A 239,124-nucleotide genomic window follows, 5' to 3' on the forward strand; every position below is an offset into this window, starting at 1 on the left:
TTAGAGAGAAAACCGTGGAGTACAAGGTCGGGGTTTCTGTCGATGGCCGGTGTGTGACACACACACACGACAAGAGTATAAGGTCACTCTAGTTCATTCATAATTTCATATCAACCTTCAAAAAACAAACACGCAGTGTGAGTGCGGACAGAACTGCCCCAGTATTTACAGAAGTAACCTTCTCACGATCATCATTCACAGTGCCTTCCACAGCAGATCATTAACACCGTATCAACAGTGACTGCTACTGTTCCATACATTTGAATTACTTCACACCAAGTACTTTCTGTGGCTTCCTGTTAAAACAACACCACTGAAGGTCTTGTTCAACCCAAAGTTGTGTCCTTGCATAAGTCTGTGATGAAGTGTGTGTGGAGGAGGGTTGCTGTGTTAAGCAGATTTAAGCCTGAGGAAGCGCTGTAATCCGTAGGACGCCACTCACCAGCCCACTGTCCTGAATGTGCTGTGTCCAGGTGAGCCGGGGACAGGTCCACATCCACAGGAGTGAAGCAGAGCTGAAGTTTGAAGGATATCTTCTCTTATTTGTCCATAATTTACATTTTGGGAGGTGGATGCTGGCTGTGGCACCGGCTGCTCTCCCTCTGTGGAGGAATTAAAGACGACTCCACATTCAGTCTCACATACACACACTCATTCACTGCCTGATCCCTCTCAGAGGAGGGAGGGGGGGGGGCTCACCAGGGGGGGGAGCAACACCCCACCCCCTACAGTCCACTGCTGACAGATACACACACACACACACACACACACACACAGAGAGAGAGAGAGTAGGTGTATATATATAATTTTTTTTTACATAGAATTTGTTGGTATTTTGTGGCTTGACCTTTTAACCTCTACATAATTGTACTAGATGTTTGCAGTAGCCCTGCAGAAGCTTCTCACAATAATCTTCAGCAATTGTAGCCTATTGCTCCTGACAGAGCTGCTGTAATTCAGTCACAATGTTTCAACTTTCTGCCTTTCTGCCAACTTTCATGGTGATCATCTGCATCCTTCAGTTTGGTGTTCTCATGCATGTCTTGGAGGAGGGGCTTCTTTTATGTGCCGCAGCCTTTCAGGTGATGGTGTTGCAGTAATCCCTTAGTAGTGGATGTAGACAATTTGGTACCTGATGCTTCCAGATCCTTCACCAGTCTCTTTGTTGTTGTCGTCTCTGGTTTAATTCGATCCTTTCCGAACAGCATTCATTCAGCCCTGGGACTTCATTTGTGCCTCTTTCCTGAATAATTGTATACAGCCAAACAAGTGTGTAATCTTTGGAGGAGAGAACAAAATCGAGCTCCACTCTTATATTAGCTCTGAATGAATCCACAGATGAACAAAGAAGCTGCAGGTGTTTTCAGAATAAAGGACTAGCCGCCCCAGAGCCCAGACCTCAACATCACTGAATGTACTTGGGGTTAATTATAATCATGAGAAGCAGAAAGGCTCCCAGGTGTTAAGACTGATCTTTGGAAGGGAGAAACGAATGCAAGCTAATATAAAACGTATAAACATTCGTACAATATACACAGAAAAGCTTGTGCTACATTCAGACTTTCCTTTAGTGGTGTGACTGTGCAGCTGCTGAAAAGGTCTTGTCTTCCATTCTGTGAGAAGCAACATTCAATTGGCTCACTAACTCACACACCACTGACTTTTACAGCAGTGTTAAGCCTGATTGAAAGAACACACACACACACACACCTTGCAGTACATTCCAACGATGTGATTAATATTCAGGTAGGCGATTTAAGAGTTGGTTTTAAGCCTTATGTTTGTGATTAAATCAGTGTTATATAAAAGACTACGGACATATTAGTAAAATAATTTCTACAGACCACTCAAGCAGCTTAAAGTTATTTTTAATTTCATTTTGCGGATGCATCGCACTGAGAAAGTGATTTAATATGCTTTTCATGTTTTCTTAAATCCATTTTCTCAGCATGCGATCCCCAGCATCCACTGGGAATTCCTGTGGTGTCAGTAATACTGCCGGGTTAGCATTAGCGTAACTCCTGCTTTGGTGATTACACATTCACAAACTAATCAGCGCTTCTATATTTTAAAAAGTATCTGTAGATCGATAGCATCATAGCTACCGTACTTCAGAGTTTAGCTTTGTGTCCTCGTTTCAATCATTTACTGTAATTAGTAAGTTTTCTATTCATTCATTATCTGTAACCCTTATCCAGTTCAGGGTCGCGGTGGGTCCAGAGCCTACCTGGAATCATTGGGCACAAGGCGGGAATACACCCTGGAGGGGGCGCCAGTCCTTCACAGGGCAACACATACTCGCACGGACACTTTTGAGTCGCCAATCCACCTGTGACTGTGGGAGGAAACCCACACGGATACGGGGAGAACACACCACACTCTTCACAGACAGTCACCCGGAGGAAACCCACGCAGACACAGGGAGAACACACCACACTCCTCACAGACAGTCACCCGGAGCGAGAATCAAACCCACAACCTCCAGGCCCCTGGAGCTGTGACTGCGACACTACCTGCTGCGCCACCGTGTCGCCCAGTATGTTTTCTAGTTAAGGAAAATGATCAGAAGCAAAAAAAAAAAAATCACTCAAAGCACATCCTCAAATTTCACACACAACCAGTTGCATTTTCATCTCAGCTTCAAGATACAGCATTAGAAGTGTGTTTTCCTTGTCTTCACACCAGAAAACTTTGAAAACAGCGCTACTGTTGGAGGTGAGTAAACAGATACACTACAGATGCAGCCAAGGATAATCTTTTGTGTTTTGTATTTTATTCTTTAATGCGGGCCAAGACCAACGAATCCTGGATATAGAGTGGAATGGATGAAAATAATGATTAAACAATCCTCAGTCCAGGTGGATGTGTCTGATACAAAAAAAAAAAAAAAAAAAGGGCCAAAATGACACTTGGAAAAACTCCAGAATCAGCAAAAGTATATATATATTTTTTTACATATCATAAAATGTCAGATATTTTAATGCAATGTAAACATATTTCCAGTTCACTTTAGATCAGATTTCACTCCCGTAGCCTGAACCTGAAACTGCTGATGCATGTATTAAACAAATTTAGCGTCCTGAAAATAAAAGTAAATAAAAATAAGCATTCATAGTTTCAAACTGGGGTAAAAAGTGTATGAATGTAAACAAAAACACGAGAATAACCAAGAAAGGGTCAATTTAAGAGAGAAAAACATGAAAGTGCGAGTAAATGAGAGGAAACGAGAGCGTACCCAAGATACAGTGTAAACAAGATAAACAAACAAAATAGAAAATAAATAAGGCAATGGTATACACTTCAAAAATGTGGATTTGGACAATTACAATAAAATACAATTAACACAGGTAAAGTAATCATTTCAAATATAAATTTAAAAGTTCTATAAATGCTTGGTTATTTATTTACTACAGAACTGTAAACAGATTACCTCATGTCACTAATGAAATGTGTGTCATTTATAAGATTGCAGAAGTTTACAGAAAAAACAGGTGCATAAAAATATAATTAAAAACTTATTTTTAACGTAAGAAAACATACGTAACGCTGAGAGAGAAAACTCTAGATCTAAAAGATATTTCACTTTAAGGCAAAAGAGTAAACACTAAACTTCATTAGAGTAAAACCTCCCCCAACAGTTCTTATGATTAAACACCACCACCAAGTGGTCATCCTTGGTCATTGCATTATATCAGTACCTCCTTGTACATTGGCACATTATATTCCATGTAAACAATAATTATATTTATTTTTAACCTGGACACTTCTCTAATTCCTATATTTTTTCGTATAACTAAGTGGAAAAGTCGTAAACAAAGTCACTGAAAAAGGTTTGGTGCGATTACATTTTTCATTCTAGAAAATAACAAGCCTCTAAAAAGATGACATTAATGATTATGAACTCCAACAAAAGCAGGAGACACTGCTTTAGCAATGTATTAAGAGTCATTCAGGGCCGTGTGCTACATTCAGGGCAGTAGGGAGATAAGAAAACTTAATTTTACCATCGTTAAGACTACAGCTGAACACACAGAAAACGTGAAGGCAGCCCGGTGGTTTCAGATGGGATTTCAATCATCCCCTGTATACAGAAACTGACACTGATGTGTCTCAACAACCAACCATTTCCACACCAACACACTTCAACTATAAAACAAATTCTGAAAAATGTGTGGACTTAAAACAGGCACTTCTGAATTAGTCGGTTTATACCAACAGGTCTCATATGCAACAGAATGTAGCACTGGAGGCCACTGCACAGGAACATGCCCTGAAATACTGAGGGTTTCAGTAGGCCTACCTTTACTTCCTGAGTACTAATCATATTGTGTAAACAAGCTTAAACACCGTACAGCTCTTAATGGCTGTCTTAGACCATGGCTTTGGAAAGGTTCATGGCTCATTGGTTGATGAAAGACTATGGCAATTGCAATTAGAGAGGAACTCCTCTTGTGTGAAAGAGCAACACTTTAAATCAAGTGAAATCGCAAAAAAAATAAACATAGCAACGAAGTCTGAAAGAAAGAGCTAAAATGGCAACATCATAACACACATTTATGGGCAAGTAAAACTGGCTCACGTCACCAGTATCTATGAATATCCTATAAGATATGAATCAGAAACTCTCACTGCATGAAAGGGAGTTGTTGACGATTATCTTTCATTTGTTATTGGGAACATGTTTTGAGTGATAAACTCTGTTAAGGTCTTTCTTCTTCTAGAGCTTCCAGAAAACGTTCATGTTGGAAAAAAAGCGAATGCTCCACCTTATCACAGATACAAGGTGTTCTCAGATGCCGGTGAGGACGTTTCTGGTGATGATGATCACACTGATCATGCCTGGGAGATCGTTGCTCTGCTGGCTGCCTTTGCCCCGTAAGTGGACGGTGTGCTGCTGCGGCTGGTCAGTCACCTCCCCACTTAGAGTGACCTGCCCCATGAATGAGTCGTTCAGTACATTCTTATTATAGATCTGTCCAGAGAAAAGGGCAATAAGGGAAAGAGATATATGAGAAAACAAATAAGGGGGTGGGGCAATAAGATAAAAACAGAAGCAGAAGCTTTTATCCAAAGCGACTTACAAAAGAGGATCTAACATTGAAACTACAGCACAATTTATACAAATTACTTTACATTGAGTGCAATATGCAGGAAGTAATAAGTGCATTAAAGAAAGACTTTCAATGCAAGATATACTCTCAGAAGAGCTGGGTTTTCAATGATTTCTTGTATGAGGAGAGGGTTCCTGTTGCTCTGATGGTGCTGGGAAGCTCGTTCCACCAGCGTGGTACCAGACATGAGAATAGCTTTGACTGACCTGTACGGGGGGTTGGCCGTGTTCGTTGGCGCTCCTTTGAGGAACGGAGAGTGCGGGCGCTAACGTATGGTTTTAAGAGTCTATTGAGGGAGATGGGAGCAGAGCCAGTGAATACTCTGAAGGCCATCATTAGTGATTTAAATTTGATGCGAGCAGCTAAGGGTAGCCAATGTAGCTCAACTAATAGGGGCGTGACATGTGCTCTTTTTGGTTGGTTGAAGACCAGGCGTGCTGCCACATTCTGGATCATCTGTAGCGGTCTCACAGCACAGGCAGGAAGACCTGTCAGGAGGGCGTTGCAATGGTCAAGACGGGAGATTACTAATGTCTGAACAAGGAGCTGTGTTCCATGTTGAGTTAGGTATGGCCTAATCTTCCTTATGTTGAATAGGGAGAAGCGGCACGATCGAGCTACAGCGGTAACGTGATCTGCGAAGGTCAGCTGGTCATCAACCATGACAACTAGGTTTCTTACAGCCTTGGTGGGAGCCACTGATAGGGACTCTAGCTTGATGCTGATGTTGTGGAGAATAGCTTGCTTGGCTGGGAGGACCAGCAGTATCTATCTATCTAGCAGGAAATCTATCACCGGCAGCCACCATATCCTTGAAGCAGCAGGCACAGAGGTTTCAGTTTGCACAGAGTGGTGCACACTAAATGTTTGAATTTTCCTTGCAAAAAAAAAAACAAACCCAACTATAACATGCTTAAAACTATTCAAATACGCCACAGATATTAAGTGGTTCTGTTCTCTCAGCTCTTCGGATGAGTGGTATGTCTGGAGAAAAGAACACCCTGTCTACAGTGAAGCACTGTGGAGGCTGTGGGGATGCTTTGCTTCCTCTGGCATTGAGCAAAATAGATTCCATCAAGTATCAAAAAAAAAAAAAAAAAAAAAAAAAAAAATCTTCATACCCTCTGTGCGGAAGACGCATTCCAACAGAACAATGATCCCAAACATATGTCAAAATACACAGAAGCTTGGTTTCAAAAAAAGTTAGTTGCCTGACTTAAATAACATGGAAATGAATGAACTGCAGACAATCACTGTCTGAGGAGTGTGGTGTGTTCTCCCTGTGTCTGCGTGGGATTCCTCCGGGTGACTGTCTGTGAGGAGTGTGGTGTGTTCTCCCTGTGTCTGCGTGGGATTCCTCCGGGTGACTGTCTGTGAGGAGTGTGGTGTGTTCTCCCTGTGTCTGAGTGGGTTTCCTCCAGGTGACTGTCTGAGGAGTGTGGTGTGTTCTCCCTGTGTCTGCGTGGGTTTCCTCCGGGTGACTGTCTGTGAAGAGTGTGGTGTGTTCTCCCTCTGTCTGTGTGGGTTTCCTCCGGGTGACTGTCTGAGGAGTGTGGTGTGTTCTCCCTGTGTCTGCGTGGGTTTCCTCCGGGTGACTGTCTGAGGAGTGTGGTGTGTTCTCCCTGTGTCTGCGTGGGTTTCCTCCGGGTGCTCCGGTTTCCTTCAACAGTCCAAAAACACATGTTGGTAGGTGGATTGGCGACTCAAGTGTCCGTAGGTGTGAGTGTGAATGTATGTGTGTGTGGCCTTGTGAAGGACTGGCGCCCCCTCCAGGGTGTATTCCTGCCTTGCGCCCAATGATTCCAGGTAGGCTCTGGACCCACCGCGATCCTGAACTGGATAAGGGTTACAGATAATGAATGAATGAATGAATGTGCAGATGTTTCCCTGTACCTCAATAAGAATGTCCTTCTTTGGTTTCTTTCTGTAGAACAGTGCCTTCACATCGAAATCAGGACTCAGATTGTCTTTATGAGCTGGAGATTGAACCTTCTCTCCTTCACAACTGATGATAACGTATGGGTCAGAAGCTGTGGACAGAGAGATGGTCAATCACACATACTAGAATTTCTGGGGGAAAAAAAAAAAGGCGAGAGAGACATAGTAGAGCAGAGAAGAAAACACCTACATCCATTTGAGTCCTGCCCCTGCAGTCCCACTGCCTTCATCACATGAACCTGAGTGACCAGCTGAGGATAACCAAACAGCCCTGTCCAGCAGGTCTGTGGGGGCTCGTCCACAGTCAGCTCTCTTAAGCAGACACATGAAACCCACACGTTAGGACACCATTGGCCATACGTGCCAAGTCCATAGATAATGGTGCCAACTTGTATATGTATTTACTAAATTTCAGTGTGTGTATTAATTACTTGAAGTCAGAAGGCACGTCTGTGAAGATCCTTAGCAGGAACTCCCCCTCCAGACCAGGGCCGAAAGTGGTGGGGATGATGACATAGCGGCCTTCTTTCAGGTCCTTCCGCACAAACACACTGCGTGAATTAATGTAGACGGAGCTGCACACCTTCTCCTGACTCATGTGCATGCGATACAGCCTGTTCAGCTCCACCTAGTGGACAAGATACACAGATAAAATCTATCTCTAGCTAGCCATCCATTTATATTTAATCTCTGCAGAAAATACACAAATCCGTCTCATCGCTGTCGAATTAGATTTGTAGATTCTCTGCCTTTCTTCCCTGCGGATGCACTCAAGCTCTTTTTGTGGGGCAGCCAGTTCTAGAAAGAGTCCTGGTTGTTCCAAGCTTTTTCCATTTACAATTATGGAAGCTACGGTCCTCTTGGGAAATTTCAGTGCAGCTGAGACTCTTTTGTAGCCTGCTCCAGATCTATGCCTCATACAATCCGGTCTCTGAGCTCTACAGGCAGTTCTTTTCTCCTCCAGGCTTGGTTTTTACTCTGATACGCAATTTTAGCTGTGTGAGAACTTATATAGAAAGTGTGTCCTTTTAAATCATGCCCAATCATCTGATTTTACCACAGGTGGACTCCAGTCAAGGGGCAGAAACATCACATCACATTTTAAAGTGCCATAGCTAAGAGTCTGAATAACTGTCTATGCGAAATTCTTATAATTCTTTTGTAAAAATCGCTTCTCTTTTCACTCTACCATCAGCCATTGTGTGTCTGTATGTGTGCATCATTATGTGTTCATCCGTGAGTGTGTGGGTTCATCTGTCGGTGTCTGAGTGTGTGTGGACCAGTGTGTACCCTCTGGATGTCAAAGCCAATAGCCAGATTTTCTCCTTTTCCCTCTTTGGGCCGAGCTCTTCTGTCCTTCTGCTGCAGACAGATCAACACCTCATCCTCAGACTTTTTCACATCAAACATATACTGGAAAAAAAGCAGTAAGAAGCATATCAACACAAACATCCCAACAACACTCACTGTTACATAAACCATAGTGTTAATCATTATTTTAAGTAGATCAGTGCAAACTCTCAAATTTATACAAGAAGCCTTTATAATATTTACTATCCGTATGCTGCTGTTGCCGTATAACCATTCATTCATTGTCTGTAACCCTTATCCAGTTCAGGGTCGCGGTGGGTCCAGAGTCTACCTGGAATCATTGGGCGCAAGGCACGAACACACCCTGTATGGGGCGCCAGTCCTTCACAGGGCAACACACTTACACATTCACGCACTGCAGTAAATAATTAATCTGAAGTTTATATGGGGAAATCTCATAACTCTTAAAATAACATCTGTTCCCCAGAAAGGCCCTGCTCATAATTCTTTAAAAAATGAGCCAATCAGCTCGCTATTAAAGTGATTTTTTTGTGCTTTATCTGAACTTAATGATACTAATGACTGATGATTCATTTTCTGTGATTTCAAAATGTTAAATGTGCTTTATTTTCACAGTCCTCTTCCTTTGCAAACAAAGCAAAGAGCCTGAACATATGTGACTGGAAACAGGGACTCGGGGAGGTAGGCAAAATGGCCACAGAGTGGACATACATTTTGCATACAGACTCTAATAAACAATGGGTAGGCAGCTGTGTGCAAAGGTTTGGACACCCTTTGTCAAATTACAGGTTTTGTTTATTTGTCTAAATCAAACAAATTACTTGCAAAATTTGTGGCATAGTTTTCCCCTCAGCATTCAGCAACTAAACTGTAACATTCATTAAAAAAAAAAAAAAAGTAGTGTGTGTGCACAGATGACATGTTTTATTTTTGACATTTAAAAGTTAATAAAAAAAAAAATCAACAAAACATCAGTTGAAAATAGGTGTACCATATCAGCTGTGTGTTTATATGAATATCTACACAGATAGGGCTTCAAACCATATTACATTAATAAAACCTTAATTTAACAACAATTTAATTATTATATTGGCACAGCTCTACACCTCTCACTGACCTGTGGGTTCTGGACATACGTGGTTTTGTTGTTGCTGCAGCCTCCAGAGCGGTTCCTTAAAGGGTCATCATTGCGACTCCAGGAGCCAAATTTCACGGACTCCTCCCAGGTTTTATGGATGCTCAGGTGAGAGGTGTTAATGAGTCGACACAAAATCAGGTCAGTGAAGTTTTTAGTAAAGTCCTCAAAGTTCATCCTGGGAAAGAGAACAAGAGAGAGAATGAGAAGATAGAAGAGTAGGGGATACAGTTCTAAACTAAAGTTTAATCTAAACCTAAATCTAAACTTAACACACTCATAAATATTTAGAAAAATGGATACTATATAATTACTCTAAAATTAGCAAAAAGTACATAATTAATAACTTTGCTTAGATATTCAGGTGGTCTGAATAACTGTCTATGCGAAATTCTTATAATTGTTTTGTAAAATGGACTTTTACCAAAATTCTCCATCGTCTTCCACAGTGACACCCAGCTTCTCCCTCTCACTTTTACTGACCCTCTGCCACTCCTCAGAACTGGACATGAGGGAAAAAAAGAAGAGGCTTGTTTTTACTAAGAAACAGTGAGCAGATTCCAACCAGCAGGAGGCAGTGAACACAGGCTCTTGCCCCTCGCTGCCGTTGTATGTTTAGCTGAACCTGTGTGCGCTGTGTATCTTTATTTGCTGCACAAAACATGGGAATTTCTTTTTTAATTCATCCGAGAACTTACATTTCCGTTTCGGCATAGCTGCTCGAGGTGAGGGTGGGCACATCAGCTTTGCCTGAGGTAAACAAGGACTACTGACGTGCAGACTGACCAATTAAATGTTTACAGAGAAGGTTATCGACCAATAACGGTTGCGCTACAGTCAGACCGTCCAATCAGAAGATTTTAAGCTACTTCACCACGCCCCCTTCTCACTCAAGCGCACCAATCGGAGTAGAGGAGAGCGGGACTAGTTTGTGAATAAAACGCTACTCGAATTTCTATGTAAGCTCTAGAAAAACAAAATGCCGGACGTTTGTGAAATTCCGCCCGGACATTTTTTTAAGTCTAAAAAAAGATGACATGTCCGGGTAAAAGAGGACGTCTGGTCACCCTAGTGTCTGCTTCTTTTCGTAGGTGCTCATCTTTCTCTCGCAGCTCTCTCATAAAAACTCCGGAGCAAACCACAGACTTGCTCTATTTCTCCGGTAGAGCTACTTGACGCTTCTACCTCTGGCCGGCTCTGAGTGTTATGTTCTTCATCTTCCGAATCTCTCTGTTGTGCACTTGAGGTTGTGTGAGCTTTTTTGGGAGCCAGCCTTACTGTTGCTCAGTTTATCCTGCTTAATATTGGTAGACGCTAGTGTAGACGGCCTCCACTGTGGTCAAGGCCGCGTCCGCATGTATTTCTACCACTTGTGAATTTCGGCATTCCTAGACTCTGCTTCCACTGCCACCATTTTGTGGAAAGGATGTTTGAACTGAAATGTGGAGGGAACGGCTGAAGAAGTGAGGGTTCACTCAGCAAGGAGCAGGCAGGACTCAAAAATAACTCATTCCGTGATAATTTATTCAGAAATAGCACACGTGATGACGCCACGATGAGAGGTACCAAGAAAAAAACCCCAAAATAATTAAAAACAGCACGTTAAGACTAAACAGAACTAGTTTATCCGTATCGCAGTTTCATCTACATTCACCAGCTACCGCCAAATCCCCCTCTTTTTAGTAACTTAGCCCCGCCCCTCTCTTAATTGGACTAACCCAACTCTGGCAAAGGGGGTAACAAAGTTACTTACAAGAAGATATTTATACCCTACAATATAAACATTAACAGATATCCCCAACACATCTTATTCTGGCTTCACCAGTGAGTATTAACTATGTACATAGTTTTTTACTTTTTTGTTTTTTCCCTTTCACAGGTTCCCGGATCCAGCTCCCCCCGTCCTTATACTTCACCGTGGGCCCTTCGGCTAGCACAAAGAGAGACAGGAAATTCTCCGTCATTCCCCCAGGAACAGGACCAGACACACAAGGTAAGTAATAACACCAGCATACATTTCTTAATGTGTATTTCACAGTCTTGTTGATGGGGTTAATTCACTGACCTCATCACAAACTGTTAATATAGACCCCTGAAAAATTAGGAGAGTTTAAAAAAATATATAACTTTAAAAAAAAAGACATTTGTCATTGGCGTATGAGTTCTTTAGATGAATTGTAGATGATGAAAATCATTCACCCTTGTGGAATTTGCTTTTGCAGTTCTTAATAAAGTGGAGCATCACCTGTTACCTGTTCACTGGTTGAAAATTTAAAATCAGCTCAAATCATATTTCCACAAACGTCCAAGGTGTTATACTGTGGCATACCAATGTTTTGGATGGTGATGCAGGTATCAATTTAAATGAATTTCCATTAAAGAAATAAAGCATTAAACACACAAACATTAAACTCTTATTATTTTGATTGTTGTTTAAATAGCTTTAGTCAGAACAATGCTGTTTGGCCATATGTCATAGTACTTGTCAGCTACATTTACTTCATAGCTCCCATTTAAAACAAACAAAGCAAACTTAACTAATACATTATAATAAAAATAACTTGTGACTTATGGCTGAACAATGTGGAGGAGCAGGCCTTGTTTTGGGGGGAGAGTGTTTGGGTTGTGATGTTACAGCTCCTGTTACGTTGGGTGTAACTGGATTGCATTTTCAAACTTAAAACCTGTTTTCAGCCCTACTGTGGATGCTCAAAGCCAAAGGTGCGGTGTACTTACCTGTCGCTCCATGGTCCATTCCATTCTCTCTCACCCCATGGGTTCCTCATTCGGATCATGCTCAGTTTCTCAGACTTGAAGAAAGCCAAAAGGCCATGACCCAAACGGACCTTCTTCACATCCGTCACTGCATAGGCATGACCTTTGACCAGACCACAGTCCAGACGGGCTTCCATATCTGCCTGGGATGTTGCCTGGGAGACGGCACCGAAACAGCATAAAAATTACAAGCATGAATGTGAAAACACATTTTTAAGACATGAGCAAATCTCATTCATTCCAGTTGTTATTGGATTTGACAAAAGAAGCGTTGTTCACTTTCCACCAGTCTACAGAAGCACCACTGATATGTGAGTTTTCTTTAAAACTGGTGGCCTTGTTAGGATCCCTACATACACTCTATGCTCAAATATATATGGATTAACACTAGATGCTTCATTTCTGTAAGAATTTGATGGCATTCAGCCACTACACCATAAGTGAGGTCAGGTACTGATGGTGGATGATTAGTTTTAGATCGCAATCATCAGGTGTATCTGCTTTAATGTGTAAAGACCATCCTGTGAATTCCCTCATTTAAAAAGGTGCATCTACAAATACTACAATAACAAACTCATACGTAAATACTGAAACATATTTATTATAAATTCACAGCTTATACAAGTGTAATTGGCATCAAAAATACTCTTTGTCCTGGCTTACTCTAATGGAGCAGCTGATGAGGCCTCCTCTGTTGTGGACTTTGAGAACTCTGTCAAACAGCTGGTTTCTTGCGTTCTCCTCCTGACCATAACGTCCTTCCACCAGATCGACTGGTTCAGACACTCCTCCAGTAAAATCCACCAGAGCGTCCGCTGTGTTGCCACCATCCAGAGCTTCATAGCAGCCGTACATCCTGCCAAGGACAAGCACCTTTAAATCAAGGCTTTCAGCTGAGGTACTGACACACAAATGCCTTTTATGTAAAAAATTAACACTACTGTTCAAATGCCATCATTTTGACAGACTGCAATGCACATCAGAAAGACAAGGAGTGGTAGAGCCCTTGTAATATTTTGAGATGACTTTTGCCAAGGGGCGGCACGGTGGCGCAGCAGGTAGTGTCGCAGTCACACAGCTCCAGGGGCCTGTAGGTTGTGGGTTGGATTCCCGCTCCGGGTGACTGTCTGTGAGGAGTTGGTGTGTTCTCCCCGTGTCTGCGTGGGTTTCCTCCGGGTGACTGTCTGTGAGGAGTTGGTGTGTTCTCCCCGTGTCTCCGTGGGTTTCCTCCGGGTCCACCGGTTTCCTCCCACAGTCCAAAAACGCACGTTGCAGGTGGATTGGCGACTCGAAAGTGTCCGTAGGTGTGAGTGAATGTGTGTGTGTCTGTGTTGCCCTGTGAAGGACTGGCGCACCCTCCAGGGTGTATTCCCGCCTTGCGCCCAATGATTCCAGGTAGGCTCTGGACCCCCCGCGACCGTAAATTGGATAAGCGGTTACAGATGATGGATGGACTTTTGCCAACTGATCTTCTATTCACTATGTAGTGCACCATTTTGGGGTTCTGCCATTTTGAAGTAGTGTCTGACAATATAGTGGACTGTTTTCAGTGCACACAAACAATCCCACAATGCACTGCAACCTATGAACACTAGCAGATAGCAGATTACCCATAATCCACTGCTTTATTTGGTAAAAAACCTGCAAGAGTTGGTGTCCAAAATCATGCACTACCCTCTTGAATTCAGTTCCTTATAACGGTACACTGTGTAGTGAATAATATAGGGAGCCATTTTGTACACATGGTTAAACTGGTTCATTTGATCTACTTCCTCTCAAATATTGTTGATATTCTGGAGCTATGAAAATTGTAGTCTCTTTGAGCCACAGAAACGTGTGCGATTAACGATCATCAGAAAAGTAGATGCACTACAAGGACAAAATCAAGTACGCTAAACTCTCCTGACATATAACAAGCAAAACTGATGTAAAAAAATGCAAGTTAATTAGTTATTATTAACTGACTGCTGTAAATAAAGGGGTAATTCATTAATTTATCTCTAAGCATTTAATTATTCTGTGGTCTCTTAACTAACTTGGCATAGGCTTTTTCCACCAGCGCACTCCAGAACTCATTGCTGTCATTGGAATGGCAGTAGATCAATTTCCCATTGGCGGTTGGCAGTCGATCATCAATGACCACGTCCTCCCACTGTCCGAAACGCCAAAAACGGAAGTGAAAGATTCCTGCATACAAGTCAGGATGGTTTGGGTCCCACTCCTGGTCCTTCCAGTCAGGAATCACCTAAAAATTCAAACATACTGTTAAAATATGGGTTAATATTCACAATAATGCTCATTCCATAACAATCAAGTATTTTCACTGAATATCTTTTGTGTTTTGAACTCTACATTTGGAGTGACATTGATGTAGACACAGAACAGATTTGGGTATGAATGAATTTTCCTTCCTTGTAGCAGAGAACTCCTGTCTCTATCAGTTATTCTCACTGATGCAGAAACAACCACACCTCAGTAGGTCTAGAACTGTCTTGCAAGTAACTGAACTGTTGTAGTGATGCCTGTGATTGTGAAGATAAAATCCCAAAGGAAAATCGGTAAGTTGCATCTATGGACGTCATTAAGCTCCTGTTGCCTAGTGATGCAACACATCGCACACCAACCATGAACACCCTTCACAGATGCACACACTCCTTTACACTTGCTCTTGCTTGAATTTCAACCCCCCCCTCCATCCCACCAGCGCTGTTATGAAAAAGAATCAATAATGTCCTAAACAAAACGAGGCTTAGTGCCCTCTGGGAAACGACACGGATGGGCGGGAGTGAGAGAGTGGGATAGAGGGAGTACAGCGAAAGAGCGCACACAACAGAAAGTAAGAGAAAAGTAGTGTGTGCATGTGTTTGTGTGTTAGTGAAAAAGCAAGAAATCATTCATCTATTATTTTTTTATTTTTTTTTAAATTTCTAACTAAAACAACCTCAGGGAGGTCAAGGCATGGCTGAGGATATGGAGCTGGAGCTGGAGTTCACAGAGGACCTGCAGCTGACCGACGTCATGCGTCACCGGGCCCAATCCCTGCAGCAAAAAGGCCAGAAGCGACAGGATGGTGAGCGCCTCCTGTTGCCCTACGAGGCCGTGTACCGGCTAGACTTCAACGAGCAGGAGCTGTCTTTCTCCCACTGGAATGTCAGCATCAAGGTAGGGGCGATAAAAACACCACTAATGTCTCTATAACAAGAGGTACCACTAGTAGCCTATACCTCCAATCTATCGTCAAAATAACTCCAATTAATTTAGATTAATTAATTTTGCTCAAACAAGTGGAAAGTGGTTGGGAGTAAAGCATGTTATAGTCTGGAAATTCTTCACGGGATTATGGGAGATTGCACTTGAAGAAACAAGACGAGGAGATCCAAACCAAACGAGATTTCAGCTGAAGCCTTCTGCTGCTCAGATCTCCTGAGAAATTAACTCCTGTGTCTCCAAGTTTTAGTGGATATCTCAGTAACGTCTCACATTGGGCTCAAATCTGCGTTAAATAACTTGATGATTTATATATAGACAAGTGTCTTCTGTCTACTTTTGTCTGCCTAGTTTGAGTTTTAGGAGACACCAGCAACTAGCAAGATTTGAGCAATAAAAAATTTCAAATAGAAAGCTGAACCAACTAAAGATTAACATACGAGTTTTGGCAGATATCTATTCCAAGCTCAAATAGAACCTTCTTTCAATCATCTGACAATAGGGTAATAATTTTAGCCGTTATTCTACTTGTTAAACAGTACACAGTTGCAGTGACACCACTTCGGAGCCCTCTTTTTGTGCTCTGAATGTTCAATACCAGACTGTCATTCAGTTGTGGCTGTTATGTACTCGGCCTCTGATTGGTCTAACTCTGTTACAAAGTTAAATATCCTCACTGACCTCCATCTCTTGTGATTTGAAAAATTGCACTTTCATGTAGTTATTTTTATTTTAAAAAATCATATTTCGGTCCAAGTGATGCACCAAAATAAACTCTTGCCAAAACAAAACGAAAATTCAACACACAATTGAGCAAAATGGACTAAAGTTGAGAATAATAAACACTACAATACAACTCTGGCACCTAAGATTCCAAATGAAACTTTTCCACCTTAAAAGGCTGCAGCAGTTACACTAGCATCTAGACCACAACAATGCAGCTAGTGCACAGTTTAAATACAATAGGGGGATTTATTTGTTTTAGTTGCTGTACACCATGTCTGTGGGTTGACATTTTTAATTTTCATCAGTGTAAAGCATAGGCATGCTGTGTTTGGCGTATCTAGTGGGATGTGGTGGTATTAAGCAGGATGTGGTATGCTAAGATTGTCAAACCTAGTTATACTTTTGCATCAAACCATAAGACATTGAGTTTCCTGTTTGTTGTACTCCTTGATCCGCCACCAATGATTATAAAGAGGGGGTTATCACTATGCTGCTGAGTCTCATTGGTTCTGCCTTTGCCATCTACCTGAAAGAGCCATTTTTGTCTGTTTTCACCTAAAAATGTTCAGTTACTAAACTTTCAGGGCATCCCTGATTGTAATGTATTCTAATGCCCTCCTCCATCTTAAGGGTCCAGGCCGTTTGTCAGTGACTGGAATCTCTCAGCTGTGGACGCCTGATCTGACGAACCTGATGACCCGGCAGCTGCTGGAGCCCAGCGGTCAGTTCTGGAGGAGCGCGGGCGACCCGGAGGATGCGCCCATCAAGTGCCTGGAAGCCGACATCCAGGAGTTTGGAGAAAGAATAGCTGATCTTGCCAAGGTCAGGAAGGTCATGTACTTCCTCTTAGCCTTCAAGGATGGAGCCGAGAAGGACAGCATCAAGTGCTCCCTGGTGTTCAAGAAAGATGTTGAGGCTTGACCTCTAGCTCCAGAGAAGTTAGGGAACACCCTGATTAAAAAGGGTTTAGCCTGCTAGAATAAAGATTAGAGGCCAGCCTCAGACCTGCTAGACTAAAGCATTTAATGTAAAAGTTTATTCTGGGGCCAGCTTTTGTTCAAAATATTCATCCTAAGAAAAATGCTTTGCACTCAATTAGCAACAAGCTAACTTTAGAATTGAAGTCCTGCCATTCTGCAGTTACCATCAGGCACAACAAGTTACATCTGTGTCTTTCTGTCTCACCCATTCTTATAAAATTAACTCTTAAAACATCAAACCCCTCCCCAGAGAGACATCTTACTGCTCTATTAGTAGATTCAATTTAAAAGCATTTGTTCAAAAGCTCGCACCAAGTTCAAATCACAGATTTTAAATCTATAAGAATAAAGAATATATGTTTGATACAGAATATTATTTTGTTGTAAAACAAGTCTTTATGTGCGTAAATGTATTGCTTCAAATATAATGACAAGAAAAGCACTGAATATATAAATATTACCCTGGAATAACAGAGTTCTCAATTAAATTAGTTTTCTCTCGACTGCAAATCTGTTTTCTGCCTCTTTTCTGTGTGTGTGTATACACCAGTCAACCATTACATTACTCTTCGTCTCACTGTTCATTCTTTCAGCTCCACTGGCCACACACAAGCACTTTATAGAATGTAATGTAGATGTAAATTGCTGTGTCGGATCCACTCCTGCCGGCACAACACACACCACCACAACCAATCAGTGTCACGGCAGCTTTGAGAAGGATCCACCACCAAAATCACACCTGCTCTGTGGTGATACTGTGGGGGGTCCTGACCACTGAAAGAGCAGGGTGAAGTATGAAGTGCAACAGAATACAGTTTGTAAATGTAGAACTACAAAGTGCTCCTGTATGGTCAGTGGAGCTGAGAGAATGGTCGGTCAGTGAGGGTAGAAACGAGGTGGTGTTAATGTTATGGTAGATCAACGTGTGTGTGTGTCAGTTAAGTGCAGGCCTGGCTAGACTGTGTATTTGGATCAATGCTGCTCTGGCCAAGGCTAGAGAGTGCATTGACTAATCAAGCTCAGTCCTTTCTCTATTCACACACACAAGGACATTCAGTACCACACACAGAGGTCAAAGCCCTTCAATAACCAAACAACACTGCTGTTTAGATATTGCATTCCTTTTCTACTGTTATTTTAAGTCATAAATCCACACAGGAGCCATCATATCAATACACCTATGAACATATCATATTCAGTAGCTATTCTGAATTATTTAACCAACTATATATATATATTTTTTCAAGTATTCAGTAACTACTAGTAATTAAGAGTTTGGCTAATTCACCTCATATTACGCACTCAATAAAAAGCCCTCTTGTAGGAAGATACCTATAGAGTTCATGAAGGTATTTACATCTCAATAAGTGAGGCATTAAAACAGAGAAAGGTTTGTTCTCAAATCTGTCTGTGTGTGTGTGTGTGAGAGAATGCTAATGAGACCTCAAGAGAAAATAAGGTGTAGAAAGTGAGAGAGAAACAAATTAAAATGATTTCCAGGGGAAAATATAGAAAAAATAAAGTAGAGGATGAAGGTATTATGCAATAATAAATTATAATTGATTAATATTTCAAAACCAAAAAAGCTAAAAAAGGAAGACAGTTGTCAAAAAGAAAGAGTGAAATAAGTACCCAGTGACAGTGAAGAAGGAGTTTGGCAGAATAGAATGTTAAATGTTCAGTACAGAGAGAAAAGCAGCAAAAAGAAGAGAAAGAACCAGATTGATTGCCCTAAATCTCTCATTAACAATCTTCCTCCCTCCCCCGCTCTCTATTGATCTAAACTGTGACAAATCTATAAACAACATCTACATTTTCACCATTTTTTAAAGTCCAAACTAGACATAAATACAGTCTTTCTATGAAAAGAAAGAAAGGAAGAACACATGGATTTGGATGTCCCTGTTAAAGTCTAAAACTAATAGTTTACTGTGAGGAGATTTCACGTTTCAAAATCAAACATAAAGCAAAGTGGTGCTGGATCTCTGGGGCTGACCTGAGAGCAGACACAAGAGCATTAACCCCTGGAGGAGAGGGGCATGTAGAGGGGTGTATTTTCCAGAACACTTGCCTTCCCCATGAGGGCAATAACAGAGGCTGTTTAGTTCTTAGTAATGAAGCTGCATGTCTCTTACTCACACTGCAAAAACAAGTGAAATATAACAAGTTTTATTGATTTAAACTGGACCTTTAACTGGCTTTTTACTGTACAGGCCCTGGATGAAGATACCTCTGTCATCATCTTGTTCCTTCAATATATTTTGAATGGATGCATTATTTGTACATCCAAAATGATCTATATTTATAGTAAAGGACACCTCACCCTGAATAAATACTCCACTGACCTATTCATTACCTGCCTCCCACACCTGGGCACCACAATGTCTGAAGCAGCACCTGGTTCAGTAAGTACTCTGTATCTCGAGTTAATATTTACTCTGATTAGCGGACATACTTACACAGCACATGTAAAGCTTACAGTTTATTAATCATGGGTCACACCACCATATACAGAATACTGGCTTTCATAACGCACAAGAATATTTAAGGTTTAATTCATTCATTTATTCATTCATTGTCTGTAACCCTTATCCAGTTCAGGGTTGCGGTGGGTCCAGAGCCTACCTGGAATCATTGGGCGCAAGGCAGGAATACACCCTGGAGGGGGTGCCAGTCCTTCACAGGGCAACACACACATGCACATCTATGGACACTTTGGAGTCGCCAATCCACCTACCAACATGTGTTTTTTTTGGACTGTGGGAGGAAACTGGAGCACCCGGAGGAAACCCACACAGACACAGGGAGAACACACCACACTCCTCACAGACAGTCACCCGGAGGAAACCCACACAGACACAGGGAGAACACACCACACTCCTCACAGACAGTCACCCGGAGGAAACCCACACAGACACAGGGAGAACACACCACACTCCTCACAGACAGTCACCCAGAGGAAACCCACACAGACACAGGGAGAACACACCACACTCCTCACAGACAGTCACCCGGAGGAAACCCACGCAGACACAGAGAGAACACACCACACTCCTCACAGACAGTCTACACAGAAGTTGCCTATTAACCAGCCTTAAGACAGATATTCATTAAGGCCTTAATGTGAAATATAATTTGAAATGTAAAATTCACTGTCAAATTCTAAACAAAAAATGTCATCTGGTTCTAGCCAATCAGAGTAAAGTATATGAAAATGGGCTGGGCCTATGCTCTGGAAACACCCACACTCAAATATCTGGCCTTTCTTTCTTAATTCGCTAATAAATTCTAGATTTTGAGATTTAATGGTTTATTTATTTAAGCCAAAACAGCCTACACTGCATATAACTAAATTAAAAAGTGACTTCTGCATGCACTGAATCATTATCTGACTCACTTTCTGCCACAGAGCTTCTCTGGAGGCGAGACTGGAGCATGCAGCAACAAACCAGCAATTCCCCAGCTGCCCCTGGTGCAGGTCGTGAGCGCTGATCCCATGAACAAAGAGGTGAGGGTCATCACACAGCTCCTGGGAGAAAGAGAGAGAGAACACCTGTGTGACACTAATGTACAAAAACAAATCTCACAAGCAAAGCACATTACTATAGTCTCGGGTACTGTAAAACATACACAAACACACACACAGTGTCTAAGCTAGCAAGACTGACAGACACCTGGGGAGACAACGGTGCAGCAGAGCAGTTACAAAACAGAGCGTGGTGTTTCTCGGCAGGGTGAGCACAGAGTCAGGGGGCTGGAAATTTCCCATAGGGTTTAGCTGTAGCTCTTCTGCTGCAAAAACACCCTAAACTAACACTACACCTCTAACACTACACAGTACTCTCATTCTATTCAGCTGTGATTAATTATTAAACCACAGTGGCACACCATTAAACTACACAATCATCTTATATTCAATATTCTTTACTAACATAAATATACATAAAAACATATAAACTGTTGTGGAGTTTATAAAACCCCTGAAACATGAAACATATGAAACATGTGGAGACTGGAAACCTGCTCGTCATGTTCCTCCTGAAATTAATGGAATAATTTAGGAATTTGCTGGGGGACATTACACACCTGAAGCAAACACAGTGCTGAGATGATTATACAAACTGTGTTTACAGAACTGAATGTCTGTGTCTACCACGGTCACACAAAAGTAGCCAAACTCACTCACAACATATCCACAAACCTTTAGACACAGTGTGTATATAAACTCTGGTGGTCATGTGATAACTGATGGCTGTGGAGAGTAAATGAAACTGACACCCACCAACGAAATACGATTTCTATTTGTAGTAATCTCCAATAGACTTTGTCGTGTTATTTCTGATACCGTATGACATTATCTTCTGTCTGTGTGAGCACAAAACGTTACACAAACACCTCCAGTGTCCTCCTATTTTAACTCTGAACTTAACCAGCCCAGCCCTCTTATGCAAAGAAAACTAAACTGTTACCTCCTCACAGTTTCTGTGGGTGTGAATGTGAGAATGCTGTATCAGTACGTGACGGCTGGCAAACCACAGACTTTGGATGTTTCAGTGATGTCTATCCAGAAACACAGTTTTCTTATTTGAAATGTTAAAAACAAAAAAGAAATGGAGTGCTCAAGCGCACCTTATTCAACTCACAAGGCATTTTATCAGGGTCTTAAACCGTATCACAGTCAGGGCAAATGTCTTGTGCGAACCAGTGGTGTGTGGGTTGGAGTTTTAGTGCATATTAATGTTAATGGTTAGGGGTCATGACCCTAGTGAGAAAGTTCTGAGTTTTGTTGCCCACTCTGCAGCACATGGGAACTGTGTAGATGCTGTAACTACGTTTAAAAGTAATGCTAATAAAAACACCCTTTTTAATCAATATATGTCCTGATTTTTTTTCCCAAAATGGATTCTCTCTCCTGTTAATTATCATGTTACACTTGAAGTAGTCCATGTAATATTTTGCATTGTACATTATTAAAATGAGGCGGCACGGTGGCGCAGCAGGTAGTGTCGCAGTCACACAGCTCCAGGGACCTGGAGGTTGTGGGTTTGATTCCCGCTCTGGGTGACTGTCTGTGAGGAGTGTGGTGTGTTCTCTCTGTGTCTGCGTGGGTTTCCTCCGGGTGCTCCGGTTTCCTCCCACAGTCCAAAAACACACGTTGGTAGGTGGATTGGCGACTCAAAAGTGTCCGTAGGTGTGAGTGTGTGAATGAATGTGTGTGTGTGTGTGTATGTCTGTGTTGCCCTGTGAAGGACTGGCGCCCCCTCCAGGGTGTATCCCCCGCCTTGCGCCCAATGATTCCAGGTAGGCTCTGGACCCACGCAACCCTGAATTGGATAAGGGTTACAGATAATGAATGAATTAATGAATTATTTAATCCAATTTTTTGATATTTGAGTGGTCACCCAGGAACCCGCACATTGCCAGTCGAAGTGTGACAGCCCTGCTGGGCATTCCAATTTTTTCCTCTTTTATTGAAAACACATAGTATTTTTAATCTTGTGTGGTAAGCGAGAAAAAAAATCTGGCTCAAAATAAATGTGTTAATATATGTTTTAGGACGGCACGGTGGCGCAGCAGGTTAGCGTTGCAGTCACACAGCTCCAGGGTCCTGGAGGTTGTGGGTTCGATTCCCACTCCAGGTGACTGTCTGTGAGGAGTGTGGTGTGTTCTCCCTGTGTCTGCGTGGGTTTCCTCCGGGTGACTGTCTGTGAGGAGTGTGGTGTGTTCTCCCCGTGTCTGTGTGGGTTTCTCCCAGGTGACTGTCTGTGAGGAGTGTGGTGTGTTCTCCCTGTGTCTGCGTGGGTTTCCTCCGGGTGACTGTCTGTGAGGAGTGTGGTGTGTTCTCCCCGTGTCTGTGTGGGTTTCTCCCAGGTGACTGTCTGTGAGGAGTGTGGTGTGTTCTCCCTGTGTCTGTGTGGGTTTCCCCCAGGTGACTGTCTGTGAGGAGTGTGGTGTGTTCTCCCTGTGTCTGCGTGGATTTCCTCCGGGTGACTGTCTGTGAGTAGTGTGGTGTGTTCTCCCTGTGTCTGCGTGGGTTTCCTCCGGGTGACTGTCTGTGAGGAGTGTGGTGTGTTCTCCCTGTGTCTGCGTGGGTTTCCTCCGGGTGACTGTCTGTGAGGAGTGTGGTGTGTTCTCCCTGTGTCTGTGTGGGTTTCCCCCAGGTGACTGTCTGTGAGGAGTGTGGTGTGTTCTCCCTGTGTCTGTGTGGGTTTCCCCCAGGTGACTGTCTGTGAGGAGTGTGGTGTGTTATCCCTGTGTCTGCATGGGTTTCCTCCGGGTGACTGTCTGTGAGTAGTATGGTGTGTTCTCCCTGTGTCTACGTGGGTTTCCTCTGGGTGACTGTCTGTGAGGAGTTGGTGTGTTCTCCCCGTGTCGGTGTGGGTTTCCTCCGGGTGCTCTGGTTTCCTCCCAAAGTCCAAAAACACATGTTGGTTGGTGGATTGGCGACTCAAAAGTGCCCATAGGTGTGAGTGAATGTGTGTGTGTGTGTTGCCCTGTGAAGGACTGGCACCCCCTCCAGGGTGTATTACCACCTTGCACCCAATGATTCCAGGTACACTCTGGACCCACCGTGACCCTGAACTGGATAAGAGTTACAGATAATGAATGAATGAATGAATTAATGTATATATGTTTTACTTCTCCAGACATTGAAACACTGGGTTAATTCATCCATTTTCACTTTCATCAAAACCTTTTCCTCACAAGCAACAAAGAAATGTGATTTCACTCCAGTGTATGAAAGCTACAATCCACCGCCACTCCCTGTGTGTCCTGCTGGTAATATCTGCATTTATCCCAACAAAACCTCACCCACAAAGTAATCAATACACACCACATGACTCCACCACATTTCGAACTGTCTCCACCCAAATTATGATGAAATGAAATTAGCCTTATTCTAGTAGCTACCCTCCTCTACCTCCATCTTTTTCACACACATACACTTTCTGCAGCTTTTTCTCATGCACTAACACAACAACAAACATGTCACAATATAAAAACATACCAAAAATCCCTGTGGAAATTTTACAGTGCAGAGATCATGATCTGTTTTCCATATCGGCATGCTAATCTGTGTTCATTATAAATATTTAATGCTGGAATATAATTTAAAATGTCATACTGATTTAGCCGGGGTCCTAATGGCTTGGATCTGCTTTAAAAGTATTACTAACGCTTACTCTGAAGTGAAGAGCATCTTTAGGATGTTTGTTCCTTTCTTGGAGCTTCAACACAACTGGGAAACCTTTACATAAAACAGGCTGGAACATTTCTGACTTCAGTGCATTCGGCCTTAAGAGCATTAGTGAGCTCAGGTACTGCGTTACGTTCAGCACATCAATGAACACAGTTCCACAGACCAGCGCTGGTGGGCTTTATACCCCTCTACCCAACACTGTTCACTTCGTAAATCGAAAGTATATTGACAATTCCCCACTTGCTAAGTCATGTTCGTCAACAAGGGAGAGAGACAGATGACACTAGGACACAAGGAGTGATGGTATGGTGTTTATCTCTACAATCTGTTCCACATCTAGAAACTGCTTTAGATGTTTATTTTCCATGTGTTTGGACCGAAGACTCTGTCCTTAAATGGTAAAGCTAATCTGGTCAGATGTAAACAAAAACAACATCCACCTCTAGCCACTATCCAGTCGAGCTAAGTGGACCTGAGCATTTTACTGGTCAGCTCCCAGGACAGGAATTAGGGGTTATCTTAAACTAGGCAGCAGTCTGAATGGAGAATGCGACTTAGGACTAGACTTAAACATTGTCAAAGATGCTGGCTCATTAATACAGATCTCTTTCCAGTTTGTGAATTCCTTTTCTCCATGTGTCATCACAATGTACCATACATTCATTCATTATCTGTAACCACTTATCCAGTTCAGGGTCACGGTGGGTCCAGAGCCTACCTGGAATCATTGGGCCTTCACAGGGCAACACACACACACACACACACACATTCACACCTACGGGCACTTTTGAGTCGCCAATCCACCTACCAATGTGTGTTTTTGGACTGTGGGAGGAAACCGGAGCACCCGGAGGAAACCCATGCAGACACAGAGAGAACACACCACACTCCTCACAGACAGTCACCCGGAGGAAACCCACGCAGACACGGAGAACACACCACACTCCTCACAGACAGTCACCCGGAGGAAACCCACCCAGACACAGAGAGAACACACCACACTCCTCACAGACAGTCACCCGGAGGAAACCCACCCAGACACAGAGAGAACACACCACACTCCTCACAGACAGTCACCCGGAGGAAAACCACGGTGACACAGGGAGAACACACCACACTCCTCACAGACAACCAGAGCGGGAATCGAACCCACAACCTCCAGGTCCCTGGAGCTGTGTGACTGCGACACTACCTGCTGCGCCACCGTGCCGGTTCTGTTTTAAATGAATTTTTCAGAGCATGCACATTCTTAACGGTTGGAGTCACTGTGGATTTCCACATTACTTCACTAAATCTGCAATTTGGATAGGTACGTATGGATATGTTTTACCACAGACGTGATAAAGCTCGGCGCATATGTGTTTTCTTTTTATTATTCATGTTTTTACTAATAATAAAAAAATGTGGAAAGAATTTTAATTAACTCTGTACATATCAAATAAATGCCACACCAACATTCACAAAATGACACATTTTTCACTGGCTTTAAAGAGTTAACACTGTATGAGGTGTGTACATGAAAACTAAGCCTTGTACTTTGCACAGTGCTAATTGGTGTACATGAGCTGCATTAGCCTTGTAGACACCAATGACAGAGAAGACAAACAACTCTTGGCTAACATCCTAAAAGTGAGGTTTTTAGTAATTGCTTGTTGCTCGTTTGAGATTCTAGGCACTGCATGGCAGGTATGTTAGTATCTATATCTCATATCAGAGGAAGAATCTACCAATTCTGATATCTGATACCTATAGGTCAGTACAGATGTTAGCGTAATAGCTGTTTTACAGATTACAGGAAATAAAAAGTGACCGACGATGACTGATTGCACCTTTTAAATGGGTTTTACGGCCAAAACAGTTCCTCCCATAAGTCCTGCCTCACCTTTGGCCTCTTCCAGGTGACTTTTCCAACGCGGTTGACCTGGTAGAACAGGGACTGGTCCACGGGGGGGAAGAGAGGATCCTCAAACAGAGTCCTGCTATGCTGGCACTGTTTCCTCAGAGCTGTAAACTGCTGGCCTTCGTAGGGTTTGACCGAGGAGAACATTCTGCAACACACAGATATCAGGGACCAGACAGAGAAGGACAAGGAGAAAGAGATAAGAGAGAGAGAGAGAGACAGAGACAGAAAGAAAAACAAGAATGTAGTGGGGTTTTTTTAAGATTGCGGCTACTGCACGTTCTTGTTTCATTCTGTTGGTACGCTGAAAATTCCGTGCATTTTTGCTCCAGCAGGAACAGTTTAAACTCAGAACCAACTCTTTTCAGTTTTTAAAATATGGCTTTGAACATGGAGCTGTCAATCAATGTAATATACTCTATGTACAAATATAACCACACAAATAATCTGCATTCTTCAACACCAAGGCAACAAAATCAAACTGCTTCGAACACAACATTTTCAACTGGTATTTTTGTTCGATTTAAGCACATTTTCTTCATTGTACTACATTTTCAAGCAGACAGTAATTTTGTATTTCTCTCTATAGCTAAACCAGGTCGATATAAATATACCTCTTCATTTATCCCTCTTTGGGAAAAAGTTAAACTGTTGATTTTTAACAAAATGAGAAAAATAAAATTAGTGCGGATAATCACAGCGACAGACAATGATATAGAGTTCTTGAAAAGTAATAAGTGATTAAGATCCAGTGCTTTATCTGCAGATTTCTGTCAATTACACAAACAGAACGGCCTTGTGGATCATGAAGTAACGACAATGACTCACAGAAACACTTCCTCATACCGCTCTAAACCCACAACACATCCTGTCTCCTAGAGGTCTTTAAGCTGCACTGAAACACATTAGATCAACAACAACAGGGGAGTTTACACCACATCCCAGTCACACACACAGTCTCAGAAAACCTCCCAATGTCTAATAGCTCTGTCTTGACGGCGAGAGAATGCAAGAACCTGCGGAACCCGAATGGTAGCGAGATCAGCCCCTACACACAGCAGTGCTACAAACTAACTGTCAAAAATATCAATATAAAATCAGCAATAATTATTTATTGGTTTACATCATATATATAAATCTCTCCAGTTTCTAAGACCATTTTAAAAGGTCAATAAATCCCAAAATAACTTGATTTCTAAAGCAATCTCAAAACTCACAACTGTTATAAACCTACGCCTCAGGCTTCAGGGAGCACATTCATTTACATTTGATGTAATAATTTTCTGGGAGGTTTGTCAGATGTCTTTTTCCTTTAAACACCACTGTGAACAATTCACAAGACTCTAGAACAGGGCATGGCTTTCTTTACATTTTAATCATTTATTTATGCAGAAATTCAATGCAAGCCAAGACTCAGTTTCATAAAAGGCATGTTTTCAAGGGGTTTCTCTAAGCTGCCTGTGATCAGGTGACCACAGGATGCGACTAATTCATCCAGCAGTGCCTAGAGGGATAAAGAAATGTGGAATCCACTCTTGAAAACAAGGTTTTAAAAGGAGAAAGCCACCAATTATTTTTTATCTCAGTAAATGATTGAATTATTCATAAAGATTCAGTGTGGAATTGTTGATTGAAGGATGGCACAGTGGCGCAGCAGGTAGTGTGTCGCAGTCACACAGCTCCGAGGACCTGGAGGTTGTGGGCTCGAGTCCCGCTCCAGGTGACTGTCTGTGAGGAGTGTTGTGTGTTCTCCCTGTGTCCGCGTGGGGTTCCTCCGGTTGACTGTCTGTGTGGAGAGTGGTGTGTTCTCCCTGTGTCCACGTGGGTTTCCTCTGGGTGACTGTCTGTGAGGAGTGTGGTGTGTTCTCCCTCTGTCTGCGTGGGTTTCCTCCGGGTGACTGATAAGGAGTGTGGTGTGTTCTCCCTGTGTCTGCGTGGGTTACCTCCGGGTGACTGTCTGTGAGGAGTGTGGTGTGTTCTCCCTGTGTCTGCGTGGGTTACCTCCGGGTGACTGTCTGTGAGGAGTGTGGTGTGTTCTCCCTGTGTCTGCGTGGGTTTCCTCCAGGTGCTCCGGTTTCCTCCCACAGTCCAAAAACACACGTTGGTGGGTGGATTGGCGACTCAAAAGTGTCCGTAGGTGTGAGTGTGTGTCGGTGTATTCCTGCCTTGCGCCCAATGATTCCAGGTAGGCTCTGGACCCACCGTGACCCTGAACTGGATAAGTTCTTACAGATAATGAATGAATGAATGTGATGGTCCTGAGCATTGAAGAGTAGAGTGAGACAGGAATAAAAAAAAAACAAAAAAAAAAACAGAGAAACAGGGACACTTCAGCCCATAACTGTAGAACTACAAAGTGAACCTGTATGGTCAGCGGAGCGGATAAAATGGACAATGAGTGTAGACTCAAAAGTGTCCGTAGGTGTGAGTGAATGTGTGTGTGTGTGTGTGTGTGTGTGTGTGTGTATGTTGCCCTGTGAAGGACTGGCCCCCCCCCCAGGGTGTATTCCCTTGCACCCAGTGATTCCAGGTAGGCTCTGGACCCACCGCGACCCTGAACTGGATAAGGCTTACAGGTAATGAATGAATGAATTAATGTGGCTCCTGAAATATTTGAGAAAACCTCACTGAATGCAGCTTTGTGGTAATTTCTTTGACATGTTTAACAATAACTCCTGATCCTGATGTTCAGTACAAAGGAATACAGATAACTAGCACTGGACACACCTCAACCTGTTCTGTCACCTGTGCAGGTTTCTGTGGCGGAGTCCAACCTGTCAGGAGAATCCAACCCTCCCCTCTGCCTGCCTCAACCTTCATAACCCAGCTTCTACATTTGATATGTAGGAACTTGTTTATAAACCACTCAAAGGCAGATATTTGATCTGATGTGAAAATCTGGGAAAATGAAAATAGATTTTCCAAATTTCCCAATGTCTATGACTTTCAAGTCTTACAGCAGCAAAGGGGAAAAAACTCCTGATTAATGTCCACAAATCCCTGACCACAGAGTGTATGATAGTGACATTCATTCACTGTCTGTAAGCACTTATCCAGTTCAGGGCCGTGGTGGGTCCGAAGCCTACCCGGAATCACTGGGTGCAAGGAACACACCCTGGAGGGGGGGCGAGTCCTTCAGAGGGCGACACACTCTCACCCATGGACAAATGTGGGAGGAAACTGGAGCACATGGAAGAAACCCACGCAGACACAGAGAGAACACACCACACTCCTCACAGACAGTCACCCGGAGGAAACCCACACAGACACAGGGAGAACACACCACACTCCTCATAGACAGTCACCCGGAGGAAACCCACGCAGACACAGGGAGAACACACCACACTCCTCACAGACAGTCACCCGGAGGAAAACCCACACAGACACAGGGAGAACACACCACACTCCTCACAGACAGTCACCCAGAGGAAACCCATGCAGACACAGAGAGAACACACCACACTCCTCACAGACAGTCACCCGGAGGAAAACCCACACAGACACAGGGAGAACACACCACACTCCTCACAGACAGTCACCCAGAGGAAACCCATGCAGACACAGAGAGAACACACCACACTCCTCACAGACAGTCACCCGCAGGAAACCCATGCAGACACAGAGAGAACACACCACACTCCTCACAGACAGTCACCCGGAGGAAACCCACGCAGACACAGGGAGAACACACCACACTCCTCACAGACAGAAACCCAGAGCGGGACTTGAACCCCCAACCCAACAACACTACCTAGGGGGGTTTATGTAGGAATGTTCAATTTTACATGTAAATTTTGCAACTGTCAGAAACACATCTCCTGAAAACTATAAAAAAAATCTTTGTCAATTTCCACTTCAACATTTTCCTGATATTTTTCAAAGATCACTTCAGGTAAAGGGAAAAACCTGAGGCCAAAACTCTTTGCAAGTGCACTCTGGAACAGCAAATACAGGCTTCTAGAGTCTTTTGTTCAAAAACTCTGAACTGGGGTTGTTTACAAGTGTCATGATTCAAAAGAGAACTGTCTTCTACTCTGACATATGGGTGTGTTAGTATCTATACAAGCCCCACACAATAGTACTTTTTCCTCAGTGATAACAGCAGTAAAACCACACACACACAAATAAATAGATAAATAAAAAATAAATAGAAAATTCACAATTTTAAAAATCTTAAGTTAACATATGTTCACTTAGAAAATCAACTCAGGTCATTGGAGCAGAGACCCATCTGCACTGGAATGTTGTTACTACGATAGTTCACACTTTTGTGTATTTTAGAAGACATTTGGATATTTAAAAAAGCTGAAAGAGCAGCGGTGTTAACTTTGAAGTATATTAAAACATGAACACAGTGATAAACCATTTATTCAGGAAGAAGTTTCGTGTGGAAGAAGAAACGTTCACACTACTGACTTCGTGTTAATACACTGCTACTACCCTTTTACTGTTTTCCTCAGGGCTTTTAAATCATGAAGCGGTCATACACCCGGTGGTAAGTTACCTGTAGCGTGTCCTCCTTCTTCCCTCTGTTTTCCTCCTGGGACTCGATGGCGGAGTTTTTGCTCTGCTGGGGTTTACTTGGTTTACTTTTGGTTCCTTGCCATACGAGCCTCCTCCTACTTGGCATGGTTTTAAAAAAAATCCACCCGTTTTCCGACAAGACCTCGCTCCCTGCGCTGTGATTGGCTAGGGGTCCACACCCAAAGATTTACATAGACGGAAAGGTAACTCCGACTACAGCGGGTCCTCGACTTACGACGTTGAGCCGTTCCTACGTCGCGTCGTAAACCGATTTTCGGTGTAAGTCGGAACATACGTACATACTGTACATAGATAACATACTGTAAGCACTTATCCTATCCTAACACAGTAATTATAAAAAACACCTCGGTCCCGAGCCGCGTAACCGTGTATTATTCCGCCGCGCACACCACACACGAAGTTCGCGTTACTACGTTTACGACGCAAAACCACTTAAGTCGAAACAAGGCTTTATACAGTAAATGGGAGATGTGTGGTAACCAGGAAACATCGTAACTCGAGGACCTCCTGTATTTTCATATTATGAAATGAGTGTGCGAGATGTTTTCATATAAAAATACAACATGTTTATAGTGAAAAATTGCACTTTTCTTGATATTAGAATCACATTACAGCTCTAATAATGTGTCTTCTGACTTTTTATGGGATGCTGATAAAGAGTACAAAACTAGTAAAAAATATACAGTTCCTTTAATTCATTCATTCATTATCTGTAAGCCCTTATCCAGTTCAGGGTCGCGGTGGGTCCAGAGCCTACCTGGAATCATTGGGCACAAGGCGGGAATACACCCTGGAGGGGGCGCCAGTCCTTCACAGGGCAACACACACACTCACACCTACGGACACTTTTGAATCCACCAATCCACCTACCAACGTGTGTTTTTGGACTGTGGGAGGAAACCGGAGGAAACCCACGCGGACACGGGGAGAACACACCACACTCCTCACAGACAGTCACCCGGAGCGGGAATCGAACCCACAACCTCCAGGCCCCTGGAGCTGTGTGACTGCGACACTACCTGCTGCACCACCGTGCCGCCCAGTTCCTTTTAGTGGCTTAAAAAACACCCTGCCACCAAGATTTAATTATAATTCACTAGACTTCTCTCCATGCAGCCATAAAATAATATTTCACGAAGAATATTTATATTTTATATAATGTCTATTGTGATGTAGCTTGAGTGCTCATCTACTTCCTATCCACACCACTGAGAATGATCACTCAAGTTCTTCAAAAACAGAATATTTTACACGACTCTCAGTGACTATGTTTACAGCCAAACGCTTTAATGCAGGTTATTTAGTTGAGCAATAATGTAAAAACATACCTATACACTGACCAATCAGGATGCAGCTTTCTGAAATATTGGCCAATGAATACGTAGAGAAGGCGGGGATTATTGAAAACGGGTGCGATAAAAAAAAATAACGCGGGCAGCGGTTAACTGTGCTCTGTGCGCAGGCGCGAGTTTTATTGCCGCCAAAAAAAAAAATACCTGAGAGGAATTTAGAAGCTCTTTTCTGACATTATTAAACATTTACGGCGTGTGTGGCAAAATATAGGATGTTCATTTATCGGGGAAATACTGTTAAGATTATAATATGTTTATTAATATCAAACAACTCGTCTTTCATATTTATGGAAATGTAGTTTTATATCAGACGAAATGATCAGTTTCAGAAGTGTTGATCTGTACATTAAGTTCAGAGGGTAATTTAGGTAATATAACGTAATATAACGGTAATATTATTTGGCCTATTATTTTATGTTTGTGGATATAAATTGAATTGCATTTTTTAAGGTTTTTGTTGAAAGGATGAATCTTTGTAGTTTGAAAAAAAAATAATATTGCTGTATAATAAAAGATAGTTTCCCGCCATTATCACACTGTGTTATCACACTATGTTAAACAGAAAATGCGCTTCATTATTTACTTATTAGCAGCTTATGATATCGAGACAGGATCTCATAAATATATATATATAACTCTCATAAATAAATAATAATAAATAAATGTCTCGTGGAGCTCAGTGATGACATCTTGTGGCAGATGAGTCACAGCACCGTTCACACTTCAGAACAGTGCAGTGGGTGTTCAGTTGTGCCTTGTCTCTCAGCATCGGTTTAGTAGCTGATTTAAAGGATTAATCAGCCACTTGTATCAAATGTAGACGTATATGCAAATTATTTATTTTGAGTTAAATGATTTAAACCATATCTGTGAGAAGCCACAAGGCTACATTTTTGCCCTGTCTCAATACAGTACTTAATGATATTTGTGATGCTACTAGAAAACAGTAAATAAACCATACTAAATCAACCTACAGACTACTGATAAATATTAACATTTAAATTTAACTAAAAAATCAAATTTATTATTTTTATTATTAGTAGTAGTAGTAGTATTAGTATTATTATTATTATTAATAATACATTCATTCATTGTCTGTAACCCTTATCCAGTTCAGGGTCCAGAGCCTACCTAGAATCATTGGGCGCAAGGCAGGAATACACCCTGGAGGGGGCGCCAGTCCTTCACAGGGCAACGCAGACACACACACACATTCACTCACACACACACACCTACGGACAATTTTGAGTCGCCAATCCACCTACCAACATGTGTTTTTGGACTGTGGGAGGAAACCGGAGCACCCGGAGGAAACCCACGCGGACACAGAGAGAACACACCACACTCCTCACAGACAGTCACCCGGAGCGGGAATCGAACCCACAACCTCCAGGCCCCTGGAGCTGTGTGACTGTGACACTACCTGCTGTACTATAAAAATAATTATTAGTTCACATTTCCTCATTTCAATCCTGATATGTACCATAAGAGAAAATTAAATATAAATAAATAAATATAAAATTGCTAAAAATATAAACATAAATACACAAACACAAACGAATACACATTTAAGGGCTAATCAGGCTGAGATGAGACGGATCGGATGCTTTAGATTTTTGAGGAATCCTATTCTGTTTTGATGTTAATCTTTAAACGTGTGCCTTGAGGAAAGAGTGTGTGTATCATGTGAGAGCTGTACTTTAGTCTGTTTCTGCTTTTAAACACAGCTCTGAAACCTTCATTAGAATAAAGACTGCACTAAGGAAGTACTCTCTTCATCAGGAGCGCACAAACTTTCTGTCCTGGGGCTGATAACTGTGCTGAGCTGTGGGCCAAAAAGGACAAAATATTCAACAACTAAAGAAGGTAGGTAGCACCTGATCATTTCCTAAAAATGCATTAATAACCTTATAAAACACTATATTACGTTACTAAGCCATTTTAAAGACAGAGGGAAAAGTGGATGTGTATACTAATCCACTCAGAAAAACAAGTGCTCATATAAATAACTTGTAACCCTTCAAAAATAAGTCATTTGTATTTATAATTGTATTATAAATTAAATCTATTATTCATTCCTTTGTGCTTTTTGCTTGAATTATCATTGCCATTTTTCAGAGAGCATTTTAAACACATATTAAAGACAAATTATTAAATTATTAACTGGAATTCTTAATAATATTTTGGGCAGTTTTCTGATTGGCCGTTTGAGCTGATGTCTTCTGCTTAGTGTTTATTTACTGCTTCTAGTGCAGGGCAATTTTTAATAATAATAAAAAAGTAAGCTCACGTTAATCAAATGTATGACTGCATGGTTTCCACTGTGTCCAACTAGAAACAATGAAGTTGTGGATTGTGTCTACGTGGACTTTAATTTTGCTTTCGAGGGTAAAACACATTCTTATGTCTGATGGATCCGCTGGAGCAAAGTACAGTGATCCCAATGAAGGACACTCCAAAATGAGTCAGTCGAATAATACGGAAGAAAGAAGCCTGTTTGAATTCAGACCTGTGATCACTGTAGACGTTCTTGTGGGAAAAGCTGCAGATCTACAGTGCAGGAGTGAGACTGGTGAAGGTAATCATGCAAGAGCTGTTTCAAAAACTACAGCGATTACTTAAAGAGAGATTAAAGCAATTTATAAAAAGGAAATTTCTGATTTAATAATTAAGAGTCATGCAGTGATCTGATGTGCAATGCTTGTTTTTTCTAGAAAAACATCAGAATTGTTCACATTGTTGATGATCGTAAACAGACGCCTAACCTTCATACTTTTTAAAATATTGTATTTAGAAGATCGGCACAGACATTTATTACATGATATTTTATTATATGATGTTTTATAATAAATATAAATATTTAATTAATTTAATTTAAGACTGAAACTATTTTGAAATAGTGTCTCATTCACACAGCTCCAGGGACCTGGAGGTTGTGGGTTCGATTCCCGCTCCGAGTGACTGTCTGTGAGGAGTGTGGTGTGTTCTCTCTGTGTCTGCGTGGGTTTCCTCTGGGTGACTGTCTGTGAGGAGTGTGGTGTGTTCTCCCTGTGTCTGCATGGGTTTCCTCCGGGTGACTGTCTGTGAAGAGTGTGGTGTGTTCTCCCTGTGTCTGCGTGGGTTTCCTCCGGGTGACTGTCTGTGAGGAGTGTGGTGTGTTCTCCCTGTGTCTGCGTGGGTTTCCTCCGGGTGACTGTCTGTGAGGAGTGTGGTGTGTTCTCCCTGTGTCTGCGTGGGTTTTCTCCGGGTGCTCCGGTTTCCTCCCACAGTCCAAAAACACACGTTGGTAGGTGGATTGGCGACTCAAAAGTGTCCGTAGGTGAGTGAATGCGTGTGTCTGTGTTGCCCTGTGAAGGACTGGCGCCCCCTCCAGGGTGTATTCCCGCCTTGCACCCAATGAATGAATGAATGAATGAACAATTTTGAAATTAAATGCACGGTAGAGAAGTGTAATATGTCGCAAGGCAAAAATACTTTATTTCTGTTGTTATCACGTCATCATCATGCCATATAACTATTCAGAAGACGCACTTAGGTTCACTGTTTGCTGTGGATAGTGCAGTACGTAATAAAGTCAAATGTATTCCTACAGCACATTTAAAACAAGTGCTTTACATAAAAAACAGCTTTAAAATAAAAACCCATAAAATTCAGTTTTTAATTAAACTCCAGTAAGGAGGGAGCTGTCAAAACCCATTAAGGAGATGGTTCCAAAGCCATGGAGCCACTACGGGTAGATATCAGGACGCCTGGTACCCATCATCACCACTGTAAATAAATCTGAAATCATTTCACATTTAACCACTCGGACTTGACTCACAGCCATTAACTACTAAATTAGCTTTTTTTAAAAGACATGTATTGAATGTAAATTTAAAAAAAATCGCTCTGGATACAATTCCAGTGTTCCTCACTATGTTTTCCTCTTCAATATCTAGGGAAGTTGAAGTGGTGGCAGACTCCCTTTGGATCATTTGGAGGGGAAACGTTTAGCGATAAAGACCCAATTGACATAAATAATGGGACACTGAGGATCATAAGGGCCACGTCCAGTCACACTGGGCTTTACCTTTGCTACCTAGTGGACAGCAGGGGAACAAGACTTATTCAGTACAGTGTGCATGTAAAGGACAGAGAGGCCAGCTTGGCTGACGCCAGTGTGGAGTATGATTTGGCATTAGGTGTAGTTCCATCAGTGTTGGTCACCTTCGTGGTTGCATTTACACTTGGAGCACTCAGCAGATCCTACGTGATTACGTGTCTCCAAAAAACACAAACCAGGATGGGTCAGAAAAGAAGCAGCCAGAGAATACGTGACATAGGCTTGTTCAGAACGTCCACTCAAAAATCCTCACAAGGTTCAGGCACCCCCAAGTTATCCACTAAATGGTTCTGTTCAGATAAAACCATCCAACAAGATGAGAATGAAGATGAAACAAATGGAGCACAAAACAGACCAGAAGCAGAGGAACCTCAAATGCAACCCAAAAGAAGAAGCAGAGTCATTAAACTGTACAACTATGATGAAGAAGGGAAGATATACAGCAATGTTACAGAGCCAGAGGTGCTGGTGGAGGACGGAAAGGCTGAGCCCAGACACAGAGTCATGTCTCTGACTCGACTCAGTGCAATCATGAGTCAGGCAGATACACCAGATTTCTCTGCATCCAGAAAATCAGCAGACAACAGTTCTGTCAAAATAGACAATTCTCCCAAGACTGAGAGTTTAAACGAGTAGTTTGCAGAACTAATTCATACATGTCACTCCAGGAGTATTAAATCTACAGGGTGGGCCATTTATATGGATATACCTTAATAAAATGGGAATACTGGAAGCCTGTGCTGGCATTTCTCCTGCGGTGTTGCTATCAGTGTGTGAAGAGTGGGAGAAGAGGGTTGCATTGACAATCCAACACAATGGGCAGCACTTTGAACACATTTTATAAGTGGTCAGAAACTTGTAAATAACTCATGAAAGAATAAAGTTACGTTAAAACCACACCATTGTTTTTCTTGTGAAATTCCCAATAAGTTTGATGTGTCACATGACCCTCTTCCCATTGAAAAAACAAAAGTTGAATCCAAAATGGCCACCCTGGTCACCACCCATCTTAAAAAGATTTCCCCCCTCCCCTATACTAATGTGCCACAAACAGGAAGTTAATATCACCAACCATTCCCATTTTATTAAAGTGTATCCATATAAATGGCCGACCCTGTGTATCTATATATCGTCAAAGGTTAGTTTTGCGTTGGGGAGTCATTATAGCAAACAAGCAATTGAAGCTTATCTATACCTATTAGCATAATGCAAAATGCATCTGTAATTCATCAATTTCCTCATATCCTGTCTCGTTTCTAAGTAATCTTTAATAATCTGTTAAAATAGACAAACACTTTGAACGTAAAACAGACGTCCCTAAAAAAGTAATTTTCTTCCTTTTGGGGTGGAATGGATGGTCCTCACCAATCCCTTAGTAAAAAATACTGGTAATTACCAGACTACTCTTAAAGATGGCCCTGTCTAAGAAAGTCTTGAGCTAGCTTAGTAACACTTTACAATATATTAAATATAGTACTTTATATTTTTTACCACTTACGGTGGCATGTTACAGGGGTGAACAAGTTAGCTGGCGCACCTGACAATGACTAAACTGGGGAAGAGAAACTTATGATCACAATGGCATTACTTACTTACCTGCTAGTCTGAGTGTTTTAAAGTACAGTGCCAGTCAAACGTTTGGACACATCATCCCACATCAGTCACTGGTGGAATAGGCTGTTCACTCTAAAAACTGTGTACCAGCCCCTACCTCTGCAAAACCCAAGTTATGGTCTCGAACACATTACGGCGAGCAGTTCTACAAGTTAACTCTTGACGAGGCCACTTTCCAGGTGATGACCTCATGAAGCTGACTGAGACAACGCCAAGAGTGCGCAAACCCAATCTCCCTGAGTGGGTGTGTCCAAATATTTGCCTGGTACTATATATTGATATGTTGAGTGTTTTAACCTGTTACCCATCAGACATTAATCTGGGGAAATCAAATGTACATACAATTCCTTTATTTTATTTTCAAAACACTATAAACAAGTAAAACTCAAAAAATGAAAGGGAAAAAAAAAATACATAACAGATGACTTCCCTCCACCAGATCATACATCACTGGCAATGTAACCACTGCAACAGATGCAATACATACAAAATAAACAGTTCCCCTTTTTTCCAACTTTTTCCTTTTTATAGTTAAATTAACACTGAGAGTCTCTGTTTTGTGAGAGTCCACCAGCAGCTCGGGAAACATGGCGGAAGTCTTGGAACCCAAGGTTTTCTGGGTTTTCTAAGTGTGAAGGATGAGCTTCCACTGATGTGCTTTTGTTTTTCTTGTTCTTACATTTTTACATACTTCCCCAGCTTCTGCTATAAGGCCAGCCTTGCCTTCTGCCATTCCACAAATTCATCCAGCATCACTGGCCCTGAAGAGGAACAGAGGATATTGGGTTATAGGATTACAAAGGAAATGCAGTTCAGTAATGGATCCGACTCAAATTAATGATGACAAAAATTATTTACTGTCACTGAATGTCATGTAAAATAAGGGTAGATTGCGTGATGATTTTTAAAGTTCTCTTTTAGCTTTCTATTACAAACCCCACATCCAGACAAGTTGGGGAGTTTTTATAAAATGCCATTAAAACCTGATATTGTGATTTATTAATTGTCTTAGGCCTTTATTTATGCGACAAATGTAACTGTAAATTGAACTGACCGACATGACCCTATTTTATAAATCCACTAATTTACCATTTGATTCCTGCAACACACGAAGTTGTTGTGACGGGACACAATTTAAAAAAATATTTCACTTTGTGAGAGAACTTTTAAGTACATTCCTGAATTTAAAATGTAGGTCTTTCAGCATCTACTGTATATAATACTGTGAAAAAGATTCAGAGAAATCCCTGTGTAGGGCAAACCCAGACACCAAAGTTGACTGAGTGTGATTTTTAAGACTTCAGAGAGCATTTCATAAGAAATGGTGCGTTATCAGTGGAATGTCCAAAAGCATACATTCGTCATGACATAGTTGTGCCCAAGGCACGGGTGACTTGAAAATATGTGAAGATTCAATTGATACAGGGACATAAATAGGAATTTTAAATATAGATATATAGAACTGGACTACAGGCAGGCCAGTCAAGCGCACGCTGTTTCTTATGGTTCATAATGAAGAGAGGAATCAGAAAACGACAATGGCCTGCTGAGAGCAGATACTGAGTATCAGTTTCCAGACATTTAAAAATAAAAGATGATAAAACACAATGGTGAACATGCCACTGTCCTAAATGTGTTTTTCAGCCATCGAATCGTACATTTGTTTGTATTCTACAAAATACAGTCAATTTGGTCATCAATATCATCAGATATCTTTTCTTTGTTCATTTGTGAGGTAAATACATTTTTAAGAAAAATATGAAAATCACAGATTCTGGATTTTATTGCATTCTAGCTTTTCTGTAAGTGGTGTTTTTACAATAACAAACAGTAATCTGTGTATATTTTCCTAAAATGTTTACATGTTTGTCCTTTTTTTCCCCCCAATAAAGCATTTACAATCACTGAAAGGCTCTGCATGATCAGCTATATTTTTATTTAAATAATGTGAAGTGTACATCATAATCACTACAGAATCAACAGCACAAGCTATAGTTGAAAAGCTTCAGATTATTTGTCACAAAAGCATTTTTGACAAGAAGGTAAGACACACACACACACACACACACACACACACACACACACACACACACACACACACACACACACACACACACACACACACACACACACACACACACACACACACACACACACACACACACACACACACACACACACACACACACACACACACACACACACACACACACACACACACACACACACACACACACACACACACACACACACACACACACACACACACACACACACACACACACACACAGGTTGGACAATGAAAGTGTTTGAGGTTTCATGGCTAAATTGGAGCAGCCTGGTGGACAATCTTCATTAACTGCACATTGCACCAGTAAGACCATGTGCATCCAATGGTTCAAACATTGTGTCCTGAAGGCGGTGCCGTGTATCAGGACGACAATGCACCAATACACACAGCGAGACTGGTGAAAGACTGGTTTGATGAACATGAAAGTGAAGTTGAACATCTCCCATGGCCTGCACAGTCACCAGATCTAAATATTATTGAGCCACTTTGGGGTGTTTTGGAGGAGCGAGTCAGGAAACGTTTTCCTCCACCAGCATCACGTAGAGACCTGGCCACTATCCTGCAAGAAGAATGGCTTCAAATCCCTCTGACCACTGTGCAGGACTTGTGTATGTCATTCCCAAGACGAACTGACTCTGTATCGGCCGCAAAAGAAGGCCCTACACCATATTAATAAATTACTTTCATTGTCCAACCCCTGTATATTTGTGTGTGTGTGTGTGTATATATATATATATATATATCACTTCCTAATTTTAGTCTTAGGAACAGTACTAGGACTCAAGATTTGTGCTCTAATCCAATGGCTTGTAGTTGTTGCCCTGAAATTTTAAATATTTTAGCATTTTCTCTGCTCTCATGAACAAGGCTTGTTCATTGGCCAAGGAATTACACCAGTTCTGTTAGAGCAGGGACCAACATCAAATCATGCAAGTAAAAAGATACTCCAGGGCCTCTGGACTAATAGATAAAACAAATTAAATAAATAAACAAAAAAGTATGAGTTCATAAAGAGTAGTTAAAAAAAATAATTACACTTACAAGCTCCGTCCTCGTCGTAATTACTGAGGTCTGGATTTACAGTGCGACTAAATTCTAAGACGTTATACCACTGGTCCTTGTTCATGACTTTATACTTGGATTGCTAAAGGTACAATAAAATGAAACAATTAGACATTTCATTTCCAAAGAAATTGCTGGCAGCTATGAACACAATATTCATATTGTTATTTTTATATAATCTTAAAATAAAAAGACAGTTAACATGAAAAATGTGACCATACTCTGCAGAGTTCTTACTATTTTAGAAGAATGTCTTCAAACATTCCTTCGCCTGCTGTAGCTACACTTTATTCTCTTAATAAATAGCCAAATGGATCCTTCCAAAGTATTGTAATTAACAAGACAAAACATTAAACTATCTGTTTGGTTTATGTTTTTTGCACTTTACTTGCAGTTAATGTAGTTAACTAAAATTAGAAACAAATGAATGATACCGAGAAACAAAAAAAACATGAGTTATAGGCAAGGCAAGTTTATTTATAGAGCACCTTTAATACCGAAGCAATTTAAAGTGCTTAATATGTTGCTAATAACTAATATGCTCATTTGAATCTCATAAAAAATTGTAAAAAGACCAACCTCCAAAAACTGATGAAACACAGGAAACAAGGGCCATGTCCTTCCAAGAAGCAGTGCCAGCATGGACTTAGCTGTGTCCATGTCAAGACTACGCTGGTCTTTATCCTAGGTACAAATAATAAACAATGAGTATATGCTGCATAAAACGTTAACTTATTTAAACAGACACCAAATTGTAGACAATTCATATTTTATTGAAGCTATTTTACGAAATATACATTGTCGCCGTCCAAATCTAAACATTTCTCTCCAGTTTTGCTCATTTTTATATTACTACATAATGTCAACACAGCACCAATAATAATCCTCCAAAATGACTTAGAATACAATATTTTTTACATTCAGTTCATCGAAAGTTAAGAAGGCTTTTTCCTTCTCCTGTTAATTAACTATTTTAGGAGATTGATGTTTTTCATTGCACAGGATACACTAATTAAAACACAGGAAGTCTGTAGTATTTTCATTAGTAGTACACAAAATGGCTGCAATACAAACAATAATAAGTACAGAATAAAACTCACCCTGGCAAAGTCAAAGGCATATCTGTAAATGTTTTTGAAAATAGTTGGGTCGTTCAATTGTGAGCGCAGGTAGTCGAGCTTGCCTTGTAATCTCTCTGTGCAGTCACATCTGGTTCATAGTTCAGAAGGAAAAAAAATTTATTAATAGTAATGCCTTGTATGTATAGATTTATATAACTTGATTAGAATAAAATAACTTTTTATAGCACCTTTTTTTCATACTCATTCAGCTGACAACTGAATGAAAATTAAAATAAAAATTAGAAAGAAAAGTTTAAACATTAACAATACTCTCTTACTGCAGAACAGTCATTCCTTTGAGCCATTCTTCTTTTGTGAAAAATCCCATATTTGGTGCTTCTAATTTCCAGGCTAGGACTAGCATTATAATCTGCACAAGAGACACAAAAATAAACGTTAGTTCAAATTAAAGTCATCATAAAAAGAAATATCATTTTCAAATAAATATTACCAAGAAAATTGTACAAATAAAACTAACATTTTACATTAGATAATAAAAATGGAATAATAATAATAATAATAATAAAAAATGCATACACAAAATATTCACAGCCTTGTATGAGATCTAACTCAAACAACTTACATTTTCTGGTTCTACCCCAATATCCTCACAGAACTTTTCCATTCCTTCAGGTCCCACCACGTCATCAGTCCCTGAGGGGAATAGTGTCAATATACTTTCTTTTTAGAAAAATTTGCCTTGCTCATTTGCTTTATAGGAATTATGCTGTGTATTTTTTAAATTGTAAAATGGTTCTTCCTGACATGACTGGTGACACAGTATTAAAATTATTTAATTTGGGGGTTGTAGCCTGATCTTTTTTAATCAGCCATTTTTGCTTATAATAAAACAAACCTTTTAGAGTTATGTTCAAAGCATTCAAAAGATTAATTTACCTGCATACTCATAAAACCAGGCCAGGCACTTCTTGCTAGAGAACTGATCATCAGGATTTATCAACCTTCCAGGAGTTTGTGTTCTACAGTAACTAGAGGAAGATTAGAAAGGAGTGAGAGATAAAAATGAATTATTTATTTGCAATGCAAAAAAAAAAAAAAAAAAAAATAGAACATAAGACAAATGAAAAAAAAATCAACATAAAATCACACTTATTTGTTTCCACTCTCTTATGAATTAACGAACAGCAATCAAAAGTCAGTTAAAAATTCAGGCAAAGAACTGCTATACTAATATATTTGACCTTTTAATTTATTTTTTTCATTGTATGAAAAAATGTTTGGTCAAAATGCACATTTTACATTTATTCATTCATTCATTGTAAGCGCTTATCCAGTTCAGGGTCGCGGTGGGTCCTAGAATCATTGGGCGCAAGGGATTTTACGTTTATGACAAATGCAATCAAGACAATCTTTTTTTAAATAACGGTAATCATCAGCAGTTTCCACCAATCAGCGAAACAGCAGATACATGTCTAACATCTAGAGAGAAGAAAGCACTTACCTGGTAATTTTACACTTTCTGATGAGATCTTCTGAACCAGAGGACTTCCTTTTCTTTTTTACAGGCATAGCGTAGTTTCCAAAGTGTTGGTTTAACCTAACGTCTGGATAACCATAAAATTAGACAAATAAAATAAGAAAATAATCAAAGCAGAATATTCTTCACTACTCTTACTAAATCAAGATTTGAACATAACTATACCTGCGTACTTTTGGTCTCTTTGTCCATTCAAATCGACAAGATTCTTAAGAAATGAAAAACAACGTGTAATTAGAAATTACAACATCTATTAAACGAACATTTGCAGTGAATTTTAAACAGAGATGTGATTATACAGATAATATTTAGATTACTTGTGCTCTTAAATGCAAATGTTGTTTACTGTGGATCATCACAATCTGGAACAAAACCCCGGATCCATTTTTTGGACATTATTTATTATTTGTCAATATTTTATAAGATTCATTCATTCATTATCTGTAACCGCTTATTCGATTCAGGCAGTTGCAGTGGGTCCAGAGCCTACCTGGAATCATTGGGCGCAAGGCGGGAATACACCCTGGAGTTGCCAGTCCTTCACAGGGCAACACACACACACACACACACACACCTACGGACACTTTGGAGTCACCAATCCACCTACCAATGTGTGGTTTTGGATTGTGGGAGGAAACCGGAGCACCCGGAGGAAACCCACGCAGACACAGGGAGAACACCCCAACTCCTCACAGACAGTCACCCGGAGGAAACCCACGCAGACACAGGGAGAACACCCCAACTCCTCACAGACAGTCACCCGGAGGAAACCCACGCAGACACAGGGAGAACACCCCAACTCCTCACAGACAGTGACCCGGAGCGGGAATCGAACCCACAACCTCCAGGTCCCTGGAGCTGTGTGACTGCGACACTACCTGCTGCGCCACCGTGCCGCCCAACATTTTATAACAATTTAACCAAAAGAAATTGCACAAAAAGGTTTCAAATTACATTGTTTTTATTTCACTTTGCTACATAAACTTACAATGAAAGGTAAGTTTGTTTTCTCCTATTGCTTTTATGGAAATGAAGACAAAGCTGCTAATAGAACAATTAGAAAACAATTTATTCACATGAGCATCAAGCATTGTTCTACTGTGTGAAAGATAACCCTAAAAATGACTTACAAATCTGTCCAGGGTTTGAGAAACGTTCTTTATTTCTGCCGGTCGGTACCTCTGGAATAAGACGAGATGTTTCAGTTATTTTAAAAAAAAAATACTTCACAATCTGAAATATATCTCTCAAAATAACATCTTACAACAATGAAAAGGCCCTTTTTACAAGTCTAACCATTTTGAATGCTTGTTAAATTACACAAATCTATTTTTTAAAAAACCCCATTCACTCAACAGTCAACATTGTCAATTTACAGAAGCTAAGTACTACAATCTGAACTTAGTTTTTGTGATGTCATTAAAACTAACATATATTCAAGTATCTATTTAGCCTACAGCAGCTTAGCTCTACGTTATAAGGAGTGTTTCAGTATGAACAGCTTTCTGAATGATGTTACAACAAACGGCAGCCTATCAGAACGGAGCTTATTTGCATAGAGTCATGTCATCAGTCATAAAGGTAAAGCTTGTTTAAGTGTACGAATTAGGATTGTTCCTGTTACATGAAACCACACAGACATAATAAATTGTAATGGAGAGTTAATCAGATATGAAGGCTATGTGTTGTACACTTACTGACACAGCTCAGTTTTAGGTTCCTTAGGGCTACCATTAATCTTGTCGACCACTTACACGGCCTAAATCACTGCAGATCTGCGCTGAAATTACATTAAGTGTTTTAGTCTGCTTTAAGGGTCGGGTTACAATAGAGCGCAGGCAATCCGAACAGAGCTCACATAATAATTATTGCTTGTTAAAACATAAGGGATAAAGAAAATGTCATAAAATGAATTAAGACATGGCTGCATTAAACCACGCAGGGTTGATATAGCGAAGTCAAAATAAAACAAGAACAATTTAGAACGAAACGCGTTCCTGGGTGAGGTGAAGTCAACCGTTCTGCGACTAGGGCTGGAGACTCCTTTTTGAACAAAAACACATCTATTTCACAAACCTGTTAAGACACGCTAGCGCTAAAACACTGAAGCTGCTTTTCACTTAAATAATATAGACACACATCTCGGAATTAGGCTCAGAAGGCCTCCAGCTCTTATTACTCAACACGTAAACAACACTGTGGAGACATTACAGCCGCTGCGTTAGTTTGCCGGCTGCTCAATAGAAGCTAACGGCTAAATAACGACAACTAACACTAAAACACTGTTCAGAATATCTGAAACCACAAAAATCGTTTATCAGAGTCTGTCTTGGTTTTTGCAGTTAGGTTAAAAACGGTTATCTAACTGAATGTCTCACAAACTTCAGACACACCTTTTGACGTTAATCTTCGTGTTTTATAACCGAACAGAAACAGCGCAACGGTTCTTCTCTGAATTCACTCACCGATCGAGACTTTTATTGTTTAACAACCGGGACTCACGTCACATAATAAAAGTCACTCGATTCATGCAGGGAACCAGAGGTAACGCTGTTTTAGGACACATTCCAAACGCCTTGTGGTCCCTACGTAGTGCAAGACACACACTCGCTACGCAGGGAGAACGGCATTGTGAACATTTTATTTTTTATATAACGAAAATTGTATAAATGTAAATGCAGATCTAACCATTATAAAGTAAAGAGTGAGCCATGTAAAAATTAAAAAAATGCTGTGTATAAATTAATTTGTCTCAGATATAAATGTTTTTATTACACAAATGTCTCCAGTGAGTTTTTAATGCTATCATTCAAGCATTTCATTTTAAATGTACAATGAAATGTAGAAGCTTTACACATAAAAAGTGTGTGTGTGTGTGGAGAGGGGTATTTAGTGGGGGGTGCTGAGCTCTCGCCCCTCGCTGCCGTTGTATGCTTAGCTGAACCTATGTGTGCTTTTAGGTCCTTTTGGAGGTTGTGGGTTCGATTCCCGCTCCGGGTGACTGTCTGTGAGGAGTGTGGTGTGTTCTCCCTGTGTCTGCGTGGGTTTCCTCCGGGTGACTGTCTGTGAGGAGTTTGGTGTGTTCTCCCTGTATCTGCGTGGGTTTCCTCCGGGTGACTGTCTGTGAGGAGTTTGGTGTTTTCTCCCTGTGTCTGCGTGGGTTTCCTCCGGGTGCTCCGGTTTCCTCCCACAGTCCAAAAAACACACATTGGTAGGTTGATTGGCGACTCAAAAGTGTCCGTGTGTGGGTGGGTGTGTGTGTCTGTGTTGCCCTGTGAAGGACTGGCGCCCCCTCCAGGGTGTATTCCTGCCTTGCGCCCATTGATTCCAGGTAGGCTAGATAATGAACATGGTAATTTCTTTTTTAAGTAATCCAAGAACTTACATTTACGTTTCGGCATAGCTGCTCGAGATGAGCTTTGCCTGACGTAAACAATGACTACTGACGTGCAGACTGACCAATTAAATGTTTACAGAGAAGGTTATCGACCAATAACGGTAGCTCTACAGTCAGACCGTCCAATCAGAAGATTTTAGGCTACTTCACCACGCCCCCTTCTCACTCAAGCGAACCAATCGGAGTAGGGGAGGGCGGTACTAGTTTGTGAACGAAACTTCTAGAAGTTCTATGTAAGCTCTAGAAAAACAAAATCCCGGACGTTTGTGAAATTACGCTTAAGTCTAAAAAAGAGGACATGTCCGGGTAAAAGAAAACGTCTGGTCACCCTACTTAACCAGAGCAACATATAATTTGACCATTTTACAGTGATGTCATACATTTCCAAGAGTTTTAGACATTTCAGGAAATTAATTATTTTTTGTTGTTATTAGTTTGGCTCTTGTACCATGGTACCACCAGAGTCTGGTATGATTCATTTAGACTGAATAAATCAATATGGGCTCCAGTATCATTTCATTTGTGTTCTGGTGGCTGCGTCATGCTCAACTGCCATTGGCTTTATGTGGCTACAAGTAACCAAACATCTTAGAAATAAGCTCAATTGAGCTGCTATGAAGAAACATGATTGATGATGAAGTAAAACAACAAAAACATAAAGAAGCTTTTCTCTTGTCTGTTACCTATTCTTTATTATTCTTTTGATGAGGATCCCTAAGCAATTTGGCAGCATGGACAAACAAATAACCCAACACCAACAGGCTTTATCAACAGTTCGTTAAATCCAAATTCTATATACATTTTTTTCCATGGAAAATGGAACCAAACACATGGATCCAGAAGTTGACACATGGAATGCAGTGAAGTTCACCGTTCACTCCAGTTGTAGATCAGTATAACCTCTTTAAAAAACTTTACAGAGCATTGCATAGCAATAATGCCTTTAGAGGTTCTAGCCATGTTTTATGTATTAACTTTATGTTTAAAGAAACACAATGAACTGCAAGATATCTGATTTCTGATGTTTTCTTGTGTAGATCTGATGAATTTTAACGTCAGTTTGATTCTTTTGATCCATTTACACAAAGAGCTGTAGTGCTGTGATTGGGCTGTAAATTATAGGATGGAAAATGTCCAATTTATTGTCCTAACTCCAGCTCCTCAAGCTCCTTCAGCAGCTGTGCCTCCTTCTGCATCTTCTCCAGCTGTATGTTGAAGTTGAAAGAAAATAACATTACATTATTTCAAGGAATTATGTTATAGTAGTAATATAAAGACTCTTTGTATGACTCTGTTTGACAGAACATAAATACACGTTTAAACACCAGGAGAAAGACAGGTCATGCAAAGTCACAATTTGCTGTTTATCAAATAACAATAGAAAATATCATACTAGAGAATAAAAACATAGTAAAAGATTACAGATCTGAAGCACTGTACCTGATTTTTTTGCATTTGTTTGCCTGCTGCTTGCTGCTCCTTCAGCTCCTCAATCGCCTTAAGTTTCTGTACCAAATACATACAGCTGAGTTAGCCAACTACTCTAGCTTACTATGTGGTTCTACTGAAACAGAGAATAAGACTATTTCATATTACATATATTATATAATATTTTACATTAATACACACTGTAATCTGTGTCAAAGTCAATTTACTTAAAATATTCAACAACATTTCCACGATGCGGGGCGGCACGGTGGTGCAGCAGGTAGGTGTCGCAGTCACACAGCTCCAGGGACATGTAGGTTGTGGGTTCGATTCCCGCTCCGGGTGACTGTCTGTGAGGAGTGTGGTGTGTTCTTCCTGTGTCTGCGTGGGTTTCCTCCGGGTGACTGTCTGTGAGGAGTGTGATGTGTTCTCTCTGTGTCTGTGTGGGTTTCCTCTGGGTGCTCTGGTTTCCTCCCACAGTCCAAAAACACACGTTGGTAGGTGGATTGGTGACTCAAAAGTGTCCGTAGGTGTGTGTGTGTGTGTGTGAGTAAATGTATGAGTGTGTTTGTTTCCCTGTGAAGGACTGGCGCCCCCTCCAGGGTGTATTCCTGCCTTGTGCCCAATGATTCCAGGTAGGCTCTGGACCCACCGTGACCCTGAACTGGATGAGGGTTACAGATGAATGAATGAATGGATGGGCCTTTTTAGCTGTGACCAGTGTTATTAAGGGGCAAGAATGATATCATAAAAAGCACGTCTACAACTTTGTTAGTAAAACATGTGCACCAGATTACTCAGTTGTGGCTACATATTAGTATTTAATCCCGAAAATTTACTTGGATATGGAATAAAATCTTATAACATTAACACATTTGTGACATATTTTGAAACATGTACCTTTTTTATATTCTTAATCTTTTTGTCATTTTCAGGGTCACCAGAGGTGACAGGAGCATGACTGCTAGGGACAAGCTCTGAGACCTGTGTAGTTTCCTCGTCAGGTTTGTTTTCCTGGATTGACAGGAAGAGGAAAAAAGCAGTTACCAAAAGAAACCTATTAAAAAAAAAGCAGAAATCTCAGAATCACGATTAAAAATTACACATATATTACAAAGCTTTGTTATCTGTTAACATCGAAGATTACAGTTAAACAGAAATCCAGAGGTTTTTATTATATTTAAGGACACTGTAGTAACATTAATAAATAATTGTTATGCATTACACAATGTAAATAAAATGTAGTGAACCTGTTTAGCTGCTTTCTTTGCCTCTCGTTTCTTCTGGTTCTTCAGAGCTGTTTTAGACATAGATTTCTCTCCAGGCTTCATGTTTTGTGGTGGTTCCTCTTCATGCTAGGAGAACAAGAGAAAATGTTAAATGGGCTTTGGTTACAGATATTCATCAACAACCTCCTTGACAGAGCTGGGTAACGTGTACATATTTAATCATGATCATTTTGTTGGAATAAAACCATTCTTTTCCGTGCATATTGTGGAAATGAGTACTTCATATGGCAATACTGCAATATCAAAAAACTCAAGATATATTGTCCTGTCCAAACTGGAATGATAAAGTGTGAAATATTGTACTGAACTGTACTGAGAATAGCTCAAGTTGGAAATTAATGATCTCCTTACCAGCTTATAGCTGCTTGTCTCTGGTTTGTTCCGGAGGGCTGGTGGTCTGTAGGCCTGGGCAGGTTTAGACTCTGTGCTGCCCAGCTCACTGACCGCTGCCTGGTACTTCACAGGCTTCTCTGGGAATGTTCTGGAGGGGAAGGGCTGCCAGAGCACCTCCCATAGCTCTTTACCTCCCGGAGTGTCCTGCTTGTACAGCACTGTGCCAGTGTAGTGCCAGATCTTATAGCCGTTGCTGACCCTTAGCCTGGGCGAGCAAGTTGCTGTGACTATGTGCTCTCCATCTGGACACCAGGAGAAAAAGGTGGTGTCGGCCGCCTGAGGTTTGGATACCAGCTTGTACTTCTTCGTGTCCCAAACCTCCATCTGTCCTCTCAGATTTCCAAAGCCAGCCAGAACCAAGATGTGACCCTGAGGGCTGTAAAATGCAGCATTCCTGGGGCCCGTCCCAAAGTCAAACAAAGGATCACACTTCAGGTTAAACACAGTGGCCTTGGCCGGCATAAATCCATACACCACACAAAATTCTGAAGAGTTAGGACTCCATGACACATCGTAAATAGGGCCATTCTTTGCTGTTCAGAAAAAAAAGACAAAAACACAAAGAACAATATTATATAATATACATAATATTGCCAATCCACCTACCAACGTGTGTTTTTGGACTGTGGGAGGAAACCAAAGCACCCGGAGGAAACCCACGCAGACACAGGGAGAACACACCACACTCCTCACAGACAGTCACCCAGAGGAAACCCAAGTAGACACACAGAGAACACACCACACTCCTCACAGACAGTCACCCAGAGGAAACCCAAGTAGACACACAGAGAACACACCACACTCCTCACAGACAGTCACCCGGAGGAAACCCATGCGGACACAGGGAGAACACAACCACACTCCTCACAGACAGCCACGCGGAGCAGGAATCGAACCCACAACCTCCACGTCCCTTGAGCTGTGTGACTACGACACTACCTGCTGCACCACCGTGCCGCCCTAACTTATATTTAATTATCAATATTAAATATATCATCAATACATAGTCACAAAATATCCAAGTAATTACTAAAGCATAAAAAACTAGGTACATCTATAAACAAGGTAATACAATTAAGCAAATTTAGTTCAATATAAGATTAGGCATGACCTCTGAAGGGTAATAAAACAAATCCTTGAGCAAGTCAATTTTCCACTTACGTAGCTGCACCACTGCACTTTCTCCATTGGTTGCGAGATAATGTAAAGTCTGCTCTCCATAATATGAGGCACCAGTTTTGTCCACTTCTGTGCTGGCGGTCACTAGCACCGCACTGGCTACATGATGAAAAAAAAAACAGAAAACAAGTCTCAAAATTAAACATTTAAGAATAATCACTTTGTAAAAAAGATCATGCAACTTTTACCATAGAGTTTACATATCCACACACTTATGACATATCCTTTAATAATCTACAACAATAAAAGACTACTGCAGTAACAGCCTCTTGTGTTCTTGGAAACATTTGAACTAGGACAAGGAACATTGTTGTGAGCATCTGTTGAGGTCAAGTATTGAGGTGAGGTGAAATTACATTAATTTATTTATTATAAGTGGTAAAAAATATTGTGTGACCTTTTGTTCTCATAATGATGCATACCTCGTTTGTTCCACAGCATAGTCACCCTGTCTGCTTTGAAAAAGCTTTTATTGGCCAAAGCTGAGGTGGGGCCCCCAAAGTTAGGGTACTGGTAAAGCCGGACAAAAGAGGGGGAGCCTTTGCTTCCGGGGACATAGACAGCAACCTTCAGTAAAAGATAGATCAGCTGATTAGAACTGGATACAGAACCTGGTGTAAAAGCTAATATAAAAGTGATGGGAACTGATTACCTTGCTCGGCTGGTTTCCAGAAGACAGTGCAAACTCCGACACCTTCTGAAGATGAAGTTTGTTGGCGATTGTTTCTGCACAACATAAAAGAATTTTGGACATGAATGCAAGGTAACATCCTCACCAAAGTTAACTTTACTGATTCTGACTTACTGAGGACCTGCATGAAAATAAATATAATAATAAACTAATTTGTTTATACATTTATATTAATATTGAATAATGTATAAAATTTATGTTAATATTGGTTATGTATAATTTATTGCAGGATAATTCATATTTTACAATTCCTTCTTTATATAATTCTGTTTTTTTAATGACCTTTCTTTCCGATTTTAACCATTTATTTACATTAATTTATTGATTCATTGTCTGTAACCGCTTATACATTTCAGGGTCGCGGTGGGTCCGGAGCCTACTCGGAATCACTGGGCGCACAGGGACACACCCTGGAGGGGGCTCCAGTCCTTCACAGGGTGACACACACTCACACCTACAGACACTTTTGAGTCGCCAATGTGTGTTTTTGGATTGTGGGAGGAAACCCATGCAGACACAGGGAGAACACACCACACTCCTCACAGACAGTCACCCGGAGGAAACCCACGCAGACACAGGGAGAACACACCACACTCCTCACAGACAGTCACCCGGAGGAAACCCACGCAGACACAGAGAGAACACACCACACTCCTCACAGACAGTCACCCGGAGGAAACCCACGCAGACACAGGGAGAACACACCACACTCCACACAGACAGTCACCCGGAGGAAACCCACGCAGACACAGGGAGAACACACCACACTCCCCACAGACAGTCACCCGGAGGAAACCCACGCAGACACAGGGAGAACACACCACACTCCCCACAGACAGTCACCCGGAGGAAACCCACGCAGACACAGGGAGAACACACCACACTCCTCACAGACAGTCACCCGGAGGAAATCCACGCAGACACAGGGAGAACACACCACACTCCTCACAGACAGTCACCCGGACGAAACCCACGCAGACACAGGGAGAACACACCACACTCCACACAGATAGTCACCCGGAGGAAACCCACGCAGACACAAGGAGAACACACCACACTCCTCACAGACAGTCACCCGGAGCGGGACTTGAACCCACAACTTCCAGGTCCCTGTAGCTGTGTGACTGCGACACTATCTGCTGCGCCACCATGCTGCCCACCATTTATTTATTATACTGGTTTTTCTGATGTTGCTTATAAATCCTAAGAGAATGCATCTTTTTTAAAGGCAGCATATAAAACGTTAAGGCTCTGTGTATTTAACACATAAAACACTGAAAATAGATTTGAATATTAGCCTTAATAAATGTTTTATTAAACTTGAACTCATGTGTAGTGTTACACCAACACAGTTATGCTGTAAATGTATAGTCATTATGTATGAATTGAATAAAAAGAAAGTCTTACCAAAGTTGTTGTTCTCAAAGAAATGAAGCTCATTGTTAACACACCTCACAGCAATGCTTTCGTCTTCTGCCCAACTGGGACACCTTCATAAATAAAATATTGATAGCAGTTCTATCAGTTGCAATTGTGCAGATTCAGTTGTAGTAATGTGTCATTACTAAGGCCCACTATCGACTGTGCAATTACAGTGGCCTTAAATGCTTATTTCATGCTTGAAGCAAAAGCTTAAGTATATTTAATGATAAAGGTGTTATGAACCTTTAATTGCAGGGTTAATTTACTGGTTAAGGTACTAAAGCAGCTGCTATGGGGCACAACACCTACAACATTATAATATATATATAATTACACACATATTATAATAACAGGTTTTACAACTTCATTACTGTGTTATGATTATTTACCACTTACCATCCCTGTGCCTTTTTCTGGTAGAATGCTTTGATGCAGGCACCAGTTTGAAGATCCCAGAGTTGCAGGTTTGCCTCCCCCTGAGGGTTATCCTGTGTTTCTAAAGAATTAAAAGAACACTTAGTCATTTACTCCAATGACTCATTTTCACAATAAAGAAACAGCTTGCTTCTTACACAAACACAACACAAAAAAACACTTTAGCTTTAACGCTGCTCCAGCAGTGAGCTCCTATCCAAAATTTGAATTGAATTATTGCTCACTGGTGTACAGCTTCCATGTGGCCAGCACTTTGTTCTGAGGAGAGAATTCCAGCATTGTTGCTTTGGGAAGATCAAAAGACTTCACCAAATCTCCACCTGAGACTTGAACCACATTGACCCTGCACAAATAATGATTAAATAAACAAATAAATAAATAAAATAAATAAACACTCCACAAGGAAACGGTCTGTAAATTATAGTTTTTTTTTTCAAAAAGCCACTATTAATTCTAAACTTCAGGAATGCTTTACACTACATTGTTGTTTAAGGATATGCTTTCACTAGTCACTACATGAACATTAGTGTAGTCAGGCATTGACTTTGGAACATTATTCTGAATCACAAACACCAACCACCACTCACAGTGTAAGCACACCAAACATATTTGTGTATTTTTTCTGTTCCATACGTACTTCTCCCCATTACACCAGCCAAACAAGGTCCCATCTTTGCTGAAAGTGGCGTACTTGCTCTGCCTGGCATCTCTGAAATGCAAAGAACACCATTAATCAGAGTTGTACATATATCAAACTCATTTTGACGGTGGTCTGTACTGCAGTATTCTGTGAGAAATATTGGCCCACCTCGGGAAAGTCTCGCTTTCTTCACAATTTGGTGGTCCACGCATCAGAAAGGTCCCATCGGACCCTCTAACTGTGAAGACACCATGGGAGTATGAAACAGTCATCAAGAAAACTATTTATTAAAACACACTGCATTGATTGATGTTTTGGTGTTAGATTTAATTGTAACTGACTTATGAGTGACTATGATAGAATTGTACTGATCTCAGGTGAGTAGAGTGACAACAGGGGACCAGTAACAGACATAATATACAGATAATAATGATAAACAGATAATATACACATATACAGATGAATTGAATATGTAAAAATATCAACCTGAATATATCAACTTTTCCGTTCACTTCGCTCTGTACATTAATCTGTGCTGAAATGATGATATTCCAGATATTCGCTAATAGAAATAATCAACAATTTCTACTAATGAATAGTAAGCAATTTTCTATTTAAAAACAAAAATTATAAGCTTTTTTCCCCATCTTTTACAAGTAATATTACAAAGCCCAAAGGAGCATCTACGACTGGGTAAAAAAGTAGTAAATCTCATTTGTAAAAGAATAATCATGAAAGGAGGGAAAATATAACAATTTATTTAATAAAGTGGTTAACAAAATGTGGACATTCAAAGATCTGGGGAAATGAAAACAACTTCCAATCCATCAGGAGGGAATGACATAGCAGATTACCACATTTCACAAGATAACAATATAATCCATGTTTATCTTTATTGGGTGTTTATTTATAAATATGCATTTGTTTTCAGTTGCTGAGAAGAACTTTATTAATGAAGCTCCAAAAAGCACTTAGAGCTAAGTAGGTAAACCAAGTATTTTACGATGCCTGATATACGACAATTAACATTAAAACATGACGATATTAAATTAATTTAATAAACAATTCGTAAAAGCTGCAGCTCTGGCCTGGAATCAGTGTCTGAATGCAGTCAACATCTATCAACACAAGCAGCGGATACAAATCAGGGGTTTTATCAAACACAGCTCTAAGACCACACTTCACACATATATTCCATTACATATAACACTATTTAATATGGGTACATGAACAAATAAGGTTAAAATGAATCGCTTACCTGCTAAATGTGGTATAGGAGGCGCCATGCTCGAGCGGACGTTGTCATGAGGAGAGCGACCACGTGACTCTTCTTTAGCCACTGTGAGGAAAAGGGGTGCGCTCCATTTCACTCCGTACGACCTGCATAGTGCACTACGTAGGTCATGAGAACATGACTGACACCAAAGAGCGCAAATATTTGTCCAGTAAAAATGTGCCCACGTGGCTAACCCTTTAATATAACTCTGGTATGAAGATTATGCGACTACGTGTGCAGGAGCCGTGTGAATATATCCAACTTTTAGTTGATGATATGTATTATTTATTTTTTGTTTTCTTTCACTTTCGTTTTATTATTTCCACAAACGTATTGTTGAATTAATTAACAATCCAAATACCTATGTCTAAAAATGAGCAGAGTTATTTTTTTAATAATAAAATAGTTAAACCAAGACCTGATAAGTGCAGTTTTTTTTTGTATATATGTGGAATTATAACACATGCTATTAATTAAATTTCCCTATTGCTTATTTTTCGCCAGAAAACAACCTGAGAGAAGGACATTCCTTCTGTGATTTGAGTAAGTGTGTAGATAACGATAAATTAAAACACACACTCAGCTCTTCCCCAAAATACGACCTGCGTTCGCCACGACAACGGAATAAGGGGGGTGGTGCCTGTGTATGCAAATTAGAAAAACGAGGCGGGGTTTGTGTGTTCACTGACGAATTATGATAGGGGCATTTCATACATAGTAAAAAAGTGGGCGTTACCGTTTGGGCATAATAAGTGTGCGGGCGGGGTTTTCTTTGTGCTGACGTAGACATCTCGGAGAGTACCGTGGAAGCTGCATCGTTGGCGTAGTGGGTTCTTCATTAAAGTGAAGCGAACGTTTCTGAAAAGGCGGTTTCTCTTCGTTTACCGGAGTATTTCAATTCAGAAAAAATGGTGGCAAAGCAGAGGATACGTATGGCCAACGAGAAACACAGCAAGAACATCACACTGCGGGGAAACGTGGCCAAATCCACGGTAAGTTCCAGCTGTGGAGAAATCACTAGCTTAGCCTTGCTAACAGCCACTTAGTGCTACAGCTTATGTCAGGTTTATGAAGATATTTCTAAAGTTATTGTTTTATATTTAACTATGTACCTATGTGTGTGTGTTTGTGTGCTTTTTATGAAGCAAAATCGTTATATTTTACTGAATATAAGGCTACAAACTCGGCTCCAATGCTGTTACTCTGGTATTAATTGTTTTTACACAAATCTTTCAGTTCATTATTTTGTAAGCTGATTATCAAGTCAATGTTTTTGTTTTGTTAATATATGCATTTTAATAGGTATTATTGTTGTTGAAGTTAAGCATACAGTTTAACCAACTTCCTAGACATGTTCAAATCAAAATGTCGTTGTATTAAAACATTTATTAAAGCTAAAAACATGTAGATTCCTTTTTTTTGTCCTATTTCACTTGTGACAAAACAGCTATGTAAGATTGATGTATATGAGCCAAAATTTAATCCAACGCCGTAGACACACTATTAACCCTTGTATTAATTAAAAATGACCTAGTACTGTTACATAAATGTACTTTTATGTGAATATAATTTAAAAGCAGAACCAAACATGAAAGGGACATCTGCAGTAACTTCAGGAGCTGCAATGTTTTTTTCGTAATTAATAGAAATCCTTTGAAATATAGAAATGCATTGAAATAGAAATTTTCACAATTGTTAACTTCATTTCTTCATCTTTTATGTGTTGTATTGCAGAGAGGCGCACCAGATGACAAGGCAACAGTAGGGCCATGGCTTCTAGCGCTGTTTGTTTTTGTAGTGTGTGGATCAGGTGAGTTTCTAACTGATTTGAACCTTGTTTATTGCCTTGTTTTTATACGAGGCATAGTTTTATTCAGCAGGTCTTTTCCAACCTTTGTATTTATCTCATAATTGAGGATTTAAGTAATAATAAGTTCAATTTATATAGCACCTTTTCACAATGCTCAGATACGGTCAGTTAAGTTGGGTATCTGACGTATGTCCGTCGCTGGAGTTTTTAGGCTAATGTAAGTAACAATTAATAAGTCGTTACATTAGCACCCTTTATCTACAAATAAAAGCTAGTATTTTTCTGACTCAAACCTTGGCTAATTTCACAAGAAAACTTGTTAAATTTAAGTTAAAACTTCCTGTGAACAATCACAAGTCTTGGAGCAACAAAGCTGATGTAATCTGCTTCAAATGTTACTTAGCCACATGTGTCTGATCCAGTAAATAATTGAAAAGGCAAATATCAGATAAAAAACATGTCTTGGTCAATTGACTAGGTTTGGATTTTTCGATTTTTAAGAAAAAAACATTTCTGTAAAAAGGGCAAAGTGCATTTGTCTTTTGCTCTGATGTCAATCCAATAAACAAACCTTGATCTTTGTTCATTTTTTTCGTGAAGCAGCCAATTTGCTTTTTGTCCCACTTCAAACTAAACCAGTTTGGTAATTACCCTGGGTTACTAAGTTTAACCTCAAAACAGATGCTTCCTTTGTGTTCAACACTGAAACCAGTAATGCGGTTTTCTTTAAAAGGCATGATATAATTCATTGGTATTTTTGCTGATAAGAGTTGCGACAGTCAAACAGCTTAACAAAGCCTTTCGTCTTTCTTAATTTCATTTGCATTTAATCCATCATCGTTAATGATCAACGAATCAAAATGAAAGCTCTAAAAAGAAAATCAATCTTGGTGATCAAATATCCAAAATCATGATGCTGTTATTTGAGTCGACTAGATAACACCTTTATGGGAACAAAATTAAGTGTCTCCAGTAACTTTCCAGGAATAAGAATCCAAATTTTTGTAGAAAGGTTTTGTTCCAGTTAATGTTGTGATGATTAAATTACATCATGAAATGTTCACACAATATAAAGGGACAGTGCCCTTCTAAATTATGTTAAACATCAAATAGTGAATACCAGGTATTCAGAGACAGGTATTTTAAGAGTAAAGGCTTTACTAGTACATGCAGTTTTCATAGTAATTTGATTTTACTGCAACATATGTACGTATTAAACATCAAACCATTTCAAAGAATCACTTTTGACTCTTTCCGTTTCTCTCTTTTCAGCTATTTTCCAGATCATTCAGAGCATCAGGATGGGAATGTAAAAAAGCCAATGGACTGTTGTTGCAGCATTCCTTTCTTTCTTTTTCCAGTGTACACAGCTGAAGGTCATCTATCCAATCCTCATGTCTACTTCTCTTATTTAAAATATATATTTGCCGTGGCCACAAAACTTCCAGTGTCTGATGCCTTACACAATGTGTGGAGGTTTGAAAGATTTTGGGAGAAACATAAAAAAAACAGCCAAGCCATATCTTACATAACTTTTTAAAACCAAGTTTGCTGCTGGATCAGGTCACAAACCTTTCTGTCAATAACCGTACTGAATGGTTTAATTTTGCATCCGTCTCTTCTTTTCTTTTTCTTTTTTTTCTTTTATGCCCATGAGTTGTCTTTGTAAACATTGAAATGTTGAGTTTGCAGAGGTGCCAAAATGTGTGGTTTCTTTAGGTCATATTAACATGACTATTCTTGAGCCAATGCAGTGTAATTAAATATAGTTTATTTGAAAAAACAATGCACCTTCCATACATTCCTGTCTTCAGTATAATGGTGTGTATTCTTTGACCTGTATTATTGTCTGATGGAGTCTAGTGAGTTTATATAATATACTTTCCACTTAAATGTTGTTTGACAAATAAAAAATGTGTTAAACAAAATTACAGATCAGCTGCATCTTTTTTTTTTTTTCATTATTTTCTTGAGCTTTGTTTAAAATCATATAAGTAATAGAATGTGAAGTTACATTAACAGGTCACCAAATTAGAACAGAGGTAATTTAGTATATAAATAATATAATCCACCATATCTCCAAAAGAGTAATTTTATAAGAGAAGAGGGGGAAAAATGCAATTTTCAATGGAAGTCAATGTAAAAAGGTTTTATTCCAGGTAGCGTTTTTGAGCATTTCTCTTAAGCCATTCATCATGGAGTTTTCACATGGTGTGAAGGACAGCTGCTCTGGTCAAATGATGTAGTAATACACCTTTTAGTTTTCTTTGGACAACAATGATATATACACAACATGCAGCCATAAACAGCCTACATAAAGACAAGGGATAAAGCGGGGTTGGAAAATGTGTGTTGGTATATAAATAGTTTTTGTTCTATTTGTCCTATGCTGTGTTTTTTCATTCTATGGGTAAATATCAAATGTCTTTTAGTCCCCATGTGCTGATCAATTAACTGCTTAAAACCTCATGTTTGAATCAATATTAGAAGTTATTTCCAGCTTAAAATAATAATTATATTAAAATAAATGTAGCATAGATGCAACTCTTCACATTTGCCTTTATTCAGTGTACCAGGATGAATGAATATGCTATTAATCCTGTCTCCACTGAACCATTATCCAATCACATGACGTTTGAAAGCCATGTCCTGCAAATTGATGGGATTGGTTCCTTAGATTTATGACACGAGAAACTCTGCCTTTCTAAATCTTTGAAAAGCGGAGAGGTTCACCTATGCAAGTGGCTTCTAATTTCACGCATGATATTTCTTCAAGCATATATACAACAACACAAAAAAGCACAAAATAAGCAAAAACTGATTATTAGACAAATTAATAAAAAATAATTTGCTTGAAAATGTGCAAAATGCATCCTCTGTAGAAATTTGATTTTTAATGTCAGCTAGAAAATGTGTTTGGTGTAAAATAAAATATAATACAGAAAATTGTAAGGAAAAAAAAACTATATGCTAATCTTCCCGTGACGTCGTGTCGGTTCGTCATTTCCGGCGGACCTGTCAAAACAGTAGTGCTAGGTGCGGGTTTAGGACAGAAATGCGCGGCGTTGTGGATAAAAACTGAGCTTTTAATGGGTGGGAAAATGTAGTTAGACACTCTTCTATATTTTACTTATCTTTTCTTAAATATATGACGCACACACACACGTCATTTGATGATTTCTTTTCGCTGTGCGGCTCAGTGTAAAGGCGTCTTCCTCTTCTGCTTCTGAAGCGGCGGCTCATGGAGGGTTAGTAACGGCTCTACGGTTTATCACAGGACATTTATTGATGCTAAATTTTTATTGTTTACAGCCCTCTGTGGTCAGACAAATTCTCCACACAGACATAGGGCTTATATACCCCGCATCTAGAGTTAAATATAAATAAATATTTAAAGTTAGCTGTTCAGTGGTAGTTAAACTTAGCAATCTGACGTCCCATAATAAGAGTTCTCAAGTAGTGGAACAGATATTTAATCGTTTGTCTCCTGGCTTTTTCCTGTCTCTTTACCCGTGACCGGCTTTAATTAGTTAAAGTGTGTAGACAGCAGAGGAGCCATTAAAGTGGAAGTTTAAAGTGAAAGGAAGCAGGGGATACAAGGTTAAAGCTACTCCTTGTGCCACGTCAGAAATTCCAATCTTCTGTTAAAGGGCCCCAATCCCATTTACACTGACGTTGTCTATGACAAATTTGTATATCACGTGTCCACTCTGACGTTATTGCTGCTATTTTATGTATCCTAATTTATATTTAGACGACTATTTTACTCACCATTTCCCTAGAAGTTAAACAAGCTTTACACAAGCACGTCTGTGTTTCAGTGCCTTTAAGGACAGATACATGTGAATGAGCCTTTCTCGTACAAAAAGCAGAGCTGAAATAGTTCTTATAACGTCTGTATCACGAATAGCCAGATACATGGAAATATGCTCGTTTTTCTGACGTCACTGAGACAATCACATTTTTACCAGGCTGGGTTCCAACATAGTTTCCAGGACTTTTATGTACATCAACACTTTATTTATGAATGTATACATTTATAAAAACACCGCTCATAATTCAGTTTCATAACTGTGGTTCATTAAAATGTACAATCCCAAAGGTAATTGAATTCAGATTTATGTTTTTATTTGTTGCAGTTTTTTTACTGCATGTGTAAATGTGTATTAAATGTGTATTTTGATGAGAGCTCTCTCTAGTGGTAAAGTATTTTAACTAAGAAATGTGTTCCATATCCAGGCATGGAGGCACATAGCTCACATAGTTCAGGGCCGAACAGGAAAAGGAGAAGAGAGGGATCCAATGGAGAAGCAGGGGATGAAGGACGAGGTGGAAAAATCCCACGAAGGACGTCGGTGAGTGGAGTGGTCAAAGCTATAATTAGTATGTAATGTGGCTGTTTATTTGCTGGTGAACATTTATGGCAAAGTCTGATATTCAGATACCCTTCCATTCAAAATTTGGAAATCATGATTTTAAAAATAAAGTTTTTTTTGCAGAAAAATATATAAAATGATGACATTATGCCAACGCTTTCTATTTTGAGGAATTTAAATTATTTGGGCAAGGACTAGGAAAATAAAATGAAATTTTAGAGCTGTAAATGGTTCAATGACAGAGGACACTGTAAAACATAAATAATAATGTTATACAAATATTAATATCCATAATCTACCATAGTTCAAAAGCGATCAAGTCTCAAGGGAGTTAATTTGACCAAAAAATACTGACAATAGAGCAGTTGTTATTTAGAAATTAATAATTCTTTGTTTTTTTCCCAGAATGCTTACATTATTAAATGACGAATCCACATCATGTTTAGTAAATCCTTAAAGTCTACATGAGTCTAAGTTATTGTTTGTGATGTTTGGATTGTCTTGTAGGGCCTGAGAGACCCCGCCCCCTTTTCTGATCAGCTGGAGGTTGAGAGAACTCAGTACGCTCGTCTCAGTTTAGAGGAAGCCCGTCAGGGGACACCAGGCAAATAAACCCTAATTAATATATTTTTCTTTTTTTTTTAAATCTGTAAGAAATTTGGCTTTAAAGCCAACTTCTCATTTTAATATATTTTCCCTCAATTTAACTGGTGTCATTATGTTAAATTGAATAAATGTGCTAAGACTCATTAGCTTTAGCCATTTTACAATGAAGGGGCCATTCTTTAAATTAAAAAAGGCATTGTTAAACTATGCAAACTGTTAAATTGTTAGAACACATTAGTAAATTGAGGGAATGATTATTAAACTGAGGGACTTTTTTAACCCACTGATTTTTTTTTACCCTGACACATTATGAGCTTCGCAGTAAATAATGATTAATGAACTGTGAATATATAAACGACACAAGGTTTATAGCTATCGTATAATTGTTGTTCTTATCTTTGTTTCTGTGTGTTTTCCCTTTAGAGAATCGTCCAGTAAGAGTATACGCTGATGGGATTTTTGATATGTTTCACTCTGGACATGCCCGCGCTCTGATGCAGGCCAAGAGACTTTTCCCCAACACTCATCTCATTGTAGGCGGTAAGACTTAATGTTCTTTGACACTCTCATATACTTCAAGGTGGTATAAACCTGCTTTATGACAATATCCATTTAAAATATCTCTTTACAAATAAAAGTTAATTAAATAAGAAAAGCTGGGTTACCTCCGGGTGCTCCGGTTTCCTCCCACAGCCCAAAAAAAAACATATGTTGCAGGTGGATTGGCGACTCAAAAGTGTCCGTAGGTGTGAATGTGTGTGTGTCTGTGTTGCCCTGTGAAGGACTGGCGCCCCCTCCAGGCTGGCGCCCAATGATTCCAGGTAGGCTCTGGACCCACCGAATGAATGAATGAATGAAGAAAAGCTGGGGGGGGCATGGTGGCGCAGCAGGTAGTGTCGCAGTCACACAGCTCCAGGGACCTGGAGGTTGTAGGTTCGATTCCCGCTCCAGGTGACTGTCTGTGAGGAGTGTGGTGTGTTCTCTCTGTGTCTGTGTGGGTTTCCTCCGGGTGACTGTCTGTGAGGAGTGTGGTGTGTTCTCCCTGTGTCTGCATGGGTTTCCTCCGGGTGACTGTCTGTGAGGAGTGTGGTGTGTTCTCTCTGTGTCTGTGTGGGTATCCTCCGGGTGACTTTCTGTGAAGAGTGTGGTGTGTTCTCTCTGTGTCTGCGTGGATTTCCTCTGGGTGACTGTCTGTAGGTGTGAGTGTGTGAGTTAATGTGTGAGTGTGTGTGTTGCCCTGTGAAGGACTGGCTCCCCCTCCAGGGTGTGTTCCCACCTTATACCCAATGATTCCAGGTAGGCTCTGGACCCACCGTGACCCTGAACTGGATAAGGGTTACAGATAATGAATTGAACTGGGATTTGGTGATATTGTAGATCATTTTTTGATCAGGTATTTGGTGAATATTCCTGGGAGTTAAAGACAAATTAGCAGTTTGTGGAGTTCACAGACAGTGATTTCTGGAAATGTTCCTGAGCCCATGCATCCAGTACAGAATCAGGCCTCTTTTTAATGCAGTGCCGGCTGAAGATTTCATGCATTTTGACCGTCGACCTCATTCTATGCACACAGGATTAGGGAGTTTAATATGGTCTTGATTTCGTTGTGGTTTTATTTACATTTATTTGCATTTTACACGGCGTTCCAGTTTTTTGAAATTGGGGTTGTATATTAACACTCTACTGAACTTCTGAACAAAGACCTTTCAAAATTGAATATAAAAATGTCGGTGTGATTTTTCTGTGCTTTACAGTATGCAGCGATTCTTTGACACACAAGCTCAAGGGATTCACAGTAATGAATGAAGACGAACGTTACGATGCTGTGAGCCACTGTCGATATGTGGACGAAGTGGTCAGGGATGCACCATGGACACTAACGCCTGAATTTCTAGCCGATCACAGAGTGAGTGACAAGTCAAAAAACCTCCAGTGTACAGAGTGATAACAAAACATTCAGTGTCTGATAATAAATCAATCAAATAAATCAGTATGTGTCCATCACGACAGTCAGTGCACGACTACACTATGATTACTACAGAGTGATCTTTCCATCCAAACAGATTGACTTTGTTGCCCATGATGACATCCCGTATGTTTCAGCTGGGAGTGATGACGTTTACCAGCACATAAAGGAAGCAGGTACGTGGTATAAATACACATTTTATACTGCATCAGTAATGTTATGTTCCTTCTATTGGCTGTCTTATTAATACGAAGACCTAATCATATATTCCTCCACCACCAAGGTATGTTTGCTCCCACGCAAAGAACAGAGGGCATCTCTACATCGGACATAATTACCCGCATCGTCCGGGACTATGATGTTTACGTCAGACGTAACCTACAGAGAGGCTACACTGCCAAAGAGCTTAACGTCAGCTTCATCAACGTGAGTTCACACAGGACTTTCGATCTTGCAGGGTCACTGAATAATGCTAACAACTGCTAAAATTTACAGGAGAAAAAGTACCACCTCCAAGAGCGGGTAGACAAAGTGAAGCAGAAGGTTCGGGATGTGGAGGAGAAGAGTAAGGAGTTTGTGCAGAAGGTGGAAGAGAAGAGCATCGACCTCATACAGAAGTGGGAGGAGAAATCCCGAGAGTTTATCGGAAACTTCCTGCAGATGTTTGGACCAGACGGGGCACTGGTGAGCAGGACTGCTTTACGTCGTCTCTCACTACTCAGCCATTGACTGCTCAGAATCTTTTTCTGCCCTCTCTGAACTGAAAAGTAATATGTCCAATACTATGTCTAAGTTGTTTTCCCAGTAGCACAAATATAACTGGTTCTCCAGGATGTTTTTGGTGTCGGAAATTGGCTTATTTTCTGTTGTAATGAGAAGTTATTAAACCTCAGCTCCAGACTACTGATATATTTGTGGCGAAATACCATTAAATCTTTACAGCAGTGTCCCAGCTCTAGTGTAAAGTTTTCCCAGAGGAGTAGAAGCTGAGCGTCCACAGATGCTTCTATTTTCTTGCCTCAAGCCTTTATAAAAAATGTGATATGTTTGCAATGTTATTTTTACAGTGACAACATCATAAACGGTCTTACTTTTCTGCTGTCTCTCTGTTTTTCAGAAGCACATGCTGAAAGAAGGTAAAGGGCGAATGCTGCAGGCCATCAGCCCGCGACAAAGTCCCAGCAGTAGCCCAGTGAGGGAGGAGCGCTCCCCTTCTCCCACGTTCCGTCTTCCGTTCTTTACAAAAACCTCTCCCTCCTGCTCCCCTCCTCACTATAGTGATGCACACAGCATCAGTGAGGATGAGGAGGACTAGATACTTCACATTCATCAGCACCTTTTCTTTTTTTCCCCTCCCTCATGATTGTTTTATGATGGTATTCACAAGGAATCAAGCACTCATCTTTCATAAACATTCATTTTCATGCTGCAGTTACGATAGACAATAACTCAGCTGTCCTTTAATAAAAAGCAGCTGCCAGTAGGCGTCTAGGTTTTTTAATCTTTGTGTTTTCAGTCAGTAGTGGCAATTGATCCCATGATACACACACAGCAGGTAGTGATAGGATTAAAAAAAGAAAAAATGTCACTTTAATCCTCCACCTGACAGTGTTCTTTGAAAGAAGCCATTTTGTCAGAGTTCTAACCTGTTACACACAACCTAACCAGTAAATTAATGTGTGAGTCTAGTCAGAAGGATTCAGGCACAGCCAATACCACCCTATTTCTTCTCTCTTCAACCATAACCACTATTTTAAGGGCAAATGTATAGTTTAGTTTTATTTTTGTTTCCTAGAAATGTATTTATGTCTCAGCAACATTTTTGTTAAGTATTTTTAAAAGCACATGCTTTATTTGATTTTTGCATTAAATCCTGTATGATCCAAACACAATGCACAGACTATGCAACCATCAAATTGACTGATCCATGAACTAGCGCTGAACAATTAATGTTTAATTGATATATTTGGGAAATTTAACCAAATAACATTTATTCTTAAGGTTATTCATTAAGATTATTCTTAAAGGAGCCATCCGTCATTCATATCACCAACAACTTCAATATAAGTACAATATAAACTTTTGAGCCATGAATGAACAAGTTCATGCTCCACAGTTTGGGTCCCCCCACATTGGTGGCGGCCATGTTTAATTAGGCTTGGTGTGCAGTCGCTTATACATCTCAGCCACCAGGTGTCAGGGTAGTGTCTACTGAAATCTTTGTTGACATTCAGGTGTGTTTAAACATTTCAGACACAATATTGGTAAGAAAATTTGCGATGAAACGTTCCTTTCAGTCCTACCATGTACTGTTCTTACAAAGCCGTTCTCTCATAGCAACTGTTGCTGGGTTGGACAAGCTTTGTAGGATCCTGGCAAGGATAGCATCCTGGCAGGTGCTACAAAAGAATGCAATTGTGGGCTCAGCACTGTTGAATCTTTTGGTAACACTTTAGTGTACGTCTTGGTTCATAACACTATTATGCCACTGACATAGGCCATTCCTTTCAAGTGTTATAAACTAACACAGGGTTTATTATTATGCTTGTTGGGATATGCCTAGGCTTAAATAGATTAATGTAGGTGTGAATATTGACTTACACTAAAGTGTTATTTACACTAAAGACTTTGTCTTTTTGGTTTTTGGAACATTTTCTGACAAAAACAAACCCTGGGCAGTTATGCACATTAGCACACAGGACCAACAAAAAAAAAATCACAGCACAATACTCATCGGCCCCATTGTCTGGCCATTGTCTGGATCTTTTCATACTTGAACAGAAGCCTAATTTTCAGACGGATTCCAGGGACGCTGGAAACTGTTGGGACCGCTCCCACCGCTGGGTTTATTAGTTTCCTCCAGCCCCAGTTCAGACAAACACTGCAAAACACTGGAATTTCAACATTGAATTTCAGCAAAGATGAAGAGGATGATCCTTCTTCCTTTAAAAAAAACAAAAAACAAAAAAAAAGAACACATGAATCATTCCACTGTGAGGGCGAAAGCCATACTGTGTCTTTTCTTTTTCTCTGCACTGTTTAATATGTGTTTTTTTGTTTGTTTGTTTGTTTAATTTGTAGATTACTTGTTCCATTTTAATACGTAGTATCATAGCTATTTAATTACTGTCCTGTTAACGATCGGTGTCTCTTTTAATTTCTCTTCACAATAAAATAAGGTTTACATTTTCTTTTTGAGATTCAAAATGTGTGTTTTGTTGGTTTCATTAGTCCCACCCACATGAACACTAATACAATACTATCAAGGCTTGTTATTATATGGGATGTGTGTGTGTGTGTTAGAGATGCTGTTTGGGGTGCTTTTTTTTTTGGTTGGGGTGGGGGGTGTGGGGAGGCAGTTGTTGAGTTTTTTTTTCCCCTTGGCACCAGTTAAACCCAGTGGCCCTGCTCCCAGCCTTTTTGGAAAGGATTTGCCTCATTAATGTTTACATTACTTGTGCTTAGCAAAGAGACAAAGTTAAAACAATGTGCTGTGGGAACCTGTATGCGTTTTAGAGCCTGATGCGACGGTAGTTGTTCTTCTACAGTCACATGCCTAAAGACTTCTAGACAAATAGCACATACTGCTGGGTTTCTGAGAACAAAAAGACTAGCACTTTCCAATGACACGACGTTTATAAACGGTTTGTTTATAAATGGAGTGTGTCCCTTTTAAAAAACACAAAATACATAATGCCAAAACTACTATGTGCTTGAAACATCAACCAAAATGAAAATGAGCTGAGATTTCTTTGTCATTGTTATGTCTGCAGCAGATCCGTATGCCATGCTTTTATAGGCCACAGTGTGTGTCCTCATTAACCCTGTCCTGTATTCTGTTTGTCTGCAAGCTGAGCTTGTTATTGCTGCCCTAAAAGTACAGTAATGAAAGGATCTGGGTTAATGTTCTTAATGGCTGTTTAGTACCAAGCACCGAGAAACAAAGGCAGAGGCTAAAGCATGTGAAAGCATAGTGTGACTGAAACTCACAGGAAGCAGATCAACACTGAGTTTACTCGTTTATCAAATGTAAATGTATCACTGGATGGTCAATGAATTAAAAGGTTTCTGTAATACTTTACTGTAGGTTGTTCATATGCATTAGCCTTCAACTGACAGCTGGCTTAGTCTTCTATATTGGCTTAATCTCATAAGCATCATTTATCTTAGAAAGTGTTTTGACATGGGCGGCACGGTGGCACAGCAGGTAGTGTCGCAATGGGTTTCCTCCAGGTGACTGTCTGTGAGGAGTGTGGTGTGTTCTCCCTGTGTCTGCGTGGGTTTCCTCCGGGTGACTGTCTGTGAGGAGTGTGGTGTGTTCTCCCTGTGTCTGCATGGGTTTCCTCCGGGTGACTGTCTGTGAGGAGTGTGGTGTGTTCTCCCTGTGTCTGCATGGGTTTCCTCCGGGTGACTGTCTGTGAGGAGTGTGGTGTGTTCTTCCTGTGTCTGCGTGGGTTTCCTCCGGGTGACTGTCTGTGAGGAGTGTGGTGTGTTCTCCCTGTGTCTGCGTGGGTTTCCTCCGGGTGACTGTCTGTGAGGAGTGTGGTGTGTTCTCCCTGTGTCTGCGTGGGTTTCCTCCGGGTGACTGTCTGTGAGGAGCTGGTGTGTTCTCCCTGTGTCCGCGTGGGTTTCCTCTGGGTGCTCTTACAGATAATGAATGAAAAGTGTTTTGACATCTGCTGTTTGTTGAAAAAAGCCTTTATAGATTTTTTATGTATGTATATATGACTTGTCATGAAAGGCTTGGGCTGTCTGTAGACCTACAGTGAAGTGTTACAAAAGATTCCTTAGAAGTTCACAACTACTGGAGACACTGGCAGTCCATCTACTGGATCTGGAACTAGTTTAAATTAAATCTGTGTTTTATATAAAATGAAACAAAAACAGACAAAAGTCAGTCATTTTAGGAAACTGCTAAAAAGGAATACAAAATATAATAAATCAGCCAATATACAAATATAAATAAAACATCATTTTCAGCTTTCGCTGAGTCGTTTTGATGCTATACCAAGTCAAAGTCCTATTCAGTACTGAAACAAAAAAAATATCAGATAACATATATCAACATAAATGCTACAGTATCCAGCCATTATTTTGCAGCATGTGAACCACACGTCTCTAAACCTCAGTTTCCAGAACAGGGATTAAGCCTAGTCCTGAACTACACAGCAATTTTAAAAGAGGTTCTATATTAAAAGGAAAACATAATCTAAAACTTGGTTTAATCCCTGTCTAAGAAACTGACCCAGTGTCAGTTTTCTCCATGACTTGTCCCACTCATTGAGGATGTACAGTTCATGTCCAAAAAATTGTAAAAACCTCTTATAATCAGTGAATTCTGCTGGTTTTAAATGCACATATAGTGGCCACAGAGGTGCAGTTGTGCCTGCACAGCTTGATGTCTATAGAAAATCATTACAAATTATATATAATGCATAGAAGCAGCCACCCATAAGCCTAAAGTCACCGTGCCCAGTGCCAAATGTAAGCATAGGGTTATAAAACTCCTCTGGCTTTAGGCGGTGGATCAGTGGAACAGTGTTTTCTGGAGAGACTGAGCTGGTGTTGGTGTTTTACATTGGTCAGTAACTGACCTCACTGATACTCACATGGCAGAATGCAATCAAATCCTCACAGCAATGTTCTGCTGGAAGAGTAGAGGGTGTTGCTACAGAAAAAATGGCAAACTACCCTCAACAGCCTTCATTTCAGAAGTAATTTTGGATGAGCCAGTGTCAATAAACTTTTGGCCACCGTGGTCTACGTGATTTAATGTTGGTGTTACGCATGTGATGTAAGGAGAGTTTAGTGGATTTATGTGCTGGAGGTAGTGCAAGTGCTTGAGTCCTCATCCCCTCTCTGTTCATTAGCTGTTGTTGGAGGCATGGTCTGCTTTGAGTTCGACGTTTTTTGTTGGTGTGTTCAGGTTTACTGCTGGAAGTGTGTTCTGGTTTGAGTCTGACGTTTATCAGCTGTTGTTGGAAGTGTGTTCTGGTTTGAGCCTGATGTTCCAGGAGTTTGCCGAGACCACACTCCCACGGCGGTGGATCCTGCAGGTATAAGTTCCTTCATTAAACTCGTTGGCCACGATCCGTAGGTCACGGTCTTTGATGACGATGTATCCAGGAATAGAGGTCAACAGCTGCTCTCCATCTTTGTACCAGCTGTGAACACACAAACAATCAAACGAATCATTGGAAATGGTAGTTGAAGACAAAAGAGGCTGTAAGTTCAGGAAAGTCGGACAAACTCCCAAATAATAGCCTTCATTACAGAAGAAATATTGGAGTAGCTGGTGTTTGCACACATAGCCATGAAGCGTAGCATTGTATATCCTATACTTATAGTGTGCCATAGTTCTGAGGGACTCTGTGCTCTACCTGACTTTTGGAGGCACTTTTGTGTTTTTTGTCCCACATCTGAAGCCCACCACTTTCCCTCGAGGGACCACCTTGACCTTGACGTTTGGAGGAGGAGGTGTTGGAGTGGACACAGCGTCTGGTGGCTCTGAGGGGTCACAGCACACATTCACAAACTTTAAAATGTTTCTAAAACAATGGTTTAGCAACAAATCTAATTTAGAGAGTTTACGCCAAATAAGTCAATCATCGTAGACATATTTGTACAAAAGTGATTTTTTATTTTAGAAGTTATTCTAATCACTGGCCTTCACCTATTAAAAGAACAAACATTTTAATTAATATTTTTATAATAAATAAAGTCATCCAAAGGTTATTTATTACATTGTTATATTATTACCTTTTAATGGAGTTATTTTCTATGAGAGAATCACATATTCATTTTTTCAGGGTTGCTGTGTGTCCGGAGCCTACACAGAATCATTGGACACAAGGCGGGAGCACACCCTGGAGTGGGCAGTCCATCGCAGGGCATCACACACCCACACATACACACCTCTGGACACAATTGAGTAGCAAATTTACCTACCAATGTGTGCAGGCAATCTTCATGTATACTTGTGGGTACTAGTGGTTTTACAGTATAAGGTGTAGGTATATGCAGCAACTCCTTGAAGAACATTGGTCGCAAACTATTTGGCTTTGTCCGTAATTTATTAAATTTATGTAATTTATAATTTCCTTAATTTATAATGTTAGCTCTGTGAGGAGTGTGGTGTGTTCTCTCTGTGTCTGCGTGGGTTTCCTCCGGGTGACTGTCTGTGAGGAGTGTGGTGTGTTCTCCCTGTGTCTGTGTGGGTTTCCTCTTGGTGACTGAGGCACTTTATTAAGTCTATACAAAGTCCTTTTAGAAAATGGATCATCAATCTTATCCACAGTCTTATCTGGTGTGGCTGCAGGTTTTCATTTGCATAAAGCAGAAGCACACCTGATTCCACTTGTTTAATTAACTAAACAATTAAACAACTGGTTGGTTAAACAGTGTCTGCTCCTGCGTGACTGGAATGAAAGCCTGCAGCCACACCTGCCATATAAGGATAAGACTGATGACCCTTGTTTTACACCTTAGCACACCACAGACATTGAACATTTTTAGCATAGTACCATAACACAGATCACAACGCTGAGGGCAGTATTTCTTCATGAAGCTCCGCCTCCTCTCACAGAATCCTAACCGAGCCCAGGGGTCACACACTCGCTTCTTATCCATACAGCCTGAAACACACACACACACACACACACACACACACACACACAGTAACCTGTAACAGAATATGAACACATTCCTCACAGAACCACAGAGGAACTGTCTAAGAGTTCTCTGGCAGACGGGCCTGAGATAAACTGATAAACTGGACAAAAGAGGGCTTTCACACCATGCTGATGGATACGGTGGAATACTGTACCAAAGAAACATACACACAGTCACCTTTATTCATCATAGCAACATAAAGGCAAGAGTGGCATACACACTACTCCACACCTCCTTCAAGAAACTGTTGGAAAATATTAAAACAAGTGGTGATTTCAGGTTAATTCATGAACCAGCTTCAGGTGGAGAATAAAATAAAAATGCCATTTTATAAGGAACCAATAGATGTGGCCTAAAATGACATGGCAAAAATATTACATTCTAATTTCTCATAATAAAAGTTAAGATATTTAGTATAAAGTTGTGATTCTGGGGCCAATAACAGACGTGATATCACTGAAGCTACGTTAGCAATTCTGTAGCTAGCATTATGACCAGTAAAGGACCTCCTGTTCTAAGCTGACATTCTCAGCGACAGGCTTTAGACAATATCTGGCACTGGTATCTGGTTCCAAACCTGATACATTTTGTCCTGTGTATATATTCCTATTACAGTCCAATGTTTCTATAATAAGAGCATAATTTCTATAGTGTGCATGTTAATCCATGACGTCTCTGCCATAGCGCTGATGTGAAGTGAGGTCCTTGTTTACCGTAAAGCCGCTGAATGCCCCAGATGTCATCCTGGGCTATGTTGCGCTGACCCGTGTAGGTGGCATTGGGGTGCATCAACGCACCGGGGTCCCGTGAGTGCCACAGTCCAAGAGCATGTCCGATCTCATGAGCAGCCACCTGCACCAGGTCATTTAGCCACACACCTGAACAGAGAGGTGTTAAACAGCGTATCAGAGAAATACAAAGTGATGTAACTGTAATATAAATATAAACCAGCACTGTGTAAAATGTTTCAGTTAAACGATAATGTTCACAGATTATTCAAACATCCTGATTACTCTGCATGCTCAAATCTCCTAAAGTGAGCATAATTACTGTGCTACACTCTTCCACACACTACAGATGGAGGTCTGCCTGGTGCTACCTTGTTTCCAGCTGAAGCGAGACTTGCCAAGGATCCAGAACTCGTGATTATCAAAGTGAATCTCTCCTCGGGGGGGCAGGAAGGCATGGGCCAGCTCTCCATTGAGTCCATCAAAACAGGGGTGCAGAGGAGACCACCAGCAGTCTGTGTGATTATAGGTGTAGAAGCCTGGATCACCATAAAACACACACAGACATGAGACCTTGTATTTCAGCAACAAACAGCAGATCTGGGGCTAATTAGAGAGTTTAAGAAGTTCTTACGTTTAATGAAATGAATGAGCTACATCATCTGTTTGATCTATGCCTTTATAAAGGCATCAGATACATAAAAATATCTAAGAAGATGGCCACCTATATGCCTAACATTTCTTCTGAAATGAAGAAAAAGTTTAAGGCTGTTTATTCCCTTTGTTGCAGTAAATTATCAAATACTATAATATGTAGAAGTAATAGTATTAGACACAGGGAGAACACACCACACTCCTCACAGACAGTCACCCGGAGGAAACCCACACAGACACAGGGAGAACACACCACACTCCTCACAGACAGTCACCCGGAGGAAACCCACACAGACACAGGGAGAACACACCACACTCCTCACAGACAGTCACCCGGAGGAAACCCACGCAGACACAGAGAGAACACACCACACACCTCACAGACAGTCACCCATAGGAAACCCACACAGACACAGGGAGAACACACCACACTCCTCACAGACAGTCACCCGGAGGAAACCCACACAGACACAGAGAGAACACACCACACTCCTCATAGACAGTCACCCGGAGGAAACCCACGCAGACACAGGGAGAACACACCACACTCCTCACAGACAGTCACCAGGAGGAAACCCACGCAGACACAGGGAGAACACACCACACTCCTCACAGACAGTCACCCGAAGGAAACCCACGCAGGCACAGGGAGAACACACCACACTCCTCACAGACAGTCACCCAGAGGAAACCCACGCAGACACAGAGAGAACACACCACACTCCTCACAGACAGTCACCTGGAGCGGGACTCGAACCCACAACCTCCAGGCCCTTGGAGCTGTGTGACTGCGACACCTACCTGCTGCACCACCATATTCCAAACAAATCTGAAGCATTTATATTGTCAGTTTTTTATGAAATTTTAACACTCAATAAACAACATTAGACTGACCAATTACGTAAAGAAAATTACAAAAATTGAGATCTGTTTCGGTAACAGTATTATTCGAACGTTTCACAATCGTACATTATTTTCTTGTTACTGTAACTCACCAATGATGATGTCAGCGGTCTTGCTGGGGTCAGTGATTTCGGTGAAGGTTAAAGGTGAGACGTCACTCCACTTGGTGAAGGCGATGCTGATGGCTTTGCGTGTGTCATCTTTATTCAGAGTGTTGGGGAACTTTGTTATCCTTTAAGGCAGAGAGAATTTCTCTGTTTATTAAAGGTATGACCTGCATGTAAATTAAAGCTGCATGATTAATGATACTTTATAGATATGGTGATATGATAAAACACCCCGGTTTTTGATAACTGTGTGAAGAGGTATTGGTTACTGTCACAACAAACCTGCATCAAAACAAAGGTATTTTTTGAGAAACTTTTTTTCTGACTATTTTGTATTATCCTAAAAGAACTTACATTTTTGATCAGCTTAAAATATGAATATTTATATCTACTGTAATAGATATATCTACTGTAATGTGTCATCAGAGATTAAGGAAACATTCTAAACTGAAGCACTGTCATCTCTGACAGCACCGATGAAGCCAATATATTCTTCTTTGAGGAGTGTCTCAGAGTGAAAGAGATGCATTATCACCTGTTTAAGGAGCAAAAAATTCATAAAAGACGCTGCTGAATAACGCCAATATTAGCTTCATAAACAGTCGCATTTTTCTGTGTAAATAAGCTGATTTTGGCACATTCTTTTAAACTTTGATTCTGTCCACACTGCAAAATTATGTCTAATCAAATGAAATAATCATTAATCTTGTCAATATACCTAGTTCTTATAAGTAAGACTTATCATTTCAATTTTTTTAACACTACTGCAGCTCCAGTAGTGTTAGAATCCCTCAGACTGACTTGTATGAGATGTTGAAGTGCTCCCACTTGTATCCCAGAGGGTTGATGGCATAGCGTTTGACTCGGGTCAGTGGTGCTCTCAGCTCTCCATGTCCATCCGTGGGGTCAAGAAGTGGCAAAAAAATCTCCTAAATGGTCATTACAGAAAGACAAATGTGATGGACACTTTATTAACGCACTAAATTTCAAATAAACACATAGATACAAACTCTGCATGCGTCCTCCGGGTGACTGTCTGTGAGGAGTGTGGTGTGTTCTCTCTGTGTCTGCGTGGGTTTCCTCCGGGTGACTGTCTGTGAGGAGTGTGGTGTGTTCTCCCTGTGTCTGCGTGGGTTTCCTCCGGGTGACTGTCTGTGAGGAGTGTGGTGTGTTCTCCCTGTGTCTGTGTGGGTTTCCTCCGGGTGACTGTCTGTGAGGAGTGTGGTGTGTTCTCTCTGTGTCTGCGTGGGTTTCCTCCGGGTGACTGTCTGTGAGGAGTGTGGTGTGTTCTCCCTGTGTCTGTGTGGGTTTCCTCCGGGTGACTGTCTGTGAGGAGTGTGGTGTGTTCTCCCTGTGTCTGTGTGGGTTTCCTCCGGGTGACTGTCTGTGAGGAGTGTGGTGTGTTCTCTCTGTGTCTGCGTGGGTTTCCTCCGGGTGACTGTCTGTGAGGAGTGTGGTGTGTTCTCCCTGTGTCTGCGTGGGTTTCCTCCGGGTGACTGTCTGTGAGGAGTGTGGTGTGTTCTCCCTGTGTCTGCGTGGGTTTCCTCCGGGTGACTGTCTGTGAGGAGTGTGGTGTGTTCTCCCTGTGTCTGCGTGGGTTTCCTCCGGGTGACTGTCTGTGAGGAGTGTGGTGTGTTCTCCCTGTGTCTGCACAAAGAAAAGTTTCCAATGTGTTCACTGAGCAACTTGAAAAAAAAAATTGAAGTGGAAAAGATGTGTGTTTATTACTGTGTCACGTGACCTTTCCTCTTTATTACATTTTTGCCCATGGAAAATATTTACAAAAAAAAAAAATTCATAAATGGGGTTTCGATTTATACATTTGTATTTATAATAAATTCACATACGACCAATCAAAATGTATTCTGTCATCTGGAGAAATGCTTTCCGATTTTTTCCTACGACACTGAAAAATGATTAATTCATACTTAAAACTATTTTATGGGAAACTGAATAAAAAATGCTACGTCATTCATCATTTATCACGCTGCAGTGGGGTTAACAAGTCCATAGTGTTCAAAGCTGTTGTGTATTGTAAGAGATTGAAGCTGATGTCTCTGATGCTCCTTCATTATTGCTACTTTCAGTAGAAAAGAATAACTCTGCACACCAAGACATTTCACTGGAAGCAGATGTGTATCTCCGGTCGTGTGGATGGGGACAAAGAGCTTAACCACAAGAGGGAAAAATGCTAAAAGAGGTCAATGGAAAAAAGGGAAAAGAGGTGAAAAGCTAAAGAGGTTAACCACAGAGAGAAAAACGGGCCAAAGCTAATCATAGTCTAAACTTTACACAGACACAACAACACAATGAAGTACCGCTGCTCTGATGTTGAGCCCTCTCCCAAATTCTTTTGTCACCACTCTCACTTCTTTCCCTCACTGTCCCCACACCCTTTCTTCATTCCCTCTGTCCCACCTCCTCTCGATCCTGACCACTCTGTCCTCACTTGATACTAGAGCTCCTTTCCAATGCTGAAATATCTGTCACTTACACGTGAAGAAAAGGAGGTAAACCTCACTCCCCCCCCCCTCCTCCTCTTCCTCCATATGACCTTCAGGACGTTCCCCCCCTTTCTCTCGTCATCCCATGTTTTTACTCCAGATATTTCACAGCTTCCACACAGCGCTGCTAGTGCACGGGAAACTTTTACAGCTGCATACTCCACATGTATTAATCTATACGTCTTTGCAAGCCATTTGGTTGTTTCTGATATCCTTCCATTATTGTGGAACGTGTTGCTTTAAAGAGATGCTTTTCTCTACTTTTTCCTAAGGAAGTCATTTTGACCTGAATTGTGTTTACATTTCTGCATTTTAGTAAACAGTGTCATTTACGAGGATTCCATTGTTTTTTCCTCCGTTCCATTGTTTGTGTCAGAGGATTGGCCTCGTTTGTTTATCAATGCTCCCGCACTTATATATCATGGTGTTTTGAGAGTTTTCTGTGGTGGTCTCTATTTATTCCTGTTAGTGTCTAAGGGTTGACGTACACTGTACATAAACAAAAATGTCTGGGAAATGCTTTCAAGGCTGTTACGACCAGCGTCACACAAACACGGCCCCAGAAATCTGAGACGCAGTCTCAGTCGAATTTAAAATTTAAAATAACTTCTGCCGATGTGATCTCTTTCCAAAGCTGTTCTCGCTGCCACATCATAACCCTGTCGCCACACATTCGGGAAACACCATACATTAAAAACAGACTCAGGACAATCAACTCGTGTGCAGAAGTTTGGGTACAGCCCGTCATATGAATGAAGGTTTGGGGGATGTTTGGATTTGAAGCTGAGAACACATCTTTAGAGGTTTCTGCACAATTCTAATGCACCGTTAAATAGATTTGTTATTTTCCTGTATATAACAGACCATATTATATATATGTTTTGTTTGTTGAGGCTTGTTAATAACATGATTTCACTCATTTTCACTAACAACAGTCAATAGAGTTGAAGATTTTAATAAAGTATGAGATAATGGTCACTTACTGGTTCTCTTTTACTTAGACTGATGCCCTCAGTCCAGTTTAGAAGCACCATGAACACCAACAGTGCCAAAGGCAGCAGTCCAGTCCTAACCCAGCTCATCCCAACACACACACACACACACACACACACTCCTTTAGAGTCTCCTCAGAACAACACACACTCTTAAGTCCACTTCAAAAAGCCCACATGTGCCTCAGAACTCATTAAAGTCCAGAAGGGCCCTTGTTCTGGAAGCTGAAGAAGCCCAGGAGCATCTGTCCGGAGAACACACACTTTCTCCGTCTGTGACACAGTCCCACTGCCAGAAAAACTGCTCATGCACAAAACAGAGAAAAGAAAGAGAGAAAGAAGAAAAGCTGACACGTGTTTCCTCTCAGAGCCACGCAGATCTTCTCTGCATTCCTCCTCCAAGCTCGCATTTCTCCTCCAGAGTTTCTCTAGCTTCCAATTCCCAGCAGCTCTGCTCTTTCTTCTCTTACATCTCAACTTTCCTCCTCTGAGCTGAAGTGCAGACGCACCGTTTCTTTTCCCACCCGCCTTAAGACAAACCCCGCCTCCTGTGCTGCGATTGGCTGGTGGTTTCCGCCTGCTCCTGGGATTGGCTAATTGCACCTTCAACCGTCCAGGTACTGGATAATTGTTCGTTTTCCCTGTGCAAGAACTGTCTACTAACATTATACACCACCGTTAATAATATTACCACACCGCCTCTGTTTGGAGTGTCTAAATACCGTGTCTCCTGTGCTGAGGCTGAATAACGGTTCCGCTTCATCTGCTGGGATTGGCTAATTGTCCTGCCGCCTCAGCTGGGATTGGCTGGTTGTAGTGCCTGTTTTAATGGGATTGGTTTATGAGTTGGTAATTTCCTGCTTACGTTACTGGGTCTGTGTCTAAATCACAAGAATGGATTTTGTTAGGGTGACCAGATCTAAGAAGGTGAAAAAGAGTACACGTTTCGGGGGGGGGGGGGGGGGGGGGGTATGGGAATTTCTTTTTTATTTCATCCAAGTATTCACATTTACGTTTCGGCATAGCTGCTCGAGATGAGGGTGGGTACATGAGCTTTGCCTGACGACAACAAGGACTACTGATGTGCAGACTGACCAATTAAATGTTTACAGAGAAGGTTATCGACCAATAACGGTAGCTCTACAGTCAAACCGTCCAATCAGAAGATTTTAGGCTACTTCACCACGCCCCCTTCTCACTCAAGCGAACCAATCGGAGTAGAGGAGGGCGGGACTAGTTTGTGAACGAAACTTCTCGAAGTTCTATGTAAGCTCTAGAAAAACATAATCCCGGACGTTTGTGAAATTCCGCCCGGACATTTTTTAAGTCTAAAAAAGAGGACATGTCCGGGTAAAAGAGGACGTCTGGTCACCCTAGTTTTGTTCTCTAAAAGAACATTCTTGAGAAGCCTAGAGCAAATGTGCGTTGCTGCATTGCCTGATGAGAAACAGCAACAGCCAAGGATTAACTAGCTGTCCACACTCCAATACCCAAGACTCCAAAACTTCTGCCTTTTAATAGGATCTTGAAATGGGTGACTTACACATGCTCAATGCACAATGTTTTTGCAGAGACATGCTGCCATCAGTATGACGTCTTTTCCGGGGAAGTCACAGGGTCTCATTCTTTATGTGCCAAAACATCATGGCTTCATAGACAGAGCATGTGTGTGCTTGACTGCTTCTGTTCAGTGAAAACATTGAACAATTTCTTTGTGGTTTTCTGAGGAAGCACATATATTTTAATATTTACACCAAACACACCACAGAGTGCTTTTTTTGTGTGTTTTCCCAAAGTGAACTTCTGACAAAACCGATGACTCCAGCGTTTTAAAAGCTCGGAAATTAGGCAAGCACATGCTGGGCTCATTAAAAACCCATTGTGCAGAAAAAGGTGCAAATTTGGCATTGGCACAGTTTGGCATAACGCATCCCTGGCCAAATGGCCCTCTGTCTCTTGCTGACCCCATTAGACTTTTTGACCACTGCAGGGCCAAGGGACGGCTTGCAGATTCTCTCAGCACGATACTGTTCCTCAAAGGTCATTACTGAGAGAGGTCCAGTATTGACCAAGAGGAAATCATTACCTCATGATGGATTTACTTGGCACAGATAGTTCTATCTATGGGCCCTTGCATAACCTCCAACTTAATTCAAAATTCATAAGACTTCACAATGCTTTTCTTGCCCTTTCAGACAGGAAAGTTACAAGGAAATACGGTAGGCCTGGGAATAAAATAACTATTCATTTATGAAATAAGGCATGTTTTTTCAAAGCACAGAATAGAAATGTAATAATGAAGGCATTAAAACTGGGCGTGATGACATGAAACAACCGATTCTTGAATGGTTCTTGTAAATGAGGGATGTGATTTCAAATAACATTCCAAATCGTATTAAAGAAGTTGCACTTCAAGGATAATTCAAAACCACATTTTCCAAACAGGATATTCAAGTAACCTTTGTTAACTAAAAAAAAAAAAAGATATTACCATCCCTGCTGAAAAAACAACATGACTAGCTCAAGCTAGCCTGGTTTAGCTGGTTGACCAAGCTAGACAACCAGTATGACCAAGCTGGACCATGCTGGTTCACCCCATGACCAGGATGGTTGACCAGCACCACCAAACATGACCAAAATCAAATGCAACATACACTATGCTAGTCAAGAACTGGTTAACCAGCTAGCTTACCAGTATAGGGTATGTTTTGCCTAAATGACCAGCTTTCCAACCACCATGACCATCAAATACCAGCTCAAAACATCTAACCAGCTACGAGCTAAAGCTGATCTTATGCTGGAGTTTTCAGCAGCGATGCTTGAAACCTTCACATTCTCAAAGCTGGACATTAAAGCTGGTACAGATCCAGTCCACCAGCCTTTAAGAAGAGGGCTCTGAAGAGGGTTTCCTCCGGGTGACTGTCTGTGAGGAGTGTGGTGTGTTCTCCCTGTGTCTGCGTGGGTTTCCTCCGGGTGACTGTCTGTGAGGAGTGTGGTGTGTTCTCTCTGTGTCTGCGTGGGTTTCCTCCGGGTTCTCCGGAGTGCTTGCCCTGAGTTAAAGTCAATCCTAACTGGAGCACAGAAACATTGGTGACATTAATTCTTCCGTAAAAAGACTTTAATAAACAGAACCTCATCACCATTTTTATTCATTTGGGTTTGAAGAAGACCCAATTTTTCACCCCGCATTAAAGGCTGCCATTTCTACCCATTAGCTGGTCTCACTCAGTCACGATGTTTTACAAAACTAGAGGGTGAAGGCTAGCATAGGTTTCTTCTGAGATACATGAATCGCCACCACATCCTTTCAAACAACTGCTAAAGTAAAGTCAGTGTATCTCAGCATACTTGAGAGAGAGTGAGAGAAAAAGTGAGAGTGAGTGAGAGAGTGCGAGAGAAAGAGAGTTAGAGTGAGAGAGAAAGAGAGAGTGAGAGAGAAAGAGAGAGAGAGACAGAGAGTGAGTGAGAGAGTGCGAGAGAAAAAGAGAGAGAGAGAGAGTGAGAGACAGAGAGTGAGTGAGAGTGCGAAAGAAAGAGAGTGCGAGAGTTAGAGAGAGTGAGTGAGAGTGTGAGAGAGAAAGAGAGTGAGTGAGAGAGAGAGAGTGAGATAGAGAGAGAGAGAGAGTGAGTGAGTGAGAAAGAGTGAGAGAGAGAGAGAGAATGATTATGATCTTGTTCCCGTCATGGCTGTGGATCGCAATGATCAAACTTGTGATATCCTGACAATAGAGTGAATGTAAACCTAGGACATAGATTTTTAAAGTCAAGTTGTCTCCTACATGTGCTTAATGTCCTAAAAACAAGAATTAACGGCTGTTATTTATTTTAAAGCTCCAATCTTAAACATGACCATTCTTTGGAACGATGCTAAAAAAGTACCACTTTTGTTTTCACTGAACACTCCAGAGTTTAACACTCCTTCAGAAACAGCACACTTTAAGGCTTTAAGTCTATTTTTTTACAGACTTAAAGCAATATATCGGGGCTTGCTGTGACAGCACTGAATTAACACACACTACAGCATTCCTGAAGGGAAAGGGGAAGGAGAACATGGATTTGGTGAAGGACGAAGGACACCTGAAAAGCAGACTCATAACATTTGAGCCCCTGCTTCTGGACAGGGGCCCGGGGCGAGCTGGCCGAGGTCCAGGTGACTGCGGAACTAGAGGCTGCTTGACCCCGGCGCTGTCACTCACTCTGGGAAAGAGCGAGGGAAAAAAGGAGAGGGAGGTGGAAGGGCAGAGCGCAGAAAGAGCAGAAAGACAGGAGCGCCTCTTTCACTGGCCGTGAGGGACGAGAGTTTAATTGGCCATCGATCCATCAGTTGGACCGTCCTTTGGCTCCGGCTCCCAGTTAATGATTGACCATGACGTCACCCTGAACACACTTTCACAAACACAGGACCAGTTACCCTTGAATTTAAACACACACGGGCAAGGCATGCCTTCTCAGAAAAACAACACACCCCACACACATACTTCTCTCCCCTCAGTTTTACAGAATTAAACGCTTACCACCCCTTCCCCCTTTTGTAAACTTGGTGCTTGTTTGTCAGTATCCGTCCATGTTCAATATCATATCCACACAGATGTGTTTGTCTTTGCTGTTCAATGAACAACACGTACCTCCATTGTGTGTCCATTTTTTGAAGCTAATTTCCAATTGACACATTAGATATTTTTCATTGGACACAGACAACATATCCTTAGGTCTGAATATAGAATACTACCCTCCTCTGCATCGGTGATGGCTTACAGGCTTTTGTGTCAGTACTGAATGAGCCCCTTTATCTCCTCATGTGTTAAAGCTGCCTGTTCCTTTTGGCACACAGCCTCCAGATCCTGGAAATTCTTTGCTTGTCTATCATGACCTGCATGTTTGAGTTCTCCCAGAGGTCAGGAGAGTGTCATGGCCACTCTATAAACTTCACTTTGTCCTCCTGTAGCTACTGAAGAGTTGTTCCACTGTAGTCCACACACTCCCAACACAGCGGAGATCAACCTCCATGCTTCACACTCCTGGGTGTGCTTCTCTTCACAAGTCTTGACGACTCCTTTCCAAAGAATAGCGTTTATGGATCACGAAGATAACCTTATACTTTGGGTTCATTAATGCTTCGTTCGCATGCTGAAACAACCTGTAAGAAGCCTGTTTTGGAACAGAAGTGAGCTTTTCTTTTCATCCTGAGTGGGAGAAGACATCTTCCCCCCGCTATAGGTTTAACACGTACTGGCATCTACATCAGCCATTGGTCAACCAGCTTCCCATTAAAGCTGCTGATTGATTGCAGCCTAAAAAATGGCTAAACACAAATGAACATGAACTTAAAACAGTTGGAATTAACCTCTTTTGTAAGAACTTTCTATTCATTTAGACACAAGTTGGAAGATGATTTAGCACTGTAGGCTATTAAGGGGGTGCATTAGTCTTGGCAACCCCTGACGTGTCCCCAGTGGCCTTTTCTAAAATCTAATGTGGTCACTCTACCTCAAGTCATTTTGTCAAAACGACTGAGAAATACTTAGGGTCACAGACTTGCGCAATGACTGTATAAAATGTATTTCCACAGCCACTAACCCTGCTTGAAGAATATTAGTTTATTAGTAACGCCAAGTATTCATTTTCTGGCTGATACCTTGAGGTGTTACTTGAGCATTTCTAAATATTATTACTCCTTTATGAGGACATCTACAGTACAACACTCCCTTTCCTGGAACAACAGCCCCACAACATGATGCTCCCACTGCACGCATTAGTTAGGATGTGGATTTTGGATTAAAACCCAAATCCTTTACTTAGTGCAGATCATTACGACCACACAGATCTGTGTTAGTTTCATCTGACCAGAAATGCAATGTGAATTTGTGTTCTGTAGCTGGCCTCAATATCTGATTACCACAAGTACGGAATTCAAAACTCCTTCTCCGTTGGCAGAACACTGGTGATCCACTCCCAACATGAACACCGAATTTAAAAACAGCAATTTGATATTTGTATTTCTAAGCAGTAACTTCTACAAGAAAGGAAACAATCCAGTTAATAGGAAGTTTTTATTAGGATTAATAGGACAACCACGAAGTTACCAAATGAAGAGCACACACTGAAGCTGAGGGACTGAGCCCACAGGATCCTCACCATCTCTCACACAGGACTACGAGAGGGTCAAAGAGAAACTGAACGTTTTTGTAGTGTTATGTAGACCAGGGGTGCACATCTCCAGTCCTGGAGGGCCGGTGTCCAGCAAAGTTTGGTGATTCCTCTGCTAAAACACAACCCTTAAACCTGTCAATTAACAGATGAGTTGAATGAGGTGTGTGTGAGCAAAGGAATCACCAAACTTTACTGGACGCCGGCCCTCCAGAACTGGCGTCGTGCACCACTGATTTAGACGATTGCAGCTTTCAGAACACAAGCACGACAATGTTTAAGGGCACACTGCAAACTTGCTTTCTTCAATTGGAAATGAGCCTCGAGGGCGATAAAGTGGAAATTTCTCAAGCTTCGCCTCCATATTTGAATAGCAATGGATTTGTTTTAATTGGGAAACACTTGGAAGCAGGTCAGAGAAGCGAAGCTGAAATACTCAAGTCCAATGCTGCCTTTTAAAAATACCTCATTGGGCAGGGAAAAAAAAAAAGATTCCAACATGGCAAAAAAAGATTTCCTTGAAATGGAGCTGGTTCTGTTTCAAAAGAATTCCAATTGCCCATCTGCTCCGGCTGTAACACCCCCCCCAAAGCCCACAGTTGTGCCTTCAAATTTTGTGCCATATATCACGACGTAAACTTGCCTGAGGACAACGTAAGATGTCAGTGCATTGGAGAAATCATAGTAACACACCTTTAACATCTGGTAAACAACCTGGTTAACAACCAAGCCAATGATCAAAATGAGAAATAAATGACACAAATGAGGGGTGGGGGGGGGGGGTGGTAAAAGTCCCTGAGAGATGTTGGGGTACCCCTATGCTACAGAGGCTCACTTGCATACAACATCCAGTTGAGATAAACCTTGACTACAGACACAGATTCAGAGCACATAATGATCAGCCTGACAGTCGAGTATTCCTACCTTTTTACGGTGTATATAATATGTATACACATACTCACGTACACATGGCTGGGTTTATTCTAGAATCAGTAGGGTTTTTTTTGTTGTTGCCTTCAAATTCATGTTTTTTCCTCATTTCTGAGACTTTTCCTCATTATTAGCCGTTTGAGAGAGAAAAATATTCAAGGGGGAAAGAAAGTACAGCCACGAAGAAGAAAGACGAAAGAGTATATACGTGTTATGAGTTGGGGTAAAGAATGTTATGGTGAATACACAAAACTACAGCTTTCAAGAACATGGACTCTGCCTTTGAATACAGAGGAGGTTGGAGTTAAAAGGAGAAAAAAATAAAACCATGTATAATACGAAAGAACAAAAAGGGGTGTTCACACCATGTCCATTAGCATTAGCATAAAGTACACTTACACAAGCAGGAATGGTAGTGAAAGAAAGGATAAGAGTTGCACATAAACACTGACTGAACCTGAAAAAAAAACGAGAGGCTCACTGCTAATCACTTATTAGTGTGAACATGTCCCCCACCTTTCCCCAGTTAGGAATGCATATGGTGGAATTGGAGATGGAAGAATTAGTGGGCTAATTGAAAATGAGGCCTCATGTTATAGCGGGTAATTACACATTAACGAGGGGCAGAAATCAAAGCAAGTGTGTTTTTTCATATTCTTTGTTCATAAACATTTTTAAACTCATCTTTTAACATATTTCTCTCTCCACAGGACAGGTCTGTATTATATTTATGTTTTGAAACAGGAGCAGGAGAAAAGAAGAGTACAGAAAACAAGAGAAAGCCAATCCGGAAGTCCTCCAATTCTCTGTCTCCTCCTCTTCCTCGCCTCCATTTTGGCCATTAGCAGCGTGTTTCATAGATGCCGCTGCGGCCGATATAGCGAACCCATTTGATCACGTCGTGGTCACTGTAGTTCAGCTTCGGCTCAAACACTTTCAGGTAGCGTACCTTAAGGCCAGATGGGGCAAAGGGGACCTGGATGAGAAGAACCACAGGCAAAAAATTAAATTGTAAAGCTTTATCACACTACTTCTACCCCCCACCCCAAAAAAAAACACTGAGGTGACACACTGCTTGCTGCACCAGTCCATCACAGGACACATTCACACCTCTGCACAAGTAGCCAATCCACCTACCAGCCTCTTTGGACTGTGGGAGGAAACCCAAAGCAGACACTGAGAGAACACACTAAATCTAGTTCAGGGTGACACACACTCATGCCTATGGACAGTAGCCAATTTGGCTATCAAGGTATGTTTTTGGACCAAAAAGAAACCAGAGCACCCAGAGGAAACCCATGCAGACACAGGGAGAACACACCAAACTTCTCACAGCGAATCACCCAGAGAGTGGCTCTAATCCACGTGTATGAAACGGTGCACCAAACTGACCTCAAAGTTCATTGAAATGGGTGGACGTGCCCACTTCTTCTTATCATTGGTAGGCAGCAGCTCAATCTCAGCACTGATCTGAGATTCCTTCATACCTGCCATTCGCTTTATCCTGAAGAAACGGAGAAAAAGATCAAGCTTATTACAGCAAACTAGGGGGAAAAAAAAGGAGAGCACAAAATGAGGATTGGCCATGAGGAAGGCATAGAAATGAGACTCACTTCCAAACAATGGCATTCTCACTGGCCTTGTATTTGGCTTTTCCCTTCATACAGATCACTTGCACCCCACTGGTGTTGAGAGGGGTAGGGATACGGACCTAAAGAATAACATTATTACGATTACAACTGGGTTTTGTGTTTTTAATAGCACTCATGAGATTTTAAAAATCAGGAATCACCAATTTATGTGGAAAATTTTTTTAAATCACAGGTATTCTCTTGAACAGATTCCTCCACATTAAGCACAGCACCTCTCAATTCATTCAAATATACATTCATTATGTCTACTATATACCTTTTAGGTCAATAATAATCATCTCAAAATATTCATTCATAAAAAGGTAAATGCCTCCTTTCAAAATGAAATGAAAAACCAAATTCTTTCTCTCAGAATTTTGCAGCATGTCAATCCCCTCACGTTTAAATCTACAGTAAATTTTATATTAAGGGAAACACCTAAATGTGTAGTCCCATAAGATCAAACAGATCTGTATCTTAAACCAGACAGATTCTGATTATAATAACACTGTAAAACCAAAAATGTATTAACAGTCTCACGGCTCTTTTAAACTTGCCCAACCCGGCTCACCTCAATCTTCTGTGCCAGCAGTGAGGGTTTAAAGTTGGACTTAATGACCACCTTCACCTCCAGCTTGGTGCGACCGACCTCTCTGACCAGTGGGATAACGCGGAACGGAAGAATAATATCTTTAGTGGTGCGGTACCTAGAGAAAGGAAATACAGAGGACAGGGTTGGTTAAAAGGACTTCTGATACACGCAAGGACACTTGGCATAAACGTGTGTTTTAAAACACACACCTCATGAGCTCATACTCTCCGTCCGGTGGGATGAAGCTTATACTGCGCTCAGAGTCAAACTTGCTGAGTCGTACACATTGGTGAAAGGTGCAATCATCAATGGCTATAGACTGTTTCCCACTGCTGCAGGCACAGAGAGAAGAAACACACACACACTGAACAAAGTATATATGTGGGGTGAAAGTAACTCACACCAGTAGCTTTATATAGCTATAATATTTTTGGAGGAACATGTCTGGACTTGTATCACTTTGACCACAACAAAATCTAATTCAAAAGGTTATTTCAGCCTTGTCATTTAAGAGCATTCACTTGCATGGCATGACCAATGAGAACTGTCTGTAAATACACATACAAACTCCTCAGTGGGTTTGTCATTTTAAAGAATGTACAACATAAAACCAAAGTATCTGTATTGAAATATATGGACATGCGTTTAGAAGATATTTCTCAAAGTGAAATGCACGTGGTGACGTTAAGGTGCCCGGGGAATGTAATTTCGACAGCCATTGGCTCACCGATGCTGACTGCCAGTATTGATTAATCCATGAATCCGAATATTAGCTTAGCATAATATCAGCCAGGCCTTATTAAGCAGGTTCTGTTGTGGTCAGAGCTAGGGAAAGTGAAAGGAAACATGGCCCTAATAAAAATGTCACATATGGACAATAACTCAGTGGCCAACTCTCTCATAATAGAATTTCTGCAAGGTGTGCAAAGGAGAGCAGGGGTGGTTTGAGTTGCAGAAGGACAGGACAGATGAATTAATGAGTTCAAAAAATTGAAACCTCTCAAACAAACAAGGATGGATCTCACTCACCTTAACTAACTCTAAGTACTAACGTGTGCCATGCCATGCAAGTCAAGTTTGTCACAGATCTGTGAGTCTATTCCTACTGAGACTTTTCAATGGCATGACACAAACACAGCTGACAGATTTACACACAGTAAGACAGGACAAAATGTAGATGGTAAACCAGGTGAGGTCAGGAGTGAGAGGTACGCTACCTGCCCCCCAACTCACTGAAGTCCGGCAAAGAGAGAAAAGAGAAAACGGCACAAATAAAAAAACAAAACAAAACAGAGGATGAACAAAAGGACAAAACCACTACCACTTCCAGGAGAAACAGAAGAGAACCTAGCACTTAAGACACAAACCAACACACCCACACGGGAAAGAAAAAGAGACAATGCAGGACAAGACGGGGATCTTTGGCAACCGCACTGATATTAAAATTTAAACCAGATTTAAAATTCTATCAGTAACAGGCATTTTTTTATTAGGTTAGTAGTTATTTATTTATTTTTTTAAACTGAAAAAACAATCAGTACAAACGTGAACCTGAGAAGAAGGATAAAAAAAATCCTACATTTCTAGTGAAGTGTTTTACTTTAAAAGATTAACCCTCTGAACATAAACTGCTGAGTGGTACTGGAACATTTTTAACGCCACCATGTGGCCAGACTATGAAACGAGAAAGAACATAGATCTGAAGTACTTTTAAAGAGGTATCTCCTTATCTTCAAAATGTAAATGACGTGCACCGGAATATTTCAATAAGATGCATGTGATTTTCAAAAGTGTATCAGCCATCTGTACAAAACATATTTCTCATATTTCTGTCCATACCTACAAAACTTTAAATTGTACTCCTAACTCACATTTTATACAGGTATCTAATCTTTTAAAGACCTCACCTCTTCCCTGCATCATCAGTGGTGCCTCCTTTACCCTGCTTATCAATGACGATCTTGTCGTTCATGCCAAATTTACACTCTGGCATTCCGCTCAAATAACTCTTCATTACCACACGACCAGAGACATGGGCACTTAGCACCTGGCCTACAATAGAGAGAGAGAGACAGACAGAGACAGAGACACAGACAGACAGAGACACAGACAGACAGAGACACAGACAGACAGAGACACAGACAGACAGAGACACAGACAGACAGAGGGAGAGAGAGACACAGACAGACAGAGGGAGAGAGAGACACAGACAGACAGAGGGAGAGAGAGACACAGACAGACAGAGGGAGAGAGAGACACAGACAGACAGAGGGAGAGAGAGACACAGACAGACAGAGGGAGAGAGAGACACAGACAGACAGAGGGAGAGAGAGACACAGACAGACAGAGGGAGAGAGAGACACAGACAGACAGAGGGAGAGAGAGACACAGACAGACAGAGGGAGAGAGAGACACAGACAGACAGAGGGAGAGAGAGACACAGACAGACAGAGGGAGAGAGAGACACAGACATTATATCCATTCTACAGGCATTACAAAGACACTTTCCTCAACTTAGTGTTTTTATACATTTCATAATTTTTTTAAAAACTTTCCAGCAAACTCTCACTGCACTGATATAGTGTCTGGCAGTATAACTAACACTGTAGTATTTACAGCAGGTGTTTGGAAGCATGCGCAAATAGTTACTAAATAGGAAACCCCCAGTCTGTTATTGTCCACTAAAATCAAGACACTGACTGTATACTTGAACAAGTTTTACCTTGCGGAGACATCAGAAGATTGACACTCTCGAGAACGTCCAAGAAGAGCTCATTGCGGCGATATTTGATGCCCTCACGTCTCCAGCCAATCTGTCCAGTCACCTGACTAGTGATCTGAGACTGTTCCTCTTTTGTCTGGAGGCAAGAAAGATGGTTAGGTCAAACACCCCCACATTTTCCCCTTTGTGTTTAGTAAAACAGATTTAATACCTATATACTCACATGGTGCTAGAAAGCAGGAGTTAGAATTGGTCAGACCAGGCAGAGACGTTTGGCAAAGGAAAGGGAAAAAAAACATTATTAAAAGCATTAAATTCAAGTAGATCTGTCTGTATTCTTCTGCCCCGCCACCACCAACAACTAGAGTTTGCTTGTTTAATTTTGCACTTCATCACATACCTGGCTTTTAATGCCCTGCTGAGTGATGAAGGTCTTCAGGGCTCCGGTCTCAGAGTTCTGGGGGTAACCAAAGTCGAGGATTTCTGTAGCAGTGGAAAAATAACTAAGCCAGGCATTCAACAAAACACAGAAACCCACAGTAAACACTTGTGTCAGTGAGCATTCGTCTTAAAACACTTCACACACAGCCTGTGCTGTGGGTTCAGGCCTGAGATGTGTCGAGGTGCTGCTCTGTTTGTGCAGTATTTTCTTTAGGTTTTGATTTTCTCATCTACAAGTCATAAAAATCAAAACCTAAAAAAACAACAGCATGACAGACACTCCAACCGCTGCTTGGGGTAAATGGCTGCACTGCTGGAAGAAAAGGAACAGGAAGAGAGAAAGAACACGCAATACACCACAGTGAACACCAAACAAGTTAAGCAAACATCACGCAACTCTTACTCTGTACTCTGATGTATAAAAACTATTTTTCTTGTCAAAACTGTAAAGTAAAATGCTTAGACCAATTTAAGGCTAAAAAAAACTAGGAGAGATAAATCAATAGATAAATGACTGTGAATTTCTGTTTACCATCCAGCAGCTCGTAGATCAGCACAAAGTTATTCTTGATGTTCTCCTCACTGATCTTGCCAAAGTAAGCAGTCATTACATCACACATCTTATAAAGGAACTCGAAAACCATGGCAGCGTTGACATTCTGCTTGGTGACAGCAGCGAGCCAGATGTTGGACCTTTTTACATGGAAGAAGCTAGTGCGAGCGATATTGGTAACAGGCGAGCGAACCTGCTGCCGAGCGTGGATCACATTCACCCGAAATGCATCCACTGCGTTTCTCCTGCAGCAAAAGAACCACACACACACACAGTGAGTAAAGAAGAGGAAATAAAATGAGCACATTTTAAAATGTAATATAGAACAAAGCTGTCAAATAAGAGAGACATTGTGATGTTACCAGAGCGTGATGTTCATACTCTTGTTCATTGTGCAATATTTGATGGTGTGATTGCACAGTGTGTGTATTTATTATACACATATACACACACACACTTGTGCATGTGAATACATGTGAGAACGAGAAGTACTTACAAAGACTGACAAAAATATTTTGATTCACTGGAAAGCAGCTACTTGCAGTGCAGTTCCTAACCATGAATGAGCATGTGAGTAAGTACATATCTGAGTGTGTGAGTGAGTTACACGCCTGTACCAGGCGGTGCTTTGCATCGAAAACAAAAATAGTGTTTTAGGCATTCAAAAATAAAAACAGACTGGTAGGAAAATTAACATAGTTCAGTTTAGGCCATGTTCATATTCAGCCGAGTCAACAGTGCTTACAATACAGGAGCAAATCAAACTGTAGGCTACAGAAACAAAACAATGAGGGATGCATCAAAAATTAGTTCCGAATATAAAAATAACAGAAAGGTTAATAGTAGAATTAGTTTTATTTCCTGTCACAGCAATCAGGACTAAACTGAAGACATGAACACTGTAGAATTGGAGGGGATCCAAAGTGCATCATTGAAGCATGAACAGACAGTAAACTCTTATCAGTTATCACGTCAGCCAACGTGACTCACACCCACTGTGTCCACAGCCCAGTGAACACCTAAAATGAGACAGCACGTTCACAGTCAGCAGCACCATAAAACACATGAACACAGATTTCGTTTGATGAGTAACTGTCCCCCTAAACTTAATAACTAGCGGTGCCAACTCTAGCAGCAGTAACTGCTATAAAACTCAGCTCCTAGAAAAACAAACACCAGCATTTTGATATCTATATTTCCACTGTTAGGGGAGGGAGTGTGTTGAAGAGAAGATGCTGCAGTTTGACAGTTGCTTTGAATACTTTGGTGATTAAACAACGTCAGGATAAGCATAACCATAATTATTAATATCACAAACTGGCCAATCTCCTTGATGCATGCACTACACACTGTGCAATTTGTAAAGTATTTAGTACTGAACTTAGGGTTAGAAATAAATTGTTTTTATGGCAATCCTCAACTGGTGCAACTGCCTAGTCAGCATCTTCTTTCCCTTTACTCCTCCGTTCTTCCAGTCGTGTTCAGCTCAGCATACACTAGTGACTCATTCTTACACACACACTCTCACTTCCAGGCTCTGAGACAGGCAGTGATTTACTGACCCACTGTAACCATAGCAACCCTCTTCTGAGCAGTGTGTAACTGGGGTTTGTAATTATCTAATCGGGCTGTTCTATGAAAAATATGAAATAAAACAACGTAAAATATACATGCAATAATTATTCAACAGTGGCTCCTAGGAGGGGAAAAAAGAAAAAACCTCCAGCATTACAACACCTTCAATTTGCCCTGGTATGGAGCAGAGGGGGGTGTTTTTTGGAGACAGGATGCTGCAGTTGCCCAGCTGCAGAGCTCTATAAGGGATTCAATCAGTGCCCACTGTGAATTTAAATATATAAACACATTTAACGCGTCATTATTTAACACATTAAGAAGTCTCAAATTCCATTCTTGCTTGTGTGACACTGATTGATCACACCACTAATTTTTATGGCCAGCATTTTATTTCAGATCCAAACAGAAGAGAGTCATACACACGTCCTGTTCTGAGAGACACCTGAGGTTCTAAGAAGATCCACTGCAGTTCCAGAAGCTACTGTACATCTACTCAAAAGGAACTGGTTTTAAAGCTGTTCAGTCTACAGGAATTTAGACTATTTTACACAGCTCTGGCTCTTCTCAATGTAATCAATTCATTATAAATAATCCTACTATACCAAAACCCATATAAAGGAGATCAGTATTTCTTTCAATTAAACAAGGCACAATTTCAAATCAATAAAAACTCATCTGTTTAAGAAGATATTTAAGTCTAGGTTCAGTGTGGATGTGGTGGGGGTAAAATCAAACAAACAAAAAAACCCAAACCTGGAACAGTGTAGCGGATCACAGGGTTAGTAAAACCTCCTGTGGCTATCTTCCTTCCCTTTCACCACACCCAAACCAGACACTCCAGTCCATACATGACCCATTATGTCCTACACTTCTCATATGAATTAGATGCCGATTCTCACCCGATGTCATCACGGTAGACACGGGAGATCAGCACCTCGCCCTTGTGGTTGTAGATGAAAAGTCCTCCAATCATGGTGGCGACTTTCCTTAAACTTCACTGGCCATGGCGAGAAAACTGGAAGGAACAAGGATGACGTTAAAACACAATAACCCGAAGGGATGAGCATTAACAAGAAACCCACAATTGCCATATCAACCCAGTAAAACGGCTGCCACGTCATAACAGCGGTTACTTCAAGCACATATCTGCATTAAATCTGGAGCCTGGCAGTAAAATCAGCCTGTTTTCTGAAGCAATGCAGGGGAACACAGATGCATAAAGAAAGTACAATGTGGCTTAAGAAGAACTACATTTAAAGAGAATTTAAAATCTTATTTAAATACAAAAATGTGATATCATGATGTATTGTAGGGCGGCACGGTGGCGCAGCAGGTAGTGTCGCAGTCACACAGCTTCAGGTTCGATTCCCGCTCCCGGTGTGTTCTCCCTGTGTCTGTGTGGGTTTTCTCCAGGTGACTGTCTGTGAGGAGTGTGGTGTGTTCTCCCTGTGTCTGTGTGGGTTTTCTCCAGGTGACTGTCTGTGAGGAGTGTGGTGTGTTCTCCCTGTGTCTGTGTGGGTTTTCTCCGGGTGACTGTCTGTGAGGAGTGTGGTGTGTTCTCCCTGTGTCTGTGTGGGTTTCCTCCGGGTGACTGTCTGTGAGGAGTGTGGTGTGTTCTCCCTGTGTCTGTGTGGGTTTTCTCCAGGTGACTGTCTGTGAGGAGTGTGGCGTGTTCTCCCTGTGTCTGTGTGGGTTTTCTCCAGGTGACTGTCTGTGAGGAGTGTGGTGTGTTCTGTGTCCGCGTGGGTTTTCTCCAGGTGACTGTCTGTGAGGAGTGTGGTGTGTTCTCCCTGTGTCTGTGTGGGTTTTCTCCGGGTGACTGTCTGTGAGGAGTGTGGTGTGTTCTCCCTGTGTCTGTGTGGGTTTCCTCCGGGTGACTGTCTGTGAGGAGTGTGGTGTGTTCTCCCTGTGTCTGCATGGGTTTCGTCCGGGTGACTGTCTGTGAGGAGTGTGGTGTGTTCTCCCTGTGTCTGCGTGGGTTTCCTCCTGGTGCTTCGGTTTCCTCCCACAGTGCAAAAAAAAAAACACATGTTGGTAGGTGGATTGGTGACTCAAAAGTGTCCGTGTGAGTGTGTGTTGTCCTGTGAAGGACTCGCGCTGGATAAGGGTTACAGACAATGAATGGATGAATGAATGATGTATTGTGTCTGAAATATACCATCCAACACATTATATTTATTTATTTCCATATATATATATATATATATATATATATATATATCTATCTTTGATTGTAATCTGTGAGACAACTGAACATAGTCCTACTGGAGGTGTCAAAACACAATAGATTCTAATGATTTCTGAGATTCAGATCATTATTATGCTCTGACATAATCAACATTCATAGCTGCTTTAGACTGGCTTTTCTGAAGTGTTAGTCTATTTGTCGTATACTTACTTTTTTCTTCCTTTATTTCATGTTTTACTTTCTCCACTAGGTGTAAACAGTTTGTGTACCTCTCTGGTCTGTTTAGTAAGCTCCATGTCATACATATGCACGCAACCCAAGACAACTTCCTTGTATGTGTAAAATACTTGGTGAAATAAAGTGATTCTGAAACATCACGCTGCTAAACATGTGCCACAGCAAGACTATTCAACCATAAACCACACCCCTCACTGGTAAGATTACAATTATTTTAATAGTTGCTGCCCCCCCCCTCTTCATCTCTGTATAATAAGAGGCAGGAAAGCAAAAGCTCATCTCATGAGCCCCTCACTAATCCTCTCCTTTTAGAAGACCTAAAAATACACCTAGCAATGTTAATGCTCTTGAGGAGAGACAAACTAAATGCAAAACAAGAACACAAAGCAAAAGATATACCAACTCTATAACCATTAAATATAAACAGACCAAAAATCACGTCAATGGTCTGTCAACAGTGTCCCAGTATCAATTTACAAAGTCAAAACAGAAATGAGGCAATAACCTTGGACAGCACTTTCTTTAGCCAGTTTTAAGCTTTCCTACGGCAAGAAATTGACACACATTCCATTACATCTGAAGCACACTGTGGGTACAGATAGGCAATTGGGTAATATACTTTTAAAATTGTGGTGAATGTTATTATTGTGATATACAATATTTTTATAGCATATTGTGGAGACTATTTAACGCACAAACTCTGAACAACTATGTTTCATCAAACAGAAACAGATTGTAACAAAACCTCTATATACACCTGTATAAACAGTCAAATATCAGCTTCATAAGTATAATGACAAAATTCATAACCACAAAAATATGAGCAGGATTCAATTTACATTCCGTTTTTATGAGGATAACAGCAGATATTTAATTACAACAAATATTGCAAAATCATCTGTACAGTGGAGGCACAACTGGAATATGAAGGGAATACAATGCCTCTAAGTTTCACTTTTTTAAAAACACAGCTACATTTATGTATAAAAGATGATATACAAATAAAGACGACAATGACTATTAATACATGGACAGGGATTATGAAGCAGGGCCTAAGAGCTGAATTATCAAATTAATGTGTATGTTTATACTCTATACACACACCAAAAAAAAATAAAAATACATTATACAAACTAGTAAATGTTAAGGGCAATGTCAAAACCTTTATAAGCCCCTTAATGTATGTATATACACACTCAACCACTGATTTCAAGCAAGAATGTGAGAAATATTGATCTCATTAATTTCAATATAACAGCAGAAAATATTACAATTGCATCTTATTTTACATAATGAACAACGTACAGGGCATAGGTCATGTTTACAGCAGAGGTAGAACGTCGTGCTACTAATTTAGCATCAATAAACTAACACCCAGTTATAGATTTTGAAATATAGCTATGTAAAAGGTTCTGTAGGTTCGGGCAAATTCATAATATTACACTGAGCTGCAGCATCCAATATGTCTCCCAGCGCCACTGCGACGGACAGACACTGTTTGGTTACGGAACTAATGTACAATTTAACGATTTTCCTAGATGTAAAATACGCAGTTTAGTCTGTTTGGAAACGAAATTTAATCTAAAAGAAATGCAGTTTAGCTGAATGTGTGAGGAAACCCTGGCCTTATTGCTGTGCCACTCGAGGAAATCGGTCGCGGTTTTGGTGAAATATAACCGTTTTTACGATAATAATACACACATTTTCGTGTAATTTTGTATTCTGAAACGTAACTTAAGTTGAAATGGGATTAAAAACGTCTTGTCACTGCTGGAAATGCGACCATAAAGATACTAGCTTCTCCCTCTAATTTTCCTTTCCACCTTAAATTCTGCAGCAGTTCCATTCAGGCACCGTGAACCGCAGCACTGTTTAAGGTGGAACAAGAAATTATAAAAAAAAGAGAAGCTAAGCCCGAAAAGCCAAGTAATGATTCTGGCGCCACAAAAAGTTTAAAACAGGTTTGGCGTTTAAACAATTTTTGTTAGTATTACTAAATGTGTTATATGTGAACATATTGACACATATATTTACATCAAATATGTGCAAAAAATAACCAAGCGGTCAGCGGCTAAAGCTAAAGCTCCGCGCCCGTTAAACAACTTTAGTTCCTTTCGAAATTATACACGCGTGTTTAATTTAACAGTTATAACAGACTCACCGAAAACACCGTGAATGTGCCCAAAAAAAAGAGCACAATATGCGACTACCGTGCTGATATTGAGGAAACAGCTCCCCGGTCACACAGCGTTTCTCTCATCAAGATGTCCGACCGCTCCCCAGTCCGGGTTGCCAGATGAAAACCCACCCAATCTGGCAACCCTGTCTCTCCCAAACCTCTATTAGCTCACTGTCCTGCTGCAAAAACAACCCAGTGGCGTCAGCTGTTCACACATTATATATATATATATATATATATATATACACACTGAACAAAAATACAAACGCAACACTTTTGTTCCCATTTTTCATAAGCTGATCTCAAAGATCTAAGGGTTTTTCATTATACAGTAGGTCCTTTTCTCTCAGATATTCTTCACAAATGTGTCTAAATCTGTGTTAGTGAGCATTTCTCCTTTACCGAGATCATCCATCCATCCACCTCACAGGTGTGGAATATCAAGATGCTGTTTAGACAGCATGATTATTGCACAGGTGTGCCTTAAGGCTCAGTTATAGTCGCGCAGAACCTGAGCAAGAGATGTGGGCGTTTATACTTGACGCTAACGGTGGTGCAGTATTCTCCGAAAAGACAGGTGGCAGTACACTTCATAACCAATGGGAATAGATGGAATAATTGGCAGCGCGACCATGTTTTTAGACAAAGCGCGCGCTTTAAATGCCGTCAAAACCCTGCCCCTCACATAGCACTGCGTGAGGAAAGTGGCAGTCACACCAGATACTGATATATATCATCATCACTGTCCTAAGAAAAAGAGGACACTCTGGTCACCGCCAAACGGTTCCATCTTTAGTTCATGAACTGGAATGTGAAATATGGCTGAACTAACAACAGACGGTGTAGTGGCACCACCTTAAGGTTTCTCTGTGAAATACGGCTGAATTAACGGTTCCTGCTCGCGCATGCGCGTTTCCACGTTAGGTGTCAGTCAGTCAGTCAGCGCAAATGCCTGTTCTAGGTCGGCCCGGTAGGCGGTCCAGCAAAAACATGTATGCATCTCCATAACGGTAACTTTAAAGTAAAAGAAAACCCGTTCTTAAGTTTCAGTGGAACCTAATGTAAAATGATTTTATTCAGTCATTTTGGAACATTTCTGTTGGTCCATCAAGAAATTATGTGTGAAAGACAGCTGTTTTAATAACAAAATAATAAAAAATGTAATGTAGTCAATTTAAAAAATCTACAAAAATGGAGGTACATATTTTTCTTTGGTCATCGACAAATTCACATTTCCATGAAAACGTGAAAAACGTTTTTTTTTTTTGGGAACACTTTTGCAGATAGGTTGTTTTTCTCCAGTCATATGATTCAGTGAGCAATGATATATAATAAGCAATCTTCTGATAGCCTCGCTCAAAAGTAATCAGAGCTGAAAAGCCACATACAAATTCACTGTAAAGTGTTATTTATACACCCTCTGTGTATGGAAATGTACGTGTAGCTTCAAGCGATATAACCGTCACTGCCCAAATACCCCTTTGTGTCAGCTTTGTTGACATGTTTTTTGAGCAACCAGTAGAGGGCAGTTCAGAGTAAAAATCAAACATGGTGCAGACGGAGGAACTTGTAGTTCTGTGAGGCCATTAAATAACCTCTCTTCAAAACGTTCCGCCATTTCTTCTTTGTTGTGTCCATTTGGAAGTGGTCACACCTTGTACTGCCCCCATGGTCTCCAGTGGTATTGCTCGGTCCTGAAGTACAGACAGAGGGCTCCATCTGTATCATTATGTAACGCTGAGCATAAATGAGCCATAAAATATTTTAAATTAGTTTTCACCACGGAGAAATTTAAACCCAGAAACTGTTCTCTGCAGAAACTGTGAAAACCGTCTATACAGCAGACATTAGTATTGCATTTACAGGCATCAGTGTGCAGCACACAAAAGGTGCCAGTTTATCGGTTGTAATATCAGCTAAAATTCCAATATCGGACCGATAACAATAACTATATCGGCTGGCAATCACTACTATAATATATCGTGCATCACTACTATGTGGATCAGTCCACTGTATCTTATGACCAAGTTTTAGGGACACAGCATTGTGTCCCTAAAACTTAGTATAATAATAAAAATCTGAGAATAAATTAATAATTCTTAATGGTGGGGAGCATCTGAAAAACTAAACACACACTTTCGGTTGTATCCTTGAGGGTGGGTTGTATTTCTTCCTGTTGGGTAAAGCATCAGGTAACCACGGCTAGAAAACAATCAATATAACAGTGGCTAGGACTTCCAGTTGTTGTATGGCACGTTTGCACAAAGTATGCCTGGTACTGTAGTGAGATGATTGGGGCCTGAAGGTTGTGTGTTCGATTCCCGCTCCGGGTGACTGTCTGTGAGGAGTTTGGTGTGTTCTCTCTGTGTCTGCGTGGGTTTCCTCCGGGTGACTGTCTGTGAGGAGTTTGGTGTGTTCTCCCTGTGTCTGCGTGGGTTTCCTCCTGGTGCTCCGGTTTCCTCCCACAGTCCAAAAAACACATGCTGGTAGGTGGATTGGCGACTCAAAAGTGTCCATAGGTGTGAGTGTGTGAGTGAATGTGTGTGTGTGTCTGTGTTGCCCTGTGAAGGACTGGCGCCCCCTCCAGGGTGTGTTCCCGTCTTGCGCCCAATGATTCCAGGTAGGCTCTGGACCCACCGCGACCCTGAACTGGATAAGCGGTTAAAGATAATGAATAAATGAATGTGTTTTCACTTATTCTGTACTTAATCCTTTAACTATTTATAGTGTTCTCACATAAAAAAAGATAGTGTTTGTGACTATTGCACTTATGCTGTGTTTAATTCCATATTTTTCTTTCTAGGTGTTAGCACTGGCCCTGTTCTGCCAGTGTTCGGTCTCAAGAGTATTTCAGGACTTTCTACTAGCTGGGATACACACTCTGACCGAACACCAAGCACTTTTGTAAGTTGTTCTGGAAAAGAGCATCTGCTAAATGTAAAATAAATATTATAAGAGACTGGAAAAATCCTGTAAATAAATTGTAATGACTGGAAAAACATGTCTAAATCTACTCACCCCTCCTGAAAATTCAAATATATATATACATTCATGCAAAGAATTAAAAGGACTCAAGTCTTAGGCAATAAAACTATGTTTATAAATAAAAACAATTTGTTTTGGCATAAAACAGTGTACAGTGATTATTAAACTGAGCCATCTGATACTATACAGTATCCGTTTCTATTCATTACAAACTTGCAATAAATGTATTTTTGAAAGAATAATGGAGTGTTGACAGAAAATACAAAGACACATTAGACTTAGAAAAAATGAGAATGTTAATGTTATTTATAAACAAAGAGGAAGACAAGTAAAAGGTGGATTGGTTTGTGATGAGTGAGAGAGATGAGGGTAAACGTCCCTAACTTATTTGTTCATTTTCAGTTGTTCGGCTTAAGTATAACTTCGCTGTTACATCAAACTGTGTTCGTACAAATGATCAAATTATTTAATTACTTATTATAATTGATCTTTGAGCACAGGCCCCAAGCCTGCAAAAGAAAATTGTAAATTCATTACATTTACTAAAACCAATTGATTTATAACCCTCTCTTTCTCACTCTCCATTTGATTACTGACAAAGAAAAAGAAGACAAATATAAAACAATTGTCTATATTTTTCTCATGATAGTCTTTTGTTCTTATTTAAAACCATTATGAAATGATCTCACTTCATCCTTTTACACGTAAAAGAGAAGTCCCACTGAGAGAGAGAGAGAGAGAGAACCTCCCTCGTCTGTTTGTTGCTCTTCTGTGATAAAAAGGGCTTTTCTGAATGAGGTTTACAAAAATGCTGAGGGGTTAAAGCAGGATAAGTAAAAGAACACAGAACAGAAATAGTTCTTGCTCTGACCCCCCATCCCTCTATCCCCATAGTGGCAGCTTAAACCAGAGCCACTTTAAACTGCAGTCTCTGAGGGATCTCTGAGGGACAAGTGCTCCATCTAGTATTCTTCACTGAAGAAAGTACAAGCTATGGGAAACAAGAGGGATAATGTAAGGGACACTTACAGTTGTGTGCAAAAGATTTGGATGACCTTGGTCAAACTGCTGATTTTGTTTTTTTTTTTCATCAACTTCTTAAAGTAAAAATATCTTATTCCATGTAATTTTGGGGCATTTCTATTGGTCCATTCATCATAAAATTCTCACACAATGTAAAGGGCTGCTGCTGTGTTCAAATGATGTAGCGTCATTACCCCAACTTCCGGCCACATTAATTACAATATTGGAAATTTTAGCTAACTGTAAATAAATAGAAGTACTTTACTCACTCAAATCAACATTTTTCAGGAGTCAAATATGTGTAGATTAATGTCCAAGACTTGCTTGACTTTGACAGTATATATGTTTTTATATAAAGATGTTTTTGTTTAAGTAGGTGCCAATACTGCTAAGATTACTAGCGCCCGCTAACTTTGGTCACCTCCCCTGCTTGCGACAGCCAAACGAGACAGTTGGTACCACATTCAGTGGTTTTGAGAGATTCACAATGAGATTACGTTTGTCCTGTGTTGGTATCCGTACTCTACATGTAAGGATTAAAATGGCGGTAGATTTTTCCCCTCAGAGAAAAGGAAGCTAAACGCTAAGCTAACTTTTACACTGAGGTAAATATCTGTCGCGAAATGGAAATGTGTTGTGTTCCACATGCAGTTTTACACACAAAGTATCACAACACTGTTAAAGATACTTAAATATTGTTTAGATATGTGATTTCTTGCAAGACTGATGTTTAAATGCCCTACTAGGGCTTGATCTTATGTTTTATTGTTTTACCCAATGCGATTGGCAAAGAGAGAGAGCGGAATTGCACCATATACAGCAGTGGCCGGAAGTAGGGGACGGTCGGAAATAGAAGGAATACTGATAGTAAACTAAACATAAAAATAGACATACATGTTTTCTGTGCACAGCAACACTATACTCTGCATAAAAATACAGATTTTAATTCACTGGATTTAGTCTATTGTGGAAATAGGCTGGGTTGTGTGTTCTGTTTAACTGATTTACAGATAATGCAGTTTTTCTTTGTATGCCGTATACAAAGACTGGAATATATATATATATTTTTGCATGTGTCTGATAAAGGCCTTTATTAAAATGGACATTATGATATATATATAATTTAGCAGAATAAGTTAATATCTTATATTAATAAGATTAACGTATTCCACTCCAAAAATAAATAAAACATTTGTGAATTGACAACGGCTGTAAAACCTTTTGCACAAGACTGTATCAATGTTGTCTTTGTCATCTCTTACAAGGGCCAGAATCATTGTAGAGATCTCTCCTCCTCCTCTTCAGCTTCTTTAGTGTCAAAGTCCACCCTCAGAGTCCAATCTAAGCATCTGTCTTAAGGTTCTTTACTTCGGGTCCGCCTTCAGATCCTGAAAAATGTCACATAACATCTACGAAGAACTCACTGGGGTTTCCCATGGCCATGCGGAAGGACTGTCGGGAGGCTGTGAGTTCAGGGGGCACTGAGGCTAAGTCACGGCTTGGAGGCGACCCAGGGGCAGCTGTTACAGGAGGAAGAGCAGGGGGCTGAGGGGGGAGGCCTGGGGGTCCGTATGAAGTGCCTGGACTATGTGACTGGATGCTTGGACCATGTGATCGGATGCTGCGGATACTGTGTGTGCTGTGGACGCTGTGTTCGCTAGGCGGTGCTGCTGAACGCTCGCTCGGGGCCTTCTCTCGCTTCTCCGACTCACTCCCACTACCACCAGACTTTGTCTCTAATGCCCCAGGCTTAGTGCCGCTGCGGTTCGAACCACTGCTGCGACTACCTGTAAGAGAGAAATGAGGAAGAGAAAACAGAAAGCAATAGGAGAATATTACATATATAAACACAACCTTTTTATAAATCTCAATTCACAGACCAGTGAAAGAAAAAGAGGTCTGTTTTTACCTTCGCTGTGGGGGCTGCCGGCGCTGCCCCCGCCGGCAGCGTGGCTGAGGCCAGGTTCGTGCAAGGGCTGAGGGTTGTAGGGGTGAGGGATGGGATACTGGTAGGGGAAGGCCAGGGGCCACGGGGCCGCCCCAGGGTGAGGCAGAGGGGCCAAAGTGTCTTGATCAGATGCCCCACTAGAACCATCATGGTCATGCAGGGTGAGATTAGTCATGTCTGAGAAAGAGATGGAAGGATTGTTAAAATGGGGAAATAAAATTAACTCATAAATCAAATAAAATATTCAATGAAATAGTGGAAAATGGGGAACGAAAGGAAATAAAAAAACACACAAAACTCACTTCCACATAGGTCCCCAAAGATATAGTAGCACTGCTCAGAGAAGGTGATTTTGTTGACAGTGTGGCGAATGTAGCCAGCCTTCAGTAAGTTGCTAGCGTACTTGCGAGCTTCTCGTCGGTCAGTAAAACCTTCCACATGATGAAAAAGCCAGTCAACCACATCTGACCCTGGAAGGACACAGAGATACTCAGCTATGTATAACACATGGTTTAGTGCCATTATACAATGATAGTAAACACTAATAGACCTGATTATGAAGCTGTTGGCCTGGGGCCTGAATTTTGGCTGTACTAATCAAGCCTAAACTTAAAAAATAGACTTTTCAACAAACATTTACATTATGTTTTTAATAGGAATGTGATTGTGTTGTTACCGATAAAGGCATTTGGGATGGTGATCTTCAGCCACATCCGGTCTCGTACCTCCAGCCCAGACTCTGGGGATGCCATTGCTTTGGCAATAGTGGCCATGTCACTGTGAATGGAGAGATGAAACTCCTCGAACCCTGTAAAATTTAGAGAGCTGAATGCATTTTCATGGGCTTATTCTGGGAGGGACAAAACACTGAACAAAAAAAAAAATGGAGGATCAGGGTCTCTCAGCCCTTAGCAAAAGATTCAGGTAAAACGCAGCACTATGTTCAGTGAACCCTGTAGCTCACTGTAGCTCAGTGTGCTTGTAAAACACTACCAACTGTGTTATATTAGCTAACAGATGTCCACATTGGCAAGCACTATGCTGAGCCATTCTACATAATCTCAGTCTAACGATGGTAGACAACACTAAGACAGCTTGAGTGGACACAGTTTCTGCAATTTTCTACGACATCAAAAATGTTATTCCTGCTTTGTGTGGTGTTTAATTCTGCTGTTTCATCTGAGGGCCTTCTGGTATGATCAAAGATTTCAAGTCATATTTTGCCAGATCTTTAACATAACACTCAATTTTAGTTTCATATAAATATTTGACATAGCCTTCCCAAAGACATTTTGTTTGTACGGATTGTATCGTTATATATTTTTGCTCATTCTTGTGTTATAGTATGGAAACAGTAACTCATCAATTGTTAAGGGCATGGGTTTAAAAACAGGATTCGAAACAGACAGTAAGCAGTGTATTGGCAGCAAATGGCAGCTGGAGTATACGAACAGGAAGCGGGCATGGTGAAATGGGGTGGAGTGAGGAGGGGGGGGGGGGTAAACACTTACGCTCGGTCTCTGGAATGGAGCTGGTTATGGAGGAGCTGGTGGAGGTGATGGTGCTCATGGATGGGCTCATACCATACACAGGGTACGCCCCCGTCATTGCCGCCGTGTGGGACACCCATGCAGCTGGGTCTATTGGACGGATCGGCTCACCTGAACAAAGCATTGTCGGTGGGCTTTAGTTTACAAGTTTAGCAAGACAATTTAAGGCAAAAGTCAAGCCTATCCAGCAGGAAAAAATAAATTCATCACAATTTCAAGCACTGTTTTGTATAATGTACAAATGTTTCATCAATAAGTCTTCTAAGAGGTAAGTGACGCAGAAACAATGGTCTATTTTTTTTTAAGTGGATACCCCTCTAGTTGCTGCTCAGTTACGTAGTTTATCCCTTATGAGTCATGGCTTATTTTTTCCATTTTTGTTTACTTTGGATTTTGCCTTTATATGCTACATTAAACAAATGTTTACCATGCCCAAGTTTCATACCATCTTCCTTTCTCTCTCCATCCTCCTCTCTCTCTCTCTCTCCATTTTCCTTTCTCTCTCTCTCATCATCCTCCTTTCTCTCTCTCTCCATCCTCCTTTCTCTCCCTCTCTCTCTCCATCCTCCTCTCTCTCTCTCTCTCTCTCTCCATCCTCCCTCTCTCTCTCCAAAAATCTCAAAATGTATCCAAAACAGCAGAAACCTCTTTATATTTTCATGCACGTTAATATAGAGATCTTCTTCCAAGTCATTCATTCATTATCTGTAACCCTTATCCAGTTCAGGGTCGCGGTGGGTCCAGAGCCTACCTGGAATCATTGGGCGCAAGGCGGGAATACACCCTGGAGGGGGCGCCAGTCCTTCACAGGGCAACACACACACACTCACACCTACGGACACTTTGAGTCACCAATCCACCTACCAACGTGTGTTTTTGGACTGTGGGAGGAAACCGGAGCACCCAGAGGAAACCCACGCAAACACAGAGGGAACACAACACACTTCTCACAGACAGTCACCCGGAGGAAACCCACACAGACACAGGGAGAACACACCACACTCCTCACAGACAGTCACCCGGAGGAAACCCACGCAGACACAGGGAGAACACACCACACTCCTCACAGACAGTCACTTGGAGGAAACCCACGCGGACACAGGGAGAACACACCACACTCCTCACAGACAGTCACCTGGAGGAAACCCACGCAGACACAGAGAGAACACACCACACTCCTCACAGACAGTCACCCGGAGGAAACCCACGCAGACACAGGGAGAACACACCACACTCCTCACAGACAGTCACTTGGAGGAAACCCACGCGGACACAGGGAGAACACACCACACTCCTCACAGACAGTCACCTGGAGGAAACCCATGCGGACACAGGGAGAACACACCACACTCCTCACAGACAGTCCCCCGAAGGAAACCCACACAGACACAGGGAGAACACACCACACTCCTCACAGACAGTCAGTCAGTCCTCCAGGCTGTGTGATTGCGACACTACCTGCTGCACCCTCTTATTCCAAGTAATTTTGGAATAAATATATTGGTTCACAAATCGTGAAAAATGAGCAAAACACCTTTTTATTGGACAGCCTGGATATACCAATTACTTCACTGGTGTGAGGGGAGATTAAGTAAGATATATTCACCAAACTATTCCTTTAAGAGCAGAGGTATAACAAATTCAGTAACACTCACTCCTGGGCAGGGTGAAGCAGCCTCGGGGGTTTGGGTCCCAACACTTGGCCACAGTCAGCGTAATTGGGCTGTAAACACCACCCAAAACACACAAAACCATCCTATCATTCAGCATGTAGATTCAGTACTCAGACAGTAGTAAAAATGTTGGTAAATACAAGCATCTTAGTGTCTGTCTAGTTTAAGTGTCTCACCCAGGTTTGTGCACTATTTCCCTCAGCACTCTCACAGCATCATCATTGCTCATATTCTCAAAGTTAATGTCGTTCACCTACAACACAGTAAAAAAACATCAGAACATCAGAAACACAAATATCTTTAATCGTAAAAACTCTAGGAAACTGAAGTTAATGGAAGTTAATGGAGCAGGGTTTTTGTCCAATATTTATGGATTATTTACATCGGCCTATACGTCATGAAATTGGATTTAGAGCAGCTGGTGTTTTCATTGGTACTTTAATCATTTAAATGTTTTTTACACATAAATGCACTTATAAAACAGACAGTCCACATACTTGCAGCAGCATGTCTCCTGGTTCGATGCGTCCATCAGCCGCCACCGCTCCACCCTTCATAATGGAGCCGATATAGATCCCTCCATCTCCTCTTTCATTACTTTGTCCCACAATACTGATGCCCAGAAAATTATACTTTTCTGCAGGAGGGTGGGGTATTGGAAACAAAGCACATAATGTGGGGGTTGTCCAGAAACACAAGAGACAGACGGACAGGATATTAACAATCTGAAAAAGTGGACACGGTACCACAGCAATCACATGGTTTTCCCGCATATATTCTTCCTCAGTGTCCCAGTAAAAAAATAGTACCCCCTACAGCACTACTCAGGACCCAGTATATGTTTATATTACAGAGTGTCACATATAAAAAAAACCTAATATATTAATATAACCAGGAGCACGAGCAGTTTCCCAAGGCACTGAGACATCAGAAGTGTGGTACACATTTAAAAAAGCAGCAGACACAGGTACAGATGTACTCACCCATGTTTAATGTGACAGTGATGATGTTCAGAGACATGGTGGAGTCAGTTATACTGCTGAACGAGGACGACTGGAGGAGGACGTTATGAGAGAAGGATAGAGAGAGAGATAGAGAGAGAGAGCGAGAGATAAAAACAAAGAGAGGGATATAAGGGAGAGAAACAACAAAGAAGAGAAAAGAAAGGAGAGAAATGATGAGGACACACTTAAAGAGGCTGGTAGAACACTGGGAGCTCTCTGTGTGTGTTTGCATGCTTGCGTTAGGCTTACCCTCTCCATCCGTGGTGCTTTAGGTTTCCGGCGGCGGCGGCGATGGCGTCTCATCAGCCTGGAAGACGTGCTCTGCTCCGTGGAGCTGCTAAAGCTGTGGTGACATCACATCCATCATCATACACACTCCTGGCCTTAGTCTCACATACCTCCCCTCACTCTACAGAGTGCGTGTGTGTCTAGCGCACTACAAATCCAATATGGAGTACCTGGGATCCAGCCGGGACAATAAACACTATTTTGAGAAGGTTTTCATTATTTGTGTACGTGCTACACAATCCTCACTTTATATTGGTGACTCTGAAAAGTCACATGACGTTTCTGGGCCAATCCATATTGAGCGTTTATTAGGCAACAACAAAAGGAACGAAATCCTTTGTGCTAATTTTCCAGAGCATGTGATTTGAGTGCTTTAAGTGATCTGTAAAACTGGCTAAGGGTGAATATAGAGTAACTGTGTTTATGGCAGAATGAACTCATCTAATAAAAACAGCTGAAATAAAGAGTAATAAAGAACTTCATAAATTCACTGTAGATTTTAACAAACGTAATGAGTTTCTCTTGTTTAATCATATTTGTTTATTACTTCTATTACTACAGTTCAACTGTATTCTCTGTTGCTAAAGTGACTTGGGAAAGGTGACATACACCAAAACAAAACATATAAACATTTATTCTAGGGCATTCTCTGAATAATAATCAAATAACAGTTCCCACCCAACCCTCACACATTGACATATTTGCACAGTAATATAAAAACGTAAGACAACCACAGTACTATGATTGTTATTACTATCATTATTTCATTAGTAATAGCTCATCATGTTTAATAGAACCCAGAACCAGTCTCTCACCGGCTTGCAGAATCATCCTCCTCTGAGTCGAAGAAACTCGTGGTATCCAGTTCACTGCTCATTAACGTGGACGAACTCTCATAGCCTGCAATCTCGGGTCTGCGCTCTGGCCGAGAGTGACCGTTTAAACGGCCACCTACAGCATAAACACACACACAGAGAAATCAGAAAGGAAGGAAAGGAGTCAGGTAACAAAAGTGTAGTTCAAAGATAAACTGTAAAAAAAAAGATGGTATTAATATATTTACCTTGGTGCATGCACTTTCTGATTTCTTTTGTAATTTCTACATTTCAAAGCTATATTCTGGAGCATAAAAACTGCTTTGTGGTCACAGCAAACTACACGTGCACATTCAGTCTGATGAGCAAAAGTTTGACTAACTAAAAAGAAGTGAATGGAATGTGTACACTACAACATGGAAATCCAATCAGAGTGGAATTGGATTCAAAATCCGACAGTTGTAACCATCATCATCATCAGGGCCCGGAAATATTAGACAATTAGAGGCCACAGCACTCAAGGCTGACTATGAAAGTAGATGAGGGGGGTCTGGACATATAATCAGTCTCACTATGGTCATGGACGTCTTTTCTTCTTGGTCTTTCTCTGTCCCTCTCTCTGTCTCTCCGTACTGATGGCCCCACCTCTGGCTCTGTATCATTGTCCAGGTTGTCCTGACTGCCTGCTGCATTAGCACTGTAGAAGGAAAGAGGTTTAGAGAAACAGAGAAAATATGGCAACAGCTGTTTAAACAACCATACTGTCCTCAAACTATTGAAGTTGTGAATCATTCTCTGCAAAGCAGGGACAGTCACGTCGTAGTCTGAGTGTGTATACGTGTGTAGAGTCAAAGGACAGATCTGAATATGGTTGAGGGATGAAAATGCCCAGTGAAAATGTCTGTAGTATACTCTGGCCTTTATATTTGCAGATATTTAGACACAGATCAAGGTTCAGGTGGTAGATTTATGTGAAAATAACTATAACCAGGATGTATTCAGGGAGAAGAGTTGTTCCTTTATAGAAGAGTGGAGTTAAGCTGTGCAATAATAACCGGAAGCATCGAATTGTCTAAATCCATCACGTCAAACCTAAAATTTACTTAAATTTTACTTAAAAAGGGTACCACTAAATATGCACACGCACAAATACATTCACAAATAGACACACACACACAATCCAGCTCATGTAAAGGCCTCAGCCCTTTGAGTGGACCCCTGCCATCTAAATGTCAAGTGCTGTTATCGAACCGTCAGAATTTTTTAATGTCAGCCAAGTCTGAGAATGCCAGGAGCGACGTACAAGCTGCTGCTGCTGTGAGTGTTTGCGGATGTGTGTGTGTGTGTGTGTGTGTGTGTGTCTCTGGACCAGCTGTGTTCCGGGTTCTTCTGCCAGCAGAGGGCACTCATAAATTGCTGTATTTTTCCAAACTGCTCCCAGCCGCATTTTCACTGATTTAATAATTAAGCCACACACAGGGGGTTAGCAGAGCAGGAAACACACACACACATACACACACACACACACACACACAGACACACAGGAAACGCCAGCAGGACAAACAACCATACACACACACATATGTTCACACACAGATAAAGGCAGTGGGCAGCAGACCCACAGAGCTATGAGTAAATCTGAACCTGTGTGGATCCAGGTAGTAAAATTCCAAAACGAAATTCCTGTGGACAGCAGGGCAAGAGGGAGTTCTGTTACTACAACACGAATACAATTTATTAAAAAGAAAAAAAGACCCTCACTGGACAACAGCTGTCCTCATATTTAAATCTGTTAGGACAGTCATTTAAGACTGTGCTTATGTTCTGGCATTAACATATATTACACATATCAATTCCGGTCATTCATTCATTATCTGTAACCCTTATCCAGTTCAGGGTCGCGGTGGGTCCAGAGCCTACCTGGAATCATTGGGCGCAAGGCGGGAATACACCCTGGAGGGGGCGCCAGTCCTTCACAGGACAACACACACATTCACTCACACACACACACCTACGGACACTTTTTTTGAGTCGCCAATCCACCTACCAACGTGTGCTTTTGGACTGTGGGAGGAAACCCGCACCGACACGGGGAGAACACACCACACTCCTCACAGACAGTCACCCGGAGGAAACCCACGCAGACACAGGGGGAACACACCACACTCCTCACAGACAGTCACCCGGAGGAAACCCACGCAGACACAGGGAGAACACACCACACTCCTCACAGACAGTCACCCGGAGGAAACCCACGCAGACACAGGGGGAACACACCACACTCCTCACAGACAGTCACCCAGAGCGGAAATCGAACCCACAACCTCCAGGCCCCTGGAGCTATGTGACAGCGACACTAACCTGCTGCGCCACCGTGCCGCCTCAATGCAAAATATAAATTATTGATGCATTTTCAGATCTAAAAATCAATCTGATATATAGCTGCGTGTCTATTCTGCCACTATACTCTTAATACACCCTGTCTTAAGAACTTTGCTTGTCATTGTCTTGCCAAAACAAGGCTCTCATGCGAAAATGTGTTCAGCATTAATGGTGACTTCAGAGTGGCACAGTGGCGCAACAGTTTGTGGGTTCGAGCCTTGCTCTGGGTGACTGTCTGTAAGGAGGTTGGTGTGTTCTCCCCGTATCCACGTTGTATTTCCTTTGGGAAGTCCGGATTCTGGTGTCTCAAAAGTGTCGATGGGTGTGAGTGAATGTGTGAGTGTGCGTGTGTGGTGCCCTCTGAAAGACTGGCACCCGGGACACTTGAAAACTTCGCCACAGTCCATCTTAAATTTGCCTGGCCTCAGCATTTCTGGATCTTGTTTGTATGGTTTCTTTGTTGCAATGGAAGAGTTGTAACTGTTTCAAAGTGTTCCTGTGTGATTCAGTGATTTCTACTAGACAATCACAGCTGTTTTTAATGCAGTGCAACCTGAGGGTAAACCCATTCCCATCTGTACTTCTGAAACACTCTGGGAACACGTTTTCACATTTCCCAATTTGTATGTTACTTATCTCTGTTGTTCAATAACTTAAATAGTTTTCCACCGTTGATTTTATTAGCATTACACAAGTTTTCCAGGTATAATGATATACGGTTTTTATTTATATAAGATCTTTGCATTTAAACATGGAAATAAATAAAGCACTTATGAAACTGGGCAAATTAAAAGCGTATACAAGTTCAGAAAAGTAAAGTGAGGAAGAAAAAGCGGAACAACAATTATTTTATTGTGTATTGTTGACAGTGCTTTTTGTCTGATCTCATTAAGACATATGTTCAGTCTCTAAGGGCGATCTGATTAACTCATCAAAGGCTTCTGTTCTGCTGATACAGGGGTTGGACAATGAAACTGAAACCCCTGTCATTGTAGTGTGGGAGGTTTCATGGCTACATTGGAGCAGCCTGGTGGACAATCTTCATTAACTGCACACTGCACCAGTAAGACCATGTGCATCCAATGGTTCAAACATTGTGTCCTGAAGGCGGTGCCGTGTATCAGGACGACAATGCACCAATACACACAGCAAGACTGGTGAAAGACTGGTTTGATGAACATGAAAGTGAAGTTGAAAATCTCCCATGTCCTGCACAGTCACCAGATCTAAATATTATTGAGCCACTTTGGGGTGTTTTGGAGGAGCGAGTCAGGAAACGTTTTCCTCCACCAGCATCACGTAGAGACCTGGCCACTATCCTGCAAGAAGAATGGCTTCAAATCCCTCAGACCACTGTGCAGGACTTGTGTATGTCATTCCCAAGACGACCTGACGCTGTATCGGCCGCAAAAGGAGGCCCTACACCACACTAATAAATTACTGTGGTCTAAAACCAGGTGTTTCACTTTCATTGTCCAACCCCTGTATTTACACTGATCAGCCATAACATTATGACCACCTCCTTGTTTCTACAGTCACTGTCCAGACAGGAGCTAACAGAAAAGATAAAAAAGGAGGTGGTCATAATATATGGCTGACTGGTGTATACTGTAATCAGGACTATATTTGATTACAAAAAATAAATAAAGAAAAGCATTTTAGCTGTAGTTTTTAGACACCGTTCAATGGCATAACCACTCAACAGACATGGACACACACAGACAAACACACATAACAAAGCCTGTGGTTAACTGAGGCAGTTGTAGAGGAGTATTGATCCATATTGATGAAACTAAGTGTGGGTGATGAGCTCAGGGGTTAATCAGATTTACAGGTGACAGCTCTGAGGTTTATTGGGGAGTGACACTCACTTCAGTAAAAAGCACAAAGAGTGAAAAGCCAACTTCCATTAGAGTTATTGACCAAATCTTGGTCAGTTAAGAAGAGAAGGGTGTGATTAGTTCAGTTAGTGGACATCTGAGCCTTGGGGCAGAAGAGTATTAACTGTCTGTGTGTGTGTGTGTGTGTGTGCCTACCAATGTCAGACAGACTTGCGTTGACTTTCATGTCTGTAACCAAAATCTGTAAATCACCGCATGGCCATGTAGTGGAGTATGAGCCAAATATGAATATCGGACAATCAAGAAATGAAAAGTTTTGAATTAAAACTTTTCCAGTCTGCAGAAGACTTTTCGTCTGCAACATAGCAGCCCCCACACACACAACCAATCTAAAGACATCAAAAGAACCCTTTTAAGTAACACATGGCCCCAACACCCCCCTTCTCTCTTTTAACTAACAGGAACTGTCGAGATAACTAACTTAAAGAGACAGGAACCTCAAACAAAGAAGAGAGCTTTTACGGCCCGTTTTTATGACAATGACACCTAAATGTCTAATCCTTATCTTTCACGGAGATCAACAGATGTTCAAACCAAAGTGACCTCGAGTGAACTCCCGTGAACCAACAGCTGAAACACGGATTAACAACGACACCAAATGGACACTGGCGGAACTACACCTCGCCCGGAGTCGCCGCAAGACAATAGCGAAAATAGTCGTTCTCTGAGTTATTTGTGTATAAACGAACGTATGAATGTCACTTTCTGTACCCTCAGATGAATGCCTACCTTCTAATGAAATGATGTATAATGCCGATTGTTTCTATTACAAAGATCAGTTTTGTCTCTGAATGAGAGAAAATGGATTAATGTTTTATTTTTCAGCGTATCATCACGAATTGGACGTGAACAATGTACTCAAGATGGGACCTTATGTAAATGTCTGATATTAATAGTCCAATGTACTCATTGTTATAGGTTGATAACAGGTATAAGAATTTTGATACGAGAAACTCATATTCCTTATGTATGAATCACAGAGTCAAAACCCCCTCCTCCTACTCTCTCTCTCTCTCTCTCTCCCTCACGAGAGTCACGTGAGTCTGGACTCGCGTCCAATCAGAAAGAGGACGCCTCCCATTAGGGCGTGACCGCGCCAGCCTTGAAAAGGCCAAACAGCAAGACAGACAATGAGTTCGAAGTTTGAAGAGTCGCGAGGACTCTGCAGAAGTAACGGACCACGAAAGGAACTGGAAAATAGAGGACGCCGACAACAAACAAAGAAAAACCTCTCAGACTTCAGAAAAGCTTACGAGAGACGTCTCGAAATTAGCTAAGAGTATGAAGTTTTACTAATACGTCGAGTAATTTGAATATCTTTCTTTTCCTTTAATCTTGTTTATGTTTATTACCTATCGAAGTGTGATCTCACGAATGATCAAGGCGGGTGAAACTTATTTGTGGCCAAAGTAAGGTATCAACCGTTTGAGTAATCGATAACAGATATATTAACGTTATAAGCTGATTCCTGAAGACATCAATCCTGGAAAGCTGGACAACGAGACTAGCTAATACTCTGAAAAAGCCTCCCCACTACGGTGGAAAACCAGCCACGCCTGTGAAAAACCGAAGAAGGGAAATCTCGATCAACGCAGCTCAGCTCGGAATCGAGGGTCTTCAAATCGACTGTAAAGAGATCCTCCATAAGCGGGCCTGCTTCTCACCACGTGGGAACGACGAGAACACCCCGGGACACGGAGATTAAACAACAGGACGCGACGGCTCGGTGAAACGGCGAACGAGTAAGCTAGCGTATTTAACACCTTTTCAGTAGCTGATGTCCAAACAAACCCTCTTTATAATTTACCATTTATTAACCTTAGTTAGCAACAATTTAGTCACAAGTTAGAAGTGTCTAGCTCACCTTAAGGTCAAAATCAGTTCCCCCTGCCGGACACCGTGAGATTACAAGGTTGTGCTATGTTAACTAAATATCTTCTTTTTATTAATAAAACTCTCATTATTTGAAGTCACAGTGTTTGCAATTTATTCATTAGAATTTCTGAAAATCCTGAAGAACTCATTTAGCATGATTATTATTCATTCTCAAACTAATTATTAATGTTTTAATTGCTTAAACCAATTATAAATCTTAATTAATATCATTAAGTCAAATATCAGAGGTTGGAGGAGTTTGAATAAGGTCAAGGCTATAAAACAAATTATAAAATTATATATATATATGTATCGGGGTGTATGACCAACATCCACTACATATAAAATATATATATTTTATTGGCGCCCACGCGAGGCCGGAAAAAGGCTTTTAATGAACAAACTGCAAAACACTGAATATCAGCTTGGGTTTATGAAATACTTTCCGCTGTTTGTGTTGCTGAATAACGATTGAGATTCAAAGCTTGATGTGGGTAATTTCGTGTTGTGTTTGTTACTGCTGAAAAACTGTTCTGTGATATATACCGGTTAGAAAATAAGCTTGGTTGTTTTTGAAAGAGCGCGGCTCTGCGCCATTTCGCATGCATTAAATTGAGGCCTGGGCACGTCTGAACTGCGCGAAATTCCGCTGTGAGACTTTGCCGTCGGATTCGACCTCCCGCCGCGAAATCCCGGCGAAGAGAGACCACCGAACCGAATACCCCCGTTCGTTTTAAACTGGGTCGCTACCAGCGTTAATAACGAGATCGCGCGCTAGGCGATTGGGAGGTTATTAAACAGCCGAAAATACGGCTTGTATGAAGAGCAGTCTGCTCTCGTCAGCTGTTCCAGTTAAACTGAAATCATATTCAGAAAGGAACGAACCCCTTTGAAGGGGCGGAGCTGAAACTAAGGAGGGAAATTCAAAACGCCCCCAAAACAGAGGAAGACAAATTCCCTCTTGTGGTATAAGTGCGTAATTGCAGGGAAAAATACTTCATAACTAGCGTCTATTGAAGCGTGTCCTCCCTTGCTCCTCCTTGTGGTCAAGTGGTGCTACCCTTGACGTTTGATTCCCGTACACCCTCTAGTGGTTGGGAGGTTGTCCGCCGAGACAACATAAGTGTTTAGCAGCCCTCTGGTGTTTAAAAGTTGTCATTACAGATGAAATTCTTTTAAAATACCTTAGTGTAAAATCTCTGTTCCCCTTTTAAAATTTTAAATTTTATTTTTTTGATAGAGTATCTGAGCGTTTAAAATCTTTATTCCATTTTAGATTTTAATCTGATAACACCCTCTAGTGTTGAAACTTCCCGCTACAGTGGAAATTCCCATTTGTGTTAGTGTATCTGCTGGTACCGTGTCTATTGGGACTCTCACCAGCGCCGACTGGTGTCCATTGCTGCTATTGCATTGTAACTTGCTTGTCGCCCTCTGGTGTCCTAGTCTGGTATTACAATTTAAGTTCAACTTAAATACTGAAGCTCGCTGTTGCCATTCAGACTTACCTTCAGTACCCTCTGGTGGAGAAAACTTACTATCGCAATTGAAATTGTCGACCAGTTCACACTGATAAGACCTGGTATCACAGCTCTAGTGGCTGTCTCTAAACTCTGCACATCTGAATAATTACAAGTAAAGGCTTGGAAGCATAATAAGTTGATACAACTACAGCAGACAGCGTGCAATAATTAGAGATTGACACTTTAACTTGATACCAGATCACAAACGCAGTTAAAAGAGAGAGTCTTTTAATCTTGCTATTCTTAATAATTCTTTCATTTGGAAAATTCTTTTACTTTCATAATTCCTTAATTGGAAATTATATGTAGTAATAAATTTCACTTAATTTAAAATTCTTTAATCCAAATTTTTCGACAATTCTTTAATTCAAAATTTTAATAATTTTAATTATTGAAAATTTTTTCGTTAATTTTTTCTCTCTTCTTGTATTCACTTGCGCATAGCAACTTTCACTCCACCCTCTCATACTAACAGACTTCCCTTAGAGATTCACAAGTGAACTCTAACACCATACATACTAGCAGTTACTCTTAGAGCACTCGGTACAGGTGAATTTAGTTCAGATTTAGTTAGAAAAGGGATTAACGGAATTAATCCTAACTAAATAGAAGTAAGTTACACCTCGCAGTTAAAACACAGCTAACATGGCCGAAGGGACTTTTTCTTCGGAAGTATATGTAGAAGGTTTGTGGGATGAGGCATTCTCTGTTCTGACCAGCATCACCAGCGATGTGATGCCTGGACTCGCAGAAACCGTGCAGAAAACCTCACAGGCCCATCGTGACCACATGGTGGCTAAGTGGGTAGAGAACCACTTAACCGACATCCTCAAGGGCAAGCCCCTAACTGAGGCATTAGGTCAGATAGCCCTCCTCGCTGTAGTACAGCTCAGAGCCAGCGAACGTGAGCTTGAGGTATCAAGGCGACAGCAGGCAAAGGTAGAAGCAGAGCTAAGTCGACTTCAAAGCGAAATAGCTGAAGGGAACACGCTGCCCCAGGTCACACCCGATGTGCCACCTAGTGCCGCTATAGGAAGACAGGACCAGCAGGAAGATAGTGAGGATCAGGAACCAGACTCAGGGACCGTAACCTTTAGAGCTGCTGCAGCACCTCCTCTGGTATCAACGGGTATTTCCCCCTCCCCTGTGTCTCCTGTCAGTCGTCCCTTACAACGCCCTGCTAGACCCAGAGCACTGCAACCCAGTGTCTGGTCCCCTCAACCTTTACCCTCTCATGGTCCCTCATACAAGGACCTAGATAAAATCGCGCGTAATATAACCCGCTTTGATCCCAAACCTGACGGTTCTAATGATATCTTTTCCTACCTAAAAGATATTGACTTCTACCTCCAAAGGTTCCCCGGGATCACCATAGATGACAGACTATATGTGATTAAACTGACCTCCAACCGAGACGTCAGTAACTTCATTGAACGTCAGCCAGACTATGTAAAAGCGCGATATGATGTGCTGTGCCAAGCATTGGAGGAAGAATTCTCCAATCACCTGTCACAGACCGGACTGGCCGCTGCTTTGAACATAAAACAGCAACGCCAGGAATCCCCTCAGCAATATTATAATCGACTCAGACAGGCGTACTTCGGACCTAGAAATGACTCCGGAATGGAGGAAGAGTTAAATTTCAAATCACTATTTATCCAAAACCTCCATCCCCACACCAGTCATCAGTTGGGAGTCTCAGCTTGCCCTCGCACCCTGTCTAGCAGGCAGCTGCGTGATTTAGCACTCAGAGGTTTCCTCAAAACCCAACAAATTCCCAACAGGCGGTCCGAAACACCCCAAGTCTTCAATGTCGACTCCAGTTCCCCACATTTAGAGTTAGAAGGTGCCACCCAGGCCGATCCACAAAGATCCGCCCTGGACCCTTCCTCCACTCCGTGGACCAGTGAGGGCCCGAAACCTCATCCGCCCTCACACCAATACAAGCGCTACCCTCCTCGCAGGCCAGACAGAAATCACGACAAAGATTTCTGGAACCCTCGGGACAGGGCTGGGTATGGTCGTGACTATCACCCTATAGAAAACCGCGGTGCGGGCCGTGGAAAACCATCACATCCCCATAAGGGATATGAGCGAACAGCTCCGAACCAGCTTTCTAATTCCTATAGAGAAAAGAAAGAGAAATACTGGTATCAAAATAAAGAAAATCACACTAAAGACAAGCTTAAAGGCACGGAACCCAGCTCTAAGGAGTTAGAGGACATCCGCCGAATGCTTGCAATGATTTGCAAAGAGAAAAAGAAAAAACCTGACGTTCTTTCTATCACCTCTTCGCGGTCTAACCCAAAGCCATCCTCTAACACCCCAAAGATGTTAGAGAGTTATGTAGGAGAAGTGACAAGCGAAGCTCCGTCTTCTAGCGCACCGCGCAATCTCCTAGTGACCCAAACAAACACTGAAAACCCGATGATACAGGGGGGTGACTTGCAACCACCCTCCAGTGCTGTTTTGGTTGTTCAGTTAGACGGTAAAGAAGGTTTAACGCCAAATGACCCCTCAGTCATTGAAGGCGACACACCCGTCCGACAATTCATGGGACACCTAACGGAAAAAGGGGTTGCACGCAAATTCTACTTGTCCACCATTGTGGAAAGAAGGCTAGTACATGAGGCCCTATTGGACACTGCATCAGATGTCACGCTCATGTCTTCCGCCTTATTCCACCAGGTTCGAGCCATTGCGCGGCGTGAAAATCGCGAGATACAGCTCCAAAACTGCCCTCTTAAAATTCAGCCGTATTCACATGCAGGCCTCACTATCCAGTCTATGGCACTAATACACTTAGCCATTGGACCAATGACCTTAGTGCATCCAGTCCATGTGTCTCCTCTCGAAACAATTCCCTTCCTCATCGGCAAAGATCTCCTTAATCGCTTCGAACCACTGATTGACTTCAAAAGGTCAAAGATCTGGGCACAAGTGCGTGAGCCGTTACCCATCTGCACCCCATACCACCGGGAAGCTCAGTGTTGCCGCCTCGAAATCCGGCCTGAATCAATAGGAGATCCACCCAGTCAGATCCCTCACTTCGAGGAAGAGGAAACTGAGCCCATGGCAGCCACACCAGAGACAGCAGTCTCTCCCTGGCCCCCTAGTGCCATGTTAGAACAACGGAACACATTCCTGTGCACTTTCACACAGCCGTCCACAACAGACGCTCCAGGCCTTCCCATCGTGAATGGTCTCACAATGCAGGACTATCGTGTAGACAATGCAGTTCTGGCTCTATGGGCCGACCAGTCCGCCATAAGCCAAACCCTCTTTAACACTCTGCGCCTCACTCAACCAAATATTCCTTTGGTGAGCAGTCCTTGTCGCTTTCCTCTTAACCTGGCATCAAAAGCAATGTCACCCACTGATGGAATTTGCGCTTTAACCGTCCAGTGGAACAAAAGGGTAATCACCCATTATTTCTTAGTCGTCCCTAACTTGCCGCACGACGTTTACATTGGTAGTGACTTCTTGGTGCGCCTCGACGTCCACGTAGACACCCTCAATAGTGTACTGTGGTCTTTGACTGATGTTTCAACGGAAACCTGGTCCTCCGATCTCAGCAACCTAGGCTCAGGACAAACTATTCCCGAGGTATGTCAGGTCACTAACCAAGGTTCACTTGTGGTACCTGCGAACGCAGCAAATGTACCCATCCGCTTAGTCATGCGACCTGGCCAACACTTAAGCCACGCGCATGCACTTTTCCAACCGTCACCTCAGTTCTTCGAACTAGGCCTCACCCTCGAAGCCACACCTTTGGTGGAGACGCGAGCAAGATCCACCTATCTATTCGTACGGAACGAAACCACTCAACCCTTGACGATCCCTCACTCATCTCCTCTGGGTTGGTTAGTCAGTACGAAATTCCATGACTTCGAGTTGCGAATTCCGATCATAGGACCAATGCCTGAATCCCTGCTTCTTGATCATGCAGAATCAAAGGTGTTCTACACTCATCCGACACGAGCTGTTGCTCTCTTCTCAGCTCTGGACATGAGTAATGATGCCATTTGCAGGATAGATCTCGCTGACGACAATCAAATGACGATCACGGTCCTTTCCATAGATTCATCCCCGGAATCCTCCCGGGAACCATCTCTTCTTCCCGAAGCGGGAGAAAACACTTCAAATCCGCGTACTTCGAAAGAACTATCTGACTCCGAATTTCGTATCCAAGTCGAACAAGTTCTAAAGGAGGCCGACGCCCTCCAAAGCAAAGAAGAACGTGAGAAACTCTGTGAAGTGCTCCTTAAATATCAAAAATCTTTTTCCAAAGATTCAACGGACTGTGGTCTCACTGACATTCATTCAGTACGTATTCCCACTCGTCCGGGAGCACCACCCACGTTTGTCCGCCAATACAAAATTCCGTTGGCATCCTATGAACCGGTACAAGAAATCATTAATGACTTGCTGGAAAAGGGCATAATTCGACCCTGTAACAGCACGTACTCGGCACCATTATGGCCCGTCATAAAACCAAATGGTAAATGGCGCTTAACCATCGACTATCGGAAACTAAATCAACAGGTTCCCTTGTCTCGATGGCCGATGACACAATTGGAGCAAGAGCTTCCCTCGGTCCGAAACGCTAAATACTTTTCCACCATCGATGTAGCCTCTGGCTTCTGGACCATCCCGGTGCAAGCAGAAGACCAACACAAGCTCGCTTTCACTTTCGCAAACCGACAGTACACATTCACTAGGTGCCCTTTTGGATATGCCAACTCACCCGCGGAGTTTAATATTTTCTTAAACAAAGCATGCCCTGATGCCCGCGAGCGAGGCACCCTCATATATGTGGACGACATACTCATGCGTAACCACTCCCTACAAGCACACATTGACGAGATTGATCATGTTCTTGACCAGCTTACAACAGCAGGTGCGAAAATATCACTCTCCAAATGTCAGTGGTGCAGAACAAAAGTGAATTACGTCGGTCTGCTCGTAAGCACTGATGGTGTTGAACCACAAGTGAGTCGAGTGCAAGGGGTAACAAACCTCGCAGCACCCACCAACCTTAAGGAACTCCGCAGTTTCTTAGGAGTATGCAACTACTCACGACAATTCATAGAGAACTATGCGGACCTAGCTCGTCCACTTTATGACCTCCTGAAAAAGGACACTCCGTTCACCTGGGGCGAAGCCCAGGAACACGCCATGCAGGCACTAAAATCGAAACTGTGCACGGCCCCATGCCTTGCCTATCCTGACAGTAGCAAAGAATTCTACCTAGAAGTAGGGTTCTCGAACCACTGTCTCAGCTCCGGTCTGTATCAATTACACGATAGAGACAAACGTGTCATAGCCTATGCTAGTAAAACTATGCTGGCTGCCGAAAACAAATACAGTGACTGCGAAAAAGCACTACTAGCAACAGTGTGGGCAGTCAAACATTTCTCCAACTACCTAGGTGGTCAGAAGGTGATTGTTGAAACTCATCATCAACCAGTCACTTTCCTAAACAGCCAACGAATTCGAGAGGGTGTAGTAACTAACGCTCGAGTAGCGTCATGGCTAATGGCTCTCCAAAGCTTTGACTTAGAGGTGCGTTACGCGCAAAACTACAAGAGCCCCCTAGGCACAGGCCTTGCTTCCTGCAGGCGATGCGAAGGAAACATTCCTTCCCAAGTGCCACAAACTCCAGAAACCCTCTTACCCACCGTGGCTAACCACCACTATTTTGATCCTAACACATGCAAAGACCTTGTCACTGCATATGTAGATGGTTGTTCGTTCCGCCAAGAACACACCCTGATGGCAGGGGTGGGTATTATCGGAATAAACGGATGGCCTCACGAACCCCTAAGTTTCAAATTGGGTGCTCAGTCCTCCCAATATGCTGAAATAGCAGGAATTCTTATCACAATCCAGTCTGCAGTCCAGAAAAGCATAAAAACGTTGGTGATCTGCACAGACTCCAACTACGCGCGCCTAAGCTTCACATGCCACTTGAGACTGTGGAAAACCAACAACTACACCACGTCAAACAAAAAGCCAGTTAAACACAAAGAGCTTTTCGCGGCATGCGAACACTTGGTAGACACACATGACCTGCAGATCTACTGGAAGAAAGTGAAGGGTCACTCCCGAGTCCCGGGAGATGACAAAGAATTCAATGATCAAGCAGATAGCTTAGCCAAGCAAGGGGCCCGCGAAGGCACATCGTGGACATTCGATCCCTCCCTTTTTCCAAACCCACCCGACATCGAAGTCCTAGCTGTCACACGGTCTCGAACTATAACAAAGGCTTCGCCTGACAATGCCAAAACTACCATTGTCTCTATTAACCCTGCTTTTTCGGACGCTGACTTAGTTACTCTCCAAGCTCGAGACCCATCCATTTCTAAAATGCTTAGCCATGTCTCTGACCCTTCTACTAATCCCATCGCAGCACAAGATCTTGACACCATACCAGGCCTTAAAGACCTATACGGCGCCAAAGCGTCCCTCCAAGTCGTCAAAGGCTTGCTAGTTCATGCCACTGACTCGCACACTTCACCTACGTTCGTGGTTCCTCAGTGCCACAGGGGGGTGATGCTGATGCACGCCCATGACTCCCCATCTGCGGGACACAAAGGGGTCAAAGCAACACACCATGCGCTCAAGCAGGTGGCATATTGGCCCCACATGGTAAAAGATGTGGCTGACTACATTAAAGGCTGTCTGGTATGTTGCCAATTTCAACCCTCGAATCCTCTTCATAGAGCCCCCTTGCAAAAGAAAGGAGTATCCTTCCCTTGGTCAAACCTCCAGATAGACTGGGTTGGACCACTCACTCGAACAGTAAGAGGTAACAAGTACTTCCTCACAGTCACGTGTGCATTCACTAAATGGGTAGAATGCCTCCCCGCACCGAATGACACAGCACTAACCACTGCATACTTACTGATGAACCATGTCTTCTCACGGTTTGGCCTACCCAGCCGTGTCGACTCTGACAGAGGGACACATTTCACAGCTGAGGTCATGCAGCAGCTCTGGCAACTCTTAGGAGTAAAAGCCAGCCTTCACATTAGCTACCATCCTCAAAGCTCAGGTCAGGTAGAGCGAGCCAACCGAACTGTTGTTAGCATACTGAAAAAGTACGTAGCAGCAAACCAACGAGACTGGGATGTCAAACTCCCCCTCGTACTGATGGCCATACGGGCGACCCCACACGACGCGGTCGGGGTCTCACCCTTTGAGTTGATGACAGGGAGACAAATGACTCTGCCTCTACATCTGTTATATCAGCCAGGTGAAGCTAGCATAGCCGTAGCCTACACCACTCATCAGTATATGGAGGACCTGCAGAAACACCTCAAAGCTACTTTCGCCTTTGCCCAGCAGAAACTGGAAAGAAGTGCAGAAGGTCGCAAAGCGTACTATGATCACAAAGCATCCCACGATGAACTCCAAATAGGGGACAAAGTATGGTACTACATCTTTATCCAACCTGTTGGAAGGTCGCGAAAAACAGGGGGGAATTTGGCCCGCAAATTCCTACCCCGATGGTCCGGTCCCTACAAGATAACAGACAAACTGTCCCCCGTTGTTTACAGGATCAAAATAAACAAAGCTCGGGGCAGTACCGAATTCAAATGGGTCCACCGCAACCAAATCCGACCACACACAACCCCCATGGGACTTGTAGGGGATACTAACGCTTGTGTTAGATCATAAACGGCAGAACCAAAGGCAGGGAGGGTGTTAGTTAACAAACAACTATAACCTTCTACTCACACCTTAGTTCTCCTATCCCTTTTCCCTTTTTCTCTCACTCTTTAACAGGCAACGAGCTTCTAACCAGACTGAGGACACTCAGGGTGCAAGACCCTAGTCCCTCATCGTCAATTATTATAGAGTGCTTACCCTAGGAAAATTTTATCAAAAGGGGGGTACCGTGAAAAATTTTATAATTTGTCTAAACGACTCGCCATAAATACCCTAAATCTAACCATGAGCATCTCTTCCGGTAGGATGGCCCCGCTGCTCATTCTCCTGATCGTCGGCTCCCTAGGAACCGCCGTGCTCCCTGAAGTGATTGAACCAGGTCCTGACTCAGGAATAATACTGAAAGACCAGCCGGGACTGCTAATCACTAATTGCCGCCTCCATACCCAGAGAGTATTTGTACGGTTGAATCCCGCCGAAGCGTGTAGCAAAAACCTACCGATAACCACGCTGCAGACTGGCCGGAATGGAGTTAGATGGACTGAGGAAGCTATCAGCCATGCTGAAGCCGACGTAACTCACATGCTCCGCCAGTTACAAAAGTTTACCGTAACGCAATCAGAACTAAATGGTTTTAATAAACGACCTAAACGCTTCATAGGCGGATTGTTAATGGCAGCTGCAACTGTGGGATCACTACTGAGTCTCGGAACGTCCGCCGTCAATGCCGTCAATGTAGCCACTGTTAAACGTCAAGTAGGGGAATTGCAAGCGGAAATTCCGAACATTAAAACCCAATTAGACAAACAGCAGCAGCACCTGCAAACCATTGGGCAAACCCTACGTGGCACCGTCGTAGTGCTCAACGCTCACAGTGTCGCTTTGAACAAAACGCTCCAGACGGTTAACTCCATGCTTTCAGTAGTACAACTTGACCTTGCCCACATCCAGCTTGTGAATATGTTATTGTCTGATATGCTACAAGAAATCAGCTCCTCTGTAGATAGCCTAGCCATGGGGAGAATCCCTCCTTACCTGGTGCCCCTATCCTTAGTACAGGAGATTTTATCCACAGCAACTCGAGAAGTAGTTACTGATCTCCAGGCCCACCTAGCCTATACCTTAGGTAGCGCCATCCCAATTTATGTTAATCCTCAAGACCGAGAATTAGCATTCATTATTAACCTTCCCATAATGGCGCCTGAAAACATATACCGTTTGAAAGATGTTGTCAACGTTGGTTTCTGGCAAGATTCTGCCTACGTTCGTGTGAAAACAACATCTCTTGTAGCATACCAAGACGATAACCCTGACCTATATCTGGTACCCAATTTGCTTATGTGCACACTCACTAAAGACATTCACTACTTGTGCCCTAGCAAACCTTTCATTCGTGACAGCGCAAATGGGATCTGTGGCCTTAAGCCTATGATGAGTAATACTCAATGCCCGGTAGTCGTCACGCCCCGACGTTTGGTAACCAGTACTCAAGCTGAAATTGTTGGAAATCGTTGGTTGGTTAACACCCCCTTTAGAGAGGCCCTACTAACCTATGATCAACATGACACCTCAGAAAGGGTACTCCTTCCTAGCCAAACCTTCTGGGTAGACGTCCCCGTAAACGCAATCTTACATGTAGGAGACCTGGCCCTGTATCACCTAAACCCTGACCAATATGAGAGCGACGTAGAAATCTCAGAGTTCTTCTCCAAACACACCATCGAGCTAGATACTAAAACACTAACTCGCCTAGAATATGAGGGAACCCAAGTCATTGACCTAACCCCCATAGATAACACTCTTAGAGAACTATCGTCTCAACCCCTATGGCCAGTTCAGCCTGTCACCTATGCATGGTCCACCCCGGACACCTTACTAGTTACCCTGGTAGGATTAGGATATCTTTTGACCTTTGGTATAGCTTGGTTCTATTTCAAACGCACTCGAGCCCTCCAGAGCAGGTTAGAAACTTGGTCTAATAAAATGGTCAAATTCGTTAGATATAAGAGAGCCCAGAGAGGTGAACCCCCAAGTTTTAGATATGAAGCCGAAGGCCATGTCGAAGAATCAGCTCTCGAGGTTGCGTTTGAACAAGACCTGCCCCTAAATAATTAGGATCCCTTCAACATGCAAACATACACATTCCATATACACCCATACACTAATAGGAATACATCAGCTCTGGAAATGTGTTTGAATATGCTTGCTGACCTCACCTTCCTCCACAGCAAAAGTTCTTTTCAGCTCCATGATCCCTGACGAACCATAAAACTGAAAAGAAAGGGGGGAATGTAGTGGAGTATGAGCCAAATATGAATATCGGACAATCAAGAAATGAAAAGTTTTGAATTAAAACTTTTCCAGTCTGCAGAAGACTTTTCGTCTGCAACATAGCAGCCCCCACACACACAACCAATCTAAAGACATCAAAAGAACCCTTTTAAGTAACACATGGCCCCAACACCCCCCTTCTCTCTTTTAACTAACAGGAACTGTCGAGATAACTAACTTAAAGAGACAGGAACCTCAAACAAAGAAGAGAGCTTTTACGGCCCGTTTTTATGACAATGACACCTAAATGTCTAATCCTTATCTTTCACGGAGATCAACAGATGTTCAAACCAAAGTGACCTCGAGTGAACTCCCGTGAACCAACAGCTGAAACACGGATTAACAACGACACCAAATGGACACTGGCGGAACTACACCTCGCCCGGAGTCGCCGCAAGACAATAGCGAAAATAGTCGTTCTCTGAGTTATTTGTGTATAAACGAACGTATGAATGTCACTTTCTGTACCCTCAGATGAATGCCTACCTTCTAATGAAATGATGTATAATGCCGATTGTTTCTATTACAAAGATCAGTTTTGTCTCTGAATGAGAGAAAATGGATTAATGTTTTATTTTTCAGCGTATCATCACGAATTGGACGTGAACAATGTACTCAAGATGGGACCTTATGTAAATGTCTGATATTAATAGTCCAATGTACTCATTGTTATAGGTTGATAACAGGTATAAGAATTTTGATACGAGAAACTCATATTCCTTATGTATGAATCACAGAGTCAAAACCCCCTCCTCCTACTCTCTCTCTCTCTCTCTCTCCCTCACGAGAGTCACGTGAGTCTGGACTCGCGTCCAATCAGAAAGAGGACGCCTCCCATTAGGGCGTGACCGCGCCAGCCTTGAAAAGGCCAAACAGCAAGACAGACAATGAGTTCGAAGTTTGAAGAGTCGCGAGGACTCTGCAGAAGTAACGGACCACGAAAGGAACTGGAAAATAGAGGACGCCGACAACAAACAAAGAAAAACCTCTCAGACTTCAGAAAAGCTTACGAGAGACGTCTCGAAATTAGCTAAGAGTATGAAGTTTTACTAATACGTCGAGTAATTTGAATATCTTTCTTTTCCTTTAATCTTGTTTATGTTTATTACCTATCGAAGTGTGATCTCACGAATGATCAAGGCGGGTGAAACTTATTTGTGGCCAAAGTAAGGTATCAACCGTTTGAGTAATCGATAACAGATATATTAACGTTATAAGCTGATTCCTGAAGACATCAATCCTGGAAAGCTGGACAACGAGACTAGCTAATACTCTGAAAAAGCCTCCCCACTACGGTGGAAAACCAGCCACGCCTGTGAAAAACCGAAGAAGGGAAATCTCGATCAACGCAGCTCAGCTCGGAATCGAGGGTCTTCAAATCGACTGTAAAGAGATCCTCCATAAGCGGGCCTGCTTCTCACCACGTGGGAACGACGAGAACACCCCGGGACACGGAGATTAAACAACAGGACGCGACGGCTCGGTGAAACGGCGAACGAGTAAGCTAGCGTATTTAACACCTTTTCAGTAGCTGATGTCCAAACAAACCCTCTTTATAATTTACCATTTATTAACCTTAGTTAGCAACAATTTAGTCACAAGTTAGAAGTGTCTAGCTCACCTTAAGGTCAAAATCAGTTCCCCCTGCCGGACACCGTGAGATTACAAGGTTGTGCTATGTTAACTAAATATCTTCTTTTTATTAATAAAACTCTCATTATTTGAAGTCACAGTGTTTGCAATTTATTCATTAGAATTTCTGAAAATCCTGAAGAACTCATTTAGCATGATTATTATTCATTCTCAAACTAATTATTAATGTTTTAATTGCTTAAACCAATTATAAATCTTAATTAATATCATTAAGTCAAATATCAGAGGTTGGAGGAGTTTGAATAAGGTCAAGGCTATAAAACAAATTATAAAATTATATATATATGTATCGGGGTGTATGACCAACATCCACTACAGCCATTAATGCTGAGTTTGGCCTTAAACACCTTTGATTTCCCTGCAACAACTCACTGGAACGATGGTGGTCTTGAGTCCCCAATGCCTCCAGTTCGCTCTAATGGAGGAGGAAGCTCTGCCTGACTTTCAGCACCACAGCCTGAGCCTCCATCAGAACCATGGGAGCCATCCGCTGACACCAGCTGGAGAGAAAGAGAAATAATGAGTTCATGGACCGACGTTGGTCGATTAGTTCTGAGTAACAAATGCCACACCAACTCAAAGGTATTGGATGGAACTACATCTCTCCAGAGAACACTGCTCTCACCACATTTCATTGTTAGGAAGCTCTACGTAATCTTTCACATTTCATGATGCTTTTCTATGGAAAATGTACAAACAGTGGGTTGCTAAATTTCCTATAAATTTCATAATAATCTAGTAATCTACATTCTCTCTGGCTTAGTTTAAACAATGAGATGATAACGAGAGGAAAGCAAGAGAACACACAAACACAGAACAGGAGGCACTGAGAGTGTCCTTGGGTCAGAAATAAATGAATCAGAATTAAATAAATCAAGCGGAAAGGATGATTAATGTGCCTTCGTAACCGGCTAGCGAGAAAGAGAGCATTGAATGTTTAGCACAGAGAGACAGAGGTTCATTTATACAAACACACACAGACACATACACATCCACTCACGCAGCCTCCACACGCCAGCCCACAATGCACCATGCCCACCTCTGATTCAATCTCCTCGTTACAGACAGATATTTCTGGAGTGTTTTTTACTCGCCCTGTGACTTCAGTTAGCTAATCCAATCACAGAAGAGAACACTGTTCTCAACAAAACTCAGCTGAAATCAATGAGCACCTTTTTCAAAAACAAAAACTGACTTTTAAAATTAATGCTAAGTGTGTTGTTTATGAGCCGTTTATCTGTGATGATGTTTAGATCATATATTTTCTCTTGTATACTTTTATTTTGATATTAATTGTGGTTTAATGAATAAAACTTCTGATCATTTTCCATCCTACAGTTCATACAATCCTAACCTAATCAAAGCTCATGTAAGAGCAATGTCCACTAGACGGCGCTTGTTGTCCCACTAGCCTTTAGTTACAACAGTAGAGATTGCAGGGAATCAAAGCTACTGCCAAGACCCGCCTTTACTTAAGGCTTCCACAGACCCAGGGCAGCATGGGAAAGTGGCTAGGATGAATGTGAAGGGGAGGACATGCATTTTTTCTGAACCCCAGGCTCCAGACTCCACTGTTCACATGCTGGAAAAGCACATCTGAAGGCAGCAGGGAGGAAAGTGGCGATAAAGAGTGCACCTTCTGTTTCTCCATGGAATGGCAGATTAAGTAGAGGGGGAATCTGGCAACCTAGGCCCTGTTTTTTTTTGTGTGTGTGTGTGTGTGTGTGTGTGTCAGAATGAATGCATTCTTCCTGTGTCTCTTGGCCAAAAGAGAAGAAGAGAAAGGCATGTGTGTTAGGATCGGAGAGAATGAGAGTGCAGTGGGTGTATGCTCCCTGTGTAGAAATCAAAATCACAAGGTAATGGAATTTATAGCTGCATCAGTGCTAAAAAAAACGGCTGAAGGTATAAAGATGGAAGTGTTTCTTAATCATTGTTCCGTACACTGCAAAATCATTAGCATTATTTATAATACTACACGTTTAAAAGTGTGTCTGGGCATTACGGCAATACTCACAATACTCAGAGCTTTATGTGCTTCCTTTAGAGTACGTTGTTCACACCTGACTCATCTGTGTGCTTCAAACACTACATGTTGATTATGTTTTTGGACGATTACAAAATGACACACTCTAAAATAATGAATTATATAATGCAATATTATACATTATACAATGCTAGTAGTTTTAAAATACACACACACACACTCACACACACACACGCCCCTGTTCTTAGTTGAAGAAAATAAATTGGACAGCAAGGTCACTGCAGCTATATAAGCATGTATGAATCACTGCCTGTGAACAGAGCGAGTGAGAGTGAGTGAGTGAAGTGAAAGGGCTGGGCTCATCTTCAAAGCTTCCTCTCTTCTCTATCCATTACAGCACACTGCACAGTTAGAAATATGAGTAATGTATTATCCAAGAGTGGCATCACACACACACACACACACACATATAAACATACCCTATCACGCAAAGACAGGCACAAATGTAGACCCTGTGTGGTATGAACAATAGGGCTGTGCATTAATATCAGAATAGTAATGTTGCTATATGCTATCAAATAGTTTCAAATTAAACTAAATACACAGGAATTTATTCTTCTAAGGGTTAGTTCTCTTATGGCGACACGAGGTGGACTCAATAAGAAACATATACATATGACCTTTTTCATTCATTCATTATCTGTAACCCTTATCCAGTTCAGGGTCGCGGTGGGTCCAGAGCCTACCTGGAATCAATGGGCGGGAATACACCCTGGAGGGGGCGCCAGTCCTTCACAGGGCAACACACACACACACACACATTCACACCTACGGGCACTTTTGAGTCCACCTACCAACGTGTGTTTTTGGACCGTGGGAGGAAAACAAGAGCACCCGGAAGAAACCCACGCAGACACAGGGAGAACACACCACACTCCTCACAGACAGTCACCCGGAGAAAACCCACGCAGACACAGGAAGAACACACCACACTCCTCACAGACAGTCACCCGGAGGAAACCCATGCAGACACAGGGAGAACACACCACACTCCTCACAGACAGTCACCCGGAGGAAACCCATGCAGACACAGGGAGAACACAGCAACTCCTCACAGACAGCCACCCGGAGGAAACCCACACAGACACAGGGAGAACACACCACACTCCACACAGACAGTCACCCGGAGGAAACCCATGCAGACACAGGGAGAACACACCACACTCCTCACAGACAGTCACCCGGAGGAAACCCATGCAGACACAGGGAGAACACACCACACTCCTCACAGACAGTCACCCGGAGGAAACCCATGCAGACACAGGGAGAACACACCACACTCCTCACAGACAGTCACCCGGAGGAAACCCATGCAGACACAGGGAGAACACACCACACTCCTCACAGACAGTCACCCGGAGGAAACCCATGCAGACACAGGGAGAACACACCACACTCCTCACAGACAGTCACCCGGACAGTCTTTCTGTTCAGTGCACACAGTCGTTCCAAACTGTGCTGTGTGAAGCAATAAACCTGTATTGTCTGCGGTCATGAAGCTTCCTCAAATTGTAAGATGGATTTTTAATAGCTATAGTAATTTAAAACCTATCATCCAGCATCAATATCTAATCCCACTACTGCTCTCGAGGAGCATTCTTCACATTTTTTAATACACAGTACTGTAATGATAACACGCTTAAACATAACCTAACACATCCCAGAAAGAGCCCCCAAAACACCTGCTCCTGGGTTTCATAAAAGTAACAGAAAATAAAACAAATCATGCAAAACTTAATTTTACACACACACACACACACATACACATACACACACACACAGCTGCTGGGTGTGTCCATCTTCACATGTTCTGTGTGCTAACAGCAAGGCAGATAAGTGTAGCAGCTGTTGTACAATTGATAAACAGTCACTGTAAATTTAATCTCAGCATGAAGAAAACACACACACACATCTCACTCCATTACACTCTAACATCACCTCTCTCCTCACATCTGGGTTATTCTGATGAAAGTCTATGTGTTTATAGTCTATGGAGGAACAGTATTGTTACAGACACAAGGCGTCTATGTTTATATCATTATCAGTGTTGTGGGAATGGCGGATATATTATTAAAGCCCCCTTTTTTGGGCTGTCTGAAGTAATTATGAGTAAATCTGATTGTTACAGGGCCTATACCAACAAGGAACAGATTTCCTTTTAATATCTCCATCTTAAAGGTTGCTGGGTGACGGCTTCAGCAATTTGAGCATTGCACTTTTATACGGAGTGAAGTATTTCAAATAAAATGAGCTAACTGTGAAGCACATTAGCTTTTAAAGAATCAGAGACATTTGAATTTTCTTTATTTATGTGCACAGCTCTTAAGCAACAAAACCTACTTGAGATATTATAGTGCCAGCAGTGTCCAGAATCATTTTTGAGGGGTGTATTTAAATATTGTAATTAGATTTTGGATATAATATAGCAATCGTGTTGTCCATTAGACTAATAGATAAAAGGTAAATGACATCACTACCATGTGTTCTTATTTAACGAATAGTTCCTTTAACCATATTAGGTAGCTGTTATTTTATAAGTGTTTCCAGGCAAGTAATGAGCGTTTCCACATTTATTTTAGCTGGTTTGACCTTTTATAACCATTTTTAACTCCTGGAGCCATACCTTGCACGGTTTGAACTTCACAAGCCACAATACAGTTCATCTGCTTAGAGCAACATTGTGTCAATTGGATTAGGTTTGTTGAGGGCAGAGGAAAAACTTAAAAACTGCGGGACAGGACGTGAACCCCACTGCTGTAGTTATCTCCCTCTAGTTACAGCAGGACATCTACGGAAGACCTCTTTGAGAATGATGGAGATACTTAGAACAACTGAACAAGTAATTTTATACCTCCATGATTATAGGCCATGATTAGAATTGGTTATGGTAATCTTGGGCTCATGTATAGCTGCTTCAGAGCATCCCATTACACTGGTCAATGCTTTACTATCAGAATTAAACAGGCTAAATGTGGCCACTATTCAAAGCCAGTGTTAGCCATAAATGCACCTCAAAACAGCAGAAATGCCATTGCGCATTAGAAGGTATTATAAATATTTTGACCATATAGTAGACACTGATTAAAGGCTAAGCACCAGCTCTATGAAAGTGTCAAACAAATAAACACAGTGGAATTTGAGTTCCTAACTTGTGTTTATTGAGAGTCAGAAAACATGTTATTTCTTACTAATTGAAGGAATAAGGTTTAAAAGACCATTGGTCCCTCCCCCCCAACAGTGTTTGGAAACTCTAATAGGCGTCTTGCCTGTGACGTAGATGGTGGACAACAACTCTAGAAGTTGCACTTAATTTAATGCAAAATGACGAAAAGGTGTGTTGTTTTTGGCTGCAATCATTCAATGTACAGTGGGACATCTGTGAACAAATGGCCCAAAGATCCCACAATATCCAGAAAATGGACTAAATTTGTCCACTTTAAACGGGCACTTTGGAAAGGACCATCCGCTCACTCCGTTATCTGTAGCTCATTTCACTGGCGCTTTTCCAACGATATGGGCATGTAAGGACACCAACGAAAGGTGTTCAAGAGCCTCTGTAACATGGAGGTAAACAGGGTAAGGACACTCACTTCGCCTGTTTTAGTTGGTGTTAGTTAACGTTAGCTTGACTCGCTAAACTCGGTGTCTCAGATTATACTCGGCTACGTAGCTGCATTACGGAGGTTTATAGTGTCGGATGAATTCGAGTTCGACTTCGATCACATTTACAAGAATAACAGTACCTCTAAATTTGAGTTTAGCTTATTGCTAGGCTATTGTCATGAATAATGTTGGTTATTTAGCTAGATACTGTCATAACAGTCAGTCATAACGGTGTTTTACCGCGGCGTTGTTCAGCTGTTGTTCACCAGTGACGTCACGGTTGCGTTCGAGAATTTCCGTAGCGAGCTCGGGTTTTTCCGTCAATTTAATAGAATTGTCAGTTTTAAAGCAAATTAAGCTGCTATTTTCATTTTAATTCATACTTATATCTGTCAGTAACTAAAATAATGTCACATATTCATGGAGGTCCATTAAGTGGTGCTTAGCCTTTAAGCAGAACAACCTCCTCGTTTCTACACTCACCGACGATTCTCTCAGCTAAAAGAACCCATCTCCAACCTCTACCCTGCAGCACTGAGAATGATCCATCACCCAAATCATTCTTGCTCTCTGGTGGTCCTGTGGGCATACTATGTATGCAGAGCTACAGTTGCATTACAGTCTGACTACTGTCTGTAACTACAAAAGTGCTCCTGTGGACAGTGGAGCTGAGGGAAAAACCTGTCAAACAAGGAGGTTGTTCTAATGAATGTTATTACTTATCTGTGTATGTGGGTGTGCAGCTGTAATATACATCATATCCCACACTGTTCACACCATAGGGAGGTTGCATGTGTGAAACAAGCATAATGCTACTATGAAGACTATGAGGTAAAACATAATAAAATGGATGGATGTAGAAGTGTGTGAGGACACTCACCCATGACACTACACGGCCGTTGAAACATGGCAGTTTTGCATTGTCGTCTGATATCTCTTCTTTAACAACCCTGCAGAGAGAGGGGGGGGGGTGAGAGAAAGAGATTTTTAGTGATGCAATATCACCTGAAAATACAGTTATCCTGGCATATATATGTATGGCATCAAAGTAGGGCCAAAAAGCAGAATCAATAACAGAGAAATTCCATTTTGAAAATGAGAGGATACTGAGAGTTTTGAAAACAGGTTTATAACTCTTCTCTCTCTTTTCATTTCCAAAACCTTGTGGTCCATGCCCCTTAGACCCTCCCCCAGCTGCTTCCTGAAAATGTGCTGACCCTGACTGACCCCGTCACCATGGAGACCACTGTCAAAGAGATGGTGAAGGACGTGAGAAACGCAATATATTAAATAATACAAATGTGTTTAACGATCACGGCAGTGCTCATGCATTATAAATCAAAACTCTGCTATCTTTAATCATTCCCCTCCTCCCTTTACACACACACACACACACACACACACACACACTTGGTGGCAGACAGATAGGACAGAGACACTGGCAATGTCACATTACTGTTTTCCTCTCACTTTTTTCTCTACACTTTCACTTATATACACTGTCACGCACAGACACACACATGTCTCTTCCTCTTTTTTTCCCTCTCTGTTTCTCTGTGCTCTCTCTGTCTCTCTAGTAAATGCCCTTCTACTTTTCCCTTTCCATATCAGGTGTTTTTGAGTTATTTTCTCTTTATCTATATAGCAAGAATATATGTTCAAACAGGGGCGGCACTGTGGCGCAGCAGGTAGTGTCGCAGTCACACAGTGTGGTGTGTTCTCCCTGTGTCTGCGTGGGTTTCCTCTGGATGAGTGTCTGTGAGGAGTGTGGTGTGTTCTCCCTGTGTCTGTGTGGGTTTCCTCTGGGTGACTGTCTGTGAGGAGTGTGGTGTGTTCTCCCTGTGTCTGTGTGGGTTTCCTCCGGGTGACTGTCTGTGAGGAGTGTGGTGTGTTCTCCCTGTGTCGGCATGGGTTTCCTCCGGGTGACTGTCTGTGAGGAGTGTGGTGTGTTCTCCCTGTGTCTGCATGGGTTTCCTCCCGGTGACTGTCTGTGAGGAGTTGCTGTGTTCTCCCTGTGTCGGCGTGGGTTTCCTCCGGGTGACTGTCTATGAGGAGTGTGGTGTGTTCTCCCTGTGTCTGCGTGGGTTTCCTCCGGGTGATTGTCTGTAAGGAGTGTGGTGTGTTCTCCCTGTGTCTTCGTGGGTTTCCTCCGGGTGACTGTCTGTGAGGAGTGTGGTGTGTTCTCCCTGTGTCTGCGTGGGTTTCCTCCGGGTGACTGTCTGTGAGGAGTGTGGTGTGTTCTCCCTGTGTCTGCGTGGGTTTCCTCCGGGTGACTGTCTGTGAGGAGTGTGGTGTGTTCTCCCTGTGTCTGTGTGGGTTTCCTCTGGGTGACTGTCTGTGAGGAGTGTGGTGTGTTCTCCCTGTGTCTGTGTGGGTTTCCTCCGGGTGACTGTCTGTGAGGAGTGTGGTGTGTTCTCCCTGTGTCGGCATGGGTTTCCTCCGGGTGACTGTCTGTGAGGAGTGTGGTGTGTTCTCCCTGTGTCTGCATGGGTTTCCTCCCGGTGACTGTCTGTGAGGAGTTGCTGTGTTCTCCCTGTGTCGGCGTGGATTTCCTCCGGGTGACTGTCTATGAGGAGTGTGGTGTGTTCTCCCTGTGTCTGCGTGGGTTTCCTCCGGGTGATTGTCTGTGAGGAGTGTGGTGTGTTCTCCCTGTGTCTTCGTGGGTTTCCTCCGGGTGACTGTCTGTGAGGAGTGTGGTGTGTTCTCCCTGTGTCTGCGTGGGTTTCCTCCGGGTGACTGTCTGTGAGGAGTGTGGTGTGTTCTCCCTGTGTCTGCGTGGGTTTCCTCCGGGTGATTGTCTGTGAGGAGTGTGGTGTGTTCTCCCTGTGTCTTCGTGGGTTTCCTCCGGGTGACTGTCTGTGAGGAGTGTGGTGTGTTCTCCCTGTGTCTGCGTGGGTTTCCTCCGGGTGACTGTCTGTGAGGAGTGTGGTGTGTTCTCCCTGTGTCTGCGTGGGTTTCCTCCGGGTGACTGTCTGTGAGGAGTGTGGTGTGTTCTCCCTGTGTCTGTGTGGGTTTCCTCCGGGTGCTCCGGTTTCCTCCCACAGTCCAAAAACACACGTTGGTAGGTGGATTGGCGACTCCAAAGTGTCCGTAGGTGTGAGGGTGTGAGTGTGTGTGTTGCCCTGTGAAGGACTGGCGCCCCCTCCAGGGTGTATTCCCGCCTTGTGCCCAATGATTCCAGGTAGGCTCTGGACCCACTGCGACCCTGAACTGGATAGGTGCTTACAGACAATGAATGAATGAATGAATGAATATGGTCAAACATATTTGGCAGATAAAATCTGTTTCTGACCCCTAATGCTTTAAAAGTTTGTTATATGTTACTCTTCACTTAACGCACTCTGCCATTGATGAGATTGGTTTCTTAGAATTATGACAGTATCTACATGTGTCTGTATCTGTATGTTTGTTTTTGAGACACTACAGTTTGAATGCTACAATGCCAGGCCATAGCACTGACTGCTTAGCTTGTGCACAACACATCACCTAGAATATATGTGTAAAATGAAAAGCACTGATCCTGTTTAAATCATTTTTGTAAATGTTCTATTTGCTATGATACAGGGGTGTCTTTATTCTATACAGCACATATAAACAGAGGCTAGAAATGTGTCTCATGTTAATGTGTTAATGTTTCAATCTTTTTGTTATTGGAGCAGTTAACTCTGTGCTTTAGTGTCTAACTGGTTGGGTATATTTTCTACTGTGTCAGATTCATAAGACTCTAGTGGCACAACTAAAGAAGCAACATTCAGACACCGAATATGTTGTTGGCGAATGACCACATTGGGTGAAATTGGGGAAAAATATTTAAATTAGATTCTGGCTAAATTTTCCTTTTATGAATGAAAGAACTGTGAGCCCTGTGTGTGTGAGCAGAGATAGGAAAAGGATGACTTTATCTTCCACTCCCCTACTATGAAATAACAGGGGGAGAGAGAGAGAGAGAGAGAGAGAGAGAGAGAGAGAGAGAGAAAGGAAGATGGAGAGAAAAAAGAGAGAGCGAGAGAGCGAGACAGAAAGAGAGAGAGAGAGAGAGAGAAAGGAAGATAGAGAGAGAGAGAGGGAGAAAGGAAGACAGAGAGAGAGAGAGAGAGAGAGAGAGAGAGAGAAAGAAAGAGAGTGAAAGAGAGAGAGAGAGAGAGAGAGAGAGAAAGAAAGATGGAGAGTGAGAGAGAGAGAGCGAGGGAGAAAGGAAGATAGAGAGAGAGAGAAAGGAAGAAAGGAAGAGAGAGAGAGAAAGGAAGAGAGAGAGAAAGAGAGAGAGAGAAAGGAAGATAGAGAGAGAGAGAGAGAGAGAGAGAGTGAGAGTGAGAGAGAGGAAGATGAGAGAGATAAAAAGAAAAGGAATACATCTCAGCTTGTCTCCATAGGAACACACCTAAATACACACACACACATACACACACACGCACACAGCACTGTTAGAAGTCTGGCAGTATCTACAGAAGTGACTGAACCTCAGGGCTGAGTTTATTAAGCAGCGGATTGACTTTAATAATCCAGCACACTCTCCACACTTCTCCTTCACATATAGAGCAAACACAGAGAGCTATTACGTCTGTCTCACTCCTCCTACATCTAGCCACATCCCATCATCTCCCCTTTATTACACCATAAATACATTTGTTACATTATATTTTTACAGCTGTAACTTAATATTTAATAAGTCCCTCCTCCTGAATATATACAGTTACTTTTTTTTTTTAAACAAAAATGCTATTTTCAATTTGTTTTTACACTCGCCGTTCATTCTCTCAGCTCCACTGACCAAACAGGAGCACTTTGTAGTTTTACAATTAGATTGTAAGCCTTCAGTTACTCAGCTTACTTTGGTTGCCCCCATTAACCCTGTTCTTCTTTGAAGACTAAAAGAAGACAACGTAGACCAAAAAGGCTAAATTTACCCATGTCCAAACACCAGCAGAGCCAGTAAATCACTATTCTTTCCACACTAGCTGTAAATAAACAGATATCATATTAAACTAGTCTGTCACAGACACTGCAAATTCAAATTAGTGTTTGTGTTTATGTTATCGTTGTTAGCTGATGTTAATCGGTTAGTTAGCCTATTGGCTACTCAAACTGAGCTCACAATCACTCCTCTGCTCACTTACAAGCACTTTAACTACATTATTTAGTGTGTAGCACTGTACGGTGGCCTCTACCTAAAATCAAGTGTAATTTGTAACAGTTTGCTAATCGCCAAATTAGATCCAGAGATCACTCCTCTGCTATAAACACATCATCCATTCATTCATTCATTATCTGTAAGCGCTTATCCAGTTCAGGGTCACGGTGGGTCCAGAGCCTACCTGGAATCATCGGGCGCAAGGCGGAATACACCCTGGAGGGGGCGCCAGTCCTTCACAGGGCAACACACACATTCACTCACACACTTACACCTACGGACACTTTTGAGTTGCTAATCCACCTACCAACGTGTGTTTTTGGACTGTGGGAGGAAACTGGAGCACCCGGAGGAAACCCACTCAGACACAGGGAGAACACACCACACTCCTCACAGACAGTCACCCGGAGGAAACCCACTCAGACACAGGGAGAACACACCACACTCCTCACAGACAGTCACCCGGAGCGGGAATCGAACCCACGACCTCCCTGGAGCTGTGTGACAGCGACACTACCTGCTGCGCCACCTTGCCGCCTATATAAACACATCAGTTATCCACATTTTATTTACCACAAATCAAGATGGTGCATGTTCTGATAAAAACTGTTAGTGTGTGTTGTGCTAATACAAGTGGATCAGATGCAGCAGAACTGCACGAGTTTGTAAGTAACAGAACAGAGAGTCCTGAGAAAACCAAAGAACCAAATAAAGCGTGTAGCTAATATATGGGTGGCGTTCAATCTTATGGAAATAAACACTCAAGTAAACACAATGGGTGACACTGCATCAGCAAAATTTATCATCAGCAAAAATTATTAAGTAAGTGTTCTTGTACGATATGTCGATAACGTAATTATTCTGACAGGCCTACTGCCACTCAAATCATACCTGCCCTGCGGTGGTCCTGAACATTGAAGAACAGGGTTAAAGAAGAAAACAATGTATGCAACAGATGCTTTACAGTGTAACTGTAGGACTACAAAGTGCTCCTGTATGATCAGCGGAGACAGAATGGCCAGTGAGTGTAGAAAAAAGAGGTGGTCATATGTTGTGGCTGATCGGTGTATAAGCTTTTTACATTGATGATGCTTACAGCCTTTTATATTCTGCATTTCATGATGAATAGACCAGTTAAAATAGTCACAAGTAATGTAAAATAAAATCTCAACAAACAATTCTGAGCAAACAGCCTGAGTAGATGAGATAAAACAAGCAAGGGGAAGGTCAAGGCAAGATAAATTAAATAAAACCACAAGAGACAACTACTATACAACATTGATAAACCTGTACCCAACAGGAAAACAGGACTTAAATCTGTGGACTTCCTTTTCTTACCCAAAGATAAGCTTTAGATCTGTGTGTGCTTGGGCAGTGACGGTTTGCCTCATGCCATGTCCTAGCTCAAAAGGTAAAAAAGCCTCCAAACAGTGGATTGTGTTGGAGCTGTTTCATCTAACATCCAGATGACTTGACCTCACTAATGAGGTACTGCATCAGTGTAGAATTCCAGTGTCAATGCATCACTAGCTGCCCCACCTGGTTATTAAGAGCCCATCCTCAAAATATTTTTGCATTTTTCTTTTTCTAACCCACCCAGCTCAACTCAGATCATTTTCTGACTCTTCCTGAGCTGAACTGGGTGTGTTAGAGCACAGAGAACTGTAAAACATTCATATTATGAAGTCTCCAAAGACCTGCTGAACTTGTGGAAAGTACAGATAAACAGTAAATTGTCTCTCTTTGGGAAATCACCATTTGCCAGGTTTTCATTGTTGATATATTTTGAAAGGGCAGTTGGTGTGCTATGACTTCACTGTGTGTTCTCCCTGTGTCCACGTGGGTTTCCTCCGGGTGACTGTCTGTGAGGAGTGTGGTGTGTTCTCCCTGTGTCTGCGTGGGTTTCCTCCGGGTGACTGTCTGTGAGGAGTGTGGTGTGTTCTCCCTGTGTCTGTGTGGGTTTCCTCCGGGTGACTGTCTGTGAGGAGTGTGGTGTGTTCTCCCTGTGTCTGCGTGGGTTTCCTCCGGGTGACTGTCTGTGAGGAGTGTGGTGTGTTCTCCCTGTGTCTGCGTGGGTTTCCTCTGGGTGCTCCGGTTTCTTCCCACAGTCCAAAAACACACGTTGGTAGGTGGATTGGCGACTCAAAAGTGTCCGTAGGTGTGAGTGAATGTGTGAGTGTGTGTTGCCCGGTGAAGGACTGGCGCCCCCTCCAGGGTGTATTCCCGCCTTGCGCCCAATGTTTCCAGGTAGGCTCTGGACCCACCACGAACCTGAATTGGCTAAGGGTTACAGATAATGATTGAATGAACCTTAATATGGACAAAAGGGCAAAGAAAAGATTTTCAGTGTTTTCAACATTAAAAGAAAAAATCGTACTGGGCCTAAATGGATTTTTGTCCATTCTTGATTTGCTCAGCAGTCGTCTTCAGTCCTCTTCATGCTGCACCATATATTTTCAAGAGAAGACAAAACTGAACTGCAGACAGGTTAGTCAAGCAAAAGCCAAATGCAGAATGACCCCTGGTATTGTTCTGTTGACAAACACATGGTGCTCCTGGAAAAATATGTTGTCTTGACAGCAGCTTACGCCTCTCCAAAACACCAGTATAAACCTCTGAAAGTTTTCACAACAACATCAGCTAAGATCTTGACTGTGAAACACATTCAGCATCAGCTTCCACCCTTGGCCTTTACACACTGAGATTTCCCACTGACTCCCTGAACCTTATCATGGTATTATTAACCGCAATCTTGTGCTGAGAAACATTGTTTTTGAAATGACTGCCAATTCTCTCACAAAGTTTGGCACAAAGACAAAGACTTACAAAGACAAAGCCTTTAGAGGATGCTCCTTTTATACTCGATCTTTATGAAATCGCATATTATCTTTAAACTGCTACACTGTGATTAGTTTGTCGTATTTAACTTTGAGTGTGTTGCAGATATTACGCTCTAATAAATAAATTAGAATATAAATAAACTAAAATATAAAAATAAAGATAATTTGTTTGTGAAAACAATGAAAATGCGTTTTTAGAAATAACTGAATGGTTATTTTACAGTTAAATAAATGTTATTTTACACATTTTTTAACCTTTTTAAAGTTTTTATTGAATTATTTAACAGCGTCCCAAACATTTTTAGAAAATGGGTTTGTGGCAATACCAATGCATTCAGTATAAAAAGACCAACAAGCAATTGTCTGAAATACATTTGAACATAGAGGCTAGTCCCTTTGGCTTTGCTGAGCACCACACTGAAGCTCATCATGAAGCTGTTGTATATTCTCTTCTAGAAAAATCTCATATTACAGTTGATGAAGTAATTTAAAATAAATAAATAAATAAAATTAAAACCATTCTACAGTTCCGAGCTGCTCCCTACAGGGGAACATTTCTGGTAGGACTTTTGTGAAGGAAAGGTTACAGCATGCAATAAAAAACCTTTACAGCCCACCCCAAAAATGGGAATTGTTATGTTATATTGTCACTTGGGGATGTAATTTATTTAATGCTGTAATGGCACTGCGCATTACGAGCTCCAGTGGGTTTTTGGGCTGAAATTAAGCTGGGCTGTATCTCACAAAAATACTAAAGAGACAAAATCTTTTTCACATAAACTTCTATAAGCATACTTTTTCAGGAATCAGCTAGGCCTGAGCAATAAAACAACAGTATCTGGAGTGTAAAAGACATCACCAACAGCAGTCAGACAACTATTCAACAGAACAGTCAACAGATTCACTGAAATAAAATAAATGCAAACTGCCAAGAAAGCGCATAAAACATATGAAAATTTGGCTTCTCAAACAAACCCCAAATGTGCTCCCGCACCAGCCTTTAAACAGCCAATCATATCCCTTGATAATGGAATGTGGCATCTTTGATTTAACAACAACAGGGCAATGTTTTTTTTTTAAGTCTGACACTGAACATTTGTGTGTATTTACAGTCTGATGTGTTTTACAGATGCTAGGTTGATCTACCTCAAGTTTACTTTGACTATTATGTTTGGAAAACACTTAAATCGCACACATTTTGTTACATTTTAGATTTTTTTCTCTAAGACCAAAAATTCCTTTCATATTTGTTTAATGGTTGTGTTCAAATTATTACCTCATTGTTTTGTTAAATAAGGTGTTTAGATTCAAAATAAGGGAGTTATCAGTCTTTCCCCTAACTCCGGCCTTTCCCCTATTTCCGGCCACTGCCGTATATGGTGCAATTCCGCTCTCTCTCTTCGCCAATCGCATTTGGTAAAACAATAAAACGCAAGTTCACACCTTAGTACGGCATTTAAACATCAGTCTTGCAAGAAATCACACATCTAAACAATATTTAAGTATCTCTAACAGTGCTGTAATTCTTTGTGTGCAAAACCTCATGTGGAACACAACACATTTCCATTTCGTGACAGATATTTCCCTCAGTGTAAAAGTTAGCTTACCGGTTAGCTTCCTTTTCTCTGAGGTGAAAAATCTACCGCCATTTTAATCCTTACATGTAGAGTACGGATACCAACACAGGACAAACGTAATCTCATTGTGAACCTCTCAAAACCACTGAATGTGGTAGCAACTGTCTCGTTTGACTGTCACAAGCAGGGGAGGTGGCCGAAGTTAGGGGGCGCTAATAATTTCAGCAGTATTGGCACCTACTTCAACAAAAGCGTTTTTATCTAAAAACATATTCTCTTTCAAAGTCAAGCAAGTCTTGGACATTAATCTACACATATCTGACTCCTGAAAAATGTTGATTTGAGTGAGTAAAGTCCTTCTATTTATTTACAGTTAGCTAAGATTTCCAATATTGTAATTAAAGTGGCCGGAACTTGGGGTACCAACACTACATTTTTTAAGAAATTGTTTACATTCCATTTTTTCTCCTGTACTTTATTAAAAGTTCGTTAAAAACTTTCAATAATTATTTATATAGACTGAAACAAAATATTTCATTGCAATAAGAGTCAGCCTTTATCCAACCTATAACTGCTCGCTGCTGCTTTTTAAAACCATCTTCATTCATCAAAGTCTTCAATTTGTAAAGTGACCATTCAGACAATGTGTATTATTTCCCAGAAGTAGTCCATCAGCTAGGACTGCTAGGTCTATTTAAAATAATCATGCAGTGCATCAGTCCATGCCAAATTGATAAGCAGGTCTCAAACAGAGATGCTTACGTGGTTTAAGACTATTTTATTTTTCAAACTGTATAGTTCCAAAATTAAAAACATAGCAGCCCATGAAACTTTTTATATATAAAAAAAGACAAATTTGCAGTGGACAAAAAAGGAGTACCAAAGATGTCCACACTTTCCATTTAAATAAAGGAGCAATCTGCAACTACTGGAAATGCCTGTGGTGTCAACCAGTCCTGGCGTCTAGCCAAGCCACTGAGCTATTGGTAAATAAAAACAACCATGCTAGCATTACCGTAATTCTAAACTTGGTCAATTATCAGAATTGTAAAGAAAGCACTTATGGGTGAGTAGGAGGTTTCTTAAGTCTCTCAGGTTCCTCCTATATTTAGAAACAGCCCTATACACATACACAGAGTGTTTCAGGGCTGTATTGGCAGCGGTGGCCCAGTGGAGCTGAAGCACTATATCTTGGATGTGTGAGCGGAGACAAGCCCATTGATTTGCAAGCAGAGCTGACCACTAATAAAGAGGCCGTGTCTGTTTATAGCCCACTATGATTTGATTTTCTTTTAGAAAAAAATGGACAAATAGGTCCCTAAACTCCAGCATGAAGAGGGGGAGGGGAGTGTGAGACAGCGAGAGAGAGAAAGAGAGAGAGAGAGAGAGAGAGAGAGAGAGAGAGAGACAGAGAGAGAAAGAGAGACAGAGAGAGAAAGAGAGCAAAAGAGAGACAGAGAGAGAGAGGGACAGAGAGAGAGAGAAAGAGACAGCGAGAGAGAGACAGCAAGAGAGAGACAGAGAGAAAGAGACAGAGAGAGAGAAAGAGACAGAGAGAAAGAAAGACAGAGAGAGAGAGAGAGAGAGAGACAGAGAGAGAGAGAGACAAAGAGAGAGAGAGACAGAGAGAAAGAGACAAAGAGAAAAAAAGAGAGAAAGAGACAAAGAGAGAGACAGAGAGAAAAAAAAAGAGAGAGAGAGAGAGACAGAGAAAGAAAGAGAGACAGTGAAAGAGAGAAATGTTAAAGAGTAATGTTAAAAAAAAGTTAATGTCTATAAGTGATCAAAATAAAATAAATGTATTTTTAAAAATATTTTTGGTTTTAATCTTTTGTCAGCTTTTATCAGTTTCCAGTTTAATTTGTCCTTAATTTAGGTTTTGGGCAACAAATCAAATTCAATTGATGAATATATAATTATTAGTGTCATGATTCTTATTTCATCAACTAATCAAACCGAATCAGTGTGACGTTGCTGGTTATAGCCGTGTGTGTAGGAGGAGAGATAAGTCAGGGATCTTACAAAGTCTTCTTTTAAAGTTTAAAACACTCTGAGGCAGCATTTTTCTGCTGTCTGGAGACTGCAGACACCCCCCCACACACACACACCAAAAACTGCAAGACAATAAGCCGTCTATGGATTAAAGATCCACAGAGACCCCATACACACACGTACAATGCTAATACGCTTCAAAATGCACACATACACAATATGCAAATAGTCCCTAATACACACACAGTTGTATTTTCACACTCCCACCAGGGACAGAACAAGACAGGAAAATAAAACAGGGAAAGTAGGTCAGTCTCCTTTACAGAAACATTTATTCAGCAAGAGAGAAACGGCCTGCCACTGAAGCAAGAGCCTGACCGCTCAGGCCACACTACTCACTCAAATCACATCCGGCATTCTCTCTCTCACACACACACACACACACGTGTAATGTTAAAAGGTCTTACATTTATCTTATATTTAAAAGTGTCTAAATTTGCGTAACTATTATGTAACGTCTCTTTTACACCGTTGTTTGCAAAAGTTAAGAAATGCATGATGGTGTTTTGATCTTCTAAATCTTTAACAGTCTGCAGTAACTGCACGTCAGTGTACAAGATGCAGCAGCTGAAAACGGTACGGACCGTGATCCCTCTGTGATTAAATAAGGCACTGCCAGGCTGCCAGATGTGTTTTAGAAGACACATCAGCTCTTCGAATCCCTATCATCTCAGAGTCTCCGCTGTACAGCTGAAGGCATGATGGGGAAAGATGGAGAGATGAGGACAAAAATAACCAATGAAAGAGAGGGATGAGGGAAATGAAGGGATATGTCAAACGGATAAACTTTGCAGTCCAAATGTAGCAGCAATAATAAATGTGACCTCAATATTTATACATGGTGTCAGGCATCAATCTGCTGCAGTTGAACTAAACTCAAGGATTCTGGATTACAAACAAATAAACAAATAGGGGCGGCACGGTGGTGCAGCAGGTAGTGTCGCAGTCACACAGCTCCAGGCACCTGGAGGTTGTGGGTTCAATTCCCGCTCCGGGTGACTGTCTGTGAGGAGTGTGGTGTGTTCTCTCTGTGTCTGCGTGGGTTTCCTCCGGGTGACTGTCTGTGAGGAGTGTGGTGTGTTCTCTCTGTGTCTGCGTGGGTTTCCTCCGAGTGCTCCGGGTTCCTCCCACTGTCCAAAAACACACGTTGGTAGGTGGATTGGTGACTCAAAAGTGTCCGTAAGTGTGAGTGTGTGGGTGTGTGTGTGTTGCCCTGTGAAGGACTGGCGTCCCCTCCAGGGTGTATTCCTGCCTTGCGCCCAATGATTCCAGGTAGACTCTGGACCCACCGCGACCCTGAATTGGATAAGCGGTTACAGATAATGAATGAATGAATGAATAAATAAATAAATAAAATCTGACATTGTTGATCATAGAGGTGTTTTAAGAAACTCTCTTTGTTTTTTTTTCTTTACCTTTGGTTTTGTGTCTCAAGCCAAATGTCCCTAGTCCCATGGCAGGAAGAGACAAGCCCTGTTTGACTTGTTTGATTATGAGCTGCTTCAGTGGGTTCACGCTATTGGAGTACAAGACTTTAAAAGTGATCATAGTGTCTACATGCAGTTTAACCCTTTTCATGCAGCCTCAACAACAAAATTATCCAGCCTTCTAAATGTTATTAAATGTGTACCATCAAGTTAATCATAAACAGCAACAGAAAGTTTAAGAATTTCCAGTTTCGTTGTGGCCAGCTCCTTCCTCCCAAACATGTGAAGAGCTACAGCTCTTTTTTCCTGCAGTTAAATTAAAGAAATTAAATGATATAGAGCGATAACCCAGTGTCACCTAAAATTTCGGTATGCTCCGCATCAAATATGTGACCTGTAATGAAGTTGAAGTAATGAAGTTCTTCAAGAGACTGAGATTTTATGTTTGTTGTCACGGATGAGGGGCTGTAAAATGCTCTCTCTGGTTTTCAATATGGTGCTCAATCAAAATAGCTCATTGGTGGTAGCCACCTCCATCTGTCCAGTGTGTTTGTGTGTGTGGATGATAATCATAATGTTAATGGCCACACTGTCTATGCAGCTGCTGCGGGAGTGTCCTGAGGGAGAGACTAAAGACATACACACACACACTCAGAGGACACGACCAGCTGGTCTGAACTTGTCCAACAGATTACCACTTTCTTAATGGCAGCTTTTATAATTAAACTTGCTTTAGCACTGCGTTCTGCTAAACTTTACTTAACCAGTGGTGTCCAGACTTTTTTGAAGAAAATGCAACACATTTGGTCTAGGGCCAAAGGCCAAAGCAAGGTGGGCCAAACCGTAAAAACATAAAACAGTACTGACAGCAAATTTGGCACAGCCTTTTGATCCATTACAGATCATTAATTGGTAATTGATTGCTAATTAACCAGTCTTACAAGTGGATAGTTCCAGTTCTAAAATCTGATTGTTTGAGCCACATTTGAAGCCACTGTAAAATAACTGTTTATGAAGGCACATCTTAGCTGAATTAAATGCCTGGTAATAAAATAATGTGTTGAAATGGCTTGAATATACAATGATAGGCGGTTGAATGGTCTGTATGGTGAAGTTCCTAATTTATATTTACAATCCATTACTAACCAAAATAAAACAAATATAAACGCCATGACCAGAACTTTGCCTCAGGGTAATATTTTCCACACAATAAACTATTCAGACCTAACTACATCAATCCCTCTCCCCTTCATGTGTACAGTTAAAATAAGTTATACAACTTGAATTATAACCCAACTATTCAAAAGGAAAGAAACACTATGAATGGAAAGATGAACAAATAATGATTTATAAACGATAGATGTTCGAGAAACATGCTGTATTTTTTAAATGGCAGAGGCTAACGTCCTAAACTCTGCTGCACATTTTTTGTTTTCCCTGCTCTAACACTTTGATCTGAAGTGTCAGGAGCAGAGAAAACACCAAATGTTTAGTGCAGGGGCCCTCCAGAATATCCATTTCACAATATTTATTTGCAAAAATTCTTATAACGTTTTACAGTAACGACTGTCACTATCATTTTAGCTAAGAATTAATTGCAGATATAAATAAATGCAAATGTAATTGTCTATTCATTCCCAGTCACAGCTTGTATGCTAAACAGTGGTGTAAAAAATGCAAATACACTATTAATATTGAAGAACACTGATTTGTTAAACTATGAACTTGGTATAAAGGGGTGGGCGATATGACCCTAAAATAATATCACGATATTTTAAGGCATTTTCATGATAACGATATCCTTGGCGATATGAGGAAACAATGAAAAATACTTTTTATTAATTTCAAGAACACACTATTGCAAGAAAAAAAATTCTATTAATTATATGTAATATATATTTCAAATATTAAATGTTTTTTTTTTTATTAAAAAGTTTTATTTTACTACAAATGTAGTAATGTACAAATGTAAACATGCTAGAATATCACAATATTGACATTTAAAAATTGTTTTAAAAATTATGACGATATTGATATGATACGATACGGCACAACCCTATTGGTATATCATAAAAATAATCTAAATAAGCAAAAATAATCTAAATAAACGTACTATGGCCAAAAGCTCAGGTGAAAAACTGAATAGAAGCACATTCTGTCACCAAAAATGCCTTATCTCATCTACTCATTTGGTGTGAAGTGTAAGGGATTTTTTTCTTTTATGTTAACAGAAATTAATCTGTCACCATGACAATAATTCTATCCTCAAATCACAGGGCAGGGCATATCAACACATCTCACAATTCTGTGCATCCTAAACTCAAATACCATTGGAAAAATAATCATCTTCAAGCTGGATTTATAACTTTCTACTGTATGAGACAATCACATAAGAAAAAGATTAAAAAACTGTTTCATGATTTAGAGGATGCCACAGAAAAGACTCGATTGCCTTGTAATCTGTGTCATGTGCGTGAAATAGTTAAAGCTCGTGGGAATCTCATCTGAGCTTTCTTTGTAATTTATTTGAACTGTCTCCTCAAAGCCCCCAGTGTCAATTTACAAATAATTTTTGAATTTCCCAAACTGTAATAAACCTATATTGTATAATTAAGCATTTTGGGAGCACAGAGCCATTTGAGGAAAAATAAAAACATTCCGGTTTATTTAATGTGTTCTACAGGTAAATTCAGAAGGCCTGTAAAAATAAACCTGGAGCTTTAAAAGAATGTGGCGTAGGAAAAGAAACAAGATGCAACCAAATGCTCTGTTGGATTTTAACCAAATTCACTGTGGACAAAAAGTGTAGTCAGTGAAAACAGGTGTGGTCATATGATCATGTAATGATAATGGCAGGTCTCATCACAATATTTCAAGCAAGGTCCCATGAAAGGATGCAGCTTTAGTAACTGTTATTTATTGTGTCAGCTCCTGGTCAGATACCCTGTTAGTTTGTGCATGTTTCAGGTTACCTAGTCAGTTAGGCCCTGTCCACAAATATCCTTCAGCCCACACGAAAACAGCCTTTTACATCACTGAAAGCTGAGGTTTCAGAAAGCACTTTCTGAGGCTGAGATTTCTGAACACTCGGTTGGCAGTGGAGTCATGTTTATGAGAAAAACATAGCTTTTTGAAAACGATGACATCACACTGTGAGCCAGTACATGCTGGTTTCTGTTTACATTAGCAGATCATGTTCAGAATCTCATGCTATTCTATCTCGGGATCATGGTGTGTGTGTGTGAGAGAGAGAGAGGGAGAGAGAGAGAGAGAGAGAGAGAGAGAGAGAGAGAGAGAGAGAAAGAAAGATGGAGAGTGAGAGAGAGAGAGCGAGGGAGAAAGGAAGATAGAGAGAGAGAGAAAGGAAGAAAGGAAGAGAGAGAGAGAAAGGAAGAGAGAGAGAAAGAGAGAGAGAGAAAGGAAGATAGAGAGAGAGAGAGAGAGAGAGAGAGAGAGAGAGTGAGAGAGAGGAAGATGAGAGAGATAACACACTGACACTATTAGGATAGACACTATTAAAACACAGAAATGGAAGAGTGAAAATGAGAGAGGGAGAGAGCAGTGGTAATATCAGGAGAATGAAGAGTAAAAGAGAGAGAAACTAGAGAAGAGAATGTAAAACAGACAGGAAATAAAGAAAAATACACATGTTTTTGAGTCATGTGGACATGGACATATTCTAAAACACTGCTTGTGTCATTGGAGAATTTTTGAAAAGGCAGACAAAGCCCTCAGTTTTTAAAGGCTAAGCACCACTTAATGGACCTCCATGAATATTTCACATTATTGTAGTTACTGACAGATATAAGTATGAATTAAAATGAAAATAGCAGCTTAATTTGCTTTAAAACTGACAATTTTATTAAACTGACGGAAAAACCCGAGCTCGCTACGGAAATTCTTGAACGCGACCGTGACGTCACTGGTGGACAACAGCTGAACAACGCCGCGGTAAAACACCGTTATGACTGACTGTTATGACAGTATCTAGCTAAATAACCAACATTATTCATGACAATAGCCTAGCAATAAGCTAAACTCAAATTTAGAGGTACCGTTATTTTTTTAAATGTGATCGAAGTCGAACTCGAATTCATCCGACACTATAAACCTCCGTAATGCAGCTACGTAGCCGAGTATAATCTGAGACACCGAGTTTAGCGAGTCAAGCTAACGTTAACTAACACCAACTAAAACAGGCGAAGTGAGTGTCCTTACCCTGTTTACCTCCATGTTACAGAGGCTCTTGAACACCTTTCGTTGGTGTCCTTACATGCCCATATTGTTGGAAAAGCGCCAGTGAAATGAGCTACAGATAACGGAGTGAGCGCATGGTCTTTTCCAAAGTGCCCGTTTAAAGTTGACAAATTTAGTCCATTTTCTGGATATTTTGGGATCTTTGGGCCATTTGTTCACAGATGTCCCACTGTACATTGAATGATTGCAGCCAAAAACAACACACCTCTTCGTCATTTTGCATTAAATTAAGTGCAACTTCTAGAGTTGTTGTCCACCATCTACGTCACAGGCAAGACGCTTAATAAACACAAGTTAGGAACTCAAATTCCACTGTATTTATTTGTTTGACACTTTCATAGAGCTGCTGCTTAGCCTTTAAAATATCTTGGTGTGGACATTGGCCCTGCAATACTACTAAATCATAATAAATCAAAATTCCTCACAGGTCAAAAGCCCCAGGTCACACTTTCCCTCTCTTGTACATTATTCAAATGAACAGCCATGATTCAGACTCTGCTCTAATTATACAACTATATGTAATCTTGCTGACAATATTATATGAACTGCAATATAAGATAAAAATGTCTCCTGTAATTATATCGGAGTTCATTGTATACATTTTACTCGTGTTCTGTGATCAGAAATAAATCAGAAGTGCAGCCTCAAACCTGTCAACACAAGAATCTAAATGAAATGTAAATGCAATGAGCTGCACAACTATTCAAAGAATGCAATGAATGATGTAATTACTTGTAAATTATTATGCTATTTAAACAGAATGTATGACAAAGAGACAATAACGCCTTAAGGGATGTCTTTAGCTTTCTAATTAAATTCCTCTATGCAAATATGATAATAGCATGCTAATAAATACATTCTCAGCAGTGACACTTCTGAACTGACTCAGTTTTTGCCTTGAGTGGTGCGGGAGGAAGAGAAGATGAAAGAAAGTCAGCAGATAAAAGGGAGCAGAAATATGCCGAACAGCAGGGGTGTGATGCTCACACAGTTCAACACTGCAACACACTCTACTCAACTCAGGAAGGGTAATTAACTGATGAATTACACCAGGGAAGAAAATATTACACCCAGACTAAAGGTGGATTTACACTGCGTGATAACTGTCAGAAAAAACTGCAGATGTTCAATACAGATGGTGATTGAGAGTATAGTGAGGTGTGCTTCTAGAGAACAGACCTGGAGTCAGAAATTTTGGTCCATATTTTTACCTTAAAAAGATACAGTCTTAGAAGAAAAAGGTAAGGTACAGATACATGACTGTCAGCAAAAATACAAACAGTGTAAATCTACCTTTAAAAGGTAACACAGAGGTCCAGTTGTGTTCCCTAAAAGTGCATTATATTCTCTTCCCCAGAAGAGGTCCATCCATCCATCCATCCATTCTCTGTAAGTGCTTATCCAATTCAGGGTCGCAGTGGGTCCAGAGTCCATTGGTCCATTCCTACTTGGAATCATTGAGAGCAAGGCAGGAATACACCCTGGAGGGGCGCCAGTCCTTCACAGGGCAACACACACACTCACACATTCACTCACACACTCACACCTACAGACACCTACCAACGTGTGTTTTTGGACTGTGGGAGGAAACCGGAGCACCTGGAGGAAACCCACGCAGACACAGGGAGAACACACCACACTCCTCACAGACAGTCACCCGGAGGAAACCCATGCAGACACAGGGAGAACACACCACACCGCTAACAGAAAGTCACCCGGAGGAAACCCACGCAGACACAGGGAGAACACACCACACTCCTGACAGACAGACACCCAGAGGAAACCCACGCAGACACAGGGAGAACACACCACACCGCTAACAGACAGTCACCCGGAGGAAACCCACGCAGACACATGGAGAACACACCACATTACTGACAGACAGACACCCGGAGGAAACCCACACAGACACTCATTGAAGGTGAGGCATGTGCAAGAGACAGAGAGAGATAAGACAGGTGGGACTAAAGACCTCCTGGACTAAAAACAGGCTTTTTACAGGTTGAAGGGAAATCCCATAATTGTTCAACATTCCTGCATAACTAGGATGTGATGGGATTTGAAATGCTCCATTCTAGAGAACATTTCAGTCAATTGCTCACAGTGTTGGTGACAGGAACCAGACATCTAAAGTTTTTATGACACAAAATAGGTATGAATATACGGTTTGACGTCCGGGATATTTCTGCTATATATTTGAAAGAGGGTTTTACTTAAAACAAACAAAAAAAAAACCTATCGACACGATCAGTATTTCATATTTTCACTGTAAGAATATATAATTTTGTTGTTCAAACAATAACTAAGCCATTGCTAATGTCTACTCAGTGTAATTAGTGATTTATCAGGTAAACACAGCTGTTATTACTTAATTCATTCATTATCTGTAACCCTTATCCAGTTCAGGGTCGCGGTGGGTCCAGAGCCTACCTGGAATCATTGGGCGCAAGGTGGGAATACACCCTGGAGGGGGCGCCAGTCCTTCACAGGGCAACACACACACACTCACACCTACGAACACTTTTGAGTCGCCAATCCACCTACCAACATGTGTTTTTGGACTGTGGGAGGAAACTGGAGCACCCGGAGAAAACCCATGCAAACACAGGGAGAACACATATCTTTAGTAGCACTACAAGGAAAAGTTTGATAAGTTCAGATCTATAAAAATATGGTAAATTTTAAATGGACCATTGTTTATATTAGTAAACAAAGGCCTACAGTGTTACAATTTGTATCAGTGTTATCTAAAATTAAGCCTATAGTTTCTTTATTTAGTACAGGAAGCTTATGGCAACCAATTAGTGTCATACAGATAGCCTATAAATAATCACAATTGAAGTGGTCAGAATCTCAAAAAGAACTGATTATGATTTATGCTGCAGCGTGACATACTCATCCATTAATTTATTTTTTTTAGAATTAGAGGTTCAGGGTTTAAGCTGTACACATTAATTTTTTTACTTCATAAATTCCAGTAAACCAACCTGCTTTCAGCACCCGGTTTGACGCAAAGCAGTTCAGCAGTTACTTGGCTCAAATGTAATGGTTTTGGCAAAATACTCATCAGTGTATAGTGTACAGATCTGAAAATGTGCTTAGAGAACAGAACTAAATTTGCAGAATTTACTGACCACTAGAACATGCCGTGAAATGCCAGAATGGTTCAGAGATCAGTGGGTTCCTACTGAACTGAAAAAGAATGTGTAGCATTCTTGAGTGCATTATTAAAAAGTGTGATGTTGTGTGAATCACTGATTTACTAAAAAGAAGTTTCAGCAGCATTAACTGATGTGAGATTAGCTGATGTTCACAGTATTACTCTTTTATTCCTACAAGACTTGTGTGTATGAAATGTATGTGTGTGTGTACGAACAGAGTTAACCTTAGTTTAATTTTGTAGGACTGTCGGTAATGCAGTTAACCGTCTCCTGAATTTGGAGACATTTCCACCTTAAGTGATCCAAAACCGCAAAAATGTGTCAAGATTACACACGTATGGAGCAGTCACCCCCCCCAACAGTGTTTGGAAACTCTAATAGGCGTCTTGCCTGTGACGTAGATGGTGGACAACAACTCTAGAATCTGCACTTAATTTAATGCACAATGAGGAAAAGGTGTGTTGTTTTTGGCTGCAATCATTCAATGTACAGTGGGACATCTGTGAACAAATGGCCCAAAGATCCCAAAATATCCAGAAAATTGACTAAATTTGTCAACTTTAAACGGGCACTTTGGAAAGGACCATGCGCTCACTCCGTTATCTGTAGCTCATTTCACTGGCGCTTTTCCAACAATATGGGCATGTAAGGACACCAACGAAAGGTGTTCAAGAGCCTCTGTAACATGGAGGTAAACAGGGTAAGGACACTCACTTCGCCTGTTTTAGTTGGTGTTAGTTAACGTTAGCTTGACTCGCTAAACTCGGTGTCTCAGATTATACTCGGCTACGTAGCTGCATTACGGAGGTTTATAGTGTCAGATGAATTCGAGTTCGACTTCGATCACATTTAAAAAAATAACGGTACCTCTAAATTTGAGTTTAGCTTATTGCTAGGCTATTGTCATGAATAATGTTGGTTATTTAGCTAGATACTGTCATAACAGTCAGTCATAACGGTGTTTTACCGCGGCGTTGTACAGCTGTTGTCCACCAGTGACGTCACGGTTGCGTTCAAGAATTTCCGTAGTAAGCTCGGGTTTTTCTGTCAGTTTAATAAAATTGTCTATTTTCATTTTAATTCATACTTATATCTGTCAGTCACTAAAACTATGTCAAATATTCATGGAGGTCCATTAAGTGGTGCTTAGCCTTCAAATGCAACATCTGTTTGTGTCCGATAGTGAAGTCTTTTTGTTGTTAACTGCTGCCTTCCTGTTAAAGTGTTATTTTCATATTGTTCTAAGGCATCCTTCAGCACAAGGAAAAGTGCATAAATAAATGTGACAATGATCATGATCAAAACATATGCTTGAATATTATTAATGTATACATTAATAATGTCTGTCCCATCTCTAATGTGTAGTCAAGGAGTAAGATAAAGTGAACATGAGAAGCCTCTGGCACACTATGAATAGAAAAAAAAACTTGAATGGATTTGAATTCAGGAACATGATACTCTTCACAGCAGGCTGTCTGTGACAGAGTGGGACAACTTGCCAAAACTGTTCAAATCTGCTCAAAGCATCAGCAAGGAGTCAGTGATTTTACTCAGTTCAAACACAGCAGATCCACTGAAACACCAACATAAATACTTCCAAAAGCAAAGCTAAAGTAAATCAAGATACTGGATTGTAATGAGTTGTATGGGATTTTTAAATCATTGACATTCTTTAATTCTTTAAAAATAGTTTTGTTCCAACAGCAACAATATTTTATACATTTATAATAATGGAAATTATGTGCCTAACTAAATTAACGCTGTTAAAATGTATCGATTGGAAAGAATTGGTACGAAAAAAATGCATTAAAAGTTAAGATCTCAGTGAAATACCCCTGAATGTCTGGCAGTCGTTATTAAGCTAAGGCAGAAGCATTATCCCCAAACATGTAATTTGACTGAACAAGAGACATTTCTTATACACAGTGTATAAATGACACACAGTATAATGGCACTGGGATATTTAACCCTACATGTACCACTCTGCTTTACAGGTGTGTTCTATTAAGAGTTAATGAAACAGTATCACACCAGAGGGGCTCTGCTGCATCAGCCACCTTGGGTGTGGGTAGAGGCAAAAAATATTCAAAATCATAATCTCTTTTTATTACTGATAAATAATAAACGACACTAGTAAATCTGTTTCAGGTGGGACCTATTAGCACAGGTGTGATTCAGCACTTGCCCTGCAGCCTTGTGCCTATGACAAAATCACAGCAGTGTTAATATTCGTGGTAGCAGTTCTCCCTCGCTTATGAAATTGCATGAACATAGATTTATACACTTTAAACAAATATGGCTTTTTTTTTTTTTTTACAAATAATGAAAGAAAAACCCAATATATAAGGTTTGGTTTTGGCAGCAAGTATATGTTTTAAAGTCCTAAAAAAGTCTTTCTTTTCTCTTTTCCCATTAAAGTATTACGGGAACTTTGTACTGACAGCCTTCATTTGACCTAAAGTTTACACACATTTCCAGTAGCATCTGAAGCAAATGTAAGTTTTCAATGACTTGTAAAAAGTCAGATTTAAAAGGGAGTTTCTAAATAATAGATTGGTTGATCATTCAGAGAGTTTTGACGGTTTATATTAGAGAAACAGACCTACCGCTCCAATACACAGGGGTGAGAAATTTTTTAAAACTGTTGTTACACTGTCTCAGGAATCTGGCAGCATATTAATCCACTCTTCATGTAATAACTATGTAATGTAGCATTTAGAGGTTAACGTCTGGTTGCTATTACCACCAGTGATGAAACCTCACTCTGACGGTTTCTTTAGAACAAAGCATTTCACACCAACCCACTCTAACTGACTTTGTTTACATCCTAGGCATTTTATTATGCAGAAATTCTGGAAAATTGGTGGAGTTCCCCTTTAAGGCATGTAGCTGGAGCCCAGGCTGGAGGAGGCAGGGCTACAATGATTTCTATAGGCAAGTGGCCAGCGCCTCGATTGGAGCAAATGGGAACAAAAGCAGCTCTGAGCAACAACACACACTTTATCTAACACAACAAAGCAGTCTACGTCTTATTTGAATATAACAACTACTCCAAAAGCAAATCACAAGCTCAAATCACCGAAACTTTCCCTAAAGATGAAATGACACAAATCTGAGTGATGGCTGATGTAACTAGACTGAGTGTGTATGGGTTTATGAGCCATGTGATTAAACCTGATAATATGTGAGCTGTAGTCGTGATTTTAAGCCATTCTTGGGTGTGTATGTTCAATCTTTTTCCCTGGCCTTGGTTTATCCTCCCCCACAGAGCAAGTGACAAGCTCTCTTCTCTCCTCCTCAACTTGGACCTGTTTATTCCCTCCTGTTTTTGTCTGCGCCTGGCATTTTGTAAGCCATAAAGCACAGTGTCACATTTATTTCACATTCAATGAAACTGTGAGCCCCCTATCTATTGTATTTTTCATGGATATTCTTATGGGGTTCTGTATCCAAGTTAGTGTTGTTCCTTTGTACTGAAATCTTACATATTTCTCATCAAATACACGGAACAGATGTTCTAAATGGAACCTGGTTTTGCCATATTTCTAAAATCATAAATTGTCACATAAAAAAAGGGAGAAAATACTTTCTGCTGTACCATCCTGCCTGTGGAGTCCTCCATTTGCAAAATGGACGCTGGTTCAAAGACACTGCTTTTTTATACATTAAACATATATTTACCTCACATAGGTTTTACTTCTCCCATTAAACATGAAGCCATGTCAAACGAAAACAAGGTGTGGTATCTAAATAAGAAAAGATATGAGGTGAAAGGCACAGGGTCTGTTACAAGACTACCTAGTTATATATATATGTTAATCATAACCTGAATCCCATGAACACAACAGTGGCACACAACCACATATAAACCTAAATTTGGAACAATAACGTATAGAAACTGAAACAGGAATGTGGTTAAATATGAGATGAGACTGGAACTGACCTATTCCAATTCTCGGGTCCACCTTAAACGGTGCAGCAGTTGAATTCTGACACCATTTAAGGTGGAACAGAAGATTCTAATAATAAGAACGTTCAGAAACAGAATGTATCTGACGTTGTCATTTAAGGTGGAATTGGGAAAAAGATTAAGAAGAAGGTGTGTATAAATTATGGACATTAAGATATGTAAAATGGAATGTGAAGTGGAAAATGGTGATAACAAATTGACCCCGTACAAATTACGGACATTAAGAGACAAAAAAATGCAAGTGCTGTATCATTTAAGGTGGAATGGAAAAACTGAGTAAGTGTCAGCATCGAGAGAAACAGCACACACCATGGTGAAAGGGAAATTTGAATCAAATGTTAGCGAAGCGAACTCCAGCTTGGATCCTTACCCGAAATCATCGTCCATGGATTTGAAGTAAAATTTGTAATTGGGTTTATTGAGGACATGTTTAAAGTCGGCTAAAGTGACCCTCTCCGCTGGGATGGGGAGTTTAACAAGGTAAGGAGTCTCCTGGTCGTCGAGATGGTAAATAATCTTGGTTTCCCCCATTGCGGGCCGCTGGCCGGGTGCATCCAACCCCGAGACCGGCCAGCAGCGCCTCTTCTCCGTCTATAGACTCCGCGCCGCCCCGCTGTAGCTCCGGAGCCAAACACGTCCGGGAAAAAAACACTGAACTCTGCGAAAATCAGTGGGATATTATGCCTACACCTAAGAACGATGCTCAAACGAGGTCAAATTGTATTTTATCCTGGTTCTCGTTGATTTACACCTTCAAAAATCTGACCCGAGTGAAGTTCCCATTCTCCGCTGCACTCACAGCTCACAGCGGACTGAAGCCCAACGGCTTTTCTACTCAGTCCCTTCAATAACCGCTGGAGAACAAACAGCCTTCAAACAGCGCCACAACGGCGACTCTGCGGTACTGCAGCTAAACACAGCAGGACATAGGGGCCATAGACTACATACTGTTTAGGACAGGAGCAGGAACAAGAAAAATGTGGGGTATGGGCTTTTTATTTATATACCTCTGACTGTAGTGAAAGGAACATAGCAATTAAAGTGCCCATATATCTCATTAATTATTTCTTGTGGGCCCTTTTCCTTTTTAGTTCCTTTGGGTAATGTTATAGGAACATATTGGTTAAAGGGCCCATATCACCAATCTTGTCTGGAACATTTTAGTAACATGTTGCAACTATAGTGTGTGCATGGGTCAACGTTTAACAGTAGTGTACCAAAAAAGGGAATATTAACAGTCTATACTCATTAGATAAAGATTTAAATTAGATTCTGGAACATTTATAATGAAGATTTAATTGTATTTTAAAAAAAATAACAAACACAAATGGACATACATTGGGTTAATCAGGGCCTTTGAGTGGTTCGTTATGTTTCTATATAAGTGCTTCCATCTAGTGGACAAAATGTGTCTTGGCCATCCTGTATAAGTCCACCAGTTTCATCCAAAACTTACTTTAAACGTCTGTAAACTGTCATTTTAGAGACATAATGATATTATAATCCTATATTCCTAAACAAAAGGCATGTGGTGATATATCAGTCATGAACAAGCACCAGAAATGTGCATTCTGATGTCTTTTATTCTCTGTGAAAGGGAAAATTAAGCAGTCTTTAGCTGAGTAAGGCCACCAACACATTCATTCACAATAAGACACCCATATCAATTTTACTCATTACACACAAACCCACTGCTTTAAACTTTTATTGCATTTGTTCTTTACTTTCCTCCTCCGCTGATATTAAAGGGGAATAGATTTCACTAACAAAAATACAAAGGCATTTTGGGGACAAAGGCAAATTGTGATGTCTCCATTATATTTAAAGGGATGGCTCAATGTGAAAAAACATTAAAAATGAAGAGCACCAATTAGAAATATATAAATTACATCATGCAAACTAGATGCTTGTAGTTTACAGTTAGGCATATTAGCAAGTTTGGTCAGTTAATTTGTTTTAAAACAAAAGAAGTTGTAAATTCAGAACTCTACCACATTTAAAGGCCCATATTCCATCATTTTCTTCAATTTTTTTTCCCACTTATGACCTTTCTGTTGCTTTAAGCAACAAAACTAATGCTTCATTTCATTCAAACCTCTCCTTTTCACTTATAAATTCACTGACTGCATTCAAATAGCAGCCCAGGATGAAAGACTCCTTTTAACTTCAGCTAACTTTATTTTCCATATAAAAAATCTATGAACAGCTGATACAAACTGTTGATGTACTGCATCAAACTACATTTAAAAAAGGCCACGAGAATTTGTCAATATATGGGCCCTTTGAATTTAGAAGTTTTTTCCTATTCATATCTCAAAGAGATAAAAACGAGTTTATAATATTTTTGTGCGTGACATTAATTTCTCAAGAAGACTCAAATTAGAAGATTTACATATGGCTTAAAAAGGAAGCGGCTGTATGTTTGGGTAGCTGCTTTAAAGTGCTACACAGTGTTAAAGCTTTCAAAGGCATCACAGTCGCTCTCATTTCACCGCTAATGCACCCAAGTGAGCCAACACTAGGAAAATACAGAAAAGACACGACTGGGATAAAACATCCAGGTCCAGGAAATGAAAAACTAGACCTCATTGATTTCACACCCAGAGTCTCTTGAATGTGTGTAAACTGCAATAACGATGATGCCTTGAACATTTCGTTAAATCTTGTGGATATATTAACATTTATATCATTCTGAGACTGTAAAAATATTATAAAGATATTTCATTTTTTATAGACATTATTTACTAGTGTTATGTATGATTATCTTTACTGGCAAATATTTTTGTTTCAATCTGCCAATATAAATACATAATTACACCTATTACATATTAGGGTGACCAGATCTGAGATGGTGAAAAAGAGGACACGTTTTGGGGGGGTGAGCTCTCGCGAGAACTTACATTTACGTTTCGGCATAGCTGCTCGAGATGAGGGTGGGTACATGAGCTTTGCCTGAGGTAAACAAGGACTACTGACGTGCAGACTGACCAATTAAATGTTTACAGAGAAGGTTATCGACCAATAACGATAGCGCCAGTCAGACCGTCCAATCAGAGGATTTTATGCTACTTCACCACGCCCCCTTCTCACTCAAGCGAACCAATCGGAGTAGGGGAGGGCGGGACTAGTTTGTGAAGGAAACTTCTCGAAGTTCTATATAAGCTCTAGAAAAACAAAATGTCGGGCGTTTGTGAAATTCCGGCCGGACATTTTTTTAAGTGTAAAAATGAGGATATGTCCGAGTAAAAGAGGACGTCTGGTCACCCTATATACTCTTGCATTCATTCATTCATTGTCTGTAACCGATTATTCAGTTCATGGCTACAGTGAGTCTCTTTGTAAGGTGACATATACACACATTCACTCACACCTATGGACACTTTTGTGTAGCCAATACTTCTACTTAAGTCTGTTTCTGGTCCCTGGGAGCACCCGGAGGAAGCCCATGCAGACATGGGGTGAACACACCAAACTCCTCACAGACAGTCACCCAGAACAGGGCTTATGAACCCACACACACACTTAGCACTGCTTAATAATGTCTAGAAAAAAAAACTTAAATGAAAAATATAAGATCTATCAACTAGATTTAAGCTGCTTTCACTTGCCAAGTCATTGTCGGCAGCGTAGAACTTCATACAGTGTTAATTTTTCCACTTAGCTTAAGCTTCATAAGGATGATTTAAATTCAGTGGTCGCTCCTCTGGGACGAGAGAGCACTGAGAATCCTCTGCTTTAATGAAGGAGGAGCAGGACATTAATCATTCTCAGTCCTTTAGCGGTCACATCATGACTAGAGGGCAACTGTATTTGTGAGTAATTCTTGGTGCAAAACACATTAAAACACGTGCAAAATCAAGAGTGTAAACACAACCAGTCACTCTGGACATACATTAAGGCACAGTACCGTACAAAAGTCAGAGGCCATCCTTTATACATGTACATGCTATTGAAAACAGCAATTATGTGCTTGCTAGTAGGTTTTCAAAGGAAAACTGCCTGTTCTAGGGGTACAACTAAAAAATGCAAAACCTGTGTTTATTTTGCTGCTTGGTGTTGCCAGCTTTCACATTTCAGAGACAGCTGAATATCAAGCTCCACTCTGCTTTAGACCCACAGGTGTCCTTAACTTCACTGTGATACGACAATCAACAACCAGGAGTTTGGAAAGATGTGGAGTTGTCAAAATGCTTTTAATGAGAAAAGAAATTAGATTTCAAATGGCAAATTAAACAAAACATCTGTCTGGTGTTCGTTCTAAGAGCCATTCAACAGCTCAGACTTCAATGTCCCAGTTTATTTGTTTTCTTTTTCCACTGGCTGAAAAATGAATAACTATAATTAAATGTTTGATGAGGGAAAAAAAAAAAAAAACTCATGAAGAGTGGCCCCTAACTTTTGCACGGTACTGTAGAACTGATGGACAGATGGCAAATTTGATCCCATCCACCCACAAACACACACTTGGATAATAGCATATGATCCAACATAAACATGACCATTGATGTCTGTCCAGCACTTCATTCAACAAACCTGAGCAGCTTGAGTAAACTCAATTAAATACAGAATCCCAGTGTTGGAGAACACAGACACACACACATACACATACACAAAGCATGTCTCCTATCCTGTTCCCAGGGGCCAGATGTCCTTTTAACAAAGTTATACATCTTGGAATATATTTTTTTGGTGCTGAACTGTTACCAAACCAGGGTATGCCTGCTCTAATACGATCCCTATTAAAAAAAGAAGCCCCAAATTTCTAGCCCAAAGCAATTCCACGTTTTGTGAAGACAGACCTTAAAGTAGGTTAATGCAGGTTCTGCTAGCTAACAATATTATTTCTCTATCCTTGTTTTGCTTGTGTTTTATAAGACATTGTAAGACTAGAGGAATTTAGGGGCATTTAGAGGAGGCCTGTCCTTTTTTAACAAGTTGTTCACGGGTGTGTATTATAGTTAGAAGTCAGACTCACTTCAAGTTCTGTAAAGTTCCTCCTCATCTCATTTGTGCCTACTAGTTCACGTTTTGTTATCCTTCATATCTCTGTGCTGTTCTCCATAGCAGGTGTGTGTGGGTGTGTGTGTGTTCAGGCTGAGACATTGACATCTCGGAGGGGCATTGCTCCACTGGGTGGTGGATCTGAGGGTGCATCGAGCATGGAAGGCTCAGCAGCGGTGTTGGACTGACTGCTGTGGAACAGAATCTGCTGCAGGGTTTTTCGTAGGTTCGGATGTAAACGATTCTGAGTCTGATAGAAAACCTCCACTGCAAAGCATTTCAACACCCCACCACACAGATCTTCATACAGTGGCACCGTGTACATACGGGATGTCTGCACAAAAGAGAAATAGAACAAAACATTTATTGTTGTCATTGTGCTGCAAAAAAGGAACCTTTTTAAAAGTCACATTTGGGGCTTCTGAGGAAAACTGCCTTAGTGCTTATTATTGAAGGTCAAAAGACTAAGTGACTAAAGTCTAAGAGAGTAGAACTGGCTTCACTCTCTGTAACGAGAGTACGATGGCCATCCATCCATCATCTCCTCTCAGTACAAAGTGCAATGCTAGCTAATGCTGAAGTCATTTAGATACTATAACAGAATTGGGCGGTTAATATTCTCTTCCGAGTGTGTTCACTCATTCATTCACTGCCTGTAAGCGCTCAAAGGGTCGAGGTTGGTCCAGAGCCACTATTCAGAATCATTGGGAACACATCCTGGAGGGGGCGCCAGTCCTTCACAGGGCGACTCACTCACAACTACAGACACCTTTGGTTGCCAATCCACCAACCGACGTGTGTTTTTGGACCGTGGGAGGAAAACCCATGCGGAGAACACACCAAACTCCTCACAGACAGTGAACCGGAGCAGGAGTTGAACCCACAACCTCCAGGTCCCTGGAGCTGTGTGACTGCGACACTAACCTGCTGCGCCACCGAGCCGCCCTCCAACTGTGTTCAGGTGTCCAAAATTATTTGTTGCCAGTAATATGTACAGTGGTGATATGACGCTGAACGCTGGTTTTTCCAAATATATTCTCTGCTTGTACAAAGAAGCTAGAGAAAGGGTTAAAACAGGGTTAAAACAATATGGACAGTGGGTGGAAAGCTTTTCCCTCTGAAGTAGAAACACAAGTAAAATTCTGACAAATCAGAAGGAATGCTGGAACACCTGCCAGATGGTGTTTCTGACTTTCAGATGGAGCATACGTGTAAAGCATTGGAGTGCAGTGTCTTCTGGGGAATCAGAGACTGCACTGGAACACTGAATTTCTTCAGAAAACAGGAATACATGGTGACTGCTAATCTTCAGCATGATTTAATTTTAGACAGATTTTTTTTCTTACTTGTAGAAGCAGGGAAATCGCATAAAAATACAGATTCTACACTTCCAGTTCTACACACATTCAAAGCTATACCAGTTAGAGTTGGATTTACTCACATGTTTCTGGAGAAAGCTGCGGACTCGATGCAAATCTGGATAAAAGCCGTTTCTCACCACAATCTGCAGCCAGCGGATCCTCACCTCTGCATTCATCTCATCCATCAGTGCAGAGTAACAGCTGGACAGCAGACTCATCACATCTGCAAACACAAACAGAACACTGCTCTCAGAACCGAGGAATGTTACAGGGCAGGACCGACACTGACCCAATCGTTTACAAACAAACACGGGTTCCCGAAAGAGAACAATAGAGCCACGTAACCTCCACGCACACTTCCAAGAACCCGGAGACACCATTTTCCAATGCAAAATGTACAGCATCTTTGGATGTACTGCACAAAACGTTTGATGCATTTTTAGGTACTTATAACACATACCCACTAATCAAATACTCTCCACAACCAACAGTGAGTTGTGGAATGGGTAGCATCACTGCCCCTGGGTCCTGGGTCTGAGAGATCAAAACCCACCTCGGGTTATTATTTGTAAGGGGTTGGGTGTGTTCTCGCCAGGTCTGCATTGTTTTCCTCCCACAGTACATTCAAAAATAGTAGATATCCAAAAATATCCATTGGTGTGAATGCGAGTGTGTGATGCCCTGTGGTGGATTGATGCTGCGTACAGGGTGTGTTCCTGCTTTCTGCCCAGTGATTCCAAGTGGGTACGGGACCCACCATGACCCTGAACAGGGTGAAGCGGTGGCAGAAAAGGAATGAGCTTTCTGTGGACATTTACGAAAATGAAATTCTTCAAATGTCTGGTTCCTATCATTACCACCGTAAACAATTCTGACCCTGTAACCTTCTAAACTCGCAGCTTTTCTAAAGGGGCACTTCACACCAATCCACTTTGGATGACTTTGCATGTCAGTGACTTAAATATGCAAAAATGGATGGAATTTCCCTTTCCGCTGTAAATATAAATGATATATTGTTCAAAGTTGGCATTAGTTTTCAGCAACTGTCTACTGGCCATGTTCTGTTGCATCAAATACACAAAAATGATAGTTTGCTGTAACCAGGGGTATGATAGATACTGTGGGTAAATGAAATACTAAATACTAATATAAACCACATGCTATAAATCAGATATTGTAGGAGTCTGAATACATTTAAACATTTAAGTTAGGTATTTTCAGGCATTAGTTAATTGGGAAAATGCACTGTATCTAAAGTTTCATCATTCATTCATTATCTGTAATCCTTATCCAGTTCAGGGTCACGGTGGGTCCAGAGACTACCTGGCGCAAGGTGGGAACACACCCTGGAGGGGGTGCCAGTCCTTCACAGGGCAACACAGACAAACACATTCACTCACACTCGCACCTTTGAGTCGCCAATCCACCTACCTGTTTTTGGACTGTGGGAGGAAACCGGAGCACCCGGAGGAAACCCACACAGACACAGAGAGAACACACCACACTCCTCACAGACAGTCACCCGGAGGAAACCCACGCAGACACAGGGAGAACAAACCACACTCCTCACAGACAGTCACCCGGAGTGGGAATCAAACCCACAAACTCCAGGCCCCTGGAGCTGTGTGACTGTGACACTACCTGCTACGCCACCGTACCGCCCTGTATCTAAAGTTATTTTTCCTAATGTGGTGTTTTTCTCCAGGTATTTAGGCTTTCCACAGGCTTGAGAACCCATAACCTAGACTAGTGTAGAGAGGTGTTTGTCAACCTTGTGGCAGTGGAGAGCGGTCCAACAGTCGGTCCAGAAAAAGGACAATCTGGAAGGTGCTCCAGTTGGAGATGTCCAAGTTTGCAATAGCCTCCGAGTCTGGGCTCTCCTCGGCCCAGAAGTCACAAAGCTGCTGTACTGGACCTGTCAGAACCACGCCAGCGGAAAGATCGGGCTCACAGAGCGGTGGTCCGCATTCATTTAACCAGCGTTCAAACTCCAGACCTGATCCGGAAAGGGGTGAGGAGGGAGAGGGTGAGAGAAAATGACAGACAGAGAGGGGCAAAGGGGAAGAGTTACATTTCCATTTGCTTAACTTCCATGACTCATGCTGCTAATGTTACTCTGAAGCCTCACTGGTTGTTATGGCTGGCACCCCAGGACAATTCCACAGTGCACACAGAGGAATGCAGATTGTGTGTGTGTCTGAGCACGCATGCATGTGTGTGTGTGTGTGTGTGTGTGTGTCTGAGCAAGTGTGTGAGTGCGTGTGTGTGTGTCTGAGTGCATGCGCGTGCGTGTGTGTCTGAGTGAGTGCGTGTGTGTCTGAGTGAGTGCGCGTGTCTGAGTGCGTGCGCGTGTGGCTGAGTGCGTGCGCGTGTGGCTGAGTGCGTGCGCGTGCGTGTGTGTCTGAGTGAGTGCGTGTGTGTGTGTCTGAGTGTGTGCGTGTGTGTGTTTGAGCGCGCGAGTGTGTGTGTGTCTGAGCGAGCGAGTGTGTGTGTATGTGTGTCTGAGCGAGCGAGTGTGTGTCTGAGCATGTGTGTGTGTGTGTGTCTGAATGTGTCCAAGCGTGTGTTTTTTACTGAGAGAAAAAGGATTAACATATACCCACAATATACTCCTGACAATGGTGAGAATAAATTAGAGGAACTATACACATTATAAATTATAATTACACTGCAAATTGACCAGATAAAATGAACAATTACTCCATAGCCTACTTTTAAATTTCACAATAAAACCCTCCATGCAGAGGCCCTTCATATATACTTTTATATACACAAGTTTATACATATAGTAACATGTTGTTGTTGTTGGAACAAAACAGCATCTCTAAAAAATTATTGTTTTCCATTGGTCTGTTTGTCACAAATATGACACAGAGTAAACTGCAATTAATATATAAAAATTATTTAAATAGCATTTTAAAAAATAGATACAATGTGTGTGTGTGTGTGTGTGTGTGTGGGAGGCTCACCTTCTCGTTGCGCTACACAACTCTCCTTCAGCTCAGGGAAGAAACCCAAGAAGAAATCGAGCAGATCCTGAGCCACTACACTGCTGAATCTGAACTGCTCAATGTAGGCCTGCGGAGAGGACATAGTTAATAAGCTTAGCGTGTGTGTCAATGTGTTCTACCTGGTAAACATTTAAACATTTATTCATTCATGTTAAGCCCAAAGCAAATCAAATCTAAGCAAAACAAACTGCATTGTAGTCCGTTAAGGAAAGACTTTATGCAACATACAGCGGGTCCCACCCATGGGGGCTGCCATGCTTAAAATAGCTTTACGCATCCTGACCACTAGGTGTCATTATAATGGTTGTTTTGTGTAATAACAACTATATCTCATAGAAAATCCCTTACCAGCTATAGCAGAATCACCCAGTTTCTTGGCAGTGTAACTTACGTGTGACAATGTTTACTATCTAAATAAATCTATTAATACTGTAATAGGCAAAATGATGTCATATTTAAAAAAAAAAGGTTATTTCAGAGAAAAGGACTTATTTAAACACACAATTAAAACCTTCTTAAAGTGTTGACAGAGAATTCTACGTTTATAGCTTACCTTAAGGAACATGTCGAACTTCTTGATGTTTCCACACAGCTGAGAAAGATATGAGACAAAACAGAAACCTTTCTCATAGGTGAACAGGTTCATCAGACTACTAGGGTTAACACCTGCAGGCAGAGGAAAATAACACATGTATAAACACATTAAAGAAAATAAACACAATTCAAATCACATTTACAGTTTTTTTACAGAACGTTTGAAATTATTTATGTCTATAAATATAAAGAAAGACAAGTTTCCAAAAATTAGACCCCCCCAAAACTAACAGTAATAGTAATTACTTCTCTGGAAACATCCAGCTGGTGTTGCTCTTACACTGTTACATTAATTACTGCATGTGAGCAAATATCTTTAATTGAATGCATCTTTATTTTATTTTGTCCAAAAAATGAGGACATTCAACTTAAAAATGAATGTGAAGAAGCAAACATTTGCCAGCCACCTATATCCTAATATTCATATGTCATCCTGGTCATAGCTGTGCTGTCTGTTTGTTTTAGAGCAATTCTGCATGTCTGTGGTGAAAACACCTTGGTCAAACTTGGCCTGCAGCTTGCTCACTGGGTTATTATCTCCTAACAGACGCATCTGTCTGTGCAGAGCATCCAGGCGAAACACTGTCTCCAAACAGGTGAGGGCCTCCCCTTTAAAAGAGAGAGAGAGAATAAAAACATGTTAAGGAGCATTAATGTTTAGAGGAGTTTATATACATTGCCCATTTACACTGGTGTTACTACACTTTTGTACATCATACATTTACATTTTATGCAGTTACTTAGCCTTATCTATTCATTCATTATCTGTAACCCTTATCCAGTTCAGGGTCGCGGTGGGTCCAGAGCCTACCTGGAATCATTGGGCGCAAGGCGGGAATACACCCTGGAGGGGGCGCCAGTCCTTCACAGGGCAACACAGACACACACACACATTCACTCACACCTATGGACACTTTTTGAGTCGCCAATCCACCTGCCAACGTGTGTTTTTGGACTGTGGGAGGAAACCAGAGCACCCGGAGGAAACCCACGCAGACACAGGGAGAACACACCACACACCTCACAGACAGTCACCCGGAGGAAACCCACGCAGCCACAGAGAGAACACACCACACTCCTCACAGACAGTCACCCGGAGGAAACCCACGCAGCCACAGTGAGAACACACCACACTCCTCACAGACAGTCACCCGGAGGAAACCCACGCGGACCCAGGGAGAACACACCACACTCCTCACAGACAGTCACCCGGAGCGGGAATCGAACCCACAACCTCCAGGCCCCTGGAGCTGTGTGACTGCAACACTACCTGCTGCGCCACCGTGCCGCCCTCTTATCTATTCAGCAATTACATAATATCTATATGGGTTTCCTGTGTATATTTATCAGTGTTATGGCATGCATTAAAACAAATACCTCATGCACCGTTGGGAATCATTGTTCATTCCTGACTGTTGTCTAATAATAAATTTAGCGTTAGCATAAGGTGATTAACAATTAAGAATGATTCAAACCTTATTTACCATAAATAAACTAGAAAATTATAGAAATCTCTAAGTAGAATTTAATTTATTGTAGTGCAGTATAAACCAATTATTCATTAATTGTCTGTAAATGCTTATCCAGTTCAGGGTCGCGGTGGACCCGGAACCTACCCTGATTCACTGGGCGCAAGGCTAAACCAATTATTGTTATTATAAGTATTATTGCTACTGTATGTGTTTCTGTGTATTTTCTGCCTTAACAATGATGTATACCTGTGTGCAAATTTGTGTGTGTATATGTTTGTGTGTGTGTGTGTGTGTGTGTGAGTGTGTGTGTACCATAGGCCTCTGTAGTGATGCGTCTCTGTGCATAGGTGGCCAGTCCCTCACTGAGCCACATCTCCTCCCAGGTGGCATTAGTTACAGCATTTCCAAACCAGCCATGAGCGATCTCATGGATCACGTCAATCAGGAGGAACTCCTGACTCTCTAGGATGGATGAGATGATGAAGGTCATACAGGGGTTCTCCATCGCTACAATGGGGAAGGAGGGTGGCAGGAACACAATATCATATCTACAGGATGGAGAAATAAAAGCCATAATACAACTGATAAGCAAACTCTTAAAGTCAACCAGAGTACCCAAGAGTTTAATACACTCAAAAGTATTTAATATCAATGTAATCTGCTTGTGTTGTATCAGAATCATTATTAGCAGAGTTTGGCAATATGGCAAAATCACACCGCATGATATATCACAAAATACATCACAACATTTAACATCCGGAAAACCATACTGTGACACTTTTGCATAATTTATCACAATAGTAATAGGTATTGTCAAAATCTTCAGCCCTATCGTTTACTTATGGTGCTTTTCCACTGCATGGTACCTGCTCTACTCGCTTGGTCCTTGATTGCTTTTCCATTAGAAAGCCCACACAATGGCGAGCTTTAGAAACCACAACAACGGCAGCTGTAACGTTGTGTTGCTGTTGTTGTTTGGGACTGAACACAGCCCCACGCCCCAGTTCAGACAGATCTGCAGAGATTTTCTGTTCCTGTTGCGCCATCCAGCTCGTGCTATATTCTTTCATCAGCCACCAATACAAGGAACATTTGAACTTCTTCAAAACCTCTGCATTTTGCCATGTAGACAAGCCTCTCAGGCCAATCAGGGCTCTGTAATATTTACACGTCACGTTTAGTCCCTACTGGGTTCGCTTGGAACCAGGCTCAAGCTGTCGGGGACCAGGTACCAGTTTTGCAGACGAGCAAATAGGTATCATTCAGTGAAATAGCACCATTAACGTTAACCGGGACATTTTCTTTTTATATTTGGCAGAATTGCTTCTCACTTGCAGCTCATTGAAACAAGTAGAGAAATTTGTGGAGAGTTGAAGTTTGTGTTTAAGAGGCAAGGAATATTATCAGAATTTGAATTTGCTTATTTACTGGACGAGTTCTTTCCTCCTTTTTGCAACTGAAACTTACAGAAAAATGACTGAATATGTTTATACAGAACATAAATTTAAGGAATTACATTCATTCATTCATTATCTGTAACCCTTATCCAGTTCAGGGTCGCGGTGGGTCCAGAGCCTACCTAGGCGCACAGGGCAACACACACACATTCACTCACACACTCACACCTACGGACACTTTTGAGTCGCCAATTCACCTACCAACGTGTGTTTTCCTGGGAGGAAACCAGAGCACCCGGAGGAAACCCACACAGACACAGAGAGAACACACCACACTCCACACAGACAGTCACCTGGAGGAAACCCACGCAGACACAGGGAGAACACACCACACTCCTCACAGACAGTCACCCGGAGGAAACCCACGCAGACACAGAGAGAACACACCACACTCCTCACAGACAGTCACCGGGAGGAAACCCACACAGACACAGGGAGAACACACCACACTCCTCACAGACAGTCACCCGGAGGAAACCCACGCAGACACAGGGAGAACACAACACACTCCACACAGACAGTCACCTGGAGGAAACCCACACAGACACAGGGAGAACACACCACACTCCTCACAGACAGTCACCCGGAGGAAACCCATGCAGACACAGAGAGAACACACCACACTCCTCACAGACAGTCACCAGGAGCGGGAATCGAACCCACAACCTGTGGAGCTGTGTGACTGCGACACTATCTGCTGCGCCACTGTGTCACATTAAGGAATTACATATTCTGAATTTACATATGAAGAATGAGGTCTGTAGTACTGCAAAATGTCAGTGTAAACCTAGAGTTCTACTAAGTGTTAAATCCATTAATGAAATTAAGAATCAGTTACATTCTATCACCCCATATTAATCATTACATGAAGGAAATATGATGAGATGAACACTGACCTCCCCCATACATAAGGTCCAAAAAGCTCCTCAGCCATATTTAGACAGCGCTCAACGCTGCCCCCAAGTTTACTGACTGCACATGTCAAAATACAGCGCTCAGCCCACACACGACTCCTGGAACAATCGGGATTTAAGGAATAATTCAGAGAAAAATATATACTTCATAACATATATTACAATTAAAAATGTCATAAACATATTTAACTTGAACCTCTATTTTCAATGTTTTTAATTTTTGACATTATTTATAAGTTTGTGTTTTGTGTGTACTCTAGTTTATGGATACACACCTGGGTCCGATGTCAGCATGCTGCAGATCTCCAGCCACCAGTGCTACTAGGTACGCAGGAACAGGAAACTCCATTGAGAACTGAAAAACACGTTCCTGTTTAGAGTATACACTCCTGGAGGCACTCATCAGTACCGTCACGCCATCTGGAACCTGTCAGGAAACACACACATCATTCATTCATTCGTTCATTTATTCTTTTATTGTCTGTGAGCGCTAGTTCAGGGTCGCGGTGAGGCCAGAGCCTATCCTTCACAAGGCGACACACACTCACACATTCACTCACATCTACGGACACTTTTTTGAGTCGCCAATCCACCTATCAACGTGTGTTTATAGACTGTGGGAAGAAAGCAGAGCACCCGGAGGAAACCCACGCAGACACAGGGAGAACACACCACACTCCTCACAGACAGTCACCCGGAGGAAACCCAAGCGGACACAGAGAGAACACACCACACTCCTCACAGACAGTCACCCGGAGGAAACCCACGAGGACACAGGGAGAACACACCACACTCCTCACAGACAGTCACCCAGAGGGAACCCACGTGGACACAGAGAGAACACACCACACTCCTCACAGACAGTCACCCGGAGGAAACCCACGCAGACACAGGGAGAACACACCACACTCCTCACAGAGTCACCCGGAGGAAACCCACACAGACACAGAGAGAACACACCACACTCCTCACAGACAGTCACCCGGAGGAAACCCACGCAGACAAAGAGAGAACACACCACACTCCTCACAGACAGTCACCCGGAGGAAACCCACACAGACACAGAGAGAACACACCACACTCCTCACAGACAGTCACCCGGAGGAAACCCAGGGGTAGAACACACCCACACACATAATAATTATTATAATTAAATAAAAAACAAACAATTTATAACAACAACAACAATAATATATTTATGTACTATTTATAGATTAAACGTTTCACTCATAATTTGCCCCTGTTTCGACTGTCAGGTGTGTCTTGATGTCGTTAAACTAAATATCAAGGAAATTAACAGATCACAATTTTTCATTTTACAAAATTTCCCAACTTTTTTCCAGAAATTAGGTTTTTAAAAATACAAATATATATACAAACCCATACGCATACACGTATAAACAGAGTATAGCAGGAAGTGAGATAAAGGTATCAGCTCTTAGTGTGTTATTACGAGAAAACTAAGAAAGACTGAGTGAGAAGCTGAGTCAAAGAAACAAACATTCTTTGGTTCAATTAAATACAATAAATGTAACGAGGCATCAAATATTTTCACAATTAATCAGATTAGCATTATGATCAAGACTTGACTTTAGTTAGTGAGAGATACTTAAAGTTACTGAATGCTAAAGTATTGGTTTCTATTCACTTGTTGACTATATTATACACCTTTAATTATATAAGTGTTGTGGGAAAGGTTGAAGGTTATGGTTTAAGACATGGTGGGGAAAGGTGGGAAAAGGCAGGATGTGATTATTAGTGAGTTACTAAAATATTACTCATACTCACCCGGACAGTTGCTGAATAAGTGCTTTTCACAGCAGGCGTGTCAAAGCAGGGGAAAAAGGAGCGATTGCACACAGAATGACCCTGAGTGAAGACCAACGGTCGAGTCTGACCACACGTCAGCTCTGCGTCCAACCACCATATCTGAAACAGAGACCAGGAATATACTAAATTTGAACTGCACTGCAGCTCCTCATTCAACGTCCTCCTAAAATGAAGGGTATTGACAGTGAATTGAACCTCCCTTTCCTGCAGCAACAGCGTCTACTCTTCAGAGAGCCTAGATATATTATCTGATGGCATTCAGACGCATACAAATGAATGAGATCGGGTACTGATGCTAGATGATTGGTTCTGGATCCCAAATTCATTACTCCAGAGAATCCCAGTAGACGGGGCTTATACTCTATAACTGATGCCTAGGATTGGGAATGTGACTGTTATTTCCAAGTCATTCTATTGACATATTTAAGTATATATCTGAGAGCTTACAACGTACTTTGGTTTCGTTTCTCTGAGGGACTGTGCGGTATATAATGTGTTAATAATAAATCACAACACTGGCAATTATGAATGGAAGGATTTGTCTGTTTTGTTTTCTTTTAAAATATGTTGCTTTACCTCTTAACGCTTAGTGCATTTCTCATCCGGCCCTGAGACTGACCCTGAAACCGGGTCCGTTCCAGGAATGCGCTTGTTTCAAAACAAGGGACTGAGGCACCTGGTTCCCCGTACAGTTCTGAAAAGAACCTGTCAGTCCATGTGATTTACTTGCTGTTAAACCTGTCAGCCATCAGCAAACTCTTCGGCAAGGAACGGTGTGTACAAGACTGTACTTGACATGTGAATTGGCCTGAAAATGGCTGACTACAGTAAATGATTGGAAAAATGTCTTGAACAGTGAAATTTTACATCAAACCACTGTCAATAACTATATTTTTATCTTGGCATTTTTATCTGTGGCAAATAGGATCACGGTGAATCTAAATATTCTTGTCAGAGCCTGTGGTTGTTGATTTTGTAGATATAAATAAAGCAAATAAACTGTAACAGACTATAAATACGTATTTGCTGCTATAGCGGATGCTACTTTAAATCAACCAGTTATATCAGTTGACCAAGGGCATCCAAAACAGGAGATAAATCATGGCATTGCTTAACAATACCCATGTGGTGTGCTGTTATTAATAGAAGGTATTAATAACAGGTATTAAAGTGAGCGTGTGAGACATAGGGCTGTTTTGCTGTGGCTCTCACCTCATGTTAGAGAGTGTGTGTGTGTGTGTCTTACCGCTGGTCCATCTGTTGTGGTAAATCGAATGGTGACCCTGATGGCCCGGTGTGGCCGGGTCATGGCGGCAGGGAGAGAGATGCCGAGGGAGGAACCGTAATCAGTGAAAGGTTCAAGCCGGTATGAGAGAGGAAGGAAATTATCTGAAGATCCCGCCGCTCCAGGCACTTTACAGTCAACGGAATGGATCATTAGAGAAGGGTGAGTGTCCAGTATTAAAGACTGGACCCCAGGCTGAATGGGCACGAGCTCCAGAACCTGCCAGCCAGTCATCCTCTTCAGGGCAAAGTTGATGTTCAGATCCAGGTGGAAATGCCTCAGTCTGAAGCTGTGGAAGTTAGAAGCAGAGGCAACATCCACTGGATGAAACTGGCCTAGAGCCCTGGGGGCTTCGGTGGGCTTTGTGGGCACAGTCAGCACCTTTCTACAGCAGCAGAGCGTGGGACGCTGGAGGTCAGCCATCTTGAGGCTGATTAGGGCCAACACGGGGTCAAGAATACAGTACCCAAAAACGTACAGGCTATTTTACCATTTTATCAAACACACTCACAAGACACCACTGGTTGTATATAAATAAAAATGGCTGTAATCACAAAGCAGACATAGTGACGACTGCTACCATTCTCCTCCACTGTAATCAAACATGAAAATCCAAATATCTCCACAATGGCCCATTCAGTCCAGAGCACTCTGACTTGGCTTATAGTTCAACCATTGAAATATTCAGCCATTGTAAAACAAAATGGCAGTTTAAATCTCCCATTCAATAAAAGAGTCATATTCTAACTCGCTGAAAAACGAATGTACAGAGCTAGATTTATCCTCAAGTCAAGACAAGCATCTACCTCTCCTTTAAATTCAAACTGGAAATAATTAGCGTCCACTTTCAGAGTCACAGTGGAGGGATTCCCACAGTCTTGTGGTGGTTCTGCTAAAATAAAAGCAGAAAAGATTCCAGAGCTAATCCACAGATATTCCAGAGCTTTCCCAGTAACCGTAAACACAGCAACACAAACACGACAACAAACTAACAAACAAAATCTACGTGAAATCCATCGGAGTGAGTCCCAAGGAGCTCAGCAGCAGTTGAACCTCCATTTAAAAACAGGGTGTACAAACTTACACTCGAGCTTAACGCGTTTCTAAACAGAAATCCCCCCCAGTGTGGTACAAAACTAAAGAAAATACAGAGGAAAAGTTCAAAAGCGAAATGAAAAAGCGTCTGTGTTAAAAGACCTCCTCAGAAAACAGGAAGTGGACAGACGAGAGGGAAGCAAAACTTTCTCGGCCGTTAGAGGGCGCCGCAGGGCTACAGCAAATGTCCAAAAGTTTGTAGACACGCATTGGGTCCTTTGTGGACACACAGGGTGGCTAAGATGCCCGTGAGTGGGGTAGAAGGGCCTAATGCCCCACAGCATTGTACTGTGGAGCAGTATAACTGTGTTCTTTGGAGTGTTGGAGCTCCATCCAGTGTTTTTGTGGTGTTTGTGAGACAGTATTGATTATGAAAATCAGCACCAGCGCCCTGAAATCCTCACAAATCACCCATTTTACTTCTAAGGCTTAGGCTATGCTCAGGCCTCCATGGAGAGTCTTGTATAGATGGGTTTCCAGGTCTCCAGTACACATATATAGACTTTATACTGCACCAGTTTCATGTTATAACAGAGTATAAGGCTGATAATCCACCTGCCACAGTGCTATATAATAAAGCACGGGTCAACTCTATAAAGAACATTTTTAGAAATATAAAGCACCCATGTCAATATTGTATAATAATGTATATTTAATTATTTCTTATTTACTAAACCACAGGGAACTCCAATCCTTCACATCATCATTTTCAGAGAGAGAGAGAGAGAGAGAGAGAGAGAGAGACTGTAATGTAATGCATTCCGGTTGAAACACTGGCAACCAAATCCGTACACAGGGGAATACAGGGGTAAAATACCACGTAAATAAAGAGATTACACAATTAGAGAAAGGGCGAAACTGAAGCTCCCTCCTAATGACCGTGTCCCAATCCACCTGCAGAGAGTGATGTGGACACGTTAAAACACACAGAAACTCTATAACACTGACACTGAGAGAAACACACAAAGTCCTTAATCTGAGAGTAATCTGTGGCTCTTACACAGCGCTCATTCCGAGGGGCTGGGGTTTTTTCTTACTGTCCCGGTCCTGTTCAGACTGTCCTTCACTCGTCCACTGAAGTGCTGAGGTTTGGGGAGGAGGACACACTTGCTACGGATTGGACGGTTTCCGGGGGTACGTTCCAATTCACACTATGAGTGCACTACAGAGAATGCGTACTTTTTCCCTTCAATGTAAATTATTGCACATTTGTGTCCCTAATTCTCTTGTTGTTTTGTATTGTGGAGAGATTCAGAAAATTGCTGTTTTGTGTACTTTCTTAGGACCAGATTTTATCATGATTTTATCAGTTAATATCATGTAAAGTCAATTTGTAACACAATCTGCCCAGACAATCCAGCACACTTTTTTATGGAAAACATGACTGAACTATTAGAACTCAGACCACAAGATTCAGAGACAGATTTTAAACCGTATACGCCTCATTATAAATCATGGTTTATTAACCAAATTCTTTTTTACTTACTGAATTTTGTTCACTTAGCTTGCACATGCTATATCTACTGCAACAGCAGGTGAAACATGGGCTCTTGGTGGTTTATTTGTGGGACAAATGTGGACAGCCCAGAAATTATTCATATATGGGGCGCACATGGTTCAGAAGTGGGTTGTCTTCATTTAGAGGTGTTTTCAGCTGGGCTGCCCGCTTTGGCCCTAACCAGTCCCATCACTGGGCATCCATATGTGAGGCCAACATTTATCCCACAAATCTTGTTGTTACCCAGCTGGGCTGCTCATCTGGGCACAAATGGGTGCATTGACTGATAACCTGCTATATAAGACATCTAAGGGGAGCACAATTTTGTAGTTCACAATTTTATTTGAAAATATAAAAATATGAGTTCAGTAAACACAGTAATTGTGAATAAACATGTGATCTTCTGTGGAGGATATTCCTACTCTTTACTTAGAACTTCTACTGCTTGTATTACCCCCGAAGAAAACTTTATAATTAGTTATAAAAAAGTATAATTTTCCCCTAAATGTTTAATTAGTTATTGACTCAGTGGATTATATATGTCCCAGTAAACAAGGAACGCCCTGGACGTTCAAAATAGTTCTAAAAGTAGTCTGTCCATCAAGGAAATATTATAAACGTCAATGGACGTCCAAAATCCATCTTTATAAGTTAGTTAAGTGGTGACCAATCGATAACGTCAGTGGACGTCCAAAATGCGTTTTATACAAGTAATTTATTTCGGGACCAATTAATAACGTCAATGGACGTCCAAAATACGTCTAATAGTCGTCTTTTCAATGTCTGTGTTTGGACGTCTTTTCAACTTCCATTTTCAAACTTAAGAGAACGTTGATTAGACGGCAGTCATGACGTTATTTCAACGTTGAATCAATGTTAAATATTTACTGGGATACTTATCACTGCTAAGTTTTATCTACATTCTCCTGTTTAATCATTTTGGTCATTTCTTAACATCTCAGTTTATATTTATTGAGTTCTGTCCAATATTTAGAAAACTTCATCGTCTAAAACCTTATGGTCTGAATTTAGCTTAGTAAACGTGTCGCTTCCACTTTTGAGTTCACTAGATAGGGCATAGGGAGGGAGTGAACGAGTGGAGCATTTTGAACACTACCTTGAAGTTGAGCTCTCAAAAGGCGGTGTTTAGAACCACCTCCGAACACGTGCACGAGACTGTGGTCATCATCAACAAATAAGTGGGGGATACATCCCTGACACATTTTCATGCTTACGTATAATTTTAATTGTTTATTACTAATTGAAACAATATAAAATAGCTAAAGTAAAATAAAAGTATATTCCCTTTCAATAACTGAAAGGTATGCGGTGGAGGCAAGGGAAATAAAGGGGTGTAAAACACTGTGCTGTGAAGCACTAGTACTTGGAGTCCTGTCAAGGTTAGTTTTAGTAGTGCTTAGGGCAGGAGGTCTTGGAGGCATAGGAGATATAGTAATTTTAAGACGTTATCAAAGAGTATAGTATGGGGAAAGGATAACGCATAATTCTGTGGTCCCGCACCCAAGGAAACGTCTCTGTGCCCTGTCCAAATACAAATCAAGGCATTACTGTCATCTTCACACAAAGTGTCAATCATAAGAAATAATCTTACACACACACACACGCAAGAAACCTAAAAATATTGAACTTTATTGACACAACAGAGAGCGTTTATCCTCTCTTCATCAAGGCAATTAAGAAATCATGCTAAGGCTATGAAAGGTAATGGAAATGACAGATAGACAGACAACTGAGCAGAATCTGCTGAGGAGGCATTTGCAAAAGAAAAGTAAACCCTAATCGCCTTCGTCCAGATCACAGATGACCTTCACCACCTGATACAGGAGTTTCATTCAGGTTCAGTCAGAGTGGTCACTTCACACAGCTTGGCTGTGACAGATAAAAAGCTTGCTTTGACCAAAAATAACTTGGTCCATTATAGATAGAAAGATTGTGCTTAAAAGCATCTTTAAAAGGGTGAAACCAGGCAGAAATGCATCAACAGAAGGAGCTCTTCTGTCTGTGTGAAAGTGCAAAAACCAGCAAAAATACATCATCATCATCATCATCATTGGACAAAACACAACAAAAATGAAATAAATCAAATAAAAACCAGAGGGTACGGGCAAAAGGTAACAATGGGAATAGGTTGTACATGTACAAGGCCTCTTCACTAAAATGAGACTGCGTTCTTGCTCTGTGAAGCAAGTACACAGTGAATAAGCAGCACTGTTTTTAATCAATTTCTTTTAAAAAAAAGTCCTGTCTACTCAGTGCCATCAAAAATATCCCATGGACAAAAATCACCTGTGTCAGGATTCGTGGTTCAAGTCACGAAATGCCAGAAGTTATACACACAGTCAAGTAGGTAAAAATAAAGTTATTCAACAATAATGGTTATCATACAGTGTACATGAGCAAATACATACACAAACAGAGCCGGTGCAAAAATAAGGACTCTGCACACACCCCCCCCCCCCCGACCCCACCCGTGTAAATATATAATTATATATGTATAGATGTATATATACTCTGTGAAACAACGCCAGTTCACATGAATGAATCTACATGAAAACCGATGTCCTCTTTTATATATAATGCAAAATATTATTACAGTATTATTTCAGTGTTTGGTGACCTGACCATTTCAGCTGAAGGTTAGTACATTTGAACAGACATGTTCAGCACACAGTCCGTGACTCTGTCTCCATGGAGACACAATATCTCCCCTCTGCACACAAGGGGGTGACAGCGAAGCACCGATGGCTGGACTATTCAGTGAAGGATGTTTCCCCTTTTTCCTAAATGACTTAACAAGCTTTCTCTTCTTTTCAGCCTCTCACAGAAATCTTGTTCTCCACTGCGGCCAGCATGGCACAAAATCGAGAGTTCTCATTGGCCAGGAGTCTGGACGGCTCATCGAATTCTACCACCTGCATCGAAACAAGACAGATACAATGAATTTAAAAACTAATTTGATCAAATCCTAAACTGTTTTAATTCAAAAAGGACAATCAAGTTCAGTGTCGTTTAAAAAAAAAGCACTAAATACTGCCCCTAGTGGAGAATTTTGTTACAATGTGAGTGAATGAATGAGTATGTTATAACAAGCCATGAGAAGCATAGATAGTAGAGAGAGACATAAATTGATACAAAGAAAAATGAGAGTTTCCAATCACCTGGCCCTGGTTGAGCACCATAATGCGGTCACAACTGAGCACGGTGTGTAGTCTGTGTGCGATTGTTAACGTAGTGCAGTCTTGGAATGAATTACGAATCGTCTCCTGGATCAGAGAATCTGTCTCTGTGTCCATAGCAGCAGTGGCTTCATCCAGGATAAGGACCTATAGAAAGGCAGACGTTAAAGCCAAGGACGTGTGATCGGGGTAAAGTCAACACAAATCAGAACCAGGAATGACCGTGCGCAAAGTGAAGACCAGTCAGATCCCTGGATGTTTACTTTCCTACTAAACTCTTTCAGCCACTCTAAATAATCATTTTGTCTGCTTTGGCAAGAAAATATATCTGTGTTTAAAGCAGTCATGCAATCATGAGATCATCTCTGACAAACCGAAGGATGGACTGAAGTTGACAAAACAAGGTAAATTATGTGTATCATAAGCCCAAGTATTAGAAGGGATTTGTGGAAAAACTTACTTTGCACTGTCTTAGCAGCACTCGAGCCACACACAGCAGCTGTCTCTCTCCCACCGAGAAATTCTCCCCGTTCTCCACTACCTCGGACTCGAGCTTCAGGGGTAACTGAGACACCTACAGAGGGAAAAGTGGAAATTATATTTCATATGAAGAAAAAAGGAAAGAGACTTCTTCATTCTCATAGTGGAGGGTCCGACTTTGTCCTCATGACTTACACACTCCTTCATGTGCGTCTTCTCCAGAGCGTCCCAGATCTGCTCCTCTGAGTACTGGTTGAATGGATCAAGATTAGACCTGACGAGTGGAAACAAAAGCAGCACATCAATAAATACCCACATAACATCTCTTTAAAATGAAACTGAATATAAAGCATTTAACCCCCTAAAATACAGGCTCATCGTTATGCTATTTGCTCTTTATTTATTTACTGTTATTTTGTTATTAAGGCTGAGTAACTGAAGTCTGGGGCTAAATTAGTCAAAACACTTTCTCAGAGATTGCATTAAAGGAAAGAGAGGTGAGTAGAGCACTAACCTGACAGTACCACTGAAAAGCACGGGCTCCTGTGGTATGATTGAGAGTTTGCTACGTAAATCAGCGAGGCCAATGTCACAGATGTTGACTCCATCGATCTTAATAGTGCCACCACATGGCTCCACCAGACGGAAAAGAACCACTCCTAATGAGGACTTCCCTGAATAACAGATCAGACACATGGGCTTATATAACACAGCAGCATGCGCAGACTAATAACAACATACAACACAAACAAAAAGTAAAATACAGAAATAGTCCTTCACAGGGTGACACACACTCACCCATTTACTCACACAGTCACACCTATGGACACTTTTGAGTTGCCAATCCACCTACCAACGTGTGTTTTTGGACTGTGGGAGGAAACCGGAGCACCCAGAGGAAATCCACGCAGACACAGGGAGAACACACCACACTCCTCACAGACAGTCACCCGGAGGAAACCCATGCAGACACAGGTAGAACACACCACACTCCTCACAGACAGTCACCCGGAGGAAACCCACGCAGACACAGGGAGAACACACCACACTCCTCACAGACAGTCACCCGGAGGAAACCCACGCAGACACAGGGAGAACACACCACACTCCTCACAGACAGTCACCCGGAGGAAACCCATGTGGACACAGGGAGAACACACCACACTCCTCACAGACAGTCACCCGGAGGAAAACAACGCAGACACAGGGAGAATGCACCACACTCCTCACAGACAGTCACACAGAGAAAACCCATGCAGACACAGGGAGAACACACCACACTCCTCACAGACAGTCACCCGGAGGAAAACAACGCAGACACAGGGAGAACACACCACACTCCTCACAGACAGTCACCCAGAGGAAACCCATGCAGACACAGAGAGAACACACCACACTCCTTACAGACAGTCACCCGGAGAAAACCCACGTAGACACAGAGAGAACACACCACACTCCTCACAGACAGTCACCCGGAGGAAACCCATGCATACACAGGGAGAACACACCACACTCCTCACAGACAGTCACCCGGAGAAAACCCACGCAGACACAGGGAGAACTTCCAGGTCCCTGTAGCTGTGTGACTGTGACACTACCTGCTGCACCACCCTGCCACCCTTGCATACCATTACAAATCTTTATTAACTTTATATGCTTCTTATATTTTGACATTTAGATGACATTGTTTCCTTGCCTACGGCTGAACCGTAACGGCTGATGTAGATCAGCAATATATTATATATGTGGGTATGAAGACAGAGGGGAAATGAGGCAGAGATGAGAGATTACTGACCTGAGCCTGTTCGTCCCACGATCCCAACCTTTTCCTTGGGCCGAATTGTGCAGGACAGCTTTTTCAGTACCAGCGGAAGGTTCTCTCTGTACCTCATTTCTACTCCATCAAATACCACCTCTCCCTCCTGTGGCCATTCTGAAGGTGGTGCCTTGTTCTTGACCCTCGCAGGAGCTTCAAGTGACAGAGACTGGAGAAAAGGAAGCGCAAACGAAGAGTGTTTTCTGTTTAAACTGGTTCTAATACTAATGAGTATTATTCTGGATAGACATCATCTGAATGGACATCTTATGTAATGTATATGAATAAATTCTGACTAGAAATGATTATTACTTTTTTAAATGTATTGGTACCTTGACGTATTGGTGGATTCTCTCAACAGAAGTGAAGCGAGCTTCAGTTTCAGATGCCAGACGAACAGTGAACTGGAACAATCCTGTCAGCTACAGGAGAAGTAAGAATATATTGTATTCTGGTGCCATCCATTTACATTTACGTTTATCACACATTTACACACATTTAATCACCCCAGACCAAATCAAATCCTCTCCATATAATGAAATGTTTTGTTTAAATGTATCTGTAACCATGAAAATAGTCAGGAAACTTAAGGTGTGAGTACACAGGACTACACAGACAGCCCTCACCTGCACAGCATAAGACATAGCCAGGCCTGCATAGGCAGGGGGGATTTGTCCATGCATGAGAACGATCATCAGAGCTGTGATGCTGATGAGAGCCACGCTGATCACATCAAGACGAACTGCCAGCCAGCGCATCGCACAACTGAACAAGTAAAATGGAGCCTGGTTTTGATCTAGAAGCTCTTGATACCTGATGAAGAAAGCCCACAAAAAATAAAGTGAATGAAACACACTGTTTGAATAACACACTTTAGTTAAGCATACATGGAATCATTGGGCGCAAGGTGGGAATACACCCTGGAGGGGGCGCCAGTCCTTCACAGGGCAACACACACACACACACATTCACACCTACGGACACTTTTGAGTCGCCAATCGACCTACCAACGTGTGTTTTTGGACCATGGGAGGAAACCCACGCAGACACAGAGAGAACACACCACACTCCTCACAGACAGTCACCCGGAGGAAACCCACGCAGACACAGAGAGAACACACCACACTCCTCACAGACAGTCACCTGGAGGAAACCCACGCAGACACAGGGAGAACACACCACACTCCTCACAGACAGTCACCCGGAGCGGGAATCGAACCCACAACCTCCAGGTCCGTGGAGCTGTGTGACTGCGACACTACCTGCTGCGCCACCATGCCGCCCCTGCATTAAATTACCAGTTTTTATTGCCCCATTCCCAACTTAGCATGCCAGGGCTTGTTATAGTTTCCCTCATGCTATTACGACTTTGTGGGAGCATCTCATAAATAATTTCCACCATGACTTGAAGGCAACATGAGAGTGACGCCTGTGGTGTAAGGTTGACCTGAACATCCAGGCTGTGAAGATGCCAACTCCGCTCAAGTCTAACCTGTGAAGGAACTCGTCTCCTTTCCTATAGGCGTGCACTGTGCTCAGGCCTTGGATGCTGGAGGCGATGTGGGAGAGGAAGGGTGACTGTGTGACGTTATCCAGACGCTTGAGCTCCCGGATGAAAACTCGTGAGACGGAATGCAGCAAAGAGAACAGGAGAACCAATGGACCCACAGCAACCAGAAACCACGGAAACACACACCCAATTACTCCCAGACAGAAAAGCACCAGGATTACATTCTGGATGAACATCTCGGCTTGAAATGGCAGACGAGTGTCCACTGAAACAGAGGAAACAAAACAGAGAGGTGCAGAAATGAACAGCAGTCATGGTTTTTATTGGTAAAATCTCAAATTTAAAAGCTTTTCACTCTAAGAAACTCTCATTTTTGATATAATAACTACACATTTTTAATTTGGTATAATTTAGATCTACAGATTTATAAAGACAGATGTACTGCGTTTCGAGGCGCTTGAAAATGAAAGTCAAATGAAATCGTCCCTTTTAAAGTGTGGTAGTTTTAAAAGAATGTATCTAGTAGAGAATGAGACCATTTGACACTCAATGTTTCAATAAGAAATGAAAAAAAAAATCTCTAAACCAGATCGTTCAGTTACGTCTAAGTAAATACGGAAAGAAGAGGGCTACTTCTCTGAAAATCTCAGTTTTTGATATTTAAAAGTCTGTGACAGAACTGTGTACAATACGATATTTATAGCCTTTGTTCTGCAGCCAAGAACGCTGAGTCATGCTGTACCTTCATCCATATCTTTGGAGAATCTGTTGAGGATCCGGGCTGTGGGTGTGGTGTCGAAAAACTTCATAGGGCTGCGAAGTATTTTCCTGAAGAGTTCCTCGTGAAGCTTAGAGGAGGCACGCAGTGTACCCTAACAAAAATATCTACATTTTAGTATCAAACAATAAAACACAGTCTACAGGGAATATTTATCTCTATTATATTTATTTATTATTTTTGAGACTATATAACATTACATTTATGACACTGCCAGCTTTTAATTTAAAATTGTAAAGGTGCAATTAGTCATTCTACAACCAATAGTGTTATGAAAGTGATTATTTATAATTTTTACATACTTTATAAAGTGTTTGGACCAGTTTATGCTCCACAGAGAGGGTGTTCTACATAGAGGTGGCCATGTTTAACAGGGTTTTCTACAGAATATCTGACACATCCAGGCAACTGTCTGTAAACTTCATGTGCATAGCGTGTTTCATTCATTCATCATTTGTAACAGTTTATCCAGTTCAGGGTCGCAGTGGGTTCAGAGCCTATTGGGAATCCCTGGGCACAAGGCAGGAACACACCCTGGAGGGGGCGCCAGGGAGAACACACCATACTCCTCACAGACAGTCACACAGAGGAAACCCACGCGGACACAGGGAGAACACACCACACTCCTCACAGACAGTCACCCGGAGGAAACTCACGCAGACACAGGGAGAACACACCACACTCCTCACAGACAGTCACACAGAGGAAACCCACGCAGACACAGGGAGAACACACCACACTCCTCACAAATAGTCACCCAGAGGAAACCCACGCAGACACAGGGAGAACACACCACACTCCTCACAGTCACCCGGAGGAAACCCACGCAGACACAGGGAGAACACACCACACTTCTCACAGACAGTCACACAGAGGAAACCCACGCAGACACAGGGAGAACACACCACACTCCTCACAGACAGTCACCCGGAGGAAACCCACACAGACACAGGGAGAACACACCACACTCCTCACAGTCAGTCACCCAGAGGAAACCCACGCAGACACAGGGAGAACACACCACACTCCTCACAGACAGTCACCCGGAGGAAACTCACGCGGACACAGGGAGAACACACCACACACCTCACAGACAGTCACCCGGAGGAAACCCACGCGGACACAGGGAGAACACACCACACTCCTCACAGTCAGTCACCCGGAGGAAACCCACACAGACACAGGGAGAACACACCACACTCCTCACAGACAGTCACACAGAGGAAACCCACGCAGACACAGGGAGAACACACCACACTCCTCACAAATAGTCACCCAGAGGAAACCCACGCAGACACAGGGAGAACACACCACACTCCTCACAGTCACCCGGAGGAAACCCATGCAGACACAGGGAGAACACACCACACTTCTCACAGACAGTCACACAGAGGAAACCCACGCAGACACAGGGAGAACACACCACACTCCTCACAGACAGTCACCCGGAGGAAACCCACACAGACACAGGGAGAACACACCACACTCCTCACAGTCAGTCACCCAGAGGAAACCCACGCAGACACAGGGAGAACACACCACACTCCTCACAGACAGTCACCCGGAGGAAACTCACGCGGACACAGGGAGAACACACCACACACCTCACAGACAGTCACCCGGAGGAAACCCACGCGGACACAGGGAGAACACACCACACTCCTCACAGTCAGTCACCCGGAGGAAACCCACACAGACACAGGGAGAACACACCACACTCCTCACAGTCAGTCACCCAGAGGAAACCCACGCAGACACAGGGAGAACACACCACACTCCTCACCGACAGTCACCCGGAGGAAACTCACGCGGACACAGGGAGAACACACCACACTCCTCACAGTCAGTCACCCGGAGGAAACCCACATAGACACAGGGAGAACACACCACACTCCTCACAGACAGTCACCCGGAGGAAACCCACGCGGACACAGGGAGAACACACCACACTCCTCACAGACAGTCACCTGGAGTGGGGCTCGAACCCACAACCCCAGGACCCTGGAGCTTAGTGTGAGCGTAACACTACCTGTTGCGCCACCGTGCTGCACGTGAAAAATACAGGGTGAGTCAAAAGTTGCAGGACAGCCTTTTATTTCTACATGCTACACCACCACCTTCCCAATGGAAAAACTTGCTCCATATCCAATATAGGGGCCTTGTTCAGGACATTGCCTAAAAGACAGGCCCCTCACTCATTACTATTCGGATAAAAAGGTCTCCTGCGACTTTTGACTCACCTTGTATTTACTGTAGAAAAAAATGACAGATAGTTCCTTTATAAAATCTTACCTTTACAAAGACAATGCCTCTGAGCAGTTTGAGGAAAAGCATGATGACCATAGACATGGTATAGATAGCAGCATAGTGCTGCATCAGAGGATTGTCCCGCATGCTTTCGCTCACCATTGAGCTGTTCCCCACAAACACCGTGGTGTTCTGCAGACAACAGAAAAGGCCAAGTTTCAGTTACACATTTCACTCTGTACCTCCTTGTGGTAATTTCATTCTGTAACACTTGTTCATATTTTAAGTAACACACCCTCAGCTCAGGTTTATTATGAAAACCAGAGGAAACCTAATGCCAAAATTCCCACATAAGGGACACTGAAAACTTATTTTCCCACGTATTACCACGTAATACTTTCAAGCACTCCTCTAATCTACATACACCACCTGTAAAGACTATTGACACATTAAATATTTACAGAGCCTTCTCTTCTTACACCTACTTGTAGATCTCAGCAGCCTCTCTTTTTCACACACACACACACACACCTCCACTGCACCAAGAAAAAAACCCCAGCTGAACACCTATATTTAACTCTTAACACTAAAACTGGGCCAAGACCCAAAATGGAGACCCTAAAAATTTGATGACATTTTACAAAATGATTTCAGCTTTTTCACACTTTTAAAAGGATTGAAACAACACACTTTTATTTAACATAAACCCCCCAAACATTCATTCATTCATTCATTCATTCATTATCTGTAACCCTTATCCAGTTCAGGGTCGCGGTGGGTCCAGAGCCTACCTGGAATCATTGGGCGCAAGGTGGGAATACACCCTGGAGGGGGCGCCAGTCCTTCACAGGGCAACACACACACTCACATCCAGACCTACGGACACTTTTGAGTCGCCAATCCACCTACCAACGTGTGTTTTTGGACTGTGGGAGGAAACCGGAGCACCCGGAGGAAACCCACGCGGATACGGGGAGAACACACCAACTCCTCACAGACATTTTGACATTCTTTTTGAAAATGCTACATTTTTGAGGACTACAAGTGAATTGCTATTAGGTGACCTCGGTGCACTAGCTAGAGATTATCCAACAGATGCTTAATTGATGACGTAAGGGGCAATAAGACATTTAAAATTCAATTAACGTTCTCCTACCCCACTGCCCTCTTTGATCCAGTAGCTCAGCCACCAGTTACTGAAGGCAGTGCTGCCCACGTTAAGGACAAAGAGAGCAAGGATGAAGAGGAAGACAGGCAGGCCGCCTAAGGCTTGGATGTAAACTCCATACACAGCACAGGGCACGGAACCTTTACCCTGCTCTTCAGGCTGCATCAGTTGACCTGGAGGACAAAGAGTGTGAAAAAAAAGTTTATTTTCTGCAAAACTGCAAGTTCTCAGTCAGTTTATTTGGCAAAGATGAAGAGTTAGTCATCGGTGCTATATACAGTGTTGTTAATAAACAATATTATTATATTAATTCATTGTCTGTAACCATCTATCCAAGCCTAATCTGGTTGATGAAGTATAAAGAGAAAAGATAGTAGAAGGCACAGACAAAACTTACCAGCGTCCTTGCTAGGAGGTTTCTCCTTTTTCCCAGATCCTGCTTTGGTGCTTTCAGAAGGTTTCTTAAGGGAACTCCCAGACGTCTTGTTTGGCACCTTATAAGACATGATAAATGAACTTCTTCAGGGTGAAAATGTTGACTGTAAATTATACAGTTTTCACTGTAAATTTGTATCTTTTACATTTCACTCTGGTTTATACCTCAATGAAAGGAGCTTCTCCAAGCTGTAGGTTGTTGAACATGGCTGCATAGTCTCCATTCAGGTTCATCAGATTCTCATGGCTCCCCTGCTCCATGATGCTCCCCTCACGCATGAAGATTACATCATCACAGTCCACCAAATACTTCATAAAAACAAGGCAATATATTTAAACGAACTTATATTTCACCTGTTATTAAGGGAAGTCAAACTGGACATTATGGGAATATTAAAAGCGAGGTAAAACGTGAATTCCTTTTCTTCTTGTGTATATTAAGCAAGGAATCCTGAACACCTTCTCTACCTGTAGCTGGTGAGTGACAAAGATGATGGTCTTGCCACGCAGTTGCTTTCTGATGGCATTGTTAAAGATGTGGTTTCCCACATGAGCGTCGAGTGCACTCAGAGGGTCATCCAGGACGTAGATGTCTCTGTTACTGTACAGAGCGCGGGCCAGACTTATCCGCTGCCGCTGACCGCCACTCAGATTAGCTCCTCGTTCACCAATCTCCAGGACAAAAGGAGAGCAGGTTTACATGGTGGAACACATTTATTCTCATAGTCATTGCATAACAGGTTATGTGTTTGTTAATTGTGTAGCATTTAGAATCTTTCCTTAACTCCCACAAATAAAAAGTAAATAACAACATGTGGCTTCGTTTTCTTGTGACCTTGACTGTGATGGATTTTAATCCATGTTGTAAATGTGAATTCATGCCGAAGCTTTAAGTGAGCAGTGCTTAACTATAGCCTACCTCAGTCAGATCGGAATTAGGAAGAATAGCCAAGTCTGGTCTCAGACAGCAGGCACTCAGAACTGCCTGGTACCTGTTGAACAACGAATATACAAGATGAGAATATACACTGACATGGAGTTACATCTCTTGCACAGTATTCAGAATTTTCCCACCCTGTTGCTCTTGACCTCAATGTCTCCCATGGCCATAAAACTCACCTCTCTTCCTCATAATCTTTCCCCAACAGAATGTTGTCACGTAATGTTGCATTAAGGATCCAGGCCTGCTGGGCCACGTATGCAAAATCTCCATTTACAGCCAGTGTGCCCTCCAGCAGAGTCATCTGACAGGCAGTAAAAGAAAGAGCGTCACACTCACCACCCCACAATATACGACAAGCTTTATCTTTAGGCTTCTGTTATAGTCTTTAACATTATAAATCATTATTATACAGCCCAGGACACGAACGTATTCTCATGTTTTTATTATTCTATGTTGTTCTTCATTGATATATCAAGTCTGTTTTAAACACGGGATGAAATGTGAAGTGCCGGTATCTTACTTGTCCAAGGATGGCTGAGATGAGGGATGTTTTTCCACTGCCAACACTACCACAGATACCAACCAGCTTTCCCTGGGTAGAGCACGCAATAAGAAAGAAAATGTGTTCTGTGTGTAGTTTTGAATTTAAAAATATTATTTAATAAACTCATTTATATGTCAGAATTAGTTTTGGATCATCTTGCATTCAGTACCAAAATAAAGTTTACTATGGACATTTCACACTATAATAAAGGCACCTAGTTTTGATGCTAACCTTTTCTATGCTGAGGTCGATACAGTGCAGAGTTCTCTGCAGTCGTTGACTAATGGTGGGAACATGGAGGGTCTGGTCTTCCGTGCTTGAGGGCATGTCTCTGGAGCTGTTGGTCAACAGATGCCCCTGCTGCTCCTCCGCCATCTCACAATGTCCAGAGTCGTTCTGCTGCTGACGTTTCTTGCGTGCAGCTCTCTGACTCAGTCCCACGTATGGCGTCCCACGAGGGGAGGGCTGGGCGCTGTGACCCGCCGTGTCCCAAGCCAAACTTGCTCCTCTCAGCTCGATGGCTACATGAGGGTTCTGTGGCTTCTCGTGAATCATTGTAACCTCTGCCATCAGGAGCACACTCTGAGACACGGGAGTGAGAGAGGGTGCAGAATTATTATGGTTTTTTAGACACTTGCAGGAGCCGTTAGTGACAACTAAATATTTGGGAGAAATTTGGGAGATTTGAATGTCATCTAGCTTTTCATCCTCTAAAACAATCCTCACCCACGTTTGCATAATTCCAACAGAGTAATCCCTAAAGAATTCCCAACGTCTCACGCTGCCATGGGAAACCATGGGGTTTGCTTGTGTGCAGTTGGATATAGTGTGTGTGTGTGTGTTTGTGTGTTGGAAGGGCATTGGCAGATCCTACAGTTTGAGACGAAACCCCTCCCTGTATATTCAACACATTCCTGAGAGTCATCCATCTAAACCAGAGCAAACACACACCTCTCCAACACAACTTGCCCAATTCAAGGATTTAGAGGACGGGGTGATGGACACGAATATGTTGACAGTAAACTGGAGCTGAAGTTCGGATAATGAGAGATAAGAAGTAGTGGGAATATATGAAGATTGAAATGACTGAGGTATAAAAAGGTCATTGACTGACAGTACTTACCTTGAACCTCTCCATGGCTACAGAGGCTTCAGAAAGGGATTTAACTGAGAAGGGGGTGACTTTCAGAGCAAAAGTCATGGCATTGAAGACTGTCACAACAGTAAAAGCCTGAGGATCAACAAACATTCAATGTAATTGCATAGTTACTGCAAGTGTGTATAATAAGGCTGTATATCTTTATGTCCTCAGCTTACCTGTGCAGCAGTGAGGTCATAACCCAGGAGCATATGAGTGGAGAAGGTGGCTACACTCGCGATCACTACAACGATGGGAGCAATGCCCACAGTTATACTTTGGAAATATCCTGTACGTTCCAGGATCTGCCGTTCTTCTTCTCTTATTCCTGTCAGAAAACATTCAAAACATGGTACAGACAGTAACTCAGTAGCTCAGTGCTGTTGAGGCTTTATACTCCTGCTCCAGAGCATCTCGGTTCATTTTGTGCTTTTCTAAAACTCTACAAACTGTGTCCAAAAGATGAATGTGTGTGTCCAAAGTGCATGTACTTTAAAACAGCTCAACTGACATGTCATTAAAGGTGATTACAAACTTTAGACCATAGAGCGTACACAGCCAAACTAATATGTTTGGTCAAGTGATTCTTGATGTTTCCCAGAGTAGGGTTAAAGAAAATAAACAAGGCAGAGATGTGGAAAAGTACTGAAAATAGCTGCTATCTTAGTAAATAATATTTTATGATTTTTTATGTTTGTTTGTTTGTTATTTTCGGGGAGTTTCAAACTAAAAATGTTGTATATTAATTTGTAAAAAAATTAGCATTAGCATGTAGCATGTTAATGGAAAACACAACTATTCTTCTAATGACCATTGTATTTAACATAACACAGATATTACTTGCATGTGTAATGCTTCTAACAGCCCATACTTTCTTAAACATTAGTCTCGAATGAACATTTTTACGAAACCATTAATTTACTTACAGTTTATTTAACATTAGTACATACATCTAAATTGTACTTGATTTCTTTAGCTCTAAGGAGCCCAAGATGGTGGCCTATTTTTCTGGTTGCAAATCCGATCAAACACAATTGTAAACACAGGAAGAATAAATTAAAACATGCCCTTACTCCGCACAGCTTCAGAGAAAGCCTTGACCCAGGCATACATCTTGATGAACTTGATGTAGTTCAGGATCTCGTTCATCTTCTGAACTCGCCGGTCAGTGGCGGCTACTCCCTTTCTTCTGAAGTAGGCCGTCAGTCTGGAACTGAACATCTAAGTGTGCAGGAAAGACAGGTAAAAACTTTTAAAATCTTTATTCAGGCAAGAAAAAATCTGACTTTAAAAGCCATGAAATACACAATACAATTTAATTTATACACAACAATGGTTCTGCAAAGGCTTTATGGTATGTTCAGAAACATTTCAGTGAGCATTTGACAAACCTAAGGTCAGGTACTGTTACTGGATGATTAGTTTTGGATCAAAAACACTACTCCAACCAGTGGCGGATGCTGGTCTTTCAAGGAGGGGAAGCTCAATTTCGGCCTACATCATAAAATGTGTCGGTTTATTTATACGTAAATTCTACCCTCCGTTCCTTTTCAAGAAAATGATCTGTGACCCTGTCGTACCAACAAGGCATCTTTTCCAGGGACTTGACTAGTGTCCCCTCAATGGCCAGCAGAGCTAGGCTGCTTAAACGGCCTTGGCCCATGTGAAGTGTGTCCGCCTGTGAGTGCTTTATGACGGTGGAGGGGCTCAGCAGCACCCGCTGGACAGAAACTGCGATAGAAGTCAGAAAGAGTGATAGAAGTCAGTCTCCAAACACAAGCAGCTACAAAAAACCCACCAGAAATAGAAGCTCGATTTGTCGCTAGTCATTTTTAACAAAGAAAATGCCGCTAAGAGGATTAAGAAAGTCTCCAGTTCAACTCAGAACAGAATGAAAATGTAATGCTCCTTTGGATCTCTACACCAAAGGATCGCTGATTCGCTCATTTCGCTGTCAATCAAAAAGGGATTCAGCCTCAGACAGATCATCCAATCATCATGCAGAAGCTGAGCGTCCGGGCCAGCCGAGGCCAGCCCACTGCCCCATAGACCCCCAGAGACGCTGAGCGTCCGATGGGCGGGACAAAGCCCAGCATTTATCCAATGACTCGTCTCGTTTCACTGCTTCTCTATTGAAGCAGTCCACTCTGTGGACACTCAGCGTCCACACCATTTAAAGCACTGTGAAGCTGCGGGAATGATTGAGAGGAAAGCCGCGTCTTTACCAGTGAAAAGAAGCTGATTCTGAACAAAAGTTGAGCGCGTTGTAGTGCATATTTATTCAATGACATGTACACACAACAGTATATATTTGATCACTTAATTTTTGACATTTTAGGGGAAGCTGAGCTTCCCTTGCAGCCTTAGAGCAATCGCCTCTGACTCCAACTCATCCCAGAAGGTACTGTATAGTGCTTCATCACTCCAGACAACACAGTTCAATTTTTCCAAAACTCAGTGTTGACACTCCTCTAACAGACCCTTGGCCTTGACCACTTTAAACTCATGTACATCTGTTCCAAATTCATCCAGTTTCAGTTTCATCCAGGTCATTACATGCTTTGAAGGCTATACAAACTGTGTCCAAAACTGTGCGTGTGTGTCCACAATGTTTGTATCTTAAAACCAAATTAAGCCAAATTAATTATGTTGGTGAAGTGATTCTTACTGTTTACCATAGTAGGATAAAAGAGAATGAACACAGCAGAGCCAAGTAGAGAGGTGGGCCCCAGTACAGAGACGTTGTACACCATCCCCAACACGGCCACCAAGGGTCCTCCAGCCAGCAGACTGCCCACAGCCGCAGCCTCGAACATCCGCTGCCCATCCGTCGAACACATGTTGATCAGCTGGGTACAACAGAGGGTTAAAACTGTTTATCTGCACAATAATTAGGTCTTTGCTTGCATAAAACACAGGATAAAGGTAATAAAAACTGTAGTATCTTAGGTGTATATACAGACACCAATCTCTTGATACACTGTAATCCTATTTACCACCCTTCATTTTCTAAGCCCGTTTATTACAACCGAGAAGTATACTCTTTAACAATTTGATCACCTTGTATCCAGCTGAAAATGTCTGAATAGTAAACGTATTAACAATTCCAGTTACTTAAAACTTTAATTAGATACATGTGTGGTGTTTATAGGTTTTATAGTTGCACCTTAACAACAACAATAGTGTGAATCTTTAAGTTATGAGTGTGTCTAACTCTCTAAGCGATGGCCCTATCACTGAGAGATTGTGAGTTGTGACCCCAGTAATGCTTCAGTGTTCCACGGCAAAACAAATCTTTATTTCACCAATATGCCCTCTTCACCTCATTGATTAGGCACACTTAGTGACAACTCAGCTGGTTGGTCGAGTTGGAAAAGTGTTAATTATAATATTGATTGTGCTAAAAACAGGCCCTAGTTTCACTGTGCAGGACAGAGCCAGTAAGTATCAAATACAGTTAATTCCACAGCGAAACAAAGAAAGGCAAGACTCTGACTGGATTTTTGATCATGATTTCAGGTTCTGGATACAAATATTAAAATAACATTCATGATTACATTTTACTGTCTATCTAACTATCGTTTATTCATTCATTATCTGTAACCCTTATCCAGTTCAGGGTCACGGTGGGTCCAGAGTCTACCTGGAATCATTGGGCACAAGGTGGGAACACACCCTGGAGGGGGCGCCAGTCCTTCACAGGGCAACATCACTCACACAATCATCTACAGACACTTTTGAGTCGCCAATCCACGCAGACACAGTCACCCAGAGGAAACCCACGCAGGCACAGGGAGAACACACCACACTCCTCACAGACAGTCACCCAGAGGAAACCCACGCAGACACAGAGAGAACACAACACACTCCTCACAGACAGTCACCCAGAGGAAACCCACGCAGGCACAGGGAGAACACACCACACTCCTCACAGACAGTCACCCGGAGGAAACCCACGCAGACACAGGGAGAACACACCACACTCCTCACAGACAGTCACCCAGAGGAAACCCATGCAGGCACAGGGAGAACACACCACACTCCTCACAGACAGTCACCCGGAGGAAACCCACGCAGACACAGAGAGAACACACCACACTCCTCACAGACAGTCATCCGGAGGAAACCCACGCAAACACAGAGAGAACACACCACACTCCTCACAGACAGTCACCCGGAGGAAACCCACACAGACACAGGGAGAACACACCACACTCCTCACAGACAGTCACCCAGAGGAAACCCACGCAGACACAGGGAGAACACACCACACTCTTCACAGACAATCACCCGAACCCACAACCTCCAGGCCCCTGGAGCTGTGTGACTGCGACACTACCTGCTGCGCCACCGTGCCGCCCTATCTAACTATCATGCCCCATTTAACTGCATTGTTCTGATGCACTTGTGAGACAGGTGTGTTGAGTGCTTATAGCAGGAGCTGGAGTGTGAGCTGCAAGTGTGAGTAATTGGCCATGGTTTATCTGAGTCTCACCTCTCCAATGGTCTTCTCTCGCAGGCTGCGCAGCCTCAGGATCTTGTGGAAGGCCATGGTGAGAATGGCTCCCCGTAGCCGAGTGCCCGTGCGGTAGTTGAGGGCCCAGGTGAGGGCCAGGGACCAGGAGCGGATCAGCTCAGTGGCCAGCAGCCCCAGAACTAGCAGCAGGCCGAAGGGCAAGTCCGGCTCACTCCGCTGTGTGTACTCCAGCAACCGCCTGACCACAAACGCCTGCGGAGAGGGAGGACGAGCAAGGGGGCGACAGGACACAGGCATGCGTGACTGAGAGCACACACACACAATCCCACACTCACTCCTGCAGCACTGTGAGCTCCACAAAAGCCCTACCATCATCATAATTATCATCGTCCTCTTCTCTACCTACAGTCATACGCAAAAGTTCAAACATCTCTCAGCAAATTAAATGTTTTCTAAATGAAAATAAGTCAACACACTCTGTACAGGGAACTAACTTAAAGCAGAAATAAAAAAAACAACTGTTAAATGAAAAAATATATGTTAAATTCAGCCAGCAAGCAGTAACTGTGCATTCAAAAGTGCATAAGTGTGTTCTCTGTAGAGTATGTGTTCACAAAACATTATTTGACCAGGGGTTGCCCAAACTTCGGCGAATGACTGTATTAAATCTGCAGGAAGGGTAATTGATTGCAAATCACAGTGCATTAAGGTGCAAGATTCTGCATGTTTTGTTTTGTTTTTTAAATTTTAAAGAAAGACATTGAGGGAATAGGAACTTCTACTGATAGAAGACGGCAGCCATTTTTTTAAAAATGGTGTTCTAATAGTTTACCTTGGGTGGCCCTTTTCTCTACCCTTTGAAAAGAACAAGAGAGACAATGAAATAGTACCAAGAGCGCCATTTCTAGGACAGAGAAGAGACACATTGCACTGCACATGAATTACAGACATCCCTTTGTTTTCTTTTTTTTTTTTTCAGATGCAAAGACATTGTACCTACAGTCACATCGGGGTGGGATACAGGACGGAGACGCACTTTTGTTTTAACACCTGAAAATCGATATCAGTTACATCAGTAATTAGGAGCAAAGAGCATAGGAGACAAAAACATAGAGAGATATAACCACCAGATCAGCCAAGAAAAAAATTTCATACACACACACACACACACACACACACGCAAACACTCACTCACTCAGATCACTCTCAAATACATGCACATATTCAGGAAATCTCACACAAAACTGGGAACATTCACCACCGTTCACGTGGTTCAACACAACAACATCATTTTATTTAAATAATTATATATTTATATTCAAGTTTAATATCCAGCCATTTTGTGTAAAATAATAAAAGAGAACATGAAAACAGGAAAACCAAAATACAATATGCAAAAGAAATAAAAGGGTGCATTTGTTCAGCACCGAGAAGTCCTTCGTACGAACAAGTTCGTGTCTTGTACATTAATTCAGTTTCACATCTTTTGTTTCGCCTGGTTGGACAAATTAAAAAACATAAAAAATCTGTGCTTAGAGTAGAATCTTTACATAAAAGGACCGTGCGGTCACTTCTATAGCCACTGAAACATGTCCGTAAACTGGGTCAAAAATCCAGTGACATACAGAGAAAAAGAGAATCGCTGTTCAAAATAGAGCTTTCAGTCCCAACAAGACATAAACATGAAAACACCATCAAAAACCATCAGTCCAGGTTCCTTTGTGATCAGGGCGTCACTGTGAACGCGAATATGACAAAGCCCTGCAGTTGTGAGGTCAATAGTCCGTTGGCACACAGCTGAGAGATGGACATGCTGTCCACATCAATTAGAAAACACACACTAGACAGTTTAAAGAACAATTGATTCTCCAACTTCGGACACATTTTAGCTGGATCGAATCAACAGACAGTTATACTTTGTTGTTCATGACAGAAAAATAATTGAAGTTAAAAAAAATACAGAGAGAGAGAGAGGGGGGGGGGTGATAGAGCAGAGATAAAAAACTGAGGGAGACTGACAGAGAGAGAGAGAGAGAAAGAGAGAGAGAGAGAGAGAGAGAGAGAGAGAGAGAAGGGGTGGGGTATAAAAGAGCAGTAAGTCTCGATCCAGCCCTGCATAAGAAACGTGCCCTTACCTCCCAGTGTCATCGCGGCTCTGTCTGGCTGGGTTCTCTCCTCAGGTAAAAGGGACACCCTGTGAAATCTAAAGAATAGCCTCTGTCACATGTCTCTCACATGGGGCCACAGCCATCTTGGACCCAAGCACAGGTTTAACCCCCATACTCACCCAGACTATACCTTAAAACCCTTCCCAACAAATGATCCCTGAGTCCAAACAAAAAGGGAAGGATGGGCTCTTTTTTTTTCTAGAGGTGGGCAATATGTTGTTATCGTTTCATCGATAAACAATCTTTTTCTGAACGTACTGTGGTTGTTGTTCGCACTTTAAGAATAAGAACATCATTAATCGTTAAGTTAAAGTGGAATAAGTTTTACCGCTAGTGTGCTAGGTCAAAATACTGTCTTTAGATGTGGTGCCTACTGTAAAATGTGTTTAAATATAACGACACGTTTTTGTTTTTCCGCCATATCGCCCACCCCTACATATACATAGAGGAATTTCATAGTGGAGGAGCTTGTAGGTAAAGGTTCAGTATAAACTGATGTCCTCCAGAGGGTGAGAGGGCCAGAGACTTGCTGAGTCACCCACGGAGAGACAGTAACAGAAGCTCTCCTTGAAAAAATGGTTAGCCTAACCTGCTGCTGCAGCTAAAGGACGATTCTTTCTCTCTTGAGTCGCACATTAAAATTTGAGAGTCAAAAAGCAGCAGCTTCTGTTTTTGCCTGTTTTAAAAGCAGAACTGTTTTATTTTATTTCACTTCTCTGGACTTCATAACACTTACTTTGTGGTTTGCTGACACCTCAGATATTTAGTTATAAGCGAATAACACAGAGCCCCTTCATTATTATTTACAGCGTTTCAATCTCTGAGGGATGCCACTGTGACAAAGCTGTAAGAATGAAATGTATAATAAAATATTAACCATACTTTTTTATTGATGTAGTCACAGATATGTGCATTTTTATGGCTTCTCAAAGCCATAATTTCTTCATCGTGATCAGGGTCACAAAGAGTCTACGTGGAATTAATTGCCACAATGCAGGAACTCGACCTAGCACTCTTGTGGACAATTTCACACAGCCAATCCACCTACCGACATGTGTTTTTGGAAGAAAACAAAGGGGAGAACATATCAAACTCCTCAACACAGTGACCAGAGGCAAGGATCACACCCTGTAGACAGAGATGCTGAATCTGTTACTACCTGCACGCCTCTGCGCTGCCCTCAAAATCGCTCTTAAAACAGCAGCACGTGAAGCTGAACTGACAACGCAGGGATGGGACTCCATACACATTTTTTGCAACAGCAGAAAAACCTGTGATTGTGGTTCCTCATCACTAATGCCTTGCATTTTTTAATCTTATTTTCTCTATATTTACTACTCAATCATGTGATCTGCACATGGTTTCATAAATCCCTGGCAAAAATTTGTGACGCACTGAACGAAACTAGCTATTATTAACTTATTTGTACTTGAATTGTATTAATTTAATTTAATTTAATATACCTGTCAACTTTAATTTATTTGTAACATTGAATTTCCATCTAATGACCTTTGGTGTATACATTTATTTTAGGCTACGATTTGTTTAACTTTAAAAAGGAAAGACTAAACTGTATTTGATATAATATAGTCACATATCAGACAGATCATCTGTAATTTTACATAATTACAGAATATATAATGAGTGTTCAAGTATTTTGGGCCAGCCCTAGGAAGCTCAACCAGAACATTAAATGAACTGAAGAGTATTTTGAACAAATACAGTACCGTGTAAAGGTTTTAGGCACGTGCAAAAAACGTTGGAAAGTAAAGATCATTTCAAAAATAAGGGAATTGTGTGCATTGTGCATTAACAGTAATAAATGAAACATTAATAAATGAAAAAAGTCCATATTATGTGACAAACATTTGCTTTTTTTTCTTATTAAATTAAATTAAATTAGTCCTAGGTACAGTTTATACAGTTTTATAAAGAAATTATAAGTTTTACTTAGCGTCTTGGAGAAACTGCCACAGTTCTTTTAAGAAGTTGGATTGTCACGCCTCTTTTTTCACGTAAAAAACTAATTTTTTATTGAACATAACCTCTACTTCTTGAATAAGTTGCTTTCTTTACAGACATACATTTTTATTGTTTGTAATGTTATTATTATTATTATTGTTGTTATTATTATTATTATTGTTAATATTATTATTATTATTGTTGTTATTATTATTACTGTTATTATTATTATTATTATTAGTAATAGTAGTAGTAAAGTAAACCTAAATGTTTATGTACTGAATCAATAATGTAGAATACATTCAATTCAAATAAATATCTATAACAGATACAATAAAATTTACAAACAAAATTTACAAATAAAATTTGTACTAAAAAAAATAGGTGCCTAAAACTTTTGCACAGTGCTGTATAACCTTAAAACCTACGACCTGAAACATCTGACGTAGACCAAAACCACAGCAAGTGCTACAAAGAAACACAGAAATGAAATAAACTGTAATTATTCTTGAAAAGTTTGAAAAGAAAAGGTGCATCCTCCATAAAACACATCAAGGGAGGGAAAGAAAAATGAGAACTTTTCCAGAAATGCCATGTAAATCCAAATAAATGTAGAAAAACATTTTTGTTCACCATTACAGGCTTTTAATAAAAAATTGTTCAGCTATTTTAAGAATAAACATTTCAGGTATTTCGGAAACCTACTAATGAATTTTTTACAAGTACATATTTGGAGATGCTACAGAACAATGATATATTGGAAATTGAAGGGTTTGGAACCTTTGAATGAAATGAGTTTGAATAAAAAAAATAAAAAAGTATAATAACAATAAAAAAAAAAAAAAACCCCAATCTAGTGAAGTTTCAGGAGTAGGGAAAACTACATCTCATCACATAGCTTGTATTGTCCTCTTGGGTTCGGTCACTTTTAAGGCACTAAATGTTTGTCATTATAGGTAAATGTCATAGTAGCAAAGACTCAAGTTAAATTGGCTTAGACACATTTCCTATTGATTGCACCATCCATGCCCCATGAAAACACTCACCTTCATGTTGATCAGGAAGGGGCAGGATGGGCCACACTACTAACAATATATAGAAAGAGAGTTTGATAGCGAGAGGAAGAGAGAAATAAAGAGAAAAAAAGAGAGGCAGACACTGAGATGGCGTTACTTACTGGGCCGCTGAAGCCGGCGAGTTGAGTGACCATGAGGCACAGGATGGAGAGCAGAAGACGGGTTCGGCAGAAGACCCAGACGACATGATGAAGAGAAGCTTGATCTCCTCTCACCCTCAGCTCCTCCTCCCACAGTCCTGACAGCCTGCATAACACATATGTATACTTCCTTAACACTTTTACCCTGCTTTCTCTCCTACCACTTGTTAGCTAGGTCTCCCTCAGTCACACGGTAAACACAGGAAAACACTAGTTCTGGTCTGTTAGACCAGAAAGAACAAATCTCAAAAGCGATGCAGAGGTGAGACAGCTCTGTGATTGTTGGCAGTGAGATAACAACGTTGTGAAAGGTTATTGCCTGTGTATAATACTTAAAGTTGTTATGTATAACTTGCTTATGTATACACAGATGTAATCAGACGAATGATCCCAACATTTTTTAACTGCAGTATGGGTCTTTGTTATACTGACCGTTTGCGGTTGGTCTCACAGCTCTCCCACTGAGACACAGGCCACACATCCTCGAGAAATAGCTGACCCTTCTTATGAGCTTGCAAGGCCAGAGGAGTGAGCCAGTTAAAGGTCATGAAGGAGAACAGGCCGGCGTTATCCACTGGGTGCTGATGCCTGAGACAAACACAAGAAGACAAGTAACAATAGAGGGTGAGGTTTTTTATTTGTCTTAGACAAGTAGAAGGGTATGTCCTCTTTGAGAGGGCTAATAAAACTTAGTGAAAAGAACAGCAAATGGGCTTTGAACAAGGTCAGTAACTACGACAGATTGCTCAGTGAAAGCAAAGGCCATTTGAGTACGGGTTGTCCCTGCTCCCAACTCCCACTCTGGCCTGTACTCACGCGCCAGCAAACCCTGCCTCTCAGCAGTAGTGAGACCAGAGTGATTCCTTTGCAGCTACGCACGTTTACAGTGAGTTGAGAAGCCCTCAAAACATACTGCGGAAAGCTTACTTGCTGGTGGACCGGAAAGGCTTAAGGACTCCAACGCTGTGGTGATACTTGCTCCGGCCTGCATCCTCCTCCAGCTCTTTAGTGTGAGAAACACCTCCTCTATCCAGCGGAAAGCCACAATCAGCTCGGCCTGCTGTCTCCAAAGCATCCTGACAAGAAGGACACATAGATACATAAGTATGAGAGAGGCTTTTCAAAATGGTAGAAGGAGCTTAAACCATCTACTAGCAAAATGCTTGCTAGGCAAAGATAAAAGGGAGAACTGAAAATAGGAAGGTTCCTCTGGAAATAAGTGAGCAGTCATCTGTGTTTTCACATGACTCTCACAAAGTGAGGAACCATTTCACTTAGTCATGCTTAGTCATGATAGTCCCACCTTAACTCCATATCCATTTCTATCCATCTGTTCCGATCAGATCAGATTTTGATCAGATTTTGACAAGGGAATGTGAATTTAATTTCTAATCTTTTTTGTTGTTGATCTGGTTTAAGGGGGCAATGAATATTTATACAAATATTCTGATTATGGCCCTGATATTGCAGCACGACTAAACTCAGTCCAGTGACTACATTCCTTATATAATTAAATAGATTAAAATGTACACAATGTATAGGAGTATGTAAACGCCTTAGATAATGTCTTTAAACATATTTCGAACATTCATTCATTCATTCATTATCTGTAACCCTTATCCAGTTCAGGGTCGCAGTGGGTCAAGAGCCTACCTGGAATCATTGGGCGCAAGGCGGGAATACACCCTGGAGGGAGCGCCAGTCCTTCACAGGGCAACACACACACACATTTACTCACACCTATGGACACTTTTGAGTCGCCAATCCACCTACCAACGTGTGTTTTTGGATTGTGGGAGGAAACTGGAGCACCCGGAGGGTGCCCACGCAGACACAGAGAGAACACACCACACTCCTCACAGACAGTCACCCGGAGGAAACCCACACAGACACGGGGAGAACACACCACACTCCTCACAGACAGTCACCCGGAGGAAACCCACGCAGACACAGGGACAACACACCACACTCCTCACAGACTGTCACCCGGAGGAAACCCACGCGGACACGGGGAGAACACACCACACTCCTCACAGACAGTCTCCCTGAGGAAACCCACGCGGACACGGGGAGAACACACCAAACTCCTCACAGACAGTCACCCTGAGGAAACCCACGCGGACACCGTGAGAACACACCAAACTCCTCACAGACAGTCACCCTGAGGAAACCCACGCGGACACGGGGAGAACACACCAAACTCCTCACAGTCACCCGGAGGAAACCCACGCAGACCACACCAAACTCCTCACAGACAGTCACCCGGAGGAAACCCACGCAGACACAGGGAGAACACACCACACTCCTCACAGACAGTCACCCGGAGGAAACCCACGCAGACACAGGGAGAACACACCACACTCCTCACAGACAGTCACCCGGAGGAAACCTACGCAGACACAGGGAGAACACACCAACTCCTCACAGACAGTCACCCGGAGGAAACCTACGCAGACACAGGGAGAACACACCAACTCCTCACAGACAGTCACCCGGAGCGGGAATCGAACCTACAACCTCCAACCCCCTGGAGCTGTGTGACTGCGACACTACCTGCTGCGCCACCGTGCTGCCCATATTTCGACCAGTTTAACTTATATATTTTTACCTGACTAATCAATGGCACTGGTAAATCAGGCGTTGCTCACAGAAATAAAGAAATCCAAACATTGAGGAGAACTCATTTCTGTGCTATAAATATTTACTTAGTGTTTGTAATGCCTTTTACTCCTTTATAATAAGATCTAAAAATATGTTATTATAGTATTCATCAAATTCAAATGATGTTTAACAGTCTTTTCATCTGGACTTGTTTAGTTCTCTCATTAATCGATGTATCTGAGGGCTTCTTTACATAATTAAATCTACACCTAGTCTTTATTATTTCCATTAAAAAACATGAAACAAAGTCTACACAACTAAGTCTAAAGTCATCAGGCTATAGGGGCAAACATGGGTTAGAGGGGTATAAAGCAACATGGCATTGGAACTGCGTTCTCTCACATAGGCTGCTACCCTTGATGACCCACACTACGCAGCATCCTTAAGTGCTCAGGTCCAGCTGGAAAAACGTGTGTGTGTGTAAAACCAAGAAAAGCAGAAAAAAGCCGACAGGATTAACTCACTAAAAGGAACACCATGTTCTTTAAAGCCCCTCAAAGTCAGATTAAAGTCATCTTCAAATGCCAACAGCACAATCAACAGCTCACAGTAAACTGAAAACACACCAACGAGCATCTGCACTAATCGAGATAAACCCTGTTACATAATCGTTTTAACCAGCTTCCATCTTTAAGTCTAAGAACTTGTAAATATCTATTAAATTCAACGTATTCTTTCCCTCACACTAAACTGAAACTGCCCATATCACATATAAAATTGGTCTATTAAAAGAATTTGAGCAACTGTTAAACAATGCTCATTTCAAAGGGTATCATTCACATCCCAGTTATTGTGGAAATTGAGTTGAAAAAAGCTGGTTTTATTGCAGTTCCAAGTCATTTGCATACAGGTGTATGTCATTCACCTTTCATAACTTGCTATTTTATTGGTTATTATATATTATAAGCAGTAATAAGTGATATAACGTTGGGAATATTTTATGTCGGAACCCTAGATTTTTTTGTTTTTCCAATAAACTACAACAACACAATTTAAACATTTTCAAAGTATTATATGTGACTTGATGGTAATTAACAAAATCTGATCATTTCACAGCTTCTACTCTTGTACTTGTAGGTGAAGAGTGTATGAATCATATAAAATAAATGAGTCATAGCAGCTTTTTTGTATCTGAGCAGCTGCCAGAAACCTTTAAAAAGGGCAAATGTTAATAATTCATTTAAAATATTCTATTGACCTATAGAAAGACATTGAAGTCCATTTGTGGAGCTTAGGACTTCACTGTGTGAAAGACAATGTGTCAGCTGTGGGAAAGAGGGTGTAAATTTAATTGGTTTTGTGCGATAAGACTGGATGACGTGCGAGTCACGTGACCTCCTACTTCAGCCTGAATTATTCCAGCAATTGAAGGGCAATTAAAGAATGTCAAGCCCGCCACGCCTTATACACGCAAAAACAGACGGTGGGCCAGGCACGAGATGTATACATTTTGACTGAAAATTCACATAATCTATGATCTAAAGATCAGTAAAGACAGACAACCAGCCTCAGTCTTGACACCTCAGTGAATGAAAATGAGACGTAAGTGGGAGAAGGACGCACAATAAACAATCAAACACACACACATGGAAAGACAAAAAAAAAAAAATACATAAATAGGGTTGTATTGTGTAGTATAAATACATACACAGGGTTCATGATGGCTGTTATTATCCCAGTAAACATTTAACCGTTGATTCAACGTTGAAAAACCGTAACGACTGCCATCTAATCAACGTTCTCTTAAGGTTAAAAATGAAAGTTGAAAAGAAGTCCAAACACAGACATTGAAAAGACGATTATTCGACGTATTTTGGACGTCCATTAACGTTATTAATTGGTCCCGAAATAAATTACTTGTATAAAACGCGTTTTGGACGTCCACTGACGTTATCGATTAGTCACCACTTAACTAACTTATTAAGATGGCTTTTGGACGTCCATTGACGTTTAAAATATGTCCTTGATGGACAGACTACTTTTAGACCTATTTTGAACATCCAGGGACATTCCATTTTGATTTGCAATCAACAAATTCCTTTATGACCACAGAATTCCTAATGTTTGTGTAAAGTCCTTGCACAGTGATGTGAGCTGAAGTGAGAACACACTGCTGGATGTAGACAAAAAAACCACACACAATCCCAAACTCTCAGACATCCCTCAGGATGCTGCACTGCAGCACATTCCAAAATGTAGCTACCAAGGCTAACAACCAAATGAAATGTAAGGTTACAGTGGAAAGGCTGGAGATAATTCTGTCACTGTGTTTTAGAGGTGTGCTATAGATTAATCAAAACACTGTAGTGGTCAGAGGTGTGAGATAATTCAAGAATGCGGTTTGCATGATGCCGTTATGTTGTATATAACCTACAGCTGCATGTTAGCTATTAGCCTTGTATCTCCAATGCTAATCCACAGAAGCAACCTTCAGAAACCAAACATGTCTGGGCTGATTCATTATTTGTGACGTACAGGTGAAGAGGGGAAGTGTTTAAATATGATTTATTCGCCAAATCTTTCCTTAAATGGTAACGTTGGCCTTTGCGTGTTCCCTGAAAAAGTGGGGCGTTGCGTATTTTTGGCTATTGTGAATGAAAAAAGATTTGCATGCTCTGGAGCTTTCTGCGGTGCTGCTCAGCATGTGCACCCTCCCTTCTTTCTCCTCTTCCCCTTCACACCATTATTCGTCCTCACCCCTTCCTCTGAGCTCTCACGTTTCTCTAATGCGCTCACGTTGCACAGACGTACAGCCAGCACAGACACCCCGGGGGGGAGGGGGTATGGGCCTATCGGTCGTCCAGGCCGCTGTACGCTTCACCGGAACTGAGCGCCACGATTGGCTGCCTGTGCCAGAGTAGGCGGGCCTATATTATGTAAACAGTTCAGGCTTATGCATAAAGGAGGAGGCACAGAGCCAATCAGAGAGGCCGGACGGGCAGCCAGGCAGCCGCAGAGGAATACAGAGTAGAAGGGAGCGAGGGAGAGATGGGTTTGACAGTGAAAGACAAAGAGAAACGGAGCGCAACACAAGACCCTCTCCTAACACGCTGACAAAACGCTGACAGTGAGAGGGAATGGAGACAAAAAAAAGGGGGGGCTACAGAAAAACAAAGCACGACACTACCATACTCAAGCACAAAACAACAGCTGGTGCCCTTTAATACAAGTCCTTTAGTGCTCCAAACCATGTATGGCTTCATGAATCAGCACCTACTACCACATACAAAAAATTGAACTAATTGGGCCCACTTCTAAAGACTTGATTTAAGATCTGATATAAAAAGAGAATTTCTTAGGTCAACGAAATGAAGCTGTAGCCTAACGTCATTTAATAGTCTCATGCAATTACTTATATTTTCAAATGCTTTCACAAGAAGTGCCAAATCTGCCCACCACCAGAAGAAAAACAACATATCCCCCAGACTGACCTGGACGCTGGAGAGGTGGTAGTCGTCCATCTGGTTTCCTGGTAAAACGTCTCTGGAAGGAACAGCCCTGTAGCCAGAAGCAGTGGCCAGGCAGTCCTTTCCCAAATCATGTTCTTTCATCTTCTTTAAACAACATGGGAGTGTTAGACCTGCCTCCACTCTGAGCTTTATCTGGATATAAAGATCCAAAACAAACAAAGGCTAGGATTATGCCGTCGTCGTTTCCCTTGTAAAGAACCAATGTTTAAGTAAAACATCACTGAAAGAACCAGCAAAGGTTTATCAAACTATTCTCGATTCCTTGTCCTCAGTTCAATGTGATTTTATTATTTTATGAAATGACACATATTTTGAGCAACTGAAGAATGAAGTTATCATAAGTGGAATTATTGTTGCTGATATTCTTTAGACCTAGCAGCACAATGCCATTCCAAATGTAATAAGATCACAACGTTAAATGATTGCAAAGGTAGTAATAAATATCATAACACTACGAACAATAACAGTTGGCTTTTTATTTCTGAATTAAACAAGCACTCTCGGTAACAGTCAAAAACCTACCACAAAATGTCCCCGTACATATCCTGTTTTTCATCTCTGTTTAACACTATCCTGTAAAACCCCATCTGCCTTTTCCTCATCGGCAGAAGAGTACACACAGTTCCTAAACCTCAGAAAAACAGCAGCAGCAGAAAAGAGAAACGCAGCCAGTTCCATTCTTTATTTCAGCCCTGGCCTTTTCCCTCAGACTGTGTTATCTAATACTAACTGGCTCTTTCCTATTCAGCTTTATCCTGTGTGTGATCACTTCCAATCAGTGAAACCATCACATCATCCTGTTTTCTTCCTTATCACACAATATTTTTCTTTTATTCCCTTTACATTAAATATATTTGTGTTCTGGCATTTCCTCATAATAATTTACACAGATTAGACATTTCTAAAATCTGTTTATATTAACTGGAATTGCTATGCCTTTAATGCCAAAAGGTCATGATACAGAAAGCTACAATATGAAGGTATTGTTTTTTATGTAGTCTGACATCGCAGAACTAACCTTAGCTTTATTTCCTAAAATGCTATTTCCATAAAAAAAATTACCGTCTCCTTCAAGTCTTTGTCTCCTTAAGATGAGGAAGATTTTATTGGATTATCACCGGAAATACGGTGTCTATATTAGAATGTCTAACGACTAAAATTATACAAACAGATAAATAAACATCTTAATAAAATGAAAATGAGGGAGTATTCATGTCATTCTAAAGTCACTATAAACATACAGTGCACATTTACACCCCCTAAAGTACCCGAGATATATATTAACATAAAATAAAGTATTTAAGCAGATACAAAGACATACATCTCCTGCTGTGCTTTACCTGAAAGTGTTCTTCGTTCTCCGCAGATCCTCAACAAACGGACTGAAGCTGAACACCTTCGTTATAAACCATCTATTTGCGCTAAACAAGAGCAATGGTTTATGGGACTAGTAGTTTTTTTGAGTGTTTTCGTCCCGTGCGCTTTTCTAGTGCAGGTACACTACAAAGACTGCATTACCCACAATCCCCGTGCGATGAGGCTGAAACTCAACCGTAAAAGGGCGGAGCTTGAACCAAAAGGAAAATATACATTTCTCTTCATGTTAAAATGTAATTTAAAATGTAATCGACTTCTTTTAATGATAGACGATCCAATCTTTCGAAAAAAAAATAGTGGTTTATAAATTCATAACGTCCAACAATCCATAATGACACAGCATCTTAGTTACGGTAATGAGAACGTGTACTCTTTGTGACTCAAGAGATCTTTTAACACCTTAACGCCCCATAATGTGTCCTCAAAAGATTATACTCATAATAGCAATCTTTTAATTATAGCATTAATAAAATCTAAAATTTCAACCAATTCCAAAAAATGACACATTACACACTTAACATTGTGCTTTTTCGCAATTTTGAAAACAAGAAATGAGTTCCTTTTACCATGTTTTTGATTACTTTCATTCTTTGTTGTCATGTTTATTTAAACTTTTTAATATTGCATTTTTTTTGTTGTAGAGAATATGAACTTTTGTTAGTGTTGCTCTTGGATTAAAACACCTGCACAACATGTTAATATAAATGTAAATTCCTTTTGTTAAAACAGGACTTTTTAACAAAGTTAAAAAAATTTAGTTGACGGTACTACAGAACTTCGGCAGGCTCTTTGGTTAAAGTCTTTGCCTTAATTGTAATAAATTTTATACCAACATATAGCTGGACTAAATTTAACAGACTACAGAAAGACCTGTTAAATGTCGAAAAAGCAGACCATTGCAAACTATCATCTTTCCCAGGGTGGTGTGTGCCAGTCATGTCATTGACATCCATGTCCTCCTTAAACATGTTTCTCGTCAAAAAATAAAAATATATATCTCCACCGTTATGGACTTCAATGAAAAATAACAGTAGAGTGGAACCTCTACCTATGAACTTGATCCGTTCCGTGACCCGGTTCGTAAGTGGAAAAGTTAGTTTCTCAAGTCGATTTCACCTTTTTGCACTGATATATGTTTACAACACTCTCAAATTAGTAAAAAAAATGTAGCATTACTAAAAATAAAAAAGAAATACAGTGGTAACAGCAATAAAAAGAAATAAAGTTTTAAGCGGTTACACCTTGAAGGCGTGACGACTGGCTGGAGGAGTAACACAGGCACTGGCTGTATGACGGGAGGTGGGGGGTGGGTGGAATAACGGAGAGTAAGCGTAGATACGGCTTAACTTAGCACGAATTTCGATGTCTACTATTTACACTAATGCTAAATTGCTAAAACTAAAATTCGCTAACCTTAAAAGCTCACTCCAGTCTGGGTGCTGGGAGACTCGCCTATTGGGGTCAGTGGCCATTTCCAGCCACCGGCTCTGGTTCGTTTCTAGAGTCATGGTTCATTGGTGAAGGAAAAAAATATTCAAATGCCCGGTTTGTATCTTGGAAAGTTTGTTAGTATAGGCTCCACTGTAATTGTTATAAAGCTAAGGTGATGGCTGAAAATCTACTCACCCTAAGCCTACACCTACAGTTTAAGTGCATTAATAGAAGTCAAACGATGCTGGGATTCGATATTGTTCAATCTTAAATTTTAAATATATACCCAATAAGAATTAAAAATATTTAATTTCCCTGTAATTAAAGCAGAACAGACAGTAATGAGATCAAACTTTTTATTGTATGTACACAAAAGCACATTAGACACGGGATGGGTACAGCATCTGAAAAACAGAGAAAAACAATTTTATTGAGAATTAATGTATGACTTAATATTTTAATACAATTCAAAACATCAATATTAGCATTTAACACCAAACACAACGTCATCCATATAAACATCAATCTATTTATCCACATGTAAACATGTGGGAGTACAGCCAATAAATCAGATCAATAAAAAGAGCCCCTAAAATACTGTAGTGGCACATTTCACTGTAGACTGACCCAACACCTGGCACAGCTCCCTACAGTGGAGACGGTTACAAATGAAAATGATCCGGTCTAGAATTTCAGTTTTCTTCTGAATGACTTATGAAAACAGTGTCACAAATTTTTTTCTTTCAGTGACTAAGTGCCACTTAATTTAACAAATGGTATGGAATGTAATCCTCTTTTTTCCAGTTTTGTAAAAATAAATAGCATCTAAAATGAAGGGTAACCAAATTGGGTTTTTTTTTTTTTTTTTACTTTTTACATTGTTTTCTATATTGGACAACATACAAAAGTCCTTAATTTTCTTAAGAACATTTCAGAAAATAAGTTTTTTTAAGACAACATGAAAATGTCAAATCTGCACAAAATTTTACACTTCATGCTTTGTCTGTAAAAATTTTTTTGCATTTGCAAATATAATAGATTCTACCAATGGCTCTATAGGATTAGTGTAACCAATGCAACAATTATCCAGCAACTAAGGAGGAAACAACACTGCTTCAATTTTGGATAACGTGTCATGTTCCTAAATTACGATGACACCTCACTTTCTGCAGATCAGGTGACCGATGTTACCACCCTCTGATGACGTCCACCAATGCCTCATGAGAAGCATATGAGCCTAAAGCAAATGTGTATTTTTGCACAGTTTCGGACTGTTTTGTCTGAGCATTTTTCAAAGTTGAACCAGGGGTGAATTTAGCTGGAACTTTAAGAAGTTTTGGAGGTGCTGTTACTTTACATGTGAAGTAGAAACCAATTTGCTTCTTCAACCCAAGCAAACTTACCACTCTTATTCTGTGGCCGATGGCCTTAGCTGGCAGGTTGCTGCTGAACTTGGCACGAACCATCCCGCTGTTGCCGTGAGCACGTGTGACTTTACCCCAGATGACGCGGGTCTTGTTGGGTTTGCCGCCAGGCGTCACTGTGTTCCTACACAGACAGAAAATCCCATTAGAAACGCACAGGTACAGGCAAACCTCTAATTTAGATTGGTCAAAATATACTGTGGTTAGTTTATATAACAAAGATCTGGTTTGCAGAGAAATTAGCAAAGTTTAAAAGATGTAATTAATCTTGTTCGACATATAAACTGGTAACATACATTTAGCACAAAAAAAATTATAATAGTTAAAATATCCAGCAAAAGCACCATAAAGCTGGTGCAACAGCTTCTCTTATAATGGAGCGGTCCATTAACCATCTGTCCATGATGCAGTGGTACCAAGGTCAAGTGCAATAGCAACAGTAACTTCCATACACTGGTTTAACATACATGGTGCTTTTCTATTGCATGGTACCTACTTGACTAGACATTTCAGTGTCTGGTTTCGTTCCCATTAGAAGCTCCCACATGCAACGTAGCTGGTGACGTCACAGAACACTCTGTCTAACAAGAACCACCGACTTTGACAACACCACCAGCAACAGTAACGTAAAGTGCAGTTTACTCCTTTGAATGTTCTGGTTTGAAATTAAACACAGCGCCTCGCACCAGATTTTACAGATCTGTAGCTTTTAAATGTCTATGTTGCATAAGAAAAGAAACGTCAGGCTCTTGCAGGGCTTTTTTGTCATCCAATGTGCGTTTGAATCTCTATAAAAGTCCATAGTGTAATGAATGGGATGCAATGAAGCATTTTTCTCTTTACTACTGGATATTTGAACCATAATCAGAACATTCGTTCATTCATTGCCTGTAAGCGCTTATCCAGTTCAGAGTCAAGTGGGTACGGAACCTACTCGGAAACACCCTGGAGGGGGCACCAGTCCTTTGCAGGGTGACACACACCTATGGACACTTGAATTGCCAATCCACCTGCCAACGTGCATTTCTGGACCGTAGAAGGAAAAAAGAGCACCCGGGGGAAACCCATGTGGACAGGGGGAGAACACACCAACTCCTCACAAAAATGTTAATTCATTTCAACTCACTGAGGTCACTGACCTGTTGCTAATTAACCTGGTTTTTGTAGAATTACACTATACCAGTATTTTGTTGGCCTGTCCCAAATTATTTTTAACATATTACTGACAACTAGAAAATGGAGAAACTTCTAAATTTAATCATTTGGAATACTGTTTTCAAATTAGTATATAGGTTTATATCATTGCATTCAGTTCTTATTTACAATAAGCATCCTAACTCAGAGTTTTTATTCTTCTCTTGAACATCTCTGCAAGATCCAAGATCAATCAAATGATGCCTAAACCATTTTCTTCTGTACAGAAATCCACAGTACAACGTGAAAGCCGCTACATAAAAGTTCATACTGAACCCCTACCCCAGGATATCAGACACTTGTATCAAATCAACTAAAAGATGTATATAAATGTAACACACTGTATGAACGACTCACTTTTTTGCTTTGTAGACATAGGCGCAGCGCTTGCCCAGATAGAAGTCAACCTCATTACGGGTGTAAACTCCTTCCACCTTCAGCAGGGCAGTATGCTCACGCTGGTTCCTCAGACCACGCTTATATCCAGCAAAGATAGCTTTACACCACAGCCTTAAAGAAAGGGAACAGCAGCAAAATGTTAAAAGCATAAGCATTCATTTAAAATCAACTGAGTGTAGTAAATATGAAAGTTTTTAACGAGAGTCATTTAGTCATTAACATGGCTTCTGATGTGCTGCCTGCTTTGTCTGTGGCCAAACCTGACTTGATCATGTGCACCTGTATTAGACTAAAAGCTACACAAAAAGCACAAGGCCAAGGAAAATAGTTCTTATGGTGAAATCTAGACATGAAGCAGTTATTAGTTTCACAGTATGTCACAGTAAAATTGCTGAAGGTTAGTTTCAATGCTTCAAATTTTAAATTACCCTTAAAACCACACATTGTTTTTCATGTGAGGAAACATGATACAGTGGCAGAACAATGTTGTGGTTCCCAATTTTGCATTCCCATCCTGATTTCAGTCCCCAAGGACCCTCAAAACCAGAGGTGGTGAAATCAGGATGGGGCAGTGAGACTATTGAAATTTCATCACATTTCATGTCCAGTGGTAAATTCAGCAGTTCTTTAAGATGCAATAGTGCTTTCAAATGTACCCAGAGTCAGCTACAGATTGAAACAATTCTCCTCAATACTACTGCTGTACTTGTAAAGTTTATATAAACTTGTCATTGTTTTACAGAATTTACAAAGCTTCCACAAAGACATCCATGGGTTTTGACAAAATTTGTACACTTCTAAAACCAAACTTGAAAATTAACCTTTAACTAGAATTCGTCCAAAAATAAAAAGCTACTGACCTTCCAGGCATTGTGAACTCTCTCGTCCAGGCTCAGAAAACCTTTACAAAACACATAAAAGGCAAAAAGTCAGCTCACAGCTTTACGCTAGCATTTTATACACTTCACTTTCTAGTCTAAACATGACAAACTATAAATACACCTACACATTTAGGTAACACGCGACAACTAAAATGTCACATGCCGGCTCAAAGTAAATTAACCGTTCCACCTTAAATCGTGCAGCACTTCCATTCTGGCGCACTGTAACTTTTAAGGTGGAACGGACATATCAATAAAAGATATCCAAAAGTCGCCAACTTCAGCTTGTGTGCCTTGATTATCGTTAGCGCTGCTTTACATAAGCCCTGGAGTACCACAGTGGTGGTAATATGTTAAATATACAGTTTGTTGCAGATTTGGGTCCGAGAAGAAAGCGTCCGAGATCAGAACTTCTCAACAATCCTCAATAAATCTCAAGCATCGCCTGTTTATTCACAATCAAACCAGTACGTATATTAAATATAAACGTTTATCTAGGTTTCTTTATGAATATTTGAGCACAATATTCTTCATGAATTTGTAAAAAAACTGATATAAAAGAACAGTGTGTAAAAAACCTGCCTGATACGACAACACAGATGGAGGAAAAGGGCGGCCGAATGGCATTCTGGGGACATAACGACCAACGAGCAAAATAAAAGTCTGGATAGAACGATGAAACATAATACTATAATATTATACATGAGAAATTAAACGTACGCTATACAAGAGATCTTTTTATTATAAAATTAATTTTTAACGTTTTAAAATTTTATGTGAAATAATAGCAAAAATTCAAGTAAAAGGCTTTCAGCAGTATATGATTATTTTGGTGGTTTTAATGAAAAACTGTCAAATAGGCAAAAATGATTTACACATGACGTTGTATTGAAAATGTATGTAAAGTATACAAGTAAAATAATTTAGAACAATTTAATTTACTTATTTATAATTATTTAATTTTCATACCGGTAATTTGCAGTAATCAGTTGCTATGCTGCTATTTGTTATAGAACAGCACAGCTATAATTTTCCTTTAAAATAATTTACAATAAGATAGAAAAAGTGCAAAGAGCTCTTCAGAATTTTTTTTTATAGATCTATACATTTCAGTGCTTGTCTATCTCTGATGACATATTTTTTTGGATCTACGAAAATTAAATCAATGTTTGTTTTTTTTAAAATAATCCACCTGTAAAATATTTTTCTTTCAATTTTTGTTATTTCGCGTAATTTAAATCGATTTGAGAAATAAGGCAAAATTTAGATAAAAGCAACATATGAAATTGAATAAACAAACAAAACATCTCCCTCTCTTCCTGCGGGACCGGAAGTGGGAGCGCTCGCCATTTTAGGAGAGCCGCTGAAAGGCAGCGGGCAGAAAATCTGAGGAAAATAAACCTTACAGATCAACCATGTCCTCGGAAAGCGCTCCGGAGCAGGTAAAATATCCATGAGTTCTTAAGGAGCTTCAGAAATGTACAATGAGCGTGTATTTGTGAGTGTTTTAGCGCCGTGATTTAAAGACAGAGACCGAACCCAGCCATGAGTGAACGAAGGGGCTGGGGTGTTTTATTGCACGGTTTTAGCGCTTCTTCTTGAATACCAAATATATTACAAGGTGCAAGGCCTGAGGTAAAGATCTTAATCGCTTTAGATGGCTGTGTTTTGGAAAAGCAGCTGGTGTGTAACGAAAGACTGGAGCTGGTCGTGAGCCACAGATACATTTTTTTTTAAGTTTTAAAAAAAAAAAATAATTCACAACAGATGTGAGTTTAAGTAACGAATATTTAATTTACGTTTTACCCAAAACTAACAGAAAACGACACAACGCCTCTACAACCGAATAATGTCACGTGTTCAATAACGACCTGACTCCGGCTTCCATTAGAGGCTCTATTCAAAGACAGGATTAAAGTTCACTCTTGAATTTCGTCATACTTCACTGAGTTAACCCTCAACCCATTCAGTGATTTGGGGGGTTTAGGCTCTGGGGCGGTTTATGAGGACATGACAATTTTTACGTGATCTACATAATTTGCGCTTTATGGATTCCGTTTTTGAGAACACCACCAATTTTCCCCATTTCCCTGTCCTTATACATCTGTTACGTCCTGAAATGTCAGTTACATGTTTTTAATCGCCATTTCGACAAGAAATTAAGCACTTGATGGCCATGAATTCTGCACAATATATTACCTCATGTGGCTAAATTGTGGCAGGTTTTATAGAAATTCGTGGCTGTGTTTTTTGTTAAACTCTTGTGTAAAAGTTAAGCTAGCAGGTAGCAGGACTTTAAGAGTTAATATGAAGTAATTGTGTGGAACACTTGTTACTGACTGATTAGGTTTCTGGACCGTCTTATTGCGGTTTGTGTTATGCCCATGTTTTTTAACATGGCTATTAAGCTTTTAAAATGATTCTGATAACTGCCATTTTTATTTTTATTTGGTTGTTTGATTGTGTTGGTCCCAGTGAAGCATGGCACAGTCTAGAGCAGGATGACTCCTGTTTTAACTGATGTTATAACCTGTGTTTATTGCTCGAGTTGAATCAGGCCTTGTGGAGCATGATAACACAAAGTGGTGTGGCTTCCAGGGCCTGGAATTGTCTAACTGGAGTTCAGTATTTTCACAGTTATTATGAGAAAAGTAATGAGTGAAATTAGGCTTTATTGAGCACTACTTCTCTTTATGACTAGCACTTCAGATCAGAGTAAAATGAACTTTGCTCTGACTTCCTATTGGGACTATTTTCCCCATGTTCTTAGGTTCTTTGCACAAGTGACGTTGGAGTGAGTCATGTATATTCAATTTGCAAGCCTTTTTCAGTGATTTGTAGGTTTCCTGCTTGTGTTTTACTGATTAGGGGTTTATTAATTGCTTATGTAGTTATGAGCTTATTTTGTTTGTGTGGATTTAAATGTTTTGCTTCCTAATTTGTCATAGGCTGCGGAATACATTCCGGAGAAGGTGAAGAAGGCTGAGAAGAAATTGGAAGAAAACCCATATGACCTCGACGCATGGAGCATACTGATTCGAGAAGCACAGGTTTAGTGACACAGGGTTGCATTCATTTTTACCTGGGGTTAACATATTTGGGGAAGAGTTGGCATTGGGATGGTGGGGAGGGTTTGCTCACCGCCATTTTGTAACTGCACCATTGGCACACTCATTGTATGTAAATGGTTTTTTAAACTCCTTTTTTTAGAACCAGCCTATAGACAAAGCAAGGAAGACTTACGAAAGACTTGTTGCCCAGTTCCCCAGTTCGGGCAGATTCTGGAAACTATACATTGAAGCTGAGGTTTAAATCCATTTTTTATTATTCCATTTCTATTACTTTCATGTGTGCAAGAGTACATCTCCCAGTCTGATCAACAATGTGACTTTCACGTCTCTTCTGAAGGTTTTATACTAGTGGTAGTCACGTTTGTCACATCTTGTAACATTTGGCTGTGGGGGGTGGTGGGGCTTGAATTATTTATTTATTTTTTTAATTATTATTTTCAGTTTTATAAGGTTAAGTTCATATTGTTGCATGTTTTATCTGCAACAGCATTAAACTATTTTAATAGTATTGAAGTGCTTTAGCCTTTTATTCACTTGTTGTGTCAATTTCTTGCCTCCTGTGTCATTTCTTTGAGGTCTTGTGGATTGTGTGTGTACACTGCAAATAGATCTGTTCATATTAACACCCAGTTCCTCCTTAGACCTATTTCAGTAAAGGCCAATGTGTACTGCATATATATATATATATATATATATATATATATATATATATATTAATCTCACACAGGTAGCAACATAATCTAATTTCAGTAGTGTTTGTAACGTCTCATTTTTAGTTTCCATACATGAAAATAAATAAACTGATTGACAGACATTGTAGGAGTAAGGCACATGGCATTTGTAAATTACAAAATAATGTTTTACAGCGCAATGCTAACGTTAGCTAGGCTTTTAAATAGGGCCTTAAGTCGCTGCTTTGTAAGAATATCACTTAAAATGGTAAGTATGTTACAACTAACACAGAATATGCATGGTTTGTGTGTTTTGCTTTTAGCTAAGTTTTATATAAGCTCCAATTTAGACCAAAATTGCTTTCATTACAATATTTGTTTGGCCTCTGTCTGGACTGCGTACTGTGAAAACATCAGTTGGCACCTAACACTTTTGAAATTAAAATCAGTAATGAGTAGTATCCCACCCCTTTTGCTACAACCTCTACTCTTTGGAGAAGTCTTTGGAGTAGATTGTTGAACACTTCTATGAGAAATATATAGCATTCAGCCATGACAGCACTGGAGAGGTCAGGTACTGATGTAAGACATTTGGTGCTGGGTCCCAAACACCACTCTCAACTCCTCTGGAGCTCCTTCACTCCAGAATACAGTTCCACTGTTTCTCATCCTGGTCCCGGGGTGCTTTTTAACCTTCTTGCCTGTGCTCGAGTCTGAGCACGGCAGCTCCAGAGCATTACATTTCATGATTTTCTATGGAGATCATTTATAAACTGCACAGCTGAATGGCTGTGTCCACAGTGGGTGCACCTTAAAGGAACTGAACACTCAAATGGTGTATCTACAACTTTTATGACACATAGGTTAAAGCTGGCTTCCTCATGTTATTTTGAAGGTCACACTAAACCACAGATTGCTCAGAGTATATTCGCATTTCCAGATGTTTTTGTTGGATTTTTTTTTTCTTTGTAAAGAAGCCCCCATAACCATAAAATTGGCAAATTACTGTAGTTTTAAAAGTGAATATAGCAAAGTACAGACTGGTTACAAACGACATTCTTCAGTACAGGTTTACAGATGTCAGCTAAAACTGAAACCTTGGAGTTTGGCTGACAGTGAACCTGATTTGATGTTCTTGAAAAACCAGGTGGCTTCTAAAAGTAGCATATCAGGCTGAAGCAACAGATTTCAACAGTGACACATTGAGATATTTATTTAGGAGTTAAAGTATGACTGCCCAGATTTACAGAGACGGTAATAAAGCTTTTACTCTGCTGTTGTTTCATAGTGATATCTGCCCTGATCAGTGTTGGTGATGAAATCTTCAACAGTTGAAGGGCTTTAAATTCGTCAGCACGTCAGCAGTGTCTTTCCCTTTAAGTAAAGAACTCAGTGTCTAAGCTCATGTTTTGTAAATGAATAGACATTTGAGGGATGCATCTTTTAGCAGCACATACTTAGAGTCCTTAAGCTTGGATTGTTTATCCTTGCAACCCATTCCACTGATTCCAAACTTTGTCGAAACCATGTGATTGATTTTTCTTTTTCCTTTTTCTTTTCAGTAATAAAACTGATTGACAATCACAACAGATTGGTTTAATCATTGGAATGTAATTTTGTGTCTGAGGGAGACTGTTGCTGTGTGAGAGTGAGTGTGTGAGAACTGATTATTTTGCACTCATAGCACTCAGTGCTGTGTTATTCACTGAGGACTAAATACAGCTGATTTTTGAGAGTTCTCCTGTCTCTGTGTATACTACCCTTTCTTTACTTATTCCGTGTTCATTAGCTGCTCTTTATGAGGCTGGTGAAGAAAAACTGCTTTAAATACCTTTAGAAACATTGGACATTGAGATTTCCACTATGTATCATAGTGTATTTAAAAAAAAAATACTTTTCTCAGCTGAGTTGGGGAATCCAAGTGAACACAACTGGTCTCATCTTGAGCTCCCAAATGTTAGAACTGTCCTGGTGTTAATCCTAAGATTGAGGGATCACAAGCCTGATCCACAGTAATGCCTAAGATGGTGTCCAAGATGGTGGCCTGTGTCTTGGTGTAAAATGGCTTTCCGTCTCACTCAGCACGAGGCAAACCATTACAGGTGTCTGTTAGCTAACACAACAGAACCGAACTGTTCTCTAAGCATCTGAACTGTGTTCGTAGCAGTGAAGAAGTGGCCGCTCATAGAGTTCTTTCAGAATCCTCTTAGATTTGTAGCTAGGTGTGGAATTGTCAATGACAAAACAAATCAGAGAATAAAATATCTTTTTCTTATTCTGTGGCAAAGAGAAACTTTTTTCTTATTCTGTGTCCCCCCACATTAAAATTAATATTAGTTACGTTTTTTAAAGTTATTTTTAGTAAATACTATAACATGGTGTCTACAAAAGGTGCATTTTTATGTCATTAATATCATATGCTGACTCACTTTTTCCAGAAGAGTGTGTTTGAGCTCCCTGGCTATTTGTGGCTGCAAAGTGCTGTAGGGTCTGTCTTCTTTTGTTGTGCTATTTTTAGATGAAACCGAACACTGTCGTCAAATCTGTGACAGAGTGTCACAAAGATGTACCTTTTGAGGGAACTGCTGGTGCACAGATGAACTCAGTGAACACAAAATCACTCTTAGAAACTTCCCCAGAAGCCTCTATAACAATGTAAACCTAAATATGTAGCATTTCTGCCCTCATTAAGAGCTTCCAGTTCTTGCTGTAGATTTCCAGGTATTTCTACTCATTTCCTCAGTGAAAGTTTATACACATCTCTACAGCTCCACATCCATTAAGACTCACACTGTTGAAGTCTTCATAATGGAAGGATGGACACACCTTGTCGATTTTTTCAGATCCAAAGTACGCAGAGCTCCGTTTTCCCCACTCAGAGACGTGAGGGATTTGAGTTGTTAGGAATTCCGTTTTCTCTGTTGATTATAATAATTTTTTAAAGTGCTGTTTTTTTTCACATATTTTCCTTTAAAGGCAGTTTTGACTGGAAATGAAACATGCATTTTGTCCCTAATATTTATCCTGTTCTTGTCTTGTTTGTAATTGCTGAGTGAAATTTCCTTCAGAAGGTTGTGGCAATGTAAAGGTGAAAAATAAACCTCAATAAAATACCAGTCCCCTGACTTTTCTGGTTGTTGTATCTTGAGTTATTTTTGGTCTTGTCTTTGAGGAAAGGCAGAGGTAGCATGTAATAACCTTTCCTGGACCCTCTTTCAGGTATGCTGTTTTGTGTTGTAGAGACAGGCAGGTTATGTAGACGTCTTTTAGCCTCACCTTCTGTCACACAGAACTAGGGAGGTATTTTGCCTCAGCTCCAGCTTTTGTGTTCTTTCCTACAACATATTTGCATACATAATGTTGTATATTTCCCTTGAATAAAATGTTACACTTATACTTTCTTCTCATGGTTTACTTCCTTTAAACAATATATTTATAAATGTTATGTTTTATTCATATGGAATTATACATGGTTTGGAGCAGGGAGTTTTAACTTCCAAATTTTGGTATTGGAATTGGTAGTATTTATCTCCCCATGACACACACACATTATCCAGTTCATTTGGCAGTTTATTTTCATTTTTCTCAAACATGTTGAGCTCATTAATAAAGTTCATCCAATTTCTGGAAGTCTCTGTAAGGTTTTAGACAACACCTCATTTTTGTTATTTGGGAGTTACCTAAAGTTACATCAACAAAGAACCATATGGCAAAGCACATGGACCATTCTTATTATCTATTTTAAGATGGAGATTATCCAGGTATGATTTTAGGGAATCACTGTAAGCAGGTTGAGGATTTATGGTTGTGATAAAGGGGATTTGAATGAATTTCACATTGTTGATCTTGAAGGGAGTTCTCTCTCTCTATCTATCTATCTATCTATCTCTCTATCTGTGTGTGTGCACGACTGTTTATGAAGATATGATTATTCTCATATTTTAACCTACTCTATACATAGTAATGTTTTGATAATGATGGTTGTGAAATTTGTCCACAGATCAAGGCTAAAAACTACGACAAAGTTGAAAAGGTAAGTGTTTATTACTCAGACCTCAAGTATGCAAATCTGAGCCATCATAAGACTGGCATTGAGCATTAGCTTATTGTCATGTGCGGCTGCTTCAGGGCATCCCATTTTTTAAATAAGGATTTGGCAAGCTTTGTGTGTACAGTTAAATATCTGTATTTGGTGCGTCTTAAAACAGTGCAAATTATAACGTACGTCTGCAATGTTTTAGATACATAATGACCCTTGCAATCTCACTCTGGGCGTTTATCAGAAATGTGTCAAGACCGCAGATACACCGTCTTAAGCAGTATCAAGCAAAAGTCAGGGACCACCCATAATGTATTTTTTTAAATTTATTAGGTGGAAAATAATATCTAACAGAAAATTACACCAAAGACTCAATGACTTTTTGCATTTACTGAGAATATTTAAGTTTAAAAGACTTGGGGGAATATTATTTTCCAACATTTGTTTGAACTTTATGCTGGAAACGAATAAAATGTGAAAGGAATGTTTCTAAATTTTGCATTAATGTCTGAAAGAATGAATCAGTGAAAAGTTAACATCACTATTCAGGTATTATTTGGATGTATGGGCATTGTTAACACTGACACTGGTAGTGCCAAGGCACTAAAATATAATATTTTAAGCACAGTAATTACTTAGGGAACCTTTGAACCTAAATACATATCACTTGTGTGATATTTAAGTGAAGACATCTGTAAATACATAATTTAGTAATTATTTGTATAACGACTGAAGTAAATTCAAAACCATCAGCTCAAAACCTGCTATGTGCAGTAGAATTTCTCAGGACAGGAACTGAATTTTCTACCACTCTGTTTTCATTTGGGGTAATCTTTGTCTAAAATAAAAAAGCTGAAGCTCCAACACCAGTGGTGCAGCGCAATCACAGAGCAGTACAGCAACATAACACAGTCAAATTATTCCTACACAAAATTGTGATCTATGAAAGGATAATATGTACAAACCGGATTCCAAAAAAGTTGGGACACTAAACAAATTGTGAATAAAAACTGAATGCAATGATGTGGAGGTGCCAACATCTAATATTTTATTCAGAATAGAACACAAATCACAGATCAAAAGTTTAAACTGAGAGAATGTATCATTTTAAGGGAAAAATATGTTGTTTCAAAATTTCATGGCGTCAACAAATCCCAAAAAAGTTGGGACAAGGCTGTTTTTTACCACTGTGTGGCATCCCCCCTTCTTTTTACAACACTCAACAGACGTCTGGGGACAGAGGACACCAGCTTCTCAAGTTTAGAAATAGGAATGCTCTCCCATTCATGTCTAATACAGGCCTCTAACTGTTCAATCCTCTTGGGCCTTTGTCGCACCTTCCTCTTTATGATGCGCCAAATGTTCTCTATAGGTGAAAGATCTGGACTGCAGGCTGCCATTTCAGTACCTGGATCCTTCTCCTACGTAGCCATGATGTTGTGATTGCTGCAGAATGTGGTCTGGCATTATCTTGTTGAATAATGCAGGGTCTTCCCTGAAAGAGATGACGTCTAGATAGGAGCATATGTTGTTCTAGAACCTGAACATAGTTCTCTGCATTAATGGTGCCTTTCCAGACATGCAAGCTGCCCATGCCACAAGCACTCATGCAGCCCCATACCATCAGTGATGCAGGCTTCTGAACAGAGCGTTGATAACAACTTGGGTTATCCTTGTCCTCTCTGGTCCGGATGACATGGCGTCCCAGTGTTCCATACAGAACTTCAAATCGTGACTCATCTGAACACAGAACAGTCTTCCATTTTGCCACACTCCATTTTAAAAGACCCCTGGCCCAGTGCAAACGTCTGAGCTTGTGGAGCTTGCTTAGAAATGGCTTCCTCTTTGCACTGTAGAGTTTCAGCTGACCCTTACGCACAGCAATTGTTCCAGATTCTCTGAATCTTTTGATGATGTTATGCACGGTTGATGATGAGAACTTAAAAGTCTTTGCTATTTTACGCTGGGTAACACCATTGTGGTATCGCTGCACGATCTTTCTGCGCAAACAATGGTGGAATCGGTGATCCTCTTACCATCTTGGCTTCAGAGAGACACTGACACTCTGAGAAGCTCTTTTTATACCCAATCATGTTGTCAATTGACCTAATTAGTGCTAATTGGTCTTCCAGCTGTTCGTTATATGCTCAATTTCCTTTTTCCAGCCACTTATTGCTGCTTGTCCCAACTTTTTTGGGATATGTTGACACTGTGAAATTTTGAATTAACATATTTTTCCTTTAATATGTTACATTTACTGAGATTAAACTTTTGATCTGTCTTCTATGTTCTGTTATGAATAAAATATTGACATTTGCCGTCTCCACATCATTGCATTCAGTTTTTATTCACAATTTGTTTAGTGTCCCAACTTTTCTGTAATCCGGTTTGTAGTTGAGTAAAATATAGATTCCTTTACTCACATATGCTAAATTTATTATGTTTGAAAGTGTATCAGCATTTTAGGTTTAAATAAAAAACAATCAAGAATTATGTTTATTTTAGGAAATGGGCCTATTTACATCTCTCCAATTATGTGTTGTACTGATTTTATACCCATTTAAAACAATACAAATACCAGATAAGTGTCATTATGTAAGTTAATGCATAGAAATTAGAGTTCCTATGGTGTGCAAAGTGAATGCATGTTAAAGCACTTTGGGTTTGTTTTCTAGCTGTTTCAGAGATGCCTCATGAAGGTGCTGCACATTGATCTATGGAAATGCTACCTTTCATATGTTCGAGAAACCAAAGGAAAATTGCCCAGCTACAAGTATGTCATATCTTCGGTTATCAGACTTTGCTTACACATTAACATAATTATTTGCTTATCATCGCTGTCAGAATAAAACCATGATGGCTCTCTCTCTCTCTCTCCCTCTCTCTCTCTCTGTCTGTTAGCATGATGCTAATCAAGGCGCGTGTTGCTAGCTAAACTAGCTCTGCAATTAATGTCCTCCAAGTGTGTTGAGCTCCAATGAAATTGTGTTAGCAGAAATTTGATATGATGCAGTGGAGCTTCATATTTTCCTTATGTGTCATTAATTGAAACAAATTTTCACATTATCAGGGAGAAAATGGCTCAGGCATATGATTTTGCTTTGGACAAAATTGGAATGGAGATTATGTCATACCAGGTAAGATTCATGTTCTTGATATTAGCACTCTAAATGGCATAGCTTTCAAGTCATGGTCACATTTCATGTTCTGTTTTTTCTCAGATTTGGGTGGACTATATCAACTTTCTTAAAGGAGTGTGAGTATTTAGTAATTCTGTACTTAAATTTCTAATAATACAATGTGTATTAGTAACCATATCTGTGCATTCAGTTTAGGATACACTGTGTATGTGTTCACATTATACCTGGGTCAGAGAGATGCTGTATTCATGGTCTTATGCAATATGAATTTAAACAACCAAAACAAATGGTGTGCCTTTTAATTAACACATATTTGAAAGAGTACATTATCTCCACTGTGTCCCACAGTGAGGCAGTGGGATCCTATGCAGAAAACCAGCGAATCACAGCCGTACGACGGGTTTACCAGAGGGGCTGCGTCAACCCCATGATCAACATTGAGCAGCTTTGGAGAGATTACAGCAAATATGAGGAGGTGAGAAGTTGTTAAAATTTAATAAAATAAGGCATCATTCAGAAATGTTTTATGTGTTCAGCTGTAGATGATTCTGAAAAGACTGAGAAAGCTGTAATAGTATAATTTACAAATATTCAGGCAACTATTTTGACAAAAATATAGTTAATAGACTATTGTTTTTAAATAAATAAATACAATAACTTGAGTAACATCAGTCCTTCGGTGTAAGGTAGTGGTAGCAGTGCAGATCAAACATGTAGAGCCTGGGCTTTACTCCAGATTCCTGTAACATTATGTGAACTTGTGTTGTTACATTCAGTAAACAGTAAACCGCTGTCCCATTTTAAAGGGTATTAACATCCACTTGGCCAAAAAGATGATTGAAGATCGGAGCAGGGACTATATGAATGCTAGGAGGGTCGCCAAGGTAAGTCCCTTACACTTCTTTCTGTACTGCGTCATATAACTTGGATCAATCATATTTAACAATCATATTTTGGAGATTTGATATTTGATTTTGATTCTTTAGGCATCACTGGCTTGATTGCATCATGGGAATGAGGGGAAACTGAGCTTGTGGAGGAAATTAGCAATGATTAAAAAGCCAAAATAAATAATTAATAAATGAACTGATATGGCTGGAGAAGTAGAAGTGGATTAAACACTCACAAACTAACTGAGACAATGTTATTGTCTTGTTTTCAGGAGTATGAGACTGTTATGAAGGGTTTAGACAGGAACGCCCCCTCAGTACCTCCACAGAACTCTCCACAGGAGGCGCAGCAGGTGGAGATGTGGAAGAAGTACATTCAGTGGGAGAAGAGCAACCCCCTGCGCACAGAAGACCAAACACTCATCACCAAGAGAGGTGACTGGACATTAACATAAAACAATACTGTATATTGGAAGAATCTGAATTAACTTGATTTAACGATGTATGTCCAAGTGCATAATGTATTTTGTCTTTCCATTTACTAATTTTGTCAGTAACAATGTTGATGTGTAGAGATTTGAATCACTCAATCAAATATGTTTCATATTTCTTACACCAACACTAACACTTCCGAACTCTAATTGGGAAATGTTGACTACAGAAGGAATGCTGTTTGTCGTAAAAAATGTAAATGTTTCATAGGACATTTTAGCAGAGAAAATAATCCGTACCTTTCTAACATCGACTTATCATCATGGAATATCAGTATACAGAATAGTCACAGGGGCGGAACCTGGAGGCTGTGGGTTCGATTCCCGCTCCGGGTGACTGTCTGTGAGGTGTGGTGTGTTCTCCCTGTGTCTGCGTGGGTTTCCTCCGGGTGACTGTCTGTGAGGTGTGGTGTGTTCTCCCTGTGTCTGCGTGGGTTTTCTCCGGGTGACTGTCTGTGAGGAGTGTGGTGTGTTCTCCCTGTGTCTGCGTGGGTTTCCTCCAGGTGACTGTCTGTGAGGAGTGTGGTGTGTTCTCCCTGTGTCTGCGTGGGTTTCCTCCGGGTGACTGTCTGTGAGGAGTGTGGTGTGTTCTCCCTGTGTCTGCGTGGGTTTCCTCCGGGTGACTGTCTGTGAGGAGTGTGGTGTGTTCTCCCTGTGTCTGCGTGGGTTTCCTCCGGGTGACTGTCTGTGAGGAGTGTGGTGTGTTCTCTCTGTGTCTGCGTTGGTTTCCTCCGGGTGACTGTCTGTGAGGAGTGTGGTGTGTTCTCTCTGTGTCTGCGTGGGTTTCCTCCGGGTGACTGTCTGTGAGGAGTGTGGTGTGTTCTCCCTGTGTCTGCGTGGGTTTCTTCCGGGTGACTGTCTGTGAGGAGTGTGGTGTGTTCTCTCTGTGTCTGCGTGGGTTTCCTCCGGGTGACTGTCTGTGAGGAGTGTGGTGTGTTCTCCCTGTGTCTGCGTGGGTTTCCTCCGGGTGACTGTCTGTGAGGAGTGTGGTGTGTTCTTTCTGTGTCTGCGTGGGTTTCCTCCGGGTGACTGACTGTGAGGAATGTGGTGTGTTCTCCCTGTGTCTGCGTGGGTTTCCTCTGGGTGCTCCGGTTTCCTCCCACAGTCCAAAAACACACGTTGGTAGGTGGATTGGCGACTCAAAAGTGTCCGTAGGTGTGAGTGTGTGAGTGAATGTGTGTGTGTGTGTTGCCCTGTGAAGGACTGGTGCCCCCTCCAGGGTGTATTCCCACCTTGCACCCAATGATTCCAGGTAGGCTCTGGACCCACCGCGATCCTGAACTGGATAAGGGTTACAGATAATGAATGAATGAATGAAGAATAGTCACAAACACCACAGTCTGCGTGGAATAGAGAATGCTTTTTAATATTGTGTCTCAAATATTTGTTGTTTTTTTTCTCTTACAGTGATGTTTGCCTACGAGCAGTGCCTTCTGGTGCTCGGCCATCATCCAGATGTGTGGTATGAGGCTGCTCAGTATCTAGAGCAGTCCAGCAAGCTACTGGCTGAGAAAGGGGTCAGTGTGTGTTGCCTTTTATCCTGGAGTGTTTGGTGCTGTGTTTTTAAAAAGCTTGTAATCACTTAAGTTGAATTTCATTTAGATAATTTCTATTGATGCAAATGCTGTTGACCCGGTCATTCTCATGCTGTTTATTCACATCTCCCTCAATTCAGGATATGAATAACGCTAAGTTGTTCAGTGACGAGGCCGCTAACATCTATGAGCGAGCCATCTCTACTCTGCTGAAGAAGAACATGCTGCTGTACTTTTCCTTTGCTGACTACGAGGAGGTGAGATTTTCAGCAGTGGTCTGAGTTAATAACAATTAATTTACACTGTTTTGCTTTTTAAGATCGCACCCAATATTCTGTTTATGATTTATCCGATCACATTTCAATTTTAAAAATGTGTTTTATGTACATTGTTAGGTATCTGCTTCTGAGCTGATAGAAATCTGATTTTCTAAAAGCTTAATTCTGTGGAATTTAAAAAGCACACTTTTGTTGACTTGTGTTCCTCAGAGTCGTATGAAATACGAGAAAGTTCACAGTATATATAATCGTCTGCTGGCCATAGAGGACATCGACCCCACTTTGGTGAGACTCCTTAAATGCATGATATTCGTTAATTAACATCCTGAACATGGGCTTTTCTGCTTAAGCTCCGTATTAAGACTCAGTCTTTCTCCCTTGTTTTTCTCCACTTTTCAGGTTTACATTCAGTACATGAAGTTTGCGAGGAGGGCAGAGGGCATTAAGTCCGGTCGTGCAATCTTTAAGAAAGCCAGAGAGGATGTTCGAACACGGCACCACGTTTACGTCACTGCTGCTCTAATGGAATACTACTGCAGCAAGGTAAAATCAGAGCGAAAGCGACACATACATTTATTAGTGATTATGTACAATAGGGCCGGCACGGTGGCGCAGCAGGTAGTGTCGCAGTCACACAGCTCCAGGGGCCTGGAGGTTGTGGGTTCGATTCCTGCTCCAGGTGACTGTCTGTGAGGAGTGTGGTGTGTTCTCCCTGTGTCTGCGTGGGTTTCCTCCGGGTGACTGTCTGTGAGAAGTGTGGTGTGTTTTCCCTGTGTCTGCGTGGGTTTTCTCCGTGTGACTCTCTTTGAGGAGTGTAGTGTGTTCTCCCTGTGTCTGTGTGGGTTTCCTCCGGGTGACTGTCTGTGAGGAGTTGGTGTGTTCTCACTGTGTCTGTGTGGGTTTCCTTCGGGTGACTGTCTGTGAGGAGTTGGTGTGTTCTCCCTGTGTCCGTGTGGGTTTCCTCCGGGTGCTCAGGTTTCCTCCAACAGTCCAAAAACACACGTTGGTAGATGGATTGGCAACTCAAGTGTCCGTAGGTGTGAGTGCGGATAAGTCGATTTAATGTTTTTAAACACTACTTTTATGGCCCTCGTTTATATTGCTGGCTGCTGAAGTACATGTATCTGTGATGTCTGGGTATTATCCAGGTGGTGTGTAGACAGTGAATAAATGTTGTTAACAAAGTGTCAGCACACAAGCAAGTCAAACAAACCAGTGCTGTACATGCGTCTATCACATCTACATCATCTTAATCACAGCTTTTTACTGTGTTGTGATACAAATGATAGTTAAAGATTAGCATCTAATTTTTAATTTGTAAATTAAGAAATTAATCAAGACATTTAACATAGTATATAATTAAATGCTTATAAATGAGGTCTTTAAATAATTGATTTAATTACATGATTAAATGTCTTGATAGTCTTCCTTAATTAAAATTTCAAGTCCAGATCTCTTTCTGTGTGAGTTTTATATCTTTATTAATTGTGACAACACTCTCAGAAATGAACAGATATGATTTTAAAATCATTTTTGTATTGTTTCTTCTTTAGGACAAATCTGTGGCCTTTAAGATCTTTGAGTTGGGTCTGAAGAAGTATGGAGACATCCCAGAGTACATACTGGCATACATCGACTATCTCTCTCACCTCAATGGTAAGATGCTTTTCTCGTCCTACAGTAGGGCTGGGCAATTAATCGAAAATGAATCGAAATCGACATTCAGAACTTCTAATCGACATAATCTTGTCTATATCGATTATTTATTCTGTTATGTCCCCACTGTGTGTTGATGTACTGTCCTTTTAAAACCACGCTACCAAGCTGTAGTCACGTGGTTCTGCCCCCTATCTGCCACATGGAAGCAGCCTAAGCCAAGGGTGCAGCTTTGGCCTAATGGTTATAAGACCAGGCTTGGTTTGATCCCCACGACCGGCGGGAACATCTATGGCTTAAGTGCCTTTGAGCAACCCCCAAATGCTCCCCGGGCACCGGCGATGGCTGCCCGCCGCTTTGGGTGTGTGTTCACAGCCCCTAGTGCACTAGTGTGTGTGTGTGTGCATGTGTTTGTTCACTGTCACATATGGGTTAAATGTGGAAGACACATTTCGTTGTACAATGACAAATAATTGCACAGTCACACACCAAATATAAACAATGCTCAAAAAACGAGAGGAAGACGCTCCCAGCGACATTAGAAAAATATCCCAGCTTTAACACTGGAGCATATTTGCAGCACAATTTACAGCCTGTGTGATAACTCTATCTCAGATTGTGCGTTTCCTCTGAGAGGGGGGAGATGAAGTGTGTGCAAGAAATGCTTATTGTCAAAGCCCTTAATCAAAAGATTTCACTGTGAGACTCTGAAGGATACTAATGTTTTGCATTTAACTACTGTTTCTTTCCTTCTTTCACAGAGGATAACAACACAAGAGTTCTTTTTGAAAGAGTCCTGACGTCTGGAAGTCTTTCTCCTGAAAAGTCAGGGTTAGCATTCTACTTTTTTATCCGTATGTTGTAGTACAATGTCTACTTTTAAACCCAGGATAGTATATTATTAGCATCAGTTAAAAAAACCCAGCAGTTTCAGCAAAGGAAATATGTTCCTAATATGTGTGTGTGTGTGTTTGACAGGGAGATCTGGGCTCGCTTCTTAGCTTTCGAGAGTAACATTGGAGACCTGGCCAGTATCCTGAAGGTGGAACGAAGACGTTTTATGGCTTTTAAAGATGAATACGAGGGCAAGGAGACTGCTCTCCTGGTGGACAGATATAAGTTCATGGATCTGTACCCCTGCTCCACCAGTGAACTCAAAGCCCTTGGATACAAGGTCAGATTTAGACCTACATTCATTTGGCTATTACAGCTATGAATACAGTTTGGGTACAAAGGGCAAGGGGAAAAAGCCTGAATGTAAAGATTGAAGCTTGTACAAGGTATTTCATGTGCTCTATCTAAACCAGACAAACATTAAATGATGTTTACATTCTCTGTAGCAGTTTTACAGTCATTCTATTTGTTAAAGGCCCTGGTGTTACACCATCACCACTACTATGTTTCAGTTTTAAAGTTGATATCATGAAGCTGATGCCTTCTGAAGGCCTCTCCAGTGGTCTGTATCTACTTACATTCCACAGAAAAAAATAAAATTCTGATTGGAGGCTTTTCTGCAAAGGGTTTCAAGACTGTAACTATGTTTCCTCAACTAAACCCTAAAATTATAACTATAAAAAATATTTTAAAACTCTGTACTTTCTACAAACATCTCAACACGTTATATTAGTAGTAATCGGACTCTATTCTGTCTCGTCTCGTCTCATTACTGGGATATGACAGGATGTGTCTCGGGCCAAATACGCTGCACTGATCCCTGAGGCGGTGGTAACTCCCTCTGTCCCAGCATTGAAAGATGAGGCCGACCGTAAACCTGAGTATCCAAAACCAGATACAAACCAGATGATCCCCTTCCAGCCCAGACACCTTGCCCGTAAGTATCTGTTCTTTAGCACTGGGGATGTCCCTGTGCAATTTCTTTTATCTTAAACCCCCCTACCCAAGCCATTTAAACGTGGCATGTAATCTTTCAACCAAGTACAATCTTGAAATTGCGTTTTAAAAGAAAGCAAACACTTCTGGGAAATTTAAGCAACCAAAAATTTGATTAAGAATCACTTTATTGGCTACTGTGATTGCACACAGAGGAATTTGTTCTCTGCATTTAACCCAGTCCGTGCAGTGACAGACACATTTACACACACTAGTGAACACTAGGGGGCAGTGAACACACATGCCCCGAGCGGTGAGCAGCCCTAGCCACGGAGCCTGGGGAGCAGTTATGGGTTAGGTGCCGTGCTCATCAGGCACTTCAGTCATGACCTGTCAGTTTTGGGGTTTGAACCGGCAACCTTCCAGTTACACGCCCAGTTCCCTAACCACCAGGCCATTTTTTTTTTTGTAATTGTTATTTTAAACTTACTCCTATGGCATTATTTTTGCCTTATTCCAAAGTAATTTATCTCATGTAAAAAAGCTTCAAAATAATTTAGTTGCTTCACTGTCCTGTAATGGGTAAGATGGAGGGCTCAGCACAGCAGAAACTGCACTATGTAACTTCTGAAGGTGGGAAAGAAACCACTTCCTCCCCCTTGTTTTCAGGAGAGTGCTGCAGTACTTTCTTTAACTGTAGATGAGCATAGGACCAAAAATACAAAATGTCCGCAACTCAAACTTACTATATATAAAATGTCCCATTAACCCTCTAATTGACAGGATTGGTTCGTTAGGTTGTGATTATACATTGAGATTATCTTTGGGACATAGCAGTTTTACATTGAAAATCTTCAGCTACTGCTAATTTTAAACTAATCTAGCATTAGTGTTAAGTTTTACTCTTTCTAGTCAAACCAAAAGAAAATCATAATCAGATGCTGATAAATTTTCTTTAAAAACTCATGATCTAAAACCCTGAGTCCCTAAAGAACCGATGTTGTAGTGAAGCCTCAGTGGACCAAAGGTCCAAAGCATTTATTTATAGCTCAGTGAGACAATGTTCAGAGTGAACTGTGGTCTACTTTAAGCTGCTCCAGTTCAGACAGAAACTAGGATTGAATCTATCTAGGTTTCTGTGTCAAAATTGCCAATACAGGCAAGACAGAGTTTGATTACTCATTGATCTAGATGTGAATATCTGCCTCTGAGAATGTAAGACTGAGTTGGTCAGATACATTCGCCAGTGGCTGTACAAGGCTTTATACTTTGAAGCTTTGTAATAAGGACTCTCAATGTTTGTGATCTTGGAAAGTGCATGGAGAAATAAAGAGGTATGACTTAATGAGTACATCCAGATTTACTACTTTATTATAATCTGACTGTTCAATAAAGCACCAAATACTATAAGATCAAGTTTTGGCAGATCATTTGCTGTAGATACTTTGCTGTGAGTGGTTTTGTCAAACACTTGAGACACATGGGAAGATGTTAGAAGTAGAGATCCATCCATCCATTATCTGTAACCCTTATCCAGTTCAGGGTCACGGTGGGTCCAGAGCCTACCTGGAATCATTGGGCGCAAGGCGGGAACACACCCTGGAGGAGGCGCCAGTCCTTTCACAGGGCAACACACATTCACTCATATGGACACTTTTGACGTGTGTTTTTGGACTGTGGGAGGAAACCGGAGCACCCGGAGGAAACCCACACAGACACAGGGAGAACACACCACACTCCTCATAGACAGTCACCCGGAGGAAACCCACGCAGACACAGGGAGAACACACCACACTCCTCACAGACAGTCACCCGGAGCGAGAATCCAACCCACAACCTCCAGGTCCCTGGAGCCGTGTGACTGCGACACTAACCTGCTGCGCCACCCATTTAAGGAAATCAGTTAGAGTTTGCTCCCCTTGCACAGCATTTCTACCACAATATTAACTAGGAAACTAGTTTCTGACTACTCGTGTGTGTGTGTGTGTGTGTGTGTTACAGCACCTGGTCTGCACCCTGTTCCTGGAGGAGTGTTTCCTGTGCCTCCGGCTGCTGTGGTTCTCATGAAGCTGCTGCCTCCTCCAACCTGTTTTACAGTGAGTATCACTGATTTTGGCTTTGTCTTTTCAGAACACAGATTTTGCTCTATATCACGATGGATGTTCTATTCTTTCTTCTGTGTTATACGTGTTGAAATATATGTTTATTTTCCAAAATGCACTAGAACAGATTGGGTAGTACATTATGTTATAGTATGTTATTTAATGACTTGAACATTTGTGCTGTGCGCCAAAATATGTTGCTATTTTTAAGTATCCACTGATGGGAATCTGCACCCCAGTTAGGGGGTTAGCTATTCCATTTAAACTGCAATTAAAGAAACCCCACAGCTCTGGGGAATGAACCGTCTGCTTGTGCTGATTTTAATGTCCCGGAACTGTCAACCCGAGCTATCTGCGGAATGATGGCTTGATCAGTTGCTCTAGAATGTTCCAGTGAATACTTTATACATCATTTGTTTTTCTCTCCATCTGCAGGGGCCATTTGTTAAGGTTGATGAGTTGATGGAGTCTTTTAGAAGATGCACGCTGCCTGAGAGTATGTATCTCCACCATCAAGAACCTGTACATGAGTCTAGTTCACCATTCTCAATGCCAAACACTAGAAGGCTAGAAAGATATGCTCCTCAGCATTGGGCTGTGGATCAGTGGAAATGTGTTCTTTGGAATGATGTGTGTGATCTAGAAATAATCTACCAACATCATGATTGTTTTCAATTTAAACCAAATCTAAAATGTGTCTAAAACTAATACATTGCTGTGATTGTTACGGTGTTCTCATTATTCTTTCCCTCTCCGCCTCGATGTGTAGCTGTGGAAGCTGCCGTGGAGCTGATTACAGGAAGTCGTCCTGATGCTCCGAGCGAGGGGAACGGTCCTGTGGAGAATCACGCAGTGGCCAACAAGGCTCTGAAGAGGCCGAATGCTGATTCGGATGAAGAGGAAGACAAAGGGGCCATCGCTCCCCCGGTCAACGATATCTACCGAGCGAGACAGCAGAAGAGGATCCGATGAGACCAGCCCATAAAAACACACAGCGGTTCCCACTACGGACTCTTAATTCCCAACGTAAATGTCCCTGCTCTCTCCAGTGATGACTTTTTTAAAATTCCCTCTCTTAGCGGATGGTTTTACTGTGAGTGTGAAAAAGTCCACTGGACGAAGGACTGGAATGTATATCTTTACTGTTGACCTCTTTTTTTCCAAAGCAGAGAGGGGCTTTTTTTTTTTTTTGGGCTCGTCGTGAATGGCTCGTAACTCAAGATCTTTCGAGTCCCTTCACCATTTCATCGTTTTGATCGTTCATGTTAATTTTTTATTTTATTTTTTTTTGTTCCGTGTTTGAGTTGTTGTTTTTTTTTTTTTAATACAGTTTTATTTTTAAAACTGAGTGGCTTATACTGTACAAAGTTTTTATTCTGGATGTTGATTTAACACATAGTTTGGAGCTTGCAATGTTGTAGTCTCGATGGATGGAATATCCAAGGAAACATCAGAAAATGTCATTTTGTAGTCAAATGAAAATCAAACAACTTCACTTCCAATAAAACGAAGTAAAACACACTCAAAAGAAGGGCATTGCTTTTTTCAGGGTCCCCCCCCCCCTCCATGGTTCTGTGGAGATGTGTAAATCTAACGTTTGAGTAGTGTAAATGTTCTAGGAAAAAACCTTTCAGTTGGTAAAGCAGAATGGTTTTTGGGTCTTTACAATGTAGTGTTCTTTGGTGTCTATTTTCAATATTCATTATCAATTGCTTCTTTTCTGAGGGATATTTCTCGGTTAACCAAATTGTCAAGTAGGAGGACGTCTAATGGACGTTCCCACTGGACACTCGCCTCATTTGCTGTAAACGAACTCGGTGTCTCCTGAGGTATTGTTCTTTGTTTACCTCTGGTCACCGCTAGGCTGCGCAGTGGAGCTGCGCACTGAGCTCTTGACTACATTGGGGAGGCGTTTCAATGCAGCAGACAGACAATGTCATTATTAACAGTTGTGTTCTCAGTCAAACAGCGTATATTACATATTATACTGTAAAACGGTATTAATAGTGAACAAAACAGCTCTCGGCCGCTGTGTTTTGTTCAAACAGACTGAAATGTGGGTGTTAATATTGGGTGTTGTCACAGTAACGAAACTGCAAGGATACTTTTCAAAATAAAAGTAGACACCCACGTAAAAAGATGGTGGTCCAATATTAGACAAAAGGTCTAGGGAAGCGGGAAACAACAGGTGAAACGTGTTTTGGTCCTCACACACAGCTTGTGTTTTCTTACATTTGTGTTTCCTTAAGTTTGAGACCCCTTGAATATTCATTCTTGTGGCATCACACAGTGAGTTTAAAAATGTATTTACTTCACCTGGTTTTTATATAAGGGCAGGGAAGTGAATAGCCTCATTTGAGAGTTTACATTCTACATTTATTTTAAAGCAGAGAGATTTTGTGTGATTCTCCTGAACTGTATCTTACAGGAGAGTGTCACACCTTGATTTTGGCCCTTGTTAAATGTGGCCAGTATGCGTTCTCCAAGTTATTTTAAGGATAGATATAACTTTTACATATACTGCTTATATATTCATTTAGGAAGAAAGGTGGGTGTGGCCTGTGAGTGGTGGAAATTAGCCCTGTTTAGCCCACTGTTATGTGCTAATGCATGGCACTTGCTTTCTCAGTTCAACAGCCTTTTTTTTTTTTCATTCCAAAAGGTGCCTCATTTCCAGTATAGCACTATTTTGTTGTCTTGCTCACCTTTCACTTCTTTAGAAGCTTTTACATATGCTCTGAATGTGTGTACAATATCTGGTGCACAGTTTGTCTTGAACCCACTGCCCCTTCAAGATAGGTCAGTTCTGACATTACTGGCCTGGAGGTTGTGGGTTCGCACAGGGTGACTGTCTGTGAGGAGTGTGGTGTGTTCTCCCTGTGTCTGCGTGGGTTTCCTCCGGGTGACTGTCTGTGAGGAGTGTGGTGTGTTCTCCCTGTGTCTGCGTGGGTTTCCTCCGGGTGACTGTCTGTGAGGAGTGTGGTGTGTTCTCCCTGTGTCTGCGTGGGTTTCCCCGGGTGACTGTCTTTGAGGAGTGTGGTGTGTTCTCCCTGTGTCTGCGTGGGTTTCCTCCATGTGACTGTCTGTGATGAGTGTGGTGTGATGAATATATAAAAAACCTTTCTGACGTAGAGCCCCCTCTGTCAAAGTCAAACCCTGTAGTCCATTTGTAGTGAGAAACCTTGCTGTTGTTTTTTACTCTTCACCCACGCAGACACGGGGAGAACACATTTTCTATATTCTAATTAGTATGTTAACTGTTATCTGGAAGTTGGATGCAAATATTCAGAGTTTATACATATATATATATATATATATACACACATTTGTTTTGTAAAATACAGTTAGAAGCAAAGGGGGCCCTTGTATATTCAAGTGAGTCTTAGTACAATTAGTTGATTAAGTATATTTTTAATAGCACTAACAACATATAATTACCAAACTAAGTATGTAGTTCAATGAAACAGCACACTTAGTAAATTATTTATAAGTGCATGGAGCATGGAAGTATACTAAACAAACAGTTAATGTAAGTGTAGTTTTTCCCCTGAGGCCTCAGCACAACTGTGGTTTACAGATTATTTCCCACTTTGGGTCACAGACATTAACATGAAAATACAAGGACGGTCGTATTATTTTTCTTGCAGATTGTACTCTGTAACGTCTTAAAGATTCCTATCAGTTTGATGTTAGAAGACGTACAATGCTCAGAATAAAAAAATCAATGAAATCCCTGAGCATTTCAACTTTGAAACAAAGGCAGTTTACATTGGACGAAGGTACAGAGAGGCAGAATATAATTGGGCCTCGATATCTGCATTTTTGGGATTCTGAAATCCTTTTGTACTGGAAATCCAAAAATGAACCTGTGGAATAAGACACTAAGCGCTACCCCATTTTCTGTTAATGGTGTTTGTTCATTCGAAGTTTGGTCCATCTACTCAGAAAGATCACTATATGTGTATCTCCAAGATACTTAGAACCATGCTGTTGCAGTTTCTGAAATTATTTTATTCCTCTCGGTTTCTTCATGTGTTGTTTGCTCCGCTGCCGTTTAAAGTTCAGGTGCAGAACTGTTCCCGGAGCCGGAAGGTCTTAAGATTTTATTCATGATTTTAATAAAAAAAAAATACTTTTTATAAAACTCCCTTTCCACTTGCTGCTCTCCAGGCTGTGTGCTCAAAACCAGTCGAATGTGTTTATGGAGCCCCAGTGTCAATGAATGGGTAAAAAAAAAATGTGTCTAGGTCTGGTATGCTAGGCTTTCTATCTCTCTCTCTCTCTCTCTCTGCAGAGAAATTACAACTGGGGTATTTTAGACAACATAGAGAATATGCCATTCTATCTTAAAAGATGTGGAGCTTCTTAATGTAATCAAACCAGAGAGAAAAGCGTTTCCCTACAATTGTAGACATCCCCATTGCAATTGTTATTGTATTAATATAGTACAGTTATATAATTGTTCACCCAGTTGTTTTGATTTTAAAATGTTGTGCAGTACCACGTAGACTGGAGACTCAAAAGTCTCGGTAGCTGTGAGTGTGTGTCACCCTGTGAAGGACTGGCGCCTCCTCCAGGGTGTGTTCCTGTCTTGCTCCCAGTGAGGACACACTTTGCTTCATTATAACTTGTACTGCACTGTACATTAATTAAGGGAGCCCTCATCCACTGGTGGCGCTGTTTAATTACATACAGTCAAAACATAAAGAAGAATTTCTCGTAAAGATAAACACCCAAAACGTTGCTTTTTTAAACTTCTAACTACTGATGATTAAAACACAAAACAAAAATTTTATTTAAAAAAATCTAGTGTATCTGCATTCTAAGTTTTGACAAAAAAAAGGCCGCCTTCCGTTCGTGGAAGACTTTGTACAGAGCTGTGGCCTGGAACGACTGTTCTATGCACAGCATATAATGAAACTACACAGAAAAGGGGAATTGGGAGTAGGGCCTAAGGGTTTGTAA

The 239,124-nt window shown here is 41.3% G+C and overlaps 13 protein-coding genes across 20 annotated transcripts; 4 read left to right on the top strand and 9 right to left on the bottom strand.

Annotated features, from left to right (window-relative positions):
* Positions 1 to 2,766: 2,766 nt before the first annotated feature.
* On the bottom strand, positions 2,767 to 30,916 carry capn5a (calpain 5a). Its single transcript, XM_066685119.1, has 13 exons — positions 30,810 to 30,916; positions 26,288 to 26,453; positions 20,602 to 20,733; positions 14,328 to 14,536; positions 12,955 to 13,147; positions 12,253 to 12,446; positions 9,941 to 10,018; positions 9,499 to 9,694; positions 8,340 to 8,462; positions 7,481 to 7,677; positions 7,240 to 7,361; positions 7,005 to 7,141; positions 2,767 to 4,972 (listed from the first exon to the last, which is right to left on the bottom strand). The coding sequence occupies exons 2-13, from the start codon at positions 26,450 to 26,452 to the stop codon at positions 4,790 to 4,792; spliced, it is 1,929 nt and encodes a 642-aa protein (XP_066541216.1). The 5' UTR covers position 26,453; positions 30,810 to 30,916; the 3' UTR covers positions 2,767 to 4,789.
* ompa (olfactory marker protein a) lies at positions 11,337 to 17,697 on the top strand. 2 transcript variants are annotated; one of them, XM_066685117.1, is made up of 4 exons: positions 11,401 to 11,509; positions 13,060 to 13,189; positions 15,238 to 15,453; positions 16,855 to 17,691. In XM_066685117.1, exons 3-4 carry the CDS (start codon positions 15,250 to 15,252, stop codon positions 17,143 to 17,145), a joined length of 495 nt encoding a protein of 164 aa, XP_066541214.1. In that variant the 5' UTR covers positions 11,401 to 11,509; positions 13,060 to 13,189; positions 15,238 to 15,249; the 3' UTR covers positions 17,146 to 17,691. The 2 variants fall into 2 exon arrangements, with proteins under 2 accessions (XP_066541213.1, XP_066541214.1); XM_066685116.1 differs by lacking the exon at positions 13,060 to 13,189 and having other exon boundaries at positions 11,337 to 11,509; positions 16,855 to 17,697.
* A 7,342-nt stretch (positions 30,917 to 38,258) lies between the features above and the next one.
* Positions 38,259 to 46,194, bottom strand: dcun1d5 (DCN1, defective in cullin neddylation 1, domain containing 5 (S. cerevisiae)). 4 transcript variants are annotated; one of them, XM_066684367.1, is made up of 11 exons: positions 46,064 to 46,194; positions 44,801 to 44,851; positions 43,844 to 43,878; positions 43,635 to 43,737; positions 43,070 to 43,161; positions 42,756 to 42,826; positions 42,451 to 42,542; positions 42,152 to 42,260; positions 41,631 to 41,735; positions 41,031 to 41,133; positions 38,259 to 38,679 (listed from the first exon to the last, which is right to left on the bottom strand). In XM_066684367.1, exons 3-11 carry the CDS (start codon positions 43,860 to 43,862, stop codon positions 38,624 to 38,626), a joined length of 750 nt encoding a protein of 249 aa, XP_066540464.1. In that variant the 5' UTR covers positions 43,863 to 43,878; positions 44,801 to 44,851; positions 46,064 to 46,194; the 3' UTR covers positions 38,259 to 38,623. The 4 variants fall into 4 exon arrangements, with proteins under 4 accessions (XP_066540464.1, XP_066540466.1, XP_066540465.1 ...); XM_066684369.1 differs by having other exon boundaries at positions 43,836 to 43,878; positions 46,064 to 46,193; XM_066684368.1 differs by lacking the exon at positions 46,064 to 46,194 and adding an exon at positions 45,368 to 45,660.
* A 1,550-nt stretch (positions 46,195 to 47,744) lies between these two features.
* eif2a (eukaryotic translation initiation factor 2A) lies at positions 47,745 to 55,898 on the bottom strand. The gene is made up of 14 exons (XM_066684364.1): positions 55,803 to 55,898; positions 54,713 to 54,782; positions 54,542 to 54,613; positions 54,129 to 54,247; positions 53,866 to 53,965; positions 53,455 to 53,537; positions 52,009 to 52,082; positions 51,779 to 51,923; positions 51,339 to 51,455; positions 50,136 to 50,710; positions 49,746 to 49,850; positions 49,396 to 49,509; positions 48,508 to 48,573; positions 47,745 to 48,272 (listed from the first exon to the last, which is right to left on the bottom strand). The coding sequence occupies exons 1-14, from the start codon at positions 55,828 to 55,830 to the stop codon at positions 48,207 to 48,209; spliced, it is 1,734 nt and encodes a 577-aa protein (XP_066540461.1). The 5' UTR covers positions 55,831 to 55,898; the 3' UTR covers positions 47,745 to 48,206.
* Positions 55,899 to 56,607: 709 nt separating this feature from the next.
* Positions 56,608 to 59,529, top strand: serp1 (stress-associated endoplasmic reticulum protein 1). The gene is made up of 3 exons (XM_066685274.1): positions 56,608 to 56,812; positions 57,555 to 57,630; positions 58,903 to 59,529. The coding sequence occupies exons 1-3, from the start codon at positions 56,729 to 56,731 to the stop codon at positions 58,941 to 58,943; spliced, it is 201 nt and encodes a 66-aa protein (XP_066541371.1). The 5' UTR covers positions 56,608 to 56,728; the 3' UTR covers positions 58,944 to 59,529.
* Positions 59,530 to 60,648: 1,119 nt separating this feature from the next.
* Positions 60,649 to 67,750, top strand: pcyt1ab (phosphate cytidylyltransferase 1A, choline b). 2 transcript variants are annotated; one of them, XM_066684366.1, is made up of 9 exons: positions 60,649 to 60,878; positions 61,870 to 61,985; positions 62,514 to 62,610; positions 63,036 to 63,152; positions 64,367 to 64,518; positions 64,676 to 64,754; positions 64,862 to 65,004; positions 65,074 to 65,262; positions 65,696 to 67,750. In XM_066684366.1, exons 1-9 carry the CDS (start codon positions 60,872 to 60,874, stop codon positions 65,891 to 65,893), a joined length of 1,098 nt encoding a protein of 365 aa, XP_066540463.1. In that variant the 5' UTR covers positions 60,649 to 60,871; the 3' UTR covers positions 65,894 to 67,750. The 2 variants fall into 2 exon arrangements, with proteins under 2 accessions (XP_066540463.1, XP_066540462.1); XM_066684365.1 differs by lacking the exon at positions 60,649 to 60,878 and adding an exon at positions 60,897 to 61,732.
* Positions 67,751 to 69,901: 2,151 nt separating this feature from the next.
* On the bottom strand, positions 69,902 to 78,205 carry mmp23bb (matrix metallopeptidase 23bb). Its single transcript, XM_066685728.1, has 8 exons — positions 78,129 to 78,205; positions 75,443 to 75,570; positions 74,627 to 74,766; positions 73,349 to 73,516; positions 72,963 to 73,127; positions 72,102 to 72,212; positions 70,959 to 71,085; positions 69,902 to 70,742 (listed from the first exon to the last, which is right to left on the bottom strand). The coding sequence occupies exons 1-8, from the start codon at positions 78,177 to 78,179 to the stop codon at positions 70,547 to 70,549; spliced, it is 1,086 nt and encodes a 361-aa protein (XP_066541825.1). The 5' UTR covers positions 78,180 to 78,205; the 3' UTR covers positions 69,902 to 70,546.
* Positions 78,206 to 84,170: 5,965 nt separating this feature from the next.
* On the bottom strand, positions 84,171 to 97,497 carry ap2m1b (adaptor related protein complex 2 subunit mu 1b). Its single transcript, XM_066684927.1, has 13 exons — positions 97,315 to 97,497; positions 93,628 to 93,743; positions 91,133 to 91,398; positions 90,560 to 90,642; positions 90,383 to 90,388; positions 90,160 to 90,295; positions 89,345 to 89,489; positions 88,655 to 88,669; positions 87,647 to 87,769; positions 87,417 to 87,552; positions 86,828 to 86,925; positions 86,607 to 86,718; positions 84,171 to 86,190 (listed from the first exon to the last, which is right to left on the bottom strand). Exons 2-13 carry the CDS (start codon positions 93,699 to 93,701, stop codon positions 86,056 to 86,058), a joined length of 1,329 nt encoding a protein of 442 aa, XP_066541024.1. The 5' UTR covers positions 93,702 to 93,743; positions 97,315 to 97,497; the 3' UTR covers positions 84,171 to 86,055.
* Positions 97,498 to 100,419: 2,922 nt separating this feature from the next.
* LOC136709771 (segment polarity protein dishevelled homolog DVL-3) lies at positions 100,420 to 158,825 on the bottom strand. Its single transcript, XM_066685263.1, has 15 exons — positions 158,393 to 158,825; positions 134,488 to 134,557; positions 128,330 to 128,457; positions 109,191 to 109,315; positions 108,619 to 108,754; positions 107,765 to 107,858; positions 107,495 to 107,564; positions 107,009 to 107,148; positions 106,688 to 106,764; positions 106,494 to 106,561; positions 104,800 to 104,949; positions 103,965 to 104,096; positions 103,591 to 103,758; positions 103,250 to 103,465; positions 100,420 to 103,127 (listed from the first exon to the last, which is right to left on the bottom strand). The coding sequence occupies exons 1-15, from the start codon at positions 158,551 to 158,553 to the stop codon at positions 102,739 to 102,741; spliced, it is 2,124 nt and encodes a 707-aa protein (XP_066541360.1). The 5' UTR covers positions 158,554 to 158,825; the 3' UTR covers positions 100,420 to 102,738.
* Positions 128,436 to 176,138, bottom strand: rnpepl1 (arginyl aminopeptidase like 1). Of its 3 annotated transcripts, XR_010804529.1 has the most exons (13): positions 174,909 to 176,138; positions 173,621 to 173,761; positions 172,108 to 172,259; positions 171,815 to 171,931; positions 169,774 to 170,009; positions 168,485 to 168,598; positions 167,949 to 168,061; positions 167,354 to 167,462; positions 166,156 to 166,380; positions 164,465 to 164,607; positions 162,998 to 163,357; positions 134,488 to 134,557; positions 128,436 to 128,457 (listed from the first exon to the last, which is right to left on the bottom strand). XR_010804529.1 is itself a non-coding variant. In XM_066685266.1 (11 exons), the coding sequence occupies exons 1-11, from the start codon at positions 175,368 to 175,370 to the stop codon at positions 163,112 to 163,114; spliced, it is 1,986 nt and encodes a 661-aa protein (XP_066541363.1). In that variant the 5' UTR covers positions 175,371 to 176,138; the 3' UTR covers positions 159,456 to 163,111. The 3 variants fall into 3 exon arrangements, 2 of the variants coding, with proteins under 2 accessions (XP_066541363.1, XP_066541361.1); XM_066685266.1 differs by lacking the exons at positions 128,436 to 128,457; positions 134,488 to 134,557 and having other exon boundaries at positions 159,456 to 163,357; positions 172,108 to 172,187; XM_066685264.1 differs by lacking the exons at positions 128,436 to 128,457; positions 134,488 to 134,557 and having other exon boundaries at positions 159,456 to 163,357.
* Positions 176,139 to 179,150: 3,012 nt separating this feature from the next.
* On the bottom strand, positions 179,151 to 209,165 carry abcc5 (ATP-binding cassette, sub-family C (CFTR/MRP), member 5). The gene is made up of 29 exons (XM_066685671.1): positions 209,091 to 209,165; positions 207,712 to 207,882; positions 202,547 to 202,695; positions 202,052 to 202,207; positions 201,581 to 201,725; positions 196,292 to 196,525; positions 194,472 to 194,645; positions 192,870 to 193,017; positions 191,976 to 192,124; positions 191,782 to 191,889; positions 190,890 to 191,240; positions 190,635 to 190,706; positions 190,291 to 190,415; positions 190,091 to 190,163; positions 189,640 to 189,843; positions 189,337 to 189,480; positions 189,134 to 189,230; positions 188,725 to 188,909; positions 187,614 to 187,760; positions 185,286 to 185,415; positions 184,526 to 184,808; positions 183,660 to 183,846; positions 183,366 to 183,455; positions 183,013 to 183,202; positions 181,732 to 181,891; positions 181,413 to 181,491; positions 181,198 to 181,311; positions 180,720 to 180,884; positions 179,151 to 180,473 (listed from the first exon to the last, which is right to left on the bottom strand). Exons 2-29 carry the CDS (start codon positions 207,829 to 207,831, stop codon positions 180,372 to 180,374), a joined length of 4,281 nt encoding a protein of 1,426 aa, XP_066541768.1. The 5' UTR covers positions 207,832 to 207,882; positions 209,091 to 209,165; the 3' UTR covers positions 179,151 to 180,371.
* A 1,735-nt stretch (positions 209,166 to 210,900) lies between these two features.
* On the bottom strand, positions 210,901 to 215,118 carry rpl35a (ribosomal protein L35a). Its single transcript, XM_066685174.1, has 5 exons — positions 215,039 to 215,118; positions 214,436 to 214,476; positions 213,534 to 213,686; positions 211,962 to 212,106; positions 210,901 to 210,962 (listed from the first exon to the last, which is right to left on the bottom strand). The coding sequence occupies exons 2-5, from the start codon at positions 214,444 to 214,446 to the stop codon at positions 210,939 to 210,941; spliced, it is 333 nt and encodes a 110-aa protein (XP_066541271.1). The 5' UTR covers positions 214,447 to 214,476; positions 215,039 to 215,118; the 3' UTR covers positions 210,901 to 210,938.
* Positions 215,119 to 215,763: 645 nt separating this feature from the next.
* cstf3 (cleavage stimulation factor, 3' pre-RNA, subunit 3) lies at positions 215,764 to 235,674 on the top strand. The gene is made up of 21 exons (XM_066684954.1): positions 215,764 to 215,898; positions 217,405 to 217,506; positions 217,667 to 217,762; positions 222,199 to 222,231; positions 224,913 to 225,010; positions 225,308 to 225,374; positions 225,459 to 225,493; positions 225,726 to 225,852; positions 226,184 to 226,261; positions 226,540 to 226,702; positions 228,166 to 228,275; positions 228,434 to 228,550; positions 228,782 to 228,856; positions 228,971 to 229,114; positions 230,125 to 230,227; positions 230,989 to 231,058; positions 231,206 to 231,401; positions 231,908 to 232,058; positions 234,059 to 234,153; positions 234,595 to 234,655; positions 234,929 to 235,674. The coding sequence occupies exons 1-21, from the start codon at positions 215,872 to 215,874 to the stop codon at positions 235,129 to 235,131; spliced, it is 2,151 nt and encodes a 716-aa protein (XP_066541051.1). The 5' UTR covers positions 215,764 to 215,871; the 3' UTR covers positions 235,132 to 235,674.
* The last annotated feature ends 3,450 nt before the right edge of the window (positions 235,675 to 239,124 follow it).

This window comes from Hoplias malabaricus, chromosome 11, assembly GCF_029633855.1.
Source record: "Hoplias malabaricus isolate fHopMal1 chromosome 11, fHopMal1.hap1, whole genome shotgun sequence".
NCBI lineage: Eukaryota > Metazoa > Chordata > Actinopteri > Characiformes > Erythrinidae > Hoplias > Hoplias malabaricus.

What these genes read in the sequence shown, in the direction of transcription:
- capn5a (XM_066685119.1), bottom strand. Translation starts at nt 26,452, where the DNA reads ATGTTCTCCTCGGTCAAACCCTACGAAGGCCAGCAGTTTACAGCTCTG. An exon ending in CGTATGTCCAGAACCCACAG is followed by an intron (nt 8,463 to 9,498) that starts GTCAGTGAGAGG and finishes CTTTTTTTCCAG; the next exon opens with TATATGTTTGATGTGAAAAA. An exon ending in AGAAGGACATTCTTATTGAG is followed by an intron (nt 4,973 to 7,004) that starts GTACAGGGAAAC and finishes TTCTCTGGACAG; the next exon opens with ATCTATAATAAGAATGTACT.
- ap2m1b (XM_066684927.1), bottom strand. Translation starts at nt 93,701, where the DNA reads ATGATTGGAGGACTTTTCATCTACAACCACAAGGGCGAGGTGCTGATC. An exon ending in TCTTCTGATGTCTCCGCAAG is followed by an intron (nt 89,490 to 90,159) that starts GTAAAACTTGTT and finishes TCTCTATTGTAG; the next exon opens with GCCAGGTGCTAAGTGCCCAT. An exon ending in GGAGAGTATGAGCTCATGAG is followed by an intron (nt 87,553 to 87,646) that starts GTGTGTGTTTTA and finishes TCCTTTCTCTAG; the next exon opens with GTACCGCACCACTAAAGATA.
- eif2a (XM_066684364.1), bottom strand. Translation starts at nt 55,830, where the DNA reads ATGGCGCCTCCTATACCACATTTAGCAG. An exon ending in CACATGGAAGCTGTACACCA is followed by an intron (nt 53,966 to 54,128) that starts GTGAGCAATAAT and finishes TTAATTCTTTAG; the next exon opens with AAACACAGGATAACCCTCAG. An exon ending in TATGCTGTGGAACAAACGAG is followed by an intron (nt 51,456 to 51,778) that starts GTATGCATCATT and finishes TTCATCATGTAG; the next exon opens with CCAGTGCGGTGCTAGTGACC.
- rnpepl1 (XM_066685264.1), bottom strand. Translation starts at nt 175,370, where the DNA reads ATGGCTGACCTCCAGCGTCCCACGCTCTGCTGCTGTAGAAAGGTGCTG. An exon ending in GCAGGCCAAGTTTGACCAAG is followed by an intron (nt 168,062 to 168,484) that starts GTGTTTTCACCA and finishes CTCTGCCTGCAG; the next exon opens with GTGTTAACCCTAGTAGTCTG. An exon ending in TTGTGTAGCGCAACGAGAAG is followed by an intron (nt 166,381 to 167,353) that starts GTGAGCCTCCCA and finishes TTTCCGGATCAG; the next exon opens with GTCTGGAGTTTGAACGCTGG.
- serp1 (XM_066685274.1), top strand. Translation starts at nt 56,729, where the DNA reads ATGGTGGCAAAGCAGAGGATACGTATGGCCAACGAGAAACACAGCAAG. An exon ending in GAAACGTGGCCAAATCCACG is followed by an intron (nt 56,813 to 57,554) that starts GTAAGTTCCAGC and finishes GTTGTATTGCAG; the next exon opens with AGAGGCGCACCAGATGACAA. An exon ending in TTTTGTAGTGTGTGGATCAG is followed by an intron (nt 57,631 to 58,902) that starts GTGAGTTTCTAA and finishes CTCTCTTTTCAG; the next exon opens with CTATTTTCCAGATCATTCAG.
- dcun1d5 (XM_066684367.1), bottom strand. An exon ending in TTGGGGTAGAACCAGAAAAT is followed by an intron (nt 42,543 to 42,755) that starts GTAAGTTGTTTG and finishes TCTCTTGTGCAG; the next exon opens with ATTATAATGCTAGTCCTAGC. An exon ending in ATGCCTTTGACTTTGCCAGG is followed by an intron (nt 41,736 to 42,151) that starts GTGAGTTTTATT and finishes ATTTGTACCTAG; the next exon opens with GATAAAGACCAGCGTAGTCT.
- mmp23bb (XM_066685728.1), bottom strand. Translation starts at nt 78,179, where the DNA reads ATGGTGCTTCTAAACTGGACTGAGGGCATCAGTCTAAGTAAAAGAGAA. An exon ending in GTCTAAGTAAAAGAGAACCA is followed by an intron (nt 75,571 to 78,128) that starts GTAAGTGACCAT and finishes ATGACCATTTAG; the next exon opens with GAGATTTTTTTGCCACTTCT. An exon ending in GGGCATTCAGCGGCTTTACG is followed by an intron (nt 72,213 to 72,962) that starts GTAAACAAGGAC and finishes TGTGTGTTTCAG; the next exon opens with GCTGTATGGATAAGAAGCGA.
- LOC136709771 (XM_066685263.1), bottom strand. Translation starts at nt 158,553, where the DNA reads ATGGGGGAAACCAAGATTATTTACCATCTCGACGACCAGGAGACTCCT. An exon ending in TCCATGGACGATGATTTCGG is followed by an intron (nt 134,558 to 158,392) that starts GTAAGGATCCAA and finishes CTCTCTCTGCAG; the next exon opens with GGTTGTTAAAGAAGAGATAT. An exon ending in CATCCCAAATGCCTTTATCG is followed by an intron (nt 103,759 to 103,964) that starts GTAACAACACAA and finishes GTGTCCTTCCAG; the next exon opens with GGTCAGATGTGGTTGACTGG.
- pcyt1ab (XM_066684365.1), top strand. An exon ending in CACTCATCTCATTGTAGGCG is followed by an intron (nt 63,153 to 64,366) that starts GTAAGACTTAAT and finishes TGTGCTTTACAG; the next exon opens with TATGCAGCGATTCTTTGACA. An exon ending in CCAGCACATAAAGGAAGCAG is followed by an intron (nt 64,755 to 64,861) that starts GTACGTGGTATA and finishes TCCACCACCAAG; the next exon opens with GTATGTTTGCTCCCACGCAA.
- abcc5 (XM_066685671.1), bottom strand. Translation starts at nt 207,831, where the DNA reads ATGAAAGAACATGATTTGGGAAAGGACTGCCTGGCCACTGCTTCTGGC. An exon ending in GAGAAGCTCCTTTCATTGAG is followed by an intron (nt 189,231 to 189,336) that starts GTATAAACCAGA and finishes ATGTCTTATAAG; the next exon opens with GTGCCAAACAAGACGTCTGG. An exon ending in GAATCCACCAATACGTCAAG is followed by an intron (nt 183,203 to 183,365) that starts GTACCAATACAT and finishes CCTTTTCTCCAG; the next exon opens with TCTCTGTCACTTGAAGCTCC.
- cstf3 (XM_066684954.1), top strand. Translation starts at nt 215,872, where the DNA reads ATGTCCTCGGAAAGCGCTCCGGAGCAG. An exon ending in GGAAAATTGCCCAGCTACAA is followed by an intron (nt 225,011 to 225,307) that starts GTATGTCATATC and finishes TCACATTATCAG; the next exon opens with GGAGAAAATGGCTCAGGCAT. An exon ending in CTTTCTCCTGAAAAGTCAGG is followed by an intron (nt 231,059 to 231,205) that starts GTTAGCATTCTA and finishes TGTGTTTGACAG; the next exon opens with GGAGATCTGGGCTCGCTTCT.
- ompa (XM_066685116.1), top strand. Translation starts at nt 11,354, where the DNA reads ATGTACATAGTTTTTTACTTTTTTGTTTTTTCCCTTTCACAGGTTCCC. An exon ending in AACAGGACCAGACACACAAG is followed by an intron (nt 11,510 to 15,237) that starts GTAAGTAATAAC and finishes AAACAACCTCAG; the next exon opens with GGAGGTCAAGGCATGGCTGA. An exon ending in ACTGGAATGTCAGCATCAAG is followed by an intron (nt 15,454 to 16,854) that starts GTAGGGGCGATA and finishes CTCCATCTTAAG; the next exon opens with GGTCCAGGCCGTTTGTCAGT.
- rpl35a (XM_066685174.1), bottom strand. An exon ending in TATGTCTACAAAGCAAAAAA is followed by an intron (nt 212,107 to 213,533) that starts GTGAGTCGTTCA and finishes CTGTCTGTGTAG; the next exon opens with GAACACAGTGACGCCTGGCG. An exon ending in TCGGCCACAGAATAAGAGTG is followed by an intron (nt 210,963 to 211,961) that starts GTAAGTTTGCTT and finishes TCTGTTTTTCAG; the next exon opens with ATGCTGTACCCATCCCGTGT.